The 243793-nt window shown below is 38.1% G+C and overlaps 1 protein-coding gene across 1 annotated transcript; it reads right to left on the bottom strand.

Moving 5' to 3' along the window:
- Window positions 1-1074: 1074 nt before the first annotated feature.
- On the bottom strand, window positions 1075-124140 carry CDH6 (cadherin 6). The gene is made up of 12 exons (XM_045565900.1): window positions 123927-124140; window positions 56189-56545; window positions 33873-34167; window positions 30790-30909; window positions 28311-28478; window positions 24537-24724; window positions 22417-22670; window positions 16687-16823; window positions 13756-13877; window positions 12243-12360; window positions 11867-12118; window positions 1075-6958 (listed from the first exon to the last, which is right to left on the bottom strand). Exons 2-12 carry the CDS (start codon window positions 56414-56416, stop codon window positions 6468-6470), a joined length of 2373 nt encoding a protein of 790 aa, XP_045421856.1. The 5' UTR covers window positions 56417-56545; window positions 123927-124140; the 3' UTR covers window positions 1075-6467.
- Window positions 124141-243793: the final 119653 nt, after the last annotated feature.

The raw sequence follows: 243793 nt of genomic DNA, 5'->3' as shown, positions 1-243793 counted from the left end.
CCCAAATAGCTGGGACTACAGGTGTGTGCTAGCATGCCTGGCTAATTTTTTCTATTTTTAGTTGCCTGGCTAATTTTTTTCTATTTTTAGTAGAGACGGGGTCTCTTTCTTGCTTAGGCTGGTCTGAAACTCCTGACCTCAACTGATCCTCCCGCCTTAGCCTCCCAGAGTGCTAGGATTACAGGTGTGAGCCACCACTGTCCCACCTAATCCTACTAATTCTTAAGCCTCCCACACATCCTTCTACCTGGGCAGAAGCAGCTTCTCCTCCCTGTAAACACTCAGTACCTCTCATAAGACATCTCCACAGCACCTTCTAGTGTGTACTATAGTTATGCACTTATGGCATCTCTTCCTCCTGGACCATGAGCTTCCCAGGAGGAGGGAAAATATACTAATCTGACTTACCATTGAATATTCTGCAGCACACAGTGGAGCACCTAATATATATGGAACAACTGAATGAATAAATGAAAATCTCCTTTGCGAAGCTGTGAATTCTCTCAGTTAAAAAAAGATTACGAAATGGCCTCTGTAGAAATAGGAGGCAGCTTAAGAAAGAGCAAGCATGTAAAATATTATAGCTCTAAATATGCTAAAAACATTTTATTTACTCATAGTATCAGAATGCTGGAAGGATTTTATTCTTATTTCCCTCTAATCTGACTCTGGTTTTTTTCTTTTTATAAATCAGAGATCCACAGACAATTATTTTTGTGGGAGTGAAATAAAGGATAGAGATTTGGGAAGGGCACAAATACAGAACTGTCTTTTTTTATCTGAAGCAATTGAGGATAAACAGCTTTCTTCTTAATAAAGCAATTCCATAAATAATAGTAGAATTCTTGATGTCCCAGCAGTAAGAAGTCTGCAGGGCAGTACCAATGATATATATTGCTGGCTGGGGAAACTATTGTTTACAAGCTAATTTTTGTACAAGACAGCTTTCGTTAGCTATCTGAGAGATTAAAACAGCAGATTCAGAAAGATAAAGTGTGTCAGTGTGCACATTAAAAAAAAAAATCTCCGTGATTACAAACAATAGTTTGAGAGAATTGAAAAAAAAAAAACAAGTTAGAAAAAAACCAGTTTATTAAGTAATATCATATAAATAACTTGTTACAAAAATTGATTTGCAAAAGGCATATTTACTCTTTGTGAGAAATCACTTTTTAAATTGCATTCTTTTCAAATTTATAATTCTAAGAAAACAAAACAAAATAAAAGAAGCCATTTCAAGGAGTGCGTATTTGCCATTTGACTACAACAAAAGGCTCGGCCACACTGAGCTAAACGTTAATGTTCTCAACCCCATTCTTCTAACACAGAAAACTTTCTCAGGTGAACTGTGAGGTTATGAAAATCTCCCTAACTAGAGATGTTGATGGAAGCTGAGCAGTGATTTCTTCCATCAGATGTTCTTGTTGCCAAGACGTGTACAGTACTGAGGAAAACGACATGAACTGAGCACTCCAGCCAGTAAATCTTCAAGGGTGGCATCAGTTTCAATTTATACTTGGAAGTATTTTTAATTAAAAACAATCAATACCAAAAAGCTTTTATTTTCTGGGTTTAAAACTCACAAATCACAGTAGGAGAATGCCAAATTGCCTTAGCTTGGTACTACTGAAGACGCACATAGCATTTGTTATAAGGCCTATTCTTATGCAGTTCACTCTCAAAGCAACGAAAATAATCACCAAGAAAACAGTACAGTGGGTTTGGAGCGTTCCTATGTTTCTTCCGAGCAGATCAGTTTTACACTTGCTACATAGCATTCCCCCTGAATGCCTCGTAATTCTATACATTTGATTCTTTAATAAACACTAAACTAATAGATCATAGAAAACTAAAAGCTTATAAAAGGTGCCTCCAGACATATTTACATAAATAGCGTAGTCTCACAAGAAAGACCAAGATCTCATTATAGCGGAATGCTTTTTCCACGACGCTGGGTCCATGCCTCATTTGTCAAATTAACCCCATTTGAGGAGAAATTTAAGTTTGTGGTCCACGGGCTTAAAAAAAATGGAATTAAGCAACTTGTAAGAGCTCTTTTGAAATTAATCTAATAACCCAGTGGCTCCTCGGCTAAGTGCTTCAGTCCTGTCTGAAATACAGTGGGTAAGAGCCTTTGTTTTCATTTGACCTCTTTTCAACACTTTCATCTGCTGGCTCTGCTGGGCTAACGTTCTCCCCCCCACATAAAAAATAAAAATGCATCATAAATAAGGTATTACAAAATGGGGAGTAGATTAAAGATAGTCTCAGCGATGCTTAAATTAAATTGACGATGCAGAGACCATAAACTTCCGGCTTTAAAAATGAGCTATTTCTTTATTAACTTTTAACAAGTGTGTGAGTCAATGTATTTTCTCTCTAAGAGGGTATATTGCTCTCCACATTAAATATGGTCGGGGTCTGGTATTTTTAGTAGAGAATTATCCCTTTAGAAAATTATTCCATAAAGATGCCATAGGGAGATTAAAAATGCTGCAGCCATAATAGTCACTGAACTTTTAAGCAGACCGTACTGTAAGTCTGTATTCTCTGGAAAAGAAAGCTGCTGTCAGAGCTTAGGAAGTAGTTCATCTTCCTGAAGATTTACATACCAAGTGTTAATCTTTCTACTCTCATAATCTTATAAAGAAGGTTGTGGTGTTAATTTGAACACAGCAGACTGCTTGCATTTTGAGTCCCCTGCTACAATGTCACAATTCAAAAAAAGATTTCATCTAGATAAAACATAAAAATTAAAATTACATTAAAACGATCCTTTTCAGAGGGTACTTTTCAAAATATTGGGAATCATGACTTTATAGATTGTTTCTTCCAGGATAATTATACCACTTCAAAATTAGTGACTAGGATAAAAGATTTATTTGGAGGTCTGTTCCTGGGGAAAATGAATTTAGCTGATAAGGATGAGTACCTGATTTAAATATTTATTGTATTCAGGAATCAACTCTGATCTCTCAACTGCATACTTTATGGTACTCAAGTATACAGAATCTAAAAATGCCCAATCATAGTTCATATATCATTATCCCCCATGAAATATCCACTCTAGGCAAAGCATTTGATGTTAGATATTGTTCAGCAAATAAGGACTTTGAAAATTTATGTACTTAAAAATGAAAGTAATGGAAAAGTCCTAACACTAATTTGGATCCATAAAATTTGGATGCTTCTAAGATACAGATTCAATTTTTAAGAACTTTTATACAACTCTTTGGGAGCTGAAAGTGAAAACTAAATCACACTTTTTTATACTGAGCTAAAATTGAACTGGCAGGTTTTGTTCTATCTGAAAATGGAGTAATTTTGTAGCTGAACCTCCCTTTATGCATCCAAACTGTAAAGAAAAGTTCTGAAACAAACATACATTTACTGTGCCCAGATTCCCTCTCTTGTGGTTATATGGAACCATCTTTGCTTTTCTCCCATTTGGTTTAAACATCTTAGTAGTTTAAAGAAATCCTTCTCTTTGAAGAGAGGGGAAAAAAATTGTCAGAAAGGCCTCAACGTCCTTTAAACAACCCATAAAAACAATCTTGCTTGTTTAATGAATTTTAGTTTTTCAGTGATTAAAGCAAACATTAAAATTTTACTTCTTCCCATTGTCCTTCCATCTTTTTCATCATCAACATCTAAAATAAGGACACAGGCAATGTGAATACTGAGCTGAAAACTACTTTTTTTTTCTCCAGGAATCTTTCATATTGAGTCAGGATCTATCACTTAAAAAAAAATCTGCACATGGAATGGTGTTTGACCTGATATTTTAGTGGGAAGGAAGTGAGACTGAGCTGGAGGATGACAGAACTGTGGCTCTTACTGTTTCCATGATGTCAAAGAGTCTTAATTATAGGAAGATATCATTCCAACTTGGTACTTACAGGACCCTAGTACTAAATATTCAGCTCCAGTGTCGAATTATCCAATTTCCTATAAATTTACTTCATCATCAGCTTTTGTGGTGAGAGATTCAAGTTATTTCAATATTTTGTCATATTAATCTGTTCTTGGTACACTGTATCATCTTCAGGGTGGGATAAAAGACCCTGCCAATTACATCTCAAAAACTATAGGACTACATACTTTCATTTATTATGAGAAAGTAAACCCTACCCTTAAACATTGGAAATTGCTAGTGTCAACCCTCAACTGTTGATGATAACTTTATTTTTACAGAACTATCTTTCTTAATTCAATTTGTTAAATGACAGAAAACATAAAGATAGAGAGCTCTTTAATTGTACAGTAAGTCATGTGATTAAGGTGCTGTTCTATTGCTATAAATAACTAGTACTTATTAATTAACTTTAAGCTATCTTTTTTTAACACTTACCTGTGACTATGATACATATTGATTAGAGTGAAGACCTCTTGTAGACTTTTGTTTGCATTCTTCTGTGTGTGTGTGTGTGTGTGTGTGTATGAAGAACTAGAAAAAGAAACCCTGAAAGCAGGAAATAGCTCAAGCATGAAATACTTGTTAGTATACAGGCTAGTCCATTGTAAAATAGGAAACCATTCAGGAAACACAGGGATAATATGGTTGTAAAAAATTTTCACTCAAATTGAGTAACCCAAAATACTACATTTCTCTTGTTTTAAAGGTGACATCTTTACTTTCTGGGTAATATGCCTATTTAAAACTCAATTAAACAACAATGTTTTTCCAAACAGAAAATATGTGCTGATATGACACTATTCCCAAATAGAAATGACACTACGATTATTTGTAGAAAATTAACATTAATTGAAAATAAATCCCTAAGACTAATAAGTGAAGTCAGCATATTCTTAAGTATATATTATATATACACAGTGCCTGGTTTTTAGGTTTTCAAAACAAGGATATTTTCATTACAGTACTTTGGAAATTTACAATGACTGCACAATGTAAGATTCTATTGATAAAAGTCGTTAGAACAGCCATATGAAATAAATGATTTGAACCTGCCAGAAGGATTAGTTCAGTTCACTTGGGCCCTCTGAATAATAACTGACTATGAGGCTAATTGCATAATTAGAGAAATAATAGATTGGATGGATTTTACATTACTTTTCTGTCGTAGTTTGAGACCACTACTTTATCATTAGTTCAAAGACAAGCACTGCAGGATGGCCATGAAAGCAAAGTTAAAAACAATGGAAAAATAGTAATGCTTTTGAAAGTCAACTATCATTTTTAATTATAATCTTAAACACTCTTGTTGAAGGAAATCCAAGTTTTCCCTGTGTAAGCGTCTTCTAGACATGGAATATGTAGGTTTTTACCATGATTGCAATGCTGTTCATAGATATCTATCATGTTATATAAATAGATAGATGTTTCTGGATGTGAAGGGCTGGATATTAGGTGTGGCTGGCTCTAACCTCTCCATTGAACTCCAAGAGTGGGATTTAAGTTTTATTCAATCTAACTTTACTAATTCAATTTAATTGTGTAAGAAATAAAGTATCTGAAAAATATGAATTATTGTACTTCACTCTGCTACTTTCAAGTACAGTATAGTAGAATAATACTGACAACTACAGACAAGGAGTTAAAATTTATCTCAGAAAAATTCTTCCAAGAACTTTTAAACAATTAGACTTATTTGTCATTAACCTACTGATAGTTGAAAGAATTTCTAGTAATCTGTGATACATTTGGTGGCCAAAGCTTTCACATATGCTAAAATATTTCCTTCGTTAACATTATTAGCTATTTTTCCTTTCCCTTTATATGGTACAAAAGTAACCTTTTACATGTCTAATATATAACAAATTAGGAGTTAGTGGCAAGGAATGAAGTCTTATTAAGTTTTTTGCTATTGTTTTTGAATGTTGCCATTTGATTTGCTTCTATTCCTTAAGAGTAACAGAATTTTAAAACATTGGTGGATCTGATGTTTTGAATAGTAGGTGGTGCCAGAGAAAGTTCTTGAAGAACAAACAGGACGGGCAAATATCATTTTAAATTCTTTGTGACAGAAATAACACACCCTTAGATAGTTCGTCTCCTTGTGAGCTGATGTACCCTTATTTCTTTTACTAAGGTTCTATTTTTATCATTAGAGTCCAATCCCTTACCCCATTAGCGTGTGACATTTACAGTTAGAGCAGTCAGCTGACCCGAGTCAATGGAGTGTAGCAAACCCCCAGGCCAGCGGAAATCAGCATGTTTCCAATCTGTCCTAAGAGAACAAGTGGAAACACCGCCCCCTGTCCTCTCCCGCACGTGCCTGTTGAGCTAACTTGGTTAACTGGATGCACTAAAAAATAAAAATTTGCCCCTTGGAAGCTCATAAAAGTGTACTAGAAAAAAGTCTCTAACATTAGATCCGCACGGACTGCAGCCATTGGCTTTGGGAACGGGTAGAGCAGAGAACCCTTCACAGAGCAGTGGATAAATATAAAGAAATAGCCATTTCATATATTTCAGTGTCGTACTGGAAAATGAGAAAGGCAACAGATTAGGAGTCCTTGTCACTGTCCACCCCTCCGTACATATCGGCCAGCTTTTTGAACCGAGGCCCCCAGTCACTAAGGTAGTCGTAGTCTTGATCCCCGTCCGTGGTCACCGACTCCAGCGAGCTCAGCGAATCCGCCACCGAGCCGGCGCCCTCGTAGGCGTAGGTGGCCAAGGAGTCGTAGGGCGGCGCGGTGGGGTCCGTGTCATTTTCCTTTAACCTTTGGTTAATGAAATCTCTGACATCGGTGTTGTCGCGAGCTGTTGGAGTCCGTCGGGGTAGAAAAAGAGCTTCGGGCACAATGTCCCTTCGCAATTTGCTGTCCTCTATGGCTTCGGGGTTCCTCAGGGTGCCGATGTCGAAGGCCTGGGTGTCCTCCTCGCCGCCGCCCTCGTCGTTGTAACTGACAATGTTATCTCTGATGTCCTCCTTGGAAATGATCAAAGGCTCTTTCTTTCGCTGCCGCCTTAGAGCTGCAAACAGCACCACTGTCACTGGAAGCAGAAAACAAAACAGAAAAGGGAAGGGAGAGTTAATTTGCCGCCCAATTAGCGCCAGGAAGAAACGGTGTGCTCCAATGTGAAGTTTTAAAAGTTCTCTAGAAAACGCAGACTCAACTTTTATTTCTTTAAGGATGCACTTGCCTCCATCCGTGATCAAACCCGGGCCCCAGAAATACAGAGAAAACATTTGAAAGAAGGTTATAATTTAAGGAGAGGATAAAACACCATCATATTTTGTCAGTAGTTTCTTTTTACTTTGAAATGGCAAACTAGTTTCAAGGTAAGGAAAAAATAAAGTAATAAGAAAAGCTCAGCCACAGCGAAAGTACTGCAATGAGAGTGCAAATTATGCTGAACACCTAAGATGCTCTGAAACTGGTTATAAGGACAAGGCTGGCACCTCCGGGGATGTGTGGAAGGGTTTGCATAACCCCACATCTAAAATAGCTTTTGCACTATGCCTTCTTTGTTTTTTCCTTCCTTGAGAAAAGTGTAAAATTAGTTTAAAACCCAAAGTAGAGATGTGAATGTTTGCATACCTTGTCTACATATACAGAAATATTATTACAGATAATACCTGGGGAGACCCAGATGTAATTCAGAAAGCTATTTTGGATTTCAAGATTGGCCAATATGAAGGGGGAAGGTAATAATCCACAGGCCATATTATTTCTGTTTGAGCAAAATGAAATAAACACACTTAAGTGAGAACTTTTTTTTAAAAATTTTTTAAAGGTTCATGTTCTATAAGCTTGTTATCCAGAATGTTCATTCTTTTGATTTTTCCTCCTAACTCAAATTAAAGGCAATAATTGTGTTTAAATAGCTTCTGATCTTTCTTCATAGCTGGCGGGGTGGAACATAGCTGGCTAGCTGTAGGGAGACACATCTATCTGCAAATGGACATATGGCTGAAAAAATAAAAACACAGCAACAACTTATAGAGAAAACAGCCATCCAGGGAAGAAAATATATTGTGAAACTGAGTTTGTCCAGGGAAGTTTATCGCAGGAAGTCCCAGTAATGTCTCTTTACTGTCTCATCTGTGACAAGGCCCAATTTTTGTGAGCCATGAAAATTGAATTATTGCAATAAGAATTACAGAATAATGGCTTTTTAGAGGCTATACGTAACTACCTATATAATAATGGATGTATCCCTACCCATGTGTCTATATATTGGAATTTTAGACATTAATAGTATTAGTAATAATAATAATGGGTTACCTAATGAAAGCTTTCTATGTGCCAAGCACTGTGCTAAGTGCTTAACATACTGAATCTCACTTAATTATCATTAAAGCCCTACAAAGTAGATATCATTATTAAAACCTCATTTTACATAATAGGAAATTGAAGTTTAGAGATGTTACATATACATGCAGTTCAAATCCATGTTGGTCAGACTAGAAAGCTCACACTCTTAATTGCCATGCTTTGATGCATGTTTGGAACATAGACTATTTCCAAAGGAAATGGCAATGTTGCCATTTTCAAGTGTGTGATTCCATAATTGTACACACTCTCTTTTGCTTCCAGAGAGTATCCTGATGCCTCATTTGTCACATCCATTCAGGGTATTTATTCATTCATTTGATAAATATTTATGTAAAAATAAAATATTTATGTAGTGCCCACTCTGTGCCAGGCAGGGTTCTAGGCACTGGGCGGGTGGATCAGTGGGGGCAGTTGGATGGAGTGTATAATAAGTAAGGAAACTATTAGAAGGTAATATATTATTAGAAGTGCAATATATACAAGAAAAAGCAGAGCAGAACAAGGAGGATGGGGAGTGTTTCTGTGTATGTTTGAGGAGCCAACATGAATATACAGCACATATGTTTTGTGTATGTTGCATTGTTTGAGCAAAGACATGAGGAGTTATCCAAGGAGCTATCTGGCAAAGAAAAAAGAGCTCGAGGAAAAGCCCCAGGGTGGGAGTGTGCCTCGAGTGTTTGAGGAACAGTTAGGAGACCTGCGGTCTGACCAGAGGGAGCCCCCAGAAGAGACGATAGGAAAGGGCCACGTCTGTGGGAACTTTCCCCTTTCCTCTGGGGGCTGGGGTGGGGGCAGAGAAACACAGGGCTTTGGGCAGAGGTATGCTATGATCTATCCTTCCTGCTTGTTTCCGGTGTAAACAATGACATGGATTTGCAAAAGAGAGGGTTATAAGTAAAAATGGCCTTTGGGATCTAGAGAAAGGAATCAAGATAACTGTCTCGCAAAGAACTAAGCTCTGATGCACACAGGTCATTCAGTCACTTAAGGCAAGGTAGCAGGCACTTATCACCTCCTAATTCTTTGGGCTTAAGGTACCTATATCTTTTATTTTAGTCCTATGCACACCTGAAAGTACAACTGCCTAGAAAAGAGAGGACATTTAAAAATTCAAAGGCATTTATTCAAGGTCTAATTCTTCTGTATCTAAAACTGCCTATGTATTTTCCAATTAACCCAATGCACATCTGAACAGAATTTCTTGAAGGTATAACTGTCTAGAAGAAGATCCCTCAAAGCTAACTTATAAACTAAAAACATGATTTCTAAGTACCTGGGGCAAAATGTTCTACAAGAGTGACACTGATGAGGTGCCCCTACCAGGAACTGAGCTTCTGTTTTCCCCTGTCCTTTTTGGAGCCAGAGGACAGCAGTAAGATTCTTTTTTTGGGGGGTGAGGGGTGGATAATTGGGCAAATTTGTACTCAAATCCCATCAAAAAACTAGGATGTGAACAGATCTAGGTTAAATTAAATAATGTTACCTTTCTAAGCCATTTTCTTATTGGTAAAACAGAAGCAATAATACAGTGCCAGTGTTGTTGTCAGGAATGAGTTAATAAATGTGAAAGTTTCACAAACTCTAAAGCACCATAGAGACATTAGATGTAGTAGTTGTTTCATTGTCTTTTATCGAAGTTTTATTTTTGAAAAATGCCAGATGCCAAATGATCCACTCTCTTGATTCCAGGTTTCCTCCTACATCAATGTGGCTCTCCTTTTACAAACTCTCAGGTTTGCCTCCACTTTCTTCAATTGCTCCATTTATTTAGTTTTGGCTCTCTTTCAGCCTGGAAATTGTCTGGAGTTCCATAAGCTTACAAAGAAAGTGGAGTGCAGTGTGGAAGCACCAAGCCTCGGGGGGAAGACCTGGCTTTAGAACTTAGTTCTACCACGTGTTGGACAACTGACTTGGCTACGTGAGTTCACACCGTGGAGCCTCAGTTTTCTTATTTCGGATGCAGATAAATATACACCAGATGGTTCTGAGGATTAAGTGAGAAAAACATTTGTAAAGCACCTTGCACAGCAGCTAGCCTATGGTGTGTACCTAGTAAAGGTTAAATCCCATTTTCCTCCTTTTTTATTAGGTACAGAATTCTGAGGACACTAGACAAGATGTGGGAAGCACCAAGGCCAATTAGAAGTAATGAAGAGACAGCAAATGCATTGGTGGGAAAGGGAATGAAAAGGGAAGATACGGTGAGCTGATTAGAAGGAAGAAAAGAGGGAAGAGAAAATGGGTAGATGATGAGGGACAGGAACAATCACCTCTGTCAGATGAGAGTTGGTTCTCTTTCCATAGACCACAAAAAGGGTCCATGGAATACTACTTGACTACAGCCCTACCAGTCCAGGGCTTCTAAAAGTAACTTTTTGATCAAAAAGAACATTCATACTCTTCTCTTCCAAAGCGATTTTTACAGACTCACACCATTAGAAACACTGATTTGTCTTTGCACACTGTCAGTTTTATTTATCTTCATATCTTAAAATACTTTCCCCAAATCTTAGTTGACAGCAAGAATCACAGTTCTGTAGTTGAGTTTTAAGGCTTCTGTTACAATTAGCAAAGTTGATTTGGAATGGGAAGCTCTCAAGCAGGGATCCCTAGGCATTCTTTTCTTGGAGAAATGTAGGTTCACTTTCACTCTTCTCAAAAATCACTCTGTCTTCATTTTTTTAAAAAAGTTTTTTTTCCATGTGTAATCCAGGTTAACTCTAATTTTTTACTTTTTTCTTTTTTCATTGTATAGGTAAGCTTTAGAAACCTTGCTTTTATTTTTGAAAGGGTTGCAGTAACTAACATTTGATTTCTTAGTTCCCAGTCAAGGGCCTGTTGAGTGATTTGAGCTCCACTTGTGGGCTTAATTAGTTGGTTGAAGGTAAAAACACCATTTGAATCATTGTTAGACATTGATTTTCACTTTTAGTACATTCATTTCTTTTGAGTGCTAGATTTATTTCCTTAATCACAGAAGTTATTTATTATTAAAATCTAAGAAATAACAGATATTACATTAGGTACATATGTGGTAATCAGAGAGCACTGCTAAGAAGGTAGTCGTTTAAATGGGTAGATTAAAATAAGTTCACCAGGTTTAAAAAATTTCACAGCTTTTATTTTTCCTAGAGGAGAGGAAAAGTCATCACACCCCTCTTTCCGCTTTCCCACTGATCTTTAAGCTTTACCTTTGTAGAAATGGCCTTCATCATCTACTCCCTACTGGACATTTTCACTCTTTAAAATTTAACAATGTTTGCCAAGTTGAATAGTAAACAACAAATGAAACAAAAAGGGTATATTTATATTGCCTTCAACCCCACCCTCCCCCGCCCCCCAAGATTCATTCCCAGTCTGATAGACACGAGATTCTTTTGGTGGAATGATTGATTCCTGGGCAAGCAAAGACACGGGCAAGTTTCACATTCGTTCATTCTCCAAAGCCATTTTCAAGCAAAAATGAGGTCATAGTCGAACAACACAAATTCTCAGCGTGTAACTCTACTCACCTAGAGCAGGCTGTATGCCTTAATGGGGGAGGCGGAAAAATCTAGGGTGTCACAGTAACAGTGTGAGCCCCTCACCATGGGGAGATAGGATGCGGGGAGAACCAGTTTACCTAGTAGGATCACGATGCACAGAAGGATGGCAATCAGAGCCCCTGTGCTCAGTCCCGTGGGGTGGATGAGCGCCTCCGCATGGCAGGACTGCATGTTCCCATGGTGGTCACATGCACAGACCCGGACAGTCACTGTCCCAGTGCTGCTTTGAACTGGGTAGTCGTTGTCTGAAATGACCACGGGCAGGAGATAGGTGCTCATCTCGTGTCTATTATAGCCATTTTTCCGAGTTAAGATCCCCGCTGTGTTGTCTGGAAGGGGAAAGCAAAGAGGTGAATGTTTGTGGGTACCGCATCGTGTACTGGACCAACTGCGATGGGCGTAGATAGGTGTCGACACAGACACAGGTGAGGTAGGTAACTTGAGCTCATTTACCTTTGTTGTCTTGAATGGTAAAGTTTGAGCCACTGGCTGCTTCAGGGGCCAAAGCGAATGAGAATTTGTGCCCGCTGTAAGGGTCGTCCTTGTCAACCGCACGTAGGGTCTGAATCAACTAAGATAAAAACCATAGAGCTGCCATAAAATTTTTTAAAAAAAGCCCTGTACAATTATGCCATAAAGTTTTGATAACTCAAAATTATTTCTTTAAGTTTTACAATAAATTACTTGACTAAATGATTTTTAATTTTAATTAAAAAGATAATAGCCTTAAAAAAATTTGCAATGAATCCACTCTGTTGAAAGAACTGAGGGGCTAGAAAGCCATAGAACAAGGGAGAATTCTTCGTTGCAGGAGACTGTCCTGTGCATTGCAGTATGTTTAGCAGCAACCCTGGCCTCTACCCACTAGATACCCAGTAGCACCTTCCTAGTTGTGCAATTGAAAATGTCTCCAGAGGCAGGGCACTATGGCTCACGCCTTTAATCCTAGCAATTTGGGAGGCTGAGGCAGAAAGATCACTTAAGGCCAGGAGTTTGAGACCAGCTTGAGTAACATAGTGAGACCCCCCCCGCCCCCATTTCTACAAAAAATAGAAATATTAGCTGGGCATGGTGGAATGTGCCTGTAGTCCCAACTACTCAGGAGGCTGAGGCAGGAGGATTGCTTGAGCCCAGGAGTTTGAGGTTGCAGTGAGCTCTAATGGTACCACTGCACTGTAGCCCAGGCAACAGAGTGAGACCTTGTCTAAAAAAAAAAAAAAAAAGTCTCCAAACACTACACATATCCCTGGGGAGAAAAATCACTCCACTTGAGAAAACACTGCCCTTGAGGATCACAATGGTCTATGACAACATCGCAACTTAATAAAATCGAAGCGCTCTTCAGACAGTGTGTTTAGAAATGCAATCTTAGCATATACATAAGCTGTCAACTTGCAAAAAACTGAAAAGAAAATGAGTATATAAAACACGGTAACTTCAACTTTCTACTTGTACATGTACTTTAACAGTGTACTTCTATTTCGACAAACTGTAATATAATTTTTGTATCACTGGCAGCAAAGACCTATTTCACGTGGGGACAAATGTGTAAAACAGTAAAACATTCATGAATTAGTGTTATTTGTACAGATGGGCAATGTAAATAAGTGAAACTATGAATTATGGGCAATTGCAAAATATGTTCTAGTTATTACTTTCAAGTACATATGGTAATTAAACTATCTGCTCACCAATAAAGATTTTTCCAGTAAAGCTGTGACTAATCTATTTTAATGAAAACTTAAGACCAATTTGGAATAAGCGTCAGTCTTTGATGAACTTCCAGTTCTTAAAAGCTGCTAGTTCTCTTATGCCAGCCCTGCTTTGTATTTATAGCATTAATTTCCTTAGTATTCACTTCATAGACAATTCACAACTAGCCCTCAGTTCCGCAAATCATCTGAATGATTAGACGATCTAAATTAATCTGACTTTCAATTTGAATGAGCTTTCTTATGAAACTCACCTGATCCGCCTTTGCTTTTTCACAGACAAAAGTTTCATAGAACTCAGCAAATTCTGGGGCGTTGTCATTGACATCCAGAACTTTAATATACAGAGGTACTCGGCTGCTTTGCTTTGGGTTATCTGTCACATACCAAAAAGAGAGAAACAGGCATTTATATGTTGATCACCAATCCTGTGTGGGCAATGCTGCCTCGCTCTCCCACTCTCATTCACACACAGATTCCCCAAAGCTGCTGTGAGTACTGCAGGGCACTGAGTGCCAATGTGGTCACAAAAAGTAGAGTTAGATTTGTTTGTTACGTCTGAAATTGGATATGCCTGATGGAGATACCTAGGTGACAAAGCTACGTGTGTTCGTAGAGTGCAACCGCATAATAAACCCTAAGGTAACACAAAATAAAGAAGGGCATTTTAGAGGTAGATTTTCAAGGAAGCCAAGGAAGCAGGCAGATGGGAAAAATATGGGCAAAAGGAAGAAGGAGAAAAGTGAATGAACCACCAGGAGACCAAAGGGCTGTTATTGGTTTTAGTTTTTTGAGTGCTGAACAAGAGCCAGACATCATGCTAAGCACTTGGCTATATTATGTTATTTAATCCTTACAGATGTCTGAAGTAGATACAGTTATTGTTCCCATTTTAAAGATGAGGAAACTGGGACACAGAGAAGTTAAGTAGTTTATCCATGTTTACAGAGATGGTAAGGAGTGGAGTCCAGATTCAACTTGAGTCTCACTCCAAAGCCCAGGCTGTTCATCTAGAATAATGACAGAGCACAATCAATGTTTGAAGACCTGAAACAGATAAAATATTTTGGTTGCTTTCCGTGATAATCTCCTGGATCATATGGAAGGCAGATTCCTGGCGTGAGAATCGGGAGTCGGAATCTCTTGCCTCAGGTCTCTTCATTCACTTCACTCACATTAATATATCTTTTTGTTTATTCATTTTATAAATATTTAGTGATTAATAATATATGCTGGCCACTATTTGGGGTGCTGGGACAAATATGGAACATAACAAAGATCCTGCTTCCTGGAACTTTATCGTAATGGGGGTAGACAAACTGTAAGCACATAAATATCTAATTCATCAGATGGGAAACGCTATGGAGAAATTAAACAGGGAAAAGGGATGGAGAGGATAGAGGTGCTATTTTGAATGAGACGACATTTGCCCAGGGACATAAATGAATGAAGAGAAGGAATAAGCCGTGTGAATATTTTTGGCTCTCCAGGTAGAGGAATCAGTAAGTGCAAAGGCCCTGGGGTGAGAGGGAGCTGATTTTATATAAGCTCTTGGTCTCTGTTACATCAAAGGTAGTTAAGAAGTTTGGGTATTAAGATTCTTTAAGATCCCTTGCATCTAAAATTTTACTCATGCTATTCTTTCAAAGTTAGAGCAGCTGCATATAAACTTTTAAAAAGTCTTAATCACTAACACTTTCAAATATATCATAGAAACATTAAATCTTAAAAACAGAATTTTTCAGGCACAAAGCTTAAAATACTTACGAAATGACTGCTCAGTAAAAAATAAATTTTCATGATGCTATAAAAAATGGTCCTTTTCAGTGAGAAATAATTTTGTAATTTTAAACCTTTAAGGGTGCTCTGTCATTGGTATCCACATCAGTCCCTTAACATAAATTAATGTAAATCTTAATGTAAATCTTGACAAAAATTCTGAACAGCAAATTCCTACCTAACAAATTTCTAATGAGGTGTCTTTACCACTATCAAAAAGCAATGCTTAGCAAGAGTGAGACCCTGTCTCTACTAAAAATAGAAAGAAATTATATGGACAACTAAAAATATATATAGAAAAAAAATTAGCCAGGCATGGTGGCACATGCCTATAGTCCCAGCTACTCGGGAGGCTGAGGCAGGAGGATTACTTGAGCCCAGGAGTTTGAGGTTGCTGTGAGCAGGTGACACCATGGCACTCTAGCCCAGGCAACAAAGTGAGACTCTGTCTCAAAAAAAAAAAAAAAAAAAAAAGCAATGCTTCATTTTGCCCATATCAGTTATTCATTATTCTATCTAATATCCTTTAGCCACTTCAAATCTCATGAGTTATGTTGACAAAAAATACAACTGTAATAAACCATTTGATATGGAATATTTCACACTAGATACCAACTGAGCTAAAATGTTTAGAACTTTTAAAATCACAAACAAAAAATTAAAAAAATGAGCTATAATTTAGAAGCTTATTTTTAAACATTAAAATACTACTTTAAAGATCATTTTCCTTGTATGTACTTCAGTCTGCATATTGCATTTATAATACACATTAACTTTCATTGTGTATAATCATTTTATTTGAAGCATTCTTTTGGCACTGTTTTTTTTTTTTTTGCCTTAAATTTCATGGAGACTACCATAAAATTCATTCTAAACATTTTATTGATTACTTGATGGGTGTATTGCTCCCTTTGGTGTACAAAGGAAAAGTGAGAATTTCTATCTTTTAATTCTGTAAAGATTTTGAAGTAGAAATTCTATAGAAAGCTAGAAAAGTGATATCTAAGATTTCTAAACAGTGCCTGTATTGTAGAACATACTTGACCTCTCTCATCCTTTGCCCCACACAAAATGTCTGAGAGTCCATTTTTTCAGCCATTCCTGTAATGTTCTAATTTGTAAGCTTTTTGCAATCAAATCCAGCAAAGACCAATTTAATCTAATTTGAAAGATGCATTCCCATTTTATTGTTTCCAAACTGCGGAACTTCCATGGTTGCCTCTTAATGTAAGAACAAACACACGTCTGGAAGAAACATTACTGCAAACCATTCCAGGGCTCCTTCCCTCCTTATGTAACCAGTGTATCATCGATGCATGGTGAACAGTGTCAGCTGTGCTCTGCCGTGCTGGGTTGGGATACTCACTCCACCAACTGGGACAGCAATAGTATCAGGTTGGACTTACTGATCTCGGTTGCTATCACTGTAATGTTGTGCCACAGCAATGTTTCACGGTCAAGAAGTTTTGATGTAAAAATAGAACCATTTCCAGAATCAATGTTGAATATTCTGTCCATATCTGTGTGTCGATCGACAGAATACCTAAAAATGCAGAGAGGAATTCAGAAAGGCTTTTTTTGTATTTGCTGTTCTCACATTATAAAACTACTTCCAGAATGTTTGTGACATGAATTTTTGCTACCTATAGTGTATATTTAAGTATCTACAACTTAACATTAGGCAAAATATTCTGAGAAATTAGTTCTTTACAATGGGTCTTTTAATAGTAAACTCACTAGACAGACAAGTTGCATGATTTTGAGAATCACCACTGAAGTTTCTTTTCTTTATATGGAAGTTGGATCAAATTTATGTAGGAATTGTTACATTTTTAACTCAATTTTTAGAACCTCAGAACTTCAATGTGTGTGTGTGTGTGTGTGTGTGTGTGTGCACGCATAGGTAGGGCATTGGTTATTTTCCTATTATCCATTTTATTTTAAAAATCATTCTGTTGGAAGAAGCAAACGATGGCTAGTGTGGCCAAGGTCAGTGAGGCAGGAGAGGGAGATAGGAGATGAGATTGGGGAGACAGCCAGAATCCAGACAGCAGGACAGGCTGGCCACGGGAAGGAGTTGGGATTTATTCTAAGTGCAAGGTAATATACCAACGGGTTCTAAGCGGGGGAGTGTCGCAATCTAAATCATGTTTAACAAAGACCACAGACTGAACTGAGGAGTATGGTTGGGCAGTTGGGCTGTCACAAACTGATAGAAGAGGAGTGAAAAACAAGTCTTGGAGAAGATCATATATTCCATTTTTGATATGCTGAGGCTGAGATGACTTTTCGAGAAAGGTCTAGGAAGAGCTATCTAGTCTGAAGCTGAAGATAAAGATGTGGGCTGACAGCCTAGGTTTCCAATCCAACTGTCTACAAAGAGAACATCCAGTGAAGGAAGAAAAGGACAGAACCACTTAAAGAACCAGTGGGAGAGCAGAGACCCACAGTGCCTGAAACAGAGTAGGAACTTCATAAATATTTAGGAAGAAGAGTTTGTATAAATTTGAAGAAAACCAAGAGTGGCATTTTGGAAACCAAAGAAGGACAGTCTTCTGTCCTGGTAGAAGACTAGTAGATTTTGAGAATGTTATCTTATTTATAAATTTATTAATATTACTAGTTTTTATAATAGCTATGTAAGGGGACAAAGTCCGTGTGCATGTTTATTGTGAGTGGGGGTAGGGCATTAAAGAGAAAACTCCAAAGAAAGTTGATATGTTAAGGCTATTAGGAAAAAATCTTGCCCATTTCAGCTGGATTTTTAAAACTTACATCATGATACAAAGTTTAAAAACATTGGCTCAATAGAAATACAATTTAAATAAATGAGCTAACTAGTCAGACATATATGGAATTATTATGAATGCTCTAAGAAAAATAAACCCTTGTTACTAATTTGCAATAGTATACGATGTCCAAGATTCTACTTCAATAAATTATTTTGGTTTAAAATATAAGTAGTGAATTATAATAAACAATATATTTTACCTTCATAAAATTAATTTTTGTCATCTAGTGAATGTTTAAATGAAATTTAGAGGTTTATTGTAGGCCATTTAAGCCTGACTTTAAAGAGAATAAATGAAGTTCACAATGGGCATTTATATAAAATTGGGCCGAATTTCAGTTTCAGTGTATATAAAGTAATGTTTTTATTATCAAAAGGGTTGAAACAGATGAACCGGCTATTGTTTTTTTTTTTTTTTTTTTTTTTGAGACAGAGTCTCACTTTGTTGCCGGGGCTAGAGTGCCGTGGCATCAGCCTAGCTCACAGCAACCTCAAACTCCTGGGCTCAAGCAATCCTCCTGCTTCAGCCGCCCAAGTAGCTGGGACTACAGGCATGCACCACCATGCCTGGCTAATTTTTTCTATATATATTTTTAGTTGTCCATATAATTTTTTTCTATTTTTAGTAGAGATGGGGTCTCAGTCTTGCTCAGGCTGGTCTCCAATTCCTGAGCTCAAACAATCCGCCCGCCTCGGCCTCCCAGAGTGCTAGGATTACAGGCGTGAGCCACCACACCCGGCCTGTTTTTGCCATTTATGTCATGAATCAGCATTTACTGAATTTAGGTAACAGCATTGAACTTAACTTGATCACTTTACATTTTTAACTTGAGAATGATAAATATTTTTAGCACACAGTTAATTACCAAAAAGGAAATCTCAATATTCATAGACTTTGTAAGAAATTTAATAATTATCTACAAACATATTTTTCCTCATGAAAAATGTCAAGCTTAGGATGTGCCTCTTCTTGCCTTTATAAACTGTTACAATTATACACAGCAGTGATCTTTTGTTTTGGTTTTTTGTCTCTTTTCCTCCTGCTAGGTTTAAGTTTTACAAGTAATTATATTTTCCCATCAAGCCTTGACATAAAGGGTAAGAGATGAGAATTTTTAGTTGGAGGCAGCTTTCTATTTGACAGAAAAAGTAACTATTTAGGAATTACCAAAAATTGTATACTATTTTTTCCTTTTATTGGGAGATTTGAAATGAATAGAAAACTCAACATGCCTACATTGCTTAGAAAAGATGCTCATACACAAAGCCTACTAGTTTGGTGTTTATCTTTCCAAAGTAATTTCAATTTATATCAAGGATGGTTACCATCCAGTCACATTAATTGTAATCATCACTGATAAGAAACAATGTAATCAATCCCTTCATGATTATGGTAGATCATTCTGCTAGGTAGCTCTTTTTTTCCCCCTAGGACTACATTGTATTCTGTGATTAAATAATTTGTCTTCTAATGTATCTAATGTACCCTCAAGTCAGGAAGATTTGTGGGTGAGGAAAGGAGGTGTGTTTGTGTATAAGTTTTTCATAATGTGTATTTATAGGGACATAAGATTATTTCATGAAAATCAAAGAGAATTTGTGATAAAAGTTATTGGAAGAAAATTATTTTATGTGATTAAAGAATTAAGGATCTGCGCCTGCATAATGATAAATCAATGTTTGCAGGAAGAATTCTCTAGTGTTAATTTTGCACCTAACACATTGTCTAGCACCTAGTTGTTCAATATTTATGGCTTAAATATCCAAAACTATGGATGGATGTACTTTTCTAATATAAGAATAAATTTTATCCTATAAAGGGACACTGGAATTATATACCAATATATCCATGTGTATTTCTAGCCTTAAATTTGTATCTATGTATCAAATCCATATGTACCAAGGAAAGGCTGGCAGCAAAAAACTTCAAAATTAGCTGACAGCAAATCCAGTCTGACAAGCTAACTACTTTCTTTCGTAAAACAGAAAATAATGCAGTGGATAAAAATGGTATTTGGTATAAAAAGTAATATAGACATAGAAATATAGCCTAAATTCCCAGAAGACATTATCTCTTTCAATTAAAAACATGTTGATCTTTCAAAGAGATAACCAAAGCTCATATTTGTAAACTTCTGGCATTAATACTTTCAAATTGAATTTGACCCTGAGTTACTAAGATTTTTTTTCTTACGCAGTTAGAGAGTAGAGTAAGAGAATAGTTGTGAAAGTACTTACGCTATTTGTGCTGTATAAGTGTATAAGTGAAAAACCATCATTCATTTTCCCTATTAATAATATTAAATGTATATGGAGAAATACTTGATTCATGGAGCTCACATGTGGCTACTCTGGGTTGACTTGGCCCAATTCAAGGTGTTTTATATTCCAGTGGAATGATAAAACAAGAGTTTATTTGCCCAGTGGTTTAAAATTATTTCCTGAAAATAAGCTAGGCATTTTTTTTTTTTTTAGATACGGGACTTATCATGAGGTCTCAGTTGAACAAAGGGCCCAATAGCTGAAAAGTTAGAAAACAACTGCCTTAGAGCCTCAAATTCTTTTGTCTGCAATAATATTCTTCACACAGCAGCCAGTGTGATCCTTTTAAAATGTAGTTTTAGATTAAGTAACTCCTTTACTCAAAACTTTCCAGTGGCTTCTCATCTCAATCAGAACAAAATGCAATCTTTACCATGGACTTCCAAGCCCTATAGGACACGCTCACCACCTCTTACCAAACTTCCCTGTGCCCCATATCTGAACTCTTCTCCCTCCCTCATCTCTTCCAGCTGTGTAGGCTTCCTTGCTGCTCTTTCCACACGCTATGCAGTGGATATCAGACCTAACTCTTGCTTTTTTGTCTTCTTGAAATGGTCTTCCCCAGTGTCAGCATGGTTCACTTTTTAATCTTATTCAAATCTTTACTCAAATGATTCCCTACCAAGAAGGCCAAGTCTGACCATGTTATCTAAAATAGCATCCCAGCTACTCTTTGTTTCCTTACTCTGCTTTATTTTCCTGCTTACAATTTATTTTCACCTGATATATATTTATCATTTGCTTGTTTCTGTCTGCCCCAATTAGAATGTAAGCCCCATGAGATCAGGACGGTATTCCTTAGTGCCTAAACATACCTGGCACTTGGCTGGTGTCCTGATCAGAATCTATTTGTAGACTCACTGGCAAGAATTTCTAGAGCTTATCAATCTGCTTACTTTATTTATGGGAAATAACTTATGCAACGATATTCTGGTTTAGCACTTTTCTTATTTAGTCAACTAAGCTACTAGCCAAAGGCTGGAGGTTGGTTGACTCCCAAGTTTTCCTCATAAGATTCTAGAATACAGAAGCATTGGTGGTCCCCAAGAGCAATGAGACCTTCTTGCAACATGATTTATAACTAAGGAATAAGGAAAGTACAGGGATAACAGAGCTTGCTTTCATAGAATAAATTTGGATTCTACTCTACTAATTTCCCCAAGATTTCACCGACATATAACATGAAACAGTTATTGTTTATATAAAATCTGCAAAAGGAAAAATTATGTATCCAAATGGAGCATAATTCTGCCTCTCAGTGTTACATGATAGGTTCTCCCACACTTGAAAAAAGGCTCTCCAGCCCAGTAGTGCCTGGTTCGTTAAAAACATGATACTTTATGCTGTTAGTCTCAAGTTAAAAAAAGTCTTAACCCTTAAAACAAATCCCAGGCCATTCAGCTACCTCACCTTATGCTATTTCTACATAAGCAGTAAACTCCTTATAGCTCATTTTGTGTTTTTTTTCTTCAAATTTTGTATTTTTTAGGTTTATACAGTCAGCCCTCCATATCTGTGAGTTCTGCAACCATAGATTCAACCAACCGCAAATTGCAAATATTAAAAAAATAAAATAAAAAGAGCAAACAATAAAAAACCCAATACAGCAATAAATAATACAAATAAAAAATCAGTATAAAACTATTTACATAGTATTTACATTGTGTTAGGTATTACAAGTACCCTAGAGATGACTTAAAGTAGAGGAGAGGATGTGCTTAGGTTACATGCAAATAATGTACTGTTTTATATAAGGGACTCAGCATCCTCAAATTTTGGTATGGGGGGGTGTGATCCTGGAACCAATCACTCAAGGATATCAAGGGACTACTGTATTGCTGCTAAAATCATATTTATGCAGTGAGCAATGAGAGTTAAAGGTGTTGTTTAGAGTAGTTTTTTCAGGAAAACACAACTGTCTAATTGGAAAAAAAGGGATTCATCTTTTCTAACAGACAGGCAGGTCTTTGAATATAAACTGATGGAGGCTAATGAAAGAGGCATGTCGCAGAAGTGCGCTTACTTGACGGGATTCCTGGAGGCATCTGGATCTTGAGCTGTGACTGAGCCGATTGTGGTGTTTATCTGAGCATCTTCTCTTATTTGTAGGATGTAGGCCAGTTTGCTGAAGACAGGAGGCTCATCCACGTCCTCCACCACAATTCTGACCGTGGCTGAATCTTTGAATGGCCCCAGGTAGAGAAATCGCGGCTCGACGTGAGGATTGGAGGCTTCCACTTTGAGGGTATATACTTTCTTCTTTTCGAAGTCCAAGAGCTTGGGAGAGAGGGAGGGAGGGCGTGAGGGAGGGATGTATTTAAAGTAGCCAAGACATAAAAAGCCAAGACATGAAGCATTTTTGGGACAAATCACTGATAAATGAATGTAACTATATTGCTTAGAGACATCACTACACATTAGTGTGATATTGGGCAAAGGCAAGAAAGATACAGTGTAATTATTTCTTTTCCCATACCTAAACCGTTAAGTGAGTGCCGAGATGCAAGGCCTCACACCGAGGAGGGGAACCTGAAAGCAGGAGTCTAGTGCAGCCCACCCTCTCTCCCCTGAAAAATCTCTGTATTTGACTAGAGGTGGCCACTGCCAGCAGCAAGGTGACAAATATGCAGATGATTCTATGTCAGATGTTCTTATGTCTGGCTTTAATTGTACCTGATGAGTGTTTAAAACTGGCCAATGTCTGGGCCCCTCCCTGGACCAAAATATCTAGAGTGGGGGTAGTAATCTGCACTATGAAACACCTCCCCTAGAGATTCTAAGAATTCTCAGACTCGAGAAGCACAGGGTTGTATTGCAATTCCCTCTTCCTCATTCAGATAAAACAGATTAAACTTTTTTTTTTTTTGCATGTGGTAATAAAATATTCCAAATGATATTCTGATAAGGGTTTGCCAAAGGAGGTAATGATCATTATCATCAAAGGTCTTTGGGAAAAGTATCTCTGCTTTGGAGACACAATGAACCCAAATGCATGTTGCTGACTTTTAGTTTTAGATGATAATATGACAAGGCTCACTAGAAACACAATTAATCAAGACGTTAGTGAATGTGATTTAGTTGGCTAGGCAAAATTTCAGTTCGAATCTGATAAGGCACCAAGAAAATTAGAAAGGTTAATGCACACTAATGGGCTTCCTAATTATATTATAGTATAAAACATTGGTCTGAGTGTCACTTAAACATGTTTTATTGTGTTCCAGATATTAAGACATGTAATCCAAAGCTTGAGAGGAGAAAGTTTGTTGTTTATTTACATCCACGTATGCTTATATTTACCAGCAAAAATAGTAGTGTGGCGAAAGAGAGAAAAATACTACACCAATGTAATACAAGTGAAATCATAAAGAATTAATCAAAATTAACATTATTTTTAGTCTTAAAGCATAACATTTATTGGTTTTCAATTTTTACCACACTTTTGTATACTGCTGTGTAGTGCTAGACAATTTCAGGGGATAAAATAATGTACATTAGGGAAAAACGGGAACGCAAAACATAAGAGATTTATTATTGTGTTCCAGAGAGTAGCTAAAGGGGTCACAGGAAATTCATGTTAATTAATTTGAATTTGTCGTATTTATATATCCTCTCTCTGTAATTCAAGTCCTCTTGATCACTGCTTACATTACCCTTTTTCTTCAAACACACAAACATTTGTGGGTTTATTTTCTTGCTTTCTTGTCTCTTCTCCCCCTAGACTGGAAAGATGCTCTCAATGGCAGCAGAGACCATCTGTCCAACGCGACATTGCACCTCTAGCACCTAGGACTGTGACCGGCACTGCGTGTTTATTGTTCATTTATGGTATTTACCTTATGTATGTTTATGCAAATACTTCATGGTGTTTCCTTTATGTATCATTTGTTTATGTTTACTTAGGAGGTTCTTAATAAAAATTTATTGAAAGAATAAAATTAATACATGCATAAGATTACTTTGGACCCCTAAAGCCAACTAACTCAAGAGCCTCAGTGTAATTAAAATCAGCATTTAAAAAAAATAATTATTAAATAAGAATCTAAAGTGATGTTTACGTGAGCTGTATTATAATTGCCCCAGTAACTTGGGAACAAGAGAAAAGTAAATGCATTCACTTGTATGATATTTAAGAAACGGCATTACCTTTTTGACAGTTATAATCCCTTCTTGGGTTTCCTGGTCCGTGATGACATCAAACATATCCAGCCCTTCACCGTCTGTGATGCTGTACTCAATTTCGGCATTTTCTCCCACGTCAGCGTCGCTGGCTTTGATCCTGCCAATCGGTGTACCCGGTGGAGAAGATTCAGGGGTTTTAAACTGGTATGTACCTATTAATCACCAGACAGACAGAAGTCAAACACAGACTAAGCACACTCTATCATCATAAAAACAAAACCCATTTTCTAAAAGTTCTTTCAGACATTACCATGGATACAAGACAGATTTGAACTTTCCTTGAAATAATAAATGGTGGCCTGTTCTCCTTATGTCTTTACTTTCATGGTTGTTAAGAATATTTCTTCTATTTCATGACCTGTCTCCTTGTAAATGGAGAACACTTTTCTTGTCCTGTAAACAGGCTTCAAAGTTTATAGCGTGATTGTGAGAATGGCTGAACTGTTAGAGGAGGCACAGAAGGTTTCAAAGCCCCCTGTTAACTTAATCTATCAGAAAGAATAGAGAAGAATTTAATCTGAACTGTGACTTTAAGCCAATTACTAGGTATTCTTTAAAAGAGTTCTTTCTGCTATTGCTAATAATAGCTGCACGTGGAAATAAATTACAGCAATTTGGAGACTGTGTCCAAGTAGACATTCTTTCATTCATATATAGAGCCAGATCCAGTTGAGGGTTAGGGATGTAGATAAATACATTGAGTGATAAAACTCTTAATTTTTTTTTTCTTTTGTCTCTTTCTTTTAAATTTTATTACAGTATTTTTTCTATGTATAGATTTCTCCTATACTTGTTTCTTTACTACTAATTCAAAACCTATATTTTGTAGATAGATATGTTTCTTATGTCTTCGTGTTGTAAAATTATTTTAAGGAAATTACATGTGAGTTTCAGGGCCAGCATGTACATAGCACCAACAAAATAAAATAGTGAAAACAAAAGTTATGCTACTCTTATCCATTATATTTTACCAATCATTCATACAAATAATTTTAGAAAAAACTTAGACTATGGCACTACTAAAATGTAGGTGTTCTGTAATAGTAATTCCCTAAGTATTGGGCTCAGCCTTGGTAAAATGATAAAACAGGTTAAGTATCTGTCTAGTGTATTCAACTTCCATTTTTAGGGTCTGCTGCCCTTTCTACATTCTCCTCTACCTTGCCTTGGGACCTTGCCCACTAATAAGTCACAGGCTATCTAAGAAAAGAGTTGAGTGAGTTACAAATCTCTGTCTACCAAGGTGCTGGTAAATCTTTATGTTATCTTTCCCCAGGACATCTCCATACTGAAAAGGAGGGTTTTGGGCAAAGTGGTGGTGATTCTGATATTTTCATTTGAAGGTCTGTGGGGGAAATTTTAGGGCTCACGATACCTTTCTTTTACTCATTATGTCAGAAATTAATTAGCTTTTCTGTTTGTGCATTTAGCTAACTGATTAAATACTCAAAAAATAAAGAAAATTAAATTATTTCCTGCTGATCCATGTATATCTCCATTCTAAAGGAAGACCATATTAGCTGATCATCTTTAAAAATGCCATGATACATCAGTCTACCAGACTTCAAGCTTTACTTCAAGGCTATAGTAACCAAAACAGCATGGTACTGGCACAAGAACAGAAATATAGACTTTTGGAACAGGACTGAGAACCCAGATATAAAACCATCCTCATATTGTTTTCTGATCTTTGACAAAGCAGACAAAAATATACATTGGGGAAAAGAATCTCTATTCAATAAATGGTGCTGGGAAAACTGGATAACCATATGCAGAAGATTGAAACTGGATCCCCACCTCTCACCTCTCACAAAAAGCAACTCACAATGGATAAAAGACTTAAACCTAAGGCGTGCAACCTTAAGAATTCTAGGAGAAAATATTGGGAAAACTCTTATAGACATTGGCCTAGACAAAGAATTTATGAAGACGACCCCCAAAGCAATCACAGCAGCAACAAAGATCAATAAATGGGACCTGATCAAATTAAAAATCTTCTGCACAGCCAAGGAAACTATCATCAGAGTGAATATATGAAACACAGAATGGGAGAAAATGTTTGCATGCTACACATCTGATAAAGGGCTGATAACAAAAGTCTATATAGAACTTAAGCAAATTAACAAGAAAAAATCAAACAACCCCATCAAAATGTGGGCAAACGGCATGAACCGAAACTTTTCAAAAGACAGAATAATGGCCAGCAAACATTAAAAAGTGCTCAACATCTCTAATCATTAGGGAAATGCAAATCAATAATACAATGAGATATTACCTAACTCCAGTGAGAATGGCCTCAAAAAGTTCCAAAACAACAAGTGTTGGTGTGGATGTGGAAAGATAGGAACACTCTTACACTGCTGGTGGGACTGCAAATTAGTATAACCTTTGTGGAAAGTAATTTGGAGATATCTCAAAGAGCTAACAATAGAAATACCATTTGATCCAGCAATCCCACTACTAGGCATCTACCCAAAGGAAAAGACATTCTATAATAAAGACATCTGCACTCAAATGTTTATGGTAGCGCAATTCACAATTGTAAAGATGTGGAAACAACCCAAGTGCCCATCAATATATGAGTGGATTAATAAAATGTATATGTATTCCATGGGATACTACTCAACTACAAAAAACAATGGTGAAATAGCACCTCTTATATTATCCTGAATAGAACTTGAGCCCATTCTTCGAAGTGAAGTATCTCAAGAATGGAAAAACTAGCACCACATGTACTCACCATCAAATTGGTACTAACTGATCGACACTTAGGTGCTCACATGGAAGTAATATTCATCAGGTGCCAGTCAGGTGGGAGGGGGGCGGTAGGGGTGGGTAAGCTCACAAGTAATGGATGCAGAGCACACTGTGTGGGGGAAGGGCACACTTGTAGCTCTGGCTTGGGTGAGGCAAAGGTATTATATGTAACCAAAATGTTTGTACCCCCAGAATATTCTGAAATTAAAAAAATAAAATAAAAAATGCCATGATAGAGCCAATGGGTTTTCTATTTAGTGATTGAGATAACTTTCTTAGGAGATCATGGTCAGAAAGGGATTTTGTTCCTAGAAGAAAAATTACATTAAAGCCAGTTCCCTCTTAGGTGGCTGTATGTGAAGGAGTTTAGCATACTGCTGATACAAAGTTGGTATTCATGGATGTTATTTTTCCTTTTTCTTCCTTCCTATCTAATCACGAGAGTTAATGATTCTAGAGATGACTTTCAGTATCTCAATTAGCCATAATGTAGAAAACTATTTATGATTACAAATGGATTAAGTACATAGTTACTTCCACAGTTGTATTTTTAGAAACAGTAAAATGATAAAGCCTCCCCTTACAAAGCTTTGTGAGGATTTAAAAGAGATTACATGCCTGATTAAATTCACAAAACATAAAGTCAAATTTTTCCTACCAAATAGCAGCATGCTTGTATACATATGTTCTGCATAAGCAGATTTATGTTTGTGGTAGTCTTTTAATAAGGAAAAATGAAACAATGATGTTGCCTTTACAACAATAGCCATATCAGAAATCGCTCAGCTAATTACCCATAGAGAATCATAAATGTTCACATTTCCTGAGTGTAAACAGTGTTGCCAACGCATTCTTAATAAAAGTGCCAGTTCTTACTAAGTCCACTAATTTTGACAATAATGACAGCAATGGAAAATAATCATTAAAGTTGGAGTTTTACAATAGTACATTGAAGAAACTCATTCAATCAAATGTTCCTACTCTGGGGGAATCGTGGAGGATTGTCATTGACATCCGTCAGCGTGATGTTCACTGTGGTGGTCCCAGATAATCCTCCCATCTGGCCGCCCATGTCCTTGGCTTGGATCACCACTTGGTACTGTTCCCTGTTTTCTCTGTCCATGTTGAGCAAAGCTGTCTTGATGATACCTATGGATATGAAATTTAGGAGTGGAAAGGGATGTGTTAAGAATACTTTGTAGAATCACTTATTTATGCAAATAACCATAAACTGTCACCCACAATATGCAAAACATTATGCAGATGTCCTGGTAATATAAAGATATTATATGCAGCCTTTATACTGGAGGATTTTACAACCAGGCAGGGGAGATAGATACATTTTAAAAAAGCCCTGTAATATAAGGAGAATAAAAATAAATACAAGTCAAATCCTATAATACTATAGACTATTAAATAAGACTTAATATTATAATTATGTTATAGATATATGAATTTTTTTTTTGAGACAAGATTTTGCTCTGTCTCCTGGGCTAGAATGCAGTGGCATTATCAAAGTCACTGCAACCTGAAACTCCTGGCTTCAAATGATCCTTCTGCCTCAGCCTCTCCAGTAGCTGGGACTAGAGGTGTGTACCACCATGCCTGGCTAATTTTTCTATTTTTTGTAGAGATGGGGTCTCACTCTTGCTCAGGCTGGTCTCTAACCCCTGACCTCAAGTGATATTTCCACCTTGGCCTTCCAAAGTGCTAGGATTATAGGTGTGAGACACCACACCTATAGCCATTAAGTGTTATAGATGATACAGCAAAGTCTAAGTTGGCATGTGGTATAAAGGTATACTACAGTAGTTGCTTGATAAAAGACATTTAGGTGTATTATGAAAAAATTGTTAAGAAAGCTCTATACTTGAACCAACTCTTGTGTTTCACGTTACTGAATTGGCTAATTGTTCCTCAAATATACCTACCATAATGAAAGTTCTGAGGATTTTCTAAACCACAAAACTATGGTCTTAAGAAAACACAGCATCTCTCATAATTATCATCTTGTATAATCCTAGAGAATTTAAGTTTTCCTAAAGCTGATGTGAACTTTATTTCAACTGGTCCCAACAGCAATCAACATTCTTAAGTTAGGTTAAATTTATCTCTATTGTTAGGTAGTTATAAAATAATTAGTTAAAAGAAACTCTAAAAGTTCACCTAATTTCTATGTAGGGTTTATGCTTAAATTAACTTTCTTTCAAAAATCACCGGAGAAGGCTTTATAACCTTCTCTGGTAGCACGTTCCAGTGCTTAACAACTAATGAAGCTGAAAATATCTTTTTTTATTTTTAACAAGAATACCTCAGACAACAGGTCAATTTTATTCTTATAGTCCTGGCTTCAGTGAAAGTGGAGCTGCTTTCTGTTCTCCAGATAATAGTGCTTCTCTATTTAAATACAGGAGATCACCTTAGCCTTTTGTCCTTTAAGTTGAATAATTCTAATTTTTCATCCTCATTGTTTTTCAACTCAACATTTTCTTTCTCCTTGGGATTCTTTCCAAGTTCATTGTACCTCTTAACACATCGATTTCCAACTGCATGTGGGTAATCTAGAGAGGTTTTGATTTCTACTAACAATAGTGGATGTTTAAAACAATATATAAAAGGAAATTGCCATATTGTGATAGCAAAACTTGGTGTAGAATTTACTATGCAGTACAAACGGTATTTACTAAAAACCAAATCATTATAAGCTAGCATGATACTTGAGAAAATACAGAAAAATGAGATATTGAAAAGAAGATTCCATAAGGCAATTCACTTTGATTAGGGCTGTGTCAGTTAGGATGGCCCAGACAATGATATGATAGCAAAGAATGCAAAATCTCAGTGGCCTAGTACAAATAAGCTTATTTTTCATTCATGCTCCAAGCAGGCAAGCAGGAACCTCTGCTCATGATGCCACTCAGACATCCAGGCTGCAGACTCCATCTGAACATGGGTTTCCATGATCACTCCGGCAAGGGGAAGGGAATGTGGTGGGTTGTGTACCAGCTCTAACACTTTTACTTAAAAGTGACTTGTATCGCTGCCACATTTTGTTTGACCGTATAAATCACATAGCTACATGTGGCTTCAGAGAAGAATAGAGAGATGCATTCCTACTAAGTAATTAGAAAAAGAAGAATCAAAATATATGTAAAGAGGCCTAACAGCTATCAGAAAGGGTTGATCTTTTAGCTTCACCCCAAACTGGAAGAAAGATAAAGCAATGCATAATTTTTTTTGAATCAACCCTATAGAAACAATGGATGAAAGATTCATTGCCAGATTTCTTGATTAAAATGATCCAGATGTCATGTTTACAAATGTATCATTAGCATTTGGTAGATGAATGCAAGAAAATTCAATCATACAGATTGTTTTTATTAAAAAGTATGCTAGCTCAGCTGAGCATGCCAATTAAAATTACAGACTGAGAAAAAGATGATCAAAAAGGAATTCTAACCTGTTTCTGATTCAACTGAAAAATAGGGCTGTCCCTGTAGAATACTATAGACAACTTTAGCACTGTTCCCGTACGTTGGATCATCAGCATCAGTTGCAGTGACTTGGACAACAAAAGTACCTGTAATGACAGAAACATAAACTGAAAATAAATCAAAGCTTCATTACAATCTTTGATACACACAGAAAAAGAAAGCACAGTCTTAATTTTGTGTAAAACTATCATGGCGAGGAAGTGGAGAACTTCTGTAGGATGCTTTGTTATAAAGGTTTGGATTCTTCACTCTAAAGGGATGTGATCAACATTTATAAACATCGTAAGGATTAGGTTAAAGAGAAGCATGGAGATGATCATGACTTTGGGTGGCATTGATTCCAACCCGTCTCCAATCATTGGATTTGACTGGACCCTTGCTGTGGTGATTCTTTTAAGTTATCCAGGACTAAGTCAATTAGCTTCTTGCATTACTTTGTCCATAAGAATTAATTTAGGAGCTGTCCAGTGAGGGGGCCACTCATGATTTTGCTGGAAATTCTGTCGTGAATACTTTTTCTCTTGGACTGTAATGTGCTGATGTATATTGCAGCACCTATTTTGTGATCTTAGCAATGCCAGCCTGAGGACAAAGTGGAATAAAATAGAAAATTACAGAGAAACAGCTAGAACCCAGAACAAATCATGTCCGAAGCCCACTTTACTTTTGGATTTAGGTAATGTAACCAGGAAATACTTTTACTGTTTAAACTAGTTCAAGTTGGGTTTCTTGTTACTTGCCAATAAAAGCATCCTAAGTGATAAATCTACCTGATAATTCTAAGAAGTTGAAAGAATTTGAACCTTAAATGTCATAGTTTTGGATTAAAATAAAGAATTAATTGGAAGAACAGAGCATAAAGATCTGGAAGCTGTAATTCCAAAAGATGATTATAATTAAATATACACAGAAGGCTATTACATTTTAGATCAGCACTCTTATTTTAGGGACCACAGTTGCCTAATAACCTTCAAATTTTCATGTGTGTGCTTACATGTCTATTTCACTGATGAGAAAGCCCATAGATTTTATCTGATTCTCAAAAGGCTGTGACTTTTAAAAAGGATAAGACCCTTTGATTAAGATCATTTTATGGTTGACTTTTGATATTCATATCAGATACACAGTAAGCATACTGCTACAGTTCTTCTGTCCATGAAAAGGGCAGGGAAGTTACCTCTAGGGAATATTAAAATTTCTACCTTGCTTTTGTACTATCCAGGCAACTTCATTTATCAAACAAATAGATTGCACTATGTTAGGGTTGGGTGCTCTGGATGTACAGTGCTAGTGCCTGAGACAGAGGGCCCACCCCTTTAGGTTGGCAAGGGAGGTGGGGAGAATGAGAGCATCCTATGATTTCAGAGTGAGAGCTAACAGAAGTCAACGAACACTCAAGTTCTTATTTGACATTAATACAAAATTTGACTGCTTTTAGAATGTGATTATCTGGATGTGTTAAGTGCCTGTTAGCTGCCAGATATGGTACTAGGGGCTCTGAGCTTGTTTTTTCATCTAATCCTCATGATAACCCTTAGGAGTTGACATTTATTATTTATTTTTTTCTAGATATAGAACTGGAGGACCAGAGAAATAAAATAATTTGCCCAAGGCCACACTGCTGGTTATTAGTGGAGATGGTTTCAAATTCAGGTCTGTTCAATATCAAAGTACATTATTCTCCCTCTGCTGTTAGTTGTCCCACTAGCTTTATGGACTTTCTTTAAGATGTTTTATATATCACAATAATGACATGTTCATTTATGATAATAATGAATATCGACATAGTGCCTGTGTGCAAATTGAAGAAAGCCTTCCTTTTCTCAAGACGTGTTACTGCCAGTTATCCCCAACTATTTGTAATACATATTTAATTCTATAATGGTTTCAAAAGTGAATGGCTCCCCCTAGAAGTTGTGCAGTGCACGACCTGAACAGCTGGTTTCAGTTGCCCTGATTGGTGCTGGTGACGAGATTATCCTTCATTAATTCTTCTGCCTTTTACCATCTAGAGGAAAAACATTTTTTTCCGCTAACAAACTTTCCTCTTTAGAGAATTCCAATCCCCCTCTTTGCTTTGGTGAGGGCTTGTGATTTCTGTCACAAAACAGTGGTTTTAAATAATGAGATGAGCAATTTTTTCATGAGAAAACTTTAGATGTTTTACAGCCATTTCTGTGGATTGGGTATTTTCAATGTCTTGGATCTATGAACTACAACGTCTCTGATATCCAACTCACCGAATCACAATAAAGTTGTGTAATTTCAGTCCTTTTGAATTTGACAGAGTGAAAATAAAAATAACCTTTTGCATAAGTAGTCTAAAATTTGTCACTGTCTCCCATGAAGTATTTTAACATGGCTGAGTGATATCAGTATGATTTTTTCCCCTTAATTTAAATCCTGTTTACCTTCTTCCAATTTAAACAAATTAAATGCACACACATCAAATTTGAAATTGGTAGTGGAATTGTGCATAAAATATTAATTCACACTATTAACGTTATGAAAGTCTCTTAATTTCCACCAAGTCATAAACGATATGTCCTCTAGACATCACTTGTATATTGTTTTTGGATTTTAAAAAAAGTTTTCTTTGAGTCTTTTTCCCAAACAGACAGTTACTTAAAGCCACTGTCACTACTCTTTGGACTGGACTACAAGTTCAGGCTTTTATTTTCTACTGGGGAGAGCCCTGCTTGGAGATTAACACCAAAGTAGGCTGAGAGAAATGGAGAAGGCTGCTGCTGTCTTCCAGCCCAGGACAGGGAGTGGGAGGAAAAGGAGGTGGTCTTCCTTCCTGTCTCCTACCATCACCCTGCTTTTCATACCCTCATCAATAGAGGAAATGCTGTTTTCTTAGAAATAATAACAAAATGAAACTAGAATAATATTGGGGAACAAAGTACACTTACAAAAAGGACATACATGGATTGTAGAAGTTAGCATCTAAATTCATTCAACTCAGTAAATTTGGCTCATAGGATTCCTTACTGGGTGGATACACTACAGGAGAACCCGTTTTTGGTTGAAATCACATCTCACTCACCGACATCAGACATTTCGGGGACGGTGGCTGTGTAAACCTCCTTGGTGAATATTGGCTCATTGTCGTTGATGTCATGGATTTTGATGATGAATTCAGACTCGGGTTCCACAGGTCTCCCTGTCCTTCTGTTTATAGCTTGAGCTCGAAGGATGTAAACAGGCTTTTCTTCCCTGTCCAACCTCTTAGTGGCCTGTATGTCGCCTGTGTTTTCATTGATAATGAAGAGATCTCCTGCTCCATCTCCTGAAAGGATATATTTAAGTGATCCATCTCCTCTATCCTGGTCTGAATGTAACTAGTGTAGGGAAAAAAATTAAAGAAAGTAAAAGTCAAGAATGTGATCCTAAACTGTTTTTGTCTTTATGGTGCATGCTACATTAACTTTTATTCAATCCTTTCTAAGGCATACAAGTTTTTTTTTTTCCTTTTTACTCTTTACATAACCTCTCAGTAGTAAATGCCATTCATTAATGAACATGTTCCCTTATAATCATAGAATCTTCCAGAGCTGGAACAGAATTTGGGAGAAAATTTAATAATCCTTCTTATTTTGAAGAAGAGAAAACTAATAGCTTGAGCAGTAGCAAGATGTTCAGGGACATATTAGGCTGGTTGGAAACTATTTCCACTATTTTATTATTTTCACTACAGATTTCACATTCTACTAATACACTCCCCTCCTCACTTATATGTACACAAACATATTAGAGAAGCAATATACATTGAGAAAAGGACTTTGTTTTTTTTTTAATCGGAGAGATCTGGGTACATTCTGCTTCTACACTAAATTTACTCCCTTGGTGAATTTAGGGAAGCTAGGTAATTTCCTTGGGTCTTTACTGATGGAGATTATAACCACTTTTCTGGGAAGATGTGATTATTTATTCATGAGATTCAACTTGAAACATTTGAGAAACATCGTAAGTGCTGCCATGGATAACGTCTTGAAAACCATCTGGCTAGGTAATTTAAAAGGTCATATAGAACAATAACATTTAACATTCAGATTTTAGTATGAGATAGGAAAGTACCTTCTAGTAATCAGAGCTAGCTTAAAATTGAAGTAGTCTGTCTTATGAGGTAGTGAGTTCCCTGCTCCTGAAGGTAATCAAGCAGAAACTCTGATGATTAACTGTCAATGAAATGGGTCTGGGTAAAGGGTTGAATTAAATGAATGCTAAGATACCATGAAAGCAGAAGATGATGATCCTAACTTGGATAAGTTGTCCATGTTTATTATCCCAAAGATTATTTCCATAGTGTTGAGCTCCCGTTGTTTCCTTTCCCACCTGGCCAAAATTTCCATAGTATCTCAGAGGTCTTCAGATAATCTAACTCTATTTACAAATTTTTAAAAAGTGCTTTTTATTGAGGAGGACTATTTATAAGCTCCAGAGTAGTGAGTATAAGTGACATACAGACAAGTTAGTGTTAGTTGGAAGGCTGCTAATCTCTGCCTTGTTTCAGCCGAGTCTAAACAGAGTATGGGCTGTGTAACAACAACACAGCAACAACAGCAACGGGTAAAGCAACTCTGCGTCCTCTGGATTAATATGAAACGCTCAGAGTAGTGTCTACACATTTGAAAACAGACTCTTAGGGCAAAAGGGGACTTTAAGAAATAATCTAACCTAGTCTTTCTAAAACTATATTCCACGGAATATCATTTACCCAAAATGTTGAGGTTAAGAAATACTTCATATTTCTTAATATTCTTCATATTTCTCTTTCTTGGAGTCTTCCATTAACATATTAAAGCTGTGTCTGCAGTTTGAAACTATTGACTTTTTTAAATCTAGCTTTCCCTAACTTTCTGGTTTAAAGAATCCTTTTTGGGTGTGACCCATTTAGATATCTCCCGTAATCAATTTTCTAAGAAAGATACTTTGGGAAACATGAACTAATTTAATCCGTCATTGTAGCGTCAGGAAAACCGAGGCTCCAGTTTATGCATTTCCAAAATCACACGGCTCGTGGGAAAGGAGTCAGAAGATTCAAACTTGAGCACAAGAAGAGGCTTTACAGATTATTTGGTACAGCTTCCTCATTTTTAAAGTGTGTCCAATGCCACACAGCTAAAGCTGGTTAATCGCTCAGTGTTTGGGGAAGAGAATATTATTCATACAATTAGTAGCCTTGAAAGCAATTTGACGGAAATAATGGAAGATAAATGTGAACGGGGAGGAAATTGCTTAGAAGTGAGACGAATGCAATAAGAAATGTAAAACAAGAGCATTCGGTGATTTGTATAATATGATATGCTAAGGAAACATTGAAACCATGACGACACAGAAAGAGCCACTGGGGAAAGTTTAACTCTCCATTGTCAAATTCTAATGAGTGAAGAAGGCTCTTAAAAAGCCATTTCATTAACACAGGAGAAAGGAAACCAATGTCACTGCCTGGCAGATCCTTGCTCCAGGGCAGCTGTGGTCAGTGGCCTGGCACAGTGCAGGGGGTGCTGTACCTCACACCTGAGTAGGGGCCACGTTCATTCTCTTTCACTCACCAAGTGTAAGACCACAGCACAATCAACCTCCCTGAGCCAGAATCCTTACCCACAAAACCAGGATAGTAAGAGCTACACGCCCAGGCTGTTGTGAAGATCTAATTAGAGACCATGCACAAATAGTACATTAATCTCCATGAAAGCATGCGATAAAAGTGGTATATGTGTTTTATAAGCTATAAAGCACCTTCCAAATTTGATATTGCTACTATTATTGGCCCTTAGTTCATAATCAGCATATTTTTGCTCTTATTTTGACTTTGAGAATTTTTTGAAAACTCAATTTTATAAACACATGGCATCTCTAAGGTAAAATCTGTCATCAAAAGCCAGTATTCTACCGGGGGCAATTGTTGTCTTTACACGTGATCTATTCTATCATATTCTGCATTCCACTGGATTATACACTCTCCTCGGCCAGTTCTTTCACCACTTTCACTATGTAATTGTTGCACACTTGGTAGGTGAGTACCACATCTGGCCACGTGATTTCTTCAGGTAAAAGTAATCAGAAACTTATTTTTAGCTGTCAAGAGAGACCATTTCGATGACTCATGGAACAAACACCCAAGACGATGTAAAAGGCAGAGGAGACACCAAATAAGAGTGCGAACAGGGATTGCTTTGCACATCACAATTCTGATTTATCAATATTTGAAAACTAGTGGGAAAATGCATCTCTTCACTCAGACATTGTCTGATAATAAAACAATTTAACCTCCTCCCCCTCGTCCTCCCCAAGTGCATTATCTGGGTCTGGCAGAGTACACACAGCAGAAACCTCCAGAAGCCTGTTTTTTTTTCTCTCCACACTCTTCCCCTTCCGTTGAACTCCCCTGGGGCCAGTTATTTTCTCTATTCTTGGGGAAAAGAGGAAACATAAGACATCAGTGCCCGTGAAAGTGGTGGTGACAACCAGACATTAGGGGTTTATTGAGCACTTAGATTTTAATTGGATTTTTTCTTTTGTGATGTCATCCATCATGGCCACTGTAAACGACAGAAGTTAAACAACAACAAATAAAAGGTTGTAGGCTGCCCGAGGCATGTTTTTACTAATTTCAGTTTAATGTGGCTGTTCCATTAAGTTTAATCATCTGGTTCACTTTTAACGATTCACCATCAAGCAAAAATTACCCACTTCCTTCGGTAAGTTACAGCTCACCTGTGGCTAGTAGGACGTTTACTAGTGGACTTGCAGCATTTTCTGCCAGAGGGAGCTCTTGTTGGTCTCTGTTTCTGTTTACTTTTTTTTCTTCTTTTTTATAAATGCAACGCCTTGGCAAATAAACACAGGAATCTGTGGCTGCGGATGTGGCCCGTTGGAGAGTGGCACCAAAACCGTGGCAGCATCTTTGCCTGTTGGGTGCTGTGCTTCCCTGGGGACATAGCACCTTTTCACATGTTACGTGTGCTGACTCCAGGGTATAACACTAATTGTGCAGAATTTTAGTGGTCCATGAAGCAGCTAATGCCGCCACAATGCTCCCATTTCCTGTGTGACCCTAAGTCATTATCTGAGTCAGTGACTAACCTGAGTCTTGTAAGCGTACGTATTGTTGAGACAGCAAACAGAAGCTTATGTGGATGGCACACATAGGGATGGGACCCACATCAGCCTTACATGGGCTTAGGGAGGGTGTTCAGTGATGTTTAGCTGAAATGAAAGATTGAGTTACGGCTAATATGCTTGTAGAGTGCAGTACAAATGTAATGTCGCTCTTTATTAAGACATGTAATGGTTGCCAATCTGAGATGTCATGGGTAAAGAACAGTGGTGGTGAAAAGATGAGGCCTGCCTGGGATTGAGGAAGAGAAACAGCATTTACAGCGGAGAGAGAGGGAATACCTTCATGTTGAATAGGTTGAATATCACGTCACATTAGCAAAGTAAATCTATGATTAAGTTATGCCAAACTGAGGCTTAAGTGAATTAATATATATATAGGTGCTGATGGCTGTATATATACATACATCTTTCTGTATAATGCATGCACAAATACACATGATGCTAATAAATATACTTAGTGTCGTGAAAGCCAGGGAGAGCCTGTTGGGTGGAGTTTTACATCAGGAAGAAATTGAACCTTGTTTGAAGTACATGGCAGGGAGTAGAAGTTCATTCTGTTTTAGAGATTATAGGATTGGGTAAATAAAAATATCTTTTAATAAAATTTCATACTACATATTTTACTCTGCCATATTTGAGTGTTAATGGTTTGGTTATGAGTCAACTAACTTATATCTGATGATTATTTTACAAATTAAAAGGTTGATGGCAGAATATTATTGTGGCAGGGTCCTAGCTGTGGGTCAGCTGGGCACGTGGCTATTCAGCCATGTGATTAAGTTTTCACAATGTATTAATGATATGCGTGAACGTAAAGGCGACAACCTCAGTGTCCCTTGCTTACTAGGAATTGGCTGCTCTAGACTTCTCTTTTTCCCATAGGCTGCAGTGTAAGTGAGGCAGTGACCTGGCTTTCACCCCGCTGGTAAGGACAATGCCAAGGGGATGGCAGCCACAAAGTGCAAAGAACCTGGGTTCTAGAATAACCCTATATCTCACCAGTCTGTAATGTGAAGTAGAAAAAAAATCTTACTTCAGCCATTATATTTTTGAGGTTTCGTGTTGTTGTTATAGTAGATCTGCCTCTCCCCTAACTCAGTGTGGTTCTCAAAGTGGGGTCCCTGGACCACCAGCATTTGCATCACCTGGGAACTAGTTAGAAATTCAAATTTTCACCTCCAGAATCGGAAACTTGGGGAATGTCCACCCAGCAATCTGTGTTTTAAGAAGACCTCCAGGCAATTCTGATGAGTGCTCAAGTTTGAGAACCATTGCCTTAATGGGTAAAATCATAACGGTTTAAAGCATGGACTGGGGCAAGGAGAAGAAATGGGTGTAAATTCATGCTCTATACTAGTTCTGTAAACTTGGGGAACTCAGTTAACTTCTGCAGCTCTCTGTTTCCTCATCCACATCATGGGAATAATAATGATGCTTAATTTGCAAATAGGTTGCTCTGACAGTTAATAATATAATGTATGTAAAATGCTTAATTGAGGGTCTAGCTCAGAGAAAGCCTTTGATATGTTCCCCTTGAATTCAAGTGGATTTTGAAAGTGGAAAGATTTGGGGCCGAATTTTGAAATTTCCCATTAATCAGCTAAAGTAATTAAATTATCTTAGTCTTCATTCTGTCCAAAGATAGAACTCGTAACAGTTCACACTGCCACCTATTCCTCCTCTACCTGCCCCTGAGATGTTGGTCTCCCTTAGGCCTGTGTCTTAGGTCTTTGTCTTTTCTCTTTTCACATATTCTCCTCACATGAGCTCATCTATCTACTTTCATGGATTCAACGCCTATTATGTACCATCGATGCCCAAATGCATACATAACCCCAGCGTGGACCATTTTCTTGCAGTCTAGAGTCAACGATATAATAGCCTCCCAGGCAAGTTTCTTAGACAACTTACATTCAGTATGTTCCAGTTGACCTCATCACCATCTCTCCAAAACCTTTTCCTCCTCTTGTACGTCCTATCTCTGTAAAGGCCACCAGGGAATCATCCCCTCTGCTGCCATCCCCACATTCATCAGGCCACCAACTCCTGTCAATTCTACCTCTTACCTGTATCCTGACTCACCTAATGTTCTCCATTTCCACTGCTGCCCTCCTGGCCCAACACACCACCTTTTCTCATTGGCCTAAGAAGGGCATCCAAACACATACTCAGGCTTGCTTCCTTTCTCTCTATTTTCCTCTCGTTAAATAGACCAACTTAACAACACCAATGCCGATTCCAAAAATGCCACTCTTTTCTGAATAAATCCATCAGTGTCTTCTCTTTCTTCTTGGGATAAAGCTCCTACCCCCACACAGCCCCGGCCCCGTGTTTGACTCCACCCACCACCATTCTCTCCCTAGCTCTCCTGGTTCTAGCCATACTCTTGCAGCTTTTTGAAGAACGTTACTAGCTTTTTCATAGCTAGTACTTCCTGCCTGTGGTCCCCTTGGCATTAAGCCCTTTTAACATCTTCACTTGGTTAATGAAACTCAGATGCCAGGTCTGCTTAATCATTTTCTCCTCTGGAAAGCCTTCCCTAAACTGCTGGTCTAAGGTAGACTGTCCTCCTACATACTCTCAATTCACTCCCCACTTAGTCATCAGCCCATTTTATTTTCTTTTTTTGATGACTTGTTTTACAGCTGTTTTCCTAGCTAGATTGCAAACTCATAAAAGAAGGAACCAAAACTGTCTGGGTCACTTCTGCATTCTCAGCACCCAACATACTGGCACATTACAGATGCTCAAAAATTAATGATAGCAAAGAATGAATGGATGGATGTTGTAAAGATTAAATTGGATAAGACGGCAATGATCAATGAAGGTTTCTGTCACATAGCAGACGATCAGTAAATCTTAGAGTCCTTTATCCCCTTTCTCACTTGAGGTTAGGCTAACTCTGTATATCGGGAATACATATTTCTGAAGTCGCCAGATAATTTAGCAATTACTACCAAACACTAGGCACATGGTTTAATCTGAAAAGTCTGAGGGAACAATTCAAGTTATTGCCTCAGATCTAAAAAAATTTCTTTAATAACAAATTCAACCTCAATGGGATAATAAAACCAACTGGTAATGGATTTGTTGACAAGAACAGACCAGTTATAAGTACATTGAGCTCACTGACCGTTATAAATACAGGGGTGCTGGGTCAGAAGTCACCTGTTAACGGTGAAAAAGCTGCAAGATTTTACTGAACCCTGTTTCAAGTATCACTCTGTTGCAGAAACTAATAGAAAATGCTCCATTTCACAGAAACATTGTTCCATAATAAAATAATTTAATTCTGTCAACCGAGGCCATTTTAAAACACTTATTGGTCTGAAGCATTGTAGATGGCAATGCATAAAAAAGCATCTAATACCTGCCTTCTACAAACTTGCAATTTAGGCTTGGAAATACTGACTCATATATAAAAGATACAGGATAAAAGCAAAAATTAAATACTTGAGTACTGTTACTATTAGTTAGGAATAACAAGCTAAGTGAAAAGCTGAAGAACAGCATAGAAGGAACTTGTAAGTTGGACAAGATGAAGTCAGGGAATGCATAAGCTTTTTGATGGTTTAGGAAGACTTCTTGGAGAAGCCTAGATTTCTGATGGGAGAAAAATGATTTAGTAATGGTATGAGTGTGTGGCATGGTTTCAAGGCTCAGTGTGGGAGAAAATCAGAGGAGGCCTTGAGTATGTGCCTGGGGTAATAAAAGCCATAAAGTCAGCAAAAATAGAAGCACTCCTTCCCTTGAGTTTCAGGGTCACATACTTTCTCACACTACACTCAGATGTACAAGCGAAGATGCAGCTTCCCTTTTTTTTTTTTTTAGTTGCTTATCCCTCAAGCCCTGGTCCCATTGAATATTAGGAACTCGATATAGGTTGAATATTGATTCAGTAATTTAGTGCAATCTAACGTCTGCCTGATTCAGTAATACAGTTTCTGTAGATAACTCGTTTAGATAAATCCCAGGCTTTCTGGTTTCTTTCTCCTTCTGCTCCTGATTCAGTCCAGGGTGACATCTGGGAGTATGAGGGACACATGACACATGGCCTATGTCAGGGAGGATTTCGGAGGCTTTTGGAGCCAAGGGCAGTTCCTGTCCTTTCCTCTGACCCGCTGGTCTCTGGACAGTATCTCTCATCCATTACTTTCCTCGGTGGCATCTGCGGGTTTGGCGGGTAGAGCCATGACCTCGGCTCTCCAGGGTCCAGGCGACTAGCTTCATCCTGCCTCCTCCCGACTCTGAGGTCTGGCTATGACTTCTTTATCGATCTTGGCATCTGTGGTCCTAGCTACAGGATTGCTTTGTCCTTGGCAGGTACCCTCTTTGGGATCAATCCACCCCCTTCTCACTCCTGGACTTGTCCCTCACCACATGACTGCCCCCAAGGGAAGTGGGAAAAACCTGCTCCGCCTTCACCTTTACCCATGACCTTGCCACTGCTCCCCTCTGGGGATCCAGATTCATATGTCTCAGGGTGGTAGAAATGAGAGTGATTTGTGTATCTGATAGCCAGGAATGTGAAGTCCCTTTCTTGGTTACGGGAATGCCCTAACAGCCAAGTTTCTGTGGAAGGAAGGGCCCATTCCCTCTACAAACCCTGAGACGGTAACAGGGGTGGAAACATGACCTACAGCCCAGAGCCTGGCACAAATAACGTTGGTGACCACGTTACAGGTGGGATTAGTGGGTTTCATTTTGGTGGACCAGGCCCATCTGTTGATAAATGGGCCCTAAAAGAATCTAGAAAATCTCTTTTTTTCCTCCTAAAACATCTGAGATCAGTCTGCCTTCATATCCGATGTTCTTTTCCTTTTTTCTTTTTTGAGAAAGGGTCTTGCTCAGTCACTGGGCTAGAGTGTAGTGGTGTCATCATAGCTCACTGCAACCTCAACCTGCTGGGCTCAAGGGATCCTCCTGCCTTGCCCCCCTGAGTGGCTGGGACTACAGGCACGCACCACCACGCCCGGATAATTTTTATATTTTTTGTAGAGGCAGGGTCTTACTCTTGCTGAGGCTGGTCTAGAACTCCTGACCTCAGCCTCCCAAAGTGCCAAGATTACAGGCATGAGCCCCCTCGCCTGGCCCTATGTTCTTTTCCTATTAGACCATGTTACCTGTCATGACCTGCAAAAATTATCTGCTTCTATACAATATAAATAATTCAATTGATTTTTATAACAGTGCAACTATATTATCTTTAAAGTATTCTCTTATATGATTCATCCTTTGGCAATTGGTGTGGCTGGGATTTGGGAAAATAATGATAGCAGTCATTTATTAAGCCCATACCGACCGTGGGCCAGGAAATGTGCTGAACTCATCACATAGATTATATAATTTGTTACTCTTCATAACTCTATTCTTATCTGCTCTTAACTGATGAGGAAACTGAGGCAAGATAGGCGGTAAGTAACTTCTCAGCATCACACAATGAAGAAGACAAGATTTGAGTCCAGAAAGTCTAATCTATTAACCATAACACAATTTTTTTCTGTGGATCTTTGTGTCCAGTTCTATGAATACAAAGGCTCACTGTACCAAACAATCTTTTGAATGCTGAGTTACCAAGATTTATCTAACAGTGTTTCTCAACCTGTGCACTATTGACATTTTGGGCTGGACAACTGTTTGTTTTGGAAGCTGTCCTGTGCATTATAGGATGTTCAGCAGCATTCCTGGTCCCTTCATACTAGATGCCTGTAACATCTTCCCCAGTTATGACAACCCAAAATGTCCAGATGTAGTCAAATGTCCCCTGGGGTCACAAAATTTAGAACATCTATCCATCTATCCATCCATCCATCTTTCTTCTCAATATGTACCTTTTAACTTTTAAAATGCACTTAAATAAAACCACAAGGGGTTCTGCATTTGCAGAGATTCCACATGACCCTACTCAATTCAATCTTTTATCTTTTGTTAGATTTAATAACCACTGAAACAGATCTTGTGTTATGTGGAGGAAAATTTTTGACAAAGTGCTAAAAGCAAAAGAATTTTAAGTCTGAACACAGGAGAAATGTATTAATTCCCTTGACATTTATCTTTTACACTCGATATCTTAAATTCAGTGTCAAAAGTACCAGAGTAACTAACTATTACATGAACAAAACTTTAGTGCTACAACAGTGGTAGTAGGCAGAATAATTCTGCCTTCCCCTCCCACCCCCAAAAGATGTCCACATCCTAATTCCTGGAACCTGTGACTGTTACTTTACATGGCAATAAGGACTTTGCACATGTGATTAAGATACGGATTTTGAGATGGGGAGATTATCCTGGGTCATCCAGGTGAGCCCACTGTAAGCACAGGGGTACAGGGGTCCTTGTAAGTGAAAGAGATTGGGGGGAATTAGCGGCAAAGAAGGATATGTGATCACAAAAGCAGCGGTGAGAGAGAGAGAGAATGAATTTGAAGATGCTGTGCTGCTGGCTTTGAAGATGGTGGAAGGGACCTTGAGCCAAGCAATACCTTGGCCTCTAGAAGCTAGAAAAGACAAGGAGATGAATCTTCCCCTGGAAGTTCCATAAAGACACCTCACAGACACCTTGATTTTAGCCCGTGAAACCCATTGCAGACTTCTGACCTCCAGAACTGTAACATGATAAATTTATGTTGTTTTAAGCCACTAAATTTTGGTAATTTGTTACATTAGTTCCTTATTACTGGAAATCAAGGTGAATGGAAACTACATGAGGTCCCTCAAGAATTCCACTGGAAGAGGGAAGAAAACAAATTCTAAGTGAGCACTTGACTATATATCAGGTACTACAAGAATGCTTTGTGTGGTACATCAGTTAATTCTCACAATGACTCCAGGAGATAACCTTTATTTTCTCTGTTTTTTCAGATTAGGAAACTGAGGTCAGAGAGGTTAAGTGATTTACCCAAACAAAGTGAAGTGCAGACCTAGAAGGATACAAGACCTGCCTGACTCCAAAACCTATGCTCATTCACATCAAAGCGTACTGCCAAAGCAACTCTCCCCACAATGATTATAAACATTTCTGGATTCATTGTACTTATTATATTAGACCCCAGGCTAAGTTATTTGTAAATTCTGTTGGCACAAATGATACAAACTATAATAAATGTTATTGTTCATTTGGGATTTATCAATTAAACGAATGCCTTTTGGTTTATCAACTGCATGAGTTATTTCCCCCCAAAAGGCATTGTTTACTGCCTTTTGTTTGGCTTCTAAAGTCCAAAGTCCTTCTTGTCTTGGCAGACTGTGACATTAGTCTCAGCTCCTGCTTAGTCTAACATTTTCATTTTCGAAAAGTCAGTGGTAAATCAAGCTGAGAGCAGACACCCGGTCAAAAACTGATTTAGTAAGGCATTGTAACTCACCAGTTATAATCCTACTGTTTTCCTCATAGTGTAATCTCTTCAGCAATTGCCAACTCTAAGGACACACACACACACACACACACACATACGCGCACACATTCCTCCTGCATCCTCTTTCTCTTTCCGTCTCTCTCTCTCTGACACATACATGTCAGAGGAAAATATTAATAGATAAATGCAAACATTTGAGATATGATGATTCAAAGGCAGAAATTTTAAAAAATGTGTTTTTTTTTGTTTTTTTGAGACAAGGTCTTGCTCTGTCACCTGGGCTAGAGTGCAGTGGTGTCATCACGGCTCACAGCAACCTCAAACTTCTGGGCTCAAGCAATCCTCCTGCCTCAGCCTCCCGAGTAGTTGGGACTACAGGCATGTGCCACCATGCCCGGCTAATTTTTTCTATATATATATTTTTAGCTGTCCATATAATTTCTATTTTTAGTAGAGACAGGGTCTCGCTCTTGCTCTGGCTGGTCTCGAACTCCTGACCTCGAGCAATTCTCCCGCCTCGGCCTCCCAGAGTGCTAGGATTACAAGCATGAGCCACTGCGCCCGGCCTGCATAACTGTATTTTAAAGCAGGGTTTTCTTTGCATTTCCTCTTTCATGATTCTCTTCTGAATTGTATTCATAATATAAGTAGTAGAAAGAGTTAAGATGAGATTATTTTGTAGAAATCATTATTTTTCTCTGTGAGAACTCAAAATATGTTGATTAGAATATATAGTTGGTTAAAAAAAATTAGTCATTATATAGAATTTTTCCTTCCCTGTATTATCACATTTCTCTGCATAGCTGATTTGTTTTGTGAATCATTACAATCAAAGCTTCTCAGGTCTTAAATGATTTCTCTTTTACTGAACATTCAAATTGTCTGTACAGTGTAGCTTAGGAATTTTAAGAAAAATTTGTTTTCAATCAGCCAACTCTCTTTGCCTTTTTCTCATTTTGTTTCAAACTTTCTCCTACTAAGACCCAAAATAATGTCTGATTTTCATTTGTAAAAGTCTTTTTTTTTTTTTTTTATTTCAGCTCTTCATGGGGGTACAAAACCTCAGGTTACATACAGTGTCCGTGTCCCGCCAATCCTCCTGAGTCATTTGTAAAAGTCTTGAAGGAACTAACTTTTATGATTACGATATTTTTATTTGTTATAACTTTCTTATTTTTCTTGTTAGTTTATGCACACACAACTGTGTTGTCTTTAGTTTCTCTGTTTTGCACTAAGGAAGCCTGAGATTTACTCCTTTGTATTATAAAATATTTGGGCCATTTTGATGTGAAATTTCCAGCAGTAGTTTCCATAGAAGGACTTTCATAAGAAACTTGGTTTATATGCTTGCTATGTAATACATCCTTGAACTTTAAAGATTTCAGATTTTTCAGTTGTCAACTCAATGACACAAAACACTAGCAATGATATCCATATTAAACCATTGCATCAATCAGTTAGGAGGCATGGAGATCTAATATCAATCTGGTGACTATAGTTAACAATACTGTATTGTATTGAGATTGTCTAAGAAATGTATCTTTAATGTTCTCTGTAAACACATAGAAATGGTAATTATATGAGGTGATGGATATATCAATTAGCACAATTATGGTAATCATTTCACAGTGTATATGTATACCAAAACATCACATTGTGTGCCTTAAGTCTATACAATTTTTGTCAGTTATGCCTCAATAAAGCTGGAAAAAATTGGGAGGCAGTTTTTAGATAACAAGGTGGATTTTTATATTTTATGGTCACTGTAGCTTAATTCAAATAGTATTTGGTTGTTTCCATGTGCAAAATCTGTATTAGGCACCACTGGAGGTTATAAAGATGAGTAAGACATGTAGGTCAGGGTCTTTCAGAGTTTACAATGATATAAGTATTCGAAAACTTAAATTCAAGAACTAATTCAAAGAGCATGCCCAGAACCCAATACAAAACATGACTCAATATATTTAAAATCAAAATTCAACTTTAAACAAGAAATTAATTATTTTGCTCTTTAAAAGGTAAAACATTCAGGGTAATTTAATAATTAAATCAATAGTAATTTTCCCACAACAAAACTTTGGTTCAATAATATAAGGAGATTATATTAATTCTAATTTAACAATGATAACAATTCCAATTTAAAATCTCAAGCAAAAAGAGTCATTTTTCAAATTGTGGGGGTGCCTTAAACTTTTTCTTGTTGAAAAGAAACAAGACCTAACCAGATTCTAACATTTCACATCGATTGAAATCATATAAACCCCAAATTGTAGCATCATAAAATGATGTTTTCAAATGAAATGATAAATAGCCTTAAATTGGTGGAGTCCACAGAAGTCACCAGGATCATCAAATAATGTGAGGTGTAGTGTGCATTCTATCTTTGTCTTGCTTGGGATAATAAAGGCAACTTCGTATTTTTATACTAATATAAACTTAGCACCCTGATTGCTGTTGACTAGTCAGATCCAGCTGCCTTCGCTGTTTGGCACCAGCTCCTGGCCCATAAAACTTGACTTTCCAACACTGGACACTGGTGCAATCACCTGCTCACCTTTGGTTCTTCTTTCTCTTCCTTTTTCTTGTTCTTTAAAGGCACACGTCATAGCAGGGTGCCTTCCTCCTTAGATGGCTCTTCTCTTAGCTCCTTACTAGTAGGTAGGATATGCCAGGCCCCATTCTGAGCCCTCACTATGTATTCACTTATTTAATCTTCACCTCAATAATTTTATTAATCCCCTCATTTAACAGTTGAGGAAACAAGAGGGCAGAGGGAGATTAAATAATTTGCCTAATATTACACAGATAGTCAGGAGTGCAGCTAAGGCCCAAACACAGTCCACTATAAATGCTATGCTATTAACTTAGGATCTCTAGTGAATAATTGTTAAATCAATGAAAAGCATTTTCTCTCCAAATATATTTGAAAAATGCCATAGTGGAGATAATTTCTTCAATTGCCTTGTTAATGCCAATCTCCGTTCCCTCTCCTTGGCATTAAATCCCACATTCCGAGTGACAGTTCAAGCTTTTTCTTATACCCCATAACAACCCTCAAGTCCTAGGAAACACACAAATCACCGGAGATATTTAGTCATATCTTTCATGCATGTATACATTTTAATCTTTTAAAATGCCTCTTTTTTGTGCATATATATATATTCTCTGTGAATGGAAGACTGGAAGAAACTATAAATATTTTCCCTGTGAAATATTTTGATGTACTGCTTTTCTTCTTATTCCAGGTCACATAATTTCAAATTTGATTCCTTACACGGGCCTTTGAGAATACCTGTTACTTATACTTATTTATTGATAATGGCAATAAAAAATATCTTATTCTCTTATGAGGAATGCTGCACTTCCTTTTGATCTCTTCTTCAATTCCAGAGGGAAAGATAGGTTTACAAAGAATGCTGACATATTTACCATGCTCACAAGGATTATATTTCATTGTCATCTTGATAACTGACAACATAAAACTTGTTGGAAGGCGGAGTTTGCCGCCAGCAGCCTACACCTGCACAAAAACAATTGCCTCCTTGAGGTTCCAATGGCACTTTAACATCTAAACATAATCTCTAGATTTGACAAAGGTTGTCAAAGACAGGACCCCCCCCCCTCACCAAAAATCTGTTTATTTTTCATAAAAGATGGGTGAGAACATAAGGAAGACATTTTAAAATTTTGGCTAGAGAGGTAGTGGTCTCTAAAACTTAAATTTATAATTCTGGTTACGATATAGTCTTGGCTTTTTATATGAGGGGGAATGAAAAACATCTCAGTGGTTTTCGAATCTATTGATGGTTGATTACAATATGTCAGGAATTTCTTATCTGATTTTTGAAACCAATTTTAGGCAAAATTACAATTAGGGATTTTGATTTTAAGAGAAATATAAACTAGGATGTTGGCATTCGCATATTTATATTCCCAGATGCCATGGTGGACCCATGATGACAGAAAATGAAGAATTCTGGTGCAAATCAAGTATTTACATGGTTTACTAAAAACAAGTTATGTTAATCAATAAAGGAATACTTAACAATGCCTACAGAAGAGGTTCCAGAGAATTTGTCATAATGAATGTGGGGCCTCTCTAACCTTCCAACAACCTCTAGCTCTGTGTAACCTGTGGAGTGTGGAGGTAACACAGCCACGGTGGGAACGAAAAGGATCCGAACTCTTAACTCTCTTTTATTCACCTTGATCCCTCCATTTTGTTCAAAAAATTGAATTCAAGCTAGTGGCTACAGGATTCCACAGGCATAATGAAATGGAAGCTGGAGGATTTGGGATTGAGTCCTCATTTGCCTCGCTATGTATTACTCTGCTTGTGCGGCTTGGCCAGTGGAACGTTGCCTTTGGGTTTAGGACCAAGGTCAGACATTCTAACTTTCCTGCTCTCTGCATGAGCTACTGTGCATACAGCGAAGTTTAAATCAGAAAATTGCTGCCACACGGGACATTTTCTTAGCATCACATGGCAAATTGAAGTTTTTGTCATTAAGAAAGTGAAATTGGTTCATCCACAGTGGAAATACAATGAAGATTATTGCCAATAATGGTGGTTGGGAAGTTATTTCTTGAAACAATTTTTATAAATACATTCATTGAATGTACACACGCATTTTCTCTTAAATACACTAACCAGTTGAAATATAAACGTTTAAATGGCTGAGCATTAAATTTAAATGATGAAGAAGAAAGCCCAAGGCACTTGCCCTGACTCAGGGAGAAAAGATTATTGCAGGCCATTGAACCAGAACAGAAGTTTAGAGAAGATTATCAAGGGAAAGAAAAAGACGCTTTTTCAAAAAAAAAAAAATCACAGTGACAAAAAAGATCACGAATGGCAAACCTAATTTTAAAATGCTCACGTATAACTATTTTGAATATCACTGATGTGTTCTAGAAATGAAAATCAAGAAAAAGCAAAAGGAACATGCATAAGAATAATGCAAGCATATTGGCGTAGCTCTTACACCAAGAAAGTTATTTTTCTCTCTACCCTTGGGTTTCACACAATAGATTCTCAGTAGATATTTGTGGTATTCAGTAAAATGCAATCACCGAAAGCATGTTCTGGGGTTGTTTTTCATCTGTGCATGGGAATGGCTCTGTGAAGCGGTGGACGTGCAGGGGAGGGGCTACCACTGAGCAAGTAGTGAAGAGGTCAGACAGTGGGGTCACTGTCAGGGCCCTGGTAGTGTGAGACTTTGGGCTGAAAGACTTCACTGCCCTGAGCCTTAGTTTACTCGTCTGTAAAGCAGGGATATAAATAATGCCTGTGCATGAGGGCTGCTGTGAGGATCCAATGAGATAACACACTTGAAGCACTTAGCTTGGTGTCTGGGACACAGTAATGCTCAGTAAATATTAGCGATGACAATGCTTTAATCTGATGCTATTTGAAGTGACAAATGGTTCAGTGACTCTGAATCACCCAATGAATTAATGTTAGGAGGGTACTATTCTTCAGTTTATGCTCTTTTCAAGAAAAAATTTAATAAGATAGAAAGAAAAAAACTATATTTTAACAACAGCGTATTTTAAGTGATCTTTCAGAATGGATAAAATATTGCTTCACGTTTACTAATTTGGATCATGTAATTACAGGAACAAATAATTGCTCATCCCTAATTTTAAAGGTGTATATTGCTGACAACTTTTATTTTTATGGGCTGTTAAAACATTACTGTTTAATTATCCTGAGAAGAGTGGCTTCGTTGAATTGGGTAGACATTAAAGAGTCCAGCGAAAGGCCTATTAGGAAGACCTATATGTTAGCATCTCAAATAGACCCCAATTTTCATAATATTTAAAAAAAAACACAGCCTATCAATTTTTTTTCAAAACTCTCAAAATGAAAACCATCACCAACTTTCAAAAAGCTAAGATCAGAAAATACCTATGAAAGTATATAGTTTATTAAATTCCATAAAAACAGATCTCCTGGTATGTTACTAAAGATAGAAGTATCTCAATGCTTCTGCTGGAGGTTGGTCTTGGCTACACTGTGTGCAGAAGGAGGAGAGAAAGAACATTGTGGAGGCTAAAACGGAGGAGATGGGAATTAGGCATTGCCGTGGGCTGCTTAATGATAGTGTGCGAATCTTTTGCCTAAAGTTAGGCACAATTCTGAGATTTTAAATGAATTCATCTTTGTATTAGTGAATGCCCACGTCTTTAAAATCTAATCTGTATCTACATCTACCTTTGTTCTTCTTTTCTTATGGAAAGTAATATTAGACTACACACCAATCATCATCAAGAAATTGCTATATTATATAAAGCTGGCTTGAGGGATATGGGGATTTCTGAAAATGGGGAATTATAATACTTCCCTCCATTTTTCCATTAAATTTACATAAGCCAAAGATCACCCAAGTGGATTTTGTACAAAAATCAAATACTCTTTCCTTGAGCCCCTGACAAGAAAATATGTACCTCTTTGTGTTTTCTGTGTCAGTGTGAGGACCCTTTCACTCTCCTGGTTGTTCAATCTTTAAATCTCTGACTCTTTGAACCTCCGGCCTTCTCTCCTTTGGCTTCTGCATCCAATTAACTGAGAGGTCCTGGCAATTCTCCCTCTGCAGTATCAGCTAACACCTGCTCTGCCTTTGAGATGGGGTTCAAACATCTAGCAAGCTCTGCTCAACCCCAAAGCCTTGCTGGTCCCTCTGCTTTATATTTTGATAATACTTTGTGGATGCCTGTTTTATCATTGAACTTTCCACATTTTGTTACAATGATTGGCAATAATATCCAAGGACAGTGGTGCTCACATTTGGCATCATGTTTGAATCATAAATAATTAAAAACCAACTAAGTCAGAATCTCTGGGGAGGTGAGACCCAGGAAAGGCATTTTTAAAAGCAGCGCTTCTCAAATTTTAATGTGCATACATTTCGCCTGGGGTTATTATTAAAATGCAGATTCCGATTCAGTAAGATCCGAGGTGGGGCCTGAGACTCTGCATTTCTAACAAGCTCTCAGGCTAAAACAGTTCAAAGTTGTCCCCAAATGGCCATGCATTTTAGAAAAAAAAAAATCATATCCTATCTGTTTCCATATCTATATCTTAAGCTCACAAACTCTTACTCAATACAGGACCACTTGAGTAGAAGTATTGAGATTTTCTCACAAATCAGAATTTGGTTTTTCAATATTTCAGCTATAATTGGCCTTTGCCACTTTTAGTCTCAATAAGCGCATCCCTGCCCAACCCTGCCTTGCTGGTGTTTCTGCATCAATATCTCTGGCAACAGAACACAGTGGAGGCCTGAGCAACGTGAAGATGGAGGAGGAGGAAGGTCTCATTGCTTGTGGTTAATTAGAATATGGTTGCTGCTCCAGCCCCTGGACTCCCTCTTTTGCTGGATGACCTCACTCGACCCTCCCTTTTTTCTCCCGTCTACACCTGAAAGTCCTTTGTTTCCCATGCGCATTCTCACATTTCCCTCACTCCATCAAATTCAAGTCGCTGCAGTCTGTATGATTTACCCCAAAGTAATTTGAACAAATTAACACAAATATACACAGATGTTTGCAATGGAAAAAAATTTTTTTTCTACATTCAGTGCTATGTGCTCAACAGCATCATTTTGCCTCAGTTAACGCTTCCATCCTTCCACGTACAGATTAACCTTTTCAATTTTAAGCACCCAGGATAGGATCTGAGCAATTTTAATTTAGTTGGGCTAATAGGATGATTAAAAGTTCTATTAGCTTTTCTACACCTTTATATGTCTATATATAAAGTCCTGTGGTTCCCAGAGCGTGCGCTGAGGCAGCCTGGGGTGCAGGACGGAATTCGCTAGGAAATCTTTTAAAATTTGCAGGGAAGTATAGCTACACGGGACCTCTCCCAGACACCTTGCCAATTACTAGCTCAAGGTAGTTCACAGTGTCAACAGTAGGTGGCACTGCATTCCTTTTGATGATGTCATACATTTCTAAAGCTGGGTTTTCCACAGTGGCTGTGACGAAAAGCAGTTACAGTGCAAAAATCAGTGTGGAAAAGGAAATGAGGGGCGTGGTGTCCAATCTGACTGAGAAGTCGTGCAGTGTCCAGTAGACGCACACATTCCATTTGTAAGCAACTGCGGTTAACACTGAAGTAAAAATATTACTTTTTTTCTATCAATATATGTGTATTATTTTTTCCAAATGGTTACCAATTTGTTAGAAGAGAAATACTTATTAAGTTGTTTCAGCCTAACTACGTAATACACGGAACTGTTACGTATTTCTTTTAGCTTAAGAGCGCTGTGAAAAAGAGCTCTGTCAACCAAGAAAGTTTGGGAACCTCTGCTCTAGTCTAATCATTTTTTGTTTTTAACTTTTTTCTTGCCCCAAAGTTTCCTGATCTAGTGGATCTGGATAATCACATCTGGTGTCTGCTTTAGTCCAAGTCAATTAAAGGTGGACCAAGTTGTTGCCACAAATGAGGGACAATCCCTCCATTTCTTTCTTCTTTTTAAAAATGTATTTTTATTTTTTCTATTTTTAATTGTCTGTTGATATCCTATAACTTCAAGGATGGATTTGGGAAAATGCCGTATCAACAGTTCAAGAACACCTCTTACACGTGTGTGAAATAGCAATGCTGGCAACGATGACAACGTTTTGCCCTTGATTTTTCCTCCAGCTAATATCCTCTCATGTGTTCCAATTCAAGGAGGAGAGGGACGGGCACCAGGAAAGGGCACATGGGATGGTGCGGTAGGGAAATTTATTAGCTGCCAATAAAATACCTAAATCCAACTGATCGAGTCAAAGCTGTGCTTGTGAAGGGATTTTGCTACTATTCTCTGTATTTTCCACTGAGAGATTTGTTAATTACCTCATTTTACTTCTGCAGTGCTATAAAAGTCGATATTCCACTTTGATGCATTGCGCATAGATTTAAAAGAATGTATGCAATGGATTTTTCACCAATAATAGTAACTTTATGCACCTATTATGTGCGAGCCACTAGTGCCTATCTCCCTTAAACTACACTGCAACTCCAGCAGGTAGGCCTTGCCGCATGCATTTTCTACATAAAGGAACTAAAGCCCAGAAAGGTTAATAATCTGCTCTCTCTCGGTCACAAAACTGGCAACTGGTAGTGTAGCGAGGCATTCTTCCATCTGCTCGAGTCCACACCTTGCAACTCTCCCCCGTGGCAATATTATCTTTCACAATTATAACTGTAAAACTGATTCTTAGGTGGTTTTATCCACTGCTGCTTTGAGTATCCTGAAATATCCTGGCCTTTCTTTAAGAATAGGTGGGATTATTCTTAAAGAATAAATGGCACCACGATTTGAGAAGAAAAGCAGGAAGAAAAAAGGGATCTATCTTTTAGACAAGGCACTTTTTAAAACTTAATCTTGTATGACAATAATGCTGTTTGTGTTGTAAAAAGTGCTTTAAAGATTTTAAGATTATTATTCTTTTATAATCATCACCATATTAACGTTGTGTTACTGAAACTTCACAAAGCAAGTGGAATGAAGTACAAGTGAGTGAACTGCCTTTCTCCAGTAGTCACACAGCGTGTGAATTTCACAGCAAATACATGGCTCGATCCTTGGGGATCTGTGTTGACGCTCACCCCTTCACTGAATACTTCCTCTCTCGCTTTATTCCACATTAATAATTCACTTCATTGGAACATTGCCTGGTTACCTCAGCTCAAGCCAGGAATGGCTTTCCCTCATTGTAAATACTCAAAGAGAATATCTGCACACAGATATTCAGGGATATTTCACGGCAGACTGAAGTATGAACATGCAGCCCTTAGAATCTGCAAAATTTACGTTACTTGCATGGTATCCTAATATAGACGTTTTAACATCATAGCTGTAATCATAACGGAAGACATTTTATCATGTATATTTTTACATTCACTCTCAGTTTGTTTATGAAGGGATGTGTGACAATGATTTTTTTTAATCAACACCAACTTATGAAACCCAGAATCTGCAAAGTACCAAACTGTATCCTTGTTTTTTTCTTTTACATCTTTTCAGTATGCAGATATTCTGCAACAAGAATGGAGCTGGTGATAAAATTCCAGTGAAACTCATGATGACAGTCTAACTGAGCTGTTTCCCTGACTCAGCTCCAGTAATCTGGAAGGGCTATAATAGGCCAGGCCTCCTCACTTTACTTTCTGGAGTCAATAAAATGGTCAGATGATATTTGGAAATAGCACCTTTATATAACCATTTTTCTTTTTTGTAAACCTTGTCATAAATAAATCACAAGATTTTGAAATGCCTGGCTCTTGCCAATTATTGGAGATAAGATCAAACAGCAGCAGCGGCAGCAGCAGCAGCAGCAGCAGCAACTACCACCAAATCTAAGGCCGTGGTGGGTTTTGACAGCAAAGGGCTCCCTTTGGTCAGGGGATGGGTGGTGCCATAGGTGGCAGAGTTAACAAATAGTTAATTTGAACTTGGCCAAAGGACTATAGCTCAGAATGTTTGCTTTCAGAATGAGAAAAAGAAACCTTCCTTTTCTTATGGCTTAATCACTCCATTCCTATTTTTAATACACCCTACTTTATAGAAAGAATAGCTGGACCACATTTTTTAAGCTAAAGTAAAAATTAAAGGATTTATGATAATCCCATGCGGATGGTTGTGGGCGTTTCATTTTCAGCTGGAGCATTTTCTCTCTCTTTGTTGCAGTGCTAACATTTCTCAGCTTCTTGCTATAGTCTTTTTTTTCCCCCGAAAATATTCAAATGAAAAAAAAAAAAGTCTTACCAGATAAGGAACAATGCTTACTGTATTGGGGACTAGTTCACATCCTCCCCGTCTATTTATTAGAAGTAACTTCTTCAGGCTTTTAAACCCAGAATGTCAAAGCGCCCAAAGGAATCCTACCTTGCCCACATACTGATAATCGGATCCTGTGTATTCCTCCAGGAGAAAGAACTGATTCCACATCCAGCTCCTTTTTGAACGGTTCAGCTCATTTTTGCTGTTTCCGGAGAGCTCCAGGGCCCTTTTCTTTGCTGGGAAACCACTAGTCCTCTTAGATAATAGAGTTGAGAAAGTTGGGTAGGGCTGACCAACCCAAAAGAGCAGAAAGAAGTACCGGTAAGTTCTCATTCTGACGGCACTGCCGGGTTTCTGGTAGCGAGTCCCCCTCTCCTGGAAGTGCCTTTTGTTCACTGCACTGGATCCAACCTCATTCCTCCTTTCTTCCTTAATGTTCTTTGCTTGGCTCTCAGAGGATATCTGGAAAGAATAATAACATATCAAGCATTTTTAGAGATGCTTAAAATTCAGTGTTAGAGCAAATAGGCTGGAAAAAGAGGACAGAAATTTGAATAGCAAAACAACAAAAAAAAAGTTGGCTATCAATTTTGAAATGAGGAATACGGTCTTTCAGATATGCTAAATGGAAGGCATATGCCGAGTAGGAAGCTGCCGTTTTCTTTTTCCTTTTCTATCCCTTAAAAAATCCTATTTTAAGTAATAGCATTGCTGTAGGTCAACACACCGTGGATCATCGCACTGCTCTTTTCCCTCAGAATACGTGGGCTGAGATCCGTTTAGAAGAAACGAGTTTGTGTTTCTGGTTCTATTTCCATATTTATCCTCATGAACAAGTCTAACGCAAAGAATATCACAGACCATTTGAATTCAGTTGAAAGTGGATGATGTTGAAGCCTCGCTAGAAGGCACCGAGTCCCTGGGATGTGCCAGGCGTGTCTGCAGACCTTGGCTTTGCAGGTATACTGAGATAGGACCACCAGGCCAAATAAGGTTGCAAAAGACCACCCGCCTCCTCTTTGGAGTGCACATGAGCACACTGTAGTGTCTGAAGTGAAGTTTTCAAAGTGATATTTTGCAATGATGAGGATAAGCCCATACATACTGAATCCAGCATTTCCCAAACTTGCCCAGAGAACTTTTTTTTTCCTCCTAAGACCTGATAGCACTATAGGATAGCTGGTTGAACAACCTATAAAACTGGTATTTAATAGACTATAAGAATTAAATAAGCAATTTTATTCAAATTTCTTTAGGAAGTCCTTGGCTTTTACCTCTAAATTTTACTCGTATCATAAACTATCAAGCATATTTGTTAAAACTGGTCAAATTACATTTTTCTTTGTTAAAACTGTATAATTATAGTTTCTATATCATTTTCATAGGTGCATCAAACATATCTCGGTAGTACAGTGAGGGCCATCGACTGGCTTTTCAGAAAAGTCAGCTATTATGTTTGTGGGTAATAATTTTCCATGGCAAATATTAATTTTCAAGAATACAGCCTACCATTTAAAAATTCCTGGGGCCAGACTACTTGGCAAAGATGCCCCAAATTGGCTTCCTAGTTTATGCAATTAAAGTCTTATATGCCTTGATTTTCTTTCTAAACTTTTCTACATTTAAAAAAACCCAATAAATTACTCCTTTACATTGCTACGTGATATAGGAAAAATATTTTCTTAAATAATAGTAACAACAACAACAAAAAGAAAGTGTTTTGTAATGTAGAACATAGTAGTAATTGAACTGGTACATTCACTCTAAACCATGCAGATAAAGAAACACGTTTTAAGTAGTCTGATTGGTATTTTTTTCTCTAAATCAGAAAAGATTGGTTCACTTGATTCCTATTATTCTACTAGGTAAATGTATATGTGACCAGGTTTTTTTGTTTGCTGTTTTTTACTCCAGCAATGAGTAATTATAACCATGTAACACGTGGTTAGTGAAAGCTTTCTATTGAAAGATAAGTGCAATATTTCATAGCATTGAGCATTTTAAGCCCTTTATTTCATTATTATGCATCTTCTTGACAGCAGGCTGGGGAAGTTGAAAATTCCACAGGTAAGGTAAATTAGTACGGTGACAATTAGTCATGCTGGAAAAGTGCCAGGCAACAGTATCCTTGTCATTATGCAGCCTTGGTACAGGTGTGGAATGAGTGACAATCAGGTAACGATGCATCTTCCCTCCCTCATGGTTGGTGTATAGAGGGAACCTGGAAGATGTATGGAGACAAGCCCTCCAAAGACATCTATTCATTTTTAGTAATAAAGATTACACTGAGGTTGATTCCATTGAAATTACATTTTTCTTAATTTCCCACATTCTCCATTATTTGCAAAGACAAATCCTGCGGTGAAGAATTATATGTCTGCTGCTGCCCTCCGTGAGCGCCCCATGGTGCTGGCAGAAAAGAGGGATTCGGAGAATGGAGGTGTCAGCTGTTTAAAAGGCAGACTCCTAAGGGCCATTTTAAAGAAAAACCGATCCCTGTGGGTGTTGTGTGCAAACTCCACAAGCTGTTGCCACTTGATTATTAAATATTAGTTTTTTAATATCACAGATACCAAAATGTCAAGTATTTCATTTTTTTTCTTACTTGGTAATGAGCTTTTAAAGTGATACAAATTTAAGCAGTATTTCTAAGGATACTATAACATCTAGTTTTGCTACAACTCAGCTCTTTTTGTGTCAACTTGACAGGGTGTGTCCTTGTTAAAAACTTATTATGCAAAATTGAATTACTACGATCCATTAAGATTTGTGTTAGTTTTTTAGACAGATAGACTTTTCCCTGAAATTCTATGGATTTTTTAAATTAAAAAACCCTCTAAATTGTTGAACCTATAACTTAGCAATTCTCATTTAATACTTCTTAATAGGCAGGATTGCATAGTGGTTAAGGTCATCGATGCTGGAGCCAGACTGCCTGGGCTTAAATCTAGTCTCCGCAACACAGTTTCCATGAACTTGGGAAAACTGTCTAATCTCACTGTACCTCAGTTTCTTCTTCTGTAAATGGGGACAATTACAGTGCCTATTAATACCTCATAGGGTGTTGTAAGGATTAAACAAGGCATTATGTGCAAACCATGTAGAACAGTGCCTGGCACTTAGTAAGAGCCTAATAAATATTAGCTGTTATTATTACTAACTATTTATTGTTATTCCTATTTGTATTGCATGTGTAGAATCCATCCATATCACATTGCAAAAGTCTGTAGGAGAGAGCATAGTTCCCTCTTAGGCCTAAATGTTTTTTTATTGCTCAGAAAACATCTCCAAGCAAGTCAAATTCTCTTACAATTAAAGAATAGAAGCACTTTAGAAATCAGAATTCATTCATATACTAATTGTGTGTGTGTGTGTGTGTGTGTGTGGACTTCAGCACTGAGCAGTAATCGCGTAGGAACAGAAATGGCAGGGATGCTTACTGTATGCCTTCTCTCCGGGGCTTTCATGAAGGGGAATATGGGCAAAAAAGAAAGTTCACTGGAAGATGGTGGAGGATGGACCCATTCACAGAATCTATGTATTTTTTTCTTTCCATTTTATTATGTAAAAGTTTTAAAAATCATCTTTGCTTTATTTCAGGTGAAAAAAATCAGAAATAGCTTCAATTTAGTAATTTTGCCCTTGTAAAAATGGTACTCGTAATTAACATACTGACATTATTCTAATGTTGTATCAGATAAGAAGTGGATAAGCTAAAATGAATGATATCTACTATGATTTGAATATCTGTCCCCTCCAAAACTCATGTTGAAATTTAATCTCCAATGTGGCAGTATTGAGAGGTAGAGCCTTTAAGAGGTGATGGGGTCATGAGGGCTTTGCCTTCACGAATGGATTAATCCATTTATAGATTAATGGATTAATGGATTAATGGGTTATCATGGGAGTGGGGCTGGTGACTTTTTAAGAAGATGAAGAGGAACCTGAGTAGCATGTTAGCACGCTAAGCCCCTCAACATGTGACCCTGCATGGCCTCGGGACTCTGAAGACTCCCCCCCAGCAAGAGGCCCTCACCAGGTGCAGCCCCTTGCCCTTGGACTTCTCAACCTTCATACCTGTAAGAAATAAATTCCTTTTCTTTGTAAATTACCAAGCTTCAGGTTTTATGTTGTAAGCAACAGAAAAAAAAAAACTAAAACAATGCCTGTATTTTCAATTTTACTTAATCTAAAAACATGAAATGAAAAAAATAGCATGCTCCAAACATGGCCTTAAATACAAAAAAAACCCCAGGATTCTTAAGCTGCTGAATGGTCATGAATTCAAGCAAATGAAGGAAAGGGCCCAGAAGTAGCACAACTTTGAAAAATGTGGGAAGCTGTTGGTTTCTGAGCAGTCAAAATACAGGAGAACCACATGGCAACTAGTAATCAGAGGTGGTGGCTCATTTTGTAGATGTCAGGGAGTAAATGGAAAGGACAAAGAAGAAAGGGCATGTCCAGATACTAAATTTAAAATAGCAGGCATGGTTATTCAGTCAGGAAAGAACCAGAAGATTGAACAGTGGAAAGGGGGATAAAAGCAAAACAAAGCAGATATTGTGTCTTTTTGCTCCCCCACCCTCACCCTGCAGTTCCTCTTGGCATTAAGAGGAAATCAGTTAGAAACATAAACAACTCTATAAAAATAAAAATTGAACTGCCTAATTACAGTCTAATGACAGTTTAGCAATGGACTTAAAAGACTATTTGACAAAATATGTCTCTACTTTTTCTTTTTGTTAGGATCTAATTTTTTTTTTGGGGGGAGCTTTCTATTAATATTTTCTACAGGCAATTGTATGCTCTAAAATTTGATGTGCAAAAGTGTTTGATCAAGAAAAATGGTTGGATCTTCGAAGAAGCCTTATTTTAGTGATGAGTAGAAGGTAATTAAGATGTTTATGGACAGCGGGGCAAGACACACATAGCATTGATAATTGCATACTTTGAAAATTTATTTGCCTGGGAGCCAATATGCATATATACTTCAATATTCACAAGAGTACATAGTTAAGCCCAGGTTTTGTTTAATGCATGCCATTTAGGAGGAGCCTGGGCCTCATTAATTCAGATTCTACCAATTTAGAATATGTGATAGTTAATGCAAAAGCTGGGCTAAAGTTTTCCTTTGATTAGCAAAACCTTATTCCCTAGATTATTGGAAATTAATAGTGTAAAAATATTTCATAGAAATACATAGAATGAAAAGAAACTAATGTGTCTTCAAGTTCCCCAGAGTACTTTGGAATCACCTTTTATTCATAAATAATTAATATGCTAATTAGAAAATTTCTCCATTGATTGAATTGATTCTCTAGTGACTTATGTTTGATAACAGTTTGAATGACTCAAATGTATTATCTGGTTTTGAGATATTGATTCCATTACACTATTTACAGATAAACATATAAGTAATTATTAGGCACATTTGAAAGCAATATAATTATGTTAAAGTTTTATAATTCAGACTTGACATACATTTGTTCTGGTGTTCTTGACTAATTGTAATCAGTGCAGTAGGACTATAATGCTCTCTAGACTTACAAATTAAACCAAGCACACTTAATCTTTGGTACCTGGAGCCTTAACTTTGACATTGAAAACATTCAGTAAAGCAACATCATAAATATACTTTAACCATTTACCATAGTAAGAGAATGTTTTAAAATCTATTATGAAATAGTTTCTGCAGAAAAATGGTGTTGCATGTATATACAGCAGCATAGTACGTTGTATGTTGCCGTTCATAGAAAACATTTCCATAAATATTGTGTACACTTAAGTCATCCTAACCCATACACATAGAACTCTTCTTAATATTTGGATCATAAATCCCTTATTAATTTTTGGTACATTTTCTCACATTATATCATTAATAAAGCTGGTTATTTATGACTATTTAAGATCTATCTTATTGCACTCTAACTCTGGGCCTGAAATCTCTCCGGTCCCATTCTGTCTTTGGGTGTAATTAGGATAAGGATGATACTTAGTCTGTTAGAGTCTAGAACATTAAAGAAACAGAATTGTATTTCAGGATTAATTAAACAGAGTGAAGTCAAAGGGAAACATGACTTCCCACAAGTTAAGTCTTAAAAAATGTATGTGTTATTTATTTTGAGACAAGAATTTCACAGCCAATTAAGTTTGCTTTAGATCAATTTTCTAATCACCCAAGAACCTTTGTTTTGAATAGGTTGCTACCTGCTGTGAATAAAAATAATGTCATACAACACATCTTCTAGAAGTGAGGACATAAGGATAGAGCCAATTTAAAAGTTTTGGTAGGGATTTCACATGAAGTCTTCATTTCTAAACCTCCATTTTTCTGTAAATGTCAAAGTCACTGTTGAGTAAAATTGGTTCCGTTTCGTGTGTGTAATGAACTCCACTGAAATGTGTCAAACAGCTTTGGCACCTCTCACCACATAGCACTTCTCTTGTGCCAATGAATCATTATGGCAACAGCCATCAAATGATGCCTGATTTTTTTTTTTTTGGTAAATGTTTATATTTGTGGATAATATGCCAATCTGTTTGCAAACTGATGTATTTCCAGATGAAGCTATTTCAACAGTATTACCCTTGTTCTAAAACCATATTCCACACATTGCATTAATAAAGATAAAATCAAATGTGTTACAGAACATAAAATGGCATTTTATATATAGTTGAGGCTCAAGGAATATTCGTTGGTTTGAAATACTCACTTGGAACCAAAACAAAACTTGAATTACAGCATTAGGAAAAAGTTCTTTTTCCACATGGGGGGAAAAGTCCAGACTATTTTATCGTAACAGGAAAGATCAGAATGTGGTTAAGGGCAGACTCTGGCCTGCTGCATGTCTGGGTTAGAATCTCAGCCCCCATCAACACTAGCTAGATAAACAGGGAACAATTTTATGTCTCAATTTCTTTACCTATAAAATGGGATAATATTAATAGTACCTTCCTCATAGGATGTCTGCAAAAATAAAAATGAATGAATTCCTGTGAGGTCTCAATGATTAACATTAAAAGAGCTTCGACTACTTAAACTGTCAAAGAAAGTCTTAGCAGAGGATTCACACAGGCCACCCTGGGGACACATTTTACCTCTTGTGCATCTTTTTTGTTTTGCCTTTTACAATTAAGAAACTCCAATTAGTTGCTAATATTCAAAAAATCAGCAGATTTTCATTTCTGGATGAACTTGAAACCTTAGCGGTTCTGGGGACTTATTTCTGGAGTGGAGGGAGCTGCCTCCCGTGGCAGTGCCAGGTGCTTCCTGGACTGCCACAGTCTCCACTCTTCCTTACTGTGCTCCCTGCTGGGGCCTTGTGATCGACTGCCACTTGCCATCTCACTTCCACTGTGGTTTTCTTAGACCTGCCTGCTTCATCCTTTATGCATTTCACCTGGCTGCTGAGGGCCTTTGGGCATGTGGACCCTGTCTTTTCCCAAAAGATTTACTCATGCTGACAAAGGAGAAGAGAAAGAATTTTTATACTTTAATTAGCTATTCATGGTATGAATTTTTAAACATTTCTGTGCCAAACTATACATTTAGATTGCAGAAATGTATGAAAGACTTAGTTTCACGTCACTCTCTGCTTATATGTTCTCTGGCAAGTGTATTAATTCTTTTGGACATATAGCTATTTAAGACAATGAAGCTTAAATGAGACTGGGAGATGTCAAAACCCACTCACAAATTAGCATGAATGATTCCAGTGAGTTTGCTTTTCTTTTAACCGTTCAGTGACAGGGCAGCCTGAGAGTACTGGCTGGCAGCTACGGGCAAGCAGGAGGTAAGGGTATCTTAGTGGGGATGGGGAGTCCAAAACAGATTTAACTTTATTAAATTGCAAAACGAGTCACATGGTTGGCTTTACCATTTGGGAACTTGGCACATCACAGATGATTTTTAAAGACTCCTACTTGTATAAAATGTTATGAGGAGTGGAGATGTTTTATTTATTTTTGCAGATCTAATGTCTAAGTCTTTTTATCAATTACATGATGTCTAACTCATAAATAATAATACCAGTTAATGTTTGCTATATTCTATCCGTGAACTTATTATGTGCTACGCACTATGCTAAGCATATCGCAAAGGTGCTTTCATGACTCACATCCATCCTGAGAAGTGGATAACATTCTTTCAATTTCTGCAGATGAGAAACTGAAGCTTAGAGAGGATGAATAACTTGCCCAAGGTCATGCAGTGAGTACGTAATGAAGCCAGAACTTAACCCTGGCATCAGACTAGGGCGTTCTCACTCTGAACTCATTCTAAGGAGGTACAGACCAGGCTGCTGCCCACATGGTCAGCACTCAACATATCTGTGACCTTAAAATTTAGTCTCCATGATTCTCCTAAAAAATAACACCATACTGGTCTCTGAGAAGTAAAAGTAGTTGTTACCGGGTTTGTAAGCTAAATAAGAGCAGCAAACAAACATGCCAGGTAATGGGATAAATGTTCTGCAACCATGTAAGTCTTGCTACAATCCTTTGAGGTGGGAACCATCTTTTTATTCTCTGTTTTAGAGATGAGAAATGCGGCATGGAGGAAATACTTTGCCAAAGGTACACAGCTTTGGCAAAGTGAGTGGCAGAACTGGGATAAAACCCAACTAATCTAGAGGCGCCCTCTTTAACTATGACATCCACTATCTCATTTGTATTTTGCCCATGGAAACAGCATCTAGGTTTTATTTGCTCTCATTTCAGGCAAAATTTGAACAAATTTATCATCAGGTTTCTAAATCCCCAGCAAATTGAAGGGATGGGACAAGGAGTGCTGGAGATTGGAGTATCATTATGGGGAGGAAGTAGCTGAAAGGTGCAGACAGAGTAGCTATAAAAGGCAAGCTGGAGAACTGAAGACAGCAGAGTGAGTCAGGGGCTGGCCTTGGGAGAGTAAGGGAAGTCCTACGTCCTTGTGCCAAGAGCAGTGCCTGGCTCATAGTAACACCAGGTAAACATTTGCAAAATAAGTGAAAGTATGGATGAATGCATGCACAACTGAACGTAAGAATGACTAAATGCACACATTAACGACCGCATGACTAATAGCCGTAAGAAAGAACATGGGTATATTTCACGGCACTTGAAAGTATCACCACATTGTAAATACAGCCCACAGAGGTACATAATGATGACCTTGAATCATTAAGAGAAGGTCCAAGTTCTCTTGAATGTTTGGCTCGAGAAAGCATGGATGTGTAGAATAAATATAAGAAAAATTACTGTCAAAAGTTGTTACAGTGGTATTTAGGTGAACTGGGTTTACACCTCCCTCTCTCTCTCTCCCTTTTCCCATGTGATCTTGGGTAAGCTATTCCACTTCTCTGAGCTCTTGTTCCTCATGTATAAAATTTGGGCTGATGTACTAATCCCAGGGATAGAATATCGCTGTGGTGAGAGTCACACAGAAGCCAGTTTACCCGTTTGTACCCTAGCATCAATACTTATTAGCCATGAGAGGTAGGCAATTAACGATATACTGTGCTCCAATTTCCTTATCTTTAAATCAGGAATAGCAAATTTTGGGGACTCAGTGGAGGCACCTGAAAAATAGCACCCCTCTTTCTCTTCCAAATTCCAAAGAGATTAAGAAATACAGGAGGGTTAGATGAAGACTTAAAATATCACCTATATGACTTAAGAAAGTCAGGCTGGAAAGGTAGCTTAGTGTAAGGGATGAGCAGACTTGCTAAGTAAACCCCAGAACAGACAGGTTCCCCACAGAGTCAGGGTTACACTTTCTTCTGTTCTTGTACAAAAGCACAAGTGGTCCCTACCTCAGGGTTGCGGGCTCCAATTCTACCGTCCAGAGCCACAGGGAATGACTTTCTGTTCCCACCCCCAGGCCAGCTCAAGTGTAGACCCTGAGGTCTGAAGAAAGTGATGGGGAGGAATCCGTTTTAATCCCCACTAATTAAAAAAGATCATTAGAGACATCAGTAATCCTGAGAGCCAGTAAATCACTTATTATTTACCAACAGTTCTTGTATTTAAAGCTTAGCTTTTTGGAGTTGTTTACAGCATCACTAAAAGGGAAAAGAAGTATGAATAATTTAAAGATAGGGAGTTTAAAGTTTCCCTTAAAATATCTTTCATTTCAGGTCAATCGATGCATCACAGGCAAAATGAATTCTTTTCCATCTCTCTTCACCTTTCCCACCACACAGGCGCGCACACACACACAGCAGAAAGGGATAATGATCCATATATTTTTATGTTTTTTAGACATTTGCCTGTTAGTCTTGAGAAGCTACCATGGCAATTCTCACCTAAAAGGACAGCAGTGTTTGCAGAGGTGTAACCCTTTACACCAAGTTATAGTTGGAAAGAAATAATCAAAGCTCCACTTGCTGTTTGGACAGCTTTGTCCATTTACTGTGTTTTATGTAACATTTTATTTGCAAAGAAATCATAACCTAAATTAGATGCTTCTCATATCTTGGTGTGATAACTTAGAAACAATTTAATGTAATAAATGTTGTATAACAACTTATAGGGGTACACAGACATTTACAGGTTTCTTCCCCGAGGCTAACGAAGGGGGAAGGGGGCTTGTGAAGGTGGGCACATCTTAACCAATCCAGGCTAATGTTCACTGACCATCAAATTAAACTTACCCAAGACAGGAAGACAATGTGCTTCAACGGGATGCTGGGTGTTTTATCAATTTTGACTGCTTTCATTTAAAAACTTTAATTAGAACCTCTGTTTACTCCAGTCAAATTGGACATAAAATATAAGGCAAAACATTTTAAAAGAGAATTTTAATTATACCACTAAAGAAATGTCCTTGTTCAATGTTTACTAAACACTTGCCAGAACAAGTTAATTAATACATGTTTAAATAAGTGAAAGAAGAAGAAGGAAAACAGAAATAAAATCACATTCATTTTTGTCAAGTTTTACTGCCGTTGTCAAAGGAGCCCAATTTCTAATGTAATGACTACGGTATCACAATGTGCTTGTGTAATTATAAACAATGGGGCATCAGAACACAACGGAGGCCAGTGCAAAGCCAATTCCCACTGGAAGTTGTTGTTCAAAATAATTGCTCATTGTTGCTTCATGTTTTGCAGTCACCAAATCAACATTTTTCAATTTCCTCCATCTACTCATTTATTCCATGGTAGAATATCTGAATGTTCAGATGTTGCTTTTTTAATAGGTCAGTAATATGGCTGTTGAGTTATTTAAAACTATAGAAAAATATTTTATTTTTATTTTTATTTTTTTTATTTTTAGTAAAAGGCGAAAGATTTATTCGATCTGAAGAGAAACCAGAGTATTGAAAAATATTTTTTTAATAGAAAGAGTATACGTGTAGAAAAAGAAAAATTTTGATGATATTGAGTTTTTAGTTCTAATTTTAATAGGCCACCAACATTTCCACTTTATTTACTCTTTTGTGGTAGGGAAGATTGAGTTCTTAAAGCAGTTGATGATCTGCTAAAAAGCAAAATGAAATCAATCTTTCTGAGATATGTCCTGTTATTTCAGTAGCTTTATGAAGTCAGAGAAAAAGTATGAAAAATAATTTTGAAATCTTTTGGAGAAATAAAATGCACACATCACATTAATTATCACTAGCATTGTAAAGAAAATTATTTTCCTAAACAGCATAACAGGCAGTCATCCCCCTCAGCCTCCGGGGATATGTTCCAAGACCCCCAGTGGATGCCTGAAACTGCGGGTAGAACCAAACCTGATTACCATTTCCGTTCATGTCTTCCATCCACAACTTTAATGTCTTTTCTATCTTAACTAAGCACTTATCATGCACTGTGGTTGTAACTTTTGCAGTTTGAGGTGTGACAGCAAAACTAGCACAAATTTCTTTTTCCTTTTTCATAATTTCACAGATAGAGGATTCATTCTTAACCGTAGATCTTAGCAACCTCAGCATGTGATTTTTTCTTTCCCTATTAAGTTGAGAACTTTCACTTTTCCACTTAGAGCAAGCACTCTACCTGAATTTATTTATCTGAATGGCCAGCATCACTACTCTTGCACTTTGGGGCCATTATTAAGTAAAACAAGGGTGACTTGAACACCAGGAGTGCTAACCCTTGTCAGTCAGTCTGATAACCCAGAGGGCTATGTGACTAACAGGTGGGTAGTGTAGACAGTTTGGATATGCTGGACAGAGGGATGATTCACAACCTGGGCAGGATGGCACCTGACGGTGTGAGATTTCACCATGCTACTCAGAACGGCATGCAATTTAAAACTTATGAATTGTTCATTTCTGGAATTTTCCACTTAATATTTTCAACCCGCTGGTTGACCATGGTTAACTGAAACCATGGAAAAGAGACCTACATCCGGAGGGACTATTGTATTTACCTTTCTTTTTTTTAAAGAGCAGACTATTTTTCATGATCTACTTGCTAGGACATCCCATAATCTTTTTTCTGCAAACTATTCCAATAATAACAATTTCATTCAGAATTTTTCTGAAAATAAACCTATATCAGTCCTGTTATAGTTTGTGCCTATATTGCCGAAACTGTCAGATTTCTCAAACCCACAAGTTCTGCCACAGCCTATACAGGTCTGGGAAATGGCATTGACTTAGGAGCAGGCCTCCTTGGGTGTCCTATTTGAAATTCCACTCCAGTTGAGAGAGTTGAGTTAGGTTTCTTCTAAGCCTCCCCTAGTTTGCTATAAAAATTAAATAAGATACAGTTCTACAGACTGATGTTTGTATTCCTGTGAAATTCATACGTGAAAACTTAATCCCCAGTGTGACGGTATTTGGAAGTGAGGTCTTTGGGAGGCTATCAGGGCATGAGGGTGGAGCCCTGATGAATGGGATTAATGCCCTTGAAAAAGAGACCCCAGAGAGAGCTCTTGCCCTTTCTGCCATGTGAGGACAAAGCAAAAAGACAGGCTATGAATCAGAAGTTGGGCCTCACCAGACACTGAACCTTTTGGTGCTTTGATCTTGGACTTCCCAGCTTCCAGAATTCTGAGATAAAAATTTCTGTGCTTTATAAGCCACCCAGTCTATGGTATTTTTGTTATAGAAGGCTGAGTGAACTAAGATGCACAGTATGTAAAATACTGAGCACATTGCCACATAAAGAGGAAATAGATATTGGACAGTCCTGATTTTGATATTATTGCCTACTAAGACTGGTGTGAGAATAGCACATATAACAATCTACTGTCTTTGAGCCAGCTAATGTCAGTAAAGAACATTAAGTCACAGTATTGAAAGACGCAGCCTTCTTAAAACACAGAATAAAACAAAAAGCTCTTTCTTCTATGTATTACTTTTCTTTAGGAAAGAAAACTTTATACCTATAGAAAAGCATGTTTTGGTACTTAAGCTTGCCATTGACTTGCTCTTATTAATTGCAGCTGGCAGAGGAAATATAATTTCCTAATGTATTTTTCCTTATAAAATAAGAACCTAAAGTGCTAGCACTTTTGCACACCTACCAATTATCAAATGAGTTTCCCTGAATATGAAAACTAAGCCAAAATATAATTTAGCCCTATAAGGTACTGTCAGACCCAGCTATAGTTCCATTTGGAGCATCCAGGATTATTATTTGATTAGCAATTGTTTAATGGATTTTAATGCAGCTCTTTAGTTTTTTCCGTAACACAGTAAAAAATTTTTGTAAAATGAGCATTTTTTTTCTGATGAACAAAACACACACACACACACACACACACACACACACACACACACACACACATGATACACCTTAAAAGCATCTTGGAGAGTCAAGTGTTTCTGACATCCTGACTTTGGAAGATGTTGTGGTTTTTGTCTCTAATGTAGAATTTCTTTCAGATGACTGTAAATAAAAATCAGGTATCCACAGTTATAAATATCCCATTGCACATTTTCTTTAGCCACAGCAAAAAATTTCAATTAATTGAATCGCAGGCAACTACAAATAATGCCAGAAGTGCAATACTTGGTGTTCCAGGTCATGGGCAACCATTAATTAAGATGCAAAGGATCAGCATTAAAGGCTTCAGTTTTTGTCCCAGAATTTTTTTTTTGATGGATATAGACTAAAATACCTAGAATATGCAGCTTCAGCTACATAGGAAAGGGGGCATTAGGTCTAATCTTTATTTTGCTTGACCTGGAATTTTTGATAAAGTTCTGAAATGTGTCATTTTTGAAAATTAAAAGGAAAATAATCTTACTTCAGGATTTTTACTTTTATGTTTATTTATTTAAACTTGATGTATAATTTATAATAATAAGGGCAGCTTCATGGGTACATAAATATGTCAGCATATACCAACATGGTAACAATGTGGGAAGATTAACATTCATACACTTTGTTCAATGATTTCATGGAGTTGCTATTCTAACTTTTCCTGTCATTTTCTCTGTTTCAGTGTTCAAAGGGAAAACCATTCAGGAAAGCTACTCAGGATTAGGGCTATAAACTTGTGGAATTGATTCCTGAGAGATGGATGGTGATGTGACTCCCAATTTTCAGGGCTAGGATAAAAACTCCTTGTTATGAACTCACAGGACAAGGAAATACAGCATCCCCCATTTTCTAGACATTCACCTGCCTTCAGGTTTGACTTTTGAACTTGCCAGAAGGGAAGAAGTGTGGATGTGTTCCCCTTAGACCTATTCTCCTTGCCTTGGTTCGGTCCAGACTGCCGGTGGTCATGATCACCGGGAGGAGATGATGTCTGCCATGAAAACGTTGGTCCTTCGGGATTCAGCAAAAGCATCCATGGCCTGGTGCCTGTGGTGCCTTCCAGGGCAGTATGGAGCTTCCCAATAATCGTTCAGGCCATTAAGTGAGGACAAAAGTTCAGCACTGCCCAAAGACCAAGTCAAAATGCTGCCTCTGTTTCCAAGTGGTTGGGGCTTCTTGCTTTAGTCTTATGTTCATGGTTCATCCTCCTTTGTATCACACTGATTCTGCATCCAAGGAAGAAGGCCTGGGCCCGGTGGTGAGGGAGTGAGGAGCTTTGCTCCTCCCAAAGGTGATGCCCTGGTGAGTTCTGCAGCACATCGAGCGCAGCCTGAAATTCTTCCTCCCTGAGTGATGGTTCGGGTGGTGGGGTGGTGGAGGGTCCTTCTCCTGTGCATCTGGATTCAGAAAGGCTGTGCCTTTTCTTGAAACTCTAGGATTGACAGGAGCCAATCTAAAAGGCTGGTTTCTGCAGAGAGCTGGTACATTTGGTTACTCAAGTAGCTGAGATGGGTCCCCATCTGGCAGAGCCTGCTGCAGCTACAGGTGTGTCCAGGTGTGTGCAGGCTGCTGCACTGCCCCTGCTCCAGCTGCCCATTTTGCCATTGTGCCCAGGGCCTCTTGCCCCACCATTGCAACTGTTGCTTAGGATCATCAGGTTGAGGCTGAGGCAAGTTCTTAAAGGGGAGAACGGCCAGGCTAGTGTGCTTGTTGTCCTTGTCATCCTGGCATCTTCCTTGGCACGGGGGCCAGAAAGAAGTCTGAGTATGTGAGAGCCCCCTCCTAGAGTTGGTACTGTTGACAGGTGGCTCCTAAGTGTCAGGAAGGGCTGAGAGAGCACTCCTCCCAGCACAGCCTGGGTGGGCTGGATCCTCATGACCCTTGGTGCCTGGCTCACCAAGGGACCCCAATCCACTCTGTCTGAGGAATCCTGTTCTCTGGCTTTGAAACCAAATCTGTCTTCTAGACTCCAAAATGCCAATTTCTTTGACCAGTTGTTCTCTGATAGTTATACTGGGGTAGGGGTTCTCTTCAAACAGTGCTTGCAAGGAAGGCATCCTTTTGACTTGGGTTCAAAACCCTCCTCATTCGTCGGGATTCTCCTGGGAGGGAGCCACGTGACGTGCTGGTCAGATGCATAGTGAAAGTCACCTGGACTCCGCAGAGCCTGCTGGTTACCTGGGCAGCTCCTGGAGGCTCAGGCTCATCAGGACCCAGCAGGGCCCACCCATTTCTGAAATACCTTTTGAGTTTAGCCCTTCATTAAACATTTAAGACCTCAATGAATGCAGAGGAAGCAAGCAGAAGTTGAATTTTAAGCAGAAGTGCAGATGGTACCAGGTGGTTTTGCGTCTCTCATAGTATTTTTCCAAATATGACTCTGATTCCCAGATCCCTAGTATTGATACATTGGAAAATTTTGGTTTCTGTGATGTTCAGTGCTCTTGTTCCTTCATCATTGTGGATGGCCACATTATCGAAGAGATGGGGAGCTTCTCCCCACTCGTGTGCTTTGCATACTTTCCTCAGCTTCTCAAGCACTTTTGATTTCATCATCAGATCCATTGGTTGATGTCAGTGGAATGACATGAGAGGGAAAGTTATTTTGGTGAATTGTTCTCAGGGTCAAACCATGAATGATACTAAGCAGCACTGCTTTCTGGACAGGGGGCCGCCAATGTGATGCAGCTACTAAGTGTGGCAAAGCCGTATCAGCCGACGAAAACCAAAAGGCAGAAAACAGGACATTCTCCTTTTTATGCTTTGAAGAAAAGGAAAAAGACTAAGTGGTTAGGCTGCTCTTTTTATTCTCAAATTTATTTATTTATTTTTTTAATTGACAGATAAAATTGCATGTATTTATCGTGTATAGCACGTTTTGAAGGGTATATGTACTGTGGAATGATTGAATCTAGCTAATTAACATATGCATTACCTTACCTAGTTATTATTTTTGTGGCGAGAAGGATTTTTATTTTTAGGAAAAAACCCATTTGCATTCCATGTTATCTTTATTTTAGGGAACACTAATCCAGTGAATTCTCACTGAGGGGATAGGAGAGACTAAGATCTTTTTGAAATGGTTAAAGCCACCAACTGTGAAATCTGTCAACTGTGACATACCTTATTTAGAAATTTCCCCCAAATTCCCTGCCAAAAGGTCAATAGAAATTATTTTCAAGAGACAATGCACAATCTTTCACGATATCTAGATTTATCTGTAATTTTGTGTGTGTTCATATGTGCACATATGTTTTGCTCGTGGGAGCTTTCTAGAATATAGATATTTCTTCATGTTGCTTTATGGTGGTTGAGTTCAAACAAGAAGAATTCTGAGAAAAAGATCAGTACAACTTGTTAGCCTCCAATTTATCACCTACCTATACAAGATTTAATGGTGGTGTTAACCTGAAGTCTCAGGAATAATTATAGTCTAAAACAAGTTCTTAAAGTAAAGAGATGAAAAGAGCTATATAAAGAGAGGTCTGTCATGAAATAGAAATTGCACAAGCGAGGGAACTTTCATCATGTTGAGTAAGTACTTTACTGTGGGATTCTTTTTAAAATTAAGGTGCCTAGTAGGTTGGATAAAAATAAAATATATATGACTAACAGGGAATACCTTGGCCTGGAGTAGTTGGAAATGAGTGAAAAAAGGGCAGAGAGGTGTTTTTTTTCCCCCAAGTCATTACCAGCTTTAGTTCACAGAGAAGTTATTTCAAATACTTGCTTTCAAAGACTGCTTTGAGGTCTGCTTTTAATTTGAACAGTTAAATATCATATTCATGCCAATGAATCCCTTTTCTTGTTTTAATATCATTAGGAAGAAAGCTTTTCTGGCCAGAGTGAATAGTGTAATTGCTTAAAAGAAGAAATATATACTATACATAATTAATAAAAACCTTTAAAACAATTTCCTTATGTTGGCTAGGTACTCTTGGTTTATACAAGATAGGCTTTCAGTTTTCAAAACTAAATTACATTGAACTATGTGGCAAAATAAGATTTTAGCAAATAAATAATCTCTTTGAGCTCTTTTTTGTTGAGCCTTCTCTGGTTGTATGTTTTTGGGCTGTAGGGTAATTTTTACAGGGAGTCTTTATTTTGCTAATACAATTAGAGTAAGCCACACGTTATATAAACCTGAAAACTGAGAACAAGATAGAGGTCATCATAAAACTTGGGTTATAAATTCTATATCACAAGTGTTTTGAAATTTGCTTTGTCTTCAAATGCTTCCACCAATGGGAAAATATTTGTTTTCACTTAAAATGAAATGAAAAGATTTAAAGAAATAGAGTGAATTGTCACTTTTCATAGCTCAACAGATTGCTGTCTGCATGCACGACACTTCCTGCTGCTTATAACTAAAGAGAAATGGCTTTGGCACTTTATCTGTTTGATGAGCGATGTAGTTGCAATTGCCCTGTGAGATGTCAAGACACCTGCCACAGCCTCCCTGGCTGTTTTCTTGTCCTCCCCAGTCAGTGTGGGGGCAGCAAACTAATATGCCACCAGATAGAAACAGGTGGAATATTCCGGTTAAGAGAATGGGCTTTGGAATCAGCCAGATACAGGTTGAAATTTCTATTTATGTGTCTTTAGACATGTCACTTAACCCTCTAAAGTTTTATCTTTTTCACCTTTAAACTGAGGATGATCATATGTCCTACCATATTAATGTGGAGACAAAATGATAAGGTGTGCAGGAGGAGTTGATATATATAACAGTAGCTATTATTAGCTACTATTATTATTAGCTATTATTATTTTTTGGTGAAGGTTTGGTGAATTGATAACTTTTGACCATTAATAACTTTTGATTTTATGTTAGCCAGCTCATTCTCCAACTTTTCTGCAAACATGTCCTGAGTAAAGATCCCTGGGAGGTATGAGGGCAGAACCCCAAATGCAAAATTTTTAAAAGTCTTCAATTTTATCTTAAACATCTGTGCATATTTTACATTCCAATCAATAAGAGATCTAATTTTTTTATTACCAAAATCATTTTTACTCCTGAAATCTTACTGTACATCTGATGCTCTGATGTCACCTTCACACTGTGGCTTTGCCTGGCCTCTGGCACAATGCTGGGATGAGGGTGGCTTGGCTGGGGTGTGCTGGAGACAGACCAGACAATTTAGACTTCCATAAACTCTGCTTTCTAGTGCTAATGTACAGTGATGGGGGAGCTTCCTCCCTCTGACTGTCCCACTTCATCCCAAATTGAAACATAGTCAGGGCAGGTGCTCACTTATAAATTATCCTTGCCATTTAAAATTAAATTTTAAGCTCATTTGGCTGAGGAATAGGGTGCAATGGGGTGGGGGATTTCTATTCCTTAGTGAAAAACATTAAGATATTAAATGGTAAAGCATATGTCACTCTATGTTGCTCCCTACACATCCCTATTCTAGAGTCCATTAAGAAGATATTAAGATAGCCTTAGAATCAGGGTAGTTGCTCTGGAAATTATATCATGCTCAGTAGAGTTTGACTCTCATGCTAAGTGTCTTGAGAAAGTGGATAACTTTGCAGATTATGTGAGAAGGAAAATAAAAACATGCTTTGAGAGGCTGGCCACGTAGACATCTGTGTTCTTTGCTTAGCTTAAATAACATTTCTTGTAAATAAAAATCCATGCTAAAGAACAATTACTGTTTGTATCAGTTCTCAACTTTCTGGCATTCTAATAAGTTAAACAACCATTCCACTTAAAAGTAAAAACCCCATAACTTCTCTTGCTAGCCAGCAACTCTTCTATCCCCTATGACATGGGACGCACAGGTTGAGGAAATTGCAGAAGTAGGATGGTGCTTGTCAACATTTCATCCTGGACAAAAGCCCAAAAAGTGGAAGGGAGAGAGGGAGGAAAAGAGAGAGAGGGAAAGAGAGGAAGAATAAGGACAAACTCGGTGATGGTCTATTTATAATTACAACAGGGAATAGGATTGGAATCACAATGTAAAGTTATCTCCCACTGTCTGTTGACATTTTATTTAGTGGAAGAAATATGTACTTTGTTCCTGGGTCCCATGACTATCTTGGCCTTTCTTAGTTCACAGATGGGCTATGAGCAGACTGTGTCATATACATGCGATAATCAAACCCTCAAACTCTGCTCAGTGTGAATCTCCCTCCTCACCTGGGGCTTGCTTCTTGCTGGAAATCTACACTAAGGAAAGGGATGTGGTTCCTCAATTTCCTGTCTCCCAGCCCTAGTCCTCGGATCATTAGCTTGGTTTTCTGCTCCATGTCAGTGTTGAAGTTGTTCCTCACTGAAGGCAGGAATGGTGAGGTCATGAGACAGTTCTTTATGCTTCCTGGGCTTGGCATACTGGTCAAGTTGATGTTTCTGGGTGGCTCAGGCAAATGATGACAATGGACCTTTCCTCTTTTGGGCACTTCTATGGGGGCCTCCAAGGTCCCCCAACTCTGGCCCCTCTTCTCCCACAGTACCTGGCTCTCAGGTATATATGGAAGATTCCTTTGGTAGATCCTGGGCACTTCTAGACTCTTTCTGCTGAAGCCACCTTGTTCTTCCTGGCAACGATATCACGTAGAGCTCAAGAAAATCCCACACCAGTTCTTTCCTGAGGGGCCCATATCTGGCCCATGGGAAGTGCACATCAGTATGCTGAGAAGCTCTGGCCATTCCCAGTCAGGACGCCCCAGCTCTATCACCTGAATAGAGAGTCAGCTCCTTGCTCTGACCCCAGTCCACAGCCTGCCTTCCCTCTCTCCAGCACAAAGCAGGAACTAGTCCCCCTCTGCACCTCCCAACTGCAGGGAGCACATTTCACAGCTCTTGGGGTGGTTCCATGGAGTCCCCCTTAATATTGAAGTCTTCCTTAACTAAGTTTAGGATTGGAAGGTAGCAGCCCTCTTACAAAGTGTGGGGGGTGGGGCACGGCAACAGTAGAGCCTTCTAAAGGAATTTCTTCACTAATCTCATCTAATAATTGTCACTCTGACCCCCCTTTTATGTTCTGGATGTGATGAGGTTGCCCTTCCTTCCATTTGCAAGTTCTGCCCACATGTGCAGTTTCATTGGTTTCATGGCTATCTTGGTAATCTCTTTCAGTTAGGAAGAGTCTTCATCCTTGTCATACACAGATCTGGCTTAATTCAGTTAAGAAAATAAGTACACTTTCCATAATGAATAGAATTAAAAAAATATGTAAACATGTCACCAAAATGAAGTTGCTGCAATGCATTTAACTTCTCTGGGCAGGTAACTCAGCACTTAGAGTTTGATTTGACCACAAAAAGAAGACTGCACAAAATCGCTCTGAAATTGTCACAAAAAGATATGTAGCAGGGACCCCCGTTTTAGCAGGAGCTGTGTTTCCCTCTGGGATCCAACAGGTCTAGATGCGCCTGGCAGACTCCTGGGGTTGGCCTGCCCAGTGTCTCTGAGCAGGAGACACCATGATGCCTCCCAGGAGAGAAGTCGTCCTTAGGGAGGAAACTGTCAAGCAGGCAAGCTTGAACCAGTAATGAAGCCTCAGGCGTCACATGGGAAGGACAATTCTGAGCACAGCATGATGCTGCCATTTGGATTTGTCTCCCCCAGGAACTCAGATGTGAGTCCTAGGGAAAGAGCGGGCTGCAAGTAGAAATCGAAAGAACTATTTTCACTAAAATCTTCACTGAAGATTCAGATGACCTGAAAACCCTGAAACTCCAATTGCCCTCCTGTCCCCCTACCCACTGTTCCCCCCTTGCTGGTAAAAGCAGGCCATCCTCCTCTGTCTGTTGAGTCTGATAGGGTCTGGCTTGAAGGTGGTCTAGGAAGCGCACGCACTATAGTTACCTTGTAAGGGGGCACCAGTTCTCTCCTCCTGTCCCCAACTTACCAGCCCTCATTGCCTCTGGATCTGTATCTGGCAGCAGACCTCAGCAGGCTCCATAAGGCCAATTACAAAATGAGACCCAGGGAAAGAAAGCTCTTACACCAAAAGAATTGCAAGACTTTGAGGAACATGTGTGGGAACAGATTCTAAGAGGGTTGTACCAGGTAGAGAGGAGGACAATTTTAGATTGTACAGATATCTTTGGTTCTGTTAGCTTGGTTAGTTAACTCAAAACTGGCCTCAGCAGTGACCCATGTTGAATTAGGCTGAGAGTCATTGGTAACTTAGTTGAAGGAATCCAAAGACTTAGCAAGATAGGAACTTGTGTGTTTATCTTTTGTGACTGTTTATGCACCTTAACTAGACAGCCTTCCTCCCCTACTCCCCAAGTGCCCCAGAAAATATTCTTTTCTTTAATCTATTGAGAAAATATACCAGCATCCTTGTAAAGTGCCAAAGAGTTGTTCTCTGTAGGCTGGTGATGAACATGGAGATGCTACCACATCCTAGTTGCCACGGTGACTATACGCCGCAGGGCGGCAGAGGCAAGGTGCGGCACATGAGGCAGAAGGGAGGTGAGTGTGGCATCATCACAGATGCCCTCGCCAGAGTGGTGAGCAGAGAGGGTGACCCATAGAAATCTTTGAGGGTGGGCAATGGATCATGGAGATCCTAGGACTGAAATAAAACACTATACTAAGGTCCTCCTTGTTCTGTAGAGCTGAACAACTCTGGATTTGGCAAGCTGAGTCACCACTTACAGAGACCAAGACACTAACCAAATTCTAAGACTTTAGATAGTTGCTAGACCCTTGGATGAAGAAGAGGCTTAGCGTCTGTGAGATCAGACCCTGTAGACCCCAGCCTTCCTCAAGAGACTTGTGGCTCTTACCAGAGTTACTGTGTTCAAGGAAAGGGAGAGATCCCGAATCCTTTACATTTCTGATGGTGGCATGTCTGAGACTCCACTGGGCATATGATATTGCTTTTGGCTTATTTTGTTGGCGAGAAAGACCTCTGTTGACTTCCATGAGGTCTTTTCTATTACAGTGCTCTCATTCCAGGGATTGGGGGAGGCAACACAGAGATTCAGTTCCTGGGTTTATTTATCCTAACTACATACTGAGTAACTGAGTTGAGGTGGGCCCAGGGACACTGGCTCTGAGCTGAGGATAATCCTGGGGCCCAGACACCACTGTGTTACACTGGTCCAAATGGGTTTCTGGGAGTCAAGTGAAAAATGGAATTTTGGGTCAAGCCTGCCCCTCAGTGGGCCTAATGGGTCCATTGCTCTGGAAACACACACTGTGGTTATTTTCTCAGTGGAGGTGGTACAATTGAGTCACCCTGATTAGGATTAGGGAGGCTGCAATTGCCTGAGACTTTTTCAAAGCCTCACAGCTTAAGCAGAGACTGAATTAGAACATCATGTCCAAATATAGTATATATTGTCCCCCAAACTGAAAGAAATTCTTATCATCCCATGGGGAGGACCAGGCAGCAACCTGATTGTAGGTCAGTTTTATTAGATCCCTTCTCTACTGGAATTGACATTAATCCTGGATATAGATTTACCTTCTCTGCATGCCACAATTCTGCCACTACTACCATCCATGGACTTGCAATATTCATCGTTATAGTGAGCCACTCAGCACTGCTTCTGAACAAGAAAGAAAGCAAAAAAGCAAAGCAGTGGGTGGATGCCCATGGGATTCTCTGATTTTTACCATGTACACTATTACCCTGAAGCAGTTGGCCTTAAAGAAAAGTGGATTGGCCTACTGAGAACTCAGTTGCAGCAACAGTTGAGGGACACATTGTGAAGCTGGGTTACTGTCTTACAGGATGCTCTGAACTAATGATTAATATAGGGCACAGTTTCTCCATGAACAGAATTCATGGGGTAGAATGGCAGCTCTCATTTATTACGTCAAAATCTCACATATAAATATTTTATTTTCCAATCCCAGATTTGGGCTTTGCTGGCTTAAAGATCTCATGGTGCAAAAGAAAACTACTTTCACTAGGGGACATTGCCATATGGTTATTGGACTCCACAAGCCTCTGGACCTGCAGGGAAAAAAGATGCCACTATGTTGTAGGATAATTCGTCCTGATTAACAAGGCAAAATCATGTTAGTGCTTAAAATAGGGGCCAATAGAAGCTCAGGGACCCTCCCAAATGACACCAATACTGCCATGGAAGGTGGTAAAAGGTAATGGAAGAATGGAACAACTTACGGCAAGACTGTGATATAGTCACCAAAACACATTTCCTTTTCCCTCCTGAGCACATGGCTAGACTATAATTCCCTACCTGCTTTACAGCTAAGTTTGATCACGTGACAAAGGTCTGTCAATGGGCCATGAGGGAAGAATTACATGCTACTTCCAGGCCTATCCTAAAAACACCTCCCATGCAATCCTCTGCACTCTCTTTCCTCCGAGGCATAATGCCAATAACACCAGGTTCTACAGGAGGGCAAAGCTATAAGATAGAAGGAGCAGGTGAATCTAAAGGTCATCATCATCTGACCAAAGCCACCCTCTTTGGGCTTTACGTAAGAAGAAACTTCTGCTGGGTTAAAGCACTTTAATTTTCAGGCTCATCTGTTACAGCAGCTGGCATCACCCCGACCAATAGCAAACCCATTAAAAGCATGATTTTCTCATGGGTCAGTGGCACACTTTAGAAGAGAGCCTGGCCACAACTCTTCATGCTTTTATTCCATCCAAGAGGGATGCTTTCTGGACGAGGGATCCAAATGGCAAGAGATCGCAAGGAGATGCAAACACAAGGGTTGGAAGAGGTGAGCCGGAGTGCATCTCTCACCTTAGGAAACTGCAGCTGGGTGGCCCTGGTGGATGCCTGAAAACTCACATTTGGTTTGCATGAGAGAGCTTTCTTTGAATGTCTGTCACACAGTGCTGATGGCCAGTGAGGTGGGCTGAGAGATGCCATGACCTATAAGACCAGAGACACGTGCTTTGTCCACCTCCCTCCTCTCTGCACCTAACGATGAGGAGTTAGAGCTAGAAGATTAGGGGGAAGGAGGAGAAGGGAAGCAACCTCTCTTCAATCCAAGTTCTCAGGGGCTGCAGCCTGGCTGAGGTCAAGGAATTGAAAAATCTTTAGATCAGATATGACATTGGAACTTCCAACTGGACAGGACTAGACTGGACTATAAAAATAACAAGGCAACCAGAAAGTTAAGGAATTTGCCCAAGATGTCATTGATAGGGTGGGAAAAAGAGATTTAAGACAGTATGAAAGAATGTAACAATCAAAGAGAAATAAAACCATGTCATGCTGTTCATATCTGCTACACACAACTTAGAGTGATACCCTCTGTTACATACCCAGTTTGTCTAATTTTCACTCTGCGCTGCCAGATAAGCATGGAGAATAAACAGAATGAATCCTAGCATTATGTTTTCTAATTGTGGGGAAAATGAATTCATATTAATCAATAAAAATTACGGTGTTTCTCTTGGCAGTTGGTGAGCTGTCTGAGAAGAACAAGGTTTGCATAATGGAGGGAGGCGTTCTTAACGGAGCTGCTGCTCCTGGGTTATGAGGTGATGATGCCATTGATTCAGCACCATTTTCTCTGCTCCAAGAATGGCCTAAATGATCTGACTGTGTCCAACTATACTTGTCTCTATGTGAAGGTCAAAGGGCTTCAGAGCACTAATGTTGGTGGAAACATGTCCTCACTGCCCTTCACGAATCAGAGCGTCTGGTCTGGTGAGGTGCAATTGCTTCTTCCTCTTCCCCCCAAAAATTGGAGGAAAAAATACATAAAATTAGCATTTCCCAAGTGTTTCGCAGGACTCTAGTTCCATGGGATATTTATAGACACTATAGAAGAAAAAATGTCACTGTGGTCAAACAATTTGGACAAATCTGGATTAAACAACGGGGAGTAGTTTTTTTCTTTACCACAGACCTTTTCATAGCCTTTAATATGCTAAAGTGTGTGGTGAATCTCATTCCAGTGATGCAGAAAGCAAATTTCAGAGACTTCTGAGTCCAGGGATCCTCTTTTTACCCTACATTGTCTTGGAGGCTTGAATGTTCATCAGCCCATACTTTGAGACCTGCTGGTCCAATTGATTTCCCCTTTTGCAGAAAAATTCACAGGTAATGAATCGATATGAATAAAAAGAGAAAAGCAGTAAAATCTTATTCATTTATCTAAAAGATCATTTGAAGAGTTGTCTCTGTTGGGGAAATTATGTGCTTTTTTTTCTGGACAAGAGAGAGGGGCCAGACCATCCCTTGATAAAGGGAAGATCGGTGAAACCGGAAAGCATGTTTCATCCCAGCGCCAAAGAGCTATGACTTCCTCTGCGACTCTTCTAATATATAGCCTTTGTGCAAGCGAGTTTTAAAATGAATACTATGCCTTTGCCTTGTCAGATTCTTCACTTTTCATCACATGCACCAACTTTAAACTGTCCGTGAGGATAAGAGAAGCCGCGCTGGCAAGTCACACATTTTGTTATAATCAGGGAAAACTCTAATTCATCTTGCTTTTAAAGTTGGTTTTATTAACCATTCGTTTATAAATACGTATTTCTGTACACTTCTAGGAATGCTTCTTTATACCATTTCTCATCTTTACATCAATGTTTTCTAATGAGATAAATTTTGTTTTTAAAAATGTCTGAACATAAATGGAGAAATAATCTCTTGCACTAAAATAGCATGGATTAGAAATATGGATTTGGTAATCACCTAAAGCATCCGGGCAATAACTAAACCACTTCTCTTTATAAAATAAAATAAGTCTGAAGGTGGACTATTTTCTATTTCTTCTGTGTTCTGAATAAGTTCCGTGGCCTTTGGCAAGTTTCTTAACTTTTCTAGGCCTCAGTTTCTTCAACTGTAAAATAAGAGGGCTGGAGACTATGTCCTCTAGGGACCTTTCAAGCTATACGATTCTATGATTTTCATACTATTTTCCTCAGTTTTCCACATTAGCAGATTTCAATATGTATCTTTCACTGTGATGCCCTGCAGAGGAATAGTTATGATTTCTAGAACCACACACCCATGGTACATTGAAATAGATGACCTAACCAGCAATATCTTTCCCCATTATTTTATAAAGGATGAACCCACATGGTTCTAGCCATCAGTCAAAATTATATTTGGGCCTTTGGCTCCCTAAGTGTATAGCTTTTTCCTAAACATATATAGAGAAGTAAATGTATGATCCAAAGCTCAGAGTAGCTTTTAACTTCTGAATCTCCTACAATGCAATTAAGAACAAGACTAGGAAAAAGGTGATATACACATAGCATTGAGAAGAGGCAAAAATTCTATTGCTGTGCTGTCCAACACAGTAGCTATGAGCTACATGTGTCTACTGAGCACTTGAGATGTTGCTGGTCTGAATTGAGGTGTGCATAAAACACACACCAGATTTTTAAGACCTGGTGCAAAAAAAAGTAAATATTTCAGTACTTAATAAGCATTTTATGTTTATTTTTACTTCAAAAATTATGGTTTTCACTCTCATTAAGACATATATGATCTTTTCACTACCTTCTTACTTATTGCCATGATTGTAATAATTGTTTTGACCTATGACAGTAAAAACAAAAGAAAAAGAGAAGCAGAATTTAGAAACACAGTTATTTTTGTCTACTTTCAAGGGAACAGCTGAACCAAGAGAGCTTGATTTGGGGGAAAGTGGAACAGCTTTGGGGTGAGAAGGATGGGGAGAGAGTGGGAGCGAAGGCTATTCCTATGCATGGCCTTTCTTTCTTTGAAAGAGGACTTTGCAATGGGTACACTTCATTTCTCACCAGAGAGCACAGGACATTATTCTTAAGCTGCAGAACAATTCTCCCATTTGATTGTTTTTCTGAATACTTAAAATGAATTTGACTAAATTTAATATCATTAGCTGTCACCATCTGATATCTATATCCCAGACTGAAAAATCCTTAAATATGAAGTTTAAGATATTTTAACAAATCAATTTTCTACTTATTAAAAAAGTCAAAGACTATCCGAACAAATATTTAAGTGGTCCTAATTTCAGAGTACACCTTTTTCTTTCTTTCTTTTTTAGAGATAGGGTGTCGCTCTGTTGCCCAGGCTGGAGTGTAGTGGAGCAATCATAGCTCACTGTAGCCTCGAACTCCTGTGCTCAAGGCATCCTCCTGCCTCAGCCCCCTTAGTGGCTGGGACTACAGGTACTTGCCATCACTCCTGGCCTCCCATTTTTTTCCTTTAAGTTTTCATTGAGGGGAAGAGCCTAAAGAAGAGAAAGGAATTAACTTCTATTGACCATCTTCTATGTGCCAGGTATTAGAGAAAAGGATTAAAAATCTCTGGAATATTTAACTATTGCAACAATCCTGTGGCATAGACATTAGGATCTCCATTGACTGGTGGGGAAACTAGGACTCTGGGGTTTCCAAGAAGTTGAATAAGGCACCCACATTTGTACAGTGAGTGACACAGGCTTAGAAATGGATTCTGTATCTCCTGGCTGAGAAGCCCGTTCTACCTTGCTCCTGCTTCTGCTTTGTCACCCAGAAAACAGTGTGAAAGGAAGTAGGTGTGGAAGAGAAAAATTGAGGATGGGAAACATATTTCACACACAATGAAATATTGGGGGGGAGAGATCAAATCCATTTTCTTACCTTTGTCTCAGGAATGAAAAGTCAATTTTTAATTATATGGCTAAGGTTGCCTGGGGGTCAGCCTATCAAAAATGCTGAGTACAGGGTTGGAGATTAAATATGGAGAGAGGCTCAGATTTATTACTGTTTGTGAGGAACAAACCTTCTCACTGAATATAGAGGCTAGACTATCTCTGCCTCCAGCCTGACCTTGACCCTGGTGTGAGCAATGTAAAGTATGATCTCTCCAGACAATAAATAAACAGCTTGTAGGTAGCGTGGTTCAAAGTGTATGCCATATAATCTAGGGTGCTGATAGCATGCGGGAAACCATGTGGCTATTATCATCTGCTGACACTTCTGTCCTTTTGGGGACACAGATTTGCTAAGTTCATACAACACCCTTGAGAATCTACTGAGAGTTTTTTTTCCTTGTGATAACATAGACTCTAAATCTGGTACCTGATTCATTCATTCTTTCCAAACTACATGTCTCCAGTTGCTAACCATCTATTAAACATTATTTTTTACATTTACCTGTCTCGTTCAGCTGCCTTAAATCCTCTCTGGAACAAGGAGAGATTTAAATAAACAAACTGGATTCATTCATTCTTAAACACACTATCTTGCCAAAAAGCTATTTTTTCTGCCTGTTCAAAAATATAAGATGGCTAAGTGGCAATGTATTCTTAAACATACAAATCTATGTGGATTTTCTTCCAAATTGAGACAAATTTTGCTCTCTATCATCTTATCAGCATGATTTCACAGTACTCCCCAAGCATCAGAAATCACATCGAATAAGGCAGTAACGGTGATGAAAGAAACTTAGAGGAGAGAACGGTGCATAGGGACCCCCTTCTCCACTCAGATGTTGGACACAAATATTGACATTAAATCCCAGCATGAGGGACCAGATTTTCAAAATCTGCTGATCAAAACAGGTTCATAGCCAGCACACTCAAGTGCAGACAGAAGACAAAATGATACTGGGAGAGGGAGGGTGGGGGATCCCGTGCAAGCAGAGCCTTCCTTTTTATTCCCTGTAGTGCTCCAGTAGCTTAAAAGCAGAAGGGCCGGCAAAGAAGATGGAGAAGATTTAATGGTGTTTGTAGTAGGAGGCGGCACATGGCCATGGTGGTGCCTGGGAAGGGTTAGCTCCTTCTGGGAACTAAGTAGATCAGATAGAAATTCGCCTCTTTGTTCTCTGTTTCACATCCCATTCATTCACATTGTGTTCCTATCACTTGTTAATTAGGGGAGTATATTATGATACTTCAATGAGTCATTAGAAACCATAACTGAAATAAAGTTGAGTGGTTGTTTCAGTGAAAGACACCTTGATTGAGGTGGTTATTAGGAAACTATAAAGTACAATGAGGATAATTGATGTGAGTGCTATCACTATTTAGGGATGCCTTCAAATTTCCTCATTAATTTTCCCGTGATTAAACAAAATTACATCTAGCCAAAGGAATATAGAAAATAATTTCCCAAAGTATAAAATTGCTACTTATACTTAAACCATTAATAAAAATTTAAACCTCATAATAAATTGTTACATAATTTTTAATATGTGGTTCTTATTAAAAATCTGACAAAGGTTTCCTGTAGTTCAAAAAAAGAATGATAAAAAAGAATACATTCTTAGCAATTAAAAGCAAACAAATACTCAAATATCAATCATGTCAGTACAAACAATAAGCATAAAGTAATACAAATAAAGTGAACTAATGTCTCAAAATGCCAATTCCCTTCTGATCAAAGGAATACAAAAACTGTAAAAGTTATTTTATAATAAATTTAAATTCCATAATTAAAAAAATTAATATTCTAGAATGTGACTCAAGTATTGCTTCTTTCATGTGTTACAGTATAGTAAAGCTTTTGGACTTTTATTTTGGGTTAAAAAAACAGAAAATGTCTTTGGAAGTTAGAGTGTCTTTCATTTGTTCCCTGAGAACAAGGAATTATTCATTCAGTTTTTATTACTATAAATCAATTACTCATTTGGGGCTTGTTTCTCTAAAATGCAGTGCGTCATACATGTAATTTGATATTTTCCCCCACTTAGTCAGTAGCTGCTTGCAGAGAAATTGTATGAGTATTTAGTTTTCACTGTCATTACAGCAAACTGGAAACAAAAGAATAAGGGAGAAGAGTAGAAATCAAATAGAGGAAAACTCGAAATGTACCATGATGGTGGATAGCAATATAACTTGACTTTGAAATGAAACCACAGGACAGTATTTCCTTACAAATATATGGGCACAGAGAAGTCATTCAAATCACAAAATTACTCTTCTGTTGTTGTTGGCTCTGATATAATATACTGACTGCAAAAGTGGAATTTTTCTAACTTTGGGCTTGAAACAATGGCATACAAAGCAAAAAAAAAAAAAGATGAAAGAATACAGTATCATAAAGGTATCTTTAAATCTTAAAGAAAGAGATTATACAACAGGATTGGATGGGTAGTTGAAAATTTTCTTCCACCCCAAGGTTCCCTCAACTGGTTTCTGATATTGGCAATTTAGTAGCTCAAAATCTAAAGTGGATTGAAGCAATCAATTAATCACTGATATTGACAACAGTGTGGAAAACTCCTTTAACCCCACAGTGATGGTGAGAAAGCCTTCATATTGCACACTTGTGGATAATGGAGTGCTTGGATATAGGATGCTTTGAGTTAGAATAATAGAGCAAGAAAATATTTAAGTAACTTCAATATCTTAAAGAGTATACATATGTATGTATGTATTTATGCAAATCTACGCATGTGTACGTGTATGCATGTATGCATATGTGTACATATAAACCTATATACACATCTATCTGTGTGTAAAAATATAATTCGGGCTATTCATCATCATCATCATCATCACAATAATAATATAGGCCTAATAAAAAGGCCTGGAGCCTAGAAAAGAAGACAGGTCTATCTTTATAAACTCTGACTAAATACATGAGGCTCGGAAGAGTCACAGAAGAAGAGGAGAAAAGAAGGGGGAAGGAAGGAATGTGGATGTTCAGGGATTTGCAGTGAGAGCCCAGTGGTGGAGTGAAGGTGTGATTCCTCATCCTTCTACCTGTACAGGGTTCTGAATGGTAGGCTTTAGAAAAAGATCATCTAGTTACTAGTAACTTTCTTTTAGTGTTTTTACTCTATGGATACCTTCCCATTATCAATCCCTGATAGTTTTGCTAAATTGAAAGGTATGACTTAATTAGAAGACACATATACACTCAAGATATACAATATGACTATAAAGCCATGACACAGTCTGCTAATAAAAACAGAAAACAGAGTTTTAAAATTTTATCCCAATCTACAGAAATTTACAGATGTATAAATTTTCTTTTCTGATACTATTTTAGCATAATTTTTGCATACTTTTAAAATCTAGTGTATCATAAGTTCTTGTTATAACATCGAGCAAGAGTAACATATTAATAAAGAATAAAAATATATCTTTAGATAGAAGTATTACTAGGCTAGAGGTTTAAACATTTCCAGACTTGAAAATATGATATTTACTTAAAATATTAAGAACATATTTTAAACAGAATAGCATTATGAAAAAAAGTTTTTTGAGATATTGACTATCACCACAATTTTTCATTTATTCAAAAGCCATCAGAATTGAACATTTAATAATTCAGAAATCATTCAGAATTATCTTGTGAGTTCCTAACACATCCTGCCTTATGGGGTTTTTGTTCTAGTAGAGGAGACAGGCTCTAAGCAAGGGAATGATAGGCAGGTAATATATTTTGGATGCTTGGCAAGGCCCATGCAGACAAAATGGACAGGGCAAAGGGCTGCTGGGTAGCAGAGAGGGAGGCCGTGGGTATTTCATACAAGGTGAAGGAGGACTTCCCTGTGAAGAAACTGGAATCACGACAATGGAACCAGTCATGGGAAGAACTGGCAGAAGTTTCTAGTAGGGGAACAGCAAGTGCCATAGCCATGAAGGAAACAAACTTTCAAGGGTCTTCATAGAGCGAGGCCAGACCAACTGAAGCAGAGTACGAGGTGAGATAACCAGAAACTGTAATGAGTGCGAATAAGTAATAAGGAAAAGTGATAAGCTGATGATTAAAAGGTCGGTAACTTATATTTCTACTCTTTTAGCTTTTTTACCTTAAAGCTGCCGTCCTCAATGCCCAGGCTGCAGACCTGCACCAGTCCCTGCAGCCCACCAGGAACGGGGTTGCACAGCAAGGCGTTAGGCGCTGGGCAATGAGCGAAGCCGCACCTGCACCGGCGGCCGCTCCCCACTGCGCGCATCACCGCGGGAGCCCCGCCCCGTCGCACCAGCTGCGGGATCAGATGCTCATGGGAGCGCTAACCCCACCGCAAACTGCACCTGCAAGGGATACAGGTTGCGCGCTGCCACGAGACTCCAACATGCAGCACCTGGGAATCTGAGGTGGAGCCGAGGCTCATCCCGCCGGCCTCCCCACCCCCCACCCCCTGCCTCCGCCTCCGCCCCCGCCCGAGAGGAAAACCTGTCTTCCATGAAACCGGTCTCTGCTGCCTTAAAGGATTTTTTTTGGTATAAAATATGCTCCTTATAATATATACTCTCTGTATGTCTGTATCTCTATGTGTGTGCATGTGTATGTGTATACATGTGTATGGATGTATAACGTATGTGTGCCTGTGTGTATAGGAGCTATGTCTACGTACACGTGTGTGTATATTTGCATATTGAGTTGTTCATTGCATGGTAAGCAGAAGCATGGCACAGTGGACTTTGGACTGCCTGGGTTTGCATCCTGGCTCTTCTACGTTCCAGCTCTGTGACCTCTGAAAGAGTTATTTAACCTCTCGGTGACTCAGTTTCCTCATCTGTACAGTGGAAAGTAATAAAGGGATGTTTTGAGGATGAAATAAATTAATATATGTAAAGTTCTTAGAATAGTGCCTGGCACATAGTAGATGTGGCACACAGTATAAGTGCCATAGAAGTGTTGTTTTTATAATTTCCTCAACAAACAGCATTTTATCCAAATGAATATACTGTAATTATTAATTCCAGTTTATGCTCTCACAAGCAAAACCAATTATCAAAAACCCTGACTTGATATTTTTTCATTGTCCACTCGTATCCATTTACTTGACAAACTTGTTTGAACTTTAGATTATTTTTGGAATATTTCTAGCTTCTAAATTGGGACAATGGAATGTTTCTGCCCTGGAAGATGTGTGGAGCCAAGAACGTTTTCTAGAGGTTAAGGTGCATTAAACATACGTCCACTTGAGGGAGCTCTAAGATTTCTCCAAAGCCCTGGTTTGCCCAGCCCTGGGGCAGCAACCGCGACACTGGGCTTGGGTTACGTAATCTGTGGAAGAAAATGTTAAAATGTCCAGAATTAAAGTTTGGAAAAAAAAGTGTGGGGCAGTAAAACTGATAATTATTTTACTGTTTTCCAGTTATGTATTTAATTGAGGGGAACAGAAACACTTTTTTGAGAACTTCAAACAGCTTAGCTGGAAGCACAAGAATTAGCATAAAGTGAAATATTTATGGGACCTTAATACTGTTTAAGACTCATTTTCTCCTTGCCTTAAGACAAGAAGTCAAACTAACCATTTCTAATTAAAGAGTTAGAAACAAAGTAGTGTAAGAGCAGAAGTAGAAGCTAAATGGTAACGTCTAAGTCGTGAAGTGTGAGAAAATCATTTGACATGGAGGCCAAGAATGGGAAGATACAAAAGCATCCCTGGAGAACAAGAGAAACCAATCCGGGTGATTTTAAAAGAAACATAATTATGGTAGGCTTACTCTACTCCTTCTTAAACGAATATTTGTCTTCTAAGAGCAGAATTCTAAACTGCACATGGTAATGTCCCATTGTCTCTTTATGTTAGTGCTTGAGTTACAAAGGAAGTGCTATGTTTTGAATGTCTGTCCCCTTCAGGATTCATGCTGAAATTTAATCCGCCATGTGGCAGTATTGAGAGGTGTGACTTTAAGAGGTGATTAGGTCACGAGGGTTCTGGGTTAACAGGGGTGTGGGACTGGTGGCTTAGTAAGAGAGGAAGAGAGACCTGGCTAGCATGTTAGCATGCTCAGCCCCTCATCACGTGATGCCCTGTGCCACCTTGGGACTCTGCAGGGAGTCCTCACCAGCAAGAAGGCCCTCACCAGATGTGCCCCCTTGACCTTGGACTTCTCAGCTTCCAAAACTGTAAAAAATAAATTCCTTTTCTTTATAAATTACCCAGTTTCAGGTATTCTGTTATAAGCAACAGAAAAAGGACTAAGACAGGAAGCATCCGTGCAATTTTCAAAAAGAGCTGGAATTACTTTAAATACGATTCATGGGAATTCTGGCCTCCTCAAAATAGTCATCTGTTAAGGCTACCAAAAGGAAAAGAAATTCCCAAAGGCCAATGAAGATACAGTCCTGGGGATTTCAGGATACTCTTTCTCTCCTTATTTCTAAACCACTATGTAGATACACAACGATTTGATTAAAATATCAATTTTATGCACATATTTTAATTTTAATTGCATCATGAGTAATCTGTTAAAAAGAGTTTGAACATTTGGCCCCTAAATCATTATAGGCTGAGTCATCTAAGATGAAAATAAAGCAATGAAGACTACTACCCAGAAGAAAAGGAAAATATTGCATTCGAATATACTTTCAACAAGTGAAAACTATAATTAAAATGTAATCATGTGATTAGAAGAAAATTAAAAAGAACATATTGTGCCTCCTGTATATTCTTTATGTGCTTAGATCTTCAATTTTCAAGAGTTTCTCTGTCTTAATGTGGCTTTAATCATTTTGCACAAAGATTCATGTTAATCTTTTTATTCATAGTTCAGGAAATCTCCTACAATTGCTTATTTATTAATTAACATATAATATCTTTACCTGGATGGTACACTGTATTGTTAAACAACTTTTTATGCATTCTGAATTTCTTTTCTGCATTATTTTGATTTTAACTAAACTGAATGGATTTGTTATTCTACTTGAGAACAGAATCAGGATTATCCTGAAGATGTTTTTTAAGTCATAGGTTGGTTTTTAAAAAAATATCATTTCCATTTTTTTATGGAAGATTTTTTTTCCTTTGCCTTTAAGTTTCTTCTCCCATTTTTTATTACGTACATTACCTCATGGTCTTAAACACCATCAGTTGCTTACTTAAGGATGAAATAGGAAGATATGACTGTAGAAGCAGCCTAACGCTTCTGAATTCTGTTAACAAATAAATTGAAAGTGTATTTTAATATGTTTAATATAAAGAGTTTAATACATACAGAGACTGTTTCTCTGGCAAGTGAGTGGAAACGAGCCAGGCTTTTAAAAAAAAGATTTTCTCCATCTGTGATGGCTATAAGGACAAGCCTGTGTACAGTTTGTTTGTGCAATATCCATTATCCCTCTTCGTCTTTGGAGAAGTCATCAACTGGACAGAGAGGACTTTTCTCCCATGGATGCTAAGTTGATCTTTTAATCTGCAGTGGTAGACCCTATACATCACCTTTATAATGAACCTGCAGGAATTCATTCATAGGTCCTAGGCTTCTTAACTGCTGTATCTAGTTGGGACTTCAGGGCTCTTCTTGTGCCAAAGAGAAAGCAAATTCTCTTCAACTGCGGTATTCTGCAATCAGTGGATTATTGTTACCTTGACTTTGTGGTGGAGACAAACCATAGTGGCAGCAGAAATAGCATCCGCCAATTAAACTCCAATATAGTGTTCAAAGGATATGGAAGATAGAATTTAATTATGAAACAGATGACACTACTCAATCCTAATTGTCATACCAGGCTCCAAGTCACCAGTGTGTTAATCGCCAGACAGGAGAATGGATGGCAAAGTCCTTTACGTCACCAAGGGCAAAAAGCCTTAGGCCATAATTACGCTGCTCCTTAATAATCCCAATTAGAAGCAACAACAGCAAAAACACAAAACTTCTTCCTATTTTCTGTAACATTAAGTACTGGGGAATGTTTATTCAGTTACCATCATTGTAGGCAATCGGATTTTTCTTTGTCATAATTAATTCTTTTACTAAAAAATCCTTAGGTGGGACTCTGGAGTTTCTTGAATTCTCACAAGTGTTTTCAGAGTTAGAATTATTTTTACATAAAAAATTAACCACACTTATTGGTTTAGCCAATAATATCAGGGGAACTAGAGACCTATAAAGGCTTCCAAATTGGCACCAGCCATACAGTCGTAAGAGCCAAGCTGCCTTAACAACTTGTTACAAATGCCTAACAGCTCCAGAGAGAAAATATTTTCCTGAGCCCACAGTTCCTCATTCTGTTTTGCTTTTCTGCAAACTTCACAAAGATAACAGGCAATATGCTTCATTTCCTATACACCAATCTATTTTGGCCAAACATTTCATTTTCTAACCAGTGTGGTGACCAGAAGTGGATAGCAAGAGGTCTGTTTGATTTAATAGAAAAACACAGAATTTGGAGTCAAAATAGTTGGTCTTCAGTCTTTGCTTTGCCCCTTCTTATGTTATCACTAAGTCCTTCATTAGACTCAATTTTTGGAGGATAGGTGGAGCTCACGCCACGAGCTTTTGTGTAGGTTAAGTAAGATAACATGGGTAGGGCAGCTGGTAACCTTGGAAATGCCATACAATTGCTAGTTAGTATTACATGAGATAGGAATTGTAAGCATCAGAATGGAAAAAGAACTAAACTGAACACCTCCTAAGAGTCTGTCATTATGCTAGGTACTTTTGCATTTTTTATGCCCTATGAGAGAGGTATTATATTCTCCATGTTACAGGAAAGGACATAACTATTTTTCATTCCTCAAAGTTTGGGATTAGTTTCCTTCTCCAGGCCATTCATCTCTGGAGCCTGAGTACTGGGATCTGTGGCAGGCAGGATAATGGCCTCACAAATATGTCCCTGTCCCAATCCCCAGAGGAGATGCTACCTTCCATGCTACCTTCCATGGCAAAAGGGACTTTGAAGATGTGATTAAGTTTAGGATCTTGAGCCAGGGAGACCATCCTGGACCATCTGGGTGGATCCAGTGCAATCACAAAGGTTCTTACACCTTATGTTGTAGGGAGGCAGGAAGGTCAGAGAAGGAGGATGTGACTATGAGGCCCAATCAGACAGAGAGAGAGATTTGAAGACTACACTGTTGGTTTTGAATATGGAGGAAGGGGCCGTGAGCGAAGGACTGCAGTGACCCCCAGAAGCTGGAAGAGGCGAGCAAATGGATTCTTCTGTAGCGCCTCCAGAAGGAACGCAAGCATACTGACAGCTCGATTTTAGCCCAGTCAGTTTTCTGACCTGTAAATCTGTACCCGAATAAATTTGCATTGTTTTAAGCCCCTAAGTTTGCGGTAATGTGTTACAGCAGTGAGAGGCAGCTCATACTGGATCCTTGTCTTTTCTGGCGTTCTTAAGCTTTGCTTGTTCAGATGGAGGGCGGCCAAGGCGGGGTCACCCTCAGCTCAGGAGGTCATGGAGGCGAGGCACCTTGACAGGCAGGGTGTGTCTGAGAAGCACAGCCACATCTGGTGGCTGAGATGGGATCTACAACTGATTTTTCAATGAAATAAGGTTGATATTGGAGACCATAGAGATGTATGTTCTGGAGGAACTTTCGCCGAAGGCTTGGCCTGTGAGGTTTAGTAGGAGGTGAAGGAACTGGAGTATTTGCCAGGGATGGGGAAGTCTACATTCTGGAACCCTCGCAAAGAGTCAGGGAACATTTCTCTTCCAAAACATATGGTGCAGTGACCGCCAAAAACTATAAAGCATATAATCCCCAAATCTGTGTATTTATTTATTAATTATATTCATATGCTTCTGTACTCATGTACAGCATATGGTATTGAGAAAATGAAAATATAAACTGAAAGTATACATGATGAAAATAATTACATACAGAAGTCCAAATATTTTCTTCCCAAACCCTAGTAGATGGCCTTCCATATTCACCGTGGAGTCGTGTGAGCAGGAAGAAGCTTTGGGAAAATGTGATTTAATGGGTAGAGGGTGCTTCCCTGTCATATTTTCCTTTCCTTGTCTCTTGCCCAATTTATTTTCATGAAAGAGGTGAAGTGGAACAGGGTGAGGAGAAACCTCCTCTCTTCTCTCTAAATTAGCGTATGAGCTAGGCAGGGAGAGCCGTGTACTTTGAGGTTTGAGGAGCCCCGTTTTAAGGGGAGTGTGTTTGTACCTAACCCAACATGCGGTGCTGGAGGAAGGGGAACGGCTTCCAGGGACAAGTCATTTTCAGGCTTTGTGCTTATGTGGTTTGAACAGGAGCATCTTTTTCTTATGAAAGTCATGAGATTACCTTTCTTTACCTTTGATTCTGAGAAACATAAAAACTCCAAAATCCTTAATTAGTTTCACAGAGTGATTTGATTACATAATAATGAGGACTGTAGGGTTTCACTGTCTCATCTGTCTTCAAAAGCCTAATTTTTCACGACATATTTGTAGTCCTAAACAGTTTCTGAAAATAACAAAGATAATGAATTTGTGCACCTTGTCCATAAAAGTACTTTGTGTTCAAGAGGAGGATGAACCGACTGCTTCTCTCCCCTGGGCAGGAAGGAGACGGGCACACCAGGGGAGAAGGGGAGAGGGAGGAGGCGTAGAACTGTCTGGGTCACAGACTTCCCTTGACTTGCTGTGTGAACAGTCAAGTCGCACATCTTCTCTGTGCCCTGGTTTTCTCTTCGGAGAAAAGAAAGCATCTGATTAAAAGATAAATACTCTGTTTTCATACACTGTTTGAAGTGTATTTTTCTGTGTAGTGAGAACATGTTTTCTCAAACGTCCCATCCAATGGGATAATTGTTTATACCTAAGCTGAAGAGTGCTTGACTGTATTTCAGGAAAAGCCCTATTTTTAGTACAGTAAAGGATCAGGGCAGAACTTAGGACTCTACATTTCTTTTCTAATTGTATCTGGGGCATGTTGAATAGAACTGGGATATGAATTCCGGTTCCTCTGCTTACTAGCTATGCAATTTTAGAAAAGTTATTTAACCTCTGCACTATTCAGGTTCCTTGTCCACAATACTGTATGGGGAAAATTGTATCCACCACGTAGTATTGTTGTGAACATTTGAAAATGTAACATAGTTGCATGGTGTATGTCTAGAATGGGGTCTCATGTTGTGTCTGTAGCAATAGTAATAATACCATCGTGGCTCATATCCCCTGAGGCTTGAAGGGATGATGTCAGGCCTCTCCAATAAACACAAAGCCCACAGTCATTTACGTATCGAGCTGAGCAGTTAGCACAGAAATCAAGCCATATAAAGGCATGATTACCAGAAAATCACGCACCAGACAACTCCTTAAAACAGGGTTTCGCAAGCTCAGGAGTATTGACTTTTGGGCCAGACTGTTCTTTGGTGTGGGGCTGTCCTGTGCACTGTAGGGTGTTTAGCAGCATCCTTGGCCCCTATCCAGTAGATGACAGTAACACCTCCCAGTTGTAACAGCCCACAATGCCTCCAGATATTGCCAAATGTTCCCTCGGGGGAAAATCACCTCTACTTGAGAACCACTGTCATGAAATTATGAGTTAAACCAAACAGAGAACTAGACTGAAACATAAATACTGTGAGATTACTTGCTATATTCATAAAGACTAAACACACTAGTGAGAGTGGTTAAAATTTTGTCCCTGGAAACTCAGAATTTAACTCTATCTTCTAGCTATCCATGTGGCTTTAGATCATTTACTTAACCTGTCGAAGTTTAAGTTCTCTCATTTGTGAAATGGGAATAAAAATCATACATGTTTTATAGGGTCATTGTGAAGATTAAATGAGATAATGTCAGGATATTTGGCCCATAGAAGCACCCAGTAAATGTTGATAATTATTCTTTCATTATTGTTTATCACCATGACCACCACCATCATCGTTATCATCTCTGATCTTTCTTTATGCAGCAGGGAAGTATTCCTCAACAATAAAATACAGTTTTAAAAAATAATTATTCAGGAAAATCCATTTTTAATTCCTTTATAGGATTTCAAACTTTAGCCTTCCAAATGAAAGGCTCATCAAAATATCCATTCTTTTTCTTGACTCGTTCATTCATTAGTAATGATTATATTGGACACAGTTAAATATGCATTTCATCCAGCTATGCCCACAGGGAACCCAGTGCAACATACACTACCGAAACCAAAATGTAATGTTAATAGAAATTAACAAAAGACAAATCATTCCATAGCACACTAATTAGTTTTTTAAGAATTAAATCACCAAGAGCTGCACATTCTACAAATAATTACAAAAAAGAATAAAATAAGAATCTCATTAAACTATTTAAACAAAGTACTGGATTTATAAAACTCCTAAGTTCCACATTAGAGAGCACAAGTATGTTTCCCAGAAGGAGGGATAATGTTACAAAGCTTCCATTTTTCTGAAATCCTAATTTTATTAGCAACAAAGTAATTAATTTTTGTGACAACAAATTCTTCAAGGAGAAATAAATACTAAGTCAGAGCAATGTGAGCAAAGCAGTTAAAGAAAAGGAGATGAAAATACATCAAACAAGTCTTAAGAGCAATTTTTATCCTCCACTATGAAACCATGTCCTTAAAATCTGGTTCATTTTCAAAAGGGCTTCTAAACAAATCTCCACTACTCTAAAGATAAAGATAGTATCAGTGAGCTTGCAGATAAGTCAACTGGGAAGGAAAATGGGAGGTATTTTTTTCAGGTATGGATACCGTATGGGCTGAGAGAGTGAAGAGATGGCTAAAAAGAAAGCTGTGTGTGTGTGTGTGTGTGTGTGTGTGTGTGTGTGTGTGTGTGTGTATGGAGAGAGAGAGAGAGTGAGCGTGCACTGGTGTTGTAGAAGGACAAGGGACTTCACCATCTCAAAATATGAGGACTCAAAAAATGTGAGTCCTTCAAATATCTAATGATCATGGTATTAATCAGGATAATGCATAAAATAATGAAAACAGGAGATGACCTACAATTAATATTACATTGGCTTAATTTTAATTTTGCCAGGTGCAATTAATGAATAGAGACTACATGGAATTGGACAGAATTTGATTTAAGTTGTAAAAATCATCATTAACTAATTATTCCACCTTAAGTTTCTTAACTTCTCTGAATGTCAATTTTCCCAAGTGTATAATGAATTTATCTCTATGTATGTAAATACATATATTTATATTTTATAAATATTAAGAGGATTAAGTGAGATAAAGTGTACTAAAGTCTTAGTACTGAACTTGGCACCCAGGAGGTGATTCCGATTACACGGATATCTGAATCATCAACAGAAAACACTTACATGTTAAGCTCAATTTAATGTATTCTTTTGGGAACTTTTTTTAATTAAAAATTTTCTGTAGCATTATCCCAGGCAAAAGAAAAATGTATAAACTCTGATATGGATGACAAATAGAAAAAGAAGGGATTTAACATATATATCTCTGATCTATGGGCAGGGCTACCTTTTAAGTCTGTATCAATCACTTTTACAAGATGCCAGGTCACATTCTTAGAGTAAAGAAAAATTGACGATTGATTGTCAGAGTTTGCTCATTGTATATCATGTATTAAAAGCTATATATTTCTGATATTAAAACATTCCTAGAAGTAGTGAATATTCCCATTCAGACAAAGTTGTTACTTGGGTCATTTTAAGATTTATTTCTCTTGTAAGAAGTTTTATAGAAAATCTGGCTTAGGAAGTCTTTTCTTTCTTAAAGCTATAATAGAAAAAGGTATTTTATAGTTTACTGAAAAAGCTAGTAGGTAGAAAAAGGCAAACTAACGTATACAGAGCTGACTATCTGAGAGAAAGCACCTCCAAAGGTTTTGTGTTTGGTTTCTCACATAATCCACACAACAAATCTAGCAGATTTGATCTCTATTTTTACAGATAAAAAAACTGAATTTTAAAGAACTTGATGAAGTACCTGTCTCAAAAACTCATAACCCATAACTAGCCAAATTGGAATTTCAGCAGTTTTGCATATAATACTCTACAACCCAAGCTTGTCTACCACATCACACTATCTTTCTTTGCCATTCTCTCCTAATACCTCAGACAACATCTGCATTGATTAACTGACCAATGTGCCTAAACCTGTTAACTTTTCATTAGAGAGATGGTATTTATTCTATTTTATAGACGATCAAATGATGCCTAAGAGAAATCAAGTACAAGGTAGCACTAAATCATCAAACCAAGTGTATATAGTTGTTAAGTCTTATCATGACTCTAAGTCAGGTTCTCTGATTCCTTCCAATTCCTTCCATGAGTCATGTATCTTTGATGACAATCTTCTCTCAGGTTTCTATAAATAAAATGTTTAATAAAGATCAGTGAAAAAAATAAAAGAAGGTAAAATCTTCATCAATGAGATGTTTCCTAAAAATCTGGAAAACAATTCCCCACTTAATTCCAAAAGTCTATAACTTGGGGCTGTTATGCATTAATTCTTTGAGAATAGAATTAAAGTAGATTGCAATTGGCCAGAATGCATGTGAGCTGAGCACGAGACCAAGAAGAGGTTTCCGATTCTGGCCTGCAAAATCAACACTATTGGTATGTAAGGAGAAGAACCGTGGATACAGCCTATTCACTCAGAAGTGTTTGCTTTCTAAAGGGTTCTAGCAGTGAGCTGGGGTGCTTGACTAGTGAGTGAGGAGTGACAGAGGACACCCTGAGTTGCTGCCATTGACAAAGGACATCGTCAATGTGCAGCCAGGCTGTGCATGTACAATGAACAGTCAGAACATCTATTTGATTGAATTCTTTTCTAGAGATTCAATATGCATGACAAACTACATGGTTTCCATTTAGATACCCCCTCAACCCTCACCCCGTGTCCAGGACAGGGTGAGAATTCAGGCACAGCGACAGCATAAACTCTTAGCTGAAGGTTAAAGGAAAGAAAAAAATCCAGATGTTCAGAATGATGCCCCACGGAACAAGAGCACTTTAGTTCTTAAACTGGATCAGGCACTTGCTTCCCTTCACTTTTCACCCAGGCTGCCCCCTCTTCCTGGTACTCTCTACCAATGTTTCCATCTTCCCATCCCCCAGTTTTTCTCTTGGCCTCATCTTTTCCATCCTTCAGGTTGGGGAATAAAATATCACTGCTACAAAGAGGCCTGTCATGAGCTCCCTATCAGAGAATATCTTTCCCAATTATTCCCAACCACCATGCCCAGGTCCACCTCCTTCATAGCACACATTATAGTCCTTATGTATGTATCTATTTATCGACTTATTGGCTTACCCCTTTTTTCTTCCTCCACTAGACTGTAAGCTTCTCAGTGGCAGGGAATATGTTTATTTTATTCATCAATGTATACTTAAAAATCACCTAGCTCACTATTTGGTGCTTAGCAATGCTTCATAGTGAAATGAATCAGCAGATGAGTGAATAAATGAATGAATGGAGAATTTGGCCTCCCTCACTTTAATCACCTACACTGCCTCTGAGAATTAATAGTGTAAGATAATATAAGAGCCAAGGAGTGTGACAGAATGTGCTTATGAAGTTAAAATATTCCAAACACCTTTAAATGGATTTAGTGTTATGTGTTGGAGTCGGTCCTGCTTCCTGAGTTCTCACATTTAAAAAATCACCATTTTGCTTTGATTTTGGCAATATGGACAATATTGGCTCATTAATTTAAAAGAACTGGTTAGCAGGTAGAACCTTTGAACGGGGTCCACACACTGGCAAGACCATTTGGTGCTCTCCATAGGAAAGATTTGTCAGAAAAATATAAAGAACTGTTTATAATTGTGGACGTTTACAAAGGAAAAATAAAGGTTTTTGCTCTGATTTAGTCAGAGATTTGTTACACTAAACTAAGAAAGGAAAGAGAGATTTAGGATAATTTAATATATATCTGAGTTTTCCCACTGAAGACTTAAGTACTATGATATGTGTCGAAATTAAGAGGGGAAGGACAACTTTTTCATGCAGTATTTAACTGGCTTTCTACTTAATTGTAGAGACAACAGATGGAGAATGACCTCCTGGACTTAACAAATTCTGATGCTTCATTGATGCTTAGGAAGTCATTTGAACTGTTGACATTTTAACTAATTCATTTATTCAATAAATACTTACTAAATGCTTCCTATGTCCCAGGCATTGTTCTAGGTGCTGGGGACACAACAGGGAACAAGACATAACAAGTTTCCCTCTTGGAACTTGGAATCTGTCAGGGGGAACCAGACAATATGTAAGTAAACAAATGAACAGAAGTCATTTCAGGATGAGAATTTCCATGCAGGAAATGCAATGGGGTCATGTGATAGTGTATTTGGGGTGAGCAACTTTGAGCTGAAACATGCATGGTGTGAAGGAGGCAGTTATATGTTGAGCCTGGAAAGGGCGTTCCAGACACAGAAAACAGTAAGAGGAAAGACATTACAGTGAGAGCAGGTTTGGCATGTTTGATGTTTTATGGTAAGGGTGCTCCAGGGAAATAGAACCTGCAGGGTGTGTGTGTGTGTGTGTGTGTGTGTGTGGAGGGGGGGGGGGAGAGAGAGAGAGAGAGAGAGAGAGAGAGACAGTCTCTGTTCTATTCAGGCCTTCACCTGATTGGACGAGGCCCACCCACATTATCGAGGGTAATCCACTTAACTCCAAGTCCACCAATTTAAATCCTGTATTCATCTTATCCAAAAATCACCTTCATAGAAACATTCAGAATAATGTTTGTCCAAATATCTGGGGACCTTGGCTCAGCCCAGTTGACACAAACAATTAGCCGTCATGTCTGGGAAAGAAGAGGCAGTTCAGTGTGACTGATGTGCATGTACAAGGGAAGAAACAGGTGGCAGGGCATGAGGGCAGGTTAGTGCTCTGGGAACCACTAAGGCTTGTGAAGCAGCATGACTAACACGTTCTGATTGAAATTTTACAGATGACTCTTTCTGTGTGTTGAGCCTGGAATTCACAGAAGCAAAAGAGAAAGCAGGGAGACAAGATGAAGTCTTGAAGACAAGACACAACTCTGGGGGAGTTTGGGCAGGAGAAGTAAATGGTGGTTTGGATGTAGGTTCTACAAGTGAGAGAGGAAAGGAGACGGATTCTGGGCATATCTGGGCAGCAGAGATGACTGGGCTCTGAGGGGCTGAGTGTGGGGCTAACAGAAAAGGGATCCAGTGCTTACCCCTGGGCTTGGGTAAGATGGGGAAAAGTGCAAGGAAAACACTTAGGAATTTTCTTTCAAAATAAATGGGAGTGGGTATAATTTCTTTAAAAACAAAAAACCCTGTGCTTTCTCATATCTACAATTTATACCAGTAAAATGATTTCTTTGTTAAATGGATGAAATTGCAGTGCATTTGGAATTACCTACCCATGTTTTACTTTAATTAACTATAAATCTTTAAGACATGTGAGATAAACCTCTTTCAGGTACAGTTTTCTTTGGGCTATAATTTTAAATACAACAATTGAGTATTGTGTCCTTGTTTTGGTGAATTTCTCTGCTTATAAAATGTCTAATTGCTTCATTGGATAATATATTATAATTAAAATAGTAATGGCTACAAAAACATATTGCAAATATATTTCAAGTTAGTATCTCCATGATGATAAATGTTCTGCAATTTCAAATGTATTACAATAATAACACCATTATTTAGTAGTTTGGTTATAAAAATGAATTAAAATAAACTTAAAAATCTTTAGTGATACTGGACAAAACAAATGCCTTTTCTACTTAAGCAACAAACATTTAAATACCTAATTCCAGCTTCATCTATCCTTACTGTCAATTTATATCTGCATTTAAGCTAAATATAGCTTGAAGTTCTTCCTACTAGCAAAACTGGTTTAAATTTTTGGGAGTGATTAGATCTTAATAGCAAAACAGGAAGCCATGTCCTAAACTCAAGGTTAATTAAAATATTAGTTACATGGCGGCAAATCTGGGCATGGGAGTCAGATTTCTTTTTTTACTGCTGGAGGCCTGGTACTGTAACTGTGTGTACTTCCTCCCCATCGGCTACTGTTCTCCTACGTCCCTCCTCAGCCTTCAGTCCTTCCAGGTTAGGGAGGGTGTCCTGTTGATCATAACATCCCAGTATCTGGCATGGTGTCTGGGCCAGGTACTTACTAAAGTGTTAATTAATAGCCCCGAAATAACTGGTTCAATCAACCCACTTGTGAGTATCCAGCAATTTATTTTGAAATAATATAGATCCAGCTTTTCAAACTGTGGGTTATGACCCATTAGTATGTTATTAGACCAATTTGGTAAGTCTGATGAGACTTTAAATGGAATAGAATATAACAGACAATTTTGCATGTAGAAAGGTTTTTTTTTTTTTTTTGATGAAACTTTAGTTACAGGAATATATGGATGTGTGCATTAGGTTGTGATGTAAAATGTATTTCTTACGGCAGTTTACAATAAAAAAAGTTGAAAATCACTGGTCTAGATTTTAATGTTGAAATGACTATTTTTTACAAAGAGGATCTGAATTTATGAAAATTTTGCCTAATAATAAGAGACAAGGATTGTCTCTTGGGCCATATTGACCATTCAATGCACAGAACATGGAAATATAATAAATGGATCCTACTTCATGTAACAGGTATATATTGTGCACTTATAAATGCCTTTGGCTAAGTCCTGTGAGGAATATAAATGTGCATAATATAAAGTCCCTCTGCTCAAAGAGCATGAGTGCACCCATGGAGAAGGGCCCTAAGGCCACACGTGTCTACAGTCTTGCAACCAGGAGAAGGTTATGGAAATCTTTTTCTCCCCTCTTCTGCAACTTACAGTCACCTATTTCTAAACTTTGTAACTCAGGCTCTTAGTACTACAGTTAAAATAAATTATAAGTTAATCAGCATCTGTGGGCTAACCCAGGAATCAAACTGTCATTTATTATTTGGTTTTCATGGACAACTGACTTCCAAGTGAATTTTTGGCATATAACCTGTTTCTAAGTTGAATATTGCTTGTGCAGTTTTTTTCTGGTAGCAGGGCTTGCTATATTTCAGCAGGAGTCAGCAGACTCATTTTCTAAAGGGCTAGATAGTAAAGATTTTTGGCTTTGTGGGCCATACACAATCTCTGCTGCAATTACTGGACTCCGCTATTGTAGTGTGAAAGCAGCCATAAGCAATATACAAACTATTTATTAAAAAATTTTATTTATAGACACTGAAACTTGAATTTTATATAAAATAATATGTAATATTATAATATAATGTAATATGTAACAGTCATGAAATACTATTTGTCTTCTGATTTTTTCAACCATTCAACAATATGAAAACCATTCTTAGTTTGTGGGCCATACAAAATAGGCAGTGGCTGGATTTGGCCCGAGAGCCATAGATTGCCCACCCCTGTGTTAGAGCAACAATGTTTTTTCTCCAAGAGATTTATTGTAATGTTGATGTGCAACTGAACTGACAAAATAAGCATTAGATTGCAAACAAATTTCATAGGCCCAGAAATTACCTCATTTTTAAAAAAAAAATCAAATTTTCAAAAAAATGAGTCATATATTTTAAGTTCTAAAACTGTATTGAACGTGTGCATAAATGAATGATATAAATGATGTAACAGACTACCTGGTATAACTTGTGAACATGTAACAGCCCTATATACTCCTGGTGTAGGGGGACACAGATTTTGGAAAAAATCAAAAAGCCTTCCTCCAGCTCTACAATGTAAGTATGTTTTGCAGTTTAGTCATTGTCAGGAAACGCAGGTTTTATGTCATCTGTCTCTTGGTTCCTAACTGGAGCTTTTTTGTCCAGTGTCACATTGGGTGAATCAGATTTGATTCTATGAAGAGAGCTTGCTGGTCCTTTCATGTGTGTAGTGTGTGATGAGGGGGGTGTGTGTGTGTGTGCGTGTGTGTATGTGTATGTGAGGATCCGGGACTCATGTTTTTCCTTATGTAGAACTTTAAACCTGGGAATAATCATGAAAATGGCCAAGATTTACTGAGTACCTACTGTGAGCCAAGAACTATGCAAAGGCTTTACCATACATCTCATTTAATCTTCACCATAATTTAAAGAGGTAGAAGAACACTAAGGGAAAAAGAGATTGATTCCCTCAAGCTCACCCTGCTGCTGAGTATCCACATGAAGACTCTGAACCTTTAATTTCCACCCTGAATCTGCACCTACGTGGCAGCACTTTTTAGACATGGAGATATTAAAATCATTGTTTTGGAACAAGTAATGAGTCTTCTGCACACCATACATAGAATTCTCAATTCACCTAACTTTGCCAGAGTTACATTTTACTAGGTTACATCTTCAAAGGATTGATTTGTTCCAGTCTGTGATTACTTTACATGGTAGAACTGAATTGGGCCCAAGCTATTTTGTTTTACATTTTTATTACCCAAGTATTGATGGTACTCCCAAACCTCTTACTTTCACTACATTCTTAAAGGTATGGATAGTAATAACAGAAAATTAAGTGTTTTAAATTATTTCAGGGATCCAGTGTAGGAACTATATGGAAGCATAGGTTGAATAGTATTCATACCCACAGCCTTTTATTAGGTTCAATAAATGTAGTATCTAATTCTATGTGATATTGTATTTAAAGGTTTTAAATACAAAAAGGTTTTAAAAATTCGTTATTTTCAATAAAAAAGTAAATTGTCATATAAAGCATCACGAACTAGTTGATTGGTGCTTGCTGAAGGACTTTTCTTGTAATTATAGTTGAACATACATTAACATCATTAATGATAGACATCATTCAAGAGAATATTCAGCAAGAATTATAGTAGAAAAGAGTTGCCAATTTATCCCAAAGCAGGTAAGATATCTCCTCAGCAGCAGGACTAGGATTTCAATTGCAGCAACCGGGTAAAAAATAATTAAATCTAATCATTCATATATGTGACTTGATCTATTTCTATTGGATTTCACGAATGAACTAATATGAATTGTGAGAATTTTTACATCAAAATTTCAAACATGTTAAAGCTAGACATTTTGAAAGTAGCAAGATGAAAGTCCTAGTATAAAATCATTCAAAGTTGGCTGTTCATATGAGTTTCCAAAACTTTACCAGGAATGGTTACAGTTTTTCATTAATTTCAGGTCAAGATTTATCTGCAATCAGTAAATAAAGGCTTACAGAAATGTAGTTCCACTGCCAAACGCCTTAGCTTTCAATGTGATTTTTCTCCCAGTGTGATTTCTTTTAGATACAACGTAATTTCTTTCTGATCCTGAGCATATGGGCCTATGCTAATATGAAATGGTGTCTTAGAAAGATTATTTTTGTTTTCGGCAGGGAGCAGTCATCCTTTGACCTATATTCAATATGGGACACAGATCTGATTGTGCAACAACCATTAGCCTCATCCAAATTCCCTAGTTGGATGTTGGGGCTTAGGTCAGGGGCAATTACTCTTGGGTGTCAGAGCTAAACTTAATTAATGCCTTTTAAAAATATATCGATGATATTTTCTTCCTCTTGGGATGTATAAAAATGGCCCGCAGAATTAAATCCTGAAAAACGTTAAAAACAAGAATGGCTGAGTTGTCTGACATGCCCCGTGACCTCTGTGTGAAATAAGCAGCATTGCCCAGTGTGTTTGGCTTTTCCCCAGCCTGCTGCGTAGTTTTTGTCTGTGTGTGTGTGTGTGTGTGTGTGTGTGTGTGTGTGTATGTGTGTGTGTTTCAAGGTGCAGATTCCTTTTGGTGCACCTTTCTTGTACTCAGGGTACCACATGGCAAATCATTGTCCTTTGCACATGAGCCCTCCCTCCTTGCTGTTCCAAAACCCACGAAGGCCACTGGGGCAGGGGACTACAAAGTAGAAGGCTTGGATTCACAATGACGAAAAACAATGATGGTTTCTATGGTGCCCATGGGCAGAGGAGGGAACTCTTCTTGAGAGCTGGTGCTGAAATGTTTAGCAATCATTTTTCAATGAGGATTGGCAGGTGCCTGCCAGGAGGGGGGCAATGTTATGTCAGCACAGGTGTCAGAGAACAGAGAGAGGTTTCTGCAGGAAGTAATTGGCAAATCAGATAGGGCTGGGGAGGGCGAGAGGAAGAGGGCAATGTGCTTTTTGGCAGATAGCTTTAAAAGTAATTTTTTACCAAGATTATTTAAGAGCCTGTTATAAAGCAGATCCCCTTTTCCCAGAGGCGTGTGCCAACTGACAGTCCAACAGGAAAAGAGGAAACTACTTCCGAAAAGGCTTTAAAAAAAGACTTTTAGAGGCTGTTAAAAAGACATACAATCACATTCTGCATAAACCTGTTTAAGCAGCAGTTTACTGCTCAGACCGGGCTGCTATTTTCACTCACAGTCTGCGGTTTTCCTTTACCCACCAACCTACCAACCCACCACCCACTCTCCAAAGCCTTTCACCCAAGAGCAAAATAGCACCCCTGTTTCCTTGCTGAGCTCCACACAGGATAGAGATAGCAATAGCTAATTCCTTTGAGTGTGGTCAGGAGATGTAGTTTTGATTTTAAGCCTTTCATCCTTACAGTAAAATGCTTCTGCCCCACATTTGAATGTCTGCAGCTTGTGCTGTGTGGGAGATTTTCTGATGGGTATACTGCAACTTTCATTCTGTACTTTTACTGTTCATTTGTGTTCTAACATCTTTTTCCGTCATCTATTATCGAGCTAGTGATGTAGCTTGCATCTTGTGTTTCCAAATTTGAGGAATATGCATTCAAAATGCCCTCTACCAGGTTTTTTTTTTTTTTTTGAGAAGTTTCCTGGAGAATGTAAAACTCTCAGTGAAAGAGAGTTACATCATTGTACCTGCTGTAATTAGCACACAGAAGACAAGTAATCAGTACTTGTTGAAAATAAGGATTAAATAAATGAATGAGTGAATACGAATGAATGAATGGCTACTGGAAAAAATAGGAGTTGAGAATAGCAGAAGGAGGTGTTTAGGGGCACAGAGATGAACTAGAAAATCAGCTTCAACCAGCTGGTAGCCTTGATTTCTAGAATTGTAATTCATTTCCCCAGTTTTATTTCAGGCATTTTGGGTAGTGGAGCTGGTTTTTTTCTTCTTTTTGTGCGTGCATGTGTGTGCACAAATGAGCGCCATGTGTTTTTGATGCTAAAGTTGTGATCTCTTGCCTTTCTCTGGTCATTACCACACAGTCAAGGGCAGGCTGGCAATCAAGATAGAGTCATACCAACAGGCCACGACAGCAAAATTCTTAACAGAATTCACATCTCCTATTCTTACTTCATTTTGGCTACAGTTGGTTCACACCTTCACAAGCCCAAATGAGAAATGAAATTGGGTTGCAGATTTTCAGGGGAACGTTGCTGAAGAGACTGAGGAAATTCTGAATTTAAGCCACATTTGGCACAGCTCTGTTTCAGCCAAATCACGTTTCAGTGAGTAGAATTATGGGCACGTTGCCCCCAGTGGCATATTACATTTGTGACATTAAAAAAAGTTGTGGCTCATTCCAATTAGCGATTTTTTTTTTTAAAGCTTGCAAGATGCTTAAAAATACCAAAGACCCCCCTCCCAAGTTGATTGAAACTTTGGAAGAAATAAAGGTAACAACAGGAGTCCCAGTAGCAGAAACATCTACCATTTTGGGGGTGCTTCCTACATGCTAGGCACCACGCTAAAGCTCTGTTCAGCATTTTCTGAGTTACTCTTCACAACACCTTTATGAAGTGAAAACTATCATTACCTTCATTTTATTGGAGGAAACTGCACTTAAAGTGTCCAACAGGGCATCTGTCTGACAGGGTAGTCATTGTACCTATAGTCAATCTGGGACTTCCTTTGTCATGCAAAAGTAGGACAGTTGAAGAGGTCAGTGATAAAGATATCCCCTTTTCTCCAAATTTCACACACATAGAGCTTATATCCTAATTAAATATGAAGGGGTTATGGTCATAGTTCCTTAATTCTGCCCCCAAATTGCAATTGCTAGGCAAAAAGACCCCAGTCATTATTGTCATAGTTGCATTTGCAGAGAGGTGAACTCACACTGTCGCAAAGTCAGCTCTAGGGGAATACAAATAAGATCAGGGGAAAAATTTAATATTTTAGCTTTTATTCCATTTCAAAAACATCCTGTCGTGTGACATGCATCACAACCACCCAAATGCATTTGTGAAAAAGCAACCCCAGAACCTCACTTTTGTCTAAAATTACCCAGATAATAGAGGTAGAAGTTTGTTGGGTTTTCACTTTGTAATTATTTCTTATACTGTTTTGAATTGAATTTATATAAACATCTGCATTTCAGCTTATTTGTTTTTCAAATAAAACTAAAAAGAAAAAAGAAAACACATTCTTAAAGAAGGATTTGAGATATTTATAGTAAGAAAAAAAAGGAAATCATTTTGTGATTCTATTTTTAAAAACACCTTTTTAAAGTTTCTTGAAGCTCCAGTTGTTAGGACAGAGCTAAAGGCAAAAATGTTGCTTAAGAAAACACTTCAGAACATGCTAGACAAGTTAAAGCCCAAGCCACCCCCCCTTCAGAGCCAGGGAAGTGCTCAGATAGCATGGTGTCCTTTGAATCTCTTAAGGTTATTTTCTAAATGAGACTATGAGAACAAAATGAAATTATATTTTCCTTCCAGCTAGTTAAGCCTCAAATTCCTAGGTGAAAAAAACGTTTTCTTTTTGGACAGTGATGTATTTCCAGTAGTCTATGTCCAAAACAAACACACCAAAAACCCGTTTCACGCACAGACTAAAATAAAAGATAGGAACAGAGGTCATTCAAATAGTTAAGGGTAGCCCTAAGTTACAATTTTGCAGGTAACCCTCACTCAATGGAATAGGTGGGTTTTGTTCTTTTTCTCTGTTACCTCTAAAGCTATAGTTTATTAAGATGAATCCCATTGAATCCTTTGCTTATGTATATAATATAGTCAGCCCTCCATATCTGCATGTTTGCATCCTTGGGTTCAACCAACCTTGGATCGAAAATATTCAAGAAAAATCAAATAAAAAATAACAATACAACAATAAAAAATAATACAAATAAAAAACAATACAGTATAACAGCTATTTACTTAGCATTTATGTTGTATCAGGTACAGGTATTATAAATAATTTAGAGATGATTAAAAGTATATGGAAGGATGCACATAGGTTATATGCAAACACACTACAGCATTTTATACAAGGGACTTGAACATCCCTGGACTTTGGTACCATTGTAGGGTGAGAGTGGGTCCTGGAACCAAACCCCTGTTGGTGCTGAGGAACAACTGTACTTACATTTTCACTTAGAGTATTACTGATTCTAAGTGACTAAATTGTGATAGACAGTGTTGATTGACTACCCAGTATCTCTTTGTCATCATCTTCTTTCTTCCTAATAGGATTGCAGTTTTGTTCAGGCATCTTCCCTCTGCAAACACACACACACACACACACACACACACACACACGCACGCACGCGCGCGCGTGGAAGCTGATCACAAGAATGGATCTTTAGTCTAAAAAGCAAAGTAGCACCTAGAGTTTCCCCCAAATTAACATTGTCTTGAGGATGGACATATGACCTGAGTTGGCTCAATGGACTGAAGGAGACCACCCTTAATCCTTCGTTGTGGGAGAGGCTTTTTCCTTTTCTGCTAGGTGAGAATAAGGAAGCATGGGCTCCAATTACCACTGGCAACCATCTTAAACTCTAAGGAAAATCACTGATGAATGACATGGATGCTGAGAACAGCAGGAGGGAGACAGAAAGATCCTGAGGTTTTGGTCATATCATTGATCTACGGATCACCTGGAGCCTGCGCTTTCCTATGAATTGTCTCTTATGTAAAATAATGATTTTATTTATTTCTAAAATCCTCTTTGAGATGGGTTTTTCTCTTACCCATAGTCTAAAGTATCCTAATAGGCAGGCTGAAAACACTTAGTGAACAAGAGTGGGAAGTAATCAGATCTTTAGGATGCTGAACAAGAATTACTATAGCTCGCTTTTCTGATCGCCTTTCCCCATTAATAGGGTTATTTATTGGCTTCTCCTTTACTTTCACTAGCTTAATCACTCCTGAAAATCTCTTAACTTTCTACTTATCATTCTAAAGTTGGGGATGGGCAGTATGGGAGAGGACTGTCCTTAAGCAGTTTAGGTTACTTGTGTTAGTGAGAGATGTCACTGATTGGAAGATGTTGATCAAGGGAACAGTACAGAGGCAGAGAAATGATGTTGGGAATTTTTATGAACCCATAGTTTCTACTCCTTTTCCTTGGAAGTTATAATTTCCAACAGTGGTGAGATGCAACAGAAAATTTTCCAGAAGGTACCATGGTAGGTACCTACTCTTGTCTAGGAAATCCACTTAGGTAAAAGGAACTAATTTCCATCCTAATGATTAGTAAGTTTAAAATTCTCTATGTACCTTTGGCTTCAGGTTAATGGATATTACATTAAACAAGGGAAATATAAGGGAAATCATCCAAACCTCTCCCACTTCATCTTACAACCTTACAAAACACTTGGCATGCTCAGAGCTGGGTTGAACTGCATATTTCACTGCCAGCAATATTCATGAAGATCCTACCCAATGTATTGACTGCCACTTAAGGAATGAAACAGGACTACATAATCAGTTGAATTTAATTCAATCTATTTGGTACAGCCATGTTCAAGGTTATAACAAAGTACACAGAATCTAGTATTAGATTTCCTGTAGAACCTCAAGAAACATTAGGAATTTAAGTGAAAAATAATTTTGCTCATAAAACGCATACATAAGAGTGTTCCACAGATAGTTTTGTAGATTCAGTTTGATGTACTACTATGGGTCAATAAGGAACTAAAAGACAACCAAGGTTTATCACACTAGCCTAAACCAATGATAAAAAATATACAGCCACAGTTTTCACCAGGAACATATAATTAAAAACTGTAAACAATTCAATGCTTTGGAGTAGAGTGACCAAAGAAATGTCAACTTTTAGATAAAACATTCAATTATTCTGTTGGGAGACGCATCAGTTGTAGAATCTGTAACTCTATTTCAGACATTTGGCCAAAGGCACCCAGGCCATCCTAGGGGTCGTTCCCTTCTGTTGGGTGTGCCCCTTTGAACAGTCTAGAAAGTGGGCACCGACATTTCTGAGTCTTAAGTGTATTCTCACAATGTATCAAAAGGAAATAAGACTACAAGAAAAGAAAACTAACATCCAACATGAATAATGTAAGAGTATATAAACGTAGTCCAGAATTTCACAACGAGCGCTCTCCATGTTCTTTCAACAAACATCTAATGTGTCCTTGCCACTTGTCAAAAACAGTGTGAGGCCTTGGCGGTAAACGTAAGACTCAGTGTTCTTGTTCTCAAGATGCTTACAGTGTCATAGGTGAGACCTAGACAGAAAGTAGAGACTTTTGAAAAGATGTTTTTATGGTTACGCTGAGCCTAAGTAAAGTCTATCACACAATAACACCTTGAGAAATCTAAGCAGAGAGCAGGATAGGTGGGTGGGGTTCAGAGAAAGCTTCTTGGAGAAGCAGATCCTTAACCTTTTTTCTGAAGATGCAATATGATTTGGCCGGATGAAGATGAGGGAAAACACTGATCAGCACCAGGTCAGCTGTGCTTGTGCACAATGGCTGAATATTAGTACTGAGCTTGGGCATCAACAGATTAAACTCTAGAGTTCACAATGGTAGATCATCATCTATTTCATAACTAAAAGATTCAACCCTGGCAGTCTAACTTTCTAAAATGGCAGTTTCTAACAGTCATATTTAATATCGATTATATATTGCATCCCATCTGACATCAAAGCATTGCTTTATCCATGACAACCAATAACAATGCCTTTCCCCAAAGTATTCATTAAATGGGTGAACTGAAGTTTCATCACCAAAATCCTAAATTTCAACTAGTCTCCTTGTGTAAAGTGATTTCTTGCTGAAATGTATTTCGACTGGCCAGTATATACATGGCTTTGGGTTTTATGGCAAAAATCACTGGGGAAATTGCAGGAATTAGTGAAAGAAAAACCCCAGAAAATATTCTGAGACATACCATCAAAAACATAACACTATACTAAGCTTTTGGTATCAAAGATGGATATGGTGTTTCTTTCTAAGCTGAGCAGGAGGTCAAAAGCCAAACTTGAGGATGAATAGAAACTCTACAAATTATAACATAACCTAAAACTCAAAGCTAATTTCTGTATTCATGTAAGATGTTAATATGGGGAGAACAGAAAATATAATCAACTCTAAATATACTATTCCTTATGTACAAAGCTGGTATTATTGGTCTTGCATTATGAGGGAAGAATCTAACTATTTTCCCCAGATTGCTAGTGTATGTTTGTCTTGTTACTTACTGTCTCTCTAGCTCTGGAACAGGGGCCCCTCAATAAATATTATAGAATGAATAAGTTAATGAATGATGAATCTGAACCTTCCAAACACTCTTGCCAGGTTTCCCTTGGGACCAACACAGTAAGTGATTACAAGACTGATTCAAATTAAAGCAAAGAGCCAGGCCTAAAACTAAAAGGCCTCTGTGAGGCTGAAATCTGTGGCTTTGGGCTATAATTAATTGATCCCAGTTGTTTGAGAATATACTGATATACTCATTAAGGGATGAAAAAGAAAAATGAGTTTTCTTTATAACTATATTTTTGAGTCCTGAGAAATGTGTATGTTACATATTTTATATATTATGTATATACATAAAATCTCTAGATTTATTACTTTTTTTGTATTTGAGACACATACATTTGAATCTATCTAATATATCATCTATCCACCCATCTATTATCTGAATATATAATACAGATATATATCTATATATCTCAATACATATATACATATCTATCTATCATCTATCTATCTATCTATCTATCTATCTATCTATCTATCTATCTACCTATCTCAAGCATAAAAGGCACAAGAATGCAATAGTTAAACAGTATGCGTTCTCAAGACTGCCAAGATTTAATTTTGGCTCCAATAAGTACTAGCTGTGTGACCTTGGGCAAGTTGTTTAACTCCTCTGTTCCCCAGTTTTATCTTTAAAATTGAGACAATTGACAGTATTTACTTCAAAGCCTTGTTGTAAACATTAAATTCATGTAAGACATTTCTAGTACCTGAAATATTGTAAGTGCTCTCTGAGTGTTAGCTTTTATTATTATCCTACTCCATTTCCCCAATCATCTTTCTTATTTTAACTTCTTAAGTGACAGAATTTAAAATATTTTAAAAGGAACATATAGGATTATTTGTATGAGAGGTGAAAAAAAGTCACTCACTTAACAAATAAGCAGTTGTTTTATTTATTACAGAAAGTACATAGTAACACACAGATACTAAAGCTGTGAAAGGAAAAAATATCTCAGTAAGGGCAATGTTTATTGTAGGTATGAATTTTAAAAAATAAAATATATTGAAAGTATAAACTGAGAAGTACATTCTGTTTCCAAACACAAACTAAGAATTAAAAAAATCAAAATGACAGACTTCTGCTAATCTGCTTAGGAAGGCACAAATTGTTAATCATGCTCCAGGCAACAATGTTTAATACCAACTTTAATAAAAAGTCCGCCTGGAGGAAAGAGAGGCTTGGTGGCCCCGGTTTTGAAAGCTGGGCCGCCGTGTCAACCTGCTCGGTCCCTCTGGCTCTCAGGACACCATTGATAGGGTTTCCTTTGATATAGGCTCCTTTTAAAGAATTTGGAATTATTAAAAATTAGGTTGTTAGCACTAGATAGAAAAGTTGTATTTTCACCAGCATGAATGAGCTTGAAAGGAAATCAGCTGGAAAATATTTAAGAGACTTTTTAGTATTGTAGGAGAAGAATTTCACCTGGTAAGCACTTATTGAATCCTCACTATGTGCTTACATTTACTAGTGATGCCCTCATCTTAAAACTCTGATCTTGAGATGGAGAAGTGATATTTTAAAACCATTTTCTCATTTTCCCCCCAGCCTAGATTTTATCTATTCCATAAAGCATCTTAAATTTGTATCAGGTGGGTTTTTGCTGTGCAGGGAATCAAATAATGGGTTTTCCAAAAGTCTTGGCTGAATATCATTCTTAGGAACACTTGTCAATCAGGTAAAACCTAAATTGGAGAGTATATTTGACAAGCACAGCATCTCCTTAGCAGTCAGAGCCTCGTGGCTGCTTTTTTGGGATGTTGAGTTTAACACACAGCCCAAATCTCCCTCCTGGCTTTAAAGTCCTTCTTCATAACATCATGGATATTAGTGCATATTTCTTAATTACAAAACAAGGCAGGTTTGGCTCTTGTCTTCTGTGATGGTTTCTCTAACTAGCCATGATGAAAAGATTATCATACAGAGAAAAAAGAAAAAAAAAACATAAGCCATTTAAAAATCCATTTTAGTTTAGTGACAAATTGCGAAACAAACATATGCTCAATTAATGTTCAGAACATCAAAGGTGCAAAGGAAACTTTTTATTCTATAGTGTCCAATTAATCCAGCCTAGGGTTTCAATAACTTCTCCTCTCTCTGCCTACTACGTAAAAATCTTTCATCACATTAAACTCAGTCGCTTGAGAGCATTTTACTCTCATGTAGCTTTCAACTTCATGTTTTAAAGTGCCTGTCCTCTTTAGTATTACAGTTGGAGAGAAAGTGGATATTCAGATCATCATTACACATCTTCACTATCCACTTCCGTTCTGCAGTCATCTCTTCCATTTCATTGTTTTTCAGAACACAGAGTATGTGCCCATTTCAATTCAAGGAGGGAAAGTTTTCTAAGGAACAAAAAAAACCACAGTGCTCTTTGGAAAGACTTTTGGAGTGCAGTGTCTGAGAATTAAAAGTGAACTTGAGAAAGAAAAGAAAGTATCATGAGACAAAACTTTTAAATACAGGGCCTGGATTTGGCATTCCTGCACTCTATTTCAAAGGCCGTTTTCTTGTAGGTAAACACACTTTCTATGAATGCAAGAGTTATTGCTGAGCAGGTGCTTTCTGTATCTGGAGGTTTGAGGCCACCTCCTCTTGAGGATGCTAACTAGTAAGCGACCCCACCTCATTCTGTTGTTTTAACTAGGACCTGCCCCAAACATCTCTTTTTCTGATAAAAAGGCAGGTGAGTCAGAGTCAAACTATGGCACTGATATTTATCACAAGGTTACTCTCATAGAATTAATTCTTTATGAAACACTGACAAATCCCAACTAGATACTTCTAAACAAGTAGCTTAATATGAGAATAATTGTTGGGAGGTACCGTAACTCAACTTGGTTCAAATGAGGAGTCAGCAGGAATATAACAGTCAATGGTGGATTTTATCGTTTTGCACTGGTAATTAGTCTGACCACACACCATTTTGATTGGTGTTAAACCAGAACATGTTGCTAAGGAGAGCTTAGAATATTTTAGTTGAATGTGAAATTGAGCAGTTTCAAACATTTTATAGAGTGGATGATAGTAGATTAATAAAACTCTCTCTCTTATTTTAATCCTGCAAAAGGAGGTTTAAGCTTTGCAGTTAAAAATATGATAAGCTCATTTTCATGGCTGAAATCTACGTTAGATGCTAGAAGGCAATTGCCTTTTGAATTAAAAGTGCATACCTCAAAATACAAATCAACACCTGAGAAAATTTTTATTTGTTCACAATTACACAAAGTTCACTTTTAGGGAAAAACCGATACTTCTTTTATAATTTGTATGGTTGAAGTGAGTTCTGTTTGCTTCATAGCTTATCAAGTTAGATATAAATTTAAAACTTTGTTTCCCATTGAATAATCCACTATGTAATCAAGTTGGCAAATTTGTTACTTATGACATATTTTGGCTATGAGCTTGGCAAAGCACATTTTTAGAGGACCTGTTAATATGGCAAGATATCATATTAGTATTCCAAACATTAGTATTAATCTCTATATTTTAATTAAGGAACAAAAGATATCTTTTGATTAAATGGTTTTTGTTTAGTTTGCCTTTTTGGCTGGTTTAAATATTATTATAATTCCCCTTTGCTTTTTGTTCATCCAAATAAAAAGGAAGAGAACTCAGTCAATCATTTTTCAACATGATGTCATTTATTACCTAACCCAGTGGTCCCCAGACTTTTGGATTTCATGGAACATTAACCATTTTATTTTTTAAAAGGGAGAGGGTTGACACTGGGTGGCTTGCCAAATTTTAACTTTGCCAAAGAAAAAACCATCATAATCTATCCATATCCTTTCATGAAAGAATTGACATTTTAACTCCATAGGAGAGGGAAGGTCAGTGTTTGAGTTCTTTAAATCAAATAAATTGAGATTTATGAAAAACACAATAGGTTGTCATAATTTTTCATATCTGACCACTAAGCAATAAATGTTTTTCCAAAGATGGACACTTGACTTTGGATATCCTAGGAGAACCCCTGATTTAGATAAGGCTTATTCAAAACTGCCATCAGGCCATTACAAATAAAAGAAAACCTCAATATTTACCATATGTCCCCCCAGCAGTGGTCAAAATTTTGAAGGAAAATTTTAATTCCTCCTTGTGATAGGAGCTTTACAAAATGTACAAACACAGGAAATTCCTGAAGAAGCCTTCATCTTTGTTTTTACTGTAAGTTTGCATTTCTGGTCCTTCACAGAATCCTTATAAATGACAATATTGTAGATTTAAATTTTCTCTTTAATTGTTAATGCCAGAATTAAGTGGAGATGATAAAAAGCAATGACATCCAACAACTAGAAATCAAACTACGAGACAGAGAGAGAGAGAGAGAGAGAAGAAATGAGTCAAGTGTATCCATGGATAAGTCATTCATCTCTCTGGTCATCAGTTATATGAAATGTAAATGATGAGTGTTGGGTAAAGCCATCTCTAAGCTCCTTCCTGTGTCTCATATTCTCTGATTATATTTCTAATTACCAAACTTTCCTTGAAGGCTAGATTAACTACATGAATTTTTGAATGGTGGCAATAGAAAGAATAGAATATAATGAAAATGGCTTATCAATGTCAGCTGTATATGAGTGTATTGTTAAGAGAGTTTCTCTTTCCTTCTTTGCTTCCCCGTCTCTCCTCCTCCCTCCCTCTTTCTTTATTTCCTTTCTTTCTTTGCTTTTGTGGGTTTTCTTTGTGTGTGTGTGTGTGTGTGTGTGTGTGTGTGTGTATGTGTATGTTTGTGTGAAGTTTACTTGGTAAAGCAATCATTCAGAACAAATACTGAATTGTGATAGTAAAAACGTAATAAAATTGTGCTGATAAAGGAAGAAAATAATTACTTTTACTTATCAGACAAGGGAGGAAATAACAACACTTTTACTCAGTTCTACCCAGAGTCCCAAATGCTATGTACATAGTATGTCACTGAGCTGAGAATAGACTGATGCCCTCAGCAGGTACTCTGAGGTTCAGATGCCCCTCCCTTGTCAATGCAATGAACAGCTACCTTCCTGAAGTACCCCCTCCATCATGAAGCTTTCTCTGAAGTTAGGAGAACATAATTTATTCTTTTATAAAAAGTACCATCATTATATTCAGACAAATGGCCCACACAACGCTTTCTACTACAATTATAAATTCTGACGCACACTTGCAAATGGTTTTTAAAAATGAATAACCTAAAAGCATTTTCCTCAGTCTTAAAATGTGCCTTATTCTGGTTAAAATAAATCATTTCCTTGCCCTCTGTTGCTCTGTAGTTCTCAGAGAGTCACACTTTTATTTCTAAGACATCACAAGTGTTTGTTAACAGCACATTCATTAAATGCTTGGCTTAAATGGAGATTCCCTGGAAATTCAAACCAAAAGAAAGGGCTAAATAAAGAGAATATAAGTATAGCAGTGTCCTTTTGGCTTACTGTGTAATTATTATTGTGCAAAACACATGTAAAATACTTAGAACAGTAGGTGACCTAGAAAGGCTCAGTAAAGGTTAGTTTATTATTTATTATCATCATTAATATTTGGATGTACAAATATTCTGACCCTACTCGTCAGTACTTTTTAAATCTTGGCCAAATACACACACACACACACACACACACACACACATATATACACACACCCCATGTATGGAGGTGGGGGTGTGCTGCCTTGTTAGTTCAACCCTTCCTCATGCTATATCACATATACGACCCAAATGGGTGACAAATGGGATATTTGGTTTATATCACCGTTGTATGCTTTTGGTTGCAGACATCAGAAGAATACATGGTATATCTATTCAGCTTGTGGGACAATAAAGATAATAGAAGGAAAAGAGCTGATAGTCTTCAAAATGCTAAGAAAACCTCTTCCTTAATTCTGATGAGATTTCAGATAACTTTTTTTTTTTTTTTTTTGAGACAGAGTGTCACTTTATTGCCCGGGCTAGAGTGAGTGCCATGGCGTCAGCCCAGCTCACAGCAACCTCAAACTCCTGGGCTTAAGCGATCCTACTGCCTCAGCCTCCTGAGTAGCTGGGACTACAGGCATGCGCCACCATGCCCAGCTAATTTTTTCTATATATATATATATTAGTTGGCCAAATAATTTTTATTTCTATTTTTTTAGTAGAGATGGGGTCTCGCTCAGGCTGGTCTCGAACTCTTGACCTCGAGCGATCCACCCACCTCGGCCTCCCAGAGGGCTAGGATTACAGGCGTGAGCCACCGCGCCCGGCCCAGATAACTTTTTAAAAAACATATTCCTCTGGTTAATTTATGACCCATTCAGGATTTATCTACTTTAGATGGTGATTTTTTTTTCCTAAGGATAATTTTCAGGTTTGCATTCCATGGTAGAGAAGAGTAGTGTGTATAAACATGTTAATGATATAATCATGTTTATAAAGTTGAATTTAATAGAAGTACTTATACAAGAGAAAATGCACCCTGTGTAAACATAGCAATTTTGATTCTATTTCTATTCTTATGTGTCCCTCTCATGTGAAACTTTACCTGCTCATCTATTTCTACTTTACTCACTTGGACACCTCCTCAATTTAATTTTTTCTTGCTGTTTTCCATTCCTATAACTTATTAGGTCTCTTGAACATCTTTTGGCCAGACCTATCAATTTAGGAAATTGTAGAAAGAGAAAAACACAATGTTCTTTCAAGTGATGAAATATGAAGCTAAATCAGACTCTGGTATGCGAGCTTTATGTTCCTCATCTTCTTCAGAAGTTGTTCTCTCCCACAAGATAGGACCACATATATCAGGAAAAGCTTGCAACCCATGGTGTCCATTTATATTGCAAATCAAATTTAATAGTAAAATTCTGGCATTAATTAAACTCTTCTTGTAAATCTTAGCAAGGTGATCTGATTACTAGCGTAAAGGTATTAGATGAAACAAGGTGAGATACTCTCTAATCATCTGTGGGGATGAGGACACAGCACCCCCTGCATATGTATCTTCTCTGGCTTTATGAATGTGTGCTCAGAGTACTCAGCCTTCAACACGTTTTCTTTGTTGGAAGAATTGAAAATTTCTTGGATAGTTTAGACTTGAATAGCTAGACTACTGGCCGAGGTGGATCCCTCTGATCTAACTACTTTGGCTTCAAGAGCCTGACTCTATTTTACTTTGTAGTAAATGAAGGTGCACCATTTTTTGGAAGGGTTATTTTTCCTTCCCCCTCTTCCTTTATCTTCCTTCTTTGTGGGTGATAGTGTTACAAAGACTATATACATTTGGTTCAATAGTTAATTAGAGAGAACCTGAGGTTCCTCATATACCTGCTTGGAAAAGAAGAGCCTTCTTTAGGAATAGAAAAATTTTAAAAATGTAGGCCAGTTACTCTTTGTTAAGAGGCGAGCTCGAACAAAAATATTGCTGTTTAGATCCAGGAAAGTGCCTCAACCTCTGATCCATCTTCAATGTAAAATAAAAATCCCAATGGAGGAAAAAAAAAGAATAAAAAGAAAAGAAAATCAACCCAAGCTCTACATTTCTGTATTTCTTCTCTAATATTACTGGGATAGTGTCATAACTGGGTGCTCTATGTGTGTGTGTGTGTGTGTTCCTCTTTCTGCAATTCTCCTATTACTATAACGTTCTCGAATCTTTGTATTTAGAATCATTATTCAGAAAAAAATTTAACCAGAGTAGGTTTGATTACCTACATTTTCACTTTTTTTGTGACGCGAATAAGGTAGGCTTAGTAGACACTAGGTAGACTGAAACACTATTAAAAAATACTATTCAGACTGAGTCACTGCTTGCTATTTTTATAAGTGAGACCCTAATTCTGATGGACCCCAAAGAATGGGCGGCCGTGACTAAGCAAGTAGCACAAGGCAACTGGATTCTGCTGGATGTTATCTTGTTTGGAACACATTTCAAACTTTAGAACAGATTTTTAAATTGGAAGTTGAAACCTGCAGACTGTCAGCAGAAGAGGCTGTTTCACCCTACAGAAGTTATCTTACTCCAAGTTCCAGGCAGTTTTTTAAGGATTAGGTTACCTAAAGTGTGTTGTGATACATCAAAGAAAGAAATTTTAAAAAACTGGAATAAGGATGACACTGCATCTAAACATCTTTTGGACTTTTAACGTAAGTCCCCATTTGAATGGGGACTTCGAATTAGATGCCCCTAGTTCAGTACAACCTGTGAATGTTCATGGATCTCTGAAAGGGTAGCTAAATTTTTTATGCAAATATTTCTTTAGTGGTGGGGGTTCCTCATGTAGAACTTTTGGAATCATAACTATAATGTCATTGTTATTACCGAGTAAATTAGAATTAAGGAGTAGAGTCTTGGGAAGGTCAGAAATAAGAAAATCTTATGCTGACGATGGTAGATTCTTTATTAATTGGCCATTGTTATCATCAGGAATTATAGAACAATTACCAAAAATCTAGATATCCACAAAAGTATAAAATTACTTACAAGTCTCTTAAATCAGAGGAACTATAGAAATGATTACAATAAATGATTTTGACCTGGCAAAAATGTCAAGATAGTACTTGAAGAATCCTAACTTGTCTATGGAGAAAAAGCTATTAATATTATGCTCTTATTATGTTAGATAACAAAATCCATGCTGCAAGTGAACTCCAGGGAGATATGTATGGAGTGACCCACTAGGGGTCCCTTCCAACTAAAAAAGTTTCAGTAGTTCAAAGGATGCAGCCTTACTAAGTTGGCATCCACAACTAGAAAGCAACTAGGGGCCAGAGAGGGGGACCACACATTTCAATTCCTTAGGAAGATACATGGTTTTACTCAGAATATTTGTCACATTTTATCTCCTTTTTTATCCCTATGTGGGACATTCCCTCAATTATCCCTAATTAGATATTCAGAACTTGTTGCAACTTACTGATACAATAAGGAAGTATCATTTAATGCCCTGTGACAGTAGCTGTGCTTTCTAGAAATTTTAGCTGTTGTCAAGTGTCTCAGCAGTATTTTGTAAGATAAATTTTTTCTTAAAAAGGAAGCATGCCTTAGTAAGTTTTTCCTTGCAAAGCTGATGGAAGTGGTGGGTGGAGGAGGTAAGGTACACATTTTTTGATAGTAGGCAACTTGGTAGAAAATGATTTTGTTTCCATATATTATCTTTGCAGAGTTAGCATTAAGAAATGTAATTGCAATAAATTGGTGTAAAAGCCAGATAGTAAAGGGACTAAAAGTCCCTACAGAGACACCAGCCTGTCACTTTCTTGTAATGGCAGCAAAAGATAATTGTAGACAAATACAGTAGAACTAAACCGTTGCCATTTTCCTTCAAAAATGGGCTGCTGCCTCTTAGTTTTTCTTAAGAAATTGGTTACTTCCTCTGCTTCAAAAGTATGACATGAACCGTCAAATTAGGTGGGAAAAGATCTGCCTTTTATGTTCTGCCAGTACTTTTTTAATTAGCACACACCAAAGAGCAAAAGGGGATAAGATACAATCTTATGTGATTGCATTTTCCAGTTAAGCGTTGGATTTCTCTAAGTTTCTGAGCTCTGCATTGAAAATCTGGCCTCTGGCATAACTTTGCCCTCATCTATATGACATAATGAAGACATCTGCTTGATCATATTCCCTTTCTTCACACAACTGGTTTTCCGGCTCTCTAAAATAGCAAACACAGCCTTGCAAGAACTGATACACAAAGGAGGATGCTCAGGCTAAACTAGAAGAGATTTTTTTTCTTTCCCAAAGTAGAATCCTAAGGGTTTTCCTTTTCAGGTAAAGCTGTCAGCAAGAAAAGAAAGAAAATAAGCAATCCTTGGCCACTGTCCATATAAGCATATTTGTTACTCATTCTTGGAAGAGTTGTGCATTAACTAGGTATATCTTCGTGTTCCTTTTCCAACACAGGGAGGAGTTTGCACCCCTTGGATAATTAATCACTCAGAAAGCCCTGATTTCGCATCTGCACCCCCGCCCCCCCAGAGTAGCCATATATGCACACAACAGCCACTCCAGCAGCACTCTCGCCGGAAAGACCTCTTCTTTCTGCATTATGTGCTTCAGTAAGTGAAAGTGAAGATTGGCCAAGACACGGTCTGATACACTTCTATAGTGTGACTATTACAATAAAACGTCTTTACAAAAAATAATAAGAGTGGGAGAGAGAAATGTGTGGCTATTTCAGATAATTGAACTTCCTGGTTTTTGAATGTTCTCAGTAGTAGTTAACTCAGGTGACCAGCCCCTCGCCCTAAAAGAGACCTGCATTTAACTCTCCATAAAATATGGATTTTATTGCAGCAGTGACAACACTTCTCAGCACCACATTGACCCCTCCTAGCATCCTCATCTCGAGATCTACGGTAACTCCTGGCAGGAGAATATCTAACTACAGAAGAAGTAATCCCAGCTCTGCAGCTGCTGCGGTACACAACATTTATTTATTAAATTCCGGGATTAACGCGCCGGAGGCTCCACTTTTCCTGCATCTAACACCGAAAACCAGGCGTCCTCGGTCTGCTCTCCAACCAGTCCGGGGAAGGCGTTACCCCCCAGCTTTGAGCCTGGCCAGCCGTGGAAGAGCACGAGCGAGCTGCGTCTTCCACATGACTTTTCCCTGGACAGTGTGCTCCATTTTCGGAGTCCGATGCTGGACTTTCCTTGCAACCTAAGCATTTCTGTCCTACACGAGCCGGCAGGCGTTGCCCCGAACGTGCAAGCTAACACTTTCCTTTAGCTCCTTCTCTCGGCCAAATCGCCTCTCTAGTTTAAGTTTTTCTTATTGAGGGCATTCCAGAGTTTTCAGACTACCCGATTTTCTGCTCTATCCCCAAAGCCAAGAAACGTAACTCAGCCCAAGCAGTCACCGCACGGACCCTTGTGATGTGGGCAGGTGGAAATACATCAATCCCCAAGCGGCCCCGCTAGTCCTGCACGCACCAGCGCCCTTGGTAATTGACCAGCCAACTTTGCAAATGCCGAGCCCCCCCGGCAGCCTCCGCCGGCGGAGAGAAGGGCAGCGGGCTCTGCCCCGGCGGCGCGCTTCCGTGTGCCCCCGCCGAGCCCCGCGGCGGATCGGTCTTACCGGAAGGCGGAGGAGCGGCGCCCCGGCTCCCCGGGAAGCGGCGTCGGTCCTGGGCAGCGGCGGCAGCGCCGGCCCGGCCCCGGGCTCCCAGGCTGAGCCTCCCTCCCAACTCCGGCGCGCGGCACCCGCCGGGCGGAGAGGGCTCTCTCTCTGATTGGCTTCCATCAACGCTACAGAATTAAGAAAAGGAACATGCATGCACAGCCACCAGCACCGCCAACAGAGACCTAACCCACCTCCGCTCGCCTTCCTGCGCCCGGGGACACCCCGCGATCCGCCCAGGCTGCTCCTGCCTCCGCCGCGGTCGCCCGCTCTGCCGTTCTTGCAGCCGCGGCTGAAAGCGCAGCTCTCGGGATGGGAAGGTTACGGGCTCCGGAGAGCTGGCTCTTGTGGGCACACACTGATTTGCAAGTGAATGAAGTGGGAGGGAGCAAAGAGAGGAGGACTTTGTTAAAGAGGCCCAGTGCCTGCCCCCGCCCGCCCCCTCCCCTTGACAGAATGACTCCCAGTGTTTGAAGTCCTGAGCAATTCGCTCCCTGTTACACTCCTTCAGCCCCAGGCTTTCCCTTCTTTTTCATTCTTATTTTTTGGGGGTTAAGACATACTCAGAACTTGTGTGACTCCGTCTGTTCCTCTTTCATACTATTATTATCAGCAACGGTCTGATGTTCTTTTTTTCACCGACCCAGCAATTACAATTCCCAGGGACACAGTACCTCGTCGCGCTATCAGTTGGCCAGCTTCGTGTGAGAGCACGCGTAACATGCACACACGCAGAACAAACCCGGTCTCCTGAGACAGCAATAGCGAGGGCTTCTCTTTACAACACAAACAGGCGTCCTCCAGACGCAAGCAGACACAGATTCATGTATGTCTTTCCTTATCTCCTTCCAGGAAGACAGGCTTTTACGTCGCCCCATTGATCTCTGTTACTCTTTCGGAGTAACCTCAGAATACTGTAGCATGAAGCCGTGCTTCCCTGGGCTTGCAAAAACACTCAAGACTCATCCCAAACCCTTCAGGCTTGCCAATGACTTATGGCTGATGCCATCTTTCTAAATGAAGGGATACAAGGACACAGCAGACTTGAAGAAGAGGAGTGTATAATGATATTCAAGGTCTGCTTAACGTTTTAAGATCTTTCTGGAAAGTTACCAAAGTAAGATAAGCTCCAAATTAAACTCTTTGGTACACATAGCTGTTTGAATGGCTATATTTGCAGTTACAAAGAAGTAATTTCTAATATTAAGGGACTAAACTGCACAAATCTTAAAGATGTCAAAGTATTATTAAATGAGAGTAATGATTTTCTACATAGGCGATGTAGACATGATGGAGTCAGGCACTGCTAGATTAGGAAAATTAAATCTAATTACCGCACTGATTGTACCCGGGGTCACTAGCATCCCAAACCAGCTGTTTGTGTGTGCTGCAAGTTCCCAGGGACAGTTCCATTGCACCGTGTTCTAAGAAATGCCAGGCTGCTTGGCCTCTGAGTGGTTAAACTGGTTGGAGGTTGGTCTTGTTCCCAACTGAGCTCTTACTAGAAAACCTTTTGTTTCTCCAGTAGAAGTTCGGGCATTTAAATAAAGCCAAAATCAAAGTATTCCTCTAGGCAGCCAGTGCTTCAAAGAAGTGTGCATGGAATGGTTTTAGCACAGATGTTCTGCACATGGATGATGGAAAGACTTGAGTTTCTTTCTTGAAAAGACCTTCCCATAATGAAGAACTGCCACCAACTCATAAAAAGAAGCTGAACATTTTCTTTTTATGCAGCTATTTAAACTCTTATGGAGAGAGGGTGGGGGAGCAGAAAGCTGCTTCTTGATTCATAGTCCATTTTTCAGATGACGAATTTTCTTATATATTTAATACGAAATACCAGCTCCTTATGTCTGTGTAGTATTATTACTTTATTGCTTACAAAGTACTTTTGTAGACTATTTTATTTAATTCTTCTTTCAACAAGTGTTATGATTTTTCTTCCTTCTACTAGGACAGAGAAAACAGACTGATGAAGAGACAACAGAAGTTAAGTAACTTGTCCAGGGCAATAAAACTGGAAATCACAGAAGGCAGAAATATTATCGGTGAAACTGTGTGCAGGTGTGTGTGCCAACACGGAGGCCCACAAGTTATATGTGCAGATTTAGTAGTTTATTAGCATATGTGTCATAAATGAACAATATATAAATATGTCAATAAAAATCACATTTTAAGACTACCTTTAGCAGAAAAATATGTAAATTGACTAACTTTTATGGTATAAGAGAAACAATAATGAAGTTGATTTTTTATCTGCTGAACCAGTTAATTTCTCACAAAAGATTCCCTAATTGTAATATACTCTCCTTCAAACCCCATTCAGCTACACAGTAAAGGTGGTTAAAACAACTACTTTTTATTAAGAGTACACAACCTGTCTGCTTCTGAACAGTTCAAGTGGCAGCATTAATTTATATAAAGGAAAGCACTTGTCTTAAATGATTTTATGTGATTTTTGAGGCTTTCTAGTAACATTTGTGACAATAATTATAATTTTCAATTACAGAATTGATGCAAATATCCAAAATTATTTCATCCTCATTTCAGAGACAAAGAACTGAGAGTTTCTAAGATTAAATGATTACCTGGTGTTGCATAAGAACTGTTTTTAGTTCATTCTCTGACACATCAAAACATGCTGGCAAGTAACAGGAGCCAGTAAGAGAGAGTTAGACAAATGAAGAGGGTTTTCTTATGAAACTCAAGAGTGGAAATTCTGCAGGGCCTCTAGAAGAGCCTGGAAACCTGTGCTGAGAAGCCACCAGCACTCTGCCTCTGCTTTCCTTTTGTCTCCTTTAACATCTGCCTTCTTTGTCCCTCAGGCTACAGGACAGATCAGCACCACCGACAGTTCCAGAGCTTACCTGGAAAGAGAGTTTCTCTTTCTGCTCCCTTTCCAGTTTCTTAGAAAGTAGCTCTGATTGGTCAGGTGCTGCCCTGGGCCCATCAGCTAGAGCCGGGGCTGAAGAGGCAGGAGGTGTCACATTCCTGTGGTCCACACTGGCTCCCCTAAAACCAAAGAGAAGGGGGGCAGTTAGAGACTGTCCTGTGTACTGGGAAGACAATCCAAAAAATGTCCCATTCCCCATATTCTCTTGTTTTGTTTAGTAGTCTGGTACAGCTGAAACATCTCGTCTCATCAGTTTTTAGGCTACTTCATTATTTTATATACCTCAGTCAAAATTACTTGTACTTCTCTCCTTTTATAGCTTGCAAAGTTTCAATATTTTTTAAAAAAACTGCTTCATAGACCATTACTAGGGATATTAATTTTGATGAAGGATTTTCCAACTTCCACTAAATCTCTCTTCAGATGATTAAGAGGCTATCTTATCCTTATAATGGGGATGCATATAAATAAATAATTACAAGTTCCCTGACTTTCTTTTCAATAATATACATCTGTATGCAAGGATTATATGATGAAAACATTTTCATGATCATTAACAATTATTCTTGATTAGGAGAAAAAGATGACTTTTTTAAATCATGAGACTAATTAAGAATATTGGTATTGGCAGTGTTTATTCAACCAATCCAAATCTTCGACCTAAAACTTACCCTAAAACTTGCTGCTAGAAAAAGCACACAGATTACAATGTCTATGGCCTAATCATTATGGTATGCACAAATTAACAGATTTCACTGAGGAATGAATGACCATCCCCTCCTCTGCCCTGTGTGTGTGTGCATGTGTGTGTGTGTATACACACACAAAGATGCATACACCGATGTTTAAAGGGAAAAAAGTTTAACTACTCTGGATATTATTGAACTGAAACAAAGAAGATAAGAAATCTTGATGGAATTCTCTTTTTATAAGAGCCATGGACATCTCAATACAAGCTGAAATAAATTCACACAAACTTCATGTGCTTATCCAGGTTTTCTAAGCCTGGGAGAGCTTCCAATACTGTATTTAAAGTGGGTTGGATCCCAGGATGCATTAAGACATTTCCCTCTGGATCATTATATTTGACTCATCACTATAGGTAGATTGCAATAAGCCACAAGATTTCCAAATGAGATAAATGCACAGCAGCAAATGTTATTGACCCATACAGGGTATTTTAGTACTCTGGGTATTTCAGAGTAGGGAGAGTGGACTTCAATTTTGCTGAATTCTTTTTTACATTTTATTCACTGCCTTGTAGTAGAATATAAATTTGCCTGATCAGATATGTACAACTCAAGTTTGGTAGACTGAGAATCAAGATTGTACTATGGTAATGAAAGGGCATTGTTCTTGTTTAGTAGAAACAGCTCATTAAAAGGAAATGCAAAGTATCAGTATATTCTTTTGAAGAAGTAGTATAGAGCAGAATAAACACAAAATCCAACACTTTCCTTCAGAGGGAAAAATAGTTCCCTCCTACCACCCTCCTCTCAATTATAGAAACATTTGATGGGAAGAGTGACAGGTTGGAGTGGGAAAGACAAATATGCTTATGTTCAAAAAATTTGGGGGATTTTATAGGTTGTGAGAATATCAAGATTTCACAGTATATCATGTCTGTCAGAAAGAAGACCAAGATGAAGATGAGAAGATATAAAGAACATTACCTTGTGTATAGGTTTAAGTATTCTCTTCAGCAAAGAGCAAACCTCACCTCCAGCCTTCTGTTCCTATTGGGGTACCACATTTAAATGCCCTTGTCTTTTTGCCCTTCTCTTGTGTTTCAACTGCACTGCTTAAAATACCCAGAGTACTTTGGCTAGACTTCATTGTTCACATGTTCTTTTCTATCTGCTGGACTGTATATCCATTGGATGATTGAAGGTAAAGCAGTTGTTTTGGTCATTATTTTGTCTCTGGTTGAAAAGGACTTGGTGCTTGCATGTATGAATAATTAGAGATTCAGATAAACTAGAATGGATTCAGTAGACAGAACTGGAGATGATTCATAGACTTAAGATTATGTTCATGAGATAATGGCGGTAAGTCTGGCAAAGAGAAGATTCAAGTGGTTCATGAGCCCTCTTCAAATACTTGAAGAACTGTCCTATGGAAGAAAATTAGACTGACTTTTAATGTGCCAGAATATTCAATTAGGATCAACTAGTGAAGCCACTAGAAGATATTGCATTTTGTTGATTCTAAGACGTTCATATTTTCATATTTTAACTTCTCTGAAATTTTGATACCTCTTACAATTGACATGATAAGAAAACATCATGTCACGGTATAATGGAAGTGTCTCTTCTTTCTCAGGGCTACATAAAAGAATGGGGCTACTTCCTATCATTGGTATCTTAGCTCTGATGACATGCAGATGGTAGGTTTCAGCTCAACATATGGAATGATTTTCAAACTATTAGTGTTGTTCAAGATGAAAGGGGCTGGAAGCTTTAGCTTAGAGATCAGTCCCATCCCTGAAGATACTTAGTCACATTCTGGACAAACACTTGTTAAAAATGAGCTCAAGCATCAGATTTGGAATTGAGTGATCTTTTATATGTTGTCAAACTTGAGGATCTTGAATTTGGAACCAACTTTTTTATTTTTGCAGTTGAGAAAACAAGAACTGCACAGGTTGAATGTCTTTTCCACAGTCATACATCTTAGAGGTAGAGAGACTGGACTAGCCTGCCTCCCATTACCCGTCAGCTACTTTCATTCACTGTTTATTGTCTTCCCTTCAGGCTTCAAGTATAGAAAGTGAGTACAGCAATATTTTGATAAGAACAATAACATTCACTGCATACATAACATGTGCCAGGTACTTGTTCTTTATGTATATTATCACATTTAATCCTTATGACAGCCTATGTGCTAGATATTATTGTCATTCTTGTTTGTAGGTGAGGAAACTTAGGAGTGGGAGGTAAAGTAATTTGCTTAACATCACACAGTTAGTATGAGTCAGAGCTGAGATTTAAACATGCACTTTGAAGTGAGTTACTGTACTCTTAACCATTAGGTAGGTGCTTTCAGATTCATAGAATTTATTGTGGAATCTAGGTGCAGTGATGTGAAAATCAAAACCTGTCGTAATCTGAAGTTTCTGATTTTAGGATAAACATATTTTGGGTGTTACATTACTATCTTCTGTATTAGTTGCCTCAAAATATCTGGATAATGGTTTCAGTTCTTTCATGCATTTATGTTCAAACAAAATGTGCACTTTTGTTAAATTTTAGAGCTAGTAGAAGGCTTACCAATAAACCAAATAATTTATCTTTTTTTCAAATCAGAAAAATTCAGTTTTATCTTCTGCTATGTGTATACCCTGCCTGCTTCCAATTTTTCCCTATTTAGGGGTATGCTCAAGTTGAGAAAAATCAGTGTTTAACTTATTTCTTGACCTTTATTGCTTATTCATTGTGGACCCTTGGCCATCTGCATAGATGTGTTGACTCTTGCTGGTCTTTTCTGTGGAAAGCTATCTTTGTGCACTTCTCAACCCTCAGGGGCGATCTTTATTCCTCAAAAAGGAATGCTTCATAGAAGATTCAGGCAGAATTCTTGATTACAGCTGAGGTCTTATCTTTGCCCCTGAGAAACTGTACTTATTATCCCTTTTAGAAGGAACAAGAAAACTGGAAATAATGCTTCCCAGTGTCAATTGATAAGGAAATTTAAGTAAGAATCTTAGGTAAGTCCATTTTGGGGGTACTTTTTCAGACATCATAATATTTAAAATATCCAGAAACCTTTTTCATAGGCTGGTGGCTTACTGAAAAACTGTGTAGTTTTGGTCAAGTCCTTATCTCATGACCTCTTAGTTTCTTTATCTACAAAATGAAGGCATTGAAATATATACATATTTTTTTACTCCAGTAGTTATTCTGAAAGTCTTTTCTTTACTTGTTGTTATTTTGTGTATGGCCACTAGGGGGACAAAGGACAGATCTTTCTAATGAAACTTGCTGCCCTTTAGATTCCAAATAATAGTTTTGAAGAACCACTATAGGGAAAGCCAATTTTTCTTAATGAGACATTGAATGTTTTAAAATGCCTTTTTATTAATTGGTATTAAACTGTGCTATGAACTGGTACATCTTTGTAAAATTTGAGAATTTGAGGAAAGAGATTATTACTGTTTCTATGACTAGTAAAGTCTTTATGAGTATAACCATGTATCTTCATGAACATTTCCGTATAGGAGATTTCACTAAGCCCATTAAGAATCAGAGATATGAGGCTTCTTTGAAAAGTTATCACAACCCACGATGTTTTAAGAGGGAAGATAAAGACATTTCAAGGATGTTTTGAACTGTTTTAGCAGTTATCAAAGTTGGTAATAATTAGTTAACCTTTTAAAAAACTAAAGGAGCACAAATGAAAAATTTCTAATTGTAAAGTGGAAAAGGAACTCAGTGTTTTACAACTGAAACTGTCCATAAAGTAGCTAACCTTTATTGAACACTTATGATGTGCCAAGCGATGTGTTAGAAGCTATTGTTTATGTTCTTTTGATTCTCTCAACAACTCTGTGAAGTTATTACTCTTATCATGCCCATGAGGAAATGGATATGTACAGATTTATTCATAATAATCTGTCTCCTCACACTGCAGAGTGGAGCTTTGAACCCAGGCACTCACACATTAGAGTGGCATATACTCTTGTACCACTGCCCAATGGCAATAGCCTATGTTATATATCACTTTCCAGATTATGAAATGCTTCATGTCCATTACTGCCTTGTATGTTTACTACAATTCTCTTCAGTAGAGGGTGCATATATTATTGACGGTCAGTTTTTCAGGCAAGGCAGGCAAACTCAGATAGGTTAAGAGTCCTGAACAAGAATCTATAGTTGAAAGTTGTACAGAATGGATTTAGAAACAAGAGTATTTTTTTATTGGTACATAATATATGTTGGGGGTACATGTGATATTTTGTTACATGCATTGAATATGTAATGATAAAGTCAAGGTAATTGGGGTATCCATCACTTTGAGTATTTATCATTTATTTCTATGTGTTAGGAACATTTCAATTCCTCTCTTCTAGCTAGTTTGAAGTCTAGAATACATTGCTGTTCACTTTACTCACCCTACTCTGCTATTGAACATTAGAACTTATTCTTTCTATCTAACTGTGTGTTTGTACCCATTTGTCAACTTCTCTTTACCTACTCCCATCTACCCTTCTCATCCTCAAGTATCTATCATTCTACTCTCTACCTCCATGAGATCACTTTTTTAGCTCTCATGTATGAATGAGAACATGTAGTATTTGTCTTTCTGTGTCTGGCTTATTTCACTTAACATAATGACCTTCAGTTCCATCCATGTTGCTGCAAATGACAGGATTTCACTATTTTTCATGGCTGAATGGTATTTTATTGTGTGTGTGTGTATCACATTTTTATCCATTATTCCTTTGATGGACATTTAGTTTGATTCCATATCTTTGTAATTGTGACTAGTGCTGTAATAAATGTGGGAGTGCAAGTATCTCTTTGACATACTGCTATCTTTTCCTTTGGATAAATACCTGGTAGTGAGATTGCTGGATCATATGGTAGTTCTATTTTTAGTTTTTTGAGAAATCTTAATACTGTTTTTCATAGTGGGTGTACTAATTTACAGTCTTACCAACAGTGGATAAGAGTTCCCTTTTTTCTACATCTTCACCAGCATATCTTATTTTTTGTCCTTTTAATAATAGCCATCTTAGCTGGGGTAAGATAATCTCTTATTGTGGTTTTGATTTGCATTTCCCTGATGATTAGTGATGCTTAGCATTTTTTAATATACCTACCGGCCATTTGTATGTCTTCTTTTGAGAAATGTTTATGTTCTTTGCCCACTTTTTAATGGGATTTTTTTTAATTGTTAAGTTGTTTGAGTTTTTTGTATATTCTGGATATTGGTCATTTGATGGATGAATAGTTTGCAAATACTTTCTCCCATTAAATAGGTTGTCGCTTCACTCTGTTGATTGTTTCCTGTTCTGTGTAGAAGCTTTTAGTTTGATATTGTCTCATTTGTCTATTTTTGTTTTTGTTGCCTGTGCTTTTGTGGTGGTAGGTGTAAAATCTTTGCTTAGATCAATGTCTTGAAGTATTTCCTCTATGTTTTCTTCCATTAGTTTTGTGGGAGAAACAGTATTTTGTCTTCAGCTATTAGCACCAGAATCTGGGAATGAGATGAAAACTTCTACTTCCTGAGCTCTTGGTTTTGAAAAGCTTATGTTTTTAGTCTAGCTGTCTCTAACTTAAAAACAAGACCCTAAAATTCTCAGAAAACTTGGAACTTCATGTTTTTGAACAACAATAACCACTCCATTTGTTGAGTGCCTATTATGGGCCAGGAACTACACAGTCAGTGCTTTATAAGTTGCCTTGTTTGATCCCCACAACTTTCTAAGGTCAGCATTCCCCTCATTTTACTGAGGAAGAACATGTACCCCACAGAGATTAAATAACCTGTCCAAGGTCACACAGTCAGTGAGTGGTCAGAGCTGAACCCAAATCTTAAGTATGATTTGAACTCAATATACTTAATGAGGTTCAAGGTATTCATTCAAGGTGTCATATTTGTTTGAAATGGTTGTGATGACACTTTCTATTCTTAGATATAGATGTGACCCAAGTTGTGGCTGGTGAGGCAGGAAGCCCATGGTTTTTTGTGAAGGTGAGGAATTATGTGAAATAAAAAAGACGAGGGTGAGGTTTCTGGTAGTCTGCTATTTATTTTGCAAAATATGATCTTTTTTTCTAGTGAAAAATAAGGGCAGAGTTATCCTATCATATAACAAATTGGGGCTGTTGTTTTGGAGTGATTGGCTCTGAGCAATCATACATAGCACTGGAGCTCAAACACTGTCTACTAATATGATGGTATCCAGCTAGCTTATTAGTGCTCCTACCACCTCTGGTAATGGGTGGTGGAATATTCCTATCTCTACCTGATCCTCACAGCTTAGCCCTTCCTGTCTTAAGATTTATTTCAGTTTTTGTTCATGTCAGAAAGATGTTTGTTTAAAGTGGAAGAAGGAGGACACACAGAAAATGCCTCCCCTTCAGCCCCTTTGAGATGCCACTAGACAAGGGGTAAGACCGGATAACATTATATGGCAGTTCAAAATTAAATTGATGAGTCTTCTTCTAAGGGTTTTATTTTAAATAACTGATGGTACACAGAAGATTAGCACAGGAAACAGTACGATGTTATATGCCCCTGCATTTTTTTTTTCCTATTGGTATTTTTCATCTGTGACAGTTTGTCCATGAGGGTTTTGGATAAGTGCATGCAAGTGCTTAAAGATAGTAGTTTCATTTGTTATTTTTATTTGTGCATTTATTTACATATGTTATGTTGCCTTCATCTAAGTTTTATCAAAAGGCATCATTTTTGCACTGACAAATAGTAGATTCTCGAAGTGTGACTTGTTTCCCGGGTATATGTAGTTAGATCTCAACTCCATCACATACTCTCTCCTTGTTCCTGCACTCAGGTTTTCCCATAAAATTCTGAGGCAAAATGTTTGGTGGAGCTTGAATTATCTGCATAAGTATCGCAAGCTACATTTAACTGTCATTCTAGTTTGACTCCTTCATTCCTTATTACCTCTTCCTCCCTTTTTCCACCTGCTGCTTGGAGCATCCAGGCTAACCAAAAAGAAAATGATTATGTGATTATGATACCAGAAAAAAGCAGTTACGGTATGCCTTGCTAAATCATTTTTGGGCACGCATCTTACTCTGCAAGCATTCATACAGCCCATGATTACAAACATACAGAGTTCTTGAAGATTGATTAAACATTAAAAATACAGCACCCTTTTGCATTTCTAAATGAAAATCATTAGAACAGGCTATTAAAAATGGCAAGAGAGCACATACCCTATCGGATGAAACATTGAAATTCAGATATTTCTGGTGCAAGTTTTTATGGTGGAAACCATGTGAAAAATATTACGTAGTTCACACCTCCTTTGAATCCCTCTGCATGTTGCTGTCTCTGTGGTGTTTTTTATTTTTTCACTAAAAAGTTACAGTGACTTCAGTGAGATTTTGTGATAAGCTGAACTCCTCACAGCTTGATCCTTTTCTGACTTTGTAGAGAAAACCACTGTTGTTGAGTGGAATACAGGTTGCTAGTTGCTCTGCTAGACCTGGCATTCGACCCAAATGCCTCATGTTTATTTGGTGCTGCCTGGTGACTCCATTTGATTGCCTGTCTGATGCATGGCTCAGAATATAGACTGGGGTGAGACAATATTTTGGGGTTTGATATTTAAAAACAGAGTTTAGTGATATGGATCTTCCCATAGAGCCAATTTCCAGGTTTGTGGTTTGCCCTCTTGGATTTGAGACTAATTCAGAGATGTTGATGGGTTTTAGAGGCTGGCCTCTTGGGACGTGGCAGCTTGCCACAATGCCATCAGTTTAGACTAATGATTGCACAGAATTCTCATGAAGCAGATGGCTACTAACCACAATATTAATATTATTTTGCTTTGTAAATTTAGGAAAAAAATAATTTGCATGGTTGCAAGGGAAAACCTTGTTTGGATTTTATAAAGAATGATCTGCAACAGAAATAACATGCTGTCAGGACCTGTTTTATATGCTTTCATTATCAGTGACAAATTGTGATATTAATTCTATAGCGAATTTGTGCTTGGGATTTTAGCATTTCTCTCAGCCATCTCCTTCCTCTGCATAGCTAGCTGTAGAATAAAATGCTATGAATTTTACCTTGGAGGGATCGACAGCTGGATTTAAATGTTACCTCAGTAATTTGCTTGGAGATACTATTGTTTATAAATTTGAAGAGTGAATATTCTTTGACAGGATTCGGAATGAAGTGGAGGTTTGAGGTAATTGCTTAGATAATCCAGGTAGCAGAGACACTTCTGCCTGGATTCCCCCAATAATGTAGCCAAAATAAGACACATTTATTTCTGTCTGAATTAGCCAGGTAATTACTTCTGTGCTCTGTTTTGTTTTGCTGATGACATTCTGCTATGTGCGGGTTGGGAGAGATGATGGTGACAGTCAAGTTCACGTTGATAGAATCCTGTAGTCTGTGTAATTCAGCCTGGGGTGCCAATCATTATTTTGTTTTGATCAGTGTTCTGGATCTTTTTGATGTAATTTTCAGGAGAACTCACAATTAAAGGTAACTCAGGAATGCCTAATATTAGGGGATTAGGGAATTTAGCACAAGAATTTTAAAATTTGGAACATGAAATCGAAATGAAACACTTGGCAGTGGTGTGTATTCACTTTCCATTCACCTCTTAAACAGTCTTGAAGCCCAGCATGGGCAGACTTGATTCACTGTCTAGTTCTTTTCAATAGGCCCGATGTTTGGAAGTGGTTTTTCACCTGTTAAGTTTTTTGACTCTTATTCTTGTGAAGTCCTTAAAACTTAATGTAAAAAAGGAAGAGAAAAAAACATTTTGAATTTAGTCAACTAATAAAAGAGACACAAAAATCATAAAAAATTAGGAAATGGCTAATGAATAAGAGAAGAAAATCACACCTTCTCAAAGAAAGAGAAGGAGGACTCAGTAAAGGGTGATAGTCTCCTTCCACTTAGAAGGTTTGTTTTGAACTCTTGGCAATTCAGTTACAAATTCAAAACAAGAGAAATAAAGACTTAGTATCCAGGTGACTGTTTCTTAACAAACCATCTTTAATTATGAATGCATTCAGTATCTAGTTTTTGATCACTTAGCAATTTTGCAGCAATAAATTAGAAGGACAGAGGTGACACGATGTTAGACGGAAGCTTAATGACAGTGGAAGTGACAGATGACCTTGAGTGGAAAGAGAACAACCACCACCATAAAAAAGCAGACATGGCAGGTATTGCTGCAGAAATACCATGGTGAATCCTCTCAAAGATGACACTGAAGTTCAAGAAAAGCTGAATTATAATCACATTCCCTTAGAAAGCTAGTAATAATTTTTTTAAAAGTTGAAGAATGAGTTGATGATGAAATTTGGCATATGAATAAATATACTTCAACAATTTGGAAAATTCATTTATGTAGAATAGTTGAGTTCCAGTGATCAGATGATTAGGTGCCTTTGCATCTGAGTTGGGTCATATCAAATCAAACACTTTATTCTTCTCCAGGTAATAATGATTCAAAGAATACTGGTGTGGGCCAAATATCTAAAATTATTCATGTGGAGATTTATTTCTTTGGGCCTTGAAAGCATTTTCCTTTTATAAACCTCCTGCTAAAATTAAAATGCCTATAGGTCAAATAACTGTACCCTATTAATCTATAGGTATTAAATTATTAGATTGCTCTGGCAGCTAGATACTGTGAGAATTTTATGAAGAATGAGCACTTATTCATTTCTTAAGCTATAATTACCTTCATGTTTTGGATACTGAGGAGAAGATTTTGAAGGTAAGTTCACCCAGCTTGTTTCAATTCTGTAAAACAGTTGCCCAACTTTCATTTTCACCTTCCCAGGGATAGAAATCTAAGCCTGATGCATTGGAAACTTCCATCTACCATGTTAGCTGCAGCTGATGAATTGGTTGGACACTCTTTTTGACTACATGACAAACTTGCTGGGTTAATGATACCACAATTGCAAAACAAACTGTGCAATTAAACAGCATTTAATTTTCTGCAAGGAGAACTCAAGGATGATTGACAATGTTGTATAAGTTCGACAGGGAAATAATAAATATGTTTAATTCCAGCTGATACATGCCTACATGGTCAACCATACTTCTGAGTGGTAAGAATAAGAGAAAATAAGAGATGGCAGCTACAGCAGGGATGAAGGGGAAGCTCTGGTTATAGCCAGTGTGGAAATCAAGTGAAACAATGGCCAGGTAGCCCACCTTGTTTAGAGAGAGCACCAATGGTAAGCACTACCAACCTCAGTTTCAAGTAGAAAAACATTTTGTAGGAGGCTTGCCAAGTTTTAGGGTAATCACCCATCCTAGTTTGTCTGGGATAGTTCCAGTATATGACTGTTGTACTGACTTAATTATTAATAATGCCTTACTTTACAGTCAAAAGTATTTTGACTTGGATGATAAGTAATAATATGGTCACTCTGCTTAATTTTGAATGAAATAGAAGAGAAAATATGAAACTCATTTGGAACTCATTTATCATTTACAGATAAACTCTTTCACAACTTCTTATTTCCTTACAAGTGAAATAATAAAAACACACCTGACAGCCATAAGTCTAGTCTCCTACCTAGTAAAGAAATGACATCAAACCCTACAGCAACTTCAGCTCTCTCCCCCTACTGCCTTTATAGTTTATGGAGACACCTATGTTCATAGTGGAGTTGATAATAATGAGGCAAAGACTAACATTTTCGGTGAGAAATGTAGAAATAAATAAAGCTACACTTCTGAGTCTGTATCTAATAGTGTATCAGGCAGGAAATGGAGGGGGAAAAGTGACCTCCAAAGATTCTGTCCAGGGAAATGTTAATGTCCCCAAACTATCATCCTGCTGTGTCCGGCCTGGTACAGCTCGTCCCTGGCAGCCTGGCCCACATCACTAGCTGGGCAGGTTGTGAGAATGAATTTATCACCCTTCTGTGGTCAGTGATACTGACTGCAGTGGGCAGTAAGTTTTTTACACTCCTTATGAATGAGTCTGGAAAGCAGTTTTAGGCTTTTCCAAAGTGACTTTTGGGGGTGATATTTATTACACCAGGGACATATCCTTACAAACATGATGATCATGAAGGCCTGTCTCTCAACAGTCACACAGAGTGGCTTCTGTGGTGTTTCTTTTATTGTCACTCCCTTGTGTGACATTAGTATTCTCTCACCATTGGGCCTTGGAATACATTAGTGTATAGCTGTCTTCCCCTTGGTGAAGGCAATTAAGGCATTTCTGAGTCTTCTGCTTACCTAATCACACGAAATCTTCTTGCATTGTGACATCTGTCCAATAACCTTCTTTATACCCTCTTTTTTGTCCCTGCCATGAAAATTCTCTTGAGGAAGAGTTTGGAGATTAAATAGGGAGTTCCACAGGGCATAGTGTCACTCTGTTAGTAGGAATATGACAGCTATAAAATAGGCACACGCATGATGTATGGGTGACATGATGAGGAAGAATTTAGGATAAGAGAGAGGAGTAAAGGGACGCAGTCCTCAGGACCCCGACGCTGGATAGCAGGCGTGAAGAGCGCAGTTTGTTAGCTGTTAGGCTAAGATTCCAGTAAGCATGAGGGGAGGCCCTCTGCAAGAGTGACGTGGTAGCAGGGACCTCTGAAGCCTGATAAAGTATAGGCAAGTTCAGACCCTGGACTCTGGAGCCTCATAGCCTGGATCTAAATCCCAGTGTCTCCCCCTAAGAGCTATGTGACATCCAGCAAGTTTCTCACAGTCTCTCTGCCTCAGTTCCTTCAAATTAAACTGGAGATAATTGCAGTATCCATCTAATGGGGTTGGTGTGAGGACTGTATGAATCAATCTATGTGAAGAGCTTAGAATATTCGCAGGCTCATCATGAGCGCACAGTAAATGTTAGCTCTACAAGACGCCCCTGACGGTTGGTTTTTGGCGTGATCCTTCCCTCCAGCTGTGTGTGCTGAGCCAGGGAGGACTCAGCTAGCGGGACCAGCAGCAGCACAGCTGTGTAATGCTAGCAGTGTTTCCCTGTAGCACCACGTGGATTCTCAACTGACTAGCTTGAATTTCCAGCATTCCCCTCTGGGCCAAAGAAGACAAAAATGCTGAATGAATACCACATAAAATGGGAAAATTAGGACCCCAAAATCTAGGTGTCCGTTGGAAAACATCAATTGGCCTTAAAGCAATATTCTCCCCTTGATGATAAGTGCTAGAAAAACAGAAAGTACCTCGTGTTTTCTCGCTCTTTTCCACACGGTAACGGTGCCCTTAGAGACGGTGTTTCACACTGGGCAAGTGTATTAGTTCCTTTACAGTTGAAGATAAATTACGCCCTTTAACTGGGGTGACTAAAAATCTCATTTGCTTGCTTAAATTTAAAAAATCTCGAGCAGTGATTATTCAAGTCTACCAGACCCTCTTGGTTTCTAATATCAATACTCAGTAAACTAGCTTTTACCGAGTGTATCTAGGACTGTGTGGGGCATAATGGACCTATAAGACATGGTTCCAGCCTTCAAGGAACTTACGACCTAGTTGAGAAATAAGATACTAGTGTGCTCTTCAGTACTAAACTGCTGGATGTCATTGCCACTACAGTTTGTAACAAACCCAGATAAAACAAAACAGTGTCTGCCAACCCATTCTTCATATATGTTCTCGTAGTGCAAACTTCCCTTTCTTACTTACCTTCATTCACCGTCTTAGTAACCTGACGCCTACTGCAGTGCTTTGGCTCGCATGTGGTAGGTTACTAATAAATAGTTGTTAAATTAATTACACCCCAGCTTATTCTTGACTGCACAAGGAAAAGATCTTTTGTGATATGTTCTGCTCTTCCACACTATTTTTATACCTGAAATCATTGCTTAAGCCCTATTGTCATCATCCTGATTTAGTTGTACATTTTTAAGTGTCCTTTTTTTTATCTTAAAAAAAAGACAACCTGAGATTTTCTTTTTAAGGTGCCTAATACAGTGTCTAGGGCATAGAAAGTGATAAATGAAAGTTAATTCAACCTAGTAATACATTTTTGCTCTTCTGCTATGCAGTTGCAGGTCATTCTTTTCAATCGTGTGCTATATTCAAGTCCATTTCCATTTTACGCATTTATTCTTAAGTTATGGGAGATGAAAACTAAAATGGGGAAGCACCAAGAGTAGGGTCATCTCTCTCTCCTGGGACAGGAACACGAGCCTGAGTAATATATTCTGTGGGGAGAAAGCAAGAGTGAAAACAATAAACGTCCTGAATATACTTCCCATTAAGCAAGTAAAATTATTCTCCTGTTCTCACAGCTTTGTATTTGAGGCTTTGTATTTTATTTATAGTATAAATTCTATGCTCTTTTCAGTAGGTGCTGCTTCTTGTACTGAGCAATGGTTCCTGGAGTCTATTTTTCACCCCTCATGTAATGTGCTCCTGTGCTTTCTTCCAGTTAACTTGCTCGCGCCTTTCATAGCCGCAACGTGGAGCAGTATTTTAAAACCCTGCAAACCTCAGGTTTATACACGGTGTTGTTTATTTGTATAGCCTTTAAAAATACTCTTCCTGCACAAAGTAACTTTCAGTTCTTTCTTTGAGCTTAATTTTATAAAGAATACAGCATGGCTGAGTTGGATTTCGTGATTCTTTCTAATCTCAAATTTGGGCTTTCTTGTCTCCGATATAGTTTTCTCCCTTGGAAGATGAATTGCATTTTATCACTTATCTCAGAGGAGTCCTTTGAGATGAACTAAGAAAATAAACATGGTTTTACATTTTTAAATGGGTGATTTGTTACAAGACTATGACCATATGGAAAAAATGCCAACTCCCTTGTGGTTTATGTGCCGAGGTGTGGTGCACACTGAATTTCATCAGGGTGCTTCCTGGCTGCTGCAGGCTGAGGACCACCTTCTCTTCCACATCATGGACATTACCATTGATCCTGTGTGTTAAAAAGGAGACTTCAAAAACAGGATCTCTCTGGGCGTTTGCGTGGCTTCTTGGGATGGTACATGGACATCATGGACCCTTTGGCCATTTCTATTATAGCATCGACTGGGACGATCAGAAAACTACTAATTGTGATTTCATTTAGTACTTGTGCCAAGTGGAACAATCTTTTAATTTTCCCAGAAAATTACAGTAATTCAGATTTTAAAATTATAATTAATCTGAAGAGTGATGATGAAGATATATGATCAATATTTACTCTCAACTTTAGAATTTGCTCTCCATTCAAGATTAACTCTGGCTACAGAAAACAATGTTAGAAGATTTTGTTCTTTTCTTTAACCCAGAAGATTGGTTTATCTTCATTTGTGTTGGTTGGTAGTAAAACCCAATGCCCAGGAAGATGAAACACTAGTGGGTATTTCTCAGGAATGGCTCAGAAAATTTATCCCATTCAGACTTCATATCTTATTTAGAAGGCATAGCCAGTATCCAAATCATGCACTCTTCCAGCACCACACAGTGTCTGAGATTCTTCAAGTTTCTGTTATTTTACACAACCACCATCTTTTATTGTCCACTCTGGATGGACAATTAACCCCTTGACTAAACTTTTGTCTAGATCTGTAGAAGAGAAAAAAAAAGTAGTTATAAAAGGTCATGTAACCTAGATCCCTGGGTATTATGAACCTCTATCTTTGTAAGACAGTAATGGTATGCTTTTAAACTTTGAATCCTTTTAAATTTTTTTTGGCTACGTTCTATGGTATTTATGTGAAGTAAGCAGTGTACAGTCCAAGAGAAATTGAGAGAGAAGAGAAATAAGGATTATCTGTGATTTGAGCTTCATAACGGCATACAATAAATAACGATGCATTCAATAAGACAAATTAGAATGAGGAGGCAGGAGACATAAAAAATATCTATACAAACTCCTGTGCATTTTTTTTTTCCATATCCAAGACATGGACCTGTATTTAGAAGAGAACTTATAAATCATCTTGGAGGCTATTGCATTTAATGCAATGTCTGTATGGGTGACCAGTTGGCATGGCAGTGATAGATGGACTCACACAACTAGGTCTGATGGTTCAAATGTAGTTCAGTTTGGCAGTGACTAAAAGTCTTTATGATCCAGCGATTGTTCAGCGACCTGGATGAAATGAATTGGTCTCTCTCCTAGTGAATAGCTGTCCGTGTCGCAAGACTAGAATGTAACTGGTACTAATTGTCTCCCTGGTTGATAGCTTCAGCAATGGGGTTAAAGAGGTCATAAGGAAAGGTGACAAAATGCTCTGTCTTTTTGCACCATTGCTCATTTATTGCGCTCGTTGTACCAGGTCATCCCGTCATCAAGGCAGAGAAGAAAAAACCATCCATTGTTGCAACCTATCTGAGTTAAACTGAACCTATCTTAAATGACATGTCTTCAATTCTCTTGATTATCTCTGTGACCAAATCTTTATACATGCTGAATTTAGTCCAACACCTTCACACCTGGGGGAACAAAAGCAAAAACAGAAAAGAAAAAATAGTTCTTAAAATGACAGATGTTTCTGCTCATTTAGAGCAAAGTGTATATTTAAAAGATTCAAGAAGTTAGTTTCATAGTTTCTTTATAACTATATCCTGCTGTGTTAGAGAGTTGACTTAAAATTTACTCTCATCAATGCTTGTCCTTCAGGACCCATAAGAATATTTTTTAAAATATTTTGTCCTACATAAAATGAAATTCAAAAGAAACTTCCCTGGATGGGACGAATTAATGATAAGAAGATGTCAATCTTTGCTACATGAATATAAAAATATAACTCAATCCTAATCAGTACCCAAAAAGTTGATGTTGAAGTTCATATGGAAAAATTCTAACAGAATTAATAATAATGAGGTATGTACAGTGATGTTGAAAGAGACAAAAGTTACTGCAATAAAAAAAGATGAGACTAGAAGACAAACTGATCTAAGCAAATCAATGGAAACAAACTAGACAGTTGCTCAAAATATATCCCTACATAAGGGAAGTTATTATTTGTTAAGCAGGGTATTTTAAGCCCATGAGATGTTTGGACAATTGAGTATTCAAAAGAACACAAAATTAGATTCCTCCCTCACACCATATACAAAGGACACATTACAGATAGATAAAAAATCTAAATGCAAAAAAGATAAAATATTTAAAGAAAATGTTTATAAGCTTAGAGAGGCATTCTGAAGCAAGACATGGAAACCAGAATCCATAAAGAAAACACCATGGGCAGATTTGAATACATTAACATTCTAAATTCCATAAATGACAGCAAATACAAATTAAAATACAAACATCTAATGTGAAAATACTTGTTCCATATAAAATAGGCATGTGTAACAAACATTCCTAATATTTAAAGAGTTCCTCTAATATAGTAAGAAAAAATTAACCACATAATAGAAAAATGCACAAAGGATATGAATGTATAACTCAGAGGTGAAAAGCTAGAAATGACTGATAAACAGACAAAAAGCCCTCCATCTAATTACTTATTAAAGGAATAAAAATTGAAGCAGGACACCTTTTTTGGCTGTCAGACTGGGATAATATAAAGAAAACCGAAAACATTCTGTGCTGTGCTATTATGGGCTGTTCTGTGGCATGAAAATGACCCTCATCCCCTGCAGTATTAAAGTGAATTTCTAAGACCTTTGGAGATTAGTTTGGTAATAGCTATTAAAATTTTAAATGCACATTTCCTATAACCTAGAAATATCATTTTGAGGAATCTGACTTGCAGCTATCAGTTCAAACACATATGTTTGTACCTATCACAAACATCACTGTCCACAAATAAGAAAATGGTAAAATAAATTACCTCACATCTTTACAATGGGCTCTATGTAACCATCAAAAAGAATGAGGTAGAATTATATGTAATAACATGAAAAAATATTTGTACTATATTGCTTAGTGAAAAAATGTGTAGTGTGCTGACCGCTCTTTAATATTTGGTGTATATATGTGTGTGTATTTCTGTATAACCTTAGGAAAATATTGAGATGACCCTAATTGTTAAAAGAAGCTAAAAATTGAAAGTCTGAAGGGTGAGCGGATTGGAGAAGCCAAGGTGGGACTTATACTTCTTTATAAAATAACTTTGTTAAAAAGGATGGGACTGTGGATAATTGTATGGACTTGAACTTTGTGGCTGCTCAGTGAGATAGGTTTGTGCGTACACAGCCATGTACCTTGTAGTCTTGTCAATTCCCATTTTTCCAATAAGGGTAAAGCAGGAATATCATTGGGGCTTGGCTTGCTCACTAAAGGAGCTATTCAGACATGGTCATTGTGAGTGTTCAAGGCACCAACATGGTTTTGAGGGATGCTCCATGCTGGGATACAGGTGGAGGGAAAGTGTGACCCTTCAATGTCTGTTGGAAGAATGTTTGCCTTCCTGGTGCTGATGCTTTCTTTCAGAGCCATTTACCTTTGGTTCTTTTTCTTGTTAACATGTAGTACCGACCCTAAAATAGCTCAATAAATATCAGCCTTGTGAAGTGATTGTCAATTGGAAAAATAACTTTTAAAACATTAGATTTTAAAATTCAGTGTTTTCATAATTCATGAAGGTTTTAAATATGAGAGGATCATTTCTTTTTTCTTGCCCTCCCACAGATTCAAATTTCTTCTGTAAATAGTTTTAATAGTTCCCATTGGCAAGCTGGCATTTGAAATCACGGTTCCCTGGAACAAAGAAGTGGACCAAGATTTCCAATTACTAAAATGCAAAACTTGTCCTCCCAAATTATGTTTTTATAACACAGCATGAGAATCTGTCTTCTGATTTGTCAGAGTAAAAAATTAGTTTCTAAAGTACCAATTTGCTTTTAAAATCACTTTATCTTCCCCACTCTTATTACTTCTTCTGTTTCTCAGATACCATTTTCTCGGTGATGGGCTTTTGAAATGGGTTTGTTACTTTTATGTAGCATGCATCCAACTAGACATTTATACTTTCATATTTAAATAATTTCTTTTTTACCATAATCAGTATCCCAACTTGTAGTTATGATATCAAAATGATATCTCTCACACGGGAGATATTTCATTGCCAGACTGTATGTGAACTTTTTTTCTGTTTATATCACAGATCTCTGTTGTCATTTCTTCTGAGAAACACTTTTGTTCCTGTATAGAAAAATCGTAAGTAAAATCTTAATTTAAGGGATCAGTGATGGGAAATGAGTATGGCATTTGCCCAACACTAAGCTAATAATAAAGCCTAGAGAGAAGGAATTATGGAGATCAATTTCCTCAAAATGCTGCTTTTGACTTGCCATCTGTTATTCAAAATCCTTCAGTGTTTGAATTCGTTAGCACATCCTGGCTTTTGTAAAATAAAATAAAATAAAGTAAAATAAAACATTTCTCCTTGACCTTCTCTACCATCTGGCACCACTCCTTAATACCTGAAAGGAGCAAAGAACACTGAAGAACAGCACCCACCTTGTGGCAGGGACAAGGCTTGAAAGAACTCTCCTATTGTTTAATAGAAGGAAGAATGACCCTCACATCAGTGATATTTTTTATCTTTCCTCTAAAACAAAAAGACAAAAACTAAAAACATAAAAAGCTAACAAAAGTGAAGTCAAAACCAAGGCATATTTTTAAAACTATACACACATAAGTGGATATTTGTATAAGAATTTTATATATGGGGAATAAAAATTACCCATTTTAGAATGAACACTTTGAGAACAAATTCAAGAGATTTAGTAGTGGTAATTCAGATTCTAGGCAGGAAGGTCCTTGATGTCAGCTTTGGAAGTAGGACAGTTTTTTTGGCTAGAAATCAAAATGGGGTAAAAAGGGACAAAATTGTTGGAATAACATTAAAGTGATACCACTGAGTAGACCTGGAATAAAAATGATTTACATGTGATTTAGTAATGAAATGATGCAGACATTATTTTAAGTGAAAAGCAATGTGATATAATAAAGTTTGTGGTAGCATTTAGATCCAGAGTAAGGACATGTATATTCAGAGCAGCTTGGTGACAAATGGATGCTGAGCTAAATCACTCATGATGGTGGGACTAAGGGTGACACACGAATGCAAATGGGCTGCCCTGTGCCTGCTTACTGGGGTGTGCATGGTACTAGGTGAGCTTACATGCTTCAGGGGTTCAGGGAGGCGCACAGCCATGAGAAAGAAGCTGCTCTGCACCTGGTGCGGTCAGACAATGAGCAAAGACACACACCGTCCACATTCCTATGCCTGCTCAGTAATTAGACTTCCTTTGTCTTGTTTCCATGCTTATTGGGCAGGAAGTGATCTGTCACTTTAATTTAGAACTTGTATTTTCAATACAACTGACATTGGGTTGAAACAATCAATATGACTTACAAGATACAATAATGTCATCTTATTGATAGCTATCAATAATGGATAATGAGGCCTTAGTTTTAACTTCCTTGAACAAACAAGGAATTGAGGATGTCAATAGGTTATAAATGAAATTCTAATTGTGTAGAATGGTTAGCTTCAATTCCAGTCTTAGACACTGGTATAATTAATTTGTGGAAAGTGGTAATTCGAGTGTGATAATTTAAGTATGTTTTATTATTTTTTTCCCACAAACAGGTAAGATTTTAGAGAAAAATACCTTTCCCCTTTGCAAACAGAACTACTGCACATGTATATATGACATATGAGCATGTTTATATGATACAGCTTTTTTCTTCAGCTTATGGGACATCAGTGTAAGTTTCCTGAGAAGAAAGGAAATATAAATTGCTCAGGCAATCTAATAACATTTAGATAGAAATAATTGAGTTTATACTCAAGTTCCTCAGTAGCAGTTCAAAATTAGAATAAATTTTTGTGTTCTCTGAAAGTAAGGTCACTGTTCAAAGTTCCTGTTTTTGCTCGCTGTGGTTCAAAATACAAGAGCAATAGCACAACTCTAGAGGAATTTCCATTAGGTTGGCTTTTCTAGAAAATTATGATCTTTAGAAAGGGAGAGGTAAAGACAGATTTTCAAAAATTCTCTCTGCTGCAGCTTTATTCATAAAGTTCAAAACCTTTAAAGAGTTAAGATGTTCTTCAATAGGTGAATAGATAGATGAACTTGGTGTGTTAATACAATGAAATATTATTCAGTGATAAGAAATGAGCTATGAAACCATGGGAAGACATAGGGGAACTTTAAATGTATGTTGCTCAGTGAAGGAAGCCAGTCTGAAATGACTACGTACTCTATGATTTCTCCTACGGGTATTCTGAGAAAGGCATAACCACAGAGACAGAGGAAGATCAGTGGTTTCCAGGGATTGGGAGGCGAGCTGAAGAGGAAGCATGAACAGACAAAGCACAGGGCATTTTTAGGACAGTGAAACTATTCGGTATGATACTGCAGTGGTAGATATATGACATTATACTTTTGGCAAAAACCATATGTCTAACATAAAAGAGTTAATCCTAATGTAGACTATGGACTTTAGTTAATAATTTATCAATATTGGCTCACTGATTGTAACAAATATATCAAACGAATGGAAGATGTTAATAAAAAGCGTAACTGTGTGTGTGGAGGGGAGAGGGAGGTGTATGAGAACTCTATTTTCTGCTCTATTTTTCTGTAAACCTAAAACTGTGGAGGGGAGAAAAAATTTCTCTTTTTATCCATTGCTAGGTTCATGGCTGAGACCTCTTTAACAACAAACAGGTTTATAAGAGAAAAACACACAAATTTACTTAACATAAATTTTACGTGATGTAGAAGCCTTCACAAATGAAGACCCAAAAAACCAGGGGAAATTGTATTTTTCTGGACAGTCATGCAGAATTGGAGGTCAAAGCGTATGTTCTAATGATAATAAACTGAGGGGGGGGCACTTAGCAAGGCCTGTTTATTCAAGTTCTTTCCCATGTCCCTATGTTCCCTTCCTCTGGGTAGAGAGTGGGCACCTCCTGAGTGAGGGTCTATGACCTACATTAGAGGAATGTTAGAAATTTCCTTTATGGTCCTCTTCAGGGAAGAAGGGTAGGAGAAAGTTAGACCTTCCTGCTTCTTCTGTTTTTCAAATGCCAAGGTGCCATATTTTGGGGTGGCATGTCCTGAATCCCATCAACTACTCTACAAAATAAAGTCTATTAATTATAAAAATTCCCTCTTCAAAATTAGAGTTTGAAATAGAAACTTTTCACCTCACCAGATTAAGGCTAGTCTGGGCGATGATCCCATGACACTTCATTGGAAAGGGAAACACCACCACTTCTTCTCTTTCATATATAAATGCATGTACTGTATGTGTATATACACAGAGAACATGGATATGAGTGCATATTTATAGAATGGTATATTTTATGTGTATGTATTCTAGATTTTATGTATAAATATAATCATTTTTTCAAATCAGTTTTCAAAGTGAACCACTCTGCCTCCCAAATTCATGTGGTCTCACGTAGCACCTCACCACCAGAACGATGCTATCACCTTTAAAGGCAGCAAGATTCTCTCCAGTCCATTTATAGAGTGGAAAACTTTCCTTTTTTTTTAAACAGGTGAATAAATAAAGAAATAATCAAAACTTTTCCATATCACCTTCTTTTCCATGCTTTCATTTCAGGACTTACATAATTATAGAAAGAAGAGTAAGATAAAACAACATATAGCCCCACCACTTATGTATGTATAAGTGGTCACACGTGCATGTGTGTCTGTGTTCATGTGTATTTGTCTCTCTCTCTGTTTATTTTTAACTTAAAGATACCTAAGCTTAAAGAGGCATCAAAACACAGTAGGGTAGAAAGACAATATATGTAAATAAATTATTTTTTCTGTGTTTAGTCTTTACAGAAAAAGAAAGACAAAAATATGGGGAAAGAAGGTTAGGGTGTGGAGATTTCCCATTTGGATTACTTGGATGTAAAAGTGGTCAATAACAGTTTTTGACATAATTTTGTGTAAAAATGACATTGCTAAACTCTATAAATTTTCTAATGGCTGTTAAAAATAAGCAGATTATTATGGTTGCTGTGACAATGCTTACATGTGAATTTACGGTTTTGCTTTTTTTAATCATTGCAAAGCATTTTTGAATCTCAATTTAAATGTTATCTCATCAGAGAGTTCTTCCAAATCTAATATAAGCTCTACCCTATCCTATTTTTCTCTCACTGCATTCCATTCATATACTTCATAGGATTTTATGTAATTTGTAATTATATAGTTATTTGGTTACTTTTCTACTGCCTTCTACCACCAGAATGTACATGTTGTTCATCTCTGTACATTCAGCACCTTGAACAGTGCCTGACTGAAGGAAGGTGTTTAAGAAGGATTTGTTGAATGAATGAGTGAATGAAGGGTGATGTTGTATAGCACTGTAGGTCAGGCATGGGCTCTGGAACTGGAATGCCCAACCGCATCTTGGCTCTACCACTTAATAGTTATGTGATTTTGGGCAAGTTATTTAAATGTTTTGCCCCTTGGTCTCCTTATCTGTCCCATGGGCCTGATAATAACAGCTCCTGCTTCCTAGGTTTGCTCTGGGGAATTGAATAAATAATGTATGTAAGGAAGTTAGGTCAAAATTCTTGGGATATTTACTTAGGATAATGGTCTCCAGTTCCATCCAAATTGTTGCAAAAGGGATTAATTCATCCTTTTTTATAGCTAAGTAGTATTCCATGGTATACATAAGCCACGTTTTGTTCATGTACTCATGAATATATGGGCACTTGGGTTGATTCCACCTCTTTGCAGTTTGAATTGTGTTGCAATGCTGATCTGTTCAACATTTTGGGTAGTACCTTGTTGCTTTGTTTTCCCTCTTGTGTTATTGTTTTATGAGAGTTGTGAGTTTTAGGTGTGTTTTTTGTGTGTGTGATTTTACACCAGTGGGTGTCTATTCTGCTGATTTGTGTATAATGCAGTTCTGAGAATTTCTTGCAGGGCAGGTTTGGTCATGGCAAATTCCCTCAGTGTTTGCTTGTCTGGAAAAGACTTAATTTCTCCCTCAATTGTGAAACTTAGTTTTTCAGAAAACAAATTCTAGGTGGCAGTTGTTCTGTTTAAGAAGATTGAAGATATGGCCCTAATCCCTTCTGGCTCATAAGGTTTCTGCTGAGAAGTCTGCAGTTAGCCTGACAGGTTTTTCTTTGTAGGTTAGTTGTTGCTTTCATCTTGCTGATAGTAGAATTTTCTCTTTCATTTTGACTTTGGCCAGGTTCATTACTACATGTCTTGGGGATATCCCATTTGCTATGACTCTTCCCAGTGTTCAATGACCATCTTGTATCTGTTTGCCTGATTCTCTGGGAAATTTTCCTCAATAATTCCCTCAGATAGGTTTTGCATTCTTTTATCTCTTTCTTCTTCTCCCTCAGGGATACCTGTAATTGGTATGTTAGTTAGCTTCACATAGTCCCATAACTCTCTCAGTGGTTGCTCAGACATTTTTATTCTCTTCTCTGCTTCTTTCAATGACTGGGTTGTCTTGAGAGCCTTGTCTTCAAGCTCTGAGATTCTTTCTTCTCCTTGGTTTAGTCAGTTCTTGAAGCTTTCTCCCGTGTTTTAAAATGCCCTCGATGACTTTCATTTTTTTTTTCTTCTTTTTTAAATTTTTTCATTTATTTTTTAAATTTCAGAATATTATGGGAGTACAAACGTTTTGGTTACATAAATTGCCTTAGTACAACTCTTTTATTTCTTTATGTTCTATTATATCCTTTCTTATGCTGTCTAGCTCTCTCGTGACTTTTTGACTTTTTTTTATTGATTTCCTGAAATATTTTTTTTGGCTTCTTTTTGTCAGTTTTCAACTTTCTCTTCAATTCCATTCATCTTATTTTCCATCTATCTTCTGAATTCCAATTCTGTCATTTCAGCACTTCCTTGTGGATGGAGTCCACTACTGCAGTCCCATTGTGAGCCCTTGGCATGTCAAAGTATTTTGTTTTTCATGTTGCCAGGCTTCTTTTGCTGTTTTATTTCTCATCTAGCTTCTCTTCTCTCAGCTCTGGGTTAATAGGATTGGAGGGCTCTTGTTCTCCTTTGCTGGGAACATTCCTGTTTTGTTAGGAGGAAGGGAAGATCTTATGTGGAATTTTGTGACCTACTCTGGAATGTTGACCTGTCAGGGACAGGGTGGGTGCACTATGAGCTTGTAGAACAGCTGTTCTGTTTTGACCTATGATCGCCTCAGTTTGAGCCAGTGCTGGATAATCTTCTTGTGGGGTGGGGGGTTGTTCCCCAGCTCAGTGTTGGGAGTTTGAGTTGGGGACTCCATGCCACCTTCTCCATTTTGGCTACTATTGTGGGTGATTGCTCTGGCCAGGGTCACCCAGTGGAGGTGACAGTGGCAGCTGGGTGAGTCTATTTGGGCAGTGGTCATGGATGCCTGGGCTATGAGCATTCGCATGAATCAGGTCCAGGAGTAATGTCTGCTCAGGGCTGGGGCATGCTGGGTGAAGTGTTGGACCTCAAGGAGGTTCTGCAGGCCCAGTGGCAGTGGTGGAGACTCAGGGGTACTGTCTTGGGGCATAGGCTCAACTGTGGAATCTTGGGGCTGGTGTTGCCTGGAGCTACAGGGGCCTTGGAGCTAAAGGGGCAGAGCCTTGGGCTGAGGTGTAGTGAGAGCTTCAAAGCTGGATCTGAGGATTATGAGGGCAGAGACTCACTGTTGGAGGCCTGGTCCCTCAGTGTGGAGACTGCTGATGCCCAGTTACACAGGCAGGGTTTTGTCTCAGAGGCCCAAGAACCACAGAGCAACTGGAGCTGCTGGTTGGCTGAGGTTCTCCTCCCCAGGCTAGTTCCTGCTGAGATAGTCCCCTAAGTCTTTACAGGTGGTGCCTGTGGCATCTGAGACTTCTCCTCTGCTCAGATTCCACGCAGGGGGAGAGGAGTGCTTGGCCCCCAATCTCAGAGCACAGCATGGGGGAGCGTCTGTTCTGTCTACTCACTCCCCAGCCTGGTGGGGGTGATGCAAAGGCTACTGCTGGAAAGCTGAGTCCTGGTGCCGTGCATCAGAGTGATTAGCATGGCATCAGCTGCAGAAACCAGGGATTGGCAACCCCCAGATCTCTGCTGCACCTGCTGTCTGTTGCAATGTCTTTGCACAGACTCTGAGCAGCTCCCCAATCACCTCAGAGGTCTGCAGAGGAAGAGGGAGACCTCTCACAGCTCAAGCTACCTGCAACTTTTATTCCTCTTTTACAAAGCAGTGTCCCCTCAGGCTGCTTCTATTCTGCTGTCTTCCCCTTCCCTCAGCTGTATCGATTGTATTGGGACCACCAGCTTAGTCTCTGAGGTGGTGGGTGGTGCTTGTAAGAATTGAGATACCGTGTTTGATTGAGTCAGTAGATGGTGTAATGGACTGTTCAGTTGTTCTCCCAGTCAGAAGTTGGTGCTTGCAGGAAAAAGCCAACTGCAGAGTTGTTCTTTGGTGCCTGTAATTGGCTCTAGCCTCTCAGGAGAAGCACCTGAATGCCCCAGGCAGTGGGCTGGGCCCTGGAGCTCCCAGGGCATTGCTTGTTCTCCACCACAGCAGAGGTTGGTGGAGGAACAAGGCTGGACGGGGCTAGGTCAGGTAAGCCTGCCTTCAGCTTATGCAGAAGTAGGTCCTAGAACTGTCATGGCAAGGATCAAAGGTTACCTCCCAGGCTGCCGGGGAAGGCTCTAAGAAGGGGTATTAAGTGGCCCCACCAAATCAGAAAGTCTGCTCGTTGTGGGCGAGGCCATCTGCAATTCACTGACTGGCTATTGGGAGTAACTTTTGCCTCCCCGCCCCCCCACTCTTCCCCTACCCCACGAGACTCCTTCCAGTGTCTGGTTGCAAATGGGCACCTGAATTTGCCCAGGTCACTGGCAGTGGCACGGCGGGCTGGGAATTGCCCCACCTGTGGACCTGCCCCAGTCCAAAGGTGCGGTTTTCCTGCAGGGGGATGGGTGCTCCACCAGTCTCAGACCCACACTGCACTCTCCTGTCTGTTCTGCCCACCTGGGCCCCTCTGCCTCTGAATTTAGCTCTCAATTCTCCCCTCTGTGGCCCCAAGCAACCCATTTAAGTCCTGGGGGTAAAGGATCCAGCCCACACTCCTCTCTCTCTGGCGGGTGTCTCCAGGGAGTGCCAGTGGGCAGGGAACTCCCAGACTGAGCACACTAAGATCCACTGCAGGTCCTGAAGTGGAAAGGTGTGGGCCCCTCTCTCTCTGGAAACCTCAGACCGCAGGGTGCCACAGCAGAGTGCAGGTGGCCATTTTGGCTGCAGAGGGAGGGGAAGGAGTCGGGGAGGAAAAAAGTCTAAATGGAAGACAGCTGGCACTCCAGTTCTTCCAGTTTCTGTCCCTGGAAGGAAGCCCGCACAGACTATCCAAGTTCTGGGATCTCACAAGTTCTCTGGGGCCCACCGCAGTCTGGGTAGGGGTTGGGAACTGTGTATGGGAACAGGTGATGTGAAAACTGAAGGAGTGGAGCTCTCTGGGCTTGGAAAGGGACAGTACTGGTGGAGAAGCAGTGTGGCCTCCATCCTCTCAGCCAACAGCTGTGGCCACAGGGGCCAATCCCTGAAGGGGCAGGAAGCTGGATGTTTTATTTTCAGTAAGTTCCCAGATTAGTGCTTGCAGCAGTGCTTGGGCTTGGGAGGGTGGAAAAGCTCCTAAGCAGCAAGGCAGCCCGCCAACGACTGGGGGTGTGCGGGAAGGGGAAACGGAACCCCTACCTACTGCTGTCACTGGGCTCTGAGCTTCTCCCAGGTTAATCTCTGTTGATATCTTTTTTTCCTTCTTGTTCTACTTCGCGATTTCTTTTCATAAAGTCTCCGACACCCGAACTACCCTCAGCTGTTCCCATTATCCCCCTCTCCTATCTGGCACCCTTCCTTCCCTCTGGGATGATGTGGCAACCAATAGAGTCAGCCATCTTTTTCCTCCTCTGGAGTTACTGTTAAGGGACAGGATGATGCATCATGCCCAAGAATGGTCAGGTTGGAGTTCTGAGTTTTCATTCTAGGTCTGTATAAATCCTATTATCCTTTTTCTCTGATCACTATACAGAGGTTATTATTCTTTGCTTTGTATTACTCCAATATTGCTTCTATTTTTTCATAAGTCACATCGAATAATTACTGTCTCTCTACATGTTTATTTTTCTGACAAAACAGTGAATTCTTTAAGGAAAGGAATTTTGATTTTTGCCTTTGTATTCCTAGAGCCTAACGGGGTACCTGGCATTGTAAAAGGCTCCCGAAAAGTGTTTCCTGGGTCAGATGCAATGGCCTGCACTTGTAGTCCCAGCTACTGGGAAGGCTGAGGCGGGAGGATCACTTGAGCTCAGGAGTTTAAGACCAGCCTGGGCAACATGGCGAGAACTCATCTGTTAAAAAAAAGTTTCTGGACCAGAACTCAATGGGGAAAGATGGTCTAGGATAGTACCATTCATACTAACTTTGAATTGTGTAAGAAACACAAATTCTGGTTACAAGGAAATTAATATTGATTAGTTATGTGTAGAGGTAACAATAGGTTTTGGGATAAATATATATTTCTTCAAAATTCTATAATTGTGTATTACTTCAGAAAAAATTCAATAAGAATCTAAAAGATTAATGTATGTTTCTTGTGTTTTTTTCCCCATTGCATTAAACTATTTAGCAATGTTTTGACATTTAATAGCTATCTACAGACTTATTTGATTGGATTATATTCAATTTTTTTGATCTTAATGATGCTTATCAAATTAGTTCACTAAAGTAAAAAAATCAGACTAAATTTCAAAGTACCTGCCTGAGATGAATGACAACTTTGCAAAACTAAAGAAAAAGAGTCAAATACTCAAATAAACAAACAAACAAACAGAAAAACCCCAAAACCAACCATAACAGGGTTTTTCAAGCTTTGTTCAAATATCTTGGGTGAGTTTGGGTAACAGTGGGGAAACACTCTAGTTTAAGCACCGATGTACTTACATTTGGAGAAGTTCCACAAAGCAGTTTTGTAAAGGCAACATGAGAAGAGAGGAGCTGTGGGTAAGTGGTGAATGGCTGTGGATGGCAGGGGCAATAACAAGCTTGTCTCTGAATCCATGGTGACTCAATGGCATGCTTTACTTGCTGGCTTTCAAGTCTAAGTTACTGCTTTACTGCTGTGCTACAAGGCTCACCTTCCCTTGTTTTTCTTCTTGTTTCTTCTGAATGCACACCCCAGGAAGTGAAAGTTACAACTTGCTTGACAGACATTCCGGAGCCTTTGGATTTTATAGACATAGGGAATGTATTCAGAAGCTTCCTGCTTAGTGATCACATCCTTTGTTCTTTTGTTCATATCCTAAGTGAACTTTGCTCCAGACAAATTAGCCTAGGGCAAGGCATTAAAAAGATGAGATTCCAAGAAGGACACATAACGCAGCAGAAAAAGGGAATGGTTGTTCATTCCCATTTAGGTTTCTATTTTTAGTCAAACATTTATCATTTTCATGTTTAATTCCTCCTAAGAATGTTAGTAATTCACAGTTTTATTTTGTGATGAGTGTAAAATTACTTCTGTTTTTTTCCTTAAAGTTTTTAAGAATTGATCAACTTTGGGGGCAAGAAATCCTTACACTTAATGGGGAAACAACTTGATCAACATGTCTGTTTGAAGTTTTTACTATCTAGAATTTGAGACAACATACAGATGTTACAGATCTATTGAATTATGCCTGATTAAAATATCCCACCTCATGAAAAATCTGAATTTCATTAAACACAATTTTACCTTTCTAGTTTCTGATTCAATAGTTATTTTTTCTGGGAAGTATCTCCTGACTTACTGTGTGAATAACATAATAAGTTTATTATTATTATATGAATAACATATTCACATAATAACGTGATATGTTATTATTATAATAACATATCATATGTTATGGTTGATTGTGTATATGTTTTATATGTGTCTGACCTTGAATGACTCAAGAGGGAAAGAAGAAATTTGTATTTGTATCTCGGTTTACCCATCATCTAATCCAGTACCTGGCACACAGGACACACATTATCCCTTGCTTGTTGACTTGAATAAGAGTAAATCCTAGTCTCATCTGAAAACTTAATGAGGCTGCTTAATTTTAGTAGAAGCATGGAAGATAAATTGATATAATGATCTCATTCATGAATGATAATTTATCTTCTTTTTTTATTTCAATAGATTTAGGAAATACAAATATTTTTTGTTATATGGGTAAATTGTATAATACTGAAGTCAGGGCTTTCAGTGCGACCATCACCAGAATAGTGTACATTGCACCTGATAGGTAGATTTTTATCCCACACTCCCTTCTGACCCTCCCCTCTTCTTAGTTTACAATGTCCATTGTACCACTTTATGACCATATATGCCCCTCACTTAGCTCCCACTTATAAGAAAGAACATGTGGTGGTATTTGTCTTTCCAATCCTGAGATACTTCACTTAGGATAATGGTCTCCAGTTCCACCCAAGTTGCTGCAGAAGATATTATTTCATTCCTTTTTATGGCTGAGTAGTACTCTATGGCACATATATATATCTTTGCTATTATGAATTGTGCTATGATAAACATTTGGGTGCAGGTATCCTTTTTATAAAATGACTTCTTTTCCTTTGGGCAGATACCCAGTGGTGGGATTGCTGGATCAAATTGTAGGTCTACTTTTAGTTCTTTGAGGAATCTTCATACTGTTTTCCAGAGAGGTTGTACTAGTTTACATTCCTACCAACAGTGTGTAAGTGTTCCTTTTCACTGCATCCATGCCAACATATTGTTTTTTGACTTTTTAATAATGGCTATTCTGACAGGGATAAAGTCTTGTCTCATTGTGGTTTTAATTTGCATTTCCCTGATTAGTGATGTTGAGCCTGTTTTCATATATTTCTTGGCCATTTGTTTACTTTTGAAAAAAATCTGTTCATGTCTTTTGCCTATTTTTTGATGGGATTATTTTTTTTTCTTCTTTGTTTGAGTTCTTTGTAGATTCTGGGTATTAGTCATTTGTCAGATACAGAGTTTGTGGATATTTTCTCCTATTCTGTAGGTTGTCTATTTACTCGGTCAATTATTTCCTTTGCTGTGCAGACACTTTTTAGTTTAATTAAGTCCCAGTTATTTATTTTTGTTGTTACTGTACTTGCTTTTGGGGTGTTAGTCATAAATTGTTTGCCTAAACCAATGTCCAGAAGGGTTTATCCCATGTTTTCTTTTCAAATTTTTATGGTTTCAGGTCCTACATTTAAGTCTTTAATTCATCTTGAGTTAATTTTTGTATATGGTGAGAAATAGAGATCCAGTTTCATTCTTCTGCATGTGGCTATCCAATTTTCCCAGCACTATTTATTGAATAAGTCATTCTTTCCCCAGTGTATATTTCTGTCTGCTGTGACAAAAATTAGTTGGTTGTAGCTATATGGCTTTATTTCTGGGTTCTCTTTTCTGTTCCATTGGTCTATGTGTCTACATGTATACCAGTACCATGCTATTGTGGTTACTATAGCCTTGTAGTAAAATTTGAAGTCAGGTAGTGTGATGACTCTGGATCTGTTCTTTTTGCTTAGGACTGCTTTGACTATTTGGACTCTTTTTTGGTTCTGTATGAAGTTTAGGATTGTTTTTTATAGATCTGTGAAAAATGATGCTGGAATTTTGATGGGAATTGCATTGAATCTGTAAATCACTTGAGGTAATATGGACATTTTAACAATGTTGATTCTTCCAATCAATGAGCATGGGCTATTTTTCCTTTTGTTTGTGTCATCTATGATGTTTTTCGTCAGTATTTTGTAGTTCTTCTTGTAGAGATCTTTCACCTCCTTTAAATATAATCCTAGGTATTTTATTTTCTCTGCAGCTATTGTAAATGGTATTGAGTTCTTGATCTGACTCTCAGCTTGACTGTTATTAGTGTATAGAAATGCTTCTGATTTGTGTACATTAATTTTGTAATATGAGACTTTACTGAATTTATTTATCAATTCTAGGAGTCTTTTGGTGGAGTGTTTAGGGTTTTCTTGAAATAAGCCCATATCATTCCCAAACAGGGATAGTTTGATCTCCTTTCCTGATTTTTATTACTTTCTCTTGCCTGATTTCTCTGGCTGGGACTTCCAGCACTATGTTTAATAGAAGCATGAGCATCCTTGCCTTGTTCAGGTTCTTCGAGGAACATCCTCAACTTTTTCCCATTCAGTATTATGTTGGCTGTGGGTTTGTCATATATGTCTTTCATTGTTTTGAGGTATGTTCCTTTTATGCCTAGTTTGTTGAGGGCTTTTATCATGAAAGGTGCTGGATTTTGTTGAGCACTTTTTCTGCATCTATTGAGATGATCATATGTTTTTTGTTTTGAATTCTGTTCATGTGGTGAATCACATTTTTTGATTTGTGTGTGTTGAAGCACCCTTGCATTCCTGGGATGAAGCCCACTTGATTATGGTAAATTATCTTTTTGATATGCTATTGGATTTGGTTTGCTAGTATTTTGTTGAGGATTTTTGCATCTATGTTCATGAAGGATATTGGTCTGTAGTTTTCTTTTTTTGTTATATCATTTCCTGGTTTTGGTATCAGGGTGATACTGGCTTTATAGAATGAGTTAGGGAGGATTCCCTCCTTCTGGATGTTATGGAAGTTTCTGTAGGATAGGTACCAGTTCTTCTTTGTAGGTGTGATAAAATTTGGCTGTGAATCCCTCTGGTCTGGGGCTTTTTTTTTTTTTTTTGGTTTGGAGATTTTTTATTACCATTTTAATATCTTTACTTATTATTGGTCTGTTTAGGATTTCTATTTCTTCCTGATTCAGGCTTGGGAGGTTGTGTGTTTCCAAAAATTTGTTCATTTCGTCTAGATTTTCTACTTAGTGTGCATAAAGGCTTTCATAGTAGTCTTGGATGATATTTTGTATTTCTGTGATATCAGTTGCAATGTCTCCTTTTTCATTTCTAATTGAGCTTATTTAGATCCTTTCTCTTCTATTTTTGTTTAATCTAGCTAGTGGTCTATCGATTTTGTTTATTTTTTCAAAGAACCAACTTTTTGTTTCATTGATCCTTTCTATTTTTTTGTTTCCATTTCATTTAGTTCTGCTCTGAGCTTTATTATTTCTTTTATTTTGCTAGCTTTGTGTTTAGTTTGTTCTTCTTTTTCTAGCTCTGTAAGATGTGACATTAGCTTGTTAATTTGTGACCTTTCTGTCTTTTTGATGTAGGCATTTAAGGATATGGACTTCTCTCTTAGCACTCCCTTTTCTGTAGCCCAGAGATTTTGGAAGCTAGTGTCACCTTTGTTATTCAATTAAAAGTTTTTGGATTTCCATTTTGATTTCATCACGACCCAAGGCTTGTTCAGTGGCAGGTTGTTTAATTTCCATGTATTGTGTAGTCTGAGAGTTCCTCTTGGAAATGATTTCTAGTTTTATTGCAGTGTGTCCTGAGAAGATACATGGTATGATTTCAATTTTCTTGATTTTGCTGAGATTTTGTGGCCTAAGATATGATCAGTCTTGCAGAAAGTACCATGTGCTGATGAGAAGAATGTATATTCAGTAGTCTTGGGGTGGAATGTTCTGTAAATATATGTTAGGTCCATTTGTTCTAGAGTCACATTTATGTCCAGTGTTTCTTTGTTGATTTTCTGCCTCTGTGACCTCTCTAGTTCTGTCAGTGGAGTGTTGAAGCCCCCAGCTATTGTGATGTTGCTGTTTATTTCTTTTCTTATATCTAGTAGAATTTGTTTTATGAATCTGGGAATTCCTGTATCAGGTGCATATATATTTAGGATTGCTATCTCTTCTTGCTGAATTGATCCTTTTATCATTATATAATGACCATCTTTGTCTTTTTTTTTTTTTACCATCATTGATTTAAAGTCTATTTCATCTGAGATAAGAATAGCTAGTCTTGCTCACTTTTGGTTTCTATTTGTGTGGAATATTTTTTTTCACCTTTTTACCTTGAATCTATGAGAAAAAAGGATTCAAAGTTTAAAAGCATACCATGACTCTCTTACAAAAGACAGAGGTTTATGATATCCAAGGATCTAAGTTACAAAACTTTTTATAACTATTCATTTTTCTCTTTTTCAGACCTAGATAAAAGTTTAGTGAAGTGGTTATTTGTCCATCAGGAGTGGACAGCAAAAGATGGTGGTTGTATAAAACAGCAGAATTAATGGGTTTCTTCGAGAAAACATATATTTGAGTTATGCTTTTTTGAATCCATTCTGCCAATCTATATCTTTTACATGGGGCATTTAGACCATTTACGTTCAATTCAATATTAGTATTGATATATGAGATACTTTTTTGGTCATCATGTTGATTATTGCCATCATGTTGATTCTCCCTTGTTTTACTGTTTTACAAGTCCCGTGAGTTTTAACTTCCAGGTGTTTTTACACTGGTGGATATCAATTTTTCTGTTTCACGTATAGAGCACTTTTAAGCATTTCTTGTAGGTCAGGTCTAGTGGTGACAAATTACCTTAGTGTTTGCTTGTCTGGGAAAGACTTTATTTCTCCTTCATTCATGAAATCTAGGTTTGCAGGACACAAAATTCTTGGCTGAATTATTGTGTTTAAGATGGAACCCCATTCTGTTCTGGCTCATGTGGTTTCTGCTGAGAAGTTTGCCAGTACTCTGATGAGTTTTCCTTTGTAAATTACTGGATGCCTTAATCTTGTAGCTTGTAGGATTTTCTCCTTCACTTTAACGTTGGCCAGACTGATGACTATTTGTCTTGGTGATGTCCTATTTGCTGTGAATCTTCCAGGTGTTCAATGACCTTCTTGTATTGGGATGTCTAAATCTCTAGTGATACCAGAGAAGTCTTCCTTCTTTATTCCTTCAAATAGGTTTTCTGCGCTTTTTGCTTTTTCTTCTCTTCCCTCAAGGATATGTATAATTATTACATTTGATTTATTTACATAATCCCATATTTCTTAGAGAGATTGTTTATTCTTCTTGACGCTTTTTTTCTTCATTTTCAGCTGATTGGGTTAATTTGAAAACCTTGTCTTCCATCTCTGAAATTCTTTCTTCTGCTTGGCCTAGTATATTGTTAAAACTTTCACTATATTTTGAAATTCTCTAAAGGATTCTCTCATTTCCAGAAGTTCTATTGTATTTTTTTCTTAGATTATCTATCTCTTTAGTGAATTTTTCATTCATGTCCTGAATTGTGTTTTTGGTTTCTTTGTGTTGGTTTTCAACTTTCCCACTAATCTGATTAATCCCACTTGCTGAAGAGCTAGTGTGATCTTTTGGGGGTGTCAAAATAGTCTGTTTTTTCATGTTGCTAGAGTTCTTCTGCTGGTTTCTTCTCATCTAGAACCTCTTTTCTTGGCTCAAAACAGATAGCTTTATAGTACACTTGTTCTCCTCTGCTGGGAACTTTGTTGCTCAGTGAAGGGAGGGAGAGGTCTCTGGATGGTGTGCTTCAGTCCTGTTTCAGAAGATTGACCAGGCAGTAGAGAGGTGGATGCACTGTGAGCCTGTAACACTGATTCTCTCCTACATCTCCCTGTTACCCTGTGGTTGTCACAGTCCAAGACAGTGCTGGGGGATATTTATGTGGAGAACTGGACTGGTCCCCAGGCAGGTGGCCATGGTGGTTTGCTCTGCCTGGGTTCCCTGATGGTAGCAGCAGTGGTGGTTGGGTGAGGGTACCTAGGTGGCGGCAGCCAGTGCTAGGGCTGTGGGTGTTTATCCCAAACAGGGCCATTGGTGATGGTGCTACCCATGTGGCAGTGGCAGTGGGCACCAATGGCCTTGGGTATGTGCTTCACCTGGGTCCCGTGGCAGCAGTGGCTAGGCAGGGCTACCTAGGTGATGGCAGGGTTCCAGGTCCATGGGCACTTGTGTTGCCTGGGTCCCCTGGCAGTGGTGGTGGTGTGCTGTACCTGCTTATGTACCATGTGAGAACACCCGCCCTCCCTGCTCCCTCCCCAGCCTGGCAGCAGTGGTGAGGAGGCAGAAGCAATGAAGCTGACTCTGGGGTAGAGGCAGTGCTCTGGGGTTGGGACCACAGAATGGCACCAGGTGCAGCATCCAGAGTTCAGAAGTCAGTGGGACCCCACTGTGCCTTCTCTCCAGACTTCTCTCTACTATGAAGTCTCCAGGAAGCTCTCTGTGTCAGTCTGGAGGCCTGCCGTGGTGGAGGGGCTCTCCTACAGCTTAGATTGCAATGTCCATGGAGAGAGTATGGAGCCCTGGGGTTCTCTCCTCTGTCCCTTCCCCACATGTAGGCTCCTTCCTCAGATACCTCTGACTCTGCTGAGTGGGTTGCCTCACTTCCTTCTCCTTCATTTTGGGTGCCTCCTGTTTTCTCTTTGTTGATTCCTGTTGCTTTCACTTAGAAGACTGATCTGAAGGTGGATATCTTCTTGCCACTTTTGATCCTCTCTGTGAGAGTGGTGTGTGCAGGCTGCTTCTAGTCTGCCATCTTGGCCCCTCTCCGTTATCTTGTTAAATAAAGATTGTATTCTAGACTTTTCTTTTTCCCATTTGCAATATTATAATAGTATTTGGTGTTATCATTTCTGGTACTTCAATTCTAGTGGACACCACCATCAAGTTAATCTTCTGGAAATACTTCTTCCATTATATCTTTTCTTTGTTATGAATCCTTTAGAACCTCCCTATAAGGAAGGAATAAAGTGGACCCTTGCAGTGCCTAGTGTGGCACCTTGTGCAGAGTTATCTAGTGGATGCTGATGAATGAGAGGATGTCTGCCTGAAGGGGACTATAAGAGTGGGCAGCTAAGCTCCACTTTTAGCCACATCTTGTTAAATTTATACATCAATGATGTGTATGAATACATTGAATGTGTGCTTATCAGATTTGTAAATGACCTGAGGCTGGAATGGATAGCAAATATATTAGATGACAGAATCAGAGACTGAAAACATTTTGACAAGATTCCTTTAGCAGGATGAATTTAATAGGGATAAAGGTAAAGTCCTACATTAAAAGCAAATAAAACAGAACAAACCAAAACAAAAAACCCTATCTGTTTAGCAACTGAAGGTAGAAGATGCTCAAAACTGGTCATTGGTTGTAGGGTAGACCCACAGGTCAATGAAATCTTAAGCTTTTTTGGAGAGTAGAAGGAAGGAGGTGAAGGTCTCCTCCTTGGCATTGGTCAGACCCCATCTGAAGTTTATGTACAATTATAGCTTTCAAATTTTAGGGGTATATAGACAAATGGGAATATAGTTAGACAATGTTAAAGGTTCTTAAATCTATGTTGTTAAATGAATATTTTTCTATGATAAAATAAAACTCAGAAAAATATGCTATTTTTTTCCTAATAGTGAAAGTACCATCATGAGGAAAAGAGATTTGTCTGGAGCTGCATGATCTCAATGGTTTGACTAACATTAGTATCTAGAAGTCATAGGGAGAACAACTTTGACTAACTCTAAGGGAAAAACTTTTAATAGTCAGCTCCTAATTAAGTCACAGGTTGCCCAGGAAAACATTGAGTTGCCCAATTTTCTTTCCCAAAAGGAAAAACCCCAGTATGTAAGAGGCTGAATGAAAATGAGAATGAGATACCAATATCCACCTAATAGAATGGCCACTCCCAAAACACTGACAACACCCCAATATTGGCAAGAATGTGGAGAAACAGGAACACTCATTCATTACTACTGAGAATGCAAATGGTGCCACCACTTTGGAAGATAGTTTGGCAGTTTCAAAACATACTCTTACCAAATGATCTAGCACAATCATGCTCTTTGATATTTGCCCAAAGGAGTTAAAAACATAGTCCATACAAAAATCTGAACTGGAATGTTTATAGCAGCTCTATTCATAATGACCAAATTCAGAAGCAACCAAGATGTCCTTCAACAGGTGACTGGATAAACAAACTATGGTACATCCAAACAATGGAATATTATTCAGTGATAAAAATACATCAGTTATTTAGATATGAAAAGACATGGAGGAAGCTTAAATGCCTATTGCTATGTGAAAGAAGTCAATCTGAAAAGGCTACATATTGCATGATTCCAACTATATGACATTCTGGAAAAGGCAAAACTATGGAAAGAGTAAAAAGATCAGTGTTTGGCAGAGGTTCAGGGTGAGGAAGGGAAGGGTGAGTGGGTGGACCATGGGGGATTTTTCGGGCAGTGAAACTTATCTGCATCATGCCAGTGGATGCATGTCATGACACATTTGTCCAAACCCATAGAATGTACCATACCAAAAGTGAACTTTAGTGTAAACTATGGACTTGGGAGATAATGATGTATCAATGTAAGTCCTTTCATTATAACAAATGTTCCATACTAATGCAGGATGTTAATAATAGGAGAAACTGAGGGAGTTGGGAATCAGGGGGGTTTATGGGAACTCTCTGTACTTTCTGCTAAATTTTCCTATAAACTTAAAATTTTTCTAAAAAAAACAAGGCTGCCTAAACTAGTGATGGGGTAGAACAGAGGGAAGATATCCAGGGGGCTGAGATTTCTCCTGTAGCATCTAGTAAAGGTTAATAGACACTGCCGTGGAGGAAGGGAGCTGACGTCAGCATCCCAGGAGCAGTACTGAGCATCAGGTCCAAAGGACACCTGGGGGACGAAAGACAAGAGTTGCAAGTCTCTATAAGGAGTTTATAAGTGTAAAGAATAAGGAGTGTAGGGCAACGTGAGACTAAAGACATCAGGATGGTAATTGAAAACATATCAAGTTGTCATGGCTGCAGGACTTTGGTGTGGGCTAGCTGGTGCATTGGGTCCTCCTGGTCTTGAGTTTCCTGTCTCTGGAGGGTTTCATAAAAAACTGGGGGACTACTCCCTGGGAACGCCACACACAAACACTCATATATGTGCATATGCACCCACATGTATACATGTATACAAACACATATATACATATACAGCTATGTTTACATATAAATACACATACACACAAACAGATAAATAGGATAATTTTATATACTGATAAGAGCTACTAAGAATATAAAATAGATAATATGATGGAAAACAACAGTGGCAGGGTGGAGGGAGGAGATTAACTTTGCTCAGAGTGGTCAGGCAAGGTCTTTGTGGAGGAGACATTTGAGCTGATGCTTGAAAGATGCAAAGAAAGCAGCGCTAAGCAGAGATGAGGAAATAATGTAGCAAGCAAAGGTACATAGTTTTATATTTGATTGTTAATATCCTACTAGTTCCATTTGGTTGTATGTGTGCATACGTATTAGGAAGGTAACAAGGGCGGAAGAATGGAAATCCTGAGGAACCAAAGGAAGGTAGGTACAGAAACAAAAACTGTTTCAAAGATTGGACCCAAGAGTTTTGCAAAAGGATTGAAGAAAGACATGAGACTCTTGTATTTACCAAGAATAAAATTAGATGATTTCTCCTGTACTGCGTCGGATGAATAGTTTCCTAACTAACCTGGAAAAGTTTGGATACTTTGTCAAGTTAAAAAAGATAAACAAGAATAGTGAGAATAATTCAGGATAAGAATTTCTTATATTCAGAATTTTAAAAAATTTGAAGGGTTAAATTAATTAGCACAAGCTGGGCACTTCTCTGAGTAGAACATTGATTTGTGGGCATGACAATTTTTTTCTGTTAAAAGAGGTGACAGGAAAAGGGCACGGCTCAGATCTCTGTGAAAATGACCGAGCTGTGCACATGCTGGAGCACATGTTGTCTTGGTCCTGAGGGAGGCATGAAGAGATAAAACACGTTCAGTCATGCAGGCTTGCAAATATACACAGAGAGCTGGAATAGCTAAGAGCAAAGAAAAGTGAGAGAGCAGGGAATAGGGGGAGAGAAAACAGGGATAACAGAGTGTATGGTAGCATCCTAGGGTAGAACTTAAGAGAAAGAAGAGAGAGAAGAGATACAGATAGAGTCCCTTAGCACATGACTTGGGAAAGAATATTTAAACCATGAACTTGGGAGATTTATGACTAAATTATGAATTTATTAAGAGATTTATGGATGAAAGTTACTAAGAGATGCACATTTATCACATGCTCCAGGGATGATCAGCACGAAGCTGCAAATGTCCTATGTAATGTTACCTTTAAGTAATCAAGTGTCATTATCTCTCTCTTCCAAATCTATGCCTCTTCTCCCCATGTTTCTTTTCCGTGAAAATGGCAGAACTCATCCGGCTTGTGATGCACTCTCACATATTTCCAAAGGTCTATCCTTCTTCTTTTTTTCTTTTTTTGATCGATAGCCCTCAAAATACTTGCCCACACTATAGTTCAAATCTCTTTGGAGAGGGTTGCTGGGGTTTTATTTTTGAGAGATGTTTAAATGGTATTGTACATGATATACTACATGGCATTCGTGTTGCTTTCAGAGTTCTAAACTGCAACTTCTATCAAATAATCTCTTTTCAATGTCATATATCTGTGAATTTAAATTCCAGGACACCCATTCAATGCAGTGAAATTAAGCAGTAATTGAAGAGGATACGAGCTACTTCAGCACAAAAGGTTTTATTTTGGTGCATTTTTAGGGCTTGGTACAACACACTGATACAGAAATACTAAATCACCAGAAAAAAAAAAATCAGTAGTATTGTAAAATATGTGAGAAGGGAGAAAAGAACAAAGGACTTTTCTCCAATCAAATGCAAATGAAAATGACCTGCAAGATTGTGAAAACAGTCTTTCTCCTGACAATGAACATTTTCATGCAGTGAAATCCGTTTTTGAGACTCATTAGCAAACACTGTGATCTTGCTTATTTTCTATAGCGTCTGGTTATTTCAAATTGATTAGAAGAACTCTGATGTGGGAGAGTGAATCACTGAACTACCTCAGGTATTTCTGTAATTGGTTATCATGCTTAATTACAAATGCTTCAGCACAACCAATTTATTCTGGACCAGATTTCCCTTGCCTTTCTGCTGCTGCTCTTGCTGGTGCTGTTTTCTGTTTTCAGGGAAAGAAAGGAGAAGAAACAAGACAAATTAAGCACCTCCTATGCATGTTTTGATTCTAAAAAAAAGCAGATTAATAGATTGATGGATTCATTCAAAGTATCCTATTGAAAATAGCAGTTGAAAATGAGTGCAATGAAAACATGTATATATTAGTTTGTAGAGGGAGGTCATTCACTGCGAACTGTTACCAATCTCTTCTGGTTCTATTATTTCCATTAACTAGTGCTGGGAGCTGGAGGTTCAGCTCTCGCATCTCTCTCCCCTTTCCCTGGTGCTGGCTGACCTTCATGTATTCAATCCACTTGCTCCTGAGCTCATCAGAAATAAATGGACTAGAATGGCAGAGAATATGACTCCACATAGTGCTATTCATAGTCTGGCAGTCCTGAAGACCAGAGCACGTGGCGAGTTGTGCTGGAGTCCCACGCTGCAGACAGGGCACACATTACATCCTTCGTGGTCTCTCAGCCACAGCCTGGGGAAATTCAGAGTCAAATAATGAGAGGTTGGACCCTGGCGAGGGTCCTGGTGTAGTGACGCCTGTCTTAGCAGTATCAATGAGGATCTATACAAACCTTGCAGCCCCTAAGGGAGATAGCAAGAACCTGTCTTTAACATTCTATGATCAGAATGGGATTTAAGAAAATGTAGGTGTTTTTTCAGGCCATCCCTGCTGAAAACTGCTCATCACTAAGGGAGCTGCTACTTATTAAGAAGTATCTCCTTACTAGTTCTATGGCAGATATTTTGGCACAAAAGCAAAACATGTATTGTATGATGCAAACTTTGATTTTAAGACTTTCAAATGTAATCATTGCTATTATTAATATTATCTTAAAAGTTGAAGGAAACCTTCATATAAAGTGAATTTAAAAAATCTGTACTGCTAAAGAATGGGAGGGGTTAAATTTGAACTAGTTTGCTTCCCCATGGGTGAAACTTACAGAATATTTATAAGAAATTAAAAAACAAGCAAACAATAAGACATTGGTGCTGGGAGGGGTGGTCTTTAAAATACTTTAGGCTAGCTATTTATTTTCCAGATGATAGAGATCAAGAGAAGTCGAGTGACTTTTTTCGAGGTTAGTGACAGAGCTGAAACCAGAATCTAGCTCTACTTCAGGTGTAGAATATGCCTGATAGAAAAAAGTTTCCTGTTTTCTCTGTTTCTCTGTTTTCCCAAAAACCGGTATCCTCCTTATGTCAGGAATTTTCTGTCCTTATAGAATGATTTCATTCTGCTTTTGTCGTGACAAGAGACAGGAATTGCTGATAATAACAGAGTACCATAAATTATAAAGAGTGACATTTTTCATTTTTCAAAATTCATTACAACATCTAATGAAACTGATTGCTGAAATGAGTGCATAGAGAAGGCACTTTTCTTCTGTGGTGAAGATATCTGTTTTACAGTTCTTAGGATTTACTATCAGCACTTCAGTAAACTTCTGTACATCATTACTTAGGGTGAGAATTAATTTTGAGAAAAGTAGCCATTGGCAACGTTCAGATAAATGTGTGAGAAAAACATTCCAAATGGGGGTTTTATAGTCACCAAAGGAAATGCTCTTCTGTTATATCAGAGCTGCCAAAAGAATTCAGAACTCAAAAGATCCAAATGACAGCGAAGCAGATTGAAGCTGCTCTTCTCTCCACATTCTCTTTTCTTTATGCATTCAGGGCTGTGCATCAAGGAAACTTATATGCGAGGGGTGCAGAACCGATCCAATTATACAGAGCTCCAGCTAATGTCTGACACTTTAAGTACTTTTCAGAATTTTTGTAGATCGCTATAGAGCCACCTCTCAATTTCTCAAAGTAATGAGAAAAGCCTCGGAATACATTACCCAAAACCCCATAGAATGAAGTAATTAGCATTCATTACCAATTTTATTTCAATGGCTAATTGCACTTCACACTCATATATTGGTACAAAACACTGGACAGTCAAGTAGCATCTATGATCATTTATTATATGAATACAGAGAGAACGGTTGAAGGGAAGTTTTACTGCTCCAAAGAGTCTGCAAAAATTTGCACACAGTTTGATAGAGTGCTGTGATCCATTCAAAACCAGACCTGACCACTGGTGAGTGGAGTGGGGCGGGGGCTGGAGGACAATCTTGATGGTTGGGATAGGTGCCCATTAAATTTGAGAGGTGAGTGGAGCAGGGAAGGGGTGGCCATGGGTGAAGGTGATAGTGGTGACATTCTTATGCATATGCGTGCGTTCTGGCACCTAGGGGTGCCTAAATGGGGATGAGCAAAGATTCCAGAAACTTTGGCCTGAGTGTCTACTGAGAATGAGAACTGAGAAAATTTCTATTTGAGGGACTTATTTTGGATTTTTCTGCTCTGAGTTTCAGGAGGCAGAAGACTCCAGTAACCTTTGTTTGAAAATACCAGAGGGCTGCAGATGTACATGAAATTAACTCTTATCTTATTCTTGACTCACTTTCATTAGCACATCAGAGGAAGAGGAAAAAATACATGTGGTACCTTCACTCATGCCAGTTTTCCGGAGCCCTCTTATAAGGCAGGTGCTGTGCTAGGAGCTTTTGCTTGCATACTGGGGGCTCCAGCAAGAAACAGAAAGCACGTGAAAAATAGAAAATTTTGGAAGGATATAAAAATAGAAAAAATTAAAAATGTGCGGGTATTGTGCATGTAGAAAACCAGAAGGGATTGTGTTACCTTAGGGCTAGGAGGATTACAGTATCCTCATGTCCCCTAAGCTGGAAGGGCAAATGGAACTCAGGGATAGGGCTGGGTCCCAGGAATTCTAACTCAATGGAAAGACACAGTCAGTGAACAGCAACCCTTTAGAGCAGCGGTCCCCAACCTTGTTGGTAACAGGGGCCATTTTCACGGAAGAGAATTTTTCCACAGACTGGGGGTGGGGGCAGGGGAATGGTTTTGGATGATTGAAGCACATTACATTTGTTGTGCACTTTATTTCTGTTATTATTACATTGTAATATATGATGAAATAATTATACAACTCACCATAGGTTTGGGCTGAGGGAATAGATACTTTTCCCCAACTCTTCTTCCTCCATAACATCTCATGCTGTGGCTTTCTACTGGCTAAAGTCAACCACAAACCAAGGAGAAGGGTGGTCCTTGGTGCAGTGCATTAATATTTTTATGGACAGATCTGGATGGAGAAGGAGAGAAGTCAAAAAGCAAGGGAGGGTACTGAGAATGCATGCTCTATCTGATTTCATTGCTCAGACAGACTGGGGTAGATAGCGTAAGGCAGGATTTACAGCTGCAAATAACAGAACCAACTTCTGCTGGCTTAAGCAGGAAAGGATATTGAGATCCTCCTGGGATGTCTGGGAGAGCAGGAGAGCCATGTCCAGAGAGGACACCACTGCTGCTTACTGGGGGCTTACATCACAGACGCACCTGCTCCAAGACTCCAGCCACTGCGGAAGTTGCCTTCATGGCCAGAGATCCTGCCTTGTAGACCTCTTTCCCTTGTTTTACCAGCTGCTGATTCCAACCAGGGTATGTGCCTATGATTGGCAGAACCTAGGTCTCTTGACTGAGTACTGCTGCAAAAGAAGGGAGAAGGGCGAATCCCTGGCATTATTAGCTTTCTGTAGAGGGGGCATTATCTCTCACAAGAATTTTAGGTGAGGAATTTCTCCAAATTTAGAAACAAGGTTCCAATGGTGGATGGCCAAAAAGCATGCCAGATGCCTACCAAATATAGGTTTTATTAGCTCCATTTTCAGATGAGGATCTGGGGTTCAGAGGGGCTAAAAACCCTGCCAAATGTATAGCTTTTGTTGGGAAGCAAAACCTCAAGTGCAGGTTTTGGCTCTTCCTACTCTGTCAAAATTTCTCTCTACTCTTCCAGATAACTCAATCTGATTTTCACTTTAGTGACTTTTTTTTCTTTTTGAGACAGCACTGGATATTTTTTTGAAAGTGCAAATGATTCTAAAATTGACTTGGATGAAGAAATGTATGAGAAAAACATTAAAAAAGAAAGAAAAAAAGAATAGCAAGAGAAATGCTTTCCTAGTATTAAAACATAATAGAATGCTCTTGTAATTGAAATAGCGTGGGCATAGTAGGGCCCCAGCAAGAGACAGAAAGCACACAAAAAATAAGAAATTTGGAAGGATATAAAAATAGAACCATTAAAAAATGTGTGGGTATTGTGTAGAAAAACCAGAAGAGATTGTGCATTACTTAAGGGCTAGTAGGAGTACAGTGTCTTCATGACTCCTACTACTGGGATATACAGATTAACACAGTAGACTAGAAGTTCTAAAAATAGATCCACATAAGTATAGCACTTCAGTATGTGATAAAAGTAGCATTTTAATAGTGAATAGATGAGAAATTTGTTGGGGCAACCTGCTGACCATTTGTTTTCAAAAAATTATGTCTTATACTAATTGAATTCCAAAGGCATTAAATGTTTTAACATGAAAAAGTCACCTGGAAAAATACTTGCAAAGTATATGAAAGAAAAGGACTAATATTTTTAGTACGTAAAGAAAAAATTTCACAAAAGAAGGCATGAAGATGGATGATTAACCTGTGAAAGGCTCTTTAATCTCATTTACGGTAGTAATCAAATGAATATACATTGCAACAAAATTAGCAGAGATTAAAATAATTAACAATGTCCAAGATAGGCACAGTGAGTAGGGAGAAGGATTTTTATTTTATACTATTCTGGTCACAGTCAAAATTCAATTAATATTTCTGAAGAGTTATTTTGGCATTATATACCAAAATTCCACTTCTAGAAATTTTTTTGTCATGAAATAGTTCAACAAACACATAAACCACACAGAGATAAACATTACAGTGTTATTTATAATAGGAAAAATTAGTAAAAGAACAATTAAATATTCATAAACTGGGGATAGTTGGATAACTTACGTACATTTATAAAGTGGAATACTACTTAGCCATGGGAAGGCAGATATCTACTTATTGATACCAAAATACATCCATGATATATTTTTAGTTGGAAAAAAGCAGGGCATACAGTACTATGAATAAAATAGCTAATATTTGCAAGAAAAAATAAGCATATTTAGATGGTATCTCATTGTAGTTTTAATTTGCATTTCCCTGATGGTTAGTGATATTGAGCATTTTTTCATATGCTTGTTAGCCACGTGTATGTCTTCTTTTGCAAAATGTCTGTTCATGTCCTTTGCCCACTTTATAATGGGGTTATCAGAATGTTTTTGATGAGATTTTTGAGTTCCACATAGATTCTGGATATTAGCCCCTTGTTGGAACAATAGCTTGTGACTATTTTCTCCATTTTCTATTCACTCTGTTGATGATTTCTTGTGCTATGCAGAAGCTTTTTAGTTTAATTAAGTTCTATTTGTCTATTTTTATTTTGTTGCATTGGCTTTTGAGGTCTTAGTCATGAATTCTTTGCCTAGGCCAATGTCCAGAAGAGTTTTTCCTGTATTTTCTTCTAGAATTTTTTTAGTTTCGGGTCTTACAAGTAAGTTTTTAGTCCATCTTGAGTTAATTTTTGTATTTGGTGAGAGGTAGGAATCCAGTTTCATTCTTCTGCATATGGCTATGCAATTTTCCCAGCACCATTTATTCAATAGGATGTCCTTTTTCCAGTGTATGTTCTTGTCAACTTTGTCGAAGATCAGTTGGCTATAGGTATGTGGCTTTTTTCTGGGTTCTCTGTTCTGTTCCATTGGTCTATGTGTCTGTTTTTATACCAGAACAATGCTGTTTTGGTTACTATAGCCTTATGGCATAATTTGAAATCAGAGGTAATGTGATGCTTCCAGCTTTGTTCTTTTGCTTAGGATTGCTTTGGCGATTTGGGCTCTTCTTTGGTTCCATCTGAATTTTGAATTGTTTTTTCTAATTCTGTGAAAAATGACATTGGTATTTTGATGGGAATTGCATTGAATCTGCAGACTGCCTTGGGCAGTATGGTATACCAGTCAGAATGGCTATAATTAAAAAGTCAAAAGCAATGGATGTTGGCAAGGATGTGAAGAAAAGAGAATGCTGATACACTATTGGTGGAAATGTAAATTAGTTTTCCTCAATGGAAAACAATATGGTGATTTCTCAAAGAACTAAAAATGGAACTATTCTTCAATGCAGCAATCCCATGATTGGATATCCCCAAAGGAAAAGAAACCATTATATCAGAAAGATACCTGCACTTGTATGTTTATGGTAGCACTATTCACAATAGCAAAGAAATGGAATCATCAACCAATGATAGGATAAAGGAAGTGTGATGTACAATATATATCTCAAATGGAATACTACTAAGACATAAGAATGAAATTTTTTTTGCAACAACATGGATGGAACTTATGTGAAATAACTTATGTGAAATAACTCAGACACAGAAAGTCAAATGCCCTAAATAATATATACACATGGACACAGACAGTGGAACAGTAGACATTAGAGATTAAAAAGGGTGAGAGAGTGTGAAGATGGGAGGGAGGTGAGGGGTGAAAAATTACTTAATGAATATAATGAACACTTTTCAGGTGATGGTTACAGTAAAAGGCCATACCACATCTACACAGAATATTGATGTTACAAAACTGCACTTGTACCTCTAAATCTATAAAGCTGATTTAAAAAACAATAGAAAAACCTGGAAAAATATGCTTTAAAATGTAAAATGTGATTGTCATCTGACCAGTCCTGTCTTAAATGACTGTTATTTTTCCTTTATTCATTTCTGCAATTTCTAAGTATTTTATAAGCACTGATAAACATGAAAAACAAAAAGATGTGTCTATTTTGAAAAAATGAAAATATATATTTCATCATTAAGCAACATATAATGACTAAATTTTCATGTTCTTATGCTAAATGACTTTTCTAGTCTAACTGTGTGTGGGTGTGTGTGTGAGTGGGTGTGTGTGGGTAAGAGGGTAGTAAGAAACTAGAAAGGAGCGAGGAAGAGAGAAAGTGGGAGAAGATAGAGAGTGATTTGTCTTCATTTGCAATCCTCAGAGGATGTGGAGGTAGATGAATTGCCCCTATGTCCTACTTTTTACCCGGAGCTGGTCCCAGTCCTGTGTCCAGCTTTCCAGTCACCTGGTCTAGAAGATGGCTCTCCCATCCACTCTCCCTAGCCCTCTCTCCTCTATGGCAGTGCTGAACGTACCTGAGATGACCAGACACCCACAAAGGAGGCAGAGGCGCATGCCTGAGGCTAGATAACCTTCTCCTTGATCACTGGATGTTGAACTGCTGTACTCTGGAGATGTGCTCATTTTTTAGTATATCAGAGCAAGTCTTTGATGCCAGTAGAAGAAAATGAGGCATTCAGGAAAGACTGTTGGGAGGATTAAGGGAGAGGGTTCAGGGATGGGCCAATGCCTGTCACCTTGAAGGCCTCCGGGGTCATTCTAAAGCTTTAATATTAAAATAAAGTGATTCCAGCTTCAGGCCATGCACAGTGTGCTCAGCCATGGCCAGGGCAGCTGTCCCATGGTAGTGAGAGATCACACCTCTCTTTGGTGGGCGCTGGCTGAGTCCTGCTGTCTACCTGGGCTCCTGAGGCTCCACGTTCCTACTGTTTCCCTCCTTACTGAATGCCACCTTTTTCTTCTTTTTATGCCTGGAGTCTTAGCAAAACGAGCCTGCTATGGGCTGCAGATTTTACTGCAGCTTTTGAGTGCAGCAGCAGAAGACATGGGTGGTGAAGGCGGTAAATCGTTAGGATGTATTCAACCTGAGGTCTAAATATTTCTTAAAATTTATCAGTGTTTGAGAATCCTTCTTTTTTCTCAACCTGTCTTACATATCCCCTCTTTAATTTTGGAGACCCTCACCCCTTCTGTTTCAAGGGAAGAAACTTAAAATGTCTTTCTACAGCCAATTAAGTTCTCTATTTTTCAGTGCAGGGAGTAGGGGGAGCTCACCTTTCATATCCAAAAAGACCCTCAATATGTTTTCCTAAATGAAAGAAATTTTTACTGAAGGTTACTTACGTTGCTTCCCAGTTTGTGATAGGAATTGGCTAACTTTTAAATTTTTTCCATTATGTAATTCTGGATTGGGATAAGACTAGAGGAGGACCAAGGTATTCTTGGGATCTTTATTCTATCACGAGATCTTTCTTAGTTCTTAGGGGCTACTCCGTAGGCCTGGTTAATCCTGATACCAAATAGACCTTCACAATGGAAGATAGTGGGGAACAAAAAGGACCTTAAAGTTGAGAACCAAGGGATTTCTCTACTCAGAGCTGTTCTGAAACTGAACTGATAAAGAAGGATGCTTTATAATGGACGGGCTTTGAATAGAGAGAAGGAAGATAATGGCTCAGCAAAAGGAAAGAGAAAGGAAAAAGTATGTATAGGGAACAGAAAACAGTATATAAGGAAAAGAAAGGGCAGAGTTGGGCAATGACAAAAGGAAAAGCTAGTTTAAATTTCCTCCCAGAGTACTAGACTTAGAATGAATTTTAATGATCTACTCTACCTTGCTCTTAATACAGATGAGGAAACTGAGGCCCAAAGAATTTAAGTGACTTTCCCAAAGCCATTTGATTAATCAACATACATCTGAGACTGGAATCTAGGTCTTCTAACCACCAACCCAGTAATGATTCCACTAGCACATATTTTAGTTCTTCCTGGATGCATTAGATCAGCTAGATCATCGTCAATTAATGAAAATAGTATGGAACAGATATGGACATTAGTACAGCAAGATGACTAACAATGTCAATGGTTAAGGATTGCCTCTTTTTGGGAATTTTGGTACCTGCTATTTTCCCTGGTTGCTTATAAAATTTAGTAGCTTTCCCCCCTCTAAAACAGAATATTGTTTTTAGAAAAGTAACTTTCAACATGAGAGGACTCTAATGCTAATAATAGAGCTCATTTTCCAAATAATGAAATAGTAATCTATGAGGGGCACAAATAATAGAGATACAATAATAATAGCACTTATTAATTCTTGAGCAAGTATTTAATGTTTGCACATTGGAGATTGGAGGTATGTCTATGTAGCTCCAATTGGTTGGAAAATATCAAAAGACCAATATTCACCAGACCACTTCAAAAAGCAAGCCAGTATTTTTGAGCAAGTTTTATCTCTTTGCATATAGGTAACTACACAGCAAGAACAGCAGCAAAGTGAAAGATACCAAGTGAAAGGGAAGAACACTTGAAGCAGGAGAGAAATAATTTCCTAGCAAGAAGGGCTATGTGATGAGGGTTCATTCAGCTGGTGATCCATTATGCCTGTTAAGAGGCCAAAGAGAACTGTAGATCTCCGAAGTCCATGGGAGCAGGGGCAAGGGAATAAGATGAAGGGAACACTAGAATAAATGAAGTGTCTTAACAGCTGAAAAAGGCTGATGGATGTGCTCTACACCTCCGAAGACGGAACTCCCAGCAGGAGAACAAAGAGTGCAACAGAGCAAAGCCTGCTAGAACCACACAGTTAGAGAACTGATCCTCTAATAACCTCCGTTTCAGAAGTTTATAATGTGCTATAAAAACCCCTGTCTCTGGACTAAAACCTGGCACTACCACACTTAACTGCATTTTATTGCCATTGCACAAATCCCTGATTTGCTGTTACTTTCTCTTAAATAAAATTGGTTCTATTTTCAGCAATGCAGGTGCCAAGATGTTTTGTAAAAATTTTCCGTAGAGAATGGATTTGATTTTTAAAACACAGAAATTGGATTTCAATTCTAAATTGAAATGCTGGACTAGGCACCAAGGATATTTTGATTAAATCATGCCTGTGTCCAGGCTCTTAATCCCAATTTGGATGGTGTCTGTAAATACAGAGAACTATGTGAGAAGCAGAGATATTTAGTCCCTAGTGTGTGAAGGTCATCCCATAGCTAACTCTTCTCAATGGCCTTCATAACAAAATTTTGGGAAGTTTTATCTCTCATATATATGCTGGCAGTTTCATTTACTATCAGTCAAGAGGAAATAAAATACTTTATTTCATAGAAGAGTCTCTTAATACTTTAAAAAATAGACCCAATAATAGACACGGTGCTTACACATATATTTCAAATGTTGTAACCATCAGTAATGAGTCTTTATATACTTTTACCTGACACAATTTTATTTCAATGGTGGTTGTAGTTCATGGCCTATGCATTCTATACTTCAGAAGCAGGCTAATTAGAATTCTAGTTAAATTAAATAGATTGTGTATGGTCAGATTTAGAGTTAGAAATAAAAGGTCATTGTATCTCTACTTTCCTTCTCTACATTGCTCTCTATAATCTGAATCAATAATAATGAACTATTATTATCTATTCACTGATTTCCAAATAACAACCTTTTCCTAAATGCACACTGTATTCTAGAAAGTATAGAAAAACAGGCTACCATCATGGAAGTACAATAAGTTGAAGTAAAAAAACATACTTACCTATTTAGAGAACCAAAAGCTTAATTAAGCAATTTACAATATTTTATATTTTCTAGGATTTGTTTCTGATGAAGGGTCACTTTGATAGTCCAGATGTTCTAGTTAATTACTTTCAAATTGAATTGCTATTTGTTCTTGAGTCTATTGGTTTATTTATTTTCAAGTTAAAGGCCCAGTTTTAAGCTGATATTTTAAATTCAAAGGTCAAAATAATCCCTGCCCACCTCCCCTCTAGTTCTTCTAGGTTTAGCTAGTGGACTAAGTATGCTTTCTGAGGAAAGAAAAAGTTTGCACAATGGGTGGAGAAACCTAATATTTTATCCAACTGTAAGCTGTATATTTGCATTTTTCTTTCTATTGTCCTTGGGGCTGGTATGTGAAGGGTAAAAAGGTCCCCTTACCTTTAACCTAAGTTTATTATTTAAAAAATTCAAAATTCAGGAAATAGATATATAAGAAGAAAAGAAGCATCTCCTTTATACATGGATCTTTTGCAAGTGTTTTGATTCTGTTGTTAAGGTTGAATTATACTTTGATTATCTGAATTACAAGATGCTGCACTGGATTTTTTCTGTTTTTGGAAACCTTCTTAGGTTCTTTTTGCACGTGTTGAGTTGTGGTAGTCAGTTGGTACACTGTTTTACAGTATAACTGATCTGCAGTTATTTTTGCCCAAATTTCTGAAGTACTCTGCATAATAAGATTCTAACTGGGATCTGTTTCTATAGGGTGCACTTGGAACATGAAAACAGGATGTATTATCTAGCCTAGGCGATGGGTTCCTGGAGGGATGAGCTGAGAGGTGGTGATGGTGGTTGAGGGGTGAAGGGGTAAGGAGCATTTTCTGAAAAGCTCTAAACAGGTAATCAATTGCATATGGTGAGACCAACTATTTAACATGTTGCTTTGGAGCCCATGGAGAGCTTTAGAATTCATTATTATACCACCTGGCAGGCTACTGTCCAGGATTCAGAAACTGACGGTCTTTCAACCAAATAGAACAATTGGCTGAACTTCCTAATGGCAGAGCTCACCCTGTGTAGGTGCGGTAAATTCCTCTGGACGTGTCCTTGCTCTTTTCCTCTCTCAGCTTTTATAAAATGCCTGATTCTTCCCCAGATATCCTGACAAACTCTTGTAATAATGGATGGATCTTGATTAAAATTATCCCTCCCTTGTCATATTTGCATTTGAGCCTGAATCCCCGGGAATGGCTTTACTGGAGGAGCTTTCAGGCCCCATGCCAGGCATGAAGAGATGCGAGCTTTCAACTCGTCTCAAACTAGGCCGTGTAAGTGACTGTCTGTGCTGACTTCAAAGACATTTGGTTTTGGTGCTTAATCTGGTCTGCCTGTGAGAGGCTCGCCATTAAACCTTCCAAAACTAAACTGAGTGTGTGTGGATGTGTATTTAGATTCAGCATAACAGTGTGTATGATTTTTCTTTTTTTTTCAGTTTGTGCTTTCAAGAATCAACTAAGAAAGTTCTGTTATTTGATCCTGCTGATGTTCCCTTTCAGACAGCTGCCACCAGCACTGCTTGGCCACTTCCTTTTTATTTCCTATTCCCTTTTAACTGTCTAGCTTACTTTGATATGATTTCGTCTCTCTCTGTTATGGCAATGAGAGAGGATGTTTTTTCCCAAGGCCATGGCATGATATGCCTTTTAATTCATTTTAGGCTTATTACCTTGCAAATTTAAGAATGAATTAGGGCTGCGTTTGCTTGGGCCAAGCATGCTTCAGACTTGTTGGAAGGTAAGAGGGCATGTTAGATCACGTGGACTCTTGACAGCCCCTTTCTAGGACAAAATTGGTTGTTAGAGATTTGATTCCTGGGTCTGGCACTTTCCTGCCTTGTGACTTTGGATAGTCCATATACTGTATCTACTCACTGCCTCCTTCTTTTATAAAATAGTAAAAAGAATATAATTTTACTTTCCTGGACACCCAGGAATGCTGTGAGCTTTCCTAAAGTTGCTTTAAATTTCATGAATTCCTGCAAGAATGCTTTTATAATGGCTTAATACAAAAATGTTACATAGAGAGCATATTTTGTTTTGGAAAACAATGTATGTTTTTTAGAAATAATATTTCCATTGCATAATTACGGTTTTTTAATTTTGTTTTACTGTGACTTCTGGATCTTATTTTTAACACATGATTTAACAATACGCTGTGTTTTTGACAGCCTCATATATATCTTTCTCTAGAAATCTGCAAGACTGTGCTGTTAATTTGAACTTAGGGAGTGAATCTGGTCCCCAGTGAATATTGCCACCACTGGAACCCGATGTCCTATTAACAATCCAGAGAATAGAAATCACAGGTAATGCTGCTACATACTGGAATGACTCTTTCTAGTAGATTATAGTCCCTATTTTGCAATGCATTTTTCTTTCTCAATCATTCTCTCTCTTGAATTGCACTTGGCTTCCGGCTGACCTATTAGTAATTGGAAGATAGGATACAGTGCTCTATAACTTTGGGCAGTGGCGGCGGGGAGTGGGGGGGGGCGGGAAATTGCCATTAACACAAAGACCATGTACTTATATTAAATAATATGCATAATTAAGTACCCTTATATTTGTATTTATAATTCTTTGTTGCTAGACATCTCCAATTCTTTCTGTGTTGGATGGTGGCAATTTGCCACTATTTCTTTCAGAAAAGAGGGAGCATATGGTCAGCTCCCTAGATTTGGAAATTCAGACCATATATATCCACTAATGAAATGATTTTGAAATTATGGAAATTGCTTCTTTCTCTCTAAAGACTAAAGCTGTGATCCCCAACTCCAGTTTCATCACCCTCTAGGGTAGCTCCAACCATCCCAGAAAGTGGCATGAAAATTTTAAGACAAAATTAATTTTTATTCAGTTTAAATTAAAAACAAATGCATGCCAAATTGAGCTGTTAAAGAAGGGGTTATCTTGAGAACCAATAAATGTCATTTTTTAATCAGAAAGCATTCTATTTAATATGTGTTGTGTGTGAGCTAGGAACTATATGAAATTTATACTCTCAGGGCTGTCCGCGGCCCTCCCCCCCCACTGAAAAGGGCAGACTAGGGAGAAAGGATTCCATTATTCTCCAGAAACTTCTTTTTCTCAGATTTTCTAAATAAGGCTTGAAATAATTTCAGGACAATGTGAAGGAGGCAAAATTACAGTTTTAGGTTGATTCCTGCTTTTTGGTAAATCTGTTTCATTTGAACTATAGATATACCTCTATGCTGGGATGAAAAGCATTTTGTTTAATTTTCCTTCCATTTTATGTTATCTGTCCATCAGCCCTTGAATGCTTACCTAATGTGATCTACCAGGAACCTATTAGAAAGTACTCATAAGAAACATCCCTTACATTATTGATTCATTACCATGTTTTTATAAGAATTGTAGTATTAATTAAATGGTCTTTTAAGAGCAAAAACTTTCTTTATTAACCATGGCAGTGTCATCATCAACTTTTTTGCATTATTTCTTCTCTTCTGATCCTGTTACTGAAGTTGAAAACAATTTCTTTTGAGTCAAAGACGTGTTATTTCCTTTCTGCTACGTCTCCATGAGATCTCTGCCTCATCTTAAATGGGATCCCCCCCCTTTAACTTAAAATATTTTTAGGATTATTTCTAGATAATTTTTATAGTTATGGGTCACACAAGTCTTCTTATATTTACTGCCCCATTTATATGAAATCAAATTATAAGCACTTTCTTTCCTTGTCTCATGACTAATCTCTAGCACAAAGGGAAAAAGGTAAGTCTTAGATTCCACAACTGCTTATAGTCATATTCATAGCAAATGGCATCTTAGTCAGTAGAGTCTGGGTGTTGGTATGAATCTTTGTTAGCAATTTGGTAAGATCTGAAAAAAATGTAACTAAACAAGATTATATATTGGAACCTACTTACAAGATGCTGAGGCTCTGATAGATTAAGGACACTTCATTGATGTATTACCTAACATTTCTATGCTTTTTTATTTAGAAAATGGGGAAATATGTTTCATCATAAACTTAAAACTTTCAAGAGGAGTGAATAATAGGATGGGAAAGGAAGAAAGTTCTATGTATATGCTGAAATTTTCAATATTTTTCTCACCTCAATTTTCAATTATTATTATTATTGTTATTATTATTAGTAGCAGTAGTAGCAACAGCACTATTTTATATAAAGATCCAGATGCAATTGAAGTCTACCTTAGTATTATAGATGAGGCATCACAGATATTTTTGTCCTACAACATAAAAGATTCATTGCATATGGAATGTGTGTGGTGATTTGACTTCCCTTGTAGCCAATTTTGGATATTCAAAGGCAAAGGATATCGACAAGAAATGAAAATGGCACATGTGGCAGAGACACATAGCTGAGAAGTCTGTGGGGCCTGTCCAATGTGGAGATGCTGCTGGGCTGTGACTGCTCAGTCTAGTGGCTGCATGTCCCCACCCCCCCACCCCACAGAGATGAGGCTATGTAACTAGTTCTCACTGATGGAATATGAAGAGAAGTGAGTTCAAGATCAATGTGATTAAGAAACATGTGGGCATTGGCCATAGTCTCTTTCCCCATCCACCAACTGAATGAAGAGAACCCCCATGACCTAAACTGGAAGATGTAAAAGTGTGGTCCCTAAGTGACCATGTGGAAGGCCACCCACCTAAGACCACACTCACTGATTCTGATGTAAGAAATAAACTTTTTATCGTGTTAAGCCACAGAGAAGATGGGACTTATCTGTTACAGCAGCTAGCATTTACACTGATAAATATGATATGAAAAATACCATATTCTAGTTATGGGACACAGCACAAGCCATGTGCAGAATAGTCAACAGCAGAAAGGAAGAATCAAATCGAATACATGCTTCCTGTGTACCTCTTTTAAATTTCAACCATTGGAAAATACTCTGAAATAATTTCCTTATTTCTAGTTTCATTGATTATCATTCTGACTGATAATGTTGCCTTAAAAGGCTTTTATGAGCCCTCTCAAAGGCTAAGAGTTTCAAAGGATAGTTTACTTCAAAGGATTATTGAACAGTGGGTTATGTTAGTGTGTGCTTACCATTTTTGTAATACCTAGCCCATGATTTAAGTGCATAACATGCAAGGGTTTGCATGTAGCAATATATTAGCACTAATGTTTTGGATATTGCATAGCATGGTATATTATAAACTTCTTCTCATGAGATAATTAAAATTGTTCGCATGTACCAAGAACTAGGAATGACAATGCACTGGACATTAATACTTGATAGAGAAAAGATTGTACATGCCCCAACATTCTAAAGATCACCATCCTTTAGCATGGACATTTTTTTTCTCTCTCTCTCCCTTCTTTACTTCTCTCATACAATTCCACGGAGACTGGACAAGACTTCAAATTCTGAAATGTTTCAACTGGAATGTGACATGATAGTAAAAATTAAGAATCATAATTCTCATTTTAGTTACTTGCTTTCAAATGTGCAAGAGTTCTGAAGGCTTTGGGGGGGGTTTGGAGATATTTACTTTAAATACAACATCAGGAAAATTTTAATGTTGATGTCAGGTGGGAATATTATATTTAAAACTCAATTGTAATTCAGTCTCATTACTTGAGGGACAGAAAGTCCTCCAGGGAGAATGATACATTTGCATGATGCATCCCAATGCTCAGGTCTGTATTTGTAACTCTGTTTCAACCAAGAAAAGTGTAAAATCACAAATGAGTGGTCAGCTCCCTATTGGATGCAACTGAGAAATCTTATGAATTCCATTTTTCCACTTATTAAAATTTAATGTTCTAATATTAATAGAGGCTATGAACTAGGTTCTCGCTAAGATTTTTCAGATGAGAATCTGAAAATGGGCCAGACTTAGCTGGTAGCTAGCAATATTTGGAAACTGGACAATTCTCTCTACTTTTTATCTTTACTCTACACTCCTTTCTTTCTCAAACTTGACTGTTCATTTTTAAAATTATGTTCCTTTTACCTCCTATCTTGGTGGCTAGTGTTTACATCTTTGAGAGGCTGTATTTTCTGTTGTCTCGGGGAAAACAATTTGACACCCAAGTTTATGCCTTCCTACGCCATTGTCACCTTTCTATCATCACTTCTTGCCTGGACTAATGCAATAGCCATATCACCTGGTCTCCCTGAATCTAATCTTCCTTCTCCTAATTTGTTCTCCAGATTGCATCCAGAACGATGTTCCAGAAATGCAGATCTGTCCATGTTCCTCCCTACCTATAACCTTTCAATATCTTCCCATTGCTTTCAGAATAAAATCCAAAGTCCATAATAAGGTTGACAGGATTTGGATTTGAGGAATGGCCTACTATTTATAGCTGTGGGACTGACCTAGTTACATCTCAGTTTCATTACACTGTTGATTCTCATTATTTGTGGTAGTTATGCTCTGCAAAGTAGCTGTGAACACTGAATTAGTGAATACTGAGGCATTGCTCCTTGGGGAAATACAGGGTTAGGTTCCTGTGAGCCTCTGGTCACACCATTTTTGTCAACAGATCAATACATAACTTTGTTTCATGTGTGTTTCGTGTGTTTCTGTTTAAAAACAACTTAATATGTGTTGTTTTGGGATTTTATTTGATAAAGGCCATTCTCACCAGAGTTAAGTGGTATCTCATTGTGGTTTTGATTTGCATTTCCCTGATGATTAGGGATGTTGAGCATTTTTTCATATGTTTGTTAGCCATTCTTTTTGAAAAATTTCTATTCATGTCATTTGCCCACTTTTTGATAGGGTTGTTTGATTTTTTTCTTGCTGATTTTCCTGAGTTCTAAATAGATTCTTGTTATCAGTCTTTTATCTGATGTGTAGTATGTGAAAATTTTTTCCCATTCTGTAGGCTGTCTGTTACTGTCTGGAGAATGGGCACGCTTGAGGCTCTGACTCAGGGGGATGGGCGGGACACGGACAATGTATATAACCTGAGCTTTTGTACCCCTATGAAGAGCTGAAATAAAAATAAATAAATAAATAAAAAAGAAAAAAGAAAAATTAAAAAAACAAACAAACAAAAAAAACAACTTAACATAAATTATTGTTTCCTTAACATTGAACTCATGGTCAACTACAATTCATGCCTAATTGAAGCTTATCTAACACATACATTTTCTCCATAAAGTATATCACAGCTTTCTTGAACTTAGAAACACTAAATAGCATCTCAGCACTATGCTTGGGGACCATTTTAAACAATGCAATCACCAAAAAAAGCACAAAATTTCAAAAAGAAAAAAAAAGTGGTACTAAATAGACTGAAAAGGATACTTGTTTACAGTATGAAAGCTGAAACAAAAAGACACAGAGTCACCTTGTTTGACCTCAGCTGAGAACAAAAGTGCACATTGGGTGACTCAAAATTTTCATTGCCCCCCTGCATATATTCATGAATGATGGAAAAAGTGTAGTAAGTATTGATTGCTAAAATAAATATTAGCAAGTAGACGAATTTGCTGATATCAATTTGTGAATAATCTATTGACTATATGAAAAGGAACATATTTATAGCAGATACTCTTGGTTTTCTACCTTGTGCTTTGTTAGTCAACTGTTTTCTGTGTAGCCATGTGCTTAGAGAGGAGGCCCTGGACCTCTGCTAATTCATAATCAACTAAAACATTCACAGGGAACCGCGCTCTCTTTGCTGATGAAGAGTTTAGGGAAGAGCATGTAACCCAGTCTAATGAGATGTGGGGGAGGAGAGAGAATTTTTTGCTGATGAAAAGACATACCAGAAGAGACACCACTTCTCTTTTGTTGTTGAAAGATTTTGTGCCTATCTGGAACAAGAGAGATGGCCTCTGACAGCATGATGACAAAGTTGACATGTTGAGTATGACTCAAAATTTGAACAGAACTGAAGTTTTTGAAGACATTGATGAACTCACGAATTAACTAACCAAGCCTTTTTGATATATGAGATAATAAGCCTTTATGCTGATTTGAGTAGGTTTTACTTGTTAGTTAATTATTTGCAACCAAAACATCCAGACAGCATGTCTATTTTTCATAAGACTGGTGTTAGAAATAAATAAGGGAAAGAAGTATACATATACATGTGGATGTACACATACATAACATCTGTCATGTGGTTGAACCTTGATAAATGTTACTTTTCTCTATTGTATTTTTAGGTATAGAAAGACTATAGAAGTTAAAGACTAAATTACCAAATATTTGTCATCACTGTTTCTAATTAACAAGAAAATGAGCATAAGCTGACTCAAAACCTTATAGGATATTTTATTTCAATGTTATTGCTTACTTAGAATCATTATCTTCTTAACTCCTTTTTCCCTCTTGGCCATTTGTAGCTCAACTATTCACTTTTTTGTTATATAAGCCTCTGGTTATATGCTTTAAATTGGAGTATCAGGATTATTATAAAATTGTCACAATTTTTCTGAAACAAATTCATTAGGCTGTGGGGTAGAGAGAAACTATATTGCAGGGGGCTTTGTGAATATCCAAACTGAAGCACAAGTTTTTAGAAATTGAGGTTTTATGTATAAGAAATAAATTGAGGAAGTTAATTCTCAACCATTGTTAATTCATTCAAGTAAGTATTTATGAAGTCTTTACCATAATCAAAGCATGGGCTGGGTTCCAAAGTATTCTAGAGGATATGCATCATGTCTCTAAGGCTGACAATGCTTGTCTTCACATAGGTTGTGAACTTTTTTGGACCACAGGATATTTTTCAAACATCTTTGTACTATTCAGGCTGCCAAGTCCAGAAAATTTTAGACAAGTTCTTGAAAGATACTTGTCAAATAATGGTGTGTTGTGAAGAACACACACACACACACACACATTTACATAGTACTAACATTTGCCAAAAGAATGTATAACTGTTTCTTTTATTGGGTTTGTAAGTAGTATTGGATGACCCTGGGTCCTGGTATTTCCTCAAGTTCACACATTTCTCTGTTAATTACATCGCCTGAAACCATCTGAGAAGTGTCGTTGGTTGAGTTTTGTGGAATGATCAGTCACTTTATGACATTGTCGTATCTGGTAGCTTGTAGGTGATAGCACTTGGTGACTTTCTTTGTGATTTTACTTCCCTGAGAGGCCTGACAAAGCCACACCATTCAGCTGGGATTTGCAGCCCTGCCATCTCCTGTGAGTGTACACTGAGACCTTGAGCTAATGCTCTTTAACTTCCAAATGATTTCTTTTAGACATTTCTAGGATTCTGACAAGTAGTCCAACACGAAGCTGTTGGATTTTTTTTCCAGTACAGATAGATAATGCATTTCAGCATCTTGAATAAGACCATTTTCTCTCCTTGATAGAAATAGTATTTAATTTCCTTTTAATCATTTAAGTCTAATATTTTCACTTACTCTGCTATTATTTTTCAAAGTGCATTTCAGTGAGTGTGACATTGGAATTGTCATATTGTTCCCTATATAACACACATGATAAAACTGAGAATCTTCTAATCAGACTTCCTTCAATCATAATGAAATTAACGCAAAACAGATTTAAACTTTTTTGGGATGCTGTGCAAATGCAAATGTTATCACTATTACTATTAAATACTATTTTAACCCTTATGACTGTGGAAAACATTACTATAATTTAAAAATCTATTTTTAATGGAAAGCAATGGATTTTTAGATTTTAAAATTAAAGAACAAATGACATTTGATAGATTTGGGGGGGGTAAATTGATTTTTGATATTTTGAATAAACTTGTTAGAATGTTTGCCAAATTTTACTGTCTCCACAGGGGTCTCTCATGTTTCTATATGAGATGGTGTGTTAGGGTAGGCTAAGTTAGGTTGCAATAAAACAAACAAATCCTAAAATCTCTGTGGATTAACAGGACAAAAGTTTATTTTTGGCTCAGGCTATGTGTTCATCGCAGATCATCAGAGGAGGGGCACCACTCATTGTTCTCACTCAGGGTTAAAAAATCAATGGCGGCTCCATTTGAACATCAACTTTCCAGGGACAAGACAATGCCCTCTTCAAAATTCTGAGAAATGATGACATATTTCCCTGGTGATCTCATTTCATTGGCCACAGCAAGTCACATGACATGACAGGAAGTACAACCCTCCCACAAGGCTGGGAGAGAACTAGGATCTTTGTGAGTGGACCTGAAGCCTTGCACCCTTGTGTGTGATAACTGGAAAGGGAATGGAAAGGTGAGTTAGGGGCTGCTTCCTGAAGTTGTGTTTGCAAAACATGCAAACTGTTTTTACTTTTATTTTAGGTTTGTGTGAAGTGATTTTCAGTTGAAGGGATTGATGGAAGTTATTAAGAGAGGTTTAGCTGTTACAAGCTACCCCTTTGTCCCACCTGTACTCATCTTCAGAAAGTATATATAATGCTGAACTCTGTTGGTTGAGCACTAAGTGAATTATTGCATGAAGGGCAGTGAGATCTCTGTAAAAATTAGGTGAAAAGTTTACTTATATGTGTGAAATTTAAAATTATTAAATGATTTTTTTCAGATATCAATATCTATTGCTTTATTTTCTATTATGTAGTGATACAGTAAAATCCTTAACCTGGTTAAGACTAGTGAGGTACAGGCCCCTCCCACATATTTACGGTATTCTCTTTACCACTTTAAAAAGTATGTTTAACTTTCATCTAAAATCTATCTTTCTTGCAGAGACACTCTGGCTGGCGGTTTTTCTTGTCTGCCATCTTGCCCTTCCCCATACGATAAAGGGCTAACTAAAATCTATGTAGAACTCAGAAAAATCAGCAAGAAAAAATCAAACAACCCTATCAAAAGTGGGCAAAGGACACGAACAGAAACTTTTCAAAAGAAGATAGACTAATGGCCAAGAAACATATGAAAAATGTTCAACATCTCTAATCATCAGGGAAATGCAAATCAAAACCACAATGAGATATCACTTATCTCCAGTGAGAATGGCCTTTATCAAAAAGTTCCAAAACAATAAATGTTGGTGTGGATGCAGAGAGATAGGAATACTCATACACTGCTAGTGGGACTGCAAACTAGTACAACCTCTCTGGAAAGTAATATAGACATACCACAAAGAGCTACAAGTAGAACTACCATTTGATCCAGCAATCCCATTACTGGGCATCTACCCAAAAGAAGAAAAGACATTCTATAGAAAAGACATTTGCACTCGAATGTTTATAGCAGCACAATTCACAATTGCAAAGATGAGGAAACAACCCAAGTGCCCATCAATACATGAGTGGATTAATAAAATGTGGTATATGCATACCATGGAGTTCTACTCAGCCACATAAAACAATGGTGATCTAGTTCCTCTTGTATTATCCTGGATAGTGTTGGAGCCCATTCTACTAAGTGAAGTATCCCAAGAATGGAAAAATAAGCACCACATGTACTCACCATCAAATTCGTATTAACTGATCAACACTTATGTGCATATTTAGTAGTAACATTCATTGGGTGTCAGGCACATGGGAGTGGGGGAGGAAGGGATGGGTATATATACACATAATGGGTGCAGTGCGCACAGTCTGGGGGATGGACATGCTTGAAGCTCTGACTTGAGTGGGGCAAAGGAAATATATGTAACCTAAATATTTTTACCCCTGTACTATGCTGAAATAAAAAAAAATTATACATACAATAATGTGTTTACTTTTTTCCCTTTGAACTGAGTACACATTAAAAAAAATACCATCATTTTAAGTGTTTTTGTAATCACTGTGTTGGGTTTGGCAATCTTGTTCTGTCTTCTCTGTTCTTGGTGTGCTCTTGGCCAAAGAATGACCAGACACCGAAGTAAGGCAAGCCTGAGGTGAAATTTATTGAGAGCGAGCAAGACAGGATTATAGAGCAAAAGCAAGATATAGGTTTACAGAGTGGGATACATACACCACAGATGACGACTGGGCCCCTTGTCATAGCAAAAGAGAACTTGGTTATGGTCTGGGTCTTGTCTAATAATATCCAGATAGGGACCTCCTCGTGGTTCAGACGTCATCATGGAATCACTTTGATGGACAGTTGGGAGTTAATGACCTGAGTTACTGCACATGGGGATCTCCCATGAGCCTCTCTGAAAGCCCATTTGGAGGGGAGGTGAACTGCAATGTAGATTTAAGCTAATGACATGATAATTAGCCTTAGGTTGTCCTAAGTCACCTTCCAGACTCTATTGTTTCTATGCCACTTGGCCTGTGGGCTAGAGAGTCCTCTGCATTCTTTTGCAGTTGGTGTGCTAAGCTCTAATTGGCAGATTCGTAGGGTGTTCCCTCCTCCCCCAGGTATGGCAGTCCCTCAGGACAGGATTAAGGTGGGGCAACACCAAGACGGAAGCCAGAGCCAGCACTTGTCCTTCCCAGGTGGGGGCAATTGCTCAATGCAGCACCAAGATAAGGCACCTACTTTCGTCCCTAGGAGACCCGGAATCCCTTGCTATCTACCGAACAACTTGATGTGTCCATATTTTCCTACTGGTGTCAGCCACTGAGAGAGTACAAAAGAAAGTGAGACAGGGAGGGAGAGAGGGAGAAAAGGGGGGAGAGAGAGAGAGAGGAAAGAAAAATGGAAGCCACAAATTAAGAGAGTGAGTTTTTGGGGAAGAGATTGGAATGACTCTGGTAGGTAGGTTTTATCGGCCACATCAAAAAGGCTATTTTCAAAGTCGGTTTAAGGAAAATAAGCCAAAATAAAATAATTTTCACTTAGTATGAATTAAAAATTGAAACATGGGTAGGTATATGCTTTTTTGAACAAAAGTCTAGCATTAAAGTGACCACTATGCTAAGTGGAAAGTAACACCCTTAATAGAAATATAATGGGTAGTGAGGTCAAGAAATGGATGTACTCTAAATTATTTTCTTAATCAAGAGCAGACCTTTATTCTCCAATTTCTTTTAATTTCAACAATAAAGATTTTTTAAACAATAGACAAAGGATGAGAAGCTAGGTTTCTATTTTATAAAATGTCATCAAAAAGTCTTTTAAAAAGTGTCAAATAGGACTGTCTCATAAATGTTACGTTTATTTTTCAGGGCCTTTGAAGCTAGATTTCCTTAGCTTGGTATTTGCTCTCTTTGGTTATTCTGCGCCTTCCCTTGTTTGTTTATGACTCTATCAAGGCAGATTCCTCGCGGGAGCAGACATCCTGGCTGGACGGAGCTGGACCTGAGGATGCTCGGTGCAAGGAGGCGGTCACCGGACGGAAGGGCCTTCTGCGGAGATGGGTCTCTGTTCACAGCGAGAGAGGAAATAGGGACTGACTCGGGGCGAGTCTTGCTAAACTGGAAAAATCAATTAGATACACTCCTAAATAGAATCGGAGAGCACTGCAGTCAGAGAAAACGGAGAAAGGGTATGAGAAAGGTTGCTTAGCATTCCCACCTGGGAACTGGAAAACATTTGCAGAGCTGTAGTACCTCTCCGCAGCTAGAGGTTAGAGGTTTCTTCTCAGTCGTATTAACCTGAATGGGGAAGGACCACCGTATGGATGTTTTTGTTATTTCCATTGGTTCTGCCTTTTTAATTTTTATTAAAAAATATTTTTAGTTATGAAGGAAGTACAGTAGATTAGAAACAAGCATTAGTGAACTTGACTGAAACACACATCTTTCGCTTTAATTTGGCAAATAACGCTGTCCATAGTAGCTCTGACCTCAGAGGCACTGTCCTTCACGATGTGCATTGCAAATTTGGGCAGTGGTCTAACATCCGGTGTGTGACCAATTGCTACATTTGAGTTGCAGACTTTATTTTCTTAAATTACAGTATTTGGGCAAGGCATTGAAAGGGAAGCTGGAAAGGAAATTCACCTCCCAGAAGAAAACCTCCCCACAATAGCGTCTGCTGGTCTTTATGTGGTTCTAGTATAACTGGCCATCTTATACGTTTTTTTTTTTTTTTAAAGAATGAATTAGACGTTGAAAGTTTAAAACTCAATGCCAACTACATGTTCTCTCATTTGATGAACTCCTAGTTTTTGTTTATTTTTAACCATATTTGCTAAGGATGCTTAGTAAGTTATTTGCTAAGCCTCTTTGGATATTTACTCTTATTTATTCTGAATACCAGAAATTAAAGAAATGGGATGAAATGCCTACGCTCAGGCAGGTGTAGGGCCTATAATAAAATCAAAATATAGACTAAACAATAACATAACAAAGATAAACAGAATATGAGCTGAGGGGAACAAAAATAGAAAACCCCAGCGTGTCAGGATAAAGCAGTCATTAGCGTTTACATCTGTTGACTAGTGCATACAAGTGAGAGAGTTTCTTACCTCATTTACTTTCTTCATCTTCTTCTCTTCCCTCTTCTTCTTCTCTATAATGATAACTGCTAGAAATTCATGCAGAAAAATCTTGATATAAGAAAGCTAAACAAATGTTAATCATGGTAACAGAAAATATTTTTTAGATACTCTAGAGATATAGGAATCAAAGGAACATTCTTATGGGAAGCTCTCTTTATGACACTTTTTTTTTGGGAATATAATTAGCACCTATGTTGTAGCTTTTTATTAAGCTTATAGTTGATCCTCTGAACTTATAATATTTTAGAAGTAAGTCTGACCACTATAAGCTGGATGCGTAGACATGAGTTCTAATAAAATTTAGAAATTTTATCAATCTCTAAACAAAACTATGTTTTAATTATTGACCCTTAGTTGTAAAAAATATCTTATTTCCGCCACAGTCAAGCTTCCAGAGGAATGAACAAAGCAGTGCTGACTTGCAACATATACATTTTCAGCTCCTTTAGTAGGTTATTTGTCCTTAAAAGGTTTTAAAATGTTTTTATTCCCCATGACACAGATTAAGAAACATTATCTAGTATTTACACATGTCTATGTTTACTCCCTAATTTAATTGTGAGTAAGAATTAACACTCGAGAGATGAGACATTGGCGTGGTTGTGATTCTCAGGCTGTTGAATGCATTATTTTCCTTGGGCGATAACCCAGTGAGTGATGCGGGACTCCAAACACAATGGTTGACTGCACAAGTTTCAGCACCATCGCTCTCAAAAACCTTTTTGGTCCAGTGCAGAACTTCTTAAAGATTAAAACAGATTTGTGGTTATCAAAAGGTATTTTGATGGTCAGCCAAAATTCCACGAGGATAGGATTATGCCCCATAAACTTTATCCTCCTTTCCAATGGTTTTTTAAATATGATTTTTAGAGATAGATTAAATGTAGATTCCCTTTGTATTTGTAATGCATATTCCAAATTACTACAATAGATTTACTGTGCAGTTCTGCGTGAACTCCAGGGATGTGAAGGCCGACTTGATCAAATGACTTCCAAGAGTGTTCTGGTTATTAACATGCTTAATGTTGTAAGCCAGATGAAATAAGGAAGCTAGCAGAAAAGCCCAGCTTTCTTTGGAGACAGTGTACTATATCTTGCTTTAATTTGTTCCTTGGAGTCTTTGCATGCTACTGATGATACAGGTAAGACAAGGTTACAAAAAGGTCTTTCTACTATTGCTTCAAGGCAGAGTTTCTGCTTTATGCTGAATTCTGTAAATTTGGGCTTCCTTAAATGCACAGTCTTAAAATCGCAAAAATATTACATTTTAGTTTATATGAAAAGTTTACAATCTCTCATTCAAAACTCTTGGGGTTTTAAAAGCAGAAATGCTTTTAGAAATTCAGATTCTCACTCCCCTAAATTTTGGAAAGGTAATATGGTGCACATAGTGTATATCATGCAATACTATCAGCAAGGTTTGGGCAAAACTCCACAATTGAACACACTAGTATTTTTCTAGGAAACATATCAACATTCATAGTAGGATAAACAGGGACCATAAGCATCCTTTTCTCAGTTTAGGTTAGGTTTTGTCACCAAAATTTATGAAAAACCTTGAAGTTTTTCAGAACTCTTTGGATTTTGGAATTTCAGATAAGGAATTATGGATCTGTACTGATTTTGTTTTTCTGCTACAACTTAGGAGACTTCGTGACTCTTTTAAACATTTATCAATAAAGGGAAGCATAGTAAGATTATTTTAAAACATTAAATTAAATGTTTATAATATTTTAAAATATTTGAAACATTCTGTCATTATAATGTTGTTGACACAAAGACAGTAAAGTATCACTGATAACTAGTTTACACAGATGCAAGCATCTGTATTTACATTGCTATTAAAAGAATGAGATCAAATCACATGTTTAAATTTAAAAATTTTTCATTAGAAACTTTGAATACTGGCATACTTGAGATACACATAATCGCATCCCTCTTCCTGTTCTCTCGATCTCATTCCCTCTTTCCTACTCCAGGCACTTTTCTCTGTAGTTTCTCCCTTTCTTTGTTGGCTCATTTCTTTTTGCCTCTTGATCAGTCACATCAACCTATGAGTTCGCTCCAGATTATTCTGTGTTTAAAAAAATCTGCAACAAGATTTAAATTTTCAATTTCTGCTAAGTACCATGATAACATAGATGCCACATTCCAGAGCAGGTGGTAAACCATATGCAGGATTTCCAAAGGAGTTTTAGAAAAGCAATTACATGACCCTTGAATTCTACGTGCACTTTGTGGGCACAGAAGGGTGAGGTTTGTAGAAGATTTCTTTGAATACAGCAGCCCAGGTGAGTTTTTCTACCCCTCCCTGCCTCTCTTCTCAGGTGTGTAAGAGGACCCTCAAGATATCACTTGACAGCGTGATGAGGTCTTTATGAACTCAGGTGTGCAACCCCATGCCGAAACACTCAAAAGGCGGAGACGGAATGGCTCAGAAAATCAAATGGAAGAAATATCGATGCTGCCTAAGGTCTAACGTTATTCCCAGGATCTGTTTGGGCAAAAAAATGCATGAATACTTCTTGTGGATTTGTTAAGGGCCATAAGTGAGAAAAGGCTACTCTGGAGATCATTGTTGATTTGACCTAACAGAATCCTTTTTAGAGGATTGAAAGGCTTTAGCAGAAAGGAGGTTGGAGATGCCTAAGGAGAGACTAAGGAACTGCCAGAATACAGCACATTCATCTGGCCAGGGGGAATGCAAGTGAGAGGCCACAAGTGATCTAAGGTCCTAAGGGACTTGTGCAAAAGGTTCATGAGAGGGACACCTTTAAAGATCCACCAAGCCAAAGAGCACAAAGCCAGCTTACAAAGTACCAATCCCATAAGCACTTTCCTACACTCCTTATTTCTCTTTGTTTCTGCCTACTACTTTCTCCTTTTTCTTACTCCAGACAGGATGAAAAAGAGCAGCCAACCATGGGAGAAGTGGGGAGTGAGAAAGATATTGGACTCAGTCCATTTTCTAACCTTTCTTACATCACGCAGGGAATTTACAAGGTATTACTAATATGGGCATTGTTGGATTTAAGATTGGACCTCAATATACAAATTTTTCATGAAACTATAACTTATATATAAGATTTTCTTTTGAATGAAATCGGAGGCTTTTACTCTTAAGTGGCCTGGGAGATTGTAATTATAATTATCAAGCTGAGATCATGTTTTGTGATTTAAAGTTACTGTAGGAGTATGAGATTGCTAAGAGTTCTTAGAAAAGTCATGGGATTGCCCAAGTTTTCATCCAGAGAAGAGAGGCCAGTAATCTCTGAATAGAGTTTAAAAGAAGACTGGGAGGTAAAAATAAATTTGATCATGATTAGGGGCCAATGTAGCTGGTAACTTTAAATGGAAGCCATTGCTCATTTACCGTCCTAAAATCCTAGGGGCCCTACAGAATTATGCTAAATCTACTCTGCCTGTGCTCTAAAATGGAAAACAAAGTGTGGATGACAGCACATAAATTTATAGCATGGTTTGCTGAATATTTTAAGTTCACTGTTGAGACCTACTGCTCAGAAAAAAAGATCTCTTTCAAAATGTTACTGCTCATTGACAATGCACTTGATCACCCAGGAGCTCAGATGAAGATATACAAGAAGGTTAATGTTTTCATGCCTGCTAACACCACAGTCCATGGATCAGGAGTAATTATGATAGGACCCTCAGTCTTTTGATCAACCTAACACTTTCAGATTTTACCCCTTTCCTCTCTATTTACAAACATATCTCAGAGTTATTGTGGGTTTGGTTCCAGACCACTGCAATAAAGCAAATATTTCAATAAAGCAAGTCATACAATTTTTTTGGTTTCCTAGTGCATCTTAAAGTTATGTTTATGCTATATTGTAGTATATTAAGTGTGTAATAGTATTATTTTTTAAAAAATGTACATATCTAAATTAAAATATTTTATTGCTAACAGATGCTAGCAATCATTTGAGCCTTCAGTGAGTCATGATCTTTTTGCTGGTGGAGGTTTGGCCTCAATGTTGATGGTGCTGACTGAGCAGGGTCGTGGGTGCTGAAGGTTGAGGTGGCTGTGGCAATTGCTTGAAATAAGACAAGAATGAAGTTCACCACATTTGGATCTTTCTTTCACAAAAGATTTCTCTGTAGCATGTGATGCTGTTTTGTAGCATTTTACCTACAGTAGAAATTCTTTCAAAATTGGAGTCAATTCTCTCTAACCCTGCCACTGTTTTATCAACTAAGTTTACGAATATTCGAAATCCTTTGTTGTCATTTCAACAATGTTCACAGCATCTTCACCAGGAGTAGATTCCAGCTCAAGAAACCACTTTCTTTGTTCATCTGTAAGAAGCAACTCCTCAGCTGTTCAAGTTTCATCACGAGATTCAGCAATTCAGTCACATCTTCAGGCTCCACTTCGAATTATAGTTCTCTTGCTATTTTTACCACAGTGATTTCCTTCGGTGAAGTCTTGAACCCCTCAAAGTCATCCATGAGAGTTGGAATCAACTTCTTCCAAACTCCTGTTAATGCTGCTATTTCAACCTCCTCCTATGAATAATGACTGTTCTCAATAGCATCTAGAATGATAAATACTTTTCAGAAGGTTTTCAGTTTGCTTTGCTCAGATTCATCAGAGGAATCACTATCTATGGAAGCTGTAGAATGGATGCTGCATTACCAGGCATTGAGCACATTAACCTTCTTGTATGTCTCCATCTGAGCTCTTGGTTGATCAAATGCATTGTCAAAAGTCACTAGCTGCATTGGCCCCTAATAAGAGAGTCAGCCTGTCCTGTGAAGTTTGAAGCTAGGCATTGACTTCTCTCTAGCTATGTAAGTCCTAGATGGCATCTTCTTCCAATATAAGGCTGTTTTGTTTACAATGAAAATCTGTTGTTTCATGTAGCCACCTTCATCATGTCTTAGCTAGCTCTTCTGGATAACTTGCCACAGCTTCTACATCAGCACTTGCTGCTTTACCCTATACTTTTATGTAAGGGAGACAGCTTTTTTCCTTAAACCTCATGGACCAATATCAGCTAACTTTAAACTTTTCTTCTGCAGCTTTGTCACCCCTCTCAGCCTTCACAGACTTGAAGAGAGGTAGGCCCTTGCTCTGGATTAGGCTTTGGCTTAAGGGAATGTTGTAGCTGGTTTGATATTCTATCCAGACCACTAAAACTTTTTCCATATTAGCAATGAAGCTGTTTTACTTTCTTATCATTTATGTGTTCACTGGAGTAGGATTTTTAGCTTTCTTCAAGACCTTTTCCTTTGCATTCACCGCTTGGCTAACCGTTTGGTATGGAGGCCTAGCTTTCAACCTATCTTGGTTTTTGACATCCCTTCTTCACTAAACTTAATCATTTCTAGCTTTGGATTTAAAATGAGAGACATGAGACTTTTTCTTTCACTTGAACACGTAGAGGCCATTGTAATGTTATTAACTGGCCTAATTTCAATATTGTTGTGTTTCAGGAAATAGGGAAGCCCAAGGAGAGGAAAAGAGATCAGGACAGGCTACTTGGTGGAGCAGTCAGAACACACATAACATTTATTAAGTTTGCCATCTAATGTGGGCATGGTCTGTGGTGCCCCTCCACCCCCAAATTATAATAGTGACATCAAAGATCACTGATCACAGATCTCCATAAGAGATATAAGAATAATGAAAAAGTTTGAAATATTGTGAGAATTACCAAAATGTGACACGGAGACACAAAGCGAACACATGCTCTTGGGAAAATGGCAACAATAGACTTGCCTGACTTGGGGTTGCCAAAAACCTTCACTTTGTAAAAAACTCAGTATCTACACAGAACAATAAAGCAAAGTGCAATAAAATGAGGTATCCCTGTACTTCAGCAGGTGCCCAGTTTCTATTTTCTTACAGAGCAAAACTGTTTCCTTGTTGAATAAATGTTACCTACCCTCAACTATTTTTCCTTCCACACCTCTCATTCACGATGCAGTCTCTTCAAAACTGTAGTCATCCCTGTCACTGCAGGGAAATTAGCCTTAAATGTCACCAATGACCTCCCAGTGGTCAAATCCAACATACACTTCTCTGTTTTCTTCTTACTGAACCCCTCAGTGGTATCTGAGTCAGCCGATTATCTTTTTGGAAATAGTTTTCTCTCTTGGTTTCTTTAACATGTACAAACCTTATTTCCATTATGTTATTGTGACATCTTCTCAGGCTTCTTGTTGACTCCTCTGCTCCTTGGCCTCTTCGACATCAAAGAGGCCCAGTACTAGGCTATGGATACTGTTTCTTCTCTGCACATTAGGTGATTTTCATTTGGGCCTATTGCTTTGTGTCAACTATAGGCTGATGACATCCAAATTTATATCTCCATCTCTGCTCTTTCCCCTAAGCTATGGACTATGTATGTGACTGTCCACATACATAACTTTGGATGCTCCAAAGTTAATATCCATCTGGCAGTTTTCCCTCAAATCTGTTCTCCCTGTCTTGCTCATGTGGTAAATGGCATCACCATTCACTCACTGCCTTGGGCCAAAACTCTAGGAGTTTTTTTTTAACTCCTCTTTCTTTATATCGCACATCCAAGCCATAAATTATCATGTCTTATCAATTTTATATTCAATATTCGTTGTGAATAAAGAATCTATCTCTACTGCAACAATCCTGATGACAGATTATTTATGTTTTTACATCATTCTGATAGATGTATGAAAAATAGTTGGTGGGGAACAACAACAGGAACTTCTACTGCACCCCTTCAATGGTCTGATCTCTTCCTGCATCTCAAACCTCATCACACACACCACACTTTCTTTGGCAGACTGTGTTCTGGGTAGACTTGCCTCCTCTTGTTCTTGACCACACCAGACTCTTTACTGACTCAAGGCCTTTGCACTTTCTGTCTTCCTGTCTAGACATTTTCTTGTTTATGTATTGTTTTACTTGTTTATTGTCTCTTTTCTTGCTTTCCTCAACCAGGATATAACGTATGCTCTCTTTCCTGCTCAGCACGGTTTTCCTAACAGCTGTGGAAGGCTAGCACACAGTAATTATCTGTAAATGTTTGTTGATTACATGAAAAAGTGTATGTGTTTAAGGCTTACAAAGTAAATAGAAAAATAAAATCATGCTGTGATAGAAAGCACTGGGAGGCCTAAAGTCCTGTCCCAAACCCTGACTCAGCCACTCTGGCAAACTCAATTAAAAAAACTTCTCCCCGTGTTTTTTCCTTACTCTCAAACATGCAGCTTCTAGTGTCCATTAAACAAAAACAAATGACAGCCCACAGAAATAAAAATGTAGGACATATATCTCTACATGGAGTTCAATACAATAGAAGACACTTAAAATTTTAAGCAAATAGTCTCTCCCCAATAACAGTGCCCTTTTGATAAAATTTCACACCATAGGAAATCCATTAAGATAAATATCTGTTCTAGAATCTGTCCATTTAGCAGTAATTCTTTTTATGCTTGATGCTTCTTTCCCAATCAACTATCCTAAGGACCCTCTTCTCTTCCTCTCTGAGATTTCCAGAGTTTTAGCTCTGTCTCTAAGTACTTGCTGTTGTCATGGTAGCCTTGCTAATTTTGCTTATATTTTTGTCCCCATATTTTCCCACAACCTTTGAAAAGACCAAGCTAAGTATGTGCCAAAGGCTATTTCTGACTTAATGTTGTAGGCATGAAAATATTTCTTTTCTTACCCTCTTGAAAAATATGAAACGGTTGTCTCAGCATCATTGATTGAAACTATTTGTTTATTCCCAGGGCTGAAAGTTAAGGCCATTCTATTTTGATAGAACTATTTATTTAAAACAAGCTCAAAATCAAAGACATTTCATACAGTATGCGGGGAATGCTGTTTAACCCAAGTAATCCCAAAGTAAATAATTTATTGGATTACTCAGTCGATTGAGAAATCAAGGTAGGATTTGGGTGTATTTGTTTTGCTCTTTCTTTTTAATTACTCACTAAATAAGTGCATATGATGCGTAAGTTTTAAAGAAAGGAAAGTTTTATTGAAAAGGACATTATCCTGGTAGTGACCTTAAGAGGTCCCGAGAAGAACAGGTCCCATCCACATCACGGGGCAGGGGCAGCCTTGCTCTCTACTCCTGCCTACTGGCAGACATACTGACATCTAAGACCTATTTTCATGAAAAAAACAGCTATGTGGCTTCAAGAAAGCCATTTAAACTCTCTGGGCTCCAGTTTCTTTATCTATAAAACAAGAAAAAATCTCTCATGTCCCTTCTGGCTCTAAGATAAAGCCATTCTCTTCTTGACCAAACAAAAATTATTATAGCAATGGGACAAGATACAAGGCAGTTTAGCAGGGGCTGAGAGATGCTCATGTGGACCTTCTGCAACCCGAGACAAGGATGCCTCTTCTCTCCCTTTTTACAGCAAACACTCACTTCCTTTCAAGCTGGTAAAATGTCATTCTGTTTCATTGGGTTTTCGTTTATGGGGGACATGCTACACAGATCTCTTACCAAAGGTATTTTATTATTGTGGATAAAATAACACAATACAATTTTTTGTTCCTTATCCTTGCCTTTTCAATGGGTTTTTGAATTGCTAATTTCTTTGTTGTCAATTAAAAATACATCTCCCCAGCCCAGCTGCTCACGGACCCATGTCGGCTGCACACCCCGTGTCCTTGGCAGTCAAGCTTCTGTTGTTAAGCCCTGAGAAACAATGCTTACTTATTTATTTTGTGAGGAGAATCCTGATCAGTTCTTCCTGGTAAAAAGAAGGAAACTGGCTAACTGTTAAGGACTGAATGTTTATGTCTCCCCCAAGTCCATATGTTGAAGCTCTAACCTCTAATGTGATGATGGTATTTGGAGATGGGGCCTTTGAGAGGTAATTAGGTTTAGATTAGGCCATGAGAATGGGATCCCATAATGAGATTAGTACCCCTATAGGAAGAAGAAGAAAGTGTGGGCTCTTCTGCTTTCTCACTCTCTCCTTCCCTCTCACTCTCTCTCTTCCTTTCTCTCCCTCTCTCTGCCACGTGAGGACACAATGAGAAGGCAGACTTTGCAAACCTGGAAGAGGGCCATTAGCAGGAACTGAATGGGCTGGTACCTTGATCTGGGTCTTCCCAGACTCCAGAACTGTGAGAAATAGGTGTCTGTCTTCAGCCATCCAACCTGTGGTATTTTGTAATAGCAGCCCAAACACCTAAGAACTAACTAATGGAAATATTTAAGTGGAGAGTAAGACAGAATTTATTGACCCTGGAGTAATAACAAAAAGCTGGCAGAAAGTGCTAGGAGTTGTAGATGGACAGTCTATGACCACCCGTTTGGTAGGCTTTGGACATCTAATCAACTCAATACAGAGACCTCAGTTAGACAAAGTGCACACAACCACAGTTAATGGTCTATCAGCTCCAACCAGGAAACTCTTGAAAACTTGAAAAAAGCAGTTTAGGCAAAATTAGAGGTAATGGATTTAGAAAACTCATTACATAAAAAGTAGTACATGATTTAAAATATCATCAGAAGGGTTTAAATGAATTTATGGGTAAAGATGTGTTACACATTGATAAAGGAAATCATAGACCTTTGAAATAGATACCTGATCAAAGAAACACTCCTGCTTATAGCCTCAGATATTTTGAAGTTGACAATATGCACAAAATGTACCCTGTTGCCACTCTCAGAGACAGCATATCACACTAACTGGCTCATTAATTTGACCTATTATGGCATTTCTTATGTTCTTATATTCCTATGACCTCCTTGAAGGCTCATTTGGCCTTGAAGCACCACAAGGTGAAAAAAAAAAATCTCAGAATTAATCGAGAAGTTGCCAGAGCACTTTTACATAGGCTTCACAAATTGTCAGTTTATCCTTGAAAGAACAGCCTTCACCAGAATCTTTTTCCTTGTGACAGTGGTGAAGGGGCAGAGGATTACGAAGTTGCTGCCAGAGATTGGATTTCCTCCCTAATTCTTGTCCACCTTTCAGCCAGACATAGAAAAATCTTGAGTTCAAATATTTAGACAATCTCAGATGAAGGAATATAGGTCCAGTCATTCCTGAGAGTTTCACAGAAAGGTCTGATTAACTGGGCACAATGGGCAAGCATAGTGTCTTTGACCGCTAACAGGAAAACCAATACTGACTTGGTCTACGGTAAACAAATCCACATGAAGCAATGAATACAGTGAAACATGCATTTCTATTTTGAAATATCATAATCTTAAAGGTGTGCTCTCTTGAATGCATATGACCTAATGAAAAGTAATTAGTTACCTAAGAATGCTTACTTTGACTTATGTCTAAGATGCATAACATTTTATGGCCAAAAGAAATAGGATGGGACAGTAGCCTCATGTGAATTGATCTGTTTTGATGAAAAACGCCAGTATACAAACTGTCTTTCCAGAAAGTAGACACTTGCTCCCGAGGTGGTTGATTCTTTCACCTATTTGTTATGTCTGAAAAAATTATTGCTTGTTCCGCCACTATAAACCAGCCTGTGAGTGAAAGCAGCTTTGCCAGCATTGTCTGAGTCATTAGAAGAGTCAACCAGTTGTTCTCCTGTCCTTTCTGCGTGGCTGAATTTCTTTAATGACCAATTCATTGTGTGTCTTCAAGCATGACATTCGAAAAGCTGTGATCTCTTTAATGAAGGATCCATTAGTCTTTCAAGAATGTGAACATGTAAAGTTGAAAAACCTATTCAATAAGGTATCTCCTTGAAAGAACTCTAATCATACTGTGAAGTACATTTACACAAAATATAACTTCTGCATGTTTTACTGAGCAGAATGGTTTCTGGAGTCACATTAGCTGACCCTGAGAAGAACACAGGTTCAGTTTACTAAATACTTTCCATTTTCATAAAATTGCTAAAATGCCATTTTCTCTTCAATCCGCATTTGTACGTCACAGAGCATTCTTCCTTAGAACATAAGCCATTGTCCAGTCCTCTTTCTGTGTTCTTTGAACTGTGGCAGCACACTATGTCCAAGATTCCACTATCATAGACAAGTCACCCTGCTGCTGTGTGCAGAGGACTGCCTTCTACAAACCTTTTTGGTGCCATTGGAAGGGACTCTCTGGAGACAAAACCCAAGAATGACCCTGGGTATTGTCTCTTTGTATATTCACTCCTGTATTTCATCTTTGCAGTTCTAAATCTATTGAAAGGTTTAGAAACTCTTTCTATTTGAGCTTCTAAAATTTAGCATATCCTCTGCTAGGAATCTAGAGAGAAAAAGATGTAATTATAATACATGTACTGCCCTTGCTTTGCACATTAGCACAGTAATAGGAAATAGGAGTTTTTAATACAAAAAATAGGTTTTTGCTCTTATTTCACATATTTAAAAATAATGCAATATATCAGGAGTTAATTTTAAGGTAGTCAAGTGTGATTCGTCACCATTAAGTCACTTGTACCAAGGAAAATAATTTGATATACTTTCTATATCATAGAAGGAGAAATAAAGTATATTTCATTTTAACACAGAAATACAATTTTGTCCCACTGTATAATTGGATTAGTGCTATAGGAAGGCAGCCCATAATAAGGTTTTATTGTATTTTTCCCTAAAGTTGCATTATAAATATTGGCTTCCATAAAAGCACTTACCTGGAAAATCATCTGAATACTTATTTGTCTGAGTATATCTCATAGTGTCCATTGAACATATTCATGTGGGAGACTTCTATGTTAGTATTAGATTTTTTTTATCAAATCGAATATTTGGATACTGATTATTTGACAAAAATTGGAGTTAATAAAGAGTTCAGTAAGCAAAGAGTTGTTCTACTAACCATTTTTGTCATATAAGGAAGGGTTGAAGCTAATGGTTTTGATTACATGACAGGTGAGAGTACCATAAATATTGTTATAGCTGGGTCTTGCCTAAGTCAAACACCTTGGATACAGACATGCCTGGTCATATCTGAAACCCTGCAGGGCACTGCTCACTCACTGCATGAAGGACAAAGGATGGAGGAAATTTCCCAGAGAGGATGCTTTCTGAGGAAAGGGGGAGGCAGTCAAGCTTGACCCAGTAACAAAGACTTAATCTTCAGAAGGAAGCAGAGATTTTGAGTTCAGCATGGAGTCTTGCTGTCTGTGGCTGATTTGTCTTCCAGTCTAGCCCCATGGACTCCTTCCTGTGGATTCTGTGAAGTGTGTGTGCAAGAAGGCTGGGTGGGTATGAGAGGAAGGATGACTTTAAATAAAAACTGGAAGAGCTGATTGACTAGGGATTCTCTCCAACACTGTTTTGGTACTAAAACTAACAGATGCAACACAAAAAGTGGAACAGTATCTGTCTGCTTTACAAACAAACAAGAAAACAAACGACCCCCAAAACAAAACATTCTCCCTAAAAAAAACCCCAACAAACAAACAAACAAAAACACTGCTATTTTGACTGACTGCTAAAGGGCCAGTAGATCTGCAGGGTGTGAAAATCGTGGGGCAAATTGGGAAGTCATGTGACTCTGCCGAAATACACCCTTGTGTTCTGGGATTTGGGGAAACAGGCCACTGGGAGTGGAATGAGAATGGAGAAGAATATAAAAGGAATTACTGAGGACAACTGTGTTATGATTCACTTTTGTGATGATGAAAGTGCTTAATTCCTTCCTTCATTTAAAAATTATTAAAATGGATGTCAGTACCACTTGCTCACTTTCATATTTAATGGGCTGTGGAACTCCTAAAATATTTTCATTACTTTAAAAAGTTTTAAATAGTTTTTTTTAGGGATTTGTCTATTTATGACAGATCTTTCCTGTTAGTATTAAAATGCTAGAAAATCTTCTCCATCCCCTACATAGCATGAATAGCGACTGCGAATTGGAAAGTCTACGGAATACAAGGTCAACTAACTGAATTCCTCACTCTTCTGAGCCCCCTAAAAAGTTGGCCTAAAACCATCCCCTAATTTAGGGTTTCTCAACACTTTGGACCAGAAAATTTTTTGTTTTGAGAGACTGTCCTGTGCATTGCATGATGTTTAGCAGCATTCCTGACCTCTACCCACATCCTCACCCCATAATTACAATAAAAAATGTCTCCAGACATTGCCAATGTCCCCTGGGTGGGATTAGAAGAAGGGATGTCGCTGCAGATTGAGAATCACTGCTCAAATGTAGTCATTTGAAGCAAACTACTTGGAGAAAAAATAATGTTGGTAGAATTGACTCTGAAGTTATTAAAATTATACTAACATTTTGTTGCATTCTTTACTTAATTCTTAAAATATTTGTTTCTTGATATGTAAAGGTGGTAGGTGCTTAAAATTGAAAACAATAATAGTTGCCTTTTATGCTATTTATTGAGAATTCCCTGAGTGCCAGACATTGTGTTAAGCACTTTATCAATGTACCACTGAATTCTTGCAGCAACTCTTTGCAGTTGGTATTATTATCCTCCTCTTTCAGAGAAGGCTCTGAAAGGAGGTAGAAGAACTTTCTCAAAGTCACACAGCTGAGTCACTGAAATATATAGTATTCAAGTCTACATCTGCTTGGGCACAGGCTTTGGAGGTTTACTTTAGGCCACAGTCAGGGTCCCTGCAGGAAAATGCCCACTCCAGTGGGTTAACCCAGGAGACTCCACCAAAGGACAAATTTGCATATGGTGTCAGGGACACTGACAAGGAATGGAGAAGCACCCTCTCCTCCAGGGGTCTGAGGGGTTTAGAGGAAGGAGTAGGGACCATAACCCAGAGCAAGTGACTGTAACCTGAGAGGACTGCCAGACAGGAGCATGCAGGGATACAGCCAACTCAACCGCTGCCAGGCTGGAAGGCACTGTGGGGATGGAACATCTGAAAGCACACCCACCTTCCACGCTTTGACTTCCCCTTGATGCCTCCCAGATCCAACAGGAGACACAGAGCAAAGGAGCCTGTTGCTGTCACATCCATGCAGGTCAGCTCCTGGGCTCAGAGCTGGGTAAGAGCAAAGAATAGATTGGGAGGGAAACAGGGTAACACTCCAGGCTGTTTTAACTTTAATAAATATTTATGTTTTTGAGCACCTATGCAGACCATGACAATAACTGCTGGTAATAATGAGCTATCACAGGTATGACTATAACGTGTAAAGCTATAAAGTATAAAGCTATACGATATAAGGCATAAAAAAGTATTGCAAATTTTTTTTGTGAATGGCCACATAGCAAATATTTTAGCCTCTTTGAGCCATGCTGTGGTATCTGTTGAGATTACTCAACTCTGCTGTTGTAGAGAAAATAAATGAATAAGTCCAATAATTTTTTTTTTTTTTTTTTTTTTTTTTTGGTCCAAAGCCTGGAGTTTGTCAAACTCTCTGCTGCAGGAAACCACAAAGCTATGTACCATGCTTACTAAATTTTATCAAGTCATTGTTCCCCCAAACCCCAAGAGCTATTAAACAATGTGGTACATTTCTTTTATATACATGAAAGAAATTTCTTTTTTATGTGTATAAAAGAAATGTACCATATATACATATATAAGAAATATTAAAAAAATATATTACCCTATCTAGGCTTAGATAATTAAAGTAAACCTGCAATAAGATTTCTGAATTTTATTTTTTTGTCATTTCAATTATATTATTGTAAAAGAGGGCTGAATGAAAAAATTGATTTTGTATTTAGCATACCTTTAAAGCACGATACAGTGTTTACTGGAAAGTGAGAAAAACCAAATGGGAGGAACAGAATTATCACTGTTTATGAAACCAGTGAACCTGTGAAAAAAAAGATATGCATTAATAATGTATGGGAAATAATTTAAATATAAGACTTATTCTGCCTAAATAACCCTTATTAAAGTGGGGCTAATTAAAGAAGTCGGTCTCTGTGCTGATGCCACCCGGCAGTCCCCCTGGCCCTCTGTTTTGCTTTCTGCAGTTTCAATTGCCCACGGTCAACTGTGGTCAGAAAATAGGTGACAGAAGTACAATAAGATATCTAAAGACTGATGGATAGAGATCACACTCACATAACTTTTATTACCATATATTGCTATAATTGTTCCATTTTATTACCATTATTATTGTTAATCTCTTACTGTGCCTAATTTATAAATTAAACTTTATAGTATCTATATATGTATAGGAAAAAAATATAGGTTTTTGTACTATCTGTGGTTTCAGGCATCCACTGGGGGTCTTGGAATGTATCCCCCTGCGGATAAGGGGAACTACTGTATTAGTCAGATGCTTGTGCTAGAAAGTTCATATTTTATAGAGGGGACTAATTTCATTTAAAGATCCTGGGGACAAATATCCAAATTTCAGTCAAGTATCCTGGTCTCTTTCTTCTTCCCTCCCTCCCTCCTTCCCTTCCTTCCTTCTTTCCTTCCTCACTTCCTTTCCAGCTCCCTCTCTCTCCCTCTCTTTTTTTCTGTCTATTTTTATTCAAGTGACATCGTCTTGATGAATGCCAGCCCATGCATCCCTGGACTCTCGCATCTTCCTCAGTTTTCTTTAGGCATTTCTGGCTCCCACGGCAGCCACCAATTCTGAGTGTGGTTTATCCCTTCCAAGTGTGCTGCCCTATGGTATGTCTTGGTGTCCCCAATGTGACATGGCTCCTTTTCCTTGAACCCCTCCCCACCTGGCCATTAAAAAGTCCACATGTATAGTGGACTTTCTTGGTGGTTTGAAGGGATATAGGGGGTATTAAATACAAAAAAGTTATAATTGTTAGACAAATTCATAAATTCTCTAAAATCCTCTAGTAAATCTTTGACAGTCTCTATCCTCCAGTACATTTGGCTCTCACCCAATCTCTATTCCTTCTCCTGTCCCTGGAATCACCACCTCCCCCAACAAATCTCTTACACTTTATTAAGGGCAGCATTCTGTTTCTTTCCAAGCCAAGCTCTGCATATTCAAAAACTCTCCAATGCTCAATACTCTGTGCTTGACAATGGGCAGTCGGCTCTGGCTCATACCAATTTCCCCTCCTCCGCTGTCTGTAAGGGGAAGGAAGGAGCCAGATGAGTTATTTCTCCCCTGATATGAATTAATTAACCTTCCCTAGAGGGCAGTCACAAAGAGTCTTGTTTAATTTGGAAAAAAAATAGGCTTAATCTCTGTTATGCATTATAACTTTGGCAACTATATCACATAAGAAGTTTAGATTTTATCCATTATTTTTTGTTTGTTTGTTTTTATTATTTAGTTTTTGGATTTTGTTTGTTTGTTTGTTTGTTTTATTTGCCTGCCACTGTCAACTGTGCAAAGATGATAAGATCCTATTGACCATGAAATGGTGGAGAATGGTCATGAAATAGCCAGGATACCCTTTTCCACAATTTTTGTTTGGGGTTATACTCATGGCAAAATATACAGACAATTAAACAATTTGGGTTTATTTTTGAAACTACTCTGCCAGACTTTCAAAAAAACGTTGTGTTTTATTTATAGGAGTTTTCTCTTTTCTTTTCCATCTTCTTTAATCCCTCCCTCAACTGAAAGTGAGCAATTCCAGTGGTCCCCAACCTGTTTGGCATCAGGGACCATTTTCATGGAAGACAATTTTTCCACAGCCTGGAGGGTGGGAACGGAGGATGGTTTCGGGATAATTCAAGCGCATTACATTTATTGTGTACTTTATTTCTATTATTGTTACATTGTAATATGTAATGAAATAATTATACAACTCACCACAGGTTGGGGAGCCCTGAATTAAGCAATTAATTGAATAATTTAGATCTCAAATCATCTTTATTTTGAATTATATATGTAAGATCATCCTGCCCTACTTAATCTTACCTTTTGAGGATGGGGAAAAGAACTGATGGGGAAAAGAACTGATGGGGAAAAGTTTTTTCCAAGAACGGTTAGAGGGATAGAGAGCTGAAACTAGTAAGTTTAATTCTTGAGATGCTGACTAGATAATCACAGTACAGTTGAGAAGAACCAGAGGGTGGCTCTTGCGTAATGAGAAGCCCTTCTCTAACAGTTTCCTAGTGTTCATAGTTTTAGCCTTTTTGGACAGCAGTCCTAGGAACTGTCAAGAGCAATGAATCAGGTTGAAGTTGACAAGAAATATGTGGTGATATAAGTGGTATAGACCTGAAAGTATTTATAAAATTTGATCTAGTAAGTACTGAAAAAAAAAAGACAGGTAGAATATTTTGGCTTTCATAAAAACTTATTTTCTGGAAATTATGTACATCATGGCCTAAGGAACCTTAATTGCATTCCTTTTTGGAATAAAAAAGCTACATTACCGCAATGTTGATGTTATGGAAACCTATAGAGGAGAAATTTTGATTAAAATTAATTCTGGTTACTATGAAGAGAAAAGGCAACCAGCCAAAGCAGGGACAAAATGAAGTATATGCCTTAAGGAAGAGCAGTTTCAGTCTATAAAAATGTGAATCTAGAAGAGGAGGGAATTGGGATGATTTATTTAACTAAACAACGAAACTTAAAGGTAATCTGAGTAACGGTTTCTAAAGTAACCTAAGGTGCAAAACCTTTAACTGTGAAAATCTAACTTTGAACGAATTTTAATTTACAATGAGAAGGCATATACTCACCTATTGACTAACAAAAGATGTTCACAAGCGAATAAATTTCCAGAGCATAAGGCCATGGAGTGAAATGGATGGCAGATACTCCTAGGTACTTTCAAAATTAGATTATTATTTTAATGCTTCAACTTTTGTGGTTAGTGTGGAATTGAAATCACCAATAAAGCTTTCAGAATGAAGATAAAGGGGAAAATTTCTTCTCTGTAAAATTCAGTTTTATTCAATTCAATTCCACACATATTTTTGAAGGGTGGGTGATCTCTAAGGGAGCCTTTCCTAATACTGTCCTGAGTTGCAAAAGGCATGGTTCAATACTGCTGCCTACTTGGTTAAGAAAAATGTTGACTAAAGTATTTAGATACATTTTTAATTTTCTTCCTGTTTCCCCTTTGTTTCTTGACTTTCTAAAAACTTTTCTTGGTTATTTCTTTCTTGATTACCATTTTTCTCTTTTAGTTCCTCTAGTTTCTAATAACATTTTAATCCCTTATTCTATTGTGACTGAGTTTTTTATGGAACCACATCTCTTTCATGAAAGATTCTCAGTCTTATTATTGTTTCTGAGTCACACTGTGAACGATACCCTCTTCTAACAAGGACCCTGGGAACAATGGTGGTTTCTGAGATTTCAGAGTGAAGGAAATGCCGGAATTACAGTTGTTCACACCTTGAAAATGTACACAGGAATGAGAGGTGAAATCTCGTCTATACTTGTGTTTGTTTTCTGCATTATTCTTGAGGCATTTCCAGAAGGACATGTTGTGCTTGTTGCTTTTTATGTGGTATCATTTTACCTTCACCCTTAGATCAGCTACATCATCCATTACCAGCGAGTAATAAAGCTATCGCCACTGCCACCCTAGTCTAAGCTAATGTCATTTCCCTCCTTGCTACCAGAGCAGCTTTTTGATTGGACTCCCTGCTCCCTCTGTTGTTTCCTTGCAATTTACCGTCCATATGGCAATCATAGTGATCTTAAAAGTAGGAGTCAGATTTGCCTGAAACACACCCAAGGGTGATATTTATAATAAAATCTGTGATATTTATAATAAAATCCAAGCATGGTTTGATCCCTGCCTCCTCCTGACCTCTTCTCCCGCTGCTGCTCCTCTTGCCCGCCAGATCCCAGGACCACCCCACCCGGCAGGCCTGTCCCTCGGTGGGCACCGCTCTTTCCTCCTTTCATCCATTCCATGCCTACCCTTCCTGTCCCAGAGCTGTCGGTTGCACTGTCACCTTTGTAGAGAGGCTCTGCCCTAACCCACCAGAGGTGACAGCCGCGCAGACCCATCACAGCGCCCCCTTCCCTTCCGCATACACTTGCCGCTGTTTCGTGCTCACCTTGTTCGCTTATTCTTGTGTTTTCCCTGCCTTCGCCCAGTGAAATACAGACTCTTATGCCTGAGGACCGTGCCTGGCTTGTTCATCTGTTGCTGCAGAGCCTAGGGTAGTGTTTGGTGTACGTAGTGGGTGCTTAATAAATATTTATTTACTAAATGAATAATACCCTTCTTTACATTTTCCACCTGGTGTGTCAGACTGCAAACAAATTATAAAAAATACAGGTCCTTACTAATTCCATTGGTTAATTGTGTCCCCTATGTAAATAACCAGATAAAATGTATCTCTCCTATAGTAACACAGGATATCTCTAATGTGCTTCTATATTTAACAATGAATTCCTACTGCCCTTGAACTGAAAGTAATTTGGTATTTTTTCATTATGAATTTTATGCATTTAATCTGAGTGTTCTATTCTATTCAGTCTTCTGTGTGCAAGACAGATTATTTTAGCTTTCCCTTCTATCTCTTTAATTTTAGTTTCAGTCAGAGATAGCTGTAATTTTGGGATCCTAAGGCCAAATGTTTTAAAGATCTTCATAGTTCTGAGAAGTGTATTGAAGAGGTCTGCCCTTGAGTTTGTGGTGCCTGACAAGAAAGCCAGCATATTGTTCATGCCTGGGGCACGATTTTTTTTTTTTAATTGACCCTAAGTGGCAACACTGGGACTATGGTGGTAGCCAGATATAAAAATAGATTTTGTCTAATGAAGCTTCAGTTTTAATATTAGAAGATGGAGGTAATGCCCAGAAGGCTGCAAAGTTGGAAAAACAAATTTCTGACTTGCTCAAGCTGAAAGTACAGGGCACATACGGACTTAGGGCTGATACTAGAATATATCTATGACCCATTTACAGGTGCTTACAAAGCCAACTCAATTTTGTAAAGCCCCTGTTTGAAAACCAGTTGTAATTTATTTAAGGGTGTGTGATCCTTAAATCCATAACCTATTTCACTAGGCCCGTTTGAAGCAAAGATTTAGACTCTGAAGAAATATTTTTAAAACTGTAGTAGTGACCCATTAGTGAGTTATAAAATCAATTCAGTGGGTCATGATCAGCATTTTTTTAAAAAAAAGAAATGTGATAAAATTGAATCAAATAGAATATATCAGAGGGCATCATGTATTGTAAAACTTACAACAGTTTCATCAAAATTTTCTATCAGTTATGTGACTGTAGTGTGTATGGTATTATGATGTAAAATACATTTCTCCCTGTGAATGGGGTCAAAAATCTGTGGAAGCCACCAGAGAACACTGGATTGGATTGGTTTGGGTTTACCTGACATAGAACGAAGAATAATTACAGAGAGAATTTTCCCAAGGGTATGAGGACCAGTCCCCAAATAGAAACAAGTCAAATTGTCCCTGAATTTTGTGAAGCAGAAAACTGCTGAAACATAGAAGAGAAAATGTTGGACTACATAATTCACAATTCCTTTCAACACAGCCCCACATTCTTTACCCATTGCTAACTCATAACTTGTTTAATGGTGTTTTGATCTCTCCAACCAGAAGTTAATCTCCTTGAAGCAGAAGTGGGCATATAATTCTTCTGTGTCTTGTAATGCTGAGAACATAATACTTATATACAGCTTTTTGTTAATTGACCAGTTGAAAAATACAGCGGTAGGTAACTAAACAAGATCAACTATAGCCTGCATCGTTTGAGGGGGCTCTCCATTACAGCAATATAGTTTTGCCGATCACCCCTGCCTGTCAGTAGCACACACATCAGCTTTCTATCTGCATGTGTTTTCAAGCCAAATCTGTTTCAGGTTTATTAAAAATAGCCTAGGAGGTAGTTATCAAGTATCAAAAACACCTTTCAAAAATTCCAAATAGCGTATCACCATCAACTTTATTTTCTTAACCCTCAAATCTCTGATTCTATCAGGGAAAGAGATCCCTTTCTCTTTGGGTGATTTATTTTTCTTCATTATGGTAAAGTCAGAGCCCAGAGGAAGCAGACATGGTTTTAGGTTTCTGTTTAGATTCCTTTCATCTAACTCAGGTTTAGGATCAGCTCTTTCTTTACAATCCAAAGTCATTGAGTAAAATTAAACAAGAGATTCCTGAGAAGATGAAGCCAAGCATGACTAAAGTCCTGTCTCAGACACATGTCAAGCTCGGTTAAAAATTAGACTCCCCTTCGTTATTGCCAGGAAAGAAGGAAGTCGCTTTCAGTGCGACCCAGCATGAGGGAGCTGGTCTCATGTTAGTTTTAAGCGATTTACTTTTGTATTTCTCTTTTGTGGTTCACAGCAGGTCCTTCTAGGAGGAATAAAAGGGCTTGCTCTGCAATCTACCTTTATTGTTTCACTGAAGAGAGGAAGCAAAACATATTTCAATCAAAAACATTATACCTGAGTGCTATAAATGTTTCCGTCGCCAATAGATAAAGCCCTGATACATTTAAGGTCAGGGCTGATGTTTTAAGTGAAAAATGTTGATGATCAACCCGTGGGAAAATAAAATCCTATACCATCCTAAGTGTGGTAATGAGGAGATAAGGCCAGAAATTCCAGAGATTAGCTGCAATAGATAAGATCCCCAGACTTCCAAAGAAAAAAAAGACATTGCTAGGATACGCAGGGACTGCTGTGGAACTCGAGTGCCACTGTCTTAGAGTGCAGCCACCTTTCTATTGATCAGTGTTAATGACATGAGAGGACCCCACATTGATGGATTATCAAAGATTACCTAATCTTGTTTTTTACTACTTAATCTTTCTTGTTGCTATGGTTAGAAATATGTGCAAACTAAATCCTTGTTTCTTCTTTCAGTTGACCTTATTCTGATTCATCAAATTGATTCTCTTACACTCTGAACTATGCCAATTATTGTGTCTGTCAAGCCATACATTCATTAGAGTATCGGAGCTAATGGACATGCTCTAAGAGCACATTCATCTTTAGTAATACGGTAAAAGCTCATTCTTTTGGCTCAGCAAAGCTCAGGTTGACATCTTGCCACTCTTCTGCTGCCAGGAATATCTGGTGACTTAATGAAGCAAAGATCTTAAACACACAACTCAGTGGATTATTCAATATCAAGGTTTACACTAGTCTGTGAAAAAGGATTAACACCTTCAGTTCTACCAAAGCCCAGGCGATGAGTTAAAACAGGAGAGGACTCCCAGAATGGACAGTTCATCAGAAGTATTACGGAGTCACTTGTACTTCAAGAGCTCATTGATCTTCCTTTTCATATGGTATTTAAAAAATAATCTTTTATATGCCCGTGGTAATGCAACTGGATTAGTGGAGCCAACGGGCTGTGACTCTTTAAATATTAATTGGGACAGCAATGTCTAAATCAGGGGTTCTCAACTCTGACTGCATATTAGAAACCACCTAGGGAGTTTTTAAAATTTGCTGATGCCTAGTCCCTACTTCCAGAGAGAACAGTTTAATCGGTCAGGGGTGGTGCCCTGGCATCAGGATACATTAAAAGCTCTCTAGGTGATTTGCATGTGTAGCCAGCAGTGAGAACCACTAGTAAATAAATGCCGAAAACAGAATAGCTTTTTGTTGCCAGAGCACCTAACTCAAACATTCTATTCTTTTAAAGATTCTCAATGTGTATATCTTTTGTTAAAAGAATAGAGCAAATATCCCAATTATTAATATTTTGGCCCTTTATGTGATGACAGGCTGTGTTGTGTGCAATTAAAACATTTTGACCATTTTTAGGAAGTCTTTTTAAATTTTCAAAATATACTCCATAGGAAATTTATGCTCTAGAAAAGTCTTGAGATTTTTTGCAGTGTCATGGAATTTGTTCATCAGAGCAAACAAATGCAAAATGTACCCAAAATGTGCCAGTCCAATAATCAAGCAAACACACACCCTTAAACCCGTTTTGCTTAGTTAATTAAATTGACTAAGAAGTTATTTGTCAACTTGTGCTAGGAAAAAACCACCAAGTTATTTTTAAAGGTAGTGATATATAGACAGAAATGCTAAGGAAGACCGACCATTCACTGCCTGTGGGGTTTTGATCAAGTCCTTTACCCATATAGGACCTTAAAGTCATACAGCAGCAGTGGAGCTGGGATGAGTTTCTGTGACTCTTGTCTTATACTCTGTGCTTTGATATTTAGAAAAAGAACCACGAGGACCACGAGGGTGGAGAAAGGGGCAGAGAGGACTTACACTGGGCCCTTCCGTAGAAGATGAGTATGGTTTTAAATTTCTCTGTAGGCCACCCCTCCTAACTCTGCCTTTGCTGGCCGGTTTACACAGGACACTAACTAAACAAAACAGGTTTAAGGCTTTTGTTCGTTTGCTCATTGGACTGGGACACAGTCTTTAGATATATTTTGCATTTTTTGCTCTGAAGAACAAATTCCATGACATTGCAAAAAATCCAAGAGAATTTTCTAGAGAATAGATTTCCTATGAAGGAAGAGTGACCTGTGGCTGCTTGCCAGGTCAAGGGTCTTCTCAGGAATAATGCTGGTGACCTGGATCCACAGCCAGGACCCTGGTTCCTCCTCTGTCTCCCCGTGTGACCTTTTATCTCATCACACATTCCTGCTCATGGTTTCTCCAATCTTCCTCTGATATGGAGCCACCTTGAACAAGTGCTTCTGTGCCTGGGAGAACTAGTTACTGTCTCTCAGGTAGTTTCTGAGCAAATGGTCATCCAAAAGGGGAAAAGCAAACAGGAGGGATATAGGCTCAGTATAACCTTTAAGGGAAACTGGAACCTCATTTGTTTAAATTCTTAGAGTACTGTCCTACTTTCACGTCTCTTCTCCTTTATTTTTTTTCTTTTTTGGTTGCAAAAATGCAAAACCTCTGTGTTTCTGCTTGCTTTCTCTCTCTATATTTGTTTTTCTAAAAGATTTTGGTGGTCCATACACTTTTCTTTAGATTCACTAACTTTACACATTCTTTTTCTAATCATTGTGATACATTTCCCTCTTCTAATCCTAATTTCCTCTCTGATAATCTACTGATGCAGGATCTCTTACCTTTTATATGTCTTCTTAATTTGATTGCTCTATAAAAAGATCCCATTTATGACATGTGTTTTGACTGGTCCTTCCTTTTTCTTATTTAATAATGAATTTTACAGTGCAACATTAAAAAGAATAGTATGACCTTTTATTATGATAATGCCTTCCAGCCTATTCTTCTACAAGTGACATCCTCTTTGCCAGGCCTAATTGCTAAACCCAGAAACAGTGTCTTTTGACCTTCATAAATAACTTTATTCTGCTTCTTGCCACACATCTTTTTGTTTTTTTGTATGTCACTATCTTCCACTGCAATCCTCCCTCTCCCCTACACATTGTTTTCTTGGATTTTTTTTAATGGCATATTTGAAACCTGCAGAATAATGTAGAAAATGACAGTGAATACCTGCCCACCAAATTCAATCAAATCTGGACATTTTTAAAATCCTGTTTCAGTTATTTTGAAGGCATCGAACACTGCAGAAACAATTATAGTTCCCCATACACCCCTTACTCTCTCTTCCCATTCACTGCTCAGCCTCCTTCAAGATAAGCACTATCTGCAATTTATTATCATCTCCATGCATGCATATTACTATTATTAAACACATATATGCATAAATAAAATATAGCATTTTATTCATAACATTTTATGAAGTACTTTTCTGTAAACTGCTGTTTTTGCTCAATATTATGATTTTGAAAACACAGGGATTTATTTATTTTAACTCTTACATCATGTTCTATGGACTATTCATGCAATTCATTTAGCCAGATGATGGACAGTTAGTCTGTTTCCAATTCTGAGTTATTATCAACAATGTTTTAATGAGCATTTCTACACCTGTTTCCTTAAGCAAATGGGCCTGGTTTCTCCCGTGTCCCCAGTGCAATGTTAGTTTCTATAATAGTTTCTCCAAAATTAAGCTTTCTTGTCACTTATTGCCAGGGGGCCAAAAGGCAAATTTCCCTGTTTCCATTTCATTTTCGTGCACTTTAGAAGTGTCAATAGTAAGGTTCTGACCAAGACAATTAAAAGGGGTTGCACTACCTGGATAGAATAAAAACAGCTTGTGGTGTGCACTCTGTGATTCATTGGCTCCCGTACCTGTAAATTTGCACTGCTCTTGTAGTAGGTAATTTCTGATATGCCACATCCCTAGTGTTCCTCTATTTTATCTTCCACTTCCGCTCAGAGTAAATTGTTCCATCCATCCCTCTAGGATGAGAGGCTTTTCCATGAGCTCTTTCAGATACGTACATTGCACTCCTCCTAGAGAGATCATAGATTTGATATTTAAGATCACCACTCCAACTCTTTGTAAGATAAGCTGCTCTTCCTCCCAATGAAACTGGAATCAGAACCACATATTTTCGACATTTATACTTAGAATTGGGCTGCACCTTATTCCACCTCTGCCATGGGCTCATTTCTCTATAAAATAACAGGAGAATCTTTTCTGCAAAACACCATCAAAATAATTGTATCAATTGAGTAAACGTAAAATTCTAGGTCAAGTGAGATTGGTGAAAGTTTGGGTCAATCATGGCAGCTCTTGCTTTGTGAAATTGCTCCCATCTTCCCAAGCTGGCCTCTATGCCTAGGCAGATGCAGGTTTAATTTTGCTTTTTCCTGCAAGCTGAGCCTCTTCAGGTTGGAAAAGGCACCCAGTCTATATTATGCTCTTCTCCTTGGACTCCGATGACCTCAAGGGGAGTAGACTAAGCCAGGCTACATGGGCCACTACTCGCCTCACCTAATTGGTTTGAGAGACAGCCTCATGTTTGCCCCTTGTGATGTCCTACAGAGCAGTCACCTTCTGTTCCATATGGCATGCCATAGTTTTGAAACTGAGTCATCAAAGTTTTTTTACTTCTATAATATAGTCCACCAATAATTTCAACCTGAGCCACATTTGTTCCATTAGAGAAAACAGGGCAAGGGCCAGAATTAACAAACAGAGAGGATCAATTCCTTTAGATCAATACTCTGAACAAGACTCATGACCCCTAGACTTTTAATAAGCTATGTAAAATCTGAAACCAGGAAAATGAAAGACAATGTTGCCTACTCCAAGTAAGTTACCTTCTTCTTCTGAGCTTTCATCAGCTAAGCCCAACTCTGATGATTCCACTACTTAGGACTTAGCATGGCGTACATGGACAGTGCTATCTGGACGCCAAATTCTGAATTTGTCATAGAAAGAAAGATCAAATTACATCCCATTAGCAAATTTTCCTTGCAGGAAGGATTTTCCTATGCATTTCCAATCTTGTTTCTTGCTTGTACCTATAGGCAGGTGCCATCACTACTTAAAAAAAAAAAAAAGACATATAATTCTCCCTAGAAATAAGAAATCTTTGTATACTCTAATTCTCATAGGTGAAAAGATGGATCAGACCAACAGTAAATAAATAATAAATGGCTAAGGAAAAAAAGCACAAGATAAAGTCATGACAGTCTTAGTTCCAAAAGGTTTTGTGCTGGCTTACTCAGTTGGCTTGTGTTATTATCATCTAAACCATGCACTACACAAAGACCTGATATGATATATGCAAACAAGGCAGCTCTCCTATCTCGGCCAAAAGAAAGGGATATGTTAGGGTCTGTGCATTATCACTACTTTATTTCTTGCCTTAAGCTCTGCAGCTTGTTGTGCTGGCATGCTCATGTGCGAACATGTGCTGTACCCACTCTCCATGAAGCCAATTTATTTAAATCCAGGACAATCTGCTGCTGATTCTTCCTAAACAGAGCTGTCTGTTCAGCTTCCTACTTCTCTGGGGTGACGTGGTGGCATCTGAGCTCTCAATTATTGGGCCTTCCACTCTTCCAGTCTAGTTCTGATCTGAGTGGGGACGACTGAGCACTACCTGCCTCCCCACATAAGAAAGAAATTCCTAAAATTAATCATTTGTTATCTGTGAGTTTCTATTTTTTTTCCCATTCTTCAAATTTCACTGCTTGATGCATTTGAATATGGGCTTTTACTGATGGTCACTGATAAGGAGGTATAAACTTTAACCAGTTAGCTAGTGTTTATCAGAAATGTCCTATGGGTCTATCTTTAGGTGAGGTAGTAGGAGGAACATTTAATATGGTTCTTGCCTTCTGAGTAAGCATAGACTTCCTTTCATAGTAAGTCTGTGGACAATTTGGGAAGTGTGTGCATATAATTCACACCAGTGGGCAATCTCCAAATGAAACATGCTGTGAGGGCCAGGCCTGCCACGTACTGGGGTGGACAGTGCTGTAGCACGTGGGGTGTTGACAGTCATCCCTGATCACTCTGTGGAAGCTCCCCTGATGATTGCTATAGATCACAGCAACCAAATGCTTTTCCCCCAGATAAATGGGAATGCCACAAGTGGTTTATGTGCATGAAGTTTCATGGATGGCTGAGTGGGATCTGGCCAGGTAGGAGCTTCTGGCTGCTCACCATCTCCCCAAATCATCACACACACCATCTCCAACCCCCAGCGGTCCTTCCAGTTCACTGCAGTGCACAACACTATCAACTGTGAAGCGATGTGGAAATGTCTGGGAAGCTCTCCCTAGATGTGTTCTTAGGCCTTGCTATACTCTAAGATCAACTGGGGAGCTTGAAATTTATTATTTACTTATTTATGTATTTCCCTCCCTCCCTTCCCCAAGGGAACTTTAAATTAAAATAAACCCACTGCAAGGCCCCATAAAACAATTAAATGATAATTTGGGGGTAAGTTCTGGGCATTGACATTTCTGGGTGATTTGAAGGAAGAGCTGGGCCAGGGTACCACTGGCACTGAACTGAAATGCAGACTAGAGGAAGAGGATTCTGGAGGTAGAGTGTGAGCAAGAGAAATACCTGGGAAGGAGGTGGGATATAATTACACGGCTTGATTGAGGTTAGCAGATGAGGGGTCAGGCTGGGCCTCAGTGAGGCCCAGAGAATACTTCCCCTGAAGGGTTTCACAGCTTCATCTTCTACCCCCAACATCTAAGAATAGTCACCTTTGTGGCTCAGCTTTATATTTCTACTTCGGCATTGCAATTCCTTTAATTGCTGATGCACAGGGCTTGTAGAGAGGTGTCGTCTGACCCACACATCTCTGTTGCTCTCAAAGAGAAAAAGCCTCATGCTGGAATGCCTTATGTGTAGGAATTTTCACTGTGATCAACGCTGAGGAGAGCCATGACCTGGCTGAAGCTGGAAATGGTGAGGAGATACATTTGTCTACGGGAGCCACTTCCAAGTGGACAACTAGGAGGAAATGAGACAGAAAGTTTGCTTTCCCAGCATGCACTAGAGAAAGATGATACTTGGAACTTAAGGTAAATGTTTGAATTGCACAGGCAATAAAATATGCTAACCCATCACGTGTGTGTGTGTATACAGAATATTCACATCTTCCATCTTACTCATCAACACCAATATTCAGTATCTAGGGAAGCAGGCCAATTTACCCAAAGCCAATCCAATAAATGATCAAGTAACTGAATGGCTAATTCTTCAAATATACAGTTTGCCAATTTTTCCAATTTTATCCATTTACCAAAAACTTTGAATATTCAAAAGTGGGCAAAAATAATCACAATGCATTGAAATTTAAACCTTTATCGCTAGAAACACAAACTAAGGCTCATGTGTCAATTGAAGGAATTGGCACAGAAATATTTAACACATCTAATTTTTTTGTTTAAATAGAAACACATGTGAAAGAAGTCAGAAGTGGCCAAAATAATCAAGTCACACAAAAAATTTTGGTTTCTAACAAAGAGGACGTGTTGACCTGGCAGTCATTATGCAAAGAGATTTGACACCAAACCTGCACACTTTTTAAAGTAATGGAAAGGAAGTGAGAATGCATGGAAGGTGTTCACCAATTACGATAACAGTGGGAAGATAATAAGCATAAGTGAAAAGAGGAATAAAGGAACAAAAAAGCATAAATTTGGTTAAATCTTAAAAATCTTAAAACCTTCAACATGCTAAAAAAGATGGTAAAGTTTGAACTAGGCAGACAGGAGCACGTTAAATTTGGGGTATTAACTGCTAGAAGTCACATACTAATATTGATATACTACTTGAAAAATTGGTAAATGAATCTCAAAATTTTTAAAAAGCAGAAATGACATAGAGGAGAATTGAAGAGACATCAGCATAAACTGAAAAATTTCCATACAAAACTCTGAAATGAAAATCAGTCAACTAAGACTTTGCAGAAATCCTCAAAATGTCAGAAGCCATCTCATCCTATTAAATTGCAAGCAACTTTATAAATGGTTGCCTTTTTAAAACAAATATTTTGATGAATAGAGACATTAGTAAATATAGCAATTGGCCATCCATCATATCGATTTTTTTTAATTGACTAGAATGGTAAGGTACATTAGAGACAGTAGAATTAACCCTATTTTCCAGAGAGACTAACAGTTTCATAGATAAAAGAGGAAAGTTTCTGTCTGTTTTGTGTGTACAAGGGTATGGTTGCACGCCCCTTAGAAACCTGAAGATTATAGAGTAGATGATTTAAGCCCGTGTCTAACCTTTCAGAGGTACAACAAAAATAGTTCACAAAGCATATTAATTAAAGTATATAAGTCAAGAAATATAAAATGTAATGTAACTAATTGCTAGAAAATCTCCTACCAAGCTTTTCAGAAACACACATAATATCATTTGAGTTCTTATGGAGAAGAATAAATCCATAGCTACAGAGCTCCAAGTGCCAGTATATATGAGAAAATTGTCACTTCCAGATCTAGGATGGTATTTGGCACATGGTATGACATATGTCATCTTCACTGCAAGCAGTTTCTTATGCATATGGTCCTTCTAGCTAGAGGAGCCCATCCACAGCCTATTTTATCAATAGTGAAGACACTCAGACTGAAAATAATCTTGCATTAACTACGATCAACTTATATCTGACCAAGAAAGCAATATATATTTTATTGACATATTGTTTTCCTTAAGCCCTTGTTGCAGAGAATACTGTATACTGGTGGTATAGAATAGTTCCATGCCTACATGTTAAACATTAATTGTATTGTAACAAGGCTTGATGAGTGTTCATTAAATATAAGGGATTTACTATGGATTTCTAGTTCCATATCTGGCTAAACTTAAACAAAATCCTCCTTCTTTTTCTATTTGAAAATGGTTTATAATTTTGACATTCTTTTTCTGATGTGTACCATTGGAAGTTTTATTAGTCAATATGATTTAAAGATGTAATGTTCAAAAGGGAGTCTCAGCACAAATTTTTTGATGATGTCTGCCCATTCCAATATGGTGAAATTATGTTAAGTAACTAATAGGTAAATGTAATACGTTAAGTAAAGCCAAGTTCATTCCCTTTTAATAAATTTTTACATGAAAATAATGTGGCACATCATTTGAGAGTTCTAATTTGATTGTTTTCCTTCAAAAATGCAGGAAAGTTATTTTAGAACCTAAAAAGACCATGATTTCAATGTTCTTTTTAATAATGAAAAACTTATTTTTGAAAAAGTACATTTCACTCTGTGTGGCAAGTAAATCTCTATGAACATAAGAAAACTCAGAGCCAAACTTCTATGGCTATTTTTGGAAACAATTTTGGAAAGTACCAAGGAATTATTTTGAATATCAAATAAATGGGATTTGGAAATGCCCAAGAGTTCAGAAGACAAAAAATAACATTTTAGTTGAAGGAATACTTCCTCACACTGCTAAAGAAAAGTTTGCCACAGGATTTGCAAGAATGGTTCAGCACTTTTGCCAACGCTCTATGAACTTAGAGCCAGAGAATCTAGACTTTGGTAAATCGCAGTGCCATGCTGTAAAGGGGTACCATCTTTGGTGCAGAATCTCCACAAGCAAGAAGCATTTAATTAGATATCTCTTTCAGATTGTTTTTGGCAGAGTTACAATGACTGTCATAATAGCCATCTTAAATATGCTGGCTTTCCTTTTTCTGGACGTGTGGTAGAACTGCACTGCCCCATTCCTCTTGAAATTAGACATGACCATATGACTTAATTTGAATAATGAAATGTGATTGGAGGTGATGTATCATTCTGGGTGGAAGCTTTGAAAGACATTGTGCCACTTGCTGTGCTCTGTTTCCCTCTGCCACAGTGATGACTACCTCTTTGTGGAAGAGTTACTGTCAGCTTGGTTACTAGAGAGAGAGCACATGGAACCCCCCTCTGACTCAGTGGATATGAGAAATAAGCCTTCATTTTTATAAGTCATTAATATCTGGGAGATTGTTTATTATTGTTACACAATGTTTTATGTTCTTACTTATTTAACAATGATAAAAGTAACAGCAGATTAGCTACTCTCCCAGAAAAGAAAACCAACTAAAACAATGTATCACAAAGTATTTGTTAAAGAGATATTACTTTTTCTATAATGTGAAGAAATATATACAATGAGAAAACTAATCACACTGTGCTTTATAAAATTTTATTTGATTTTAATGTGTAATATAGAATTTATCACTGGTCCTACGTCACTTTATTTTATTAGATAGGGGTCAGGAAACTTTTTCTGTATATGGACAGATAATAAATATTATAGGATTTGTGGGCCAGTCTCTACCAGAACCCAAATCTGTCACTGTAGCCTAAAATTAGCCATAGACAATATATGAACCAAATGAGCATGGTTGTGTTCTAGTAAAACTTTATTTACAAAAACAGGTGGTAGGCCTGATTTGGCCTGATGACTGTAGTTTGCCAAACACTGTTACTAGATAACATATTTATGAGACCTAATACCGTTAGACCTAATAATATTCACATCTCTTGTATTTTCCTACATGATACAAGCATTTTTTTTTGAAGTGAGTTACATTATGTTTTTTTACCATGTTCCAACCAGTTTTGTGGTATAGGTGGCATAATAATCATTAATGGAGAAGTTATATTTACTACATAATAAGGAGGATACATATGCAATTTCTGATTTACTAAATCATATGATTTTTTTCATCTACTTTAATTTAAATTTTTTTTCAGCATATTATGGGGGTACAAATGTTTAGGTTATGTATATTACCTTTGCCACACAAGAGTCAGAGCTTCAAGTGTGTCCCTTGCCCAGACAGTGTACCACACCCATTAGGTGTGACCATACCCACTCTCTCCTTCCCCCCCACCTGCCCAACACCCAGTGAATGCTGTTACTATATGTGCACTTAAATTTTGATCAGTTAATACCAATTTGATGGTGAGTACATGTGGTGCTTGTTTTTCCATTCCTCTGATTTTTAACTAAATATTTTGTTGTATCTTAACAGGTAAGGCCACTGAAACACATTGAAACAAGAGATTTGTTTGAAGTCACATAAGCAGTTTGCAGAAGAGCTAGTCCTACAAACCTGGTTTTCTGGCATCCACCTATTCTCATTTTATTTCCATTATTATACATTGAATTCTAAATGAATAGAACAAGTTTAGAAGGATTCGGCCAAGAATTTTAAAGAGGTTTAAAATTTGAAGACTTTATTTGGACTTTATCCTGGACTTTATTTAAAGACCGTAGAAACTGATTTTAGTTAATATTGAATAAAGCATGTGTTAAATGAATATATGTGAATATGCACCAAATGTATCAGGCTTCAGTTTAAAGTTTTTTTCAAGGTAGGAGGGAAACAAAGATGTAGAGCCCTGCTATTAACCTAATTTATGATGTTTACTTATTCCTACCTATCTGACTAATGCTCCTTTTGTTCTCTTTATAATTCTCAGTTTCTATCTCTACCTCTGCCCCCCACAAGAGCTGCAAACATTAGCTGATTAATACTCAGTCTTCGTGGCTGCTGTGATCAGTGGAAGTAATCTCTCATAGCACATTGATATCTAAATCAACATAATATATCTAAATCACCTTTGCTAATCTGTTGAAATTTGCTTAGTGTTTCCTGAGCTTATATCTCCACTACCACAGTGTGTTTGGAAAAAGAAGTACCCGGGACATAAAGATATGAAAATTCAATTCTGTAAGAAAGAATAGGTTTCACTTTTGCAGTTTGAAACGTTTCATCAAAGTCTTTTTTTAAAAAAGTTTTACTTTTCTTTTTTTTTTTTTGGTTTAGGTTATTCTGAAGAGAATTTTTCCACATATAAGCCACTAACTTAGATGGCCATTTTCCCTTATATTTTGTACTCTATTTCTCTATACTCAAATAACATAGGAGGAGAAGAAAAAAACACTTGGGGCTAGAAAGAAGAATTTATTTTGGAAATGTCTGCAGTTTAGCTGTATGTTATTTTAAAAATTAAATTGCCATGTAATTTATTGTCTTGAAGACTGTGTTATGGACTGAATATTTGTGCCACCCTCTAAATTCGTATGTTGAAATCCTAACCCCCAATGTCATGGTATTAGGGAATGGGCTTGGGAAGTAACAAGGTCATGAGGGTGGAGCCCTCAGGAATGGGATTAGTGCCCTTATGAAAGGGACCCCAGAGAGCTCACTTGCCCTCTTTCCAACATGTGGGGAGAGGAGCAGAAGTCTGAAATGTGCACAGGGAAGAGGGCCCTTACCAGCCCCGACCATGCTGGCTCTCTGATCCCAGACTTCCAGCCTTCAGTACTACTAGAGATAAATTTCTGCTGTTTATGAACTACCCAGTCTGTGGTACCTTGCAAAAACAGCCCAAACTGACTAATACACGTAGATTGTTAATTTTAGGCACATTTTGACTGCTTGTACATTATATGAATTCTCTGTATGTGTACTTGATCATAGATTGAATTTGGCTACTGTGGTGGCCTAAATAATTACCTATCAGAGAAGTCCATGTCTTAACCCCTGGATCTTGTGAATACGTTACTTTATATGACAAAAGGGACTTTGCAGATGTGGTTAAGGATCTTGAGATGGGGAGATTATCTTGGACTATTCAGGTGGGTCCACTGTGATCCCAGGGGTGGAGTTAGAGTCGGAGAGAAAAAGAAGATGTGCCCCTGGAACCAGAGGTCGGCGTGATGTGCCTTGAGGATGGAGGAAGGGACCAGGAGCCAAGGGATCTAGGCAGCCACCAGAAACTGGAAAAGGTATGGAAATTGATTCTTCCCTGAAGCCTCCAGAAAGAAGGGGCACAGGGGCAGCACTGTTAATGCCTTGATTTTAGACTCCTGACCTTCAAAAGTATAAGAGAATAAATTACCACTACATTTGTGGTAATTTGTTACAGTGGCAATAAGAAGGTATTAAGGTCACCGGCTTGGATTATCAAGGAACGTAAGCAAGTTTGAATTTCACAATGAAAACCTGCAAGAGAAATAACCAGCTTTTGATTCCAAAATACTAGAATACTGCGGTCTCCAACCACTGGGCCACGGACCAACACCGGTCTGCATCCTATTAGAAACCAGGCTGCATAGCAGGAGGTGAGCAGTGGGAGGGCGAGTGAAGCTTCATCTGTATTTACAGCCGCTCCCTGTCACTCACATCACCACATAAGCTCCTCCTGTCAGATCAGCGGCAGCATTAGATTCTCATAAGAGCATAAACTGTGCATGTGAGGGATCTAGGTTGCGTGCTACTTACGACAATCTAATGCCTGATGATCTGAGGTGGAGCTGAGGCGGTGATGCTAGTGCTGGGGAGTGGCTGAAAATACAGATTATCATTAGCAGAGAGGTTTGACTGCACAATAAATGTAAGAAACTTCAATCATCCCCAAACCACCCCTGCCCTGAGTCCATGGAAAAAATTATCTTCCATGAAGTTGGTCCCTGGTGCCAAAAACGTTGGGGACCTCTGCGAACACATGTTTTACTACAACATAAATTTGTTTTGGATTATTTGTCATTTTATCTTCTGTTCTTCCCGTGGGGATAATTGTGAGTTCTTAGAAGGCCACTGCTTGTAGACCAGACTTTCATTTGTTATGCTTGCTCTTCGGTTTGTCCTGGTAATCTTGTATTTTCTTCTTGCTTTCTATGAAATTTAAGGAACACTGTGGGGAAGAGGGAAGCTGGCCTGGCTTGGAGACAGAGTGGGCGTGTGGACTCACTTCCAATTAGGTACAGAAAGCGCCCCCACGTTTTCCCTAGCCTAGCACCTGCATGGCCTGAAGTGGGGCCAGAGGCCAAAACACAACATGGGAAAGAAAAGTCTCCTTACAAATTAATTGGAAGAGAGGATAGAAAAAAACAGAAGCATCCCTCCCTTTCTCTTTACTCAAGCGGTCTGTGAACTCCAGTGTTAAAAGGAAGAATAAAACTCCATTGTGTAACGTGTTTTTTTAAACTTGGCCACGGCCAAGATGCAAAGGACTTTTAAAAGTACAATAGTCCTGGAATTTTCTAGGACTTTTAATATTAAACCTCAAAAAATGCACTTCAGTCACTTGGTGGCGGGACCCACAAACCCCCCACACCGTTGCCACGCATGGTCGGTGCTCTTTGAAGAATCAACTTACAATTCCTGTAGTTTTGTTGTACCCGTTACTCCTTGCTGGTTCCAGTTTTTATAAAGCCCAGAGGAACAGCTGTCCTTAAACACTGGCAGTTGCAAAGTTTAAAATGCAGATTTCAATAAATGCTGTTTTTGTATGTGGTCTTCCCTTCTGCTGTCCACAGGGAGTTTGATTTTTTCCCCTTTCCACCTGATTTTAGAAAATATTTGCTTTGGAAAGTGGTTACATGATTTATTGCCCAAGAGAAAAATAATTCATCTTTACATTGGTACTGGATTTAAAAACTTAACATATGATTATACATAAACCGATATAATTCTCAGGACAGAGATGAAGAATTCAAGCACTTCATACTCACTGTGCTGTTGTATTATGCAAAGTAAGACAGGTTGCTATTAAGTCCCTCAAGCAACTTTAAACCTTCCCCGAGGAGGCAAAATGTCAATGCCTGGAAAGGCTAGTTCATAAAGCACACATGCCATGTGGTCTTGCGCCCCGTGAATGATGCAAAGTTAAAGGAGTGAGGAAAAGAGTGGGCTGCATAGAGAAGTTGAAACAAATCTTCCTAGATGAGCAGGGGCCCAGCTAGATTTGGAAGTCCCGGGAGCATTGAGGAACGTGACGAGGACAAAGGAGAGAGAGGCGAGTCCAGGACACCAGGTGACAGCGACAGTAATTGTGAGCACATCATGTTCCAAAGATTAAGAGGAGTCCTGCTTTGTGCCACTAAAAACATGCCATTCTAATCTAATTTGAGGGCAGGCCACTGCAGTATTTTTCTTTTTTCTGGGATTCTACAGAGAAACACACTCTTCATTCCCAGGTGGAGCACAGCTTTTGCTCTGTTGTGCCAGCCTCAGCTGGCGAAGTGCTGTTTTAGTCGTAATAGCAGACTCTTCTCCACCAGGCCCAGACTTATCTTGAAGGCGTAGCATCCTGTCACTTTTCACTTAGCATTTGCTTCAAATAGATGGAAAAAAACCCCCACGTCCTAGCAATTGGAAGTTTTGCAGTATCAACAAAACCTGTGTTAGAGCTAGTCCTTAAGTGTATAGTTTTCCTGTTAAAATCTGATATCTCAGGTTCCCCATCCCTCATCATGACCTGCCAATAAGGTATAATTTCGACATTTTCAAAATAGACATGGACTTGTCTTTTTAATTTATTTATGAACAGTTTTGAGCTAGATGCCACGAGAAATCAAATGTTCTACCGGTCAAGGTCCCTACCCTGAAATTTAAAAAAAAATTTTTTTGGTCTGCCGCAGAGCTTGAAAGTATGACAAGCTCTGAAAAACCACCCTTTGAAAGTGAAAACAAAGTGGGTTACGTCAGATTCTGTTTTGAGGCATGGCTTCCTAATTATCTCGTAGGATTCAAAAACCTTTTAGAAGAAAAACCTAATTTTGGAAATCAACTTCTTTCCAAGAGTGAAAATGTGCTACACGGTTGAGTGCTGTTATTATAACTGAGAAGGAGAATTCGCAGGCTGTGCAGGAGGCCAGCAGCCATGGCACCTTCTGTACTTGTTTTTAATATGTGAGCTCACAGAATACTCCCAAATCCACCTTCTTCCAGCTCTTGGTATTGGCTTGGCCTCCAACCTGCACGACCAAATACTATACTCAATGGCTCCCTATAATAAAAACCCAAGCTCTTTAAACCAACAAAGTCTTTCGCACTCGCATCAAGTTTTCAATAAGATTTCCAAAACTCCCCCTTTGTATACCATTTTCTGAGCGAAATACACTATTCCTTGTTGCCTGTGCATAGCACCTATTAAGTAATGACTCCAGAATTCATCTCTTCTCATTTGATCCTATGAGCTTCACCTCCATATTTCCAACAACCCACTGAGATGAAGCCACCTAAAGTCAGTAAGTTTCAAAGCCAAACTGACTTCACCTACTTCAGCTGATTACCTCACGATTCATCCCTATGCTCAAACCAGGAAGCTCAGACTCAAACACGAGCTCCTCCCTTTGACTCCTCTCCTCCATCCTCCTGAGTGTTCCCATTCCCACAGGGACTCTGGTTCATGTCACACTCACCTAATTTCTCACCTGATTAACATCACAGACACCTCATTTTTTTTTTTTGTGCTATCTCTAACATAGTCTCTGCACTGCTTCAAATAAAACATCTTCCCCAAACATAAATTTGTTCATTATAGTATCCTTTCAAAAATCCTTTACCCAAAGAAAAATATCCAAATTTCTAGGCATGAACTATGTGCTCCTCCATCATCTGGCACTAACCTACTTTATTTTTGCTCTAGACACGTAGAACTTACTAGTCCTTCCCTAAATATATCGTTTTCTGTTAAGTCTTTTTGTTTTTCCTCACTTTCACTTGAAATTCCTTTCCACCTGTATCTACATGTTAAAATGCTCTCTCTCCTTTCAGACAGTTCAAATGGCACCACATCAATAACTCATTCCTGATTTGGCCCTTTCATCTCTCATTACCTTTTATCTCTCTCTCTTTCTCTCTTCCGGTGCACATCAAAACTGTCTTACAGCATAAATTAATAGGAGAAAGTTTAAAATTGTCATCACAAGTTCAGGTTCAAGTGTTGAGTTTTTCCTTATCTGTGATCTTGGGCAGGCTATCTAATTCCCTCTCAATCATTAAGAAGTGGGTGCTATTACTTACTTTTCAGAGGTGATGGGTATAGAATAGATATCCTTATTAAACTATGAAATGCTACAAGTGGGCTTTGTTGGTATTTGAGGAACCAGAAGGCGGCTATGAGACTAAGGCTATGCCTGCAGGTTCAACACGGCAGATCTTTTGAAATCATAACTTTTGACTGAACTGGCCAGGAGTGAATGTATGCACAATAAACGCAATTGGCAGAGAGCAGTCTAAAGAATCTTTGAATTGTCAATATGCATCTCTAAGTTCATAGACGTCTAATTGCCACCATTGTGTAAGTACAAATGTGTGTTTTTTGGAGACGGGCAATCTGGGTTTAAACTCTGAGGCATCCACTATTAACCACGTAGCACAGAGTAAGTTATTTTACCTCTAGGAGGCTCATTCCTGTAAAAATAATTTACTGCTAAAGATTTGCAAGAGCCCACTGTGAAAGGTGCCACTGTTGAGAAGTATCATTCCTTTTAGATGGAAAAATTAAAAGATATTTAATAGAAAAGGATGTTGATTCCTGTAAGAAATAGAAGAGGACCTCACCTCAGTCTGCTTGCTACCTTGAGGAAGGGTTTTCAGCTGCCAGTCTAGTCACAGACCTGAAGTTTCTCCTACTGGAGAACTTCCAGGCGGCACTCTATTCATCATCCAAGCTAGTCCAGGAAGAGTGTAGTGTTGATAAAGAGTGGATGCTCTCAGGAAACCGGGAGTCTGTGAGTAGAGTCCGAGAGTTTTCAGGAAGGGTTGGGAGACTCCTGAGCCAACTGCAATCACTGTCTTGGGAGAGGAGCTGAACCTGTCTGACATCCTATGTAGCGTTGTTATCAGAGCTGTTATACATCCCAGAGAAAAATATTTGGGATGGGAAAATGGAAGAACGAAAGAAAGGAAGAAAGAAATTATTTAGTGTTTTTGTACAGAAAGTATACTTTATATAATATACATCACCTTATTTATTCATTGGGTGATTTATTAATAGCCCAGTCTACATGTCCTCCCTTTTTCTTCCTTTCTCCTCATCTTTCACTCTGCACCCTTGGCACCTGGACCAAGGGTGGCCATACCTCATGGGCACCCATATGTGTTGCTTGTTCCATCTTTGTTGAATAATGGCTCATAATGCCTCTTCTCTAAAGCCTTCCCTCATCTTGCCAGTGTTTGTTTTGATGTCTGACATAATTGCTGGGGGATATGGCGAACTTTTAAAAATCATTTTTCAAAACATGTCCTTTACTCTTTATATAATAGTAAAACTAATTTATGTTGTTGTCACATGGCTCCATGGCAGAGGAAGGCTTAGATGTGCATGCCAATGGAAGGAGGGTGGGAGGACCTGGCTGTGAGGACTTTGAGTTGCTGTTGGTTGTTGACCTTTGACCTGTTGGTAAATTGAGGCATAAAGGTTGTTGTGAGAGCTAAATAAGGTAATGTATATAAAGTATACACTCTATACATAAACACTAAATGATTTTTTCTTTTCTTTCCTCCTTCTATTTTCTCTCTCCAAATATTTTTCCCTGGCTTTTATAATAGCTCTGATGACAATGCTGTATAGAATGTCAGACAGGTTCAGCTCACCTCCCAAGACAATGATCGCAACTGGCTTTGTTAAGATGGATTGTGAAGCTCTGTCTGAGCTCATTGGGAAAGATGGGTATGGCCAATTAATAAAGTTTGTCATGGAAATGCCAAGGGGACAGTGACAGCAGGCAGGCAATGTGTTTCCCATCCTCAATGTATGTGGATGACATGTGGCTATTCACTTTGTGCAAATGTTTCTGGAATGGCTCAGATGCAACACTCTGTTGAATACATAGATAAAAGCTTATGGTCTGATCTCAAACCCAAGAATGCTTGCCTTATTTTGAAATCATGAGGTTTTGACTGTGTATGTGAAGTTGCATCTCTGTTGTTGTTGTTTAAGACTAATGACCCTGATAACTAAAATCTTGAAGAAAAAAGCAAACAAAATCATCAAAATATTAAACCCATATTGGGTTGTCATCACTTGTGTCTTAGTTTGCTTGTGTTGCTATAAAGGAATACTGGAGGCTGGGTAATTTATAAAGAAAAGAGGTTTATTTGGTTCGCAGTTCTGCAGGCTGTGTAAGAAGCATGGTGCTAGTATCTGCACCTGCTGAGGGCCTCAGGCTGCTTCCACTCATGGTGGAGGGCGAAGGGGGAGCAGATATGTCACATGGTGAGAGAGGGAGCAGGAGAGAGGGGAGGACGAGCCAGGCTCTTTTCAACAATCAGTTCTCATGGGAGCTGGCAGAGTGAGAACACACTCATCACCATGAGGACAGCCTTAAGCCATTCATGAAGGATCCAACTCCACCTGTGATCCAAATACCTCCCACCAGGCCCCACCTGGGATCAAACTTCAACGTGAGATTTGGCAGGGCCCAACAAACCATACCCAAACCATAGCAATGCATAACAAGATGAACTCTGTTTTTCAAAATATACATAGCCTCACTGTCTCTACTTCCTCAGTTTCTCGGTCTGGAAATCCAAATGGATAATGCTATTTGAAACTCAATTGCAACATAATAAATAAAATGACCTATCACTAAACACCACTATAGTATTAACTTTTATTAATAGAAGCATTAAATGCACTTTTTAGAAGTGGATTTTCATAATTTGGGGCCACTTCCCTTCGACCTGTAGGACTATTTGCAATGAATCTCAGTCTTTCCCCTCTGTCTGCACAAAAGCTTCTCTTCTTCCTGCATTCTTCTTCCTTGAGCTAATCCAACAGCTGAAGCTAATAAGTATTAAGTAAATAAATAGGAGTTCTTTTTGTCAGTCTACTCCACAGGACCCCTGCAAGAATTTATTGATTCTCTACGGTCAACAGCAGATTTCTGGTATGTAAGTAACTCAGGCAAAAGCTCTTTCATTTTTGAGGGGTGGGGGTGGGGGAGAAGGGTGGGGGTGGGGAAAGAGGAGTATTTAAATTCCCAGAGCAGTTACCTTAATCCTCTCCTATGTGTGCCCTAAACTAGACTGTGGTAGTTGTTTGAGAGTGACAGCATGTGGATATTTTAGTTACTGCCAGGTGAGACTCAATCTCATCTCATTTTTTCAGGACCTCAGGGGATCTTTTGCCGCATTGCTCAAATCCCCGCTCAGTTCCTCTACATTTGTTAAACTGAGGCCCAGAGATTACAGCTAAGCCTAGCAATGCATGCTGTTCTAATGCTGATCATTAACTGCCTTGTCCAGATGGTCCCTGTTCTCACTGACAGATATTAAGGCTAAATTGTTCATCTCCAGCGTTTCTTGTACACTGCCCAATATGTTTACTGTGGTCCATTTACAGGAGAGTGACATTAAGCAGATCTGATGCTAACATTCTGGCAGTAGCTCTGATGAGAAAAGTGGCAGACCCTGGGAGGAATGTGGAGGACGCAGCAAATGAGTAAGTTACACCTGAAAGCACCAGCGTTCCGAGGGCAGCCGACTATTTTAGTAATCTGTCAGAGACAGGTAGGAATTCCAGCTAAGTGTTCAGTGCATGCTGGCCTAGAGAAGATTAGCAGTGCAGCGACTGACACCTCAGACCACTTTCCTTTAAGTCATGGAAACAGCAAGCAGGTGACAAAAAAAGCACCAGCATCACACCTACCTTAAGGTCATTCTCATAAATATCAATCATGCTGAGATCAGTTGGGTTTCTGGAGACACACCACAAGAGACTTAAAACTCATTGCATGCTGCTTAAAAGTTGCATTCTTCTTTTAAAGTTTTGTGCTAACGTCCACTTGATCTCAAAGCTCTGTTAGCTTTACATTTCTCCTAGCCTCGCCGTCAACTCAGTTAACACCAGTCTTCATTTTCTGTTTCTGGGAGCCATAAATGCTAAAGCCAGAAGTAACTTTCTTCATTTGTTCTTTTTTTTTGAAATAACAGGCAGAGATCACATGAAGGTGCAGAATGGCTAATTAAGACTGCAAGGTCATATTTTGAGTGGCAATAGCCCTTCTCTTTAAGAGAAAGAAGGAGTGTCAATTATATACAAATCACTTTGCTTCACGATACCATAGATCCAAGAAACTACAATCAAATTCCTGCCATCACACAACTTACACTAAAACCACTAGGGCTGTTAATCAAATAATTTTTATTCTTTTGAAACTCTACCCTGGTTGCACAGTTTCTAGACAGCCAAATTACTGGAGAGTCAATTTATAATTATTTATTATAAAGATGCGCAACATAAATAATTCTGGCCTGCCTCTAAAAAGATGGGCTGGAGAGTGCAGGAGGAGAAACAGGAAGGTTTGTTTCATAACCTCTCATGCAACGTAGTGGGTGAGAAGCACACAATCGAATGCACGTGTGCTGGGGAAAAGAAAAGCCGCAGGGTGAATATGTTGTGATCTTTTATAACATTACCTATAACTTGTAGCTTCCTAGATCTCTTGGGCTTAACATATACAAATTTATTTTTTTTTGGAAACAAAACAACTGCAAAATATTTCAGCCGCCCCGGATATATGGAATAATCATGTTTTGCACTTACTCATTTTTATGACTTAAATATGCTTTGGGGCCTTTCATGTTGAGAAAGAATTATAATTTGAGAGGAAGCAAATGTAGATATGAAATCAGCAAGATAATTTTCCTCTAAGGTTTTTTAAGTTCCGTTCAACCGTACCCTTTGATTGCAGTGGTATTGGGAAAGAAAGAGGGTTTGGTGTGTGCACTTCAAGCCCCTGAAATGATCCTCCTTTCTCCGGACTTCAAAGTATAGAAATTATTCCATCCTACTTTTCTACTTCAAACCGCACTGTCTGGTGGTCAGACTTTGAACTCCGGGTGAGAATAGAATTAGCCTTCAGGAACTTTGGAGAGATTTATAAAATCAGCAACGAACGTTTCTCTGCTCTCTAAAGACTTTTTGCTGCCATTCCAGATAACATCCCTGGTGGGCTATAATAAGCATACTTTAAAAAAATCCCTCTTGGATCTCTCCTGCCCCACTTTCTGGTTTTGAACAGCAACCCAGGAAACTATTATCTCAAAACTGGTTCTGGTCTTATCTGAAGAAGACAAATATGGGCAGGTTCCCTTCGTCTTCTCCAAAGGTAGGATTAGAATCGAAGAATACAAGAATGAAGAAGCATTCATTTGAGGACTTTTCACCCAATTTCATCTGTGAAACTTGACCTGAAAATTTAGATAATAAATTTTTTTTTAGTTATAGGATATAAATACTTATTTCTGGTGTTTTTTTTTTTTTTTACCCTTTTTAGCATCTTGGTATTTTAGGGTGACTGAAGTACATTTATGTTTCCCAGTACTTCTTGATAACCAATTTACATATTTTTATAGAACAGTTGTATAAAGCTCACCAAAATGAAAATGTTTGACAGCAACACTGGTTATTAAAAGGAACTTCATAAGCCCGTCTCAGAATTCTAGACTCCCTGGAGTTGCCACCCTAGTATCTATGAGAACATCAAGTTCGACAAGTTCAAAGATAAACTTACAGACATCCTCATCAAACCTCCTCGTCTTCCTTTACCACCACTCTTGTTGGGAAGTGTCCACATCTCCTAACCTCTGAATGAGAAGTGCGTAGAATAGTCTCAGTGCTCCTCTTCTTACCCCCTATACTAATAGAACACCAGGTCCTATTTACTCTACCTCCTGAGTGTTTCTCTTCTGTCTCCTTTTCTCAAAATCCTCTACAAATACCTTAGTTTAACCTTTTATACCTTAACCGGGCTACTGCAAATAGGTTTCTAATTTTAACAGGCTTCCATTACTATATCTTATTCTGTACGTGGTACCCAGAATGATCCAACAGGCACAATGGATTGTTACTCTGCACTTTGATATTTATTATTTATCCATAGTTCATAGTCCATAAATACCAGTAGGGGGCACACAAATTCCTCTAAGATCTGGACCCCGACTTCTATTCAACCTCGTTTTTCTCCAGTCTTTCTTCCTGATAGTCCAACTAAGAAACCATATATGGTTACTATAAAACGTTCAGCTATTTTATTTATCCTATTCTTTGCACTTGCTTTTTCCTGGGTAAAATATTTCATGCAATGTGCTGAAGGGAAGCATTATTATACCCATTTTATAGATAAGGACACAAGGCTTTCTGATATATCTTTCCCATTATTACTACTGTATTAGTCGTTTTTGTATCTTTAGTCACCATATATTTTTGATTCTACTGATAAATATTTCTGTAATCTGCCTTCTCCTTTCTCTTTCTATTCTCATAATCATTCATTTATTCAACAACTCTTTATTTATTATGCACTTACTGTGTGCCAGATGCTTGCAGATGATACAGTGGTGCTATCTCAATGTCAGCTGTGTGTTAGAGCTGGCTTGTACAACTGTGAATATCTCTTCCCTGCTTTGTGTTCAGTGACATCACTTTGGATCTCAAATCAGAGTTTTCTTCCTGTGGAGAGCCAGCTGTTGAATATTTACCAGGACATCTCATAATCCCTCATCTCTTCTCTCAGAGTAGACTCTTAGTTTGGGATCTCCATTTCATGGTCACCTCCTAAACAAAAATGACAAGATTGTGATCTTTCTAAGACATAGGTTTTCTATATGTCTCCTGCTTTCTTTCCACTGTCAACAGCTTAAAATCAAAATTTTTTATTGTGGTACATAAGACCCTTCTTGACCTCTCCATTTTCATTTCCTATCACCAATATATTTTATACTTGTCTATATACATAGTGTATAGATTCTGAATAAACCTGCTTGTTTCTGATCTCCTTCTTTTTTTGCATATTGCTTCTGTGCTTAGAATGCCTTTCTTTTTCTTTCTTTCTTTGTCCTTCTGGTAAACACTAATCTTCAAAATTTAGCGACTAATTCAATGCTTGGCACAAGCAGGTGTGCACTGTATTGTATCATGAGAATGAATACTAATTTAGCATTATTTCCTTTGGTAAGTTTTCCTGGAATCTATCTCTCCCCTTCCCCATCATACGGGGAGTTAAATGCCTTTTCACTGCTTGTCTGTCCTTATCATGTGGACACATTCGTGGGCACATATAATACTGCATCATCAATCCATTTATTTATAAGACTGTTTCCTTTGTTGGACTATAGATCCTTGAGGGCAAACATTGAGCTATCCATTTCTGTTACGTTTGTAAAGTTGAGTACATTGCAGAGTAACATACAATTAACTGCAAATCTGTATAGTGCTTGTTAAATACTTCTATTAGTGAAGATAGCAAGGTTATGCTGCAGTGATACATAAGCCCTAAATTTAGTGGCTTTATAGACTAAAGTATACTTCCCACTTGCACATAAGTCAGTGCACGTTGTGGCAGTTCAGGACATCTGTCCTCCATGCAGATTTCCAGGACCTAGTCTGTTTCCACATTTTGAGGAAACCCCATCTGTGGCTCCCCAGGTAGCTCAACAAGGGAGGAAAGAAACGCAGGAAGCACGACAGCTCTTCAGTCCCACGTATCACTTCTTCTCAAGTTCATTGGCCAGAACTAGTCTTGTGAGCCCAATCTAACACTGAGGAGGGTTTGGAAGTACAGGGTTATATGTGGCTGATATTTGGTGAGCATTAGTAATCTCTACCACAAAACATTAAACAACTTAGTGGGAGGAAAATGTCATTATGGGGTGGCAGAGTTGGGGGAAGCTTTAGGGCAGAAATGGGGCTTCAGCTGAACTTGACGTAAGGATAGGATTTAGATAGTGAAAGAGAGAAGAAAGTCCAGTCATTTCTTGACCTAAAATGTGATTAAAACTCTGGTTTAATTCTAGGTTGCTTTCTAGTTTTTATGTAACTTTTAGGTTCATAATTTTATTTATGCTATTTGATTTTTTCCAAAAAAAATTTGGAGTATAATGAAATCTTATTTATTTAGTTTAGCTTAGAATTCTAATTAAAAACTCAGTGGGGGTTTATGGTTACTGATCAAAGACTGTTAGAACAGTTTAGGTGACATTAGTGCCTGCAAGTTTGGAAACAAATGTTATTTTGTGGAAGACCAGTTAGACTAGTCAGGGAAGGTACTGGATCTTCTACACAAATAGGTCAAATGTACATTTTACTAGATGTGATCTTGCACTGCAGAGAAAAATGTGTCTTGTCTCCTTGTGAAATCTTGACTCTTCACTTCTACTGATTAAGCTAATTACACTTTGGCTAATCCAACTAGGACTTTTTAAAAATAGTAAAAAATAATAATGCTTCATGATTGTATTGTGCTTTCAAATTTGCAAAGCAATTTCATAGTCACCATTTACTTTGATTCTTTCATTAATCTCTTGTTGTGGATTGGGCAGATATTATTAAATTCCATCTTGGAGGTGAAATAATTGAGGTGAGCTGACTTTCCAGAAATATCAAGAGAGATTGTTAGTGCCAGAAATAAGACTGAAATCTGTATTTTGGGATCCAAGTTCAGTATTCATTTTTCTATATCATATACCTACGGCCTTCATTGCCTTTTTGATATTGATAAAAATCAAACTGTGTCCTGGTTCAAATGAAGATTCACAAGAAAACTAACTTCTTCAGGATCAAATATTACACTCAAGTAAATATGCCTTTGAGTGCTGATCACATCAAAAATGTACAAAAAATAGCTAATTGATAGAAAAAATAATAGATTAAAATTTTCCTCAAGTGAAGGCTTTATTCTTCTTATTCTAGAGTTTCTGAAAAGTATTTATTTAATTGTGTATCTGAATTGTAAATCTGATAATTAAATCTGCCTACTTAAATATGACATCATTTATTCATTAAATATATGTTGGTCGTGTATAACACGCTAAGTGCCACAGTAGGCACTGAGAGCCAATGAAGAACAATACATAGCTTGCACCATCACAGAAAAGTTGCCAGAAAGTGTAGTAATTGCCAAGATGGGGGAAATGCAGGTGTGGTGAGAGGAAGCAGCAGGGTATGCTACAGAGTCCATGAGGGTTGAGGAAGTTTTCCCAGATGAGGGGGCAGGAGTTAGTGGTGGGATGGGGCTTCATGAGGAAGGTATTGTGTTGGGTGTGACTTACTCATTTGCTGCATCCTCCACATTCCTCCCTAGAGGCAGAGAAATCTCTTAATTGTTATGTCGTTCAATTCTAATAAGTGTGCAAAATGTATTTATCATCTAGATATGAGGTTAGTAAGAAAAATGAGCAAAATACTTTTAGTAAATAAGAATCTTAGAGAACTGGTTCTCAAATTTTCGCATACATCAGAATCACCTGGAAGCTCTATTAAAACAGGTTGCTGGGCCTCACCCCTAGAGCTTTGCTGATTCTCTAGATCTGGGCTGGGTCCTGATAATTTGCATTTCTAACAAGTTCTCCGGTGGTACCAATGCTTCAGGTCCCAGACTGCATTCTGAGAAGCAAAGTCTTAGAGCAAAGGATTAGGATTTATGTGTTAGTGACTTTTACCTATACCTTGCCATATGCCCTTAGCGTGCATTCCAAAGGTAATTAGTATTTATTGCAAAGGTGCTTCATGTGGTACTGAATGAATAAGTAAATGAATCTGATTAATTATTCTCCATTGGTTATAGCAATTACATGGATTTACTACTATTTCAGATTTACAATGATCCATAAGCTGTAGAGAGATGACTTATCTGAAAAACTGCAACGGGAAGAATTTACTAGGTTTGCTGGCTTTGTATCTAGACTATATTTTTAGGGCAACTGATTGAAAAAAAATTCATTTAAAAATAGAGAAGAGCTTACTTGGATATTTATAACCTGACAGGTTAAAACTAGCACAACATCTGAATGGGAAATCTACACAAGCGTTTTCTAAAAACTCAACGAACGAATTCATAGGAAATCCTACTAAGAAATCTGTAGTTCGGCATAAGAACTCTTACAGCAAAGAGATCTTCCTAAAGGGGTTAGAATGCTAAATTATCTACCCCTCTGAAAAAAATATAGGCTTGATTAGAGGGAAGCTGCATTTTCCTGATTAAAACCTGCAGAATCTCCCCCTAGGTGTCTCCTGGCAGCAACAGGAAGCAGATGGAGGGAGGGAACATAAAAAGTCTTGGCCTTTGCCCAGACTCTGTCTGCTGCCTTTAGTGCCTTCTCCCCGGATTCTCTTGTTTAAAAGGGCCTAATTTGGCTGGGAGGAGTCAAAGAAAAAGGGCCACCCCCACTTCACTCAAAGCTGGAGTTTCAGTTCCCAGGGTCTTCCTGGTTGTGCAGGGGAGCGGATGTTTGTGGTTCTAGGTTCTCATCTTCTTAATTCAGAAAAACCTTACAGAATGGATTAAGTGCAAATTGGGGGATTATTTTAAAGATGGGAGGGTAAGTCTTTGAAGGGTGTTGAGATGGTAGAAAATCCTGGCTGAGAATCAAGCTGAGGCTATCAAAGAGGTAAACTAGACAAGAGAGGAAAGAAAGAGTTCCCAGATCCTTTGCTATCAGCCAGAGAATTTAAAAGCATCATCTCATTCAGTCCCACCATCAAGGCTGTGAGGTATTCCCATTTTATACAGGGTGGTCCTGAGGCCCAGAGTCTCCACAGAGCATGTAAATACCAAAGCTGGGAGGGGATTCTAGGTCATTTGACTTCACAGCCTAGTCTCATTTCAGCATATGAACTCATCTTCTCAGGAAAAGGCAGGCATGACAACTGTATAGCTCAAAGGGGATGATTATGGGAGAGAGAATGTGGATAGGTAAAATATTGAAAGAAAGTTGAGCAATTTTCATGATAGACAGGCCCTATTACTAAAGCCAGAAAAAGAACTAATTAAACTATTTCTACTTAAGATTCTTATTTTGCTGGTCTCTTGGAAACATTCCTGCAGTTATTTCCTCTGATTCAGCCTTATACTTTATTAGTATAAAGTATACTATAAAGATCACATGCTTGATCTTTTAATTATTCCAAAGGGCCAAAACTGAAGCAATCATTTTTCTGGATCTTACCGATTTTCCGACACTCATAGCTGAGCCTCACTGGGAGCCACCAATGAGCTGCCATACTATTGTGTGACGCCTCTTGTCTTCAAAAGTTACCTTTTAGCTTTGCTCTTTTGGGAAGGCCTTTTGGGATTCTTCCTGACCTTCCAAAAAAATCTCATTCTTAATTCATGGCTAGCGCAGAGTGAGAAGACCACTTAGGATGGCCAGCTTTGGATATAAAATTATAATATAACAGTGAGGTGAACCCTTCCTAATTAACTGCTTCTTCTATTACCCTTTTCTGCCTTTGAGCCTGTCTGAACACAAATGTTCCTTTGCTTTGTACTCCTTATTACCTTGCATCCTAGATGCAATTGTGCCTTATGGAATAAAAATCTGTGACATGTTTCTGAGGGAGCATCTCCTTTCAACAATTAACCTTCTAACTCAGGAGGGCTCTTATTACTGAAAGCAGTTTCCATATCACTAGTTTTAAAAAACATTTTTCAAAGGATGTCACTATAAAGCATGGAGCATTGTGCATAAGCATGTAAATCATTTTTGTAAATAGCTATTTACTAAGGATGAATAGCAATTTGTGCTGGGTGGGAGGTAAAGAATGAGATTTCATCATTTAATGGTGAGGTACACATACTTCTCAATTATCTGTGCTAATGGGGACAATGATAACAAGGGCAACGGAGACCATAAGAAATCCATGGTAGAATTTAAATCAGTCCTTTTTGCTTCTCGTTAGTAGTAAAGGGGAACATTTTGCCAGATTGAAATTCTAGATTGTTTGTAGATTTCAATTACTAAGCTATTCCAGTTCCCATTTTTTTTTCTCAATGGCTAAAAGTTGGATGCTTAAAAATAAACAGATAAGGACGTTGTTGCATTTTGAAAATAAAGGCACTTTAATCAAACTGTCTGTGAATATATAATACCGAAAGAATGGCCTGATTTTTACCTCCATTGAATTGAAATTGAATAGATACTGGCATTTTGTGAACAAAGCAAATCAAACACTTTTACTAAAATTACTAGGTCATTTTTTAGATAAAATTTTGTGATGTTATCCAGAAGTGAAATGGGTTGAATTTATTAAGACTTCTCTCAAACTCCTATGAAGAATTAGAGCCAAGTTGGTAGCTGCAGGTGGTAGAGTGTTCACCTGCAGATGTCACTTTTTCTATTTATGTCAAGAATTTCCAATAAAAGCCTCAAGATCCTCCATATAAAACCACTCTATGCTGCTAATTTTTGCTTTTTATATACAAAAACATGACTTTATTGGATATCACAAGTACTGTTAAATATTATCTAGGAAAATGCTATAGAAATTAACAATTTAAAATGAGAACAATAAAATAAAAATCAAGAACAAATAAGTCCCCTACCTCAATATCATATCTGTTGCATTAATACTTACTTAAACTTTAACTAAAATGCAACTATTTCATTCAGAGTCAGAATCTCTTTCACTCCTGAGTCCAGAGGTTCTAAGTTTCACTCATGCAACTTGGCCAGAATGTAGCCTCAAACAACTTTAAATTTGAGAAACTTTAATGAATCTCTTAAAAAATCCCTTGTGTTCAAAGGCTCTTGTGCTAGCTCCAGTCTCTTCCCTCTGGCAGCAGATCTGTAATTAGGAACTTACCTCACACCTGAGCTAACACCTTTTTGGAGAGCTGTCTTCTCCTAGTTACAGCAAGATATCTCATTTGCTATATATTTTTTTGCCATCCACATCACCAAGTTTTCTCTCTCTTCCAAGCCAGAACAGAAAGATGAAGAAAAACAATATAGCCTCTATTCTTTTGAGCAGACCAACCCTCTAAAGTGTTTTGAATGTTTTCCAGTGAAATTTCTTGAATGGCAGAGATACCATATTAGCTTCATTTTCTTCTTTGCTATTTTTCTTTTGGGTTTCTCTGACTTTTTATTTTTTTCATGAATGACTTAATTAACATAATCAGTTTTCTCTCCTGAAACTCCCAGAAGTCTTTAGCATCCACCCAGAATTGCAACTCTTTGCTGAAAAGAACTTTGCTTAACAGTTTATTCTATAAACATTTCTATAAACTAGTGCTAGGCAAGCTTACGCGACTCTGCCCAAAGAGACAACTTGTCCAATATGGTAGCCACTAACCACATGTGCCTACTGAGCACTTGAAACATGATTACTCTGAATTGAGACATGCCATAAATGTAAATACACAGTGGATTTCAAAGATTTAGAACAAAAGCCCCTCACTAATAATTTTTGTATTAATTATATAGTGAAATAATATTTTTGATATATTGGTTTAATTGAAATATATTATTCAAATTAATTCCACCTATTTGTTTTTGACTTTTAAAAATGTGGCTACTAGTAAATGTAAAATTACAGATGCAACTTGCATTTGTAGCTTGTGTTATATTCCTACTGCTCAGCACATATACTGATAGCAGCCCCAAAACTTTGAGAGCAACATGCAGGGTGTTTTGCAAGGAGCTTCTGAGTGAGCTACTCTGGTCTGAATAAAGTGGGAAAGTTTATTTGGGGAAGGTCCACTTCAGAGTATCTCAGAGGACAAGCAAGAGTTACTCAGGTGGAGGAATAGAACAGGTATGTTTCAAGTGGGGGAAGCAGTCAACAGAAAGACAAGGTTTAGGGTGGCTGGAGATTAGAGCATGCACTGGGGATTGGAAGATGATAATTTTACGTCATTGAAATGAGTATAATTTTAGAAGAATCTATTAATCCAAAATATGTTTCCCTGATGTAGTACTATGTTCAGATCACAAAGTTTCTTCTATAGTGTAGAAAGAACAAATGATACTAAAGAGGAAGCAGAAGCTTACCCTACCCAACCCTGAGAATTGTAGGTGGGGGTAGGGAGAAAAAACCCAGAAGTAAGGGGAGGTCAGGCTCAGAGAGCCCCACTTTCCTTCACTTATGGGGGGTGCCTAAAATATTTCCAAAAGTATGAGGGAAGCTAAGACTTTTGGGCTTTGGAGGGGCCAGTAGCATGCTTCTTCCAAGAGCAGCTGCACACAGCAGTCCAGCATCTTAGTTAGACAGTAGGATGGTGTTCTGGAAAAAGATAGCCCGAGATAGATGACCCTGAGAAGGTGAAGGGCTAGGGGTTTAATAAGACCTGGGGTAGGGCTTGAGATTCCACAGAGTGTGGGCAACTTGCACAGGGGTCAGTGACAATGACCATGTACCAACAATGGCTGTGG

The sequence above is a fragment of the Lemur catta genome, chromosome 12 (genome assembly GCF_020740605.2).
Source record: "Lemur catta isolate mLemCat1 chromosome 12, mLemCat1.pri, whole genome shotgun sequence".
Lineage (NCBI taxonomy): Eukaryota > Metazoa > Chordata > Mammalia > Primates > Lemuridae > Lemur > Lemur catta.
This window is presented reverse-complemented; position numbering and strand designations above follow the sequence as displayed.

What these genes read in the sequence shown, in the direction of transcription:
- CDH6 (XM_045565900.1), bottom strand. Translation starts at nt 56,416, where the DNA reads ATGAGAACTTACCGGTACTTCTTTCTGCTCTTTTGGGTTGGTCAGCCC. An exon ending in TTCAGTTGAATCAGAAACAG is followed by an intron (nt 28,479 to 30,789) that starts GTTAGAATTCCT and finishes TCATATCCATAG; the next exon opens with GTATCATCAAGACAGCTTTG. An exon ending in GCCTCCAGGAATCCCGTCAA is followed by an intron (nt 16,824 to 22,416) that starts GTAAGCGCACTT and finishes CTGCATTTTTAG; the next exon opens with GTATTCTGTCGATCGACACA.